The sequence below is a fragment of the Podarcis filfolensis genome (assembly GCF_964270895.1).
Source record: "Podarcis filfolensis genome assembly, chromosome: 12".
Classification (NCBI taxonomy): Eukaryota; Metazoa; Chordata; class Lepidosauria; order Squamata; family Lacertidae; genus Podarcis; species Podarcis filfolensis.
Genome location: NC_139614.1, coordinates 21,149,242 through 21,361,451, shown reverse-complemented (window position 1 = coordinate 21,361,451; position 212,210 = coordinate 21,149,242). Strand labels below are relative to the sequence as shown.

The 212,210-nt window shown below is 41.7% G+C and overlaps 4 protein-coding genes across 7 annotated transcripts; 1 reads left to right on the top strand and 3 right to left on the bottom strand.

The window, feature by feature from the left end:
- Window positions 1-7,915: 7,915 nt before the first annotated feature.
- COLQ (collagen like tail subunit of asymmetric acetylcholinesterase) lies at window positions 7,916-49,588 on the bottom strand. 2 transcript variants are annotated; one of them, XM_083578096.1, is made up of 17 exons: window positions 49,071-49,588; window positions 39,941-40,071; window positions 35,524-35,622; window positions 33,778-33,822; window positions 32,573-32,599; window positions 29,836-29,907; window positions 27,813-27,875; window positions 25,967-25,993; window positions 24,871-24,915; window positions 23,856-23,891; window positions 22,850-22,930; window positions 19,657-19,753; window positions 17,954-18,093; window positions 16,651-16,770; window positions 14,913-15,036; window positions 12,435-12,537; window positions 7,916-10,197 (listed from the first exon to the last, which is right to left on the bottom strand). In XM_083578096.1, the coding sequence occupies exons 1-17, from the start codon at window positions 49,438-49,440 to the stop codon at window positions 10,128-10,130; spliced, it is 1,650 nt and encodes a 549-aa protein (XP_083434222.1). In that variant the 5' UTR covers window positions 49,441-49,588; the 3' UTR covers window positions 7,916-10,127. The 2 variants fall into 2 exon arrangements, with proteins under 2 accessions (XP_083434222.1, XP_083434223.1); XM_083578097.1 differs by having other exon boundaries at window positions 14,913-15,033; window positions 49,071-49,206.
- A 4,147-nt stretch (window positions 49,589-53,735) lies between these two features.
- HACL1 (2-hydroxyacyl-CoA lyase 1) lies at window positions 53,736-82,079 on the bottom strand. Of its 2 annotated transcripts, XM_083578056.1 has the most exons (17): window positions 81,954-82,079; window positions 77,831-77,935; window positions 73,465-73,505; window positions 72,702-72,782; window positions 71,619-71,691; window positions 70,370-70,447; window positions 69,064-69,158; window positions 67,083-67,195; window positions 65,601-65,736; window positions 63,884-63,989; window positions 62,988-63,071; window positions 62,027-62,128; window positions 61,410-61,564; window positions 60,124-60,282; window positions 59,897-60,004; window positions 58,132-58,318; window positions 53,736-54,823 (listed from the first exon to the last, which is right to left on the bottom strand). In XM_083578056.1, exons 1-17 carry the CDS (start codon window positions 82,023-82,025, stop codon window positions 54,791-54,793), a joined length of 1,728 nt encoding a protein of 575 aa, XP_083434182.1. In that variant the 5' UTR covers window positions 82,026-82,079; the 3' UTR covers window positions 53,736-54,790. The 2 variants fall into 2 exon arrangements, with proteins under 2 accessions (XP_083434182.1, XP_083434183.1); XM_083578057.1 differs by lacking the exon at window positions 58,132-58,318.
- BTD (biotinidase) lies at window positions 81,956-97,032 on the top strand. The gene is made up of 4 exons (XM_083578108.1): window positions 81,956-82,095; window positions 91,904-92,129; window positions 93,641-93,790; window positions 95,797-97,032. Exons 2-4 carry the CDS (start codon window positions 91,908-91,910, stop codon window positions 96,943-96,945), a joined length of 1,521 nt encoding a protein of 506 aa, XP_083434234.1. The 5' UTR covers window positions 81,956-82,095; window positions 91,904-91,907; the 3' UTR covers window positions 96,946-97,032.
- Window positions 97,033-98,978: 1,946 nt separating this feature from the next.
- ANKRD28 (ankyrin repeat domain 28) lies at window positions 98,979-183,115 on the bottom strand. Of its 2 annotated transcripts, none has more exons than XM_083577682.1 (28): window positions 182,662-183,115; window positions 149,292-149,375; window positions 135,006-135,084; window positions 132,575-132,645; window positions 129,825-130,025; window positions 128,964-129,051; window positions 125,590-125,732; window positions 124,378-124,590; window positions 122,785-122,863; window positions 121,141-121,255; window positions 120,398-120,480; window positions 116,486-116,549; window positions 115,620-115,688; window positions 115,083-115,223; window positions 113,904-114,015; window positions 113,032-113,058; window positions 111,059-111,133; window positions 110,609-110,810; window positions 109,638-109,725; window positions 108,184-108,301; window positions 107,039-107,258; window positions 106,239-106,326; window positions 106,069-106,152; window positions 104,330-104,475; window positions 103,621-103,703; window positions 102,680-102,762; window positions 101,846-101,937; window positions 98,979-100,924 (listed from the first exon to the last, which is right to left on the bottom strand). In XM_083577682.1, exons 1-28 carry the CDS (start codon window positions 182,686-182,688, stop codon window positions 100,638-100,640), a joined length of 3,162 nt encoding a protein of 1,053 aa, XP_083433808.1. In that variant the 5' UTR covers window positions 182,689-183,115; the 3' UTR covers window positions 98,979-100,637. The 2 variants fall into 2 exon arrangements, with proteins under 2 accessions (XP_083433808.1, XP_083433807.1); XM_083577681.1 differs by lacking the exon at window positions 182,662-183,115 and adding an exon at window positions 150,199-151,674.
- Window positions 183,116-212,210: the final 29,095 nt, after the last annotated feature.

Genomic DNA, 212,210 nt, shown 5'->3' with positions numbered 1-212,210 from the left:
ATTGTTTTTATACATTAACAGCTCAGGTCGCATACCTGAAGGGTGGAAGCTGAGTATAATTGCCCCAAAATATAAAAAGGGTGATAAGAAAAACACTGCCAATTATAGACCCATTAGTTTGTTAGATGTAGCCTCCAAACTATATGCCAGGCTCCTCCCTGGGAGACTAGAAGAATGGGCAGATACAAATAAGGTGATATCTGAAGTCCAGGCAGGTTTCCAAAGAGGAAAACCCACATTGGACCAGTGCTTTGTGATGAACTTTCTGCTATGTAAAATTTGAAACACACAGGAAGCTGCATCAGGGACTTTATGCTTAGAAATGCTTTAGTAACAGAATGAAGCACCTACTATGCTTTACGCTAATACTGTTAGAATTAGAGGTTTGGGCTAACCAAGGTTCATCAGGCACCTTAGATGCGCAACAGAGGTATTCGGAGCTGTCGCTTTAAATGGTTTTATTTTGCCCTTTTGTTGCCTGAGAAATTTGCCCCCAAGCTCTGCGACAAGCAGTGGGAGCAAGGGAAGGCACCCATGACAAACCTTCCAGTTTTCTTTGAAGAATGCCCTGCCAGCAAAGAGGGAGATTCCCCGTGAAATTAAACTGTCTTTTGAAGCCTTCAGTTAACAGGTCCTGGGGCTGCTCGGGATTAGTGCTCCCTGGCTTACGCTGGGGACAGTATAATGGGGAAAGATGGACTTTGCTGCTTGGAAAGTGCTGATAAGAGCAGCGGAACAATAAGAGAAGGGCAACGAAATGGGTCCCGAACACACCAGCAGATTTATTTAGACTGCCGGCTTCAAGAAGCTTCACATATATATAGTGTTTATTGGAGCGGGATGCTGGACAGAAATAAGAGATTAACCTTTAAGCATGGCAGGGTTTTCTTACACAAAACATTTCTGCATAGACAAAACCAAAGCGTGGTCTATAGTTTCTGTTTGACTTCCTATCTTCCTTATTTATTTGCAGGTTTTGTAAATAGCTTCATAACCAAAAGCTACCAAAAAGGTGTACAGTATAATAAACTCAGAAAACTAAAACCATTTCTATAATTATTCCATAAAATTATTAGGTCACACTTTAGGGAAGGCCTTCTTAAACCAAAATAATGTCATCAATAGCCACCTATTGTGAGGGGGTTTTTTTGTTTGTTTTTTTAAAGCAAATTGCTGCAGAAATGTGGAGAGCTAAACTTAAGATTGGGAAAAATGAGAAATGGAAAGAACCAAAACTGACAGATTTGTCCATCATTAGCGATACTTTAGCTAGGAATGAAGCCCCCAACTAGTCCCTGCCTTTTCAGGAAATAGTTATAGTGCTGTTCCCTGACATTTTCACTATGGGGCAGTCTTCACCAACTGTAGGAGCAGCAGACACTGATGAATAACGGGGAAAGGGGGCAAAGATCTATTAATGTGTATGGATGGCATCTTAAATTCTGTCTTTAGCCATAAGTGAAGCGTTAGGGTGATAAATTTGCAGATGTGTTCACAGTTTCACCATTCCAATAATAATAATAATAATAATAATAATAATAATAATAATAATAATAATAATAATAATAATACAGTGGTACCTCGGGTTAAGTACTTAATTCGTTCCGGAGGTCCGTTCTTAACCTGAAACTGTTCTTAACCTGAAGCACCAGTTTAGCTAATGGGGCCTCCTGCTGCCACAGCGTTGCCACAGCACGATTTCTGTTCTCATCCTGAAGCAAAGTTCTTAGCCCAAGGTAATATTTCTGGGTTAGCGGAGTCTGTAACCTGAAGCGTATGTAACCTCAAGTGTATGTAACCCAAGGTACCACTGTAATAATATGCCACCCATCTGACTGGGTTGCCCCAGGCACTCTAGGCAGCTCCCAACAAAGTACAGTGGTACCTTGGAAGTCGAACGGAATCCGTTCCGGAAGTCGGTTCAACTTCCAAAATGTTCAGAAACTAAAGCGCGGCTTCTGAATGGCTGCAGGAAGCTCCTGCGGCCAACTGGAAGCCCCGTCAGACATTTGGCTTCCAAAAATAGTTCGCAAACCGGAACACTCACTTCCGGGTTTGCGGCCTTCAGAGCCAAAACGTTTGAGAACTAAGCTGTTCGAAAACCAAGGTACAACTGTATTGATACAATAAACATCAACCTGTCTCTCTGTCTCTCTGTGTTATTAGCATCATTCCTCCCCACTTGTGATTCCCACTGCTTCTGACAGTGGAGGTAGAACATAGCCCTCCTGGCTAGTAGCTATTCCTCCCAGAGGAACCAAGTTAAACAGTAAAACAACCAGTCTTGCAGCAAGAGACTCATCTGGTTCGATGTGTATCTGGATGCACACTCATTTCAGGATGATATGCAGAATTGCATGTCTATCTCTTCTGCTAGATGGGAATGGTGGCTTGAAAAATACAGAGAATTTTGGCAGTAATAGTGAAGAAATCTAGTTCAAGGCAGAACTGCACTCCGCAAAACTAGTCTTGCAAGCGGTTTCTCCCAAATAATCTAGGAAATTGCCCCGAGGGTGTTGAGGAACTAAATCAATGTTGTTAACCGCTTGGAGCATCAAGGATGGGGTTATTTCTAGATGAGAGACCCCAGTGCCACCCAGTCAGCTATGGAACTAACCAATGGCATTGGCAACAAAATGTTGCAGTGTGGAGTGCTCCTTCTCAGGGTTTCGGCCACAGTCCTGTTCATTATTCTCAAGCTATCCTCTCCAATTTTCTGATTTCGCTCTCCCTCAAAAGTCAGTATTATGTGCTTGCTCAGTCCTCATTTGGCTGTTTTTTGTTCCCTCCCCTTAATAGTTGACTGGGTTGTGCTTTTGGCAATGCAACATGTGTTCAAAGATGGAGAGGTCTCCCCCTTGGCAATATGCCTGGCACTTTTTGTGGAAAAGCTTGGGATCCTAGAAATGTGCAGGATGGGCAATGTTGAGCAGGACAGACCAATGGTCAGGGACTACACTGATCCCAAATAGCTCCATTCCTATGCCTGGTACTAGGTGAAGCAGACTAAGCAATGGAACATTTTCTTATTAACGCTTTTGGTACAGAATTCAAAGTAGCATATTGTAGAACTTGGTTGGCACCCATTGGTACGTGCAGATGCAAATAGATATGAAAAGCGTGCGGATATTTTCCCCCTTCCCTTTTGCCTCTTGTCTTCGCCAGCACTCCGATTGTGGCTTTCTGCCAACCCTACCCCAATTAATTTAGCATCTGTTTTCAGGGTTGATATTGTCCGCTCGTATCTCATCTTCAGAGACTAGACATGCCTCAAATATTTTCCAGTAGGTCATGGTTTTCCACTTGGTTTTCGCTTAACAGCTGGCATCTAGTCTCCATCGTGCAACCGAGAAGCAATTTATCATGGTTAGGTCTTGCTGGGTCTTCTCTAAGGCACAATTTCCCATTCTTTCCCTGTAACTCAATATCAGAGGAGCTCAGGTATATCACACTGAAATTGACACCCAACAACAACTTTCCAGCCCACAGTCTATTAGACGAATTCCATCAAACCAAAAAGCTCAACAGAACAGCAATAAGGATAAAGTTACCTGTTTATTTGACCGAAATAAGCATTTAGAGTGCCGTAAATGCTATTTTGACACTGTTGTGGATTTATCTGACCTTTGTGTAGGCCAGGCTGTGAGGTGGATTCCCCTTTTTTTTACCACAAGTCTCTGGGTTGCCTAAATTATGGAAGGAGACAAGCTCTGGGACGCTGCCACAGCTCACCTCTCTAAATAAAGTGCGGAAACTTCTGATCATCTGCCTAAGTCAGGATTGTTAAGTATGTGTCCAAGCCTGGATTTAGCATGCAGCTAAGGCAACGCTGAACGGGTGTCCCTTCAGAGGAGAAATCATTCCATTCTGAAGTGCTGACAGTATGGAAAATCCTCATTAGGTTACGCCACAATGCTTCTCCCAAGCTATCTTAATGCAGAATACGGGACAGAGAAATCTGAGCTATCTCACAACTAAAGGGATCTGGGCTGGATGATGTGGACCAACTGCCACATCCCATGGCTTCACTACAAATATTATGGGTAATTAAAGAGTAGCAACAACACTTGAGTATTTTTTGGGATATCTCTTGGTGGGCTGTGTTTCTCGAGAATGGAAAAGGAATAGCGTGGCCAGTTCTTCAGAGGTTTTGGTTGCTTCCACACCAGCCCCTATCTCCTCAAGGATCATCCTTTGTATAGATGCTCAGGAAAAAGTGACTGAGCAATGTTCTTTGTCAAACCATTGCAGTACTGTGTTTTCCGTGGAGCTCTCATTTTGTCACACTTTCTGCTGCTGATGACACAGTTACAGCTGCAACAGTCCATCTTGTGTGGACTATTGAAACTTTTGGGGGTTCCTATTACTAAATTTAATATTTTAATTTTGCAAGTTAAACCCATTGTTTCCTGTGGGTTGCTTTTACGGCCTATAGCCCTAGGGAAGGCATGTTATAAAGGATCATAGAACCTTACTGATTTCCATGGGCAGATGCCCACCCTTGGGAGCCCCTCCTCCCATCACTGTAGAAACTGTCGGCATGCAGAGGGTCAAAAGACCAGCTGGCTAGCCCCAGCTGGGTCGTTTCCTTCCAGCCATTCCACTGGAAAGACCCATTGACCTCTGATCTGACATAAATCAGTGACCCAGTCTTCAAAGCCAGGGCACACTGTATCAGCAGAGCATAGGCGTGAGGCTGTGGAAGCATACTACACAACTACGGATTTATTAATCATAAGTCAGGACAAAGAAACATGTCGTCTCTCTCTTTGTCTTCTCAGCGAGAGAGACAGTCTAAAGCAAAAGCTATACATACAACGGAAGTTCCCAGCAGACTGTGCTGGTATGTAAACAGACATGTGACACGTAACAGTTCCATGTCTGCAACTAAAGGTGGAATGGAATTTCCCAACAGAAACAACCACCAAATCTGAATTGACATATAGAACTTCCCTGTGTTCCTATGCTTGAATCCATGTAGGTCTTAACTAAGACCAATTCTAGAAAGTCCCCCAGGAGAGAGTGTCTACAAGCTGATAGTTTGCTTCTTCTTCACCATCTACCCCTGTACAGTAGGAAAATTAGGGCAGCTGGATCAAAGGGTGTGATTTCCAGCCAAGTTTAATTCTTGTCACCTTTAATTTTATATTGTTAAGCTTGAGCTGGACAAGGTTATTCCTTGCAGCAGAAGAAAGTCTCCTTCTTTCCTCTCCTGGTTCCTAATGAAAGGAGAAATCGCATCACTAGAGTTAGCAAGACTGAAACACATTCAGATATATGGCATTTATTTGGATCCCTGTCCTCCCCAGCTACCTACCCCTAGAAACATAGAATCATAGAGTTGGAAGGGATCCCGAGGATCATCTAGTCCACCCCCTGCAATGCAGGAATCTCAGCTAAAGCGTGCATGACGCTTGGCCATCCAGCCTCTGCTTGAAAACCTCCAAGATAGAAGAGTTTGCCATCTCCCGAGGGAGACTCACTGAGGATTCATCCTTTCATAGAGGAACACATATACACAAGTTGCTGGGGGGGGGAGCTAATGGGGAAAAGAAGCATAAATAACCAAGTTATTTTTTCTGATTTCTTTCCAGAAATTAAATAAAATAAATCTGTAATGTAATTTCCAGTAGGAGTGCATTCCCTTAATACAATTTCGATTGGCTGACCCTATCAGACACAACATCTCCTTTGCTGAACAAATTGGCCATAGGTCTTCTCTCTTAACTGGCTCAGTGATCACAAATGCAATCAAAACATGCCACAAGACTTTTTTCCTCCAGCCTGTTAGAACTTGGAGTGTTGCCAGACACCAATATAGAAATGAGAAGGGGGAGAATAGGACTTCATTGTGCACATCTCTGGGGGTACTGTACAAATACATTAACCTTAGAAATGAGACAGAAGGGGAGAGGGAGGTCAATCTGCATTTACCACTAACCCCCATTTTCTAATCTGAGCTGCTTTTGTCTGGGCAAAGTAAATTGCGGAGTTCCCTAATGGATTTAGCAGACATCCGCTATTCACTACTGGTGAACTGACAAAGACTTTACATTTCACATTTGTCTTCTTCACACCGTCTTTCTGCCAGCAGCACATAGAGAAGGTTCAGTAACTTGAGCCCTTAATCAAATGTTTCCCGGGAACATGTAATTACTCTGCAGCAAATGGCTCTTGAGGAAACTGCTGCCTGTGTGTTCCCAACCTGGTTCCCTGCAGGAACTAGCAGAACCTCTAGCCTTCCTTAACCATTCCTAGAGAGGCCAAGTGACTGGGAACCTCTGAGTGCAAATCATGTGTTTTCTACTACTGGGTGACACTAAGGAGACAGCTAGTTCCTTTGCTTTTTGAAGAAATTAAAATAAAAACTGCTAATCTAATCATATGATGCAAATACCAAAGGGGTGGCCTTTGGTAATACGGCCTCCTGAGTGAAGACAAAATTTGGTGCCCCCTCTAAATATTTCTTATTTTCACAATAATTGAGTAGGCACCTGTATAAATCTAGGTGTTATTATACAGTGGTACCTCGGGTTACATACGCTTCAGGTTACAGACTCTGCTAACCCAGAAATAGTACCTCGGGTTAAGAACTTTGCTTCAGGATGAGAACAGAAATCGTGCAGCAGCGGCGCAGCGGCAGCAGGAGGCCCCATTAGCTAAAGTGGTACCTCTGGTTAAGAACAGTTTCAGGTTAAGAACGGACCTCCGGAACGAATTAAGTACTTAACCCGAGGTACCACTGTACCTGTAAGAGTTCCTATATACCTGGAACTCACCATGAATGCCGCCCTTGTTCTCTTATAATGGCAATGGCCCCCACCTGAGAGGTGCCGGAACAGAGTTCCAGCAAGTTCTGGCTGAAAAAAGGGGCCCTGGTTGTTGTTGTTGTTGTTTTCTGCCCTCTTGGCTCAGTGCCCTATGCGCTGGAACCACCCACACCATCCTAAATCCAGCACTACTGCGTCAGACTCCATAAACCAAATAACAAAGAATGGCTGCTCCATTCAGATGCCATGCCCAGAGCTTTTTTTCCAGCCGGAACTTGCTGTTTTGGTACCTCTGAGGTGGGTGCCATTGCCATTCTAAGAGAACAAAGGAGGTGTTCATGGTGAGTTCTGGCACCTCTTCCTTTATAAAAATAGCACTGGCCGTCCTGGAACACAGCATGGCGGCAGGGCAACCTTCCACTTTTCTCACAGAACATCTAAGAACACAGGCTGCAGGCCATGCCCACTCTGTGTGCAGGCTTAGACCACTTCATGTACTGCTCCAAGACCTGCCCGGGGCTGCCGTTGCTCAGCGGTGAGTTGGGAGGGAGCCGGAAAGGAATCTAGTCTACTCTTGCCTCCCCCCTACCCTCCTCTGTTCAAGTTTACACAGTAGGGACACCAGGGCTGGCTCAATACATTTTTGCACTTGATGCAAATGATCAAACGATGCTCCCCTCCCCGGCAGGGTAGAAGGGATAGGCGTAGATCTATATCAGGAACAAGGAGGGAATATAGATGCACATCGGGATTTGCTGCCCCTGTGGATCCTACCACCTGAAGCGGTTTCTTCGCCTTGCCTCATGGGTGGGATGGTCCTGATGGACACCCTGTTTCTTGCTTCTCCACATACAGTATGCAAATCACCCCCAAGTGGTCATGCAAGTTAGGGTCATTGGGCATGTTCCAGGGAAATTCGGCACACTGAAGGCTGCTGAAATTAAGAGTGGAATTAAATGATGTCCTGCTGAGCTCCATGGACTTACGTTTCCTTAAAATTCACAATACTGTAAGTAATTCAGATAAGAAATATCCATCCCACTGTCTTTTGTTTTTAAAACTCTTACCACATTACTTTAGCATAAATCTGCATTCACACTGTAATCCACGCACCTATCCATGTGGTAAAAACGTCTGCATAACTGTTGGTTTTACTTTAATTTTTATTATAATTGTATAATATTTTTCTTATTCAACCCCCATGGAAGTAACAGAACATAACGATTGCTGTTGTTATACATGGGTTCATGTACTTCAAACAAACATTTTAGACCATTAAAGAAAAGGAAAACAGGAATATTGACAGATATGAAAAGAATGTCCTATCTTAATTATCTTAAACCTGAATCCACACGTCACTGTATGAAGAATTTACTCAGAGGTTTATCTAAATTTCAGGTAACTTCCACATGTATCTAACTCAGTATACTTCCAACATGAAATTTGCTCTTTAGTATCTGTTAGAAAGGAAATCAGTAATTATCTCAAATGCTTTCAAAGATAACATAACCATCTCTGACCAATCCACTTGGAATATATATATATATATATATGCATATATACATACAAAATCTATACAACATGTAATCTGAATAACACGCTATGGGATGACTCCTATCGGCTATACAAATAGGAATATATACACAAGTGGCTGCGTTCACGTTAAACCATGGTTTAGCACAACAAACAGAAGCTGGAACGATCCTGAGCAAGCTTTGGGCATGTGTGCTTTCCCTCCCCTCTCTACCTTCGATTAGCCTGAGGGGAGGATTTCAGCAGTGATTAATTTCAGTTCCTCTTAAACTCTGCTTGTTCTGGAATATGAACTGGAATATGAACCCAGGGCAGTTTCAAAAACCACCCAAACTCAAACCATGGGTTATAAAGCTGGCTTGTTTAAACTAAGCATAGTGCAAACCACAATCCCCAGTCCACGTGCAATGGAAATCTGAGATTAAGAGAAAGTACCTAAACACTGCTGAAGTCCTCCCTCAAACCATGCAGACAGAAAAATGGAGGGAATGTGTGAACCCAACAATCGCCTGGGCTCATTTCAGCTCATGCAGGTCACACTAAACCATGACGATGTATGAACGTGGCCAATAATCCTAACTGTTGTACAAAGCTGAGACTGGAAAGCAATTTCTAGGTAGAAACCTGTAGAACTGAGTATCAGGTACATGAGAAAGCAAGTAACACTTCCTGGCGTAACAACTAAAATGAAAGTTGATGGTAGCAGTTTTGCAACAATAGTCTCTAAGGCAATTCTAAGCTTTTCAAGGTGCAAACCTCCATTCTGTTGCATAATTCAGAATACAGATTTCAGGCATATTAGACACAGGATATAGTGTTATAAGTCTAAGAACTTGGCAGGAACGTGGTGTAAGGGGCAGTAGGACTTTGTTTTCGAGAGCTTGTCCCACATGAGTCAAGCATCCCAAAGTAATAATCTGACGCTGAAGAATTCATTATATACAAGTGTTGACTGCCTTTTGAATTCTTCCATTTCAGTCACTCTCGATATATTTCAATCTATTTACATCTCTCACATGGTTCTACAATTTCTGTTTCTAAGGCTATATCCACTTAACCTGGGAGTACCTTCAAGCTGGCATACATAGAATTGCAATGTAAATAAAGCTAATCAGTTCCTCGATCGGGTTCTCTTCCAATTAACTAAAGTGCCATCCTATGCATCTCTATTCAGAAGTAAGTCCCAGTGAGTTTAATGGGACTTAGCCCCACATAAGTGCTCATAGGATTGCAGCCTAATTGCCCCAAGCCACTATATACAAACCCGGGACTTCTCACTTGAACACATGATTGATTCATGCAGCTAAAGCATGTACGAAGTTCACATGGTAATGAAAAAAAACAACCATAAATAGTCCTTATAAACACTGCAACCAGAATATGCTTTGTGTTTATACTGGAAAAAATATTTTTTAAAAAAAACAAAAACACCCGAAGAGCTTATCTGTAGGACTAGGAGTGCCAAGTTGAGGTATAATTGTGTTTTTATGAAGTAACAGTATTGAAGTAAAATACAGTATTCCAGTTATTTGGTTTTCCTGTTGTAAAGAGGAACTCCTTTAAGCAGCCATGGAAAAGGTAAGTCTTAACTGTGAATGTTGCGTGACATTTCTCTACTAAGACAGGATTCAGTGGTCCTATTTTCTTCCAGTGTGAGCCAATTTAAAAACACATCTCCAATCACCACGAGCAGCAGGACATTGGTGTTTTTTTTATCATAGAGATGAGTTGCTTGTCTATTGCTCAGTCTTGGGTTGATGGTAACATAGCACCTGATGTATGGATGTTGTATGTGGGATACTCACATATTACAGGGCTCACTTTTCATGTAAAGTATCGACACTCTGTAGAGTCAATATTGCAAAACGAAGTGCATCGTAACTTTCCATAAGACCTAAGACAGAAGATGAACACACACCAGTCATTATTACACATGACACTTTTTTTACCAGTTGATTTTTATATCTAATTTCTATCAGGGCATCCACAAATGGATTTTGAACACAGCGTTTTGCAGCGAGGCAAATACGTTAGACAGAGGAATGTTGGAAAAAGGCTGCGCAGAGACATGATTTGCGGCACAAAATAAAGTACAATTTGCAATAACATTGCCAACTGAACACTTAATCAATACAGTCCAATATCAAGCTTTGTTTTAACCTATATCTCATTATGCATCCAATTAACTGAATGCTCAAAGGGCAATATGAAGTTATTTGCAGATTCACAAAGCACAATTATCACAGCTGCTGTCATGTCTGAAAATTTTATAACCCTGAAATAAAGGCCTCAATTTTCAAAATCTTGACCAAATATCAACCTTTAATGTGTATATATTTTATTGTTGCTTTCCTAAAATGTCTGTTTATCGAGTCCCATTGATGTAAAAGGTGCTGTAAGGAGTTAAATTACATCCTGAGAGTTAATACAGAAGAGGGTTTGCAGAACTGACTCTTGTGCTTTCTTTATTCCTGCCAATTAACACATTACTCTTTCAGGAGCCATGAGAACTCTGCAGATAATTTCATTTGCAAATGGAATGTTTCCTGTAAGGTCGTAATGATACCTGACAGCATGACACAGCTACAGCTACTGCAGGTAAAATACTGCTGACCAGAAGAAGCTATTAATACCAATGCATGCACGTCAGATTACAAGCAAGCAAAGGCCTCAGCTAAAGTCAGATTTACATCATACATTTAAAGTGCATGGCTTGCCCCAAAGAATCCTGGGAACAGTAGTTTTCTAAAGGTGCTGGGAATGGTTATTCTGTGAGGGGTGAACTACAGTTTCCAGGATTCTTTGCGGGAAGCCATGTATGTATGGTGTGCATGTGACGTCAATATCCTGCTGGACTAAAGAGAAGCATGACAGCTCTGTACCACACGAATATGTTTTTAGCTCGCTCCAGTGTACAACTGATGGCTAACAGCAACCACAGCCCTAATTAGCTCTTTTCTAATTCAAGTGCAGACCCCATGGGTGCCTAAATCGGGTGGGGAGAGAATCTGCAAACAGTAGAGACATCCAAAAGGTAAAGGTAAAGGGACCCCTGACCATTAGGTCCAGTCATGGCCGACTCTGGGGTTGCGGCGCTCATCTCGCTTTATTGACCGAGGGAGCCGGCGTACAGTTTCCGGGTCATGTGGCCAGCGTGACTAAGCCACTTCTGGCGAACCAGAGCAGCGCACGGAAACACCGTTTACCTTCTAGCTGGAGCGGTACCTATTTATCTACTTGCTCTTTGACGTGCTTTCGAACTGCTAGGTTGGCAGGAGCTGGGACCAAGCAACGGGAGCTCACCCGTTGCAGGGATTCGAACCACCGACCTTCTGATCAGCAAGTCCTAGGCTCTGTGGTTTAACCCACAGCGCCACCCGCGTCCAATAGAGACATCCTACACTTGCACAGAATCAAAGGTGGCCTCTACATCTGCTTCAGTTAAAATTTATGCATCCACGAGTCTCTCATCACTCTTGGGGATATTCCCAACAGCATAAGGTAATTGTAAGTAACTAGCTTTGGGTGCATGAGAGAGAAGAGTACTATGATGGTGGAGCCTCCTCTTCATTCTCAGTTTCCTAGAGATGCCAAGTGAAACAAATCTCATGCATGAGACCTAGGTCTCCCTAGGTCTTTCTAGCCAGTGGTTTCTTGAAGTCCCACGGTGGGTCATATCTGCGGAGTTAGCTACTGTGTCCCAACAGCTTTAGTACCAAAGTACCCACTTCCTCAGAATATTTCTACCCCATCTTCTACCTGCCCAATTCTCCTCCCCACCAGGTAAAACAAAGGGAGATTGGATCATCATCATTGAAATGACCACTGGGAAGAAGGGGTGACCATAGAGAGGCACAGCCAGTTACTTCCCTACAACTATTAATTCAAGGTGAAGAGGGATCCCTCCCTTTGTCTCCAAGCAACCACAGACAACATGTGATTGGGGCCACAGGAATCATCCCCCCACATAAAAAAAAACCAGTTTATGCTCCATCCATTGGTTCCTGGTGGAGCAAAAGAATGAAAACAGACCTTTGCCTCCATCTTCCTTCCCAGTCCAATCTTTTGTGGATTTTTAAAACGAATCATACTCTCCCATGATGTGACAAAAATAACTTAAATTTGCCTTACCCAGGGAGATATGTTTTGCAAGTTAAGTATCCAAAATCTTTCCCATCACACTCTTCTACCGCTTCGTGTCGGTAGCCGTCTCCACAATAAGCATGGCGACATTCTAATAAACCAGAAATAAAAGAGAAAGGTAAATAAATACATAAATGGGGTTATTTGCAGCTGCTAGCTAGCTCCTTGTATGTCAGAGGACAGTGTGAACTTTCTTCCACATCACCCATTAACTCCAAGATTAATTAGTTTGCTTGCCTGTGTATGTTTACAAAACTATCTGTTGAAAAGTAAAATAACAGCTCTTTCCCACTCAGTGAAAGTAGCTTTTCCTGAGTGTTTGGTGCTTTTTTTATATATAAAGATATTTATTAAATTTCCAAATTTTATACAAAAACAAAAAAAAATTAAAAACCCATACAGTTCACATTACTTAATTTTCAATAACATATTTCCCCGACCTCCTCGTACCTCCCCTTCTTGTATTCCAATTCAAATTATTTACTCAGCAAATCCTTATCTCAAAACATTGCAGCTGAAAACCCCTTAATTTCAATCCAACATCATTCAACATTCTTTAATTTTACAATATTTCTGTAAATAGTCCTTAAATTTCTTCCAATCTTCTTCCGCCGACTCTTCTCCCTGGTCCCGGATTCTGCCAGTCATTTCTGCCAATCCCATACAGTCTATCATCTTCATCTGCCATTCTTCCAGAGTGGGTAAATCTTGCGTCTTCCAATACTTTGCAATAAGTATTCTTGCTGCTGTTGTAGCATACATAAAGAAAGTTCTATCCTTTTTTAACACCAACTGGCTGACCATGCCCAAGAGAAAGGCCTCTGGTTTCTTCAAGAAGGTATATTTAAATACCTTTTTCAATTCGTTATATATCATTTCCCAGAAAGCCTTAATCTTAGGGCACGTCCACCAAAGGTGAAAGAATGTACCTTCAGTTTCCTTACATTTCCAACATTTATTATCGGGCAAATGATAGATTTTTGCAAGCTTGACCGGGGTCATGTACCACCTATATATCATTTTCATAATATTCTCTCTTAAGGCATTACATGCCGTAAATTTCATACCGGTGGTCCACAACTGTTCCCAGTCAGCAAACATAATGTTATGTCCAACATCTTGTGCCCATTTAATCATAGCAGATTTAACCGTCTCATCCTGAGTATTCCATTTCAACAGCAATTTATACATTTTTGACAAAGTCTTGGTTTTAGGTTCTAACAATTCTGTTTCCAATTTAGATTTTTCCACCTGGAAGCCAATTTTCTTATCCAAATTATAAGCCTCCATTATCTGATAATAATGAAGCCAGTCTCGCACTTTATCTTTTAATTTCTCAAAACTCTGCAATTTCAATTTGTCCCCTTCTTGCTCCAAAATTTCCCAATATTTTGGCCATTTAGCCTCCATGTTAAGTTTTTTCTGAGCCTTAGCCTCCATAGGTGACAACCACCTTGGGGTTTTATTTTCAAATAAATCTTTGTATCTTATCCAAACATTAAACAATGCTTTCCTGACAATGTGGTTTTTAAATGCCTTATGTGCTTTAACCTTGTCGTACCACAAATATGCATGCCACCCAAACACATTATTAAAGCCTTCTAAATCCAAAATGTCTGTATTCTCAAGAAGCAGCCACTCTTTCAACCAGCAGAACGCTGCTGATTCATAGTAAAGTTTAAGGTCTGGCAGGGCAAATCCACCCCTTTCTTTCACATCAGTTAATATCTTAAATTTTATTCTGGGCTTCTTGCCCTGCCAGACAAATTTAGAAATGTCTTTCTGCCACTTCTTGAAACAGTCCATTTTGTCCAAAATTTGCAATGTTTGAAATAAAAACAACATTCTAGGCAATACATTCATCTTTATAACTGCAATTCGACCCAACAAGGAAAGCTTCAAGTTTGACCAAATTTCTAAGTCTTTTTTCACCTCCATCCAACATTTTTCATAGTTATCTTTAAACAAATTCCCATTTTTAGCTGTCATATTAATCCCCAAGTATTTCACTTTCTTAACCACAGTCAGACCTGTTTCATTCTGAAACTTCTCTTTTTCAATCAGTGTTAAGTTTTTCTCAAGAACCTTAGTTTTTAACTTATTCAATTTGAATCCTGCGACCTGACCAAATTCTTGAATTAATTCTAAAACTCTTTTAGTACTAGATTCTGGCTCCTGTAACGTCAAAACTAGGTCATCTGCAAATGCTCTCAATTTATACTGTTTAGCTCCGACCTGTATACCTTTAACCATCCGGTCCCTTCTAATCATATTCAGCAAGACCTCCAGGACCGATATAAAAAGCAAAGGGGAAATTGGGCATCCCTGTCGTGTCCAGTGTTTTGGTGCTTTTTTATCCAGATCATATGTGGAAACAGTGAAGTATATGAATTAGGCTTTCCATTTATCTGAGAATCCTTGTGTATATTAAAGCAAGAAAACAAGAATTGGTAACATCAAACGTACTTATACAATCATCAGTCACTATGTTATTGCCATCATCGCATTCTTCACCATCTTGGAGTACCCCATCTCCACAGGTGCTGCCATCTTCCAGCGGGTAGTCCACAGGATAAAAAGGCGTGAGCTGCTGGAATAAACACGAAACAGATACTTGAGCGGAACTATAAACATCTTGGAGAAGGAGGCACCAAAGGAACATGTGATTCCTGTTCTCACTTGCTGAAGATTAGGTGTCTGCTCCTGCCACTTCAGCCAACTGCACAATCCCCTGGAAATGTTTGTGTCAGAGTCCTCACAGCTATAATACGAATACAGCCAGAACCTCTAACAATTTACATCCAAACCAGAATGCAAACCATTTTATTTTATGGCAGGTCTTTACTTACCCTTGAGGAGTTCAGTGAATTTAGGTTGAAGAGGGTGTATTTTAAAATCCTTTCCTTTCTTTTACATAGCCCGCGATCACAGAATCATGGACCCTCAGGACTAGCAAGGACGTAATATTGCTGATCAGTCTCTCCCTTAATTGCTTCAGTCTTAAGTATGAGGTGAAGAAACGTACTGTTCTGCAGTCTGTATCCATTAACACTGATTAAGGAGTATCATAACAGGACAATGGTTTTTGCACTTTGTGCTACAGATAAGCATGGGATATTTATCTACACAATTCTGAAACTGAAGAGTGCAATCCCATGCGTGCTTACTCAGAAGCACACCCCACTGTGTACAAGGGGACTTTCTCCCCTGTAAGTGCATATAAGATTGCAGTTGGGCAGAGAAATCGCAGGCAGGATAGTGTGGTGGAGTGAAATGGCATATAATTCATCGCATCTGAAGTGTGTGTATGTGTCAGGGTGTGTGTGTGATTGAATGAATGGTGTAGCTGATGCTCCTGATCCTGAAGCCTGTTGGAATAATGAAGGGAATTTGAGTCCAATGGATTCTAGGCCAGGTCTGACACATACACCCCCAATTGCTAGATGCCTGTTTCAGGGCCTACTGCTGGCAGAAATAGATTTATGCCCACAGAGGTGCCCTCTGCTTTGCTGGAGGAACTTTCTGCCAGCAGAGAGTGTTCTCTGCCCCATCCTAACTCCCTCCAGCCTGCAGAACTGGGGATTAGGATCGCCCTGCAAACTGCCCTTTCACATTATACAGATATACATGTATAGCAGATTCTCAAGTGTCCCTATTTTCCAGGGACAGTCCTGAATTTACAGAAGCTGTCCGAGTTTCTGATTTGATCCCAGAATGCCCCACTTTCCCTTAGGATGTCCTTATTTTCATTGGAGAAATGTTGGAGGGTGTAGAGTTATCCAACCCCTGAGCCGTCTGAAGGCAATCCTGTATAGGGAAGGTTTTTAAAAAATTGTTTAATGTTTTATTATGTTTTTATATATGTTGGAAGCTGCCCAGAGCGGCTGGGACAACCCAGTAAGATATGTGAGGTAAAAATAGTAAAATGATCATTATGGAATGGGACATCCCTATTTTCATCAGAGAAATGTTGGGAGGAGGGGTATGGTATAGACCACTTGTTTTGTTTATGCCTGCCATATTCTGTTCAGTGATATTTGCTTTTTCTGATATATATTCGGGGGGGGAGGGGGATTGAGAGTTCATCTGCTGCAGAAATTCACTTCACCCAATAAACATTTTAAACATAATTTTTTTTAGTTCCAATGGAATGAAATGCTTACAAAACTTGCAGTATTTATCACTTATTTATTTACCTACCTACCTGAATTGGAAGCCATCCAAAAGTATCTTTGAAATACAAAGATCTCTGATCTCTACGAAATGCTAGGGCGTTTTCTGTGTTTAACCTGTCCAGTTCTTCCTGATTATTCACTACAAAAATCTGGAAAAGAGAAATAAAAAAGTAGGAGTCGGAGAAGACACAAGGCTGCCGCAAACCTACTGTAGGAGAGAATACTAAGTGGCGATGGAAATTTAGAGACCAGTTCCAAATCTGAAGGGTTTGCATTATCTGAAACTTTCCCCGTTGACCTCAAAAAACCACTTGTAATTAAGCGGAATGTACTGTTTGCTCTAATCAAGGGACCAGGAACCCGATACTATGAACACACTCCACTAATAATGAAAACCAGGGGCTGGGGAATGAATCGTCCTCCACATGTCACTGAACTCCAAGTCCCATCAGCCCCCACCAGCACAGCAATAGTGTTAGGGATGATGGAAGCTTTGTCTGACAAAATTTTGAGGGTGGCAGATTTCCTAGGCCTAGCCAATACGTAACCAGTGTTGCTATCTACCCATCCTCATGTAAGTGAAAATAGAGACTCTTTTCCATAGGTAGAATAAAAAGGTAAAGGGACCCCTGACCATTAGGTCCAGTCGTGGCCAACTCTGGGGTTGTGGCGCTCATCTCGCTTTATTGGCTGAGGGATCCAGCGTACAGCTTCCGGATCATGTGGCCAGCATGACTAAGCCGCTTCTGGCGAACCAGAGCAGCACACGGAAACGCCGTTTACCTTCCCGCTGGAGCGGTACCTATTTATCTACTTGCACTTTGACGTGCTTTCAAACTGCTAGGTTGGCAGGAACAGGGACCGAACAACGGGAGCTCACCCCGTCGTGGGGATTCAAACTGCCGACCTTCTGATCGGCAAGTCCTAGCCACCCGCACCCCTGTAGGTAGAATAGACTTTGAGAAAAAGAATGAGGGAGAGAAGTGCTCCATGTCTAGAAGGTGAGAGAAAACAACCTCCAAAGTTTGAGACAAACAAAGAGGTAACTTAAGCAATCAATTGTTTTAAATTGTTTAACTCCGGAATTGACAGGGGGAGGAGGTAGTTGTATCATAGTCACATCCCAGGCACCATTCCACAGTTGCCCGTAAGTTAAGGAACATGGGATCTGCCCGATACCGAATCAGACCATTGATCCATCTAGCTCTGTATTGTCAGCACTGACAAACCCACAGCAGCCCAGATCAAGTTGACCAAAGCGGCTACTTCATGCCAGCGGTCTGGATCCGTTAACACAGTATGCCCATATCAACTCCTATCAACCTCACTTACTGCAGGAACCTTTGAATAAGGCTGTCCAAACAGTGGCTCGTCATAGGGTGGGATATTCCCATTTTGCGGAGCGTTGCAGAGACATTTTCCTGGAGGTCCAGGAAGTCCTCTCTCTCCTTTTGTCCCCATTGTTAGTTGCCCTAGAAAACATCAGATTTGACACGCAAGGTAGTTGCTGAAATAGATAAAGACATACTGAAAAGGGAAAATCGAGTCCCTGCCTGCGAGCTAAACGTCTCATATTGAAAAGCTGTCTTTGACTCCTGTAAGCTTCTTTGGGGGCTTGTACAAACACTTGTCAAATATTATTGGCCTTCCAACTTCGGGGGTGGTTGTATATTGTTTGCCATCATTGTTTGATTTCCATGGTTTATTAAATTAGTCTTTAACTTAGGATGTTTCCAGATGGATGTTTATTGTGGAATCTGTGCTCTTCATGCATGCAAGTTGAGTCATTGGCATTTAAATGCCAACCCATTAAACCCCCTCCACATTAACTTCAGACTGATCCTTCTGCCCTTTCCAGGGGAAATCCAATAAGTAACGCACACACACTCAAACCCTTTAGCAATGACCCACTTGCAAATTAAACCCCCATCTGGAAGCACCGTTATCATTGCCTTTTAACAAAAGACCAGGCTATGTGAATGAGTGGGTAACTATTTTGGATCTCAGCAGAAGGTTTGCAGAGAAACTATTATTTATGCTCAAGGTGGTATTTGGGGCAGTTCAACATGATCCCACTTTCAATACTATTTGTATCTGCAAAAGTTTCAGGGTGGGCATACTGCTTCATTTCCAAGTTCTGTTCCATAACTTACTGCTGAAATCCTCAAACTTTTCAAACCACAAAAGTTCCAGTTTACTTTTTGTCCCACTTTAATTGTTCTGTAATGCACCTCTCCAGGTGGTAATAACATGAAAACAATCTGGAAGCATCGGAGAGCAACTAATGAAGTTGAAGTGTATGTAGATGGCTCAGTTTAAATCCACCTCTTATTCACTATTATTGAATCAATGGCATGTCCATTCCCACCAACACATCAAAGGCAACAACTAGGACACCATCTTTCTGATTTTTTCTTGCGAGAGGATGGCAGCCATTTTGGGCACTGAGGTCTCACGTGATTTCGCACCACAATACACCCATTTTGGAGCATCATGAGAGATCACAGTGCCCAAAATGGCCACTGTCCTCTCATGAGAAAAAACGGGATGTCTTTTTTTTTCAGGACACTGGTGGGGTATGGATTGCTGCAAAATACACCCACAAAACACCACCAGTCAGGGGTGCAAACTTAAATAAAATATTGGGGGGGGGGAGCCTCATCCTGCATAATCAATCACATGACATGGTACACACACATCCTTTGAATGACAATGCCCATCAACTGGGGGGGGGCAGCCACCTCAAATATTTTATTGTGGGGGCAAAGGGACCTCGGCCCCTAGGAGTTGGCTCATATGACACCAGTCTAGAAGGGCCTTATTTCAGGGTGCAAGGGGTAGTTGAGAGCAAAAGAAGTCCAATCATAGTGCAGGAAAAGCCCAACCCCACCCTAAAACTTTATCTTAAAAATGTGTGATTCCCCCCTCAGCTAGTGGTTCGGCAGAAACCTTGTGGACGCCTTGTGAGGCAACTCAATATGATTCAATTGAAGGGGGAAAGGGAACGAGCGGCCATTTTGAAAGGTCTGCCTTACCTGTTGCCAAAGGGCCTGGTGGACCAGGCTGACCAGGGGGGCCAGGTCTTCCAGGTGGGCCTGAGGCACCAGGAGGTCCTATGTCTCCCCTTTGTCCCTAGTATATAAAAGAAAGAACTGTTTCTTTATAACATTCCCTAACAAGCTAATGTACTCTGTTGTAGCGCAAATTCTATGGCTTCATGGGTCGAAACAGCGTGCCCTTCAACTACACAGAAAAGATCGAAATGCCAAAATTGCAAATTAAATCTGCAGGACCTTATACATATTATGGCAAATCCATGCATTTCCCCAACAAAAATATATATAATAATATATAAAATATTACTGAACGATCCCATAAATTTCCAAGTTCTGCACATTTCAGAATGGCTTATTACAATGGAACCTCGGTTTTCGAATGTAATCCGTTCCGGAAGACAGTTCGACTTTCGAATCGTTCGAAAACAGAAAACTCAATACGGAAGCCTCAATACAATAGGGAAACTCAAAACAAAAGTTGTGTGGCATGTTTGGCTTCCGAAAATCATTCAAAACCCGGAGCAGTTACATCTGGGTTTTCAGTGTACGAAAGCCAAAACATTCAATTACGAATGTGTTCGACAGCTAAGGTTCCACTGTGCTAGGACTACACCAAATTTTCAGAGAGAAAAATTGTGAGGAAATTTCTTCAAGAGTAGGGATGGGCAAATCTATCAATATTGGGTCCCGCCCCCCCCAGTTTCTCGCTTTTCCAACCTTAAGTTTAATTCTCCACAATTTACACTCTGCCCCCCTCATAAAATTCACCAGCATTTTACTGTGAATTTCTGTTGTTTGTGATCATTATCACCACCGCCACAGTGTGGCACTTGTAAGGTTGAAACCGGCAGAGTTGCACAGGCCAGCCTTGGCGTAACTGTAACTGAATGACTGGAGCCTGAGAAGACTCCTCATGAACCTGAAGGAGTCAAATGAGCTAAGCAAGATGGATCTCAGAATGGAAGTGGAAGTAACACCTTCTTAATTTAGCTGCCACTGCAGGCATTTTATATGGGGTTGTCAGCTGGCTCTGGAGAAAGGAAATGACTGAGTAGGTGAAAAGTGGCCCCTCTTATTACAAACAGCTATGTACACACGGCACTCGGTTTTTCAAAACAACATTTGGACTTTAGGAAATTCTAGGCCTGTAACAGAATCAACGGGAACAAATCGGCAAACGTATTTGTATTCAGCTACACCCTTAACAAAAACACATGTAATATTTTCTGGTTATTGCCATGCTGGGCCTGGTTTCTCTTGCTGAAAGCGTACGCAAAGGTTTTTGCGCTAGAAGACATCAAAGAAAGTGATCGCCTCACAAACAATTATGTTTTCTAGAAGACATCCACACTTGTAAGAACATCAGAACAGATGCCTACAGGACGTCCGCTCCTCCATCAATAAAAGTTTTTCAAGCAAAATATACTGCTTTATTTATTTTGTAGCTCTTACCAAGAGACTCTTTCTATACTGAATAACTTTATTGAGTGAACTTGGGTGTGCTATTAGTATGTGGGGCCACCACAAAGTAGGGCAGTTGTTTTGATACTTTTGGGGGACTCTCTAGGTATGCAGAAGTATATATGTTTGTAAATTTAAGCATCTCTCTGTGTGTACTGTGTATTAAGGGGAGCAGAGTAGGCATGGTAGGGGAATTTGACTGAGGGAAATTTATTTTCTGAAGCTAGAATTTGCTGAAGCAGGAGTGTCATCATTCTTCGAAAGGTCAAAATTATGAAAGTAGAAAACTTTGCCTTCTGGGGAGAAAAAACTAAGAGAACCCCATAATATATTTTATTCAGTAACGTCTCCACTGCTTTTTTTAATTCCTTCCCAACGCAAATGGACATTAAGGAGTGGTTCAAACAAGCATTTCCCCCTTTCCCAGCAATCTCCAGATTAACCACTACATAGAGAAAAATTTTGTGTGAACCAGGACTACATAGATATAGTCACTGCTCCTTGAATTAATGATGGTATAACCAAGTTAGATCTATTACATTTTCCCTTCTAGATGCATTATTTCTGACTGCAGATCATTTTACATTCTACAATTTCTTAAGCAACAGTGCTGTACTGTACCAAGATATTAATGCAATATTCTAGGGTATAGAGATGTGCTAGCTCCTTGGTCCATGGTCCACCTTTAAGCATCGCTGCTTTTCACTCATTAAATATCAGTGTTTTTGTCCTCTGCCATATTTCTGGATGAAGCAGTCTTTATCTGTTCTGAACTGACACCGTATATTCTCTATTTCCTCCTTTCTCAGCGATATTATGCCCTATTATGAATCATAATCAGATATCCTTGTTCCTTTGCATGGCATTTAATACAAGTGACAATAAATCTGGCCTGTTTTTTTTTTAAATAGGATGTTCAGCAGATCCAATTATACATCCAAAAACGTAGAGTCTAAACTAAGGATAGGCAAATCTGTCAATTTTGGTTTCTCCCATTGTCTCATTTTTATTTTATTTATATATATATATATATTATTAAATATTCTGTTTTACAATTTGAAATGCTCATTTTACATCTTTAAGATATCAATAACTTCCCTTCATCTCTTCCCATGGTTCATTTTACATATCGTAAATCCCTGCATATTTTACAAAAACTATACCATTCAGTATTCCATTACTGGATCCATCAAAGCTTATTTACACTGTTGAATTTACCTTAATGCTGCCAGTGCCATTGTTTCATTTTTACTCTAAGTTCAGTTTCCTACATTTCCACATCTGCATGTGATCTTAAAAAAAAAAGTCTAAAGAATTAACCAGCATTTTAGTGCTGATTTCCCCTAATATACAATTTTTTTCTATGTAATGTTGCCTAATATCCTCATTTTTGCAAACCAATTTTCCCAGGTATAATGCATTTTTGTATGCTATTTCCACTAATATACACATATTAAATGCACGCTCAGCTGTAGAATATGCTTTTTCTTATCCATCTCTCAGCTAAAGAACTCCATTGCAAAATGTGGAGATTTTTTAGAGAGATGACTGTGTTGAAGTTTGAGTACTGTTTCAGAAAGTGTGAATAAGATAATATTCATCTTTACATGCCAAATGAACCAAATTCATCCCTCATCCCTTGCTGAGACACAATCCACAGACAAAATATTTTCGGAAACAGATTAAAGCAAATACAGTACAGGATTCCTACTTGTTTGCCTCTTTTCCCTGGTCTTCCAGTTGGACCTCTGTGTCCGGATGAACCAGATTCCCCCTTTGGGCCCATTTCTCCCTTAACGGGGATGGAAAGGACAAAGAGAAGAGCTTTAGCACAAATATATTTACTTGGTTATTATTTACAGCCCAACCCTGGGCAGCTTCCCATCCGCCTGAGAAGGAAGAGCTTTGAAAGGGTGGACCAGGCAGCTGACAGCTTGCCGGATCTGTCCCTTCAAACGTAAAAATTGATCCAGTAGGCTTTCTGTCTTTCAAATCCAAACCTCCTCAGGGAGCCCAGATGGAATTCATGAAAGGGCCGAATCTGTCCCTAAGACATAGTTTTCCCCACACTTATTCACAGATCCAGGCAGCATAAACCTCATGCAGAATACATTTCACTTAGGAGTCTTGACAATGCAATGTGTATGTTTTGAGGTGTAAGTTCCTCTGAGTGAAACGGGGCTTATCCCCTCATAAGTGTGCACAGAAAGTATACCAGAAAGTTAAGTGGGAGTAGGTAAACGTAAAGGGACCCCTGACTACTAGGTCCAGTCGTGGCTGACTCTGGGGTTGCGGCGCTCATCTCGCTTTATTGGCCGAGGGAGCCGGCGTACAGCTTCTGGCGAGAATGTGGCCAGAATGACTAAGCCGCTTCTGGCGAACCAGAGCAGCGCATGGAAATGCCGTTTACCTTTCCACCGGAGCGGTACCTATTTATCTACTTGCACTTTGACGTGCTTTTGAACTGCTAGGTTGGCAGGAGCAGGGACCGAGCAACGGGAGCTCACCCCGTTGCAGGGATTCGAACCGCCGACCTTCTGATCGGCAAGTCCTAGGCTCTGTGGTTTAACCCACAGCGCCACCCGCATCCCTAAGTGGGAGTTACCTCTGAGTAAATCTATGAAGGATTGCACTTTTTAAAGGCTTCCCAAATATTAATGCCAACATAAGCCAAGCAGGTGGACAGCCTGAGAATTTCTTGCTTCCTATAGACATACCTTCTGCCCCAGCATTCCAGGGAAACCTATGTGTCCCTGCAAGAAAAATGTTGGGAAAGACACAAGTTAAATTGTTTTCTAACGAATCCCTTTGAGTTTCGTATAAACACAATAAGAAAGAATGTGAGTCACTGATTCAGTTTGATGATGATGATGGTTGCAATTAGAAAATAAAATTAAAATAAATCACCAGGAAAACTATTACTTATGTGTTGTGGGTTTTTTTACCTTGCCCTTCCTTGCATAGAAGCCCAAGATGGATGCATATAATAAGCAAAAGATACAAACCATTTAAAACAAATGTATAAAGTACTATTAGTAAAATAATGTATTATTTTATAATGAGGTGTAGTAATTACCCTTTTAAAATGTGGGGTTTGGGGGGCAGTGTTATTGGGTTGTTTTTATTTTGATTATATATTTGTGGTATTATATTTTTGATTTTGTTCTGTGAACTGCCCTGAGACCTCCGAATATAGGGCGGTATATAAATTCAGTTAAATAGTAATAAAATGTTGGACTAGGTAGGACCTGGGAGACCAGAGTTCGAATCCCCACTTGGCCATGGAGCTCCCCTTGGGCCAGTCACAGTCCCTAAACCAGCCTACTACACAGGGTTGTTGTGAAGATAAAATGGGGAGGAAGAGAACCACCTCAAGCTTTTCGGAGGAAAAGTATGGTATAAATGCAAGTAGTAAATCAGTAAGTAAATAAATACAGCAAATGAATATATATAGTTTAAAAAAAATGATAAGTCATTTGGAAAATACGAGGTCATAGACCATTGCAGATATTTCTGACCAATTCTGACTTCACAGATAAGGGCTATAGTTCACCGGACCTTCAACCAAATAGATTTGTGTTATTGTCTTAGCAATGAGCATAGCTGATTGCGTACGGAAGTTAAACGAAGTCCGCATCTATAATCTCCACCCTCATACAACTATGCTATGAATGCAACCACAAATCAAACTACGTTCAACACGAATTAGGTGCTCTATTAAGGTAATTTTACCTTGTCACCTTTGCTGCCTTTGTCGCCCTTCTCTCCCGGAGTTCCCTGTGGAAAACCATACAGGAGATAATAGCTATAGAACACGGCGTTTCAAAAACAGATGTTTTCTTTCAGCACTGAATGTAGAATTAAACACAGAAGCCCATCAAAATGAAGTTGTTCAGTATACAGAACATTTGTTAGATTCTTGGTCCCCCACAATTACCATCCTCAGTACACTCCAGGTGATGTAATGAACACGACGACTTTCAAGTTAAATGTCATTTACTGATCTTCAGCTAGTGGGCCGTTACCTGAAATTAAGCCAATCTCTGAGCTAATGTGGATTGTATCAACATTCAGCATGGGTACCCTTTGTTTGCTTTAAAACCTTTTCCAGACATTAATGTGTGGACAAATGAGACACGCAGGCAGGGACAGCATCCGCAGAAGGTACTAACCTGTGCTTTGACACACACCCCAACCCTCCCTATGTAGCATTCCTGATTACAGAGAACTGGCTGTGTGTAGACACTGAACATGTACAAATTATTTTCAGAAATGGAATTTTAAAAAATGTAGCTTGTGGGGGAGGCAGAGCCTTACGTCACACCTGCCTACGCCTTTTCTATGCATTAGCAAATGAAATGAACTAAAGGGGATGAGAGGACAGGACAAAGAGAGAGAGTGGGAGGGGGGAGCACTGAGATGAAATTAGAAGAAGAAAGCAATGTATTTATTCCCAGCGCTTTGCCTGCTGACGTGTGCATGATTGTTCAGATAATTCCTGGCCAAATACGTAAACTTTCTCTTTTGCTGCTAAGGCTACTTGAAGGGCCTATCAGTGGCTATGAGAACATATAACCAATTTCTTGATACTATTCCTAATAGGTGGGGAATGCACATCATAAAGTGGCCTTAATTGGTTCTTCCAAATGGGAGCTCACCCCGCCGCGGGGATTCGAACCGTCGACCTTCTGATTGGCAAGTCCTAGGCTCTGTGGTTTAACCCACAGCACCACCCGTGTCCCTTGATCCTGTTATTACTAACATACCAAAGCATCACATTTTGGGGGGCCTGAGGAACATAGGTCGCAATGCTCTTTGCATGACAAACCTTTTCTCCTCTGCTTCCAGGGTAACCCTAGAAGAAGATAAAAGGGCAGGTATTTACATGCTTGCTATTGATTACATCATAGTAACATATGGACTTTAAAATCAGGCTGGAAAAGCAATCCGTAATGAGTTGCGGCAACATTTTCCTTTGTAGCCATTGGAAGAAAATCACAAATATGAGCATTTAAGCCCCAGCCTGGAGGCAGACATGAAAAACAAATAAATCTGGTACAGAAAGCATGCTAGCCTTGTTAGAAATTGCTTTGGAAATTAAAACAACAGCAGAAAGCCATTATAATTCTCAGTATAATAATATAATTGAAAGCAGTCTCTGTGGTAAAATGCCCTAAGCCATTTTCTTCAGCTGTTTCCTCTTATCTAGCAAAGGCAAGTCTCTCTCTGACGTTTACTTTGACTGTACTTCAGCTTAGACCCAACTCTTTTGTAGCAACTCCCATGGACATTTAAGATTTTCTTAAAGAAATTATAGCTGCAATTGCGTAATGTAAATACCTAGGCCACTTAGTGGTTTTTAATGATTAAGTGGTATACCATTTGTCAAGCAATTAAATAAATAAATCAACATTAAAGAGATATAGCCTCAATATGTATCTGCTTTGGATACAAATGATGCTTAAACAAAGGTTCTTTTCTCTTCTTAAATCGCCTTTGGCTATAGACAGTACTCTAGTTTTGTCACTTTGTAATCAATTCATCTTCTGCTAAACATGAAGTTGCTAATGTCTTATGCCTAGGCACTTTTACTATGATAATATAGAGGGATTTCATGGTCCTGCACCCACCGCAAGACATCCAATGAACAGGAAAAAATCCGAGTTGTGTTGCACAAGCACAGTTCACAATTTGGCACGGCGCCTATAAATTAATGTGGGATGTTTTGCAGGACTGTGATTTGTGGTCATGCTCCAAATGACTAGTACTCAATCAGTACAGCCCATCTATCAAAACAAGAAGATAAAGCCATCTCCTTTAGCAAATATTCCAGCTGCTTCGGAACCACTAACTTGGAAGTTTTTAAATGTCAAAGAGCTGCCTTTTTGGTACTGAACATCATGTTGTTGTTTCGAAAACCCAAAACAAAAACCAGCACCCTAGACATAAAAAGTTGGGCGCAGCAGAAAGGGGAGTCCACTCATCCCATTCTTGGACCAAGGTTACACATACCATCCTTTACATGAGGGTGGCAGGAGGGAAGTGGAGGGAATTCTAACTGCCTGCATTTGGATACAGGTAGGTAGCCATGTTGGTCTGCCGTAGTCGAAACAAAATAAAAAAATTCCTTCCAGTAGCACCTTAGAGACCAACTATGTTTGTTAATGGTATGAGCTTTCGTGTGCATGCACAATTCTTCAGATACCTGCATGCACACGAAAGCTCATACCAATAACAAATTTAACAACAGTGCTATTTTTCTAGAGAAAAAGGTGCCGGAACTCACCATGAACACCTCCCTTGTTCTCTTATAAATGGCAATGGTGCCCACCTGAGTTGGTGCCGGAGCTGAGTTCTGCTGAGTTCCAGCTGGAATTAAAAGCCCTGGGGTCTTGAGGCTCATGTTACATAGATTTTGCTTTTAAATTACTCCCCCCCCCCTTTATATTAGATTGTAGTAAGGTATTTGATTAAGAATAAAGCAGAAAGCCAGCATGCTGACAAAACCTTTTGATTTTTCATTATTGCTATGGGGAAATCCTGTCTTTCCCTATTATTCCTTCTCCCCACGAACATTGCTGCTATCTTCAAATAATATACACAAGCACTTTGTTACCAAGGAAGCAGCTGTAAGCAGCCAGATGGGGACGACATAGCAGCTGGGTGAAACAAACCTTAAAGCCCGTTGGTCCTCTTGTACCTGGCAATCCCATCAAACCCAAATCTCCCTTTTCACCCTAGAGGGGTCACAATAAAAAGGAGTTATTCATTGTGGCTGCAGAAAGGTGTCAGTAACTGGAACGCAGACTGTTCTGGTTCTGAATCAGAGAGAGCAGAAACAAACCACAGTCTAAGCAGCAACACAACATGAAGTTTCATACGGCTAATTCAGAATAAATTGTAAAGCAATGCGTTGTCTCTTAATATCATCTCCTGCAACAGATGGCCATTTACCAGCACTACAATGAGACCCGCAAACAACTGCACAACACTTCTGGCTCAATTTATATTGCTACTCTAGGGGGATGTCTGCTTTGCTGCCCTTCTTAAATTATTAGTGTTATTAAACTGCAGCCGCTTTCTCCTGCTCCATAGTGAACTGAGCAATGAGAAGGAGATCCATTTAAGAAAGCAGCAAGGGGGGGGGGGTAGAGACTGTTGCTCACTCCCAGCCTCAAACCCTGCGATCCCGAGTTACTTGGGGTTTTCCCAGAGCATCCCAGCACCTATTGCATTCAGGTGCCCCAGGCAGCTGCCTGTACTGCCTCTTGGATTGGGCCAGCTTAGTCTCTCTGATTTATAGTATCAGCTCCTGAAGTCCACTTGGGCTGTCAGTTTTGGCTACCGGTCTACCCAGTTTCGCTTGCAAAATGTGAATATATGGGGGGGGGGGAGTGTAACCTGAAAACGTTGGTAGCATGAAGATAAATTCAGCAGTGTAAATAAGTTTTGGTGGATGCAATAATAAAATACTGAATGGTTTAGTTTTTTTGTAAAATATGCATGGATTGATGGTATGCAAAATGAACCATTGAAAGAGGAGAAGGGAAGTCATTGATATTTTAAGGATGTGGGCTGGTAGTCATTTGTGTCTGCAAACAGGTTTGCAGAAATCTCTCTAGCCACGTATGTTTTCTGCTGTCCAGTGATCATCCGAAAAATTTGGGGGTGGGGAGCATCATCGTCATCATCATCAAATCTAGTAGGCTAAGCGTTTGTTAAGATAATCATGCTGGCTTATAGCCAAGCATAGGAGCCAACTCCAGAGGGCTGTGGGTGCTGTCACACTCACAATAATATATTTGTCGGGGCCGGGCACCCACAAAGTCAATGAGAAAAGCCAGCAGGCAGCAGCGGTGCTGCATCTGAGAGAGAAAAAGTTCAGCTCCGCCCTCCACAGCCAGCAAGCAAGACACCCTTTTTGGGGGGGATGGGCCTCAAATGCAGGGTGGGAAAGGGTGCCTCACTGACTGAGGAGAGAAGGAAAAGGAGTCGCTGCCACCAGCCGTGGGATGTGTGTGGGATGTCACACACACACACAAACACACCTGCATGTAGATGAGGGACATCGCACACACTATATGTAGGCGTGTGTGTGTGATGTTTCATGTCCACGTTATGGCACTCCTGTAGCCAAGTAATGGGAAAGAGAGTTATCAGGAATAAACAAAGAATATGGGAGAATTGTCATGATAAGAGAAGGCAGGGGAACTAAGAGGAGAAATGTCCATAGCAAATGATGGCTATGAGACATCATTCACACACACACACACACACACACACACACACACACACAATATTATCACCCCAAGGATACCACTATGGTCCATTCTGCCATCTTCCCATACTCTAAACTCCCACTATCATTCTGTGGTACATTTTCCTACATTTTCTTGCACATGCTCAGAAGTAAAGACGGCTTCACATTCCAGTACTGCTCAAGAAACATGTGCAGCATTCAAATCTGGATTGAGTAACCATGTACAGAAGCCTGACCTCAGGAAACCTGTGTTTCTGAGCTGGAAGTCTTCCTCTTCATTGCACTGGGGTCCGAAACCCATATGCCTTTAGGAACCTAGGGACGCGTAATCGTTTACAAGCTCACTCTACCGCAAGTAAGCTGCATTCAACAAGATGGATTTAACTTAATTTGCATTACAGGTTTGACCACATTAGTAAATGGTGCCTTAATCTTACCTTCGGTCCTATTGGGCCAGGCCATCCAATAGGTCCTGGAAGTCCAGGGACACCTGGGGGACCTGGTCTGCCCTTCAAAAAAAGAGGACAGGGATGGGGGGAAGGAAGTAGAAAGAGAAAAAAATCAGATGCAATAACATCAAATTGGTAGCAGTAATATCTGAATACCGTATTGACCCAAATATAAGCCACACCCGCAAATAAGCCACGCCTTTAAAATTGAAGGATGGGGGGGAATACCTGAGCTGCTTCCTGGGGGGGGGGGAGCCATGCCGCTTTGCTGGGAGCATAAAGGTTGTAAATATAAGCCGCACTTTAACTTTTCACTGTCAGAATTTGGAAAAAAAGTGTGGCTTATATTTGGGCCAATATGGTATAACGAAGCCTCTTCGAATGACAATAAGGCACCCAGCCACACCCTTGGAAGTTCTTCCTGACCACAGAACATTAAATGTCATAGCGTTGGGACATGATTGTTCATTTTGGACTGTGGCCCATTTGTTGTATGTATGTGGGCCAGCATCCATCTAGCTTATGACACCGATCAGAGTTTACAGAATGGGTCAGTTACTACATGCATGCAAAGCAGGCCCAGGAACATAGCATGTGCTGCTGGCACCTGGGGTGGGCGGGCACTCCGGGGTGGTCCATCCACACAGAGGGAGGCGTGGAGGGTGAGCAGAGCCCATGCCCAGCCCCTGCCAGCAACGCCCCACCTCCTGAAGCAAAGCAGGGCTGTGTTGCGCCCCTGACACTCACACTGCCCTGCCAGCCCCACTCTGCTCTGCGATGCCGCAGGGCTGTGTGAGGAGGACACACCAGGCGTTCGCCCTTCCTGTTCAGCGTGCATGCCTGTGGCGCCCTCCTCATGCAGCCCTGCAGCGTCGCAAAACCACTTCCGACTTCGGGAGGAGGTGGTGTTGCGGGCTTCACGCCCACAACACGAGAGCGGAGGCTGGCTTCCAGCCCCCGTGCGATCAGGGGAATCCTTGGGCCGCATCATCCCCTGAGCCAGCCAATCAGCTGGCTCGGGGTGTGTGGCTTGCCTCATTTAAGGCAAGCGCAGCCCCAGGATCTCCCTCTTTGGTCCCGGTCAGCTGCTGAGGTTTCCCACCCACCCACCCTTTAAGGTTCCCTTCTGACCTTGCTATGGACCTCGGTTGGTCGCCGTTGAGGGGTCTGGTAGGAATTTTTTCCACTTGGCAAATTGGCACTGGCCATTTGGTTTTTCGCCTACCTCGTAGCAAAACGTCACAACTCCTTTGGTTTTGGCGGTTAGGCATTGGTAGGGGTATTGTTATGTAGATGTGGTGGGGGGGAGCGCCATCACCTCCCCCAAATATTGAAGGGTAGTCCGGTAAAGGGTTCCAGGGGGCGTGGCCTCATCCGAAGCCTATAGAGGCCAAGGCCTAAAGCTCGCCCCCGAGCAGTGACCCCGGGGAAGTCCCTAGTTGATGTGCATCAGCAGGGCTCCCCTTGCTGGTGTTAACCCTTCCCGGTCTTCAAGCAATCAGGCTGAAGCAGGATAGTCGGATAGGACCAATGCCTAAGCCAATACCGCTCATCACCTGTAACCAATAAAGTTGTGGCCAATATTAGCCCATTAACCTAAAATACCTAGGGACGCGGGTGGCGCTGTGGGTAAAACCTCAGCACCTAGGACTTGCCGATCGTCAGGTCGGCGGTTCGAATCCCCGCGGCGGGGTGCACTCCCGTTGCTCGGTCCCAGCGCCTGCCAACCTAGCAGTTTGAAAGCACCCCCGGGTGCAAGTAGATAAATAGGTACCGCTTACTAGCGGGAAGGTAAACGGTGTTTCCGTGTGCTGCGCTGGCTCGCCAGATGCAGCTTGTCACGCTGGCCACGTGACCTGGAAGTGTCTGCGGACAGCGCTGGCCCCCGGCCTCTTAAGTGAGATGGGCACACAACCCTAGAGTCCGACACGACTGGCCCGTATGGGCAGGGGTACCTTTACCTTTACCTTTAACCTAAAATAATGGTGTCATGTGTCTTTATTTCTACTGGTGGGAGGCAGGAACTCGCCACACAAAGCAGGCAGGCCTGGCAGGGCAGCGGGAGTGCACTCCAGGAGCACAGCAGCACAGGACAGGGCTGACAGAGCCCGGAGCAGCAAAATGCACACACCCCCGTGCAGCCAGGGCCACTGCCCCTCTGGTCTTCCCCAAGCAACACCACTAGGTGGTCATCTGAGTAGCATCAGTTCCAACAGCCTGTTGCATTTCAATTCTAAAAAATATATCTTACAATCTTACAATGTGTGGGGATTTTTTGCAGGCAAGTGGGATCAACTGATGAGTTATGACAGTGATTGTAAAAAATATTTTGTTTAAACAACATGAAGCAGAAGGTGATGGGAAGCAGGACCACTCTGTGGGCAGTGCTGGGAAGCCAGTTCCATCAGGCTCCTCCTCTGCCTCAGCTCACTTGCCAGCAGCTATTCCATCAGGCTGCAGAAGAGGGAGAGAGATGTGCCACAGAGCCAGTCAATTGACTCTGCTAAGCAAAACACCTTCAGACACCTCCTTCCCTCAACTGTTACCTGGCAGCAACAATTCTGTGTGACTGCAGAGGAGGAAGAGACGGGGAACTAAGAGCTCCATTTAGCCCCTCTTCTCCCCAAACTCTTTCCATTGCAGTTGGCCTTACATGGAAAAAATCTCTTTTAACATGTGAACGGGCACAGTGCTGTACAAGGGTGTTGTGCGATTTGACTCATACCTTCCTTCCTGGTCTGCCAATCTCACCCTGTAAGATAAAGTAACGCATCAGTAGGAGACACCAATAACCCAGGAATATGGGAGAAGGTAGAAAACAGGTCACAAGTAGCATATGATAATCTTTTGTGACAGGCAAAAGACAACTACAACAACACTGCCATGGGGATAGATGTGCAGTTTTGTTTCGTGGTAAACTTTAGAGGTGGAGCACAATAGTTTCTGGCTTGTGGGGATTGCTGGCATGTACATTTATTGGCCTGTCTAAACAGGCGCATCCTGCTTTTCATAGCCTAAGCCTTCATAAAGCAGATAACGAGACAATGAGATATTGCAAATTCTGCTTTGAAACGAGAAGCCACTAAAAACGTACCACCAGTCATCGTAAACTCAGGCATTACAGGTCTGGAATCAGCAGGCATGGCAGCATGGGGCAAATTCCAGGGTGCTCAGGTCCTAGAGGGCACACCAGGGCTAATGCCAGCATCCCTTTAGGAATTTTTAACTCTCTCCCCCAACTATATATAAATGCTGCTTTAAAAAGTGAAATATACTCAGAGTCGAGTGTGAATTTCATGCTGTTTATTCAGCTTGTAGTAGCAATGAATGAATCTTTCCCCAAAACGTCTAACTATATATATATTATTTACACAATGGGCCCTGCGTGATTGGCTAATTCTGGAATGCCCCTGTAGGCCAATCAGGTTACGGATTCACTTCCTCCAGAAGCCTGATTGGTTGTTCCTGCAGGCCAATCAGGTTGCTGATTCACTTTATCCAGGAGCCTGATTGGCTGCTCCTGCAGGCCAATCAGGTAGCTGATTCACTTCCACTAGGAGCTGGATTGGGTGGCTCCTGCGGACCAATCAGACTGCTGCATTCTGGATCCTATTGTTCTAGGATTCAGCTCAGTACATAACAAAAAGATTCAAGCAAAGCATCTTAATTTTCCCAGAATGCCTCTGGGGGTGACTGCAGCAGCTGCTTCATCTGCTTTTCTTATGCTAAACTGCCCATCACTCCCTGTATCTCAGCCTCTGGTACACTAGCTGGGGGATGCCACGAGGGTATCGCTGGGTGGGACCTTGCCTCAAACCTGATACCAGTCCTCGTAATTAATCTACAGTTCCGAAATGACCTTACATCTAATGCATATACCTCCAAAAGCTCACCAATTATCACAGTTCAAAAACCAACCCTGACACTTACTTTTTCCCCCTTTGGTCCCTTCACGCCAGGAACGCCTTGCGGGCCCTAAAAATAAAAAAAGAAAAGAAATGGGACGTTCAACGTTGCTGATAACACTCCTTGTTTGTTCTTCTGCTTGCCCCAGCGTCTTTCGCCTGTCAGTCGTGACAAAGTAATTCCTACTTTTTTTGTTGCAAAGGATCTCTACCATGTTTCAGCCTCTTCAGCCCATCTCGGATCAGGACCGAAGTTCTCACACGAAGCTCAGTTCATGAGGGTTCACATCTGTCAGTCTCTACTGTCCTAGCTGGATTTAATTTTCAGCTGTATGCACCACAGTTCCATTTAGGCAGGAGATAATGAGGTGCAGCGATGGGTCAGGTGATGAGCGGTGGAAGGGTATAATGGAAAAGCAAGCATGGAGTTTGAAAAAAACTCATTCCATATTAGGAAAGAAGGTGTGAGAGTAATCAAACATGTGATTCCATCCATCTGACCTGATACAGTCTTAGGAATTGTAGTTTTATGCTCTAATTTTAACTCTGAAATTTCTTCTGGATTCTCTATATTCTTTTGCCTTCTCTATATTATTGAATACTGGATGATATTTAATATCCCGATCTTGGCTTTGAAGCTATTTTTTCTTAAATAGCTGTTTCATTTGCTGATTTTCCATTTTAAGAAAAATGGTTTTCAGAAAAATCTTCCACGTTGCCCTGGTAACTGTTGTTACAGCATAGGGCAACTGATAAATGGAATAAATGAAAATAATTTTTTAAAAATCAAATGAACACATCTGTATGGTGTGATCGCTTGAGCGCGCAGATCATCCATAAGATAACAGATAAAAAGAAGTTACTAAAAAAGCCTTTCCGACACAAGTATTTTAAGACACACCCAGCCCTACAAAAGAGGCTCCTCAGGAGGCCGGAAGAACCTCATCCAGCTATTGCTATTGATTTATTGATTTAATATATTGTAAACCGCTTTGAGATTTTATTAAAAATATGAAGCGGTATAGAAATAAAAAAAATAAATAATGCTATTCCGTGAGCTATTCCAAAATAGCTATTCCGGTCTCCTGCGAAAAGACTGGGAGACTAAGAATTTTCTCATCATTCTTTTATGTCACACTGAAAGGATTCAAGTGGAAGCAACGTAATACATCTTGCGTTAATGAGCCTTGGTTTATTTATCACTACTAATCCAGAAGTCACTTGTAATGCATATTTAAATGAGGTACCATACTGCACAGGGGGTGAGGAATCCCAGCTGCCGTTATGTTCTAACCTGCCACAGTATTGAAGAATGAAGGCCTTCTCAACTGTATGAAAAGAGCAGAGACCAAGGAACCTGTCTAAAGGATCTGAATTGGTGTGTTCTAAAAGGAAGTACTGGGATGCGGGTGGCGCTGTGGGTTAAACCACAGAGCTTAGGACTTGGCGATCAGAAGGTCGGCAGTTCAAATCCTTGCAATGGGGTGAGCTCCCGTTGCTCGGTCCCAGCTCCTGCCCACCTAGCAGTTCGAAAGCATGTCAAGTGCAACTAGATAAATAGGTACCGCTCCAGCGGGAAGGTAAACGGTATTTCCATGTGCTGCTCTGGTTCACCAGAAGTGGCTCAGTCATGCTGGCCACATGACCCGGAAGCTGCACGCCAGCTCCCTCGGCCAATAAAGCAAGATGAGTGCCGCAACCCCAGAGTCGGTCACGACTGGACCTAATGGTCAGGGGTCCCTTTACCTTTACCTTAAAAGGAAGTACTAACCTGTGGCCCAGGAGGTCCTGGAGGGCACAGAGATTCTATACATGGAGACTGTATTATCTGAAGCTCTTGACATAGGTTTTTCAGGTTCAGAGACAACATCTAAGAAGTTTTAAAAAGGGAGAGAGATCACTAAATACCATAGCAGAAGATTAAACCTTTGATCAAGGACACATTTTTTAAACACTCTCTTGCAAGGCTGAACTAGATTTTCTCCATCTTCCGTACAGCACTGTTGCAAAAGGAGTACTCCAGCGCTAGTCTTTCCAGTACTATATGGCTCATCCTCCCCAGCCCAAGTAATAGACAAGGATATTTTGCTCCTAGCTCAATTTGCAAGTAGCAGATGCTCCCAGAAATAGCTTCTCCTAATAATTCATACTGCATGAGAGTGCAACACAGACTGCATGACTAAAAGAAGCCAAATTCTGCTCCTTGGCAAAGCCAGTGGGGAAGAAGTTGTATTAGATGGTGGATAAACACAGAAACTAAATCAAATTATTCCATCTATCAAATAGCAATTATAGGACGTATAATTATATATATACAACAAGAAAGGACACAAGACCTAGATTTCATTCCCCCTCACAAGTTATTGTTTGCTGAACCGCTAGTGTTTGCTCATCGAGCAGACTGCATACAAATCCGGCTGTGCTACATAATTACGTTAGCTACTTTTTGTATTGAGCTGAAATGTACGCAACAGAAAATCCTATGCTCCATGCCCTTAGGATTCCCTCTTGATGGCTACACAAGATTGCATCCTTTACTCCATCTCTCATTTCCAACAGCAGCTTAGGACCCTCTCAAAAGGTAGGAGAAAACCACAGTATTATCATTCTCTCAGTTAGTAAGAGTTCAAATGTTTTTGGGTGGGGTAAATGGCAGAGCAGTCGGATGGAAATTCTATGGTATCCCAAGCTCTGGCTGCTCATGTGGGAGAGCTTCCTTTTTCTCTCCTCCCTTCCAGAGCTGGTGTGGTTTCAGGAACATCAGGGTAAAATTGGGACTTTAGGTTTTGTGGATTCAAGGCTGCCCCTAACCTAACCTACCCCTCTCCCCTCCATTGGTGGAACACCTATGGAGTTTTTTTGTGGGTGCACTGGAGGTCTCTGACGGCCTAAGTGCGACCCCACTTACATATAATATAAAATAATAATAATAATAATAATAATAATAATAATAATAATAATAATAATAATAGAAAAAAAATTTTACACAGAAAACTACAGGATTGCAAGTTAATGGAGATGGGTTTTTTGAATACGAGTGAAGTCATTACATCAGTGGCTGCAAAAATAGAAGAAAGGCTCAAGATCGGAATTGCTGTATTTGGATTATATATGAGCTTATATGCAGGATTTAGGAATAATTATCTCCGGATGATCAGAACACGGGAAGTCACCGAATTTGTTGAATTTGGAATGTATAATTAGCTGTATAAATTGTATTATGATTTGGCATGATAACAATGTGGCCCATATTGGAGAGTTATTAATAAAAATAATAATAAAAAATTGAAAACAGAAATCGGGCGGCTGCGGTGCAGCAACAGCTGAAGGCCCCATTAGCTAAAGTTTCAGGTTAAGAACAGTTTCAGGTTAAGAACGGACCTCTGGAATGAATTAAGTACTTAACCCAAGGTACCACTGTATATACACACAATAATTTATTTATTTATACCACCACCCATCTGGCTGGGTTTCCCAAGCCACTCTGGGCGGCTCCCAACAGAATATTAAAAACATTATAAAACATCAAACATTAAAAACTTCCCTAAACAGGGTTGCCTTCAGATGTCTTCTAAAAGTCAGATATTTGTTTATTTCCTTGACATCTGATGGGAGGGCGTTCCACAGGGCGGGCGCCACTGCTGAGAAGGCCCTCTGCTTGGTTCCCTGTAGCTTCACTTTTTGCAGTGAGGGAACCACCAGAAGGACCTCAAAGCTGGACCTTCATGTCCAGGCAGAACAATGGGAGTGGAGACGCTCCTTCAGGTACACTGGGCTGAGGCCATTTAGGGCTTTGAAGGTTAGCGCCAACACTTTGAGTTGTGCTCAGAAACGTACTGGAAGCCAATGCAGGTCTTTCAGGACCGGTGTTATATGGTCTCGGTGGCCAAACCCAGACTTCCACCTCCCTCTCCACTCCAGCAATGGCACGTACTCCACAACCACATTCAAAAACCCTTGGCAGCCAGCTTTTGAGTTGCATCTTAATTTGCTTTATTTCACATTATGTACCCTTGGCACAAAGTTCAATGATGCTGTCTGACTTGAAAGTCTCAGCTTCTTTATACAGATTTTACGAAGAATGGCATTACTTCATTTACTGGACTTCTTCCCAATATGTACGCTCTAAATTTCGACCTACCAGTTACAGCAAGAGTGACTGATTGAGTGAGTGGTATAAAAGGGAGAGAGATTGATTTTGTACAATTCTTTGTCATCTGCCTTCACTTGCAGTAAAATGCCAAGTGACTGCCAGGAAATTACACAACAGGTTTGCGGCTCTAGAGGTATTAAAACTAATATCATATAAGGGAGTGGGGGAAATTCCAATAGGCAACCGTGCAAAATATATCAGGAGCTGAACTGTCTCACAGAACATTTTGTCAAGAAACAGGGTCACCTTGGTATTCCAATAATTGGAGATCTATGTGCCAACAGAATTTGAGTCTATGTCATCCCTCCCTTATACATTAGAAGCCTAATGACCAACACAAATGCTATGTTGTGTGACATGTTAGGTATGTTAGGTCAAACTTTTATGGACCATGTACTGAAAGTTGAGGGAAGGTAGGATAACGAATGTAGGAAGCCTCAGAAATCACAAGAAGCTTTTATAATATATGGCAGCTACATGTTCACATGTATTCATGACATCAAGTATATTTTTTGACCCACCTCCGACCCTCAAACCTGTACCTTGTACATTTGCGGCACAATCTTATCTATAGATGTCAAAGAGATAAATTATTCTATGACATCCAAAGGCAGCCCTGCTTTGGGAAGCTTTTAATATTTGATGTTATGTTGCGTTCTTTTATATTATGTTGGAAGACGCCCAGAGTGGGTAGGGTACAATAAATTGATTGATTGATTGATTGATAATGACACTCACTGGGTGATGATAGGGCATTAGCACCAGTGGGTGTAAGTACAGCATTAGTGTGAAACAAGAAGCCTGGCTAAGGGGGGAAGGATCTATCAACTTTGGTTTTTTCAGTTCCCTCAGTTTTCCAATCTTAAAACTGGCTCTTCACATTTCTGTAGCAATCTGCAAAATTTCTTTTTGAAAATCCTCATAAACATTCACCTGTATTTTAGTATGAATTTCTCCAATAAACACATGTCTGTATGCAGCTTTGACTATTATACACATTTTTTTTTGCAAGCAATTTACCCTCATATAATGCACTTTCATTATTTTCACTAAAATATTCATTTTTATGCATAATTTTCACTAATATATACATTTTTGTAAACACGGTTTGTCTGGAAAACTGCATCACCTCAAAATACCATCCAAGGTCATGTCGTTGCCTACAGATGTGTTTGGTGGATTTTTAGTTGGTTCTGTTGTAAAAATCAACAACATTTAGGTATGTAAAAATCAACAACATCCATAAGTATCCGTGCCTTGGATTCATGTTTTTGGAGGTGCTGGCAAGCACTGGATCTATAGATTTTGTTGTGAAATCTACATATGTAAGCTTAAATCGCATCATATTTTTTGAGCACCCTGTGTAAAATCATATCAGTTAAAGAGGATCCATTTTGCCCACTCCATGGAAAAGCAAAGTCTCTTTCTCTCTGTGTTTTCTGTGCATGTGTGAACACACTTTGTCTTTTTAGTTCAGGGGTCAGCAAACTTTTTCAGCAGGGGGCCGGTCTACTGTCCCTCAGACCTTGTGGGGGGAGGGACTATATTTTGAAAAAAAAATATTTGAACGAATTCCTATGCCCCACAAATAACCCAGAGATGCATTTTAAATAAAAGCACACATTCTACTCATGTAAAAACACCAGGCAGGCCTCACAAATAAACCAGAGATGCATTTTACATAAAAGGACACATTCTACTCATGTAAAAACATGCTGATTCACGGACCGTCTGCAGACCGGATTTAGAAGGCGATTGGGCCGGATCCGGCCCCTGGGCCTAAGTTTGCCTACCCATGTTCTAGTTGTCTGGGGTGGGGGGGTGGTGAAGGCAGCCAGTGGGAATGTTATCCATGTTTTCTCTCAGAATTCCAGATGTGCCCACAAGCAACCCCAGACCATTTTGCACCTCTGATACATTACATCTCTGGTCACCAAGAGTTATGTAACACTTTCTGTGGCAGGGCAGTTTCTTGGAACTGCTAAGGAAGGATAAGCTGTGCTTACAGGAAATAAAAACTTGAAGCCATACTTACAGAATTCCATCCCTGCCTGAAGTGTGGTGGAGGAAATAATGGCGGTGGTGGTGGAGGAGGAGGAGGGAGGGCAAGAAACGAGCACCCTCTGTTGTTATTAACCTGCTTCTTCTGGTTCAAGCAAGGGAAGGCTGTTGGGGGGGAAAATACTTGTCTATTAATTATGGGCTAAGTATTAATTACAATTCTTTAAAGAATGAAAAAGGCGGCTCGAGCACAATAAAATTCAGCATGTTTGCGTCACAGAAATGCACTCCCACCACTCAAGGTTTTGCCAACTATGGCAGCTAAGAAATCCTCCAGTGACAGTCCACAATATTTTGCTACCTGAAAAGGTAAAAGGTAAAGGACCCCTGGACAGATAAGTCTAGTCAAAGGGGATTATGGGGTTGCAGCGCTCAACTCTTCAGGCCGAAGGAGCCAGCGTTTGTCCACAGACGGCTTTCTGGGTCATGTGGCCAGCATGACTAAACTGCTGGTGGTGCATGGAGGACCATGACGAGTGCCAGAGCACACGGAAACGCCATTTACCTCCCCGCCACTGGCGTGCTTTCGAACTGCTAGGTTGGCAGGAGCTGGGACAGAGCAATGGGAGCTCACCCCGTGGCGGGGATTCAAACCACCAACTTTCTGATCGGCAAGCCCTGAACGCAAATGGCGCCCTCTCTGCTACAGCCAAGTCTTGCTGCGCCGTTTCTGAGATCCACAGGACCCTAATCTTGACCCTGTCATTGCTGACCTCCAGACAGGAAGCATAAACAGCTTTGCTCCAGCTTGCTGTCTCTTTGCCTAAAATGATAATAGGTGATCTCCAACAAAGTCACACTCAGAGCAGACCCCTGAAATCAACATAAGCTTGTCGATTAAATGGGTCAACTGTGAGTATGACAAACATTGGCTATCACCCACATTTTGTGAAATTCCTCTTGTTGTTTTACATTGTTGCTTAGTATTGTTTATTTGTTTCAGTTGTGTTTCTTGGAAGCCCCCTGGAATATATTTTATACAGAAAGGCAAAACATAGATTAAATGAATTACAACACTTCTGGAATATTTGCTATGATGGTATGTGTTTTTTTTAATGCTTCTTAATAGCAACAGCGCTGTCATCAATACAGATCAGAGTTACTAAGGGCATCTCCAGACAACCTGTTATTCAGTATTCATCCTGAATTGCTTCCACAAAGTTTACATGCGGGTTAGATTATATTTAATCTTTACCAAGTATTTGTTCTGATTTTTTTTGTGGGGAGGTTATACAATGATGACCATTCATTCTGAATCCACCTTGATTTGCTTGTGTAGTATTTATACATCTTTCTGCATTCATCCCACGCTTTTTCATGCATTCTTCCAGCACTTTACTAACCACAAGAAGTATGGGGATATGGTGGGGAGATAAGGAGACTTTGTTGTGCCAAAGCAAATGAGTGCTTCAAAATCCACTTTATTTGCTTAAACCCAGATTTCCATTGTACACTTGAATCCCTCCCACAAAAAAGTGACACATTGCACACACACACACACACACACACACACACACACACTTTTGAAAAGAAATGTGTTATGGTTTTGTCATGCTTGCCTACTACCCAGGCCCACTTGTTTTTGTTTTCAATTATAGCCAGTATGTAGGACCAGGATTTTTGGCCTCTGTGCAGAGCTGCAGTTTCGGTGAGCCCGTGGCAATAAAGCATCACTGAAAAATCGTTTCAACTCTTCCACCTGTTCAGAGAAACCCCGGCAACCTTTCCAAGCTGAAATTCAGTGCAGTCACAAGACAAATGAGTAACTGCTATTAAAAGGCCAACGTATAATATAACTGCTATGATCATGTACTCAGCAGCATCTGTGCTTCCCTATGGCTCAGTATCAATTCCAGGAGTTCCCTGACAAGAAATGCTGCCTTTATCTCGGATGCTGCCCTACTGTTCTCTCACAGACTGTGTAGAACCAGGGCAGGATTTAGGTTTGATGAGGCTCTAAGCTACTGAAGGTAATGGGGCCCTTTATATGTCCAGCTGTCCTTTCTCCACAACAAATTGTTGCTGTTTTTTTGTGTTGAATATATGCTATATGGTAATTTATGGACCAATAGGTCCATACACAACACAAAACACTGTTGCTGTATGTAGGTTTTTTTATTATTATTTTTATCTTATATTTTGTAAATGTACATCCAGTTTTCCCCCTCTAAGCTATAGCTTGTTTAGCTTGTATGGACAGTGGTACCTCAGGTTACATACACTTCAGGTTACATACGCTTCAGGTCACAGACTCTGCTAACCCAGAAATAGTGCTTCAGGTTAAGAACTTTGCTTCAGGATGAGAACAGAAATCGTGGTCCGGCGGTGTGGCAGCAGCAGGAGGCCCCATTAGCTAAAGTGGTGCTTCAGGTTAAGAACAGTTTCAGGTTAAGTACGGACCTCCAGAACGAATTAAGTTCTTAACCCGAGGTACCACTGTAAACCCGGGACTGTGCAGAACCATGGTCTTTTCTTGCTGGATGGGCCTAAGGGTGAATGGGGTCTATGGCTGGGCAACTTTGCTGTAGCAGCCATAGTGCAGCTCTTACAGTATTATCTGCAATATTACACCAGTGGCCAAAACTGTGGAAACCTTTTGGGAAAAGTGTGTTTCCTGTTGAATATTGCAGAGCACACACAGACTTTCTGGAAGTATCTGGTTGCAAGCTGACTGGATAAACAGGAACATAATGCTGCTCACTAGTAATTTGGGTACTTAGAGGTTTATTATTTACAGCAGACTCACAAGTTACTATATACAAGATACAGAATCAATAATCCAGGTGTTTTGCCGCTCATCATCGGAACACTTGACCATGGCAGTCACGAGTTGCACCATCTGCTTCTTTTTGCCATACTTTATTACAACAGCAGTCATAAAAAAGAAACGTGAAACACATAGAAAAAAAATGAGATATACAAAAATTCTCAGCATGTCAATTAATGCTTAGCTGGATAACCTTTAGGTTTAATTATGGCCTTACAATGCCTTCTCATGGAGTGAACCAATTTTTTTGTGTTCTGCAGCTGTAATAATGTGAAACCAAGATTGAATTATTGCCTCTATTAATTGGGTTTTATTGCTGGGTTGCTTCTGACTAACAAGTTCCTTTAGTTACCTCAATTAGTTTCTTTAGTTTTCACATGTTTGGCCACTAGTGTATATCGATATACTTGAGAAATTGGTTTTCAAATAAATAGCTTTTTTTTTAAAAAAAAGAAAAAGATAAGGTAAAGGAGAATTTTGGCCACTAGTGCATATGAATATACTTGAAAAATAGGTTTTCAAATAAACAGCTTTTTTAAAAAAAGATAAAGGAAAGGACAAAGGATAAAGTGAAAGAAGTCATCTCTACCCTTCCTGAGGGCCTTTATGACAAAGCCAAAACTGCTAGACAAAGTGAGACAGCCAAGTCAGCAGCCAGTAAGTAACAGCAAATTGTCCATTCATTCTCTCTCTCTCTCTCTCTCCATAAATATACATACTGTACCAACACAAACAACATGCTATCCCTACCTCCCATTAGAAACCTGGACATTCTCTTGCCCTCTTGTGCCTCAATTCGCCTCAACACCAGTGAGCATGCATTGATGACAATGCCACAAGCACACATTGATCAGTTGTGGCATAAAGACATCCCCACCCTGTCAATGTGCCCTGGTGTGAACATAAACAGAAACGAATCTCGTACCAATGAAGCCCTGCTGATGTGAGCAGCTAGAGGGAAAGGCAACAGGAATATCCAACAACTTAACATTACCACCTTAGAGCCCAGTGAACACACCCTTACCTTTCTAAAACTACCCGCGTTTTTACATGTTTGCAATAGTTCTTTAAATATCCAAGCAAAGGTTTCCACTCCTCCTTAAAGTCTGCCTCTTCCAAATGTGAGATTTCCTTGACAGAGAGCACACTAGAGACTTGGGGTATCTTTGTATTCAGGGCGATTTGATTTAAATCAAATCGATTTAAATCATGATTTAAATCACTAGTCAGTAAGACTTGATTTTTTTTTTTTACACAGAAAGACTCATTCTTGCTGGTATAACCTTAATATTTACAACCAGATGAAGGTTTCATTTTTGGAATAATAAATTTCCAGAGTAGTTTTTACTGTTATATCAAAAATTACTGATTTGGTTATACTATTAGAAATGCACAGACCGATAGTTATGAAATTATTGTGAGGTTTAATAAGTTAACTGTTTATATTTGGACAACTTTTCTGCTGTACTTCATTGGAAGGAAAAAAATAATCATTTCCTTAATAACAATTTAAACTATTTATTGAACTAAAACAATAACATTATAGCATATGTATCCATGTTTGTTAACTGATGTTGTTAAATAATTAAAAAAAAAACTTAGACTGAGTTTGAGCACACATGAAAAACTTAAACAAATCCTTATTTCCTGATGAACAGCCTTTGGACTATAATGTGACTTGAATAGAAAACTATCTTTAGAAAGATTTTTCCTCCAAAAGCATTTTATTTTAAAAATTCTATTTAAATAAAAAACAACTGTTATGTACTGAAGTTCTCACCCTGGGCCAGCAAGGGGATACTGTAGATAGTTATGCAAATAAGGGATCAAAAGTGACGTTCAGTGATTGGATAGTTTTAGAAAATTGTCACAGTTACGTTGTACTGGAGCTCTATATAAGCAGGCTGACTGAACCCTTCAGTTCAGTTCTGTTCTGGCCTGTGAATAAACAAGAGCTGTTTGAAGAATCGCTGTGTCATCTGATATGTTCACCCACAACTTAACAACGATATTTTTTTAAAAAAAATCATTGATTTTTATCCACCCTGGTTGTATTTAAAAACCAGCAGGTAGCATTACATGACCCCACCAGCCTGTACACAACCAGGCAGCATTGGTCCAGTCCCTCAAAATCAGTCCAGTCCCTCAAAATCCTAAACCAAATTTTTAAAATGGCTGCTTCACCATTGTTCTGGTGAATCCTCTTGACATTCAGCCTGGGCAACCCACGTTAAGCCCCGTCACCGTGCAAAATGTCCTAAATTGCTCGATCGCATCTCTTGTAATCATTTTACATAACAGGATAACATGGATCATAGCACCATGTACCACAGGATTAAAAAGTAACGCATATGAAGAAACCATCAAGGTACAGTACCGTAATGATTATATTTTTGGAAAGAGATGCCCCCCAGATAAAATATATTAAAAGGCTCGTCTGTGCATGTCCACACCTCAGGACCTGTTGTTTTGCTCCCAACTGCTGCTAACTGCTACATAACCACCATGTGGAAACACAGACTCGCAGTCACGTGTTTGATCTTGCAATATATGACACCCAGAAGCATTTCCTCTAAAAATGATGCTTCAGCAGCACCAAGAAATCCAGTTGGCCGGAGCTGAGAGGATCATTTCCAGGAACAGCCTGGCCATATCCTGCCAGAGAGGTGGAGTCGGGTGAAAGGTACGAAAATTATACTTTGCAAGTTTGCACATTTCTTTTCCAGAGCAAGACCGAAATGCCCCTTCTCTACAGTGACATCCCACGCAAAGCAACAACTCGGTTGCTCCCATATTGTTTTCTTCTGATCACTTAGTTACCGCCATGCCGTGGTCGAAGCCTCTTTGTTTGTGACATAGGTTGCCATGGGGAGACATTAGGGGACAATAATAAAAAGGCCCCTAAGGCCACTGGTTTTCAATTATATCTGGAAAATAGCTGAGAGTATTTTTGTAACGATGGGAAAGACAAGTCATCATTCAGGAATGGTGTGGCCGTTTCGTACGATGAGGCTTACCCTAGGCTTACCCTTGGCAAGCGCAGTGTTTAAACTAGTGTCTTCCAAAAGGAAGCTTCCTTTAGTTGCCAGATAGAAATAATTATCTGGGACTCCAGGCTCATGCCAATGAAAGACACAAGTGAGTATTAAAGTATACTAGAAATCACACTAAAATAAACAGAGTCTCCCCTCCTGCTGAGTGACATCTACTACAATACATCGAACATTTATCAGATGATAAGCCCAAATACACATAAAACAATAATTATCCTAATTCAGATGTTATGAAAAACTTGACAAATGGAAGAGAATCAGAATTGAGCCTGCTGGCCTTATCCTGCCACGATGACACCAGACAAGGTCTGCCACCATGATCCTTCTCTGCACTCCATGCGATGAGTTGACGCACTTTCAAAGGCCTCAAAAGGATTGCTGTCTACCCCAAATTCAATGAATAGGAAAACAAAAAACCTGTTGTGACATAAATCGCGGAGCATTGGTCAACTCCTTTTTTAAAAATAGAAGCCACATTTTGAATTGAGTTAAGCTTGATGGACCACTGGCTTCACCCAGCAACTAAGGGTCAAAAACTAGACGATAATGGTGTGTTTGCAATTAATGTGCATGGTGTTTGCTATGTAAATAACAGCTGCAGGGAAATCTGAGCAGCCTCAGGACTCTTTCTCACCCTCCCCTAAAAATCACCTCTGTGGTCTAAACCAGAGCCTCTTGGGCTTGCCAGTCAATGGTTCGAATCCCTGCACCGGAGTGAGCTCCCGTTGCTCTGTCCCAGCTCCTGCCAACCTAGCAGTTCAAAAGCACGCCAGTGCAAGTAGATAAATAGGTACTGCTGCAGTGGGAAGGTAAACAGTGTTTCCATGCACTCTGGTTTCCGTCACGGTGTTCCGTTGCGCCAAAGCGGTTTAGTCATGCTGCTCACATGACCCGGAAAGCTGTCTGTGGAAAAACAGCGGCTCCCTCGGCCTGAAAGCAAGATGAGCGCCACAACCCCAGTCGCCTTTGACTGGATGTAACCATCCAGGGGTCCTTTACCTTTTAACCATTTGCATTTCAAGGGAAGCCTCTACTGAAAACAATGGGAGCATCCGTTAAAATGCAGATAGCAACCTATGAGATGATGTCTCTCTCTCTCTCTCTCTCTCTCTCTCTGTGTGTGTGTGTGTGTAGAGAAAGAGTATGGCAGGAAGAGTTAAACTTCTCTATCTCACTGCTTCCTCGCTGCTGCTACAACTACCATGGTTAGCCCTCCTGTTGAGTCTCTTGTGGAACAGTGAGATGCCCAGAGCCATTGACATGATCACCCGAGAGCCCCTGCCATCATTGTAGAGCACACACGTTGCCTTGGTACTCTGGTGACCCATATGCAATGGAACAGGAGAGTTCATGGCTAGCACACAGGTGGCCCTAACTTGACCTAAGGCATAGGAGGTTGCATTACCACACCAAACATGTGGCAGTGAAGTTGAACCTTCTCTTCTCAGAGCAATAGAGCCAATTTCTCTGTGTCAGTTGCACAGGAGAAACTGGGCGAGTCACATAATAAAGAGGAAGAATCTCTCCTGCTGATCACAGTGAGTAGGAGAAGATGGCAAAGAGCCATTTGTCTATGTCTATGTGTGGGATACTTGGGAATTGGATTTATGCTGGGGGCCGAGTGGGAAACATCTTGAAGCTGGGTTCAACCTCAGGGCTATGAGTTGTCCATCCTTACCATCAACAAATCCCCATTTCTCCAAAGTTTGCAATGCAGTTCTTCTGTCTCTTGCCTGTTGCAACATTCACGCAAGTTTTGTGAATGAACACCAAATGGGAGGATGCGGTTGGCTGAAACAACTGTTTTACATAGCTGGTGCAAATATCAATGTCTTTTAAGAAAGTCCTATTAGACCACTATTTTTAGTCTGCTGCATTTGTTCTGGATTTATTTTCACTGTGTTTCTAATGACACGTGTTTTCGTTATTTTGAATTATCATATCTCCATAAAGATCTATTAATTCACAATGCAGCAAAGGGAAGCTTAAATCATTGTAGCACTGTCATTCTATTGCAGTTTTGAAAGCCCCCGGATTATTATTATTATTATTATTATTATTATTATTATTATTATTATTATTTAAAAAGCATACAATCCTATAAGAACAATGCTAGAAACCTAAAGCAGGGATACAGACCTTTCTTCAGCCTGAGGGCTATATTCTCTTATGGGCAAGAGCCATGACAGATTATTCTTTGGTGCGGCCAGAGGCACAAATGGCCGGAGACACCGTGAGCTGGAGCAATTGATGTGAGTCTTCGCTTTGTACAACACAATAAGCTACACAAAATACAGAGGTTTCTATGTATACACCTCCACGCGGGCAAACAAGAGACACAATCTCGTTCCAGCCAAGCAAACACACTTGAGAGGGTGTGGAGCAGGTCTGACGTGTGGAAAAGGTGATGTGGTCTGGAGACAGGCCTGAGGGTAGGGACACATTCGGTCTCCTAGGCCTGGCATTCCACCTAATTTAAAGTCTTATACAACAGCCACCTCAAACTTGATTCTTTAAAGGGTTCCCCTTTCAATAACATTGCATTCAGTAACAGGAATGGTGGAAAAAGAAGGAGCTGCCTCTTTCATATTGCTGTGAAGTTTGCCTTTAAAATGTACAGACCTGCGGCAAGCCTCCTGGTCTCCTTCCCAGAACGCACAGCTGAAGGGAAACCTGTTGGATTAAAGTGGAAAATAGGATTCCCTGCAGTCAGGCAATCCATGCCCTTTGCCTCCTGCCAACCCGGGGTGTTTTTTTCCATGCAGTGGGCTTTTGTTCACTATGAAAGTCATCTGAGTATTTGTTAGTGCCACTGCGCTAGCCAGAAGATGTTTACTGTGCTAGCATCCAGCACAAGTCCAGCAACAGTGGATGAGGTCAAGGCTGTGTTAACAGAAACGGACATACATTGTGATTCATCCTCCTCTCATCGACTTCATTTGCGTCTCTGCAAATTCGCAGACCTTCAAGCCATCGCTTGCCACTGAAATAAAGCAGGATAGCTATCTAACAACGAAGTTTCTGTTTTGTGGCGATATAGCCCATTAGTATTAAACAGGAGATGTTAGCCTCTTGACGTCAGGATCAGGAATAATAAAATAAGAACAGATTTGAAAAGGGGTGGGGGTGGGAAGTCTCTGGCTTTTATTGTTTTGTGATTCAGCATGCATTGGGATTAAGTATTTCCCAACCACGATTCCGAGTGCTTAGAACAGCAGGGAAATCTAAACACGCAGAGATAAGCAAGGCAAGTCACCAAGAGATAAATCAATGTTGCAATTTACCTGCTGAAATTGAGAAGACACTGTCCACAAAGGAGGACTGAGATACAGCAAAGCAGAAAAGGAGCTGGAGATAAAATCCCAAAGCAACACGGCTGAAGATGACCATGTTGGCTGCAAGCTGTACAATTCCAATGTGCAGGGTGCCGATATCTTGTCCACTGCCTTCTCTTGCCTGCCTGCCTGCCTTGTCTGCTTGCTTGCTTTCCCCCTTTCGCTCTCTCACTGGTTGGGTATGTTTATGTCTCTCTCCCTCTGCCTCTCTCCCTCTGTGAGCTTTAGTAAGAAAGAATGCCAACCATTTCCCATTAAATCTTCTCCTTACACTAGACAGGGCTATATTTAACTCAAGCACTGGATCAGATGCCCCCATCACAAATACCAGCTATTAAAACATAGTCAGAGGACTAATGAAGAGGAGGACGTTGGTTTCAAGCTGAGCTGGGAACCACATATCTGATTGATAACCAGACAATCATTGAGAAAGCTCCATTCATTCATTGTCTCCTCCCACCCCACCCCTCGGCCCGACCAGGCTAATGAATGGTTCCTGACTAGGGATATGGACATAGGAACACCTTGTTTCTATATTCTGCTTCCCCTTTATATAGTTCATTTCAGGACTCACAGACCCTCCAAGTGTCCCTATTTTCCAGGGACAGTCCTGGATTTGCAGAAGCCGTACCGGTTTCCGATTTGATCCCAGAATGTCCCGCTTTTCCTTAGGGCGTCGCTATTTTCATTGGAGAAACATTGGAGGGCATGGACTCAGGAGGCTTAAGAAACCATGTGCCGTTAAATATTGTACATTATTATGGCTGTAATGATCATTAGAAACTTTAATGGTACAGAAATAACCACCCGTATTTTGTTACAAGCGTTCTGGGTCTTCAGTAGCTTAATGGATAGATTGACAATGAGATGGTACAGAGAGTGTCAAATAGCACCGAAGATGACTCTAGGATGGTTCAAAGAAGGCATGTTTCAAAGCACACCAGGGTGTGCTTCCTAAATACATTCTAGGACTGTTCTCCATCTCACAGGACCCTTTGTGAAATAATTTGGGGAGGAATGCATTAAAACGTACCAACTTGTGGAGCTTGCTTTCACTTACCTTTCTGCTATCAAAAGCATGGAAATAGAAAATAGTTGTGTCTCCATAACTATTTGGGCCGCTTACCCACAATATTAATGTTACCTCAACTTCCTAGTGAAATACTTGATCCATTTTAATTGCTTTCTGGAACAAGAGAAAAGTGTCTACATAGACATTTAGAAGAAAACAAGGTACTGGTAATTAAAAAAAAATCAGCTCCCTTTATTAAATTGGAACTAATATTCTGCTGATCTGGTAAAGAAAATGGAATTATAAATGTTCTTTTTCTAAGCCAATTCCTACACTAATTAAATGAATTCAGGTTTTTGTTTTTCCTCCTGCACTTTGCTGATCTAAACTGGTCTTAAATTAATGCATCCGTCCTTGTTGTATCCAGTTTGCTGCGCAGTTTGAGATGGTTTTGAAAAAATGTTTGATGGGTTTGCTGCAAACCACATTCCCTTGCAGAGGAAAGGTTGCTGTTGGTTGTCCACAAACTGATTCACTGCATTACTTCTTTTTAACTGCAGTGAAAGAGCAGCCAGAACAGAGGATAGGGAAAGTCCTCAAAACCACAAAAAACCTGCATTGCTGCGCGTTCTTGGAAGCAAACTGCAAGTTCATAAATTAAGCTTCAGTTCAAAGACACATTTTCAGTGAGGCTAGTCCTTTTCACCATTAGCCTGGAAAAATAAGTATTTGGCTGAGGATAAGGCATGGGTAGGCAAACTAAGGCCCGGGGGCCGGATCTGGCCCAATCGCCTTCTAAATCTGGCCCATGGACGGTCCGGGAATCAGAGTGTTTTTACATGAGTAGAATGCGTCCTTTTATTTAAAATGCATCTCTGGGTTATTTGTGGGGCATAGGAATTCGTTCATTCCCACCCCCCACTATAGTCTGACCCCCCACAAGGTCTGAGGGACAATGGACCAGCCCCCTGCTGAAAAAGTTTGCTGACCCCTGGGATAAGGCTTTAATAGACTGGGGCAGTTATTGCAAGCTAATTCCTATCTGGGTAACTGAGAAACACTTCTGAAGAGGGTATTCCAAACTCTTGAGATGCTTCTTCCAGGGCTGGCTTGGATCAAGCTTCTCCCATACACGACAGGAGAGTAAGCCACACCTTTGCCTGGCCTACTCAGTGCCCCAGCGTAGTTCTGATGATCCTGGATGTCCACACAAAGCATAACATTTGACTACAGCCAGCATGCATGGGCCCAGATTGTGTGGTTGATTACTGGATTTTATTCAGGAAATAGGCCTACATAAAGTAGGTTTTATGTTTGGAGGTCCTATATTTAAAGTTAGTTCTGCTACCACGGTGGGGGTCTACCTCCTTCCGAATTTGAGCAATTTTATCTGCAAAAAGAACCTTTGCAAAGTTGTTGCAAGACATCTTGGAGTCCAGCGGCGAAAGTGGTTCTGTTAGACTACAAACCACTTGAGTCTCCCGGTACTGTTTTCTGCAGATGCAACCTTCTTCGCCGTCACCACTTGGCAGTCCCGATGTTGAGCTCTAACCCGTGTTCGGAATGAGTTTTCTGCCACCAGCGCTCTAGCCGTCTCTGTGATTGTTTCATCCCATATAAGCCCAGAGTTTAGGGTCATAGAATCATGTTTTTGATCTTTAAAGATTTTGACCTTTAAAGCCCTATGTGGCCTAGGACCCACGTACCTATGGGACCATCTCTCCTGGTATGCACCGCGGAGGAACTTAAGGTCCACAAATGACAATATTTTGGAGGTCCCAAGTCACAAGGTGGTTAGATTGGTCTCAACTAGGGCCAGGGCCTTTTCAGTACTGGCCCCGACTTGGTGGAACACTCTGTCACAAGAGACTAGGGCCCTGCGGGACTTGACATCTTTCCGCAGGGCCTGCAAGACAGAGCAGTTCCACCTGGCATTTGGTTTGGACTGAGTCTGACCCTTATGTTTCCCTCCCCCTATGGTTTTGATCTATGGGCAACTTTTAAAATGAGGCTGCATTTTAAATTGCATTTTAACCTGTATTTTAAATTGCCCCCTCCCCATTATGTTTTTACTGTAATTTTTACTGTTGTTAGCCGCCCTGAGCCCTGCTCTGGCCAAGGAGGGCAGGATATATATATTATTATTATTATTATTATTATTATTATTATTATTATTATTATTGAGGTGGAAGGGACCCAAGGTTCATCCAGTCCAACCCCGTGCAACACGTAAATGTAATGTAATGAAATTGATGGCAACAGATTTAAGCCGACCAAATCCCCAATTCTGGTGGTCACCTCTTGTTTTCAGGTTGTGTGAAGGGAGGAGTGGTATGACAAATCCTGCTCCCCACACCATCCTCATCTCCTCCACCTCTAACTGAGCTACAAGGTCTACAGCAGAAGGAGAATCTTCACTTTTCGCAGAATGTACTTGGAATCCTCCATGCCACCATTGTATGAATTCTAAGTGTGTCAACCTTATCATGTAAACATTCTCTCTTAAGATCTTCCTGTTCAACATACAAGGATCCCAAGACTACCAGCTGATCAGGAAAGGACTTAACACCTGGACTGCCTTACTGGCAGAACTTTTCGCAATACCTAAAATCTATGGAATTCACCAAAAAAGTGTGGCAGTATTAAGCCTCAGGCTTGTTGTTGTTTAGTCGTTTAGTCGTGTCCGACTCTTCGTAACCCCATGGACCACAGCATGCCAGGCACTCCTGTCTTCCACTGCCTCCCGCAGTTTGGTCAAACTCATGCTGGTAGCTTCGAGAACACTGTCCAACCATCTTGCCCTCTGTCATCCCCTTCTCCTTGTGCCCTCCATCTTTCCCAACATCAGGGTCTTTTCCAGGGAGTCTTCTCTTCTCATGAGTTGGCCAAAATATTGGAGTCTCAGCTTCAGGATCTGTCCTTCCAGTGAGCACTCAGGGCTGATTTCCTTAAGCATGGAAATCTAAGCCTCCGGCTTAGAAGGCTATAAAAGAGGATTAGACCAATTCATGGAGAATCAATCAATCAACTGCTTTATTTATAATGATTTCTGAATAGCAGGAACACAAGCAAATAATGGAAGTACAGTGGTTCCTCGGGTTACATACGCTTCAGGTTACAGACTCCGCTAATCCAGAAATAGTACCTCGGGTTAAGAACTTTGCTTCAGGATGAGAACAGAAATCGCACGGTGGCGGCAGCAGGAGGCCCCATCAACTAAAGTGGTACCTCAGGTTAAGAACAGTTTCAGGGTAAGAACGGACCTCCAGAATGAATTAAGTACTTAACCCGAGTTACCACTGTATGTCTCCATGCTCTCTTTGTGGTCTTTCCCCAACTCAGCTGGCTGGCCACAGCTGAAACCTAGAAATTTGTTCTAATCCAGGTTACGTCCGAGGCCCCACTGAAATGTGTGGCCTGTCTCAGGTATTTAGGACTTTAATTGCGCACCATTTTTTCCCATTTCTTGAGACCTCATTAAACTCACAGGACTGGTCCATTTGCTTTTTTCATAGGTGTAGTTTAGTCTAACGAAAAACTGGACATATTGATGATTTAAATCAATTAAAATGCTTTTAAAATGACAGACATAGCACAAGCTCCATTATTTAAAATTCTGTATTTGGTATGCTGATACTTTGTTCAATATTTTATCAGCTACCGACATATTTTCAAAACCACTTATGAAATGGCTCAATTATAATTCAGCGGTTTCCCTACCCAATAAAACACTGAAAAAATCCATGGGGGGGGGGGAATCAAGTTTTGCATAGTACATAGTTATGGAACAAAGAATCGTGAATGAAGGGTGCCCTCTGGTGATTTTATGGAGGCACTGATTAAACAAACATTTGTTTTCAGAATGAATTATACAGAATGCTGATTTTTCAAAAGTGGATGGATATCAGGTATAGGAAGATATTAAAAAGGGTTCAGCAGCTTTATATATTCAGAACTCATCACACTATGTCCATTTACTGCCATAATGTAAAGGCACACAAAAATTCAGAACCAGGCTCAGTGGCTTTTATTTAACCCGTGCACAGACTCTGAATTTGTTTTAAACTAGATTACTGTTTGTTGACAGCTCAGTTGTAGGTATTTTTACACCTGAACTTCAACAAAAAAAGTCCAGCTTCCAAGGCAGAATTTGTTGCAACGTGGATGTCATGAATGTAGACACGAGGCCCTACATGCAGCCGCAATAGCGCTGAAATTGCACTGTCTGGAAAAGCACATAACAGTGCAGCACTATGGTTGCTATCAGCCTTTTGAAACAGGGGTGGGGAAGCAATGGCTCTTCAGATGCTCTGGAACTCCAAGCCTGATCAATCCCAGCCAGTATAGCCAATTGCCAGGGAGGACGTGAGCTGTTTCGCAAGCTGCTCTCTGAAGAACCTCCCCGCTCATTTAGCGGGGGATTTTGAAACGTGGGCCCACCTGTCAATCATGTGATATCATAACACCATATGACACCCACTCACCTGTCAAATCTGGCCCATGGAGCCAAAAAAAGCTCCCTCCCCCTGATCTATATTACCAATACTTTAAATGTGACCCTCATCCAAATTACATGGAGAATTAGTGTAAATCTGAACCTTCATTTGCTTTAGTTCAGTGGTCTTCTGCTGAAGTGTTCCAGTCCTTGCAGCTTCTGCTACATGTTCGAGCGGGTCAACCAATGAAAATCCTAAGAATACAAAACAAAAAAAACAAAAAACCACACAACAATATTCAACATTCAGGAATGAGAGGCTATGCTAGCAGATTAAAATATTTTACAGAGAAAACAATCTTATTTTTCCAGCAGTAGAAACGAAAAACCAAATACTGGTAATAAAGCAACACTATAATCGTAGCAAAAGTAAAATGGCTTTTGTTTCTGATGTTTTATATTTGCTTTATGGTTCTCTTTTGTAGGCTATCTTGAAAAATCTTGATTAATAAAATTTATTTTAAAAATATATAAAATAAAGCCACACTATCACGTTAGCACAATAAAAAGGACAAAAAGTAGGCAGTCATGCTTAAGAGGAGTAACAGAGAGCATCATGAAAGGAAAGGGGGAGGGTGGCTGTGAAGGACCCCAGGGGCTGCCTTGCTGCATCCAGGGTTTCTCACCTGCTTAGAGGCAGGTTCAGGGCCCCCAGTCAATAGGGCTTGCTGACAATCAGTACGGCTTACATTGGCTCCCAGCACATTTCGAAGCGTTGGTACTAAATGGCTTTGACCCTGTATATCTGAAGGATATACACCTGGGACGCGGGTGGCGCTGTGGGTTAAACCACAGAGCCTAGGACTTGCCAATCAGAAGGTCGGTGGTTCGAATCCCCGTAACGGGTTGAGCTCCTGTTGCTCGGTCCCTGCTCCTGCCAACCTTGCAGTTCAAAAGCACGTCAAAGTGCAAGTAGATAAATAGGTACCACTCCGGTGGGAAGGTAAATGGTGTTTCCGTGCGCTGCTCTGGTTCGCCAGAAGCGGCTTAGTCGTGCTGGCCACATGACCTGGAAGCTGTACGCCGGCTACCTCAGCCAATAAAGCGAGATGAGCGCCGCAACCCCAGAGTCGGCCACGACTGGACCTAATGGTCAGGGGTCCCTTTACCTTTACCTGAAGGTGTGTCTCCATCCCTACTGTTTAGCCCAGACAATGAGGTCCACCTCTGAGAGCCTTCTGGCATTTGTCTCATTGAGAGAAATGGAAGTTACAGAAAACCAGGCAGACGGCCTTCTCAGTAGTGGCACCCGCCCTCCCATCAGATGTCAAAGAGATAAATAACCACACAACTTTTAGAAGACACCTGATGGCAGTCCTCTATCAGGAAGCTTTTAATGCCTGATGTATCGTATGTTTTATATATATATATTCTGTTGGCAACCCAGTAAAGATGGGTGAGGTATAAGTAATGAATTATTATTATTAAAAGGGGTGCCTGGGAGGGAGAGTCTGCTGGCAGAAGTGGCTGGTAGCTTCCCCTCCCTGCTGGATAGCCTGACAAGGCAGATAGGAAACAGCTGGAGCCAGAAACAGCTGCCGACATTGAGACGTCAGAGCAGCTTCTGAGAGAGACTCTGGAGGAAGGGAGGGGCTTGGCATCAGAGGGGCTGGTTGGCCGGCATCCCAGTCAAGCAAAAGGCAAGCAGGAAGAAAATTCTTGAATGGAGCTTGAGTGGCCGGCTGTCAACACAGAGAGGCATTTAGCTGTAGGTCACTCTAAATCAAGGGTCAGCAAACTTTTTCAGCAAGGGGCTGGTCCACTGTCCCTCAGACCTTGTGGGGGCCGGACTATATTTTTTGGGGGGGAAATGAACGAATTCCTATGCCCCACAAATAACCCAGAGATGCATTTTAAATAAAAGCACACACTCTACTCATGTAAAAACACCAGGCAGGCCCCACAAATAACTCAGAGGTGCATTTTCAATAAAAGCACACATTCTACTCATGTAAAAACACGCTGATTCCCAAACCATCCATGGGCTGGATTTAGAAAGCGACTGGGCCGGATCTGGCCCCCGGGCCTTAGTTTGCCTACCCATGCTCTAAATCAACAACCAGACTACAAAGTAGACTTCCTTCGGTGCGCTTCTTTGACTCAATCACAAAATGGTGGGAAGGGCTCAGAAAAGTACAGAGTGCTGGTTTGCACTTCCTGGGTGCTAAATTGTCTTTGAGAGGCATCACGGTGTTGGCTGGGGCAATGAGGGTGTGCTGTAACACCTAATCTCCAATAAAAAGCCGTGAATTGAACATTCCCTGTGTTTATTTCCCTTTGTAGGAATGGATGCAGCTCCTTTTCGATGTAGCCCTGACCCATGGATGCCCAACTGTGGCCAGACTGTCTCACAACACTTCCTAGGAAGTGTAGGGGAATGAAATGAAAAGTAACCCTAGTGGACAAGTGTCTGTACACGTTATATTACAAAGGTTAATATACAAAGACAGAACTACGGCCCTTTCTCAGACACAGACAGATGTGCACATGAATGTTTTAGTATGCAGTCTACAAGGTTTGTGTAATGGCTTTAGGGGTTGCTTGTGCGTAAGTTACCGCCGCTCTGGGCTAGGTTGCCTGGTTAAACAGTTTCTCGCTGGACAGCCATCCACTCCATGGCTGTTCAGTCGCTGGCAGGATCCGTCAGTGGGCGTTTCTTGAACCTCTTCCAGCAAAGAAGTTCTTTGACGCCAAGTCGCTGCCTACTTTCCCTGCGCGGAAGTCTTCTGCGCAGGGTGAGTGTGGGCAGCGGAGGACCTGTGCTCTCCTCGCTGATCTCCTGCGAAGAGTCCTGGAGCCTCCTCTCTGCTTCCCCCATCGGCCCCCCTCTATCCCTGGTGTTGCGCTGATTTTCTTCCCCAGCCGGAGACCTGCCTCTCTCCCTGCTTGGCCCCTCTCCAGCATCGCTGTGGAGCCGAGCCTCCTCCTCTAGTTCCGATGGCAGTTCCCTGACAGTTTGGAATGTTATTGTTCAGTGCATTTGTACCTCTCTTTGCTGTTCTGTGACCACTAGATACTCTAGCCTAGAAGCATTTTAAAGAAGAAGAATGAATGGTGACCAGAACTGGGGAAATCCAAGTTAGGGAGATCAGCCAGCCATAAGAGACCTCAGAGTGCCCGTTCTTAGTCACAACTGTTTATAATTTTTCCTTAAAAAAAAAAAAATCAAGTCTGGCAGGCATATGGATTGTGCAAAATAGAAATTCATACAAAACTGAAGCCGAGGTTTGACCGGTTAAGTTATTCTCCCATTACAAAGACTGAGGAAGATATTTGCTATCAAGTCCCCCTTTGCTCTCCCAGGTTTTTTGCTCCGTTATTAGAGTAAATATTGCTTTTTAGTGCTTTCTGCCAACTTTTCTACTTTGAAATCTCTTGGCTTAGCTTACCAAGATGCTATTGAATCTTTAACACAGATATTTCACTATTGAAAGAGTTACTCCACTTAACACAGGAAGTGATGATTTGCTTACACAGAATGGGAGAACAAAATGGACACTCACCTGCTGCTTCCTGTCTGACTGTGGATCGATCATGACATTGATGAGGGAAGGCACATCCTTTCCCGCCAGGCTTGCTTTCAGGGCAGCTTGCAGTTCCTCTGGTGTCTGCACAAAGTACCCTTTGCCACCAAAGGCAGACATAATCTGCTCATAGCGAGCATTTGGCAATAGAGACACAGGAGGAATGCTGAAATGAAGCAAAAAGAGGTCCAGCTTTGCTCAAGTAAAGCTCCTTGGCATCATAAAAGGTCACTCTGTTAATATGATAAATGCGCCCAGCAAGAGAAACTAATTGTTTTCTGTGCCTCAGGGAGATAGATCAGGGCCTGTTTAATTACTGTGCAAGCATTCAAGGATTATTTCAGTGGAGGTTTTAGCCAGGAATAGGAAACCCCAGTACAGTGGTATCTCGGGTTAAGAACTTAATTCGTTCTGGAGGTCCGTTCTTAACCTGAAGTACCCCTTTAGCTAATGGGGCCTCCCGATGCCGCTGCGCTGCCACCACATGATTTCTGTTCTCATCCTGAAGCAAAGTTCTTAACCCGAGATACTATTTCTGGGTTAGCGGAGTCTGTAACCTGAAGCATCTGTAACCAGAGGTACCACTGTAATGGAGACCTTGTATCTCTTCCATTCACTTGCAAAGCATTCTGGATGATTTCTACAAAGCACTTAAGCACATCTCTGTCGCTTTCCCAGACAACATGAAATATTGCCTCACTGGACAAAAGCCAGCATAATTCAAGATTTAATTGTGATATTTTTATGGTGGGCATCTGTCTCACACTCTTGGCTCTCAAATTTTCTATCTGTGTGGGCATGACTGTGCTTACTTCCGTTTCTGCCCTTTGAGCATTTTGCTGTATGAGCATGCTTGGAAACAGAGTGTAACTTTTCACCTCTGGAATGTCAACACAACGCTTATGGAAATACTTCACTAAGAGCTCAACACACCTACGTTGCCCATGGTTGCCCATGCTCTTCTCCTTTCGATTTCCCAATAGCAGGGAATAACCCAGAGAAACCACAGTCACCTTTCACTAGAATGAGTGAGTGTGCACTGTACTGCTGTCTTTCCCACAGTATGTGGCACCACCTTGTGATCTACACAACTACAGTCATACCTCGGGTTACAGATGCTTCAGGTTTTTTCAGGTTACGGACCGCCGAAACCCGGAAGTACCGGAATGGGTTACTTCCGGGTTTTGGCAGTCACGCATGTGCAGAAGTGCTAAATCGCGCTTTGCGCATGCGCAGAAGCACCAAATCGCAAACTGTGTGTGTGCAGACCATAGTTGTCAACTTTCAGATTTGAAAATAAGGGATCAGCAGCCTCGAAAATAAGGGATCAGCAGCCTCACCTGTCCCGGGGACAGTCTACGGGATATCTAACAATCCGGGATAGCAGCGGGAAACGGCGCTGGAATAAGGGAATTTCCCACAAAAAAGGGAAGGTTGACAGTTATGGTGCAGACGTGCCACTGCGAGTTGCGGACGCTGCGGGTTGCGAATGTGCATCCCGCATGGATCATGTTTGCAACCCAAGCATCCACTGTATATATCACGGGAGCCCAACACCTCAATTATCTCACTGGAGTTTGATTAGGGCTGGTAACACCCAGGAGATTCTATTATATGGAAATGGAAATGTCTACAGATGTACGACTATGATAGTTGTTTTACACTAGAACCCTGGCATACACACAATTTCCAACAGGAAAACATTAATAAATCAGCTGAGCAAGTGCAGCACAGAAGTACCCACCATGCAGAAGGTTCTCCCAGCTTCAAGATTTCCTTCCACGTATCTTGATCCAAGCCACTGTATATCCCATTGTTATTGACTACGATAATGACGATCGGCAAATGATATCTGCGGTGAATCCCAAAGAGAAACACATTCAGAATGGTGTAATATTCAGGGGAAACTTGGCTACTCCACTTGTTCTGCATAAGACATTTTTAAAAAGATGAATCAGACAAAGGTTTTACCTGCAGATGGTCTCTACCTCCATACCAGAGAATCCGAAGGCACTGTCTCCTTCTATACAGATGACACGTTGCTCAGGATTACGGTCTTTAGTAACCATAGCAGCTGCTACTGCAAAACCTAGCCCAACTCCCATGGTGCCAAAGGTACCAGCATCAAGCCTAGAAAGAAAGAAAGTCTGTCGTCTTTTCTTCCAACACATGTTTTCTGCCAGCTGTTCTTAACTCAAATCCTTTGTGCCTTATTAAAATGGCAAAGGATATCTTCAGAAGTAAGAGATACAGCATGTATTCTCAAACAGAAGTGAATAAAGTGTGGATTTGTAAATGTTTGATAAATGAATGTTACACTGAATTGGTAGTTAGAAAAGGCCTCTTTACAGTCATTAAGTTACAACATTGTCATTTTAGCTGTTTTCAGAGTTAAATTCCTGGCATTTCAAAGCACATGCTAATTATTTGGATTAAGCTGCTCAAGGCTCGGGTGCAACCATTGTTTTCCCTCTGAGATTTGTACCGCAAGGAAAATAAAAGCATGTCAATAGTTAGGGCAATTTCATAGGCTTCTCGGGTCATTAACAAAAAGGTTCATGAAATCTATTCTGTGTGTAATGCCCTGGAAAAATCAACTGGGAGCTTGAACACAACAGAAAAACAATGGCATTAGCACTGTAGCTTTCAAATTAAAGTTGAAATAAGAAAAGTGCCTTGTAATGCCTATTAATATATATATAAATATATATTAAGAGATGTGTTTAAATAGCCACACACAATACATGAAGGTTATGGCAAAGAAATATCTTTGCTACAAACATTTCTCCACAAATATTTCTTCTGGGCTATCCCGCTGTTTCTCCAGGGTTCTTTGCTGACCCAAAATTCTAATTTCAAAATTGAAGTTTTACACTGAGAAAGCATCTGTTCAAGTTCTAAGATATAGCATGCAGATGCCAGACTATAACCTGAAGCATTCTGATGCTTTTTCAGAGATTTGGTATGTAGATACAGACATCTAAAGCTAATGAAGAAGATTCTTCAGTTGCTAAGATAAGAAAGTACCCATTCTATTGATTTTTAGAAGTATTATACCCTGGAGCATGATTTTTTTTGCTCTAGGTCAATAGAATTCATTATACGATGCAGAAAAACTGGCCCGAGACCAGATTTCATTTCACCCGCAAACCACAATGATGAATGATTAAGATGGAGCCATAAAATAATACCCAAGCTTAGAACTGTAATTAAAAATTAAAAGACAGAAGGAAACTTTTTATTTTTTTTTTTTTTACCTGTGGCGAGGATGATAGTTTGGAAGCATAGTGCGCCCGATGTCCATAGTGTTTGCTCCCTCGCTAACCAGAATGCAGTCCTTTGGCAGAAGTTCCCTGACATGGTGGAATACTTGATAGTAATTCATTGGCAGGTGCTTGTGTAGTGATAATGCCTTAATGGGGAAAGCAAAGCAAATAAAAGAGCTTCTGACGAGCTACTGATCCAAAGGCTGCTGTAGTTGTAAGGATTGTGAAAAGATGACGGATATTGATTCATTTATGGAAAACAGACTTGAAGTACAGTCGTACCTTGGAAGTTGAATGGAATCCGTTCCGGACGTCCGTTTGACTTTCAAAACATTCAAATACCAAAGCGCGTCTCCTGCAGCCAATTGGAAGCCACAGAAGCCCTGTTGGACATTTGGCTTCCAAAAATAGTTCACAAACCAGAACAGTTTTGTGATGTTTGGAACCCAAAACATCCAGAAACTAAGATGTTCAACTTCCAAGGTACTGAATTTTTTAATTTATTTTTTAATACGGGAAAACAGTGCACAAAGATTAACAGAACTGCAGTTTTAATTTCGTAAGAACAACCCTAATATATTTTTACTGATACAAATGGCTAGTAGTACCTTGGATGCTTCCTCGTTGCTTTTCATTTTTGCCCGTAGTTCTTTCCACCACTCTGTGCCAGAAGGATATTTCCAAGACATTTTGTTCAGCTGATCAAAAAGCTAAGAGAATAGCAAAACTGTTACCATAGAACAGCATCATGCTTTTTTGCCCCTTTGAACTATTGTTGATATGCACCTTAAATAAAATATACAAGCACACTGTAATTCAGATGTTGCTGTCTTATACCTTCGGGTATAGGGCGGTATAAAGGTAAAGGGACCCCTGACCGTTAGGTCCAGTTGTGGATGACTCTGGGGTTGTGGCGCTCATCTTGCTTTACTGGATGAGGGGGCCAACGTTTGTCCGCAGACAGTTTTCCCGGGTCATGTGGCCAGCATGACTAAGCCGCTTCTGGCGAACCTGAGCAGCACACGGAAATGCCGTTTACCTTCCCTCTGGAGCAGTACCTATTTATCTACTTGCACTTTAACGTGCTTTCGAACTGCTAGGTTGGCAGGGTGGTATAGAAATAAAATAAAATAAAATAAACAAAATTCCCATCATCCCTGATCTTTGGCCATTCTGGCTGGGATTTACCGAGCTTAACCACAAATTAGTCACCCCATCTCTACCCGTTGATGAGGTATATATTGATGGGATATTAACATGCCTGGGTAGCTCAGTTGGTCGGAGCGTGGTGCTGATAATGCCAAGGTTGCAGGTTCGATCCCAGTATCAGACAACTGCATATTCCTGCATTGCAGAAGGTTGGGCTGGATGATTCTCAGGGTCCTTCCAACGCCACAATTCTATGATTCTATGATGTGTGGGTACCGGCTCCTGCCCAATATATCAGCGTGAGGTTTGCCCCCAAGAAATTAACTGATAATGCACACTAGCCAAAAATGGCTCAAAATCAAGCTATAAATTCCTAAGTCCAACCGAACATACAAAGGTCTCTGTGTGTTCATGTGTTACCTGCTCCGTCACTGCTTTCACGTCACCCAGTAAGGCTGCGGCGGGTTTCACATTATTCCCCAGCTCTTCTGCACAAATGTCTACCTGTCAAGTAAAAAGACAACAACCTGAACATAGGTTTGATTACGGCGAACAGCAAAAAGAGTTACAAGGCAATGTTCACACTAACATTTCTCTCTTAGATTGCATCTCTTCGCATTTCTTTTCAGCTCACAGCAAGGAACACGAACAGGTTGTTTGCACTCATTATTTGCCCACAGAAGTTAACTTTCTCCTGCTATACCTTGCTTGGACCTGCTGTACTAAACCCAGCATAATAAGAACCGTCATGCTGCGTGAGACAAACTGCCCCCAAGAGCAAAAAATGCAGCAGAAGGATCAAACCTGGCGGTAGAAACAGTGGCGTAGCGTGGGGGGTGCAGGGGGTGCCGGCCGCACCGGGCGCAACATCTGGGGGTTAGGGTTAGGGGGTGCAAATCCACGGGTTAGGGGGTGCAAATCCACGGGTTAGGGGGCGCAAATCCATGGGTTAGGGGGCGCAAATCCACGGGTTAGGGGGCGCAAATTACTTGCCTTGCCCCGGGTGCTGACAACCCACGCTACGCCACTGGGTAGAAAAAGGCAGGAAAAAGAAGAAACAGTTACGCAAATGAAACTGGCTCCTGATGCGTTTCAAGGAAACTCTACATCAAGGATAATATATTACTTCTTGATTTAATTACTTGAGAGGACAGTTCTTCTCCAGCTCAGCTAAGGGTATGCTACCCTGAGCCTCATGGAGGATGTGATAAAAACGTAATAACTAAAAATCCCACTAACCTAGTTGTAGAATAACCAGTCACCATAGACTGTGCCATACCCCTGACTGATTCTTTATTATGGCTCTGTTTGAATACCTGGATAATCTTTACATCTGACCGAAATCTTGGAGGAAGACCAAAGTGTAGAATCCAATTCAGTCTGGCACCCAGTAATATTATAACATCAGCCCCCTGCAGTGCCCTAATAGTTAAAAACAAAGAAAAGAATTTGATGGTTATTATTTTTGTACACGTTAGAACTAAGATTTAAAAAGACACTTGAAAAATCAGAAGTTCAAATTGTGATGTATTTTACCCTGGGAAAACAGTTTCCCACTCCCATGCACATTATCTGTAGGTTACACTCACTCATTCAGGCTCCACCTCCTAGACTGCACTGCCATGCTATTGGGAGACACATGGTTGCTGCTTCACCAGCCACCAATTCTGCCAACCCAGATGCTGCATCACAGCGAGATGTCCCTCTAACATTTCAGTCATTCAAATATTACTGAAGAATCGTAGAAACCAATTATAGAGGGTAAAATATTAACCAGACTAAAGACAGGCACTTAACAGTTTGCTTACAGGAAACTGAAGGTAAATTCCAGTTACTCACTGGCACAGCAAATATTATGCACAAGATTTCAGACTGCAAAAACAGTCTTAAAAGCCTACAAAATAAACCAAATTTGACACTAAGAAAAGCTGAATTTTGCATGCTGTATACATTGCAAGGGACATGGGTGGCGCTGTGGGTTAAATCACAGAGGTCGGCGGTTCGAATCCCTGCGATGGTGTGAGTTCCCGTTGCTCGGTCCCAGCTCCTGCCAACCTAGCAGTTCGAAAGCACATCAAAGTGCAAGTAGATAAATAGGTACCACTCCAGCGGGAAGGTAAACGGTGTTTCCGTGTGCTGCTCTGGTTCGCCAGAAGCGGCTTTGTCATGCTGGCCACATGACCCGGAAGCTGTACGCCAGCTCCCTCGGCCAATAAAGCGAGATGAGCGCTGCAACCCCAGAGTCGGTCACGACTGGACCTAATGGTGAGGGGTGCTTTACCTTTTATACATTGCAAACCCCCCCTTTTTTCTAGTTATAGAGAGGGTCAAGGAATGATGCATGGCATTCCCAAACGATTGGAAATCTTGATATATCAATGGACAATGTCCAAACACTTTCAAGTATCTGCATCTATAATTGCTAGAAACTTGCTTCTCTAAATAAAAAGGCATAGTGACGTAGGCCCTGAATTCTGCATTCAGTAGAATATTGTGTTTGTCACCTCACACAGCATTACCCTGGTTGACAAGGGCCTGAGATACAGAGCCACTGGGAAATTTCCTCCCAACCTAATGGCAACTAATGGCCATGATTTCATAGCTTTGAGGACAGTGTACTGAACATACTAAACACCTTCCAATTCATACTTTAGACCAGGCTTCCTCAACCTCGGCCCTCCAGATGTTTTGAGACTACAGTTCCCATCATCCCTGGCCACTGGTCCTGCTAGCTAGGGATCATGGGAGTTGTAGGCCAAAAACATCTGGAGGGCCGAGCTTGAGGAAGCCTGCTTTAGACTATGCCTAAAATAACTCTTCATCTGCATGGATTAGTCCCATATTTGTAAGGCTGAAAGAAATTCAGAAGGGTTCCATTTGAGTTTTCTTGGATTACTTTCCTTACACTCAGCTGTGAGCAGCAGCAATTGGTGCTTTATATTAAGGGATCATTTAAAGAGCGGAATCTTCAAGAAATATATGCTTTAGCTTACGGTGTTGGACAAGAGGGGAAGATCTGATTCATATATTTACCTAGATCTGGCTGCAGCGACACAGTATGGATGGTTGTCAGGAACCACTCCCTTCCCCATTGGTGTAGGCAAAAATGGAAGCCCACATTGGTCCACCAACTTTCTGATGCTGTTTTCAGCATGTGCATAAGCAGCACCTGAGAAAGACACCCACCACCACAAGAGATTCCTTGACACTGTTAACATAGCTGCACCTGTCAGGTGAAGAATCCCCCCCTCCCCCGCTCAACGTGGAAGAATCAGAAGTCACAGAAGTCCCGCATACTGACAAATCAATTAGTTTTAAAACTGGCAAAGGTAGCTGTATAGCATTCCGGGTCATACGTTCCTCACAGAAAATCTATTTTCATTTGGCCAGTGATCAGTTTTAGCTGTGGAGGATTAGGTTAGCCATATGTACTAGTTGCAATAGCTGCACATTACTATATATCTGAATCGGGATGCGGGTGGCGCTGTGGTCTAAACCAGAGCCTCTTGGGCTTGCTTATCGGAAGGTCGGTGGTTCGAATCCTCATGACGGGGTGAGCGCCTGTTGCTCTGTCCCAGCTCCTGCCAACCTAACAGTTTGAAAGCACACCAGTGCAAGTAGATAAATAGGTACAGCTGCGGAAGGTAAATGGCGTTTCCGTGCACTCTGGCTTCTGTCACAGTGTTCCGTTGTGCCAGAAGAGGTTTGGTCATGCTGGCCACAAACACCGGCTCCCTAGGCCTGAAAGCAAGATGAATGCTGCAACTGCCTTTGACTGGACTTAACCATCCAGGGGGTCCTTTACCTTTAAGGTAAAGGTAAAGGGGAACTCTGACCATTAGGTCCAGTCATGACCGATTCTGGGGTTGTGGCGCTCATCTTGCTTTATTGGCTGAGGGAGCTGGCGTACAGCTTCCGAGTCATGTGGCCAGCATGACTAAGCCGCTTTTGGCGAACCAGAGCAGCGCACAGAAACACCGTACACCTTCCCGCCGCAGCGGTACCTATTTATCTACTTGCACTTTGACGTGCTTTCGAACTGCTAGGTTGGCAGGAGCTGGGACCGAGCAACAGGAGCTCACCCCGTTGCGGGGATTCGAACCGCCAACCTTCTGATCAGCAAGTCCTAGGCTTTGTGGTTTAACCCACAGCGCCACCCGCGCCCCTCACCTTTACCTTTTACCCATATCTGAATACCAGCTGCTGGGGATTAAGAGCAGAGAGGGCTACTGTGCTTGTGCCCTGCTTGAGGGCTTCCCATAGGCATCTGACTGGTTAAGGAGGGAACAGAATGTTGGACTAGATAGATCTTTGGTGTGATTCAATAGGACTCTTCTTATGTCTCTTGCATAAACAAAGGGATGTTGAATAGAGGCCGCTGTATTTTTCTCAAGGGGGTTCATCTCCAATGTTCAGGAAGAATTTACTTTGTGATATAGTCTAAACATGGCAACAGAAGGAAACTTCACCCCTCGCTGTACTTTACGACCGGCCGTAAGCTTGAAAGAGGATTACCTTTGCCAATAATTAGGAGTGGCTTTCTGGAATGTGCAATGAATGAAGCCGCCCTGGAAACAGCAGCCACTTCAGCCATGCTGATGGGAGGTGCTGAGCAGCACTCGATGTATCTGGAAGGCAGAATGAAAAGGCCATTGTTTTCAAAAAAGAATTGGAAGTCATAGAACTGTCGAGTTGGAAGGGACCACAAGAATTGCTAGTCCAACCCCCTGTAATGAAGGAGTCTTTTGCCAAACTCACAACCCTGAAACTAAGAGTCACTATAGTCACTTTTTAAACAGAAAAAAACAGAACTTAAAGACGAGTTTTGCTTTGTGTTTTACTTCAGATGTTGTTCTACTGAGCAACATTGTTCTACCAATGTACACAAATGGCTTCCAAAAGAAACTCAAGTATTTCATTATATGTTTGTTACAGACGCTTACCCCGTAATAAGTTTCTAGTAGTCCACAGCCAGCAATTTTGCAGCATAGTCTATGCTTAATACAGATTGCACATTCTACCTCGCAACATGGGGGAAGCCACATGCAGAATGGCACCAGCAGGCACCAGCTACATTCCTTCCTAAGCCGATTTCTTTCAAACAGCTGGAACACAACGTTTCCAACAAAGTAAGCGTTTTGTTGTTGTTTCAACTTCCCACTATTTCCTTTGCTTACTTCTGTCAAATACAGGCGAGGGTTATTTTCCCCTCACAATGATTCCTCAAGAAACAAGACTGTAAAAAGAGCTGCAAATGGTGGCTCTCTGTGTGAGCTCTGGAGTTTCTGCACCAAACCTCTGCCTTCCTATTGCAGTCTCCAATGTCCCCCCCCCCCGCACCATAAAGGCCTTCACTGAAGTCAGGGAATGTTCCAGAAGAACCTTCAATGAAGCACTCGGAACTGCAGTCGGAAGGTGGCTGGGTGCAAAGAGGGATGGGAAATTTGTGGCCCTCCAACTCTCCTCAGCTGCAGCCAGAACGGCCAATGGTCATTCCCCATTTTGGGGAAGCCATGCCCAGGTGCCCTGAGCCTGATATCATACCTGCTGTCAGATGTGGGGTGGTTAAGGGCAGGGAACAAGCAAGACCTTAAGGTGGGCAAGGAGCAAGGCATACTCCTCACTGGCATGGTCCTTTAAACCTCCAAAATCCAAAAAGTTTAGAGAAGCTGGTCCATGCTGCTTCTTTAAACCTCTGGAATGGGAAGTTTACGGAACAGTGTGGGGTGGGAGATTGAGCAAGGCATGACGCTACTTCCAAACAGTCTGGCACTGCGCTTTGAAGGCCCGGAGACCGGGGCTTCAAAGCTTAGCATCACCTGACGTCACTGTGATGCTGGATGACTGACAGGTGTGGGTAGGAAGATAACAATCAGGCCCACATGCCAGAAAAGCTTCCTCACCCTAGATTTATCATACAGGACTCAAAATAACAGTTAATATGTAGTGTCTCATGTCAGCATTGTCTCACCATTTAACAGAATGCCATTTAAGCGTTGGTTCACTGGCATATATGCTTGAGTCTCTTCCAGATCTGAAGACTCTTCCTAATAATGGTGAGCTCAGTTCTTCCATGTCTTATTCTAGATCAGCCTTCCCAACCTGGTGCCTGCCTCCATGTTTTGGATGGTCTCAGGTAGCACAGGTGGGACTTGTAGACAAAAACAGCTGGAAGGCACCAGACTAAGGGTGACCAATATGGGAGCTTCCCTAAAAGGCGTGTGCTAAGTAGCAATTTCAGGAAAGTAAACTGGAATCCGCTGGATTGAACACATCCCAGTTGATCAGGAAGCTACTGCCAGATCACATCCATATCTCTTCAGTGTCTTTTACTATGAGGAATTCCTTGTGTTTGTTCAATATGTAGTGTTTATGCTTTCCCTTAGCAATACACTCCTGCAGGGGTCTCAAACACAGGAAAAATGACAATCTAGCACACACACACCCTTTTATCAAAAAAGGAAACAAGCACTCATCTTAACAATAAAAGACTCACTTGACAGAGCTCTTCTTCACCTGCATATTTACAAAGTCTCCTGGTATGTCAATGTAACAGGCACCTGGGCGACCGTAGATGCTATTTCTGACAGCCTGGATTGATGAGAGAGAGAAAAGAACATAAAAGTACTACAATAATTAAACTTTTTAAACAAATCAAAACAAAAACACAGCACCAGATTTCATAAAATGAATTCCAAATTTGTAGGCAATGGCTAAACTTATTATCCAGCTTGGAGAACAAGAAAGCAGCTGGATTCAGCTTGCAGCCATCTGTAGCCACTGTTATATCTGGAGTAACCAAGTCAAAACCTCCTGCTGACTGCCTATTTTAAGTAACATGACCCCCATGTAAATGCCCTGGAGCTGTTCTTCAGTTTCTCTGGATTCTTTTTGTTCCAGCGCATGCCATAGGCTGAGCCAACACTCCTTGAAACTCCTATTGATTAAAGGCTCAAACGGTGGCTCAAACAATCGTGGCAGTTGTAGCAGGGAACTTTACAAAACTGTTTCCTGGAAAGTTTAGAGAATAAATGCGTCAGCCACAAAAATAAACCTGCAAGGCTACTCTGCGGCATTCCATGAGAGAGTAACTGGAAGGATTATAGAGTGTCGTTAAGCACTCCGTGCGTGTTTTGTATAGGATATATATCTTGGGAGAATAATGCTGTGTTTGCAAAAATGAACAAGAGGTTTTTCTAAGAGCAGATGGAGTATTATTTCCACTTTTAGGCTGCAGTCCTATATAACACATGCTTGCCTTTGAGCAAGTGCCATTAAACTCAGTGAGGTTTACGTCTGAGCAGACATGCAGAGGGCTGCACTGCCCACTATATATACAAAATAGCACATGTAAAGTATTAACTTCTTCAAAAGCATTGGATGTTTTCTACATTTATAGGGTGATCCTACAACTTACTGTTCAAGATGTACCAGTGAGAGGTGTGCCAATTCTATCAAGATGTCACCTACGATCTACTATAATGCACTGCCCCTGTAATACAGGTGTACCTCTGGTTACGTACTTAATTCGTCCGGAGGTCCGTTCTTAACCTGAAACTGTTCTTAACCTGAAGCACCACTTTAGCTAATGGGGCCTCCCGCTGCTGCCGCGCCGCCAGAGCACGATTTCTGTTCTCATCCTGAGGTAAAGTTCTTAACCCGAGGTACTATTTCTGGGTTAGTGGAGTCTGTAACCTGAAGCGTATGTAACCCGAGGTACCACTGTATTCTACTGCTGGTTGCCTGGCCTACAGAGCTGAATGCTGAGGAGCAAGCATCAATGCTTTTCAACTGCTTCATACCTTCTCAATTACAGCAGGAATATCTTCAGGGCTGCTGGGTCTGGCGGAAAATTTGCTGTACAGCCGACAAGCTTCAACCTAGATTCAAGCAAACACATATGCTAAAGCCAACTTTTACCTGTTTCTCATTTTCTGACAGCATGAGTTTTATTGAAAGGAAGTAGCTCAGCTGGACCCAACCAAAGGTTTGCTCAGCATCCTGTTTCCCAGTGTCCAAAGGGAAAGCCCACAAGTGGGGAATGACGGCAGTGGCCCTCACTGGCTATTGCTCTGCAGGAGCTGGAATTCAGTGCCATGCAGCCTCTAAAATTAGGCACCACAGCTGATGCCAGACAACACTATGTTAACATGCAATATTCAGTAAAAGAAAGATTCTACAAAAAAACACAACAGCCTTTAAATCCAACCAATTGGCGCTTTCTGCAAGAGAGGGCATGTGACAGATACCATCCTATCAGGACGTCCATTCTGCAAAATGTCAGAATCGGGCCTTCGGTGCTGCAGCATCTAACCTTTGGAACTCCCTTCCACTATATATGAGATAGATGCCTCTTCTATTGTCCTTTTGGCACCTGTTGAAGACTTTCCTCTTTCAACAAGCCTTCTAAGTGGAGATCTTTATCCCAGCTGGCGTCTGTATTGGATCTGAAGTGATTTTATATATGTGTTGAGATGGAAGTTGTTTTAAATTGGTTTTGTATATGCAATAGTTTTATACATGTTGATGCTGTATTGTAAATTGTTTTGGGATGCCTCAAGGAAAATGATTTGTAAGTTAAACAGCAACAATGAATAACAAAATATTTTATAAAATAAATAAACTCAATCATTAATTTCATATATATTTATTTTATTTTCTAACATTTATATACCACTTGATTGTAAAACAACTCAAGGCGGTTTCAAAAAGAATGAACCAATAAAATTGTTAGTAAAATCCAGTGAAACATTCAGAAAATTAAAACCACGATTAAATTAAAAACATACCAGCATTCAAGATTTCTGGGTAGGCATGTCTAAACAAAAATGGTTTCAGCAGGTGCCAAAAACAGTACAGTGAAGTTGCCTACCTGATATCATTATGCAGGGCGTTTCAAAGTGTGGTGCCGCCACACTTAAAAGATCAATTTCTTACATATGTGGAATGGGTATTATGTGGCATTTGTAGCTGTGCCAGTTCCACAGATCGAATACCCTAAACCATTTCATGCAACACGTTTACGGAGGGAAAAGTGACCAAGCTGTGTACCTGCGGAAATTCTTGGAAAGCTCCCATCGTTTCTTGATTTCTGTCTGAGGAACCTCCAATAACGATCAAAGGCCTGGGAAGGGGGGGGGGAGAAACATTTCTTGGAACCAGGGGTCATGAATTATCAAGATTCCGACACACAGTTTCACCTTGATCCTGCAAAATGGCAGCATGGCATAAACCCAGCATTTGGTACCCAGCAGTCCATGGTGATTGGGCCCAGGAATCTTCTAAGAAATTGTAAGCATCCTCAGCTTTGACAGACTCACCAGCTGTTGGGGGAGTCAGAGGAGAGGGGAGACCGAAGGCTGAATCTAGTCCTGCCTTCCAATAAAGGGAGTTGGCACTTCCAAGATGATGACTCCAATTAATGCTGCTGTGTGGGAGGATCTTTTGAATTAGGACCATCATCATTTTGGGCCCAATCTCACTTACTTACTTATGATTTGGCCTTGCAAGCTTTCATCACTTCAAAACAAGATTCATACAGGACTCAACTTAACATATCACCAGTTTGCCTAATATTACAGATGGCAGGTTTTTTTTTTTAGAGGGAAACACACACAGAGAAAGGTTGAATTGGTTCTGCAAAAAGATTAAGAGATTTTTGCCTCCTCTTTTATGACTGAATAAACAAGATACCTCTTACCCTACCAGATGATATGATAGTTACCAAGCGATAATGTTATCATGTGCTACAGACACTGCACTTAAAGGATAAGATGCTGTTATAAACAACATATTTAAACCAAGTTATGGTGTGATTATATTGGTCACATAGCCGACATGATTCAACTGATAGATTTCCTAAAGTATTGAGCTCTTTTCCTGTATGATAATGAATTTGGCCGCTGTAAAAAAGATCTGAAATCTATGGACGAGTCACCAAATGTATTTATATGCTGTCCTAGTGCAATGCCCTACCTGCTTAAAACAGCACACACAGAAAGAGTAAAGAAGCAGAAGAAAAATGACATTTTATCTGGCTTTCATGACACATGATTTGTATTGTAACTTCAGATTAATTAGAAATTGGACTAACAGTCGATCAAAAAACAAAAACAAAAAACACAGGTTCATTACCAGCAATTCATGTTTGCATTTGCCATTCCACCTAGAGCATGTATGAGGCCAGGACCAGAAACTACAAGGCACACGCCAGGCCTAGAGACAAAGGGGAAAAAACAAAGAAGGTATATAAAAATGTATGGAATGAACATACAGATTTAGTAGACGGGGGGAGCAAATTAGTCTAAATGCATCATGAGGAAACACTGTCATAGGACATCATGCTGAAGAATCAATTTGGAAGGACAGAGGCAGGCTACAAATTTTAATCAACAAATCATACAGGAAAGTCAGAGAGGCTCTGAGGAAGCGTGCGCATATGAGTAAGAGAGGAGGGGTGTGACTCCTTTCTGTGAAAGTATCTCCTTAGTATTGGCCACAACCCCAAAAATTCTCATGGAAGCTGATGTGCAAGTGCAAATTCTTTTTGTAGAATGGAAAACTTCCGGACCTTCAGCAACCATTTCCTTTTCATCCATTTTGTTTACGTTTGTTTAGGTTACATTTTCTAAAAGTGGGCTTTTATTTACTAATGGAGAGAAACGCTTGCTGCACATATACAGAGGTTTGCAGTAGAAAAAACATTGTCAAGTGGCAAGTAGATAGAGGCATACAGATAGCAAAACACTGGTGTACAAACAGTGAAAGCTTGTAACTCTGGAAGGCAACTACAAAGTCCTAAAAATCAATTCCTGATGATGATGATGATAGAACCAGGATTGTTTTTGCCTTTCAAACAATTGCTGATTCTGAAGACCAACACAAGGAAGCACCTTACCTGCCCGTCAGATACCCAACTGCAGAGGCAGCATAGGCAGCCTATTGAAAAATAAAACAAATATTTATCAGCAAGCTGGTGAAAGGGATTTTGGTAGTTATAACAAAAAGTCACCCTTAAACACCCCCAACTAGTAAGCTGAGAGGACTTCCTACGGATGTTCAATTGAAGTAAATGGACTATGCTCAGCACACAAAGATGTCCACACGTGAACTAGAATTGACACAGCTTCTGAACTCAGATTTTCATAGCTACAATAGAAAGCTTCTTTTAAGATTCATTTCAGCTGGGGAGGGCCAGGGGGAGGTGGAACCTACGGGCAGAAGGGAATGCCTTCGCACTCCCATGGGCACCGTGTAGCTGACCCATATCCTTTACAAAAACAGAGATTTGTCCAGTCAAGGGTATCACCCAACATTTTGCATAGCAGAAACATTTCCTCTGAAAGCAGATCTTCCAGGTGCTACTGCTTGTACTAGCATTGCATAAACAAGTGTTATGTAAGCACACAGATGGAAATCTCTGCACGTTTTTTCAACCAGTATTATGGGAAGTCACTTTGGACTACTTCTATGACTATTTTTTCCCATATGCCAGCAGGTGGCATCCAAGAGAAACAGTAGGGAAATTAAACAAGGCGGGGGGGGGGGGGGAACGGTAGAAATTGCTCCATCAGCACTGCGGAAACAAAACTGCACTGCTTGGATTCGAGTGGGCAGCTATTTCAGTCTAGAAACTATTACACGAGAATGTTATCTGTTTCGTTACCATCGACCTTATTCTACAAAAATATTAAAGTAGGAACAACAAATGAATTCAGTTTGGGGCTGCTTTTTTATAACTGAACACTCAACAATTCCTGTTTTGCTTTCCAGCTGTTCTGTGAGTAGTTGAAACTGCACGACTATAGTTGATGCATCTCAGATTGGGACACGGCTCAGAGGAATAAAATTTAGGTTAAAAGAAAATTGAGGTCATTTTTTGAGGTCTTGTCAGTGAAATGGGTGGCCTTTTCTCAGTGGTGGCGTCCCGACTGTGTAACACTATTCCCAGGAAGGCTTGCCTTGTGCTGTTTTTATAGTAACTTCACCCCCAAGTAAAGACACTATCATGCTCCCAGGCCCCTTGAAAACCTGACTTCTGAACCACTGTTTCCCTCTCTCTGCTGGAAGTTCTTTATACCACATTTCAAAACTGTAGTCTGTTATGTTATGCTGTAAGCCATCCAGTAAAAAGTGCTACCAGGCAGATTTATAGGAATAAAATAAGGATGTAAATAAAATAAAAAGGTGTGAAATGGTTGCAAACACACACACACACACTCTCACTCATCACTTTTTCTGTTTCAATGTTCACATAAGAAACATCAAGAATGCAGTTAAATCACTGGAATTGGTATGTTATTATGACAACAAAGATTTGCCAGAGCAGTTCCCCCATTTATACCATGGTTACATTCATGCAAGCATGTCAAACTTATTTACTACTGATAATGAAACTGCCACACTGAATTAATGGGAAACACTGCACCGAAGACAGACTGACATAATTTTCCAAAGCATGTTAAGGGTTGTTCCTGTCCACTATTTCTATGCCATCTGTTTCATCACAATAATAAAAAGAGCAGGCAGTTTCCTTCTACCCCAACAGAAAAATATTGGTTTTAAAGTATCGTTTGTCATTGGCCTGGTTTGCACCTCCTGTTAAACCATAGTTAGTGCTTACTATGGTTTGACACAAATCAACAAGAGTGACACTGAAGGCTGCTCTAAGTTCCCACTTCATTCCTCCTCAGCTGTACCAGGACTGTACCAGGAGCAACAAGCCACAAGTGCTGGCTTGTTATATTGTCTGGACCTGTCCTAGACTCACGGTTTTTGCCAAACAAACCCTGAGTGGAAGCCAAGGTTTATTCTTGGTTTACTCCTTTGTTGGGGGGATGAAGGGAACCACAAGTCTAGGTTCAAAAAGCATCACAAGCCAAGGCCTGTAGTTTGTCACTTCCAGAGCAGTGCAGCTGGGGAAGCTGCAAAGGGGAAATTTTTAGAGCATGCAACAGCATGCTGCTGATTCACATTAAGCCATAGTTAAACATGAAAAGCATGGTTTTTTATTGTTATTTATACATTTTTTATAACTTGTATACATACAACACATTGTCCATCACTTATCTCTTTCCATCTCTCCATGCTAACCTTGAACTTCTGCATATTCTGATAATCCACTTATTTTTGTCTCTAATCTTCCTTTATTTAGTATTATCTGCTGCTCATATGTTAACTCCTACTTGCAGGTTAAATTGAGTATAGTAGCCTCTAAGATATTCTCCAAAATGCTTCCACTCTTCTCTTAGCTGCATCTCATCTTTATTTCTTATTTTCGTGGTTATGGTTGCTAATTCTATCAGTATGTTCTGCCAGATTTCTTTCGTGGGTACCTCTTTTTCTTTCCACTTTTTCGCATAGACTATTCTAGCTGCTGCGGTCACGTATAAAAAGGAGGTTAAGTGCCTTCTTCGATTATAAGCATGGCTTTCTGTGAACTGCAAACACACCTTTCAGCGGCCTAGAATTTCACCTCAGCGGCCTAGAATTTCTATTACATCAGGCTCTGGCAGGTGCATAGCTGTCAACTTTTCCATTTTCTTGCAAGGAATCCTATTTGGAATAAGGGAATTTCCCTTAAAAAAAGGGAAAAGTTGACAGCTATGGGCAGGTGGGATGAGGAGCAAATTTAGCAGAATCGTGAGATCTGCAACTTCTCCTGCGCTAGATGTGTCATATTCCAAAACAAGAATCTATGCACTGGGCAAAACTAATAATATCACCAATTTATATGAGAGCCTATGGCATTGCAAAGTATGCAGTTTGGTTGATAATTTGGGGAAAGGGATCAATCCTCCCCACAACAGTTATCTAGAATAGATGTAAATATATTCTACATATAGAAAGCCCTCAATCCCTACCCCAAAATATATGCACATATGTGAGCAGGGATGAGCAGGAATGGTTAAATAACCAATAATAGGTAAGTCCAGAAAGCATAGGAATGAATAGTCAACATGGCGCTTAGCGTAGGAGTAGAATATTGAGGTAGCAATTTAGATTCAACATGGTGGGTGAGAATGCAGTTTTTACATAATACCTTTGACGAACGTAAGAGGGGAGAAAATGATTACTACTCAGAAACCAGAAGGCAATTTAGTATGACATGTGTTTCCCTTCTCCTTCTGAAAAAAAAAACATGGCAACGTACAAATGTTTAAAGATATACGGAGTGGGCGTTTCATTAGCAAGGCTCTTTGTACCTCACAAGCAGAGTGCCATGGCAACGACACATTGTCAAAGAAACTGACAAGCTAAAGCGACGCACAAAACTTTGCAGGTAGAATGAATGGCACTTTCCCATGCAATTAGGCAATCTTGTCAGCACTGCCTCTGGTTACGCAATTTTTAAACTTATGCTGCTGTAACTCAATGAAATTCACATGCAGTATCCTGCCATGTGCCACCACCGGGAAGAATTATGGAAAGCTTCAGCCAGAGCCCCCTCAAAAAACAAACTATACCTCTTGCTACTCTGCCCTCTGATAATAACCAAGTTGTCAGTTTGGGTTCTTCAAATGTTAAAACATGGGACCTTTATTAACATGGGACAGTTCTCAAAACCATTTACAGGTAAATTACCGTATTTTACCGTGTATAAGACGTCCCCATGTATAAGATGCCCCCTATTTTTGGGGACTCCAAATTAAGAAAACACCCCTCAGTATTACCTGTGTATAAGACGAGCCCCAATTTTAAACCTTATTTTTTGGTAAAAAAAACCTAGTCTTATACAATGAAAAATACAGTAATTTCTCTCTCTCTGTATACGTGTGTGTGTGTGTGTATAAATATTATATGCCACACATTTTTTTTGTAATCGAGAATATTTGTAGCACAAAGGCAATTCATTGCATTTTGGAAACAGAGGTGGTAAGCCATGAGATCAGTTCAGAGTGGTCAGTAAATCTGTGGTCACATCATACTTCTCAGAGTATACCCCACCAGAGTTGTTACATTCATACTCATGGGGGGGGGGGAACTATTAGGATCAAATGACAGTATTTTTCCCTTGGGGGAAAGCAACTAAGATGCAATATTTTGTTGGGGGGTAGGATGCAAGACAAGGAAAATGTTAAGAAGCCCTCTGTCCCACCCTATGCTGGGTTTCCTGTAACAGACTGCAGCTTCCACAACCACATATAAAAAACATTGGTGAAAGACTATATGTTACTGAGTACTGCGCACCATTCTCATTTTCAGATTATGCATAGGCTCAGATCGAGGCCTGGCTAGCAAACAAGGCTACTGAAAATACTTACAGCTTGTTCATTGCGCATTCCAATATATTTAATTCCACTTGCTTGAGCAGCAACTGCTACTTCGATCACTGGAACACCAACAATGCCAAACATATACTCAATGTTCTGAAATAAATATAATTTTAAAAAAATTAAGCTGTCTCCCCAAAATATTTATCTTCTAACTATTATCTAACTAGGGTTTTTTTGTGTGTTTAAGGTCAATATTTCTAGGAGAAAGTTAGAACTGCAACTAAATACTTGCAGCTTCAAACCAAGCTAGGCTTCTAGTAATGCCATGCGTAGACCACTGCAGCTGGTATATCTGTATTGATGATACTATATACCCAAGGTTCTATTAGTGCAAGAGTCAATAAATGCTTATAAAGAATATTTTTCACAAAAATACATTGAAACAGACATTTCCATGTATCTAAAAATAAGGAATTGTAACAAACATGTGATCATCGTTTGGAAGAATCAATTACCGTATTTTTCCGTCTATAAGACGCCCCCATGTAGTTTTTGGGGACTCTGATTTAAGAAAATGGGGGGGGGATACTATCCGTGTATAAGACGAGCCCAGATTTTGAACATTATTTTAGAGTAAAAAAAATAGTCTTATACACGGAAAAGTACGGTACTTTAATAAAATGTATATTTATGGACATTCTGGGTAGTTCACACATTTTTTTACTACAAACACAGTCCCAGATATGCAAGAATGGGGACAAATAAGGTTTGTGAATGAGGAACGTGTAAACAACAACTGTGTTCCCATGTGGTTGCCCGGATAAAGAGACATCATGATCACTAGAATTGTTACAGCTACCCTAGGATATGATGGCTGATTAACACATTGTGTGTGTGTGTCTACACTAGGCATAGCCAGTGTGGTGCTCTCCAGCTGTTTTGGACTTCCATCAGCCACAGTCAGCATGAGCAGTGGTCAAGAATGATGGGAGTTGGTGCAACATCTGGAATGCACCATGTTAGCTACTCCTGGTGTATGAATGCATGACCAAGGAGAGCTGAGAAGAAGAAGAAGAAGAAGAAGAAGAAGAAGAAGAAGAAGAAGAAGAAGAAGAAGAAGAAGGAGGAGGAGGAGAAGGAGGAGGAGGAGGAGGAGGAGGAGGAGGAGGAGTTTGAATTTGATATCCCGCTTTATCACTACCCGAAGGAATCTCAAAGCGGCTAACATTCTCCTTTCCCTTCCTCCCCCACAACAAACACTCTGTGAGGTGAGTGGGGCTGAGAGACTTCAGAGAAGTGTGACTGGCCCAAGGTCACCCAGCAGCTGCATGTCGAGGAGCGGGGAAGCGAACCCAGTTCCCCAGATTACGAGTCTACCACTCTTAACCACTACACCACTTGAGCAGCTAAAACAGGGGTCGGCAAGCTACGGCCCCCGGGCCAAATCAGGCCCACCTGGGTCCTAAATCAGGGCCGTGCCAGGAAGCCAGAACCCGCCGCAAAGCCGAGACTCCCAGCGACGGGGACGGGAGGAAGAGGCCAAGCGGCAGTGGCTCTGCCACTTAAACGCCACACCTGGTTTACCTCAGTGGCGTTTGATGGGCAGAGATGTCCCAGCGCCACGATGAGGTAAACCAGGCATGGTGTTCGATTGGTAGAGCCACCGCCGCTCGGCCTCTTTCTCCTGTCACTGTCGCTGCCTAGGTCTCCTGTGGGCCAGAGAGCAGAGTGGACGAGCTCGCTCTGCCTACCCACGAGCAAAAGCAGCAGCGGCGGTGGTGGCAGCAGCCCCTGGGAAGGTAAGCACAGTGGTTGGGGCTGGGGGGGGGAACTACTTGTCCCCCTCGCCTCTTCTTCCAGCCCCCCTCCCCCCGTGCCACTTCTCTGGCCCGCCACAAGGTCTGAGGGACAGTGGACTGGCCCGCTGCTTAAAAAAAAAATGCCAACCCCTGAGCTAATACATGCAGCCACCCAGTTTCCTACGGAAACAGCACAAAAAGCTTTCCAGATGTTGTATGAAGTAGATTATTCTCATCTTCAGTAAAACAGTACGTGGGGTTGCCAGAAATTTAGGCAACATAGCTGATGATCAGCATATGGATGTTCTTTATACAAAAGAAATGCTCATCTGAGTGATCACACAGTGAATCTTGGTTTGGAATCCTTGCGTGGACAAAAAAGTAGGTTTAGCCATTATGGTTTATGAGGAAATTGTGAAAGGACCCAAGGCTTCTCAAAGCTTGCTCGTGTAGCTCCAAGCCACAATTTGGTATTCTTCCTGAATGCAGCTATTATGTATGATATGCCAATATATGCTAAACTTGTACATAATATTAGTTTTTACTGCCAGTATGTACCTTTCTGGCTTGTACAATGTCATCCAGGTGATCTGGGCCACCAAAAGGAAGACAAGGCCATATGAAGGAAGCCAAGTCAGCTAAAGCACAGTTCGCTGAAAGCAGTTACACATGCATGCCCAGGTTGCTGACAATGTGATACTTTCAAAGGACAATAAACTCTGAGCTAAGGGAACTTATTCTGCTGAAGCGATTGCGTATAATGATTAACTTATTAAGCAACGGCCTTTCTACCAACAGGCATAAGAGGGAAGCCTTGTTAACAAAAATGTCTTCTTTTTTGAAGCATTATCTGGAACATCATTTATAATTTGATTTTACTCAAGCTTTAGTTAATGGTTGATTACTGGGTCCTTGATGATGTGGGAATATCATTGCATGAATTGTTATAGCTAGGAAGTGGAAGGGACAAGCGGGATATAAAATAGAAGAATGGTATAAAGAGGTGCGGGATATAGCTATTAACGATAAATTAATGTGCCATTAAGGTAAGATGAGGAATATGCAGGAGAAATTATTCTAAGGCTGGCCTCCTCAACCTCAGCCCTCTGGATGTTTTTGGCCTACAACTCCCATGATCCCTAGCTAGCAGGACCACTGGTCAGGGATTATAGGAATTGAAGTCTCAAAATATCTGGAGGGCAGAGGTTGAGGAAGCCTGTTCTAAGGACATACGGAGGGTGTTTGTAGAATTTGTACTGTTAAAACGGAAATGGGTCGATCCATCACAGGAGGTGCTGAAATTTTGGGAGGTTGGATAGTTACAATAAAATAGTCTCAGTGGTGGGATGCACATTTTTATTCTTATTATTTATGATTATTACTTTGTCCAAAGAAAAAATTAAAAAAGAAGCTGCTTCATACCAGGTCAAAAGGTTTTGTCTTGCCTAATATTGTCTACAATGCTTTATCCAGGAGTTTCCAGGCAGGGATCTGTGCCCCATCTCCGCCTACAAGAACCTTTTCAACTGGAGGCGAAAGGGCAGGCAGACATGGGGCGTCCCGTGCTCTTTGCCACTCTGCTATTGATTCTCCTGGCATGCTGTGATCTTTCACCTAAGTCCACTAATCCTGGATGCCTTCCAGGATTAACTAATTCTTTTTATCCTCCCTCCACCTTCTTGTGTAACGAGAGCCAAACCTACACAGCCTACACTGCAGGCAGCACAGCAGCTCGACAGGTACCTGCTGAGAACGCAAGAAGCAGGTGAGAGTAGTAACAGCTCCTTAAAAACGAGAGTAAGAAGACTTGTTGAAATTTTAAACCATCCACGACCAAGCCTGGGGCTCTCCTGTTGCTGTTTCGTTCCCCCATTGATGAGGCGCTAAGCTACTGAAGGTAATGGGGTCCTTTTTATGTCCAACTGTCCTTTGTCAACAAATTGGCACTCTTTTTCAGGTTGAATATATGCTGTATGGTAATTTATGGACCTAATAGGTATCTAAAGCCATTTGCACATAACAAATAGGAGCCTACACAACACAAAACACTGTTGCTGTAGGTAGGTTTTGTTTTATATCTTATATTTTGGCACTGCATATTGGGAAATAATAATAATTTATTTATACCCCGGCCACTCTGGGCTGCTCCCAAAAGAATATTTTATGAAAAACACGATAAAACATTAAAAACTTCCCTAAACAGGATTGCCTTCAGATACATTTTGGGCTACACGTCCTCGACAGGGACTAGAACCCTTCACGTAAAACTACGCTTTTTCGAAAGAAATGCTCCTTCCCGCTCTCCGTAGGAAACACGTAATATTTCCGGGTTGGCTGCCGGGGTTCAAGGGTCACCCAAGAGCGTTTCTTACTTGCATCTTCAGCGCTTCCGCGATGACCTGAGCCCCGCTGACACATTCTTCTTCCTGCCCTGCCGGAGCCATCGCTTCCACAACCGTCTTTTCCCGAGGAAAGGGAGAGACAAACTGCAGGCTACCTTTAAACCACGCTGAGGTACGGCTCCATCGGCCAATGAGGGAAGCGCTAACCGCGTGATTGACGCGCGCCGCTGTTCAATAGGAAAAGGCTTCGAGCCTAGCTAATAGGTGGGGGACGTTAAATGGGCGGAGCCGTTGGAGCAGCCCGCCTCCAACCACCCCGCACTCTGATGGAGAAGGGTTGGGCGGGGGGAGGGGGGGTGGAACGCTACGAAGAAAGGCTCTCGATTGGCCTCTTGCTTAGCCAATCCGAGCCCGCAAATTGGGAACACGGAAGGCAGATGCGTGGCTGAGGTTTTTTGCTTATTTACCTGACAGGTAAATAACTGACAGGTAAATAACTATCTGTAACTGAGGTTTTTTGCTTATTTACCTGACAGGGAGTCGAGGCGGATTGCAGATAAAATAAGAACAAATAAAATCAATCGTTAAAAACAAACATTCATAGAACTGTAATATGTGTGTGTGTGTGTGTGTGTGTGTGTGTATATATATATGTGTGTGTGTGTGTGTGCGCGCGCGCGCGCGCGCGCGCACGTATATATGCGCATATATACACACGTATGTGTGTGTGTATATGCACATGCATGCTATTAAAATATAAGACAATAAACAAAAACACCAGCCCCCTCATTAAAAGCGGCCAGGTCCCCAAAACCTGTTGGAAGAAGAAGGTCTTCACCGGCAGCAAAAGGATAAGAAGTTAATGGCTTTAATGGGTGTTCCTGTGCTATATACCGTAGTTGTGTAATGTGTCTGCTGTGAAAAATTAGCAGCAACTCGGGATGTTTTCCCAGTCATATAACAACACACATGTTGCGCTTTGTAGTGGAGAAGGGGGACTGCACTCCTTGCTCTTATCAATTTCAAGTTTTTATTTAGCTTTTATAGATGTTTTCTCCATTGCAGGTTTTTATCGAATGGGTTTGGGTTTTTTTTATAAATGTTTTAATGCTACTGCAAATTGCTTTGAGAAGCCGCCTGACCTCGAAAAGCTGGATTTTTTATTCTTATTTTTTTTTGGAAATAATTATATTATCAGGTGCCTCTTTGTTAAACTTGGTACCGTTTTTAACATAGGAAGCTGAATAATCCCAAATTAGACCATTGGGTCCTTCTAGTTTAGTGCTGTCTACACTGACTGACAGCAAGCAGTTCTCCAGGATTTCAGACAGGTGGATCTCCCAGCTAGCCCTACCTGGAGATGTCAGTGGTTGAAACTGGGACCTTCTGCATGCACATGGTCTATTCTTGAACTACAGCTTTTCTTATTTTAATTAAAAAAAAACTGACTTGAAAAGGGATATTTTAAATGGGCAAGCTATCTATCTAAACCACTGTGTAAGATTCCTAGTGATAAGAATTACATCTTCTCCATCTGTATCTTGCCTTTCAACAGCTGCACCAGCAGCCAGAGAATGTGAGAAACTGAAGTTTCCCCACGAAGCTCTCACAACTTTCTTGCAAATTAGTTCTAGATATGACGACACTTAAAAACTGGAGAAGCCAGTCTATTATTTCAGTACATTTCAAGGTGTAGCATTCTGTTTTTGTCTGTTCTGCATTATGAAAATTATGTAGCAATCATGAATAAATGCATGGGTGTGGTATAGATAGGTAGCACTGCCATTTTCCAAGGCCGTGTTGTAGAATATTATGCCTGGGATTCATAGGAACATATGTTTATATCTGCACAGTGCTTTTTTCCTTAAAAAAAATGTTTAGGGGTACTCTCATTTCCCTGTTCATATTGAAATACTGCCCCTCAATGAGGCCAAACTTAGATTCACAAAATGTTTAGGGCATAGCTGTCAACTTACAGATTTGAAAATAAGGGACCAGCAGCCAAAATAAGGGACCTACAGCCTCACCTTTTCCAGGCACTCCAGTCTTCCTGTCCTCCTGCAGTCTGGTCAAACTCATGCTGGGTAGCTTCGAGAACACTGTCCAACCAACTTTGTAATCAGAGGTTCAACTGAATAGAATCTGAATCACATGCACCACAAGGCCTATGCAGCCTCAACTTAAGATGGCTCCCCGGCCTGGCTTTGCACTGCAAAGTTTGCAGCAGCACATGCAAAAATTGGTGTCCAGCATTCAAAAACCCCCTCAGCTTGCATTAACTAGCCACACACAAGGCATGCAAGCTCCACCCCCCAGTCGTTCTTCGACTTCTTATTGGGTGAGCAACACAGCCAAGCAACACAGTTGGAGCCTCCCTCCTCCCTGGCCGGCAGGGAGGGAGGGAGAGGAGCTGCTTCCTTTGAAATTTAAGGGACATCATGTAAGGGACATTTAAGGGACATCCATCAATAAGGGACAGCAGCGGGACATGGCGCTGGAATAAGGGACTGTCCCTTCAAATAAGGGACACTTGACAGCTATGGTTTAGGGATATGTGTACCCCTGCGTTCCCCCAGAAAAAAAGCACTGGTTCTGCGTGTCCAAGGGGTTTTAGGCTTCTTTTTATTGAATAATAACCATGTGGCAAAACCCTTTGAAACTGAAGGGACTTTTGAAAGCTGCTTATAATATTGTGTGCGAGTCTGCAGATCAAAGAAAAGAGACCCTGGTGTGCTTAAATAAGGGATTCGGATCCCAGCCTGTTCATGCATGTATGTACCGGTATGTATGTATGTTGATCAATTTATGTCAGAAGGTTCTAAGGCTTATGGCCTAAGCTCCCCACAGGTTCTCAGGGCAGCTTACAAAAAGTTAAAAAGACAGTGAAACACATTAAAACAGAAACAGTAAAACACCAAAATATTAGAGCAGCCAGTGGAATTAAAAACCAAACCAAGCAACATAAAATAAATGTATTGCTGATTAAAGAATCTGGTAAAACAAGAAGGTATTTGCTTGGTATTGAAGTGACATCAAGATCGGTGTCAGGCAAGCCTCCCTGGGGAGAGCATTTCATTATGGGGTGCCACCATCAAGTAGGCTCTTTCCCCCAATATACACTCCAAATGATAGGGGCATTAAAAGAAGCTTTTCTTGAAGATCTCAGGAGACAAGTATTCTGTGTTACTTCTGTAGTACAGAACTTTGCAGAGAGAATGAGTACAAAAATGTTTTATTACAAGCATTTGTTTCTAGTAACCTCAGACTGCAGTCTAGTTAGAAAGTAAGTGGTTGGAGACCCTCTAAAGGGCATGTGTGGGCTGCATGCGGGGGGAGAGGAAGGAGTTTAAGGAGAACTAGTTTTCATTCCTAGAGCGCAGGCAAAGCTCATTTCGGTTTCCCGTTGGGAGTTGGCTTCAGAATGAGAAGCCATTTACCATTTACAGTTTGTCTGTGAACAAGAACACAGTCTTCTTTGTTTTTTGTGTTCTCATGCAGAATGTTTTGTCACAGGATAAGAGGAACATGCCCAGTCTTAGGGTGGATTTGTACATTTGTGTTTCTGATACGTCAACGCCACTAGGAGATCACTTATTTTACAAAATCACTCTTAACAGAATTTTATCACATTGGTTTTTAAGTTTTGGTTTTTTTAATCATGTGACTTTACCAGGTCCTAAAGTAAGACTTGAATCAGATTTTAGCTCAGACAGAAAAATATTTCATATTATTACCCATCAGCGACATCACATTATTAGAAGCCAAAATGGCCAGATGCCTGGTCCTTTGTCAGACATGTTTAATATGCAATTGGCAAAGCTCCGGCTATTCACCACTGTTACAGAGGCTGAACTATCCTGCTCTAGAATCTAGATAATCTGGATCTGGCCTTTGTCAGACACAAAAGACCAGACTTGTTTTGTATTTGGTCTGCTCTTGTAATTTTGCTTGGAAAGGAATATGGCACCAATAGCTGGAGAATGGGCACTGGTATTATTGCAGGGATAACAATATCCATTGCTTTATAGTAGTCCAAAAGGGATCCATTTGCCCATCCCACATGGAGGTTGAAGTGGGTATTGCTAAGAGGATATATTAATTATATTTAATCCTCTACAGACCCACATGTATCGGCTAGCAAACAAAAGAAAAATGGCTTGTGCCTGTTCTTCAAAATGCAGGGCTTGCAAATAAATAGTTCCAGTAGCAGAGTTTAAATCCCATCATTAGACAGATTTAGTGAAGCCTATGAACAGGCTTTTAAGCCTTTTAAAACATTCTAGCTACTTGAGGCAGCTGGCTTCCTTTTAATCCTGGTGCAAAGAAACAGATCACACACTAAAGTAAGTTTAAAATATATTTTACTTACAGGCATGCATTGTCCTTAGCAGCAAATAAAATCCAGGTAAATGTTCTTGGGTAGAAATTCAGATACGTTTGCTGCCTTGTTTGCAATGCTGAGAGAGAACGCAGGGGTGGGCAGAGAAAAGAACAGGAAACAAGTCTTACCTCGTCCCTTTCACTGAGCCTTAACTGATCCTTAAACCCTTCATGTTCTAACTATCTTTGTTAGGTTTGGCTGCAAATCTCCCACATTTCTGTATCCTCCACAATACTTTTTTTCAGTGGAGTTGCATATAAGAGGACCATACAGGAATATATGCTTTCCTATCCCTAAAAATCAGCTTCATTTTTCTTATCTGCTAATGAAAGCAAACAAAGGCAAAGCTGATGAAAGGAATATTGCTGCATCCATGGGTGTTAACTTAGCAACATACACACATACGTTTCTGTATTACTGTTTTGCACGCAACATAAAATTATCCTGCAGGATTGGATGTTGGGTATTTGTCCGTGCCTTTGATCCTACGCAGGGTCTTTTTTTTTTTTTTTGTATAACTGGGAAACTTCCAAGGGCCAAATGCTAGTAATAGCACCAGGTTTTAGTTCACTTCCCAAATCCCTTTTAGAATTATATTCCAGGATTTCCCATGCTTCAGTGGTAAAAGTTGATGGAGTTGAACATAGTTCAATAGTAAAGAACAAGGGTAGGCAAACTAAGGCCCGGGGGCCAGATCTGGCCCAATCGCCTTCTAAATCCGGCCCACAGACAGTTTGGGAATCAGTGTGTTTTTACATGAGTAGAATGTGTGCTTTTATTTAAAATGCATCTCTGGGTTATTTGTGGGGCATAGGAATTCCTTCATTTATTTTCCTCCCAAAAGTATAGTTCGGCCCCCCAAAAGGTCTGAGGGACAGTGCACCACCCCCTGCTGAAAAAGTTTGCTGACACCTAGTAAAGAACAACAAAGCACAATGACATGCATTGATAAAATGTTTTTCTGGACAGATTGTTTTAAAAGGGCGTTTCAGTTTGACTTGGGTGTACTGATGTGCTGCTATCTTTACAGCTCTCTTTGTAAGGCAAAACTTTATTACTTAGTTTGTCGATATTCATGTATCAAAACGTTCTGCCTTTGCTAACATAAAGCTTTTCGGATCCCTTTTAAATTGAATCTTGATTGCAGCATATTTATTCTTTTCCAGTTATTTTTTGCCCTTGGAATTTTGACATGACTCTCTGTGCTAAACACTATGACCTTTCTGGGACAAGCAGCCACCACTGCAGCTGCCACTTAACCTCCATTTGTGTCAATGGTGTTTGAGCTAACTCTATTGACATGCAAGAGGCTGCAAAACGGCTTGATGGACTGTGCCAAATGCACACCGTTTATATCTATCCATTTTGCAGTGACTGACTGCTGGCTTCCCGAGGCAACTGATGCTCTCAGCTTTCCAACTCTCGTACAGAATCTGATAACCGACATAATTTCTCAAACAGAAATGCATGAACAATTGGTGCTTTTAACGGTGGGCACTGTCCTGGCTATTGTCCAACGCATGCGGCCAGAGGCTCTTGCTTATAAGCAAGAGATATTAATTCAGGCAAGTAATAGCACAAGCTCATCAGCACAATTCAGGAGTGAGAAGTTCAGAAGCAACAAAGGTGTCCCAAGAAGTTCTCACACCCCTACTGCCAAGCTTTAAAAGACAAGGTATGACACACACACACACTCAAAGGATTCCCTTGCCTTGTGAGAATGCCAAAATTCCAAGCACATTTTCTGCTGGGGTGAGTGGATCTGCTCCCATTTGCAAAGGTGCTGCCTGGTTCTAGGTGACAAGAATGCATCGTCCTGTTCTAGCGGCAGTTCAGTCACAACCTTCTCTTGTTCATCCTCCCCCTTCAGCTGGTCGAAGCCCTCACCAGCCTCCACAAAGGCTATGAACTCCAGAGGAAGACCAGAGGAGAGAGCTGACATCTTTCCTCCTCCTCCCAAAGTGACTGAAGATGGTGTGGGAAGGGGAGATCTCCCCTCCTCCAACCCAAGTTGGAACTTTGAAGGACCCCATGAATGAACAGTTATGTAGTCAAACATTGCCATGTTCTGGAACCATGGTTAACATTATCCAAAACTGTTTAGATGGCCAAGAAAATCAACCAGGTCGTGCTCCCGCTGTTTCTCTCCTGGAGGATGTAATGAGTCAGTGCTATTTTTGTAGAAAAGAGGAGCTCACCAGGAAAGCCTCCCTTGTTCTCTTATAATGGCAATGGTGTCCATCTGAGAAGTGCCAGAACTGAGTTGAGTTCTGGATGGAAAAAGAAAAACCCTGTACAGTGGTCCCTCGGGTTAAGTATTTAATTCGTTCTGGAGGTCTGTTCTTAACCTGAAACTGTTCTTAACCTGAAGCACCACTTTAGCTAGTGGGGCCTCCTGCTGCTGCCGCGCCGCCGGAGCACGATTTCTGTTCTCATCCTGAAGCAAAGTTCTTAACCTGAAGCACAATTTCTGGGTTAGCGGAGTCTGTAACCTGAAGCGTATGTAACCCGAGGTACTACTGTACAGTCAAACCTTGGTTGTCAAACATAATCCATTCCGGAAGCCCGTTCGGCTTCTGAAATGTTCAACAACCGAGGTGCAGCTTCCAGTTGGTTGCAGGAGCTTCCTGCACTCAAGCAGAAGCCGTGTCGGATGTCCGGCTTCTGAAAAACATTCAAAAACCAGAGCATTTACTTCTGGATTTTGGGCATTTGGGAGCCAAAACGTTCCAAAATGGAGGCGTTCGGGATCTGAGATTTGACACTAAGGAGTCAAGGTGACCAAGGCCGATCTGGTCCCAAACTGGAGCCTAAAGCGAAAATGAGATGGGTCAAGACTGTCAGTCTCTCCAAGCACATCTGAAGCTGACCTCTACCTCTCCAACTTGTTTGACAGATCCTCTTAATAATCACCAGGCTACTGCTTCAGGCCTTGTTTGTTCTACAAGGAACTATTTCATTGTTCAAGGAACATCTTTTGCACATTGCAGTATAAGTAATGCTGACTCCTGCATACTTTTCATTCCCTCCCACCTTCCCTGCCTCCATTTTGGGGCTTGTCAGGAAAAGCTGGTATCAGCAGCCTCATGTCCAGAACCCTCGACATCTTTTGCAGAATGTGTCACATTAATTGTCTTCAGAGATGATGGTGCTTTAGACTTTACTTGCTGGGTGCCAAATAACCTGCCACCTTGGGAGTCAGCAAAGTTAAGTTGTTGGAACGTATTTTAATGTTCAAAACAAGCTAGGTCCATTATAATTTTGGCATTAGCTTGAAATTATTTGTTGTACAGTAACAAGGCAAACGCTTCTAGTAACATAATCGTGATTTAGCAACTATATTGTGAGTTGGTGCAGATTTGCAACTTGTAGAACTGCATTTACACTTGTACGTTCTATACAGTATTGGATTTGACAGGGTAAGTGTTGATACAACAGTATTTGCTTTAAATTGTATCCCACTTTGTCTTCAAAGAGAAAGCAAAGTGGCTAACACTAAGACAATATATATATATTTTAAAATAAACAAACCAGTAATACATATAAAACAACAAAGAGTAAATACGGCCATCAACTAAAAACATCCACCAAAAAAAATTAATTAATAATACTTTGCAGTGGTGGGGAGGGGGTAAAATCAAACTGGCAGGTCAGATGCTACTGGAATATTCAAAGTTATAAGTAAAAAAAATACTTAGCTCAGTACTTAGCTCTTTTCATATCAGCTAGGATTTTTTAAATGAAATCTATCACTCAAAATAAGCACAAACTGATTCAGCTTACGCTTCATCACAGAGTCTATGTAATAGACAGTAATTATAACATATTTTTGTAAGCTTTGCTTTTGTAAGTTCTTGCTGCAAGAATTAGAACTCCACAAACCCCTGTGCACACCCCAAACACAGTGTGCATCATTTAAATAGACACCACCTATCAAAAAGCAGTTGGAGCTGTAGAATGGATCTGTCTTAAAAACTGTTTGCAATTGAATCGTCTCTTAAGAAATGGCAGGATGCGCTTGTAAATTACTAAAAGAGGACATTTCAAGGAGGGGCGGACTGTTTCCAAAATAAAGTGCGATTGCTGGGATAGCTCAGTTGGTAGAGCATGACTTAGGGTCGTGGGTTTGAGCCCCATGTTAGGCAAGATATTCCTGCATTGCAGGGGGTTGGACTAGATGACCCCCATAGTCCCCTCCAACTCGACAATTCTATGATTCTAACTTTGCCCTTTTATCAGAACATATACAGTGTTGGGGTCTGCTTTAACACTTGTGACAGTATTACCTAGAGATAGTTAAATTATCTACTGTAGGTGCTATCCTCTCCCAGAAGCGGAATAGCTCCAACATGACTTATTCACATTTTTATCAATTAGTATATAATAGGTCAGAGGGACGCGGGTGGCGCTGTGGGTTAAACCACAGAGCCTAGGACTTGCCAATCAGAAGGTCAGCGGTTCGAATCCCCGCGACGGGGTGAGCTCCCGTTGCTCAGTTCCTGCTCCTGCCAACCTAGCAGTTCAAAAGCACGTCAAAGTGCAAGTAGATAAATAGGTACCGCTTCGGCGGGAAGGTAAACACCATTTCCGTGTGCTGCTCTGGTTTGCCAGAAGCGGCTTAGTTATGCTGGCCACATGACCCAGAAGCTGTATGCTGGCTCCCTTGGCCTGTAAAGCGAGATGAGCGCTGCAACTCCAGAGTCGTCCACGACTGGACCTAACGGTCAGGGGTCCTTATATAATAGGTGCTAATATTTATGGACCGTCCTGTAAAAAAAGGGGGGGCATGCAATCTAGCAATTGTAATGCCCAGTTTGAGTATTACAAGTGGATCTCATCACTCTGCTCTCAGTTCACTATGGTAGGAGCAATACACATTAGAAGCTTACAATGCATCTTCTTGTCTTGTTGGTTTGGGGTACCGTGTCCAATTCCAGGCACCACTTTCTAAAAAGGACAATGGCAAACTGGAATGTGACTGGAGGGTGACCTGGTGAGGATCTGGAAACTAAGTCTGATGAAGAATGCTTAGAAAAACGGTGTATATGTGTCCTGGACAAGATTAAATTCTAACTGCTTTCAATATACAAATATCTGAAAGACAGCATGTTATTTGTTGTTCCAGAGGGCAGGAGCTGAACCCATGGGTAGAAATTTCAGGCTTCGATTTCATCTCAATCTTAAGAGATCTCTTTCACCAGAGGCATATAAGGTGATACAGTGGTACCTCATGTTAAGTACTTAATTTGTTCTGGAGGTCTGTTCTTAACCTGAAACTGTTCTTAACCTGAAGTACCACTTTAACTAATGGGGCCTCCTGCTGTTGCCACGCCGCCAGAGCATGATTTCTGTTCTCATCCTGAAGCAAAGTTCTTAACCTGAGGTACCATTTATGGGTTAGTGGAGTCTGCAACCTGAAGCGTATGTAACCCAAGGTACCACCGTCCTGGACATCAGTGACATCTGTCACTGATGCTGCAGCTGCATTGTAGATCATCCACTGGGCAGGGCATTGAGCTAAAGATATGCAAACCATCATTCCAACTCTATGATTTTACTCAAGTATGTTCCACATAAATAAGTGTTTTTTTCCATTTAGATTCATGGCAGACATCACTTTGGGCAGCTGCTGCATACTTGTCCTGGTCTGCTTCCAAGTTCTCTCCGCAGATGTTCACAGAGGACATTACATTGCTGCTGTGTACGAACATCATGTCATCCTGAATCCCAATCCAACAGCTATTACCAGTCGACGGTCTGCATTACAGCTGATGAACAGAAACCTAGACATTTACGAAGAGCAAGTAATTGCTGCTGTTAAACAGGTACCATGATAATTCATCACCTTGCAAACATTTTAAGTAACATGTGCCTAAGAGATTAATTAGTTTATTGTTATAGGAGCTTTTGTAGGCATATATACTGTATTGGAGGTTCTGGATGAAACAGAACCTTGAGCAAGTTCTTCCAGAGTCACGGAGCTCCTGTGTTTTTCTTCTATAATGGCTTTTCTTTTGCGACTATTAGTGAATAACCTACTAGGATGTTGAAGATACAGCATCTTATCTTAGCTTTTTAATTTTTAGATTGACTGAGAATGTGATGATTTGAACAGGATGCACTCATACTTTCCCCTGTGAAGGTGCTTACCTTTGAAGTATCTGAGCATCACTGAGTTGCCTTCCCGGTTTTACTTCTGTGAAATGGGCATTTTGTTGTGCTTTATGCACGGGTGGCACTGTGGGTTAAACCACAGAGCCTAGGACTTGCTGATCAGATGGTCGGCGGTTCGAATCCCCGCGACGGGGTGAGCTCCCGTTCCTTGGTCCCTGCTCCTGCCAACCTAGCAGTTCAAAAGCATGCCAGTGCAAGTAGATAAATAGGTACCGCTCCGGCGGGAAGGTAAACGGCGTTTCTGTTCGCTGCTCTGGTTCGCCAGAAGCTGCTTAGTCATGCTGGCCACATGACCCGGAAGCTGTATGCTGGCTCTCTCGGCCAATAAAGCGAGATGAGCACTGCAACCCCAGAGTCGGTCACAACTGGACCTAATGGTCAGGGGTCTCTTTACCTCTTTATGGGGGCAAGTAGGTGGTTTGCTAGCTGAGGCTCAGACCTAATCTCTGCCTTTTGATCAGTTTTTCTGAGCAACATACATATTGACTATTGCAGCAGTGCCCCCAAGTTTCAAATTTCCAAATGGGCACACGAGCCTAAAGAAAGTTGGGGACCCCTAACATACATCCTCCTTGGATGCCCTGCACCTGCAATTGAAGGTTTCCCTAACCCAGTGAATCCAGCACACAGTTACTCGTGTGGTGTGGTGTAGGCTCTAGCACCATGTTAAAGCAGCCACCACACTGCTTCAAGAAGGCAAGGATCCCCTTTAAAATCTGCATATGATACAGCTGTCTGTGTCTAAACGCTATGTTTCCTTCCAATCTAGTTGAATCATTTCACACTTCCAAACAGTTCTGGTGTAAATCCCCAAAGCTTTGGAGAAATTGCTTCTGGGCAAGAAGTTTTTGGATTTTAGCCAAAAAGAAACTGGAGAGCGTATTGTGGCAATTCCCTCATTTCCACCATAAAGCCACATATGATCTTCTAATTCATAGTACTGTAGTAGGTTCAAGGTCTTACAACTATCTTTAAAAAAGAACACAATTTAAATGGAAGTAACACAGTGTTCTTGTGTGTTTTGATTATCAGTAACACTTGAATGAGATTAATTCAATCTGCACAAGCGTTTAAGTCTTCTTAAAGAGATTTCAAGGCACCTTTCCTTTTTTTTTTTATTCTGACTGAAAGCTGTCTTTATTTTATTTTTGTTTGCTATCAGGGAGCACAGATAATTGTCTTTCCTGAAGATGGAATTCAGGGCTTCAACTTCACCAGGACTTCTATTTATCCTTACTTGGATTTCATTCCATACCCTGACTCTGTGACATGGAATCCATGCAAAGAAGAATACTTGTTCAATGACACAGAGGTATCTGTTATAACTGTTGCAGAACTGGAAAAAACTGGATATTCTTTGCTTTAGTGGAATATATATAGTGACACTCTGTTCCTTAGTGATATTTTGCTGCTCTATTTCACTAGTGCTTTCTGTCACACTGCCTGATGCAATATTGGCACTGCATCTCAAGGCATTTTTGTTTACAGTCAATTTCAATCTCTAACTATAAAGTTAAGGTTAACGTAAATGCAATCAAACTGCCAATTTCTGTAAATGCACACCCACTGATTTCTATCACTTAACTACATTTGGCTGTTAATAGATCTCCTACCTGCTACAGGTACCAAGCACAAGCACATTTACTTTTTGCAGAGAGCTGCAACTAAGTTAAGATGGAAATGCTATAACACGTTTTCCCCTGAAGATTTAGAATGTATTTGGAGCTAACACAAGAGTTTCTAAACAGAACAATGTTTTGTACATTCAAACTACATATGTAGGTTTCCATTAAAAACAACAAACAAAACCCAACTTTCTTATTCTAAGCTAGACAACTGTTATGAGTAAGTATAATATGATTTTCAAGAAATTTGTGGTTTAGATCGTTATAATTCTGGAAAATCTATCCTGACTCCACACAAGCCTTAGGTCTTTTGTGTGCAGCAGAAGAAATTCTGTATGGTGCACTACGCAAGGATCACAGACAACTCTGTCAGCTGTGGCAGCGTTGATCACTTCCTGAGCTGGACCTGGATTCAGTTTCTTCAAACAGGTGACAGGGTGCTGTCAAAATGTACAGTTGGTACATTCGATCAGAATGTGTATAGCCTACAGATCATGAAGCACATAGCTGCAAATGTTACATATGGGTTTGGTTTGGTTTACCCCACAGAAGGTGATTTTTTGTGTAACGCTCACCCCTGCTAGAATAAGCTGAATTGATAAGAAGATAGCTTTCTTAGGTTGAAATCCTACACATGCTTATTTGGCGTAAGTCCCATTGAACCCATAGTGTCATAGAATTGTAGAGTTGTAGGGACCCTGAGGATCATCTAGTCCAACCCCCTGCAATGCAGCTGGCCCATATGGGGATCGAACCCACAACCTTGACATTATCAGCACCCTGCTCTAACCAAACGAGGCTTACTAGTAAACAGAGATGTGTACAGCCGTGGTGTCAATTATATTGCTGACAGAATATGCAGGATCTTATAAAGTTTCAAGTTTTTAAGTGTTCCAAATGTTGCATTTTCTTTCAAAATCAGTTGAATAAAAAAACTAATAATCTTTTTAGATTTCCTCCAATTTGCATTTGATAAAAAATTCCCTACTTTAAAAAAAAAACCAAGAGTGTCTACTGTCACAAGGTTGAGTCCAATGAAGTCATTGCATGAGTGGAACAACTTCCCCATGTGCAGCAGAACATCCTCTCTCCCTTCCACCTGTTCCCTCCCCAAATCTGCTTGGTGGGGGACCCAGAGCAGATGCAGAGGGGGCTCTGTGAAGGAAGGAGAGACCAAAGTTGCATTGCACAAATGGAAGTTGTTGCACTTGCAGAATGGCTTTCCTGAATACAACCTAAAGAGAGAGATGCTGCCTCTTCCGGTGGTGCCAAAATTAGATCTGTCAGCCACTTAAAATTTATTTAACTAAAAAAAAAAATGCAGTGCTTTTCATTTCTCATTATTACAGTCCCTCTAACAATAGCATTCTGAGGTAATTAATGAATAGAGAAGTTTCAGCACAGTGATTTAATGTTTTGGAGATAAGTCCAAAACATATTGCCAAAATCAGGAAATGACCACTGAAGGCTTCAGTCATCTCTGCACACTTACTTCTGAGTAGAGATGTTCAAGACTACATCTTTCACAAGCAGTGAACATCTTTTCATAGGGAACCATTATAAAGGGGGGGGATCATATATACAAGTATACATGCTTAATTTGTGTTTGATCCAACAGCCAATTAATAGAGGACTGCTCAATGCTTATATCGATTGATGCAACAGAATATGTATTTACTTTTTTGCCCCCTAGGTTCTGCACCGACTCAGCTGTATGGCACTGAAGAATCAAGTGTTTTTAGTGGTAAACTTAGGAACCAAGCAGCCCTGCAATCACAGTGATCACCGCTGCCCACCAGACGGGAGATACCACTTTAACACGAATGTCATATTTAGTGACAGTGGTACACTCATAGCCAGATACCGAAAACAAAATCTGTATTTTGAACGTGCCTTTGATACTCCGCCAGAGGTAGATTACACTGTTTTTAATACGCCTTTTGCAGGCAAATTTGGAGTTTTCACTTGCTTTGACATCCTGTTCTATGAGCCAACTGTGAAGCTTATCAAGGAATACAATTTAAAACAGGCTGTGTATCCTACTGCATGGATGAACCAGCTTCCGCTGCTGTCTGCTGTAGAATTTCAACAAGCATTTTCAGTTGCTTTCAACATCAATCTTTTGGCAGCGAATATCCACCGTCCTGACCTGGGTATGACAGGGAGTGGTATATATACACCATCGGAATCATTCATTTATTATAACATGGAGAATGATAAAGGGAAGCTTATAGTGGCCCAAATCCCTATTACATCAGGGCGTGAAACCAACAATAACATGCGAACGAGTTTTTCAAACTCCCCTATGGACCATCAGATTTGTCGTAAGGAGGATCAAGAAGCCCACTGTGAAAAAGCTGAGAAAGGAGCCCAGGAAGCTCCACCTATATTTCATGGCGAAATGATGTATGACAATTTCACTTTTATGCCCATAATGGAAGCTGAAGGAGAGATCCAGGTCTGTTTCAATACTCTGTGCTGTTCCTTAAGTTACCAGAGACTGTTTGTATCAAAGGAACTCTATGCTTTAGGAGTATTTGATGGCCTTCATACAGTTCATGGAACATACTATGTACAGGCTTGTGCGTTAGTGAAGTGCGGCACCCTCGACTATACGAGTTGCGGGCAGGAAGTCACAAAGGCTACTGAACGGATAGATTTTCAGCTGCAAGGGAATTTCAGCACTGCTTTTGTCTTCCCTCTCTTGCTGAAGTCTGGCATCACTCTGGACTTTGCGGACTATCTGGGGTGGGAAAAGAACCACTATGTCATGCAGAAAAAGGGAGCATCTTCTGGCTTAATAACGGCCGGTTTATATGGACGATGGTATGAGAAGGACTAAAACAAGCATTTGGTGCAACCAAAAGTCACATGCCAAAATGAATGATTCAGGAGCTTGCTTAATAAAAGGAGATTATTGTCCAATGGAGTTCTTGAACTGTGTATACCTGAAAAGTAATTTTAGGTTGCATGAATTCATAAAGGTTCTTTATCAATTCCAAGGGTCCACAAATTTTGGCTGATCTCAAAAGGGTTTGTTCTTGGCTCTGACATCACACTAGACTCGTCACATACAACTAGGTGCCTGTTGTCACATAAAATCATAGAGTTAGAAGGGACCCCTAAGTGTCAATCTAGTCCAACCACATGCAATGCAGGAAGCATCCAGGACAGATGGCCATCCAACCTCTGCTTAAAAAATCCAATGAAGGGGAGTCCACCACCTCTGTTCTGCTGTCAAGCAGCTCTTACTGTCAGAAAGTTCTTCCTGATATTTAGCTGGAATCTCCTTTCTTGTAACTTGAATCCATTGGTTCAGGTCCTCTCTTCCAGAACAGAAAACAAGCTCACTCCATCTTCCATGCGACAGCCCTTTAGATATTTGAAGATGGCTGTGATATCGCCTCTCAGTCTCTGCTTTTCCAGGCTAAAACAAATCCAGCTGCCTCAACTGTTCCTCATAAAGCTTGGTTTCCAAACCCTTGATCACCTTGGGCTACCACCTCTGCACATGCTCTCGCTTGTCAATATCCTCCTTAAATTGTGATACCCAGAACTGGACACAGTTCTCCAGGTATGATCCGACCAAGGCAGAATATAGCAGTACTATTACTTCCACTGATCTGGACACTATACTATACTTCTGTTGATGCAGCCTAGAATAGCATTAGCTTTCTTTGCTGCTGCATCACACCATTGACTCATGTTAAGCTTGTGGTCTACTAAGACCCCAAGATCCTTCTCACATGTACTACTGGCAAGCTAGTTGTCGCCCATCTTATATTTGTGGAGCTGGTTCTTCCTCCCTAAATGTTGTCCCACCCAGCCCACATTTTACCAGCTTATCTGTAAGAATATTCTAGGGGACTTTGTCAAAAGCCTTACTAAACTTAATATACACTATGTCCACAGTAGTCTTCTGATCTACCAAGCTCGTAACTCTTATAAAAAAAGAAAAGAAATGAGACTTGTCTGTCATGACTTGTTTCTGAGAAACCCATGCTGGGTCTTTGCATCCAGTATGGATAGTTTAAACACTTGTGAACTGCCCTGAGATCGCCAGATGAAGGGCAGTATACAAATTTAAATAATACTAATACCAAGTAGAAAGGACTTTTATAGTGAACAAAAAGGATGTTGCAGAATAATATGTCACTATATTAATAATAAGATACTGTATTAAGTGATGTGTTCTAATTCTACTTTCAATAACAGAACCCCACCCCCCAAAAAACGTCAGAAGTTTTAAAGGACTTCAGTGTGAAAGATATTTATAAAAACAACAGTTTTACCTTGCACTTCATCTTTTTTTTTCCTGCCTAAAAGAATGAACTTGAGAAAACGAGAAATGTCAAATGTAACGCTAATTTGATTTATGAGTAAATGCAAAACAAATGTATAAATAAAAGCACTGTTATTTGCTGTTGTAGCATGTCAGCATCACTCACAGCAACAGCAAGTTACCTACACTAGGAAAGAGAGGCTTACCAACAACTTTCAGGCGGACAATATCCAGCTATTTCACAGCTAGAGGGCTAATGCTACCAAGTTCTGGTGGAATTAACAGTCCTTTCGATCAATTAGTAAGCCATCCATTCTATTTTATGCAATGCCACAGCACATTAAGAAGAACGATATGGAAAAGCAAAGGCCCCAGGCTTTTCAAATTACCCAACAGTAATAATGCATATGATCAATGATCAAAAGGCCTCCGGAAGATAGCTTAGTTATCTGAATGATTGATCTTTGCTTTAGAATCAACAGGACCAAAAAGGTTTTGTAGAATAGGATTTATAAATCTGAGGTATTCAATGAAGAGAAGCCCTTTAAGGAATTAACAATTATCCCACATAGATACACAGATTATTCATTAAATACAACTCTCACATCTGGGTTTTATTATACTCTGTAAAATATACACAGGAATCTTGATGTACTCAAAGAGTGCAGGTAAATACAGTATTCAAGCAGTCGCTATTTATATGTACATGCTCATTAATTCTTCAAAAACCCACAAAATTATCAAATAGATCAAAATACTGTCCTGTGTTTCCACACTATGTTCAGAAAACAAGCTGATAATTTACAATGGCATTAAGGTTTCCAGTTTCACAATACAAAAAGGATAAAAGAAGGTTGGGGTCAGTTTATAGCAAGTCATTTGTGTTTTACCTCAACATGCAAGAATATGTTCTTGCATGTACATAAGCAAGTTATAATTAAAAATGTTACTTTTCAATTAAAGCAGAACCAAATAAAGTAAATACCTCTATTTTAACAAATTTCATTTTAGGATCGAGAAATGTATTCCATTTTTCAGTTTATTCATTTTTTTTACAGTAGCCTGCTATAAATTAGACAAACTCAAGGCAAGCTGTAACTCTAGCTGAAGGACTTGGAATACATTTCCAAAGATTCATCACTGTACCTTTTTGATGAGAGGGAAACCATTTTAACCATCCCCCAGTCACATCCTGTGCCATGAAAGCTTAGGTGTTTTTTTTTTTTAATTAAAAAAATTATATACATCATAGAGGCACAAATCTCATGTCATTGTATATGATGTAGAAGACTGGGCAAGCTGTAGAAAATGCCATTTCCCTAAGGCAGCCTAGCAGGGTGTCAGGATTTTACAATTCTCATTTTTGATGCAGTTTTGCTCATCCAGATAATTACCATTCCTGTATTTTGAATAAAAATATATATTTAAAACAGATTTATTTTCGTAAAAGTAAGCTGTGCAATAAATACTGCATCGCTGTCTCATCTCCCTTTTATTATACTACTGTACAAGTTTCACCCTGACTACTCCTGGTTAAGCCAGTACAGCTTCACTACTATAAGATTGTGACAAGTTCCTTTTCATTTCCTCTCAGAGAAACAAAACTGAAAATTAAGTCCCCCCCCCCCCATGGTACATTTAACTGTGTTGGGAGGCTGTTAGGTGATTAAAAACAAATAAGACATTTAAAACCAAATCTAACATTAATTGTCAGAAGTAATTTAGGGGTTGGTTAAGACTATTACTTATTTAACCTATTCAACTTTTCAAAAAAAGTTTTTTTTTTAAATTAAAAAAAGTCTAAGTTATTCATTTGGTCCTTTGGCAATTTGCTGCACAAACAACGCCTTCTGTACCAAACTCAATTATTGCCTTAAAAATGATCTTGGTAAGATTTAAATCTATTGTCTTCTTTGTTGTATAACTTGTTTATTCATTTAGACAGACAATGGTGCACAGCCTTTTTTAGGATTCTTCATGGCACCATGGACAACCTAGTACGCTGCAATTAAATAACATTTTGTGTAATTTTTCTTTTCTTTTGCACCATGGATTTGGAGCACTTCCTTTGCATAACCTGCTTTTAAAAGCCTTTGGGAAGTTGCACAAATGTTTCATGTGCACCCATGTTTGTTTAAAAAAAACCCCCTCTTCTGGGTGTCCCTTTTTTTATATTCAGAAACTGCTTTCTCCAACAACACAATCTTGAAATTCAGCAAGTGAGTTCGTCTTCTGACCTCCAAGGAAGCTTCTTAATAGGTTTCAGAATCCGAGTCATTAAGTTCATCTTCTTCCGTATATGGGTAGCCATCTTCCCTGCCAATGTTGTTGAAACTACAGTAAGAACTATGTTCACTCCTGATAATAGGCAAGGAGTCAAAGGTGACAGTTTTTGAGGTGTTGGTGTAATGATTAATGGCATTGAAAGTAAGGGAAGGTAGCGTGGTGCTTGACGAAACAGGCATCATTGTGGCCAGAATGAGAGCTAGGCAATCAGCAACATCCTTATTGGGAGCACAGGCCAAAGCTGGTGTATAACCTAGAGTCAGAATAAAATCATAAATTTTAGTTCAAGACACACCCAAAATTTCAGATATCAAAGTCTATTCACTTGGTACAGCAGCAAAGTACGATTTTGTTATGCTATACAGTTGTACATTGGGTTCTCGAACGGAATCCATTCCGGAAGTCCGTTCAACTTCCGAAAACGTTTGAAAACCAAGGCACAGCTTCCAATTGGCTGCAGGAGTTTCCTGCACTCAATCGGAAGCCGCGTCAGACGTTTGGGTTCCAAAGAATGTTCGCAAACTGGAACACTCACTTCCGGGTTTGCAGTGTTCGGGAGCCAAAAGGTTCGAGTCACAAGGCATTCAAGAACCAAAGTACAATTGTACTAATTAAAAACTGGATTATGTGGGTGACAGACAGCTGTGTCCATCTGCCAAGTGGGAATGGGTTTCCATTTGTGCGATGGGACTCTGAGTTAGTGTGCCACCCCCCTGATCTAGCGCAGCTTCTGTTTTAGACTAGCCACAACTTTTGTGACATCCAGACTGTGCTGAATGGAAACAAGTCAACTGCAAACCACAGTTTAGAAATGTGGTTAATTCTCAGCAATTAGCTGCACTTTAAGGTTTGGATATAATGCTTAACTGTGGCTAATCTAATATTGAACCTTCCAATCTCCTTGTAACTAACTGCAGTGGGAAGAAGGTGGGGAGCACGCAAGCCCAAGGTGAACAGCAACACATAACGCTAAACCATGGTTTAGCATTGCAGGCGAACCAGGTGACCGCTGATTTAGATGGCTTGTTAAAATGGCATTAAACAAATTCATGGAAAATAGACCCCAATAGATGCCCAGAAGCAGCATACCTTTGAATACCAGCTTCTTCTGCTGGAAAAGGAAGTGCTATGCAGGCTCTTTTGATTCAACTTTACCCTGTTTAAATTTACTTACCATTTTCATCAACGGCAAGTACACTTGCTCCTTTTCCTAGAAGTTCTTGAACTACAACCGTTAATCCATTTCGAGCAGCAACATGCAAAGGTCTGCAGAGACAACCACCCACAAATCTTACAACAAACACATTAAAAATGCATGCAAAGATTACTGTCTGATTATATTAGTATTTTCATTTCTATCCCTGTGAAGAGGTAATTATATACATATTAAAGCAAGCCATTTCAATTTCTAGAGTAGAAAAAGTGATATCCAAACATTTGAGCATGTTTAAATCTTTGTAAGTAGCTTGTTATGTATCTGTAGAATTAATCTATTACTACAATACAGAGAGGGTGGGAGATATAGTCTGGCAATATCTGAAGGACCAAAGGTTAGCCAACCTTGGTGTAAATACAGAATCTATATGGTGTGAGACTAAGCAGTTCTTTGGTTCTCATGTAACCTGTAATTTTTTTGTGAACTCTTATCCTATTCCAAGCAAACATGAATCAGAGTACAGTAACTGTGTCAGTAACTAGCAAAGCATCCTTTTTCTGTCCCTTGTTTTAAGCCAGCATGATTACTATTCTCCTGCCTTGTGACCTGTAAATTATTGCTACTTTTGTTTACTGTTAATATTTCTGTTCTGCCTTGCCCTTTGCCGAATGTTTCCATGAAGACCATTTCTTAAAACATCGTATAGATTAAGCTCATATATTGCCAATTATCACACAAAAAATATTTAGTGAGCACTCTCCCCCATAATCTCCCTGCTCCCACTCCACTACATTCACCTAAATATAGTTTCTTCAATAACAGATTTTCAGTGCTATATGAAGCTCGACTTACGTCTGCAAGGCTGCATTGGTGGCATTGATGAGATTTCTATCTGTAATCTTCTCCAGTATTAACAAGGCACTAGTTTCATGACCCTTTTTTAAAAAGGAAGGAAAAGGAAAAAGAGATTCTTTATTCTTCCTTTAAAACAAAAATCTATTATTTTAAACCTTGGCAAATTCCACATGTATATTTGAAACAATCTACACAAGTTTTCTTTAGATTATGTAAGCAATAGAGATTTGTAACTAGTAGGCAGAGTTTTTATTAGCACCAAGTATGGTCTGCAGAAGGACACAAGCTACTTAGCTCAATATGCTTAGATATTATAGTGGTGAGGACTGCATGTTTCTGTCTTTTACTTCAGTGTCTACAATTTTTGTACCCACGGCTGCCTCTCTTCCTTCATGTTTCTGAACTGTATCACCTTCTCCCCCCACCCCTTTGCCAAAATGCCCTCTGTATTCCAAGCAGATCCAGTATATGGGATGATGTTTCATCTACCCAATGATGGAATAGTTCTGGTAGAGTCTCCAGACCACTGGACACCTTAAAAAGCTCAACAGATGGACTTAGCTTTAGATCAGGCATAGGCGAACTCGGCCCTCCAGATGTTTTGAGACTACAATTCCCATCATCCCATCACTGGTCCTGTTAGCTAGGGATGGGAGTTGTAGTCCCAAAACATCTGGAGAGCCGAGTTTGCCTATGCCTGCTTTAGATAGCCGTTGTTAAAAATCTGTTACCTGGCTCAGTATTGATGCAGCTATGAATGAAGCAAATATGATAACTCGGCACCCCACTCAAGGTGTAGTTCTTTCCCAGTGCATTTAAAAGACTGCTGCATCACCACTGCTACTCTAGACCAACTTTATTCAAATGGATAAATGATGAAAACCACGACGAGACCAGCAATAAATCACAGAAGCTCCAAACTGGAAAATGATACATACCTTGCTGCAAGCCAAATGCAGTGCTGTGTTTTTACACTTATCTTGCAAGGTCAGATCGGCTTTAGCGCTGCTAACCAACACCTCTGAAAGAAGCAAAGTGTCACATTAACTGAAAAGATGCATTTATAGACAGAAGCTTTATAGTGTACTTTTTTTTAACCGTTATCTCATCAGCGGAGATTGTTCCCAACTCGGAAGTGTAAATAGGCCTGACATGATTAAGAACATAAGAGCATGCTTGCTGTATCAGATCAAAAGCCTTTCAAGTTGAGCGATCTGTTTCACAAAGTTGCCAACCAAATGCCTTTGGGAATCTGAATGCAATAGTCTCTTCCGCCACTCAAGTAACTGTTGGTAACAATTTTTTGTTTGTGTGTGCAAATTTCCCTACTGCCCCATGTTTCATCATCCTATGCTTTTCTATCCTCTTAAATCACTCGACAGGCAGCCTGACTTACACGTGTGGCTTATCCTGTGAATGAAATTATGAAACTACTGTAAGTTGTTAAGAGAATGTGTGTTCTTTTGAATCAAATTCTGTTGATTAATAAAAATATTAACCAAAGAAAGTTGCTTGGTTGATCAATTTGAAATCTGCAAATCTACTTTAAAAAATGGCCTATGCAGTTCTAATGCAGGCTTTTTACGTTTGTATAATTAGTAGTTATTAGTAATGAAAACAGAAAATACACAAGAGTTCTCTTTTTACCAACTGTATTTGTTTGTCCATTTTCTGCAGCCATCATTAGAGGGGTTTTCCCAGAAGAATCTACAGAGTTTACTTGTGCATTATGGCTGAGCAAAAGCTGTAAGCACTCTACATGGTCTGTAAAGGCTGCTGCATGGAGAGGAGTTCTGGGGAGAAGAAAAAGAGCGCACTTTGTAGATAAAAAGCAGGCTAACAACTAGTATCATATGCATGATTCTACTTAAAAACATAACCCGTCTAGCAGTTGTGGGGAAAAACTGCTTTAGAAGATTATGATTTGTGAATTTGTATTATCTCAACACTTTAGAGTCAACGATATACATTTCATTTCCCCTCTTGCCCTTTTCATGGAATAACAAGGGGCAGGAGATATAGAAAGAGTGGGGTTGGGAAAAGCACTGCAGATATTACAAAAGAGGTCCAAACCCAGATCTCAGCCCAAAATATCCAAAGCTTCTTTTCATATCATAAATTATTTTTTTAAGAGTTTTGGTTTACTGTGTAAAGAAAGCGCAATCCTATATAAGTTTAATGAAGGATTTCCAGATACTTATATGTAGGATCACACAGCTTTATTTCTTTATTTACCGTATTTTTCGCACCATAGGATGCACCGGACAATAGGACGCACCTTGTTTTAGAGGGGGGAGAACAAGAAAAAAAAAATTCTCCCCCTCTCTGCCCAGCGCCCCTTCAGCGAAGCGGCAGGAGGCGCTGCGCAGAGAGGGGGAGAATTTTCCCCCTCTTGTTTTCACGCTCTAAAACAAGGTGCCGTTCAGGCGGCTACCTTGGAAGCCTGGAGAGCAAGAGGGGTCGGTGTGCACCGACCCCTCTCACTCTCCAGGCTTCAGGTTCCTTTTGACCTGCTCTTTGGGGCTGGCGGGGGAAGCCCACCACCAGCCCCAAAGAGCAGGTCAGGGAGCAGCGGAAAGGCGCAGCGGAGAGGCTCCTGCCATAGCCGCGCGTCACCTCTCCAGCCGGGAGAGGGTCGCGGGGCTATGGCGTCTTCGCTCCATAGGACGCACACACATTTCCCCTTCATTTTTGAAGGGGAAAAGGTGCGTCCTATAGAGCGAAAAATACGGTACTGAACATATTATAAATTATACATATCACTGCAATGTATAGGGAAGGGAATAGTCCAGTCAGCTTGAAATTATGTCAAGTATTAAATCTAGCTAGAACATATATAATAGCTAACCTACCATTGTAAAATACTAAGCTTTTACAGATATTAAAACATCAGCTGTTTTAAATTAGAACACACAGATATAGACTAAGGCCCATCTGAACTATATATTTAAAGCAGTATCATACCAAAGAATCCTGAGAACTGTCGCTCATTAAGGGTACTGGGAGTTGTTAAGAGCCCCCTGTTCCTCTCTCAGAGCTACGGATTGGTTTAACAACCAATTCCATTTCCCAGGGAACTCTTGGCACCCTGAACAAACCACAGTTCCCAGAATTCCTTGGGGGAAGCCATGACTGTTTAAAGTATGGTATTGTTTAAAATGTGTAGTGCAGATGGGGCCTTAATCTAGATTAAACACATGAAACCTGCGACAAAATGTTGTAGTTGGCATGCTGCTGTCCAGGGTTCTAACCAGCCATGCTTTCTACCAAAATACTTCATTACATTCATGCCCCACCTCCCTTACTGGGATAACAGTCAGAGAACACATAAAGCAACAACTGAAAATGCAGAACATTCTTTTTAGTAAATGTGCTTCAGAGCTTACCTGGCTTTTCCGTCTGTAGAATTTACAATGCTAGAACCCAGTGTATCAATTAGCATTTCAGCAGCGCCCTCGTTATCATTAATCCTATCAGAAATTTAAAAGGGAATTACTTCCAGAAAAGCTGCAGTTTGTTAAAAAGATATAATGAAATCCATGTAGAAGTTGCTTACACAGCACAATGCAATGGGCTGAAAGCATTTCCTTCCATTTTCTGGAAAACTTCCTGCTCCAAAAGAAGTTCGACACAGCTGTCATGACCTAAAATGGTTTAAATGCCAGATAGCAAATGCAAAATAATACAAATCAGAGGTCTTTATTATGAAACACTAAGTATAAATAGAATGTATAGTTTATTTCGTATGTGTCACATGTTGGAAACTGATGTTTATTTTGGAACACTCCTGACTATCAAGTAAATGTAGCCATAGGTACCATTTTTTCATGGCTACGATGCTGTCACACAGCTACTATATTAGAAATGAGGTGAAACCAACAGAGGGCGAGGAAGGAGATAAATGAATTGAAGATCTATTGGCAGAAATATTGAATAGGGTGTGTCTTTTGTGCATGTGGACTCTGACACTTATTTATCCTTTCCTGTATGTGTTTATTTGCTATCCATGACCCATTTTGTGGCCTGGCAATTGGTTGCTTCCTACAGAGACATCCTGGCACATGACACTTCTAATTAGTCACATGTTCTGGGACCAATCAGCTACAAACTTCCTAAGGTACTTTGGCATGTGTAAATCTTCAAAGAATGGCACATAAGATAATATGTTGCCTCTGCCCAAAATCCTTCTCTAGTTCTCCTGGTGCGTTTTAGGATTTTATTAGTTAGCCCTGTCTGATCTGAGAATGGCAATGGAGATTGGAAGCACAAGGCAGCTTGTACGAGTCACGTGATTCTACACCAACCAAGCATTCCCCTAGAATATTTATTCTTAAGAAATGATCATGTCTTACTTACCATTGTAACAGGCCCAGTGCAATGATGTATATCCATGATTGTCTGCAAGGGCAGGTACTGTATCTCCAGATGCTGCTGACTGCAAGAGTGCTCCTAACACCCCAATATGTCCACATGCAGCTGACAAATGTATAGGTGTTCGTCCTCTGCAATCTCGTAGTATGGACTTTGCACCGTGTTGAAGCAGAGCTTCTACACACTCCTCGTGTCCTGTAACTGCCTGGAAAAAATGTAACACAGAAAGCATATATTGCGTCAACGTGTATATAGTCACAAAGAAGAAGAAGAAAAAAATCAATGGTCTCCACAGTTATGTGATCCATCCATTGCTTCTCTACCATATCAGCCCAATCTGTTTTCACATCAATAAATGGACATTTGTGTACAAAAAGGCAGATGGAGCCGGCTAGGAATGTAGGCTTCAAAAGCTATTGAGAGCTGATTTTGCATGTCTCAGGACACTTTCCAAACAGCATTTGTTTCTGTATTGTTAACGCCACAGCATTTACATTGTAAGCCACTTTGTAACAGTTTGCTATAAAAGGGGAGGGGTATATAATATATACAGGGACGCGGGTGGCGCTGTGGGTTAAACCACAGAGCCTAGGACTTGCCGATCAGAAGGTCAGCGGTTCGAATCCCCGCGACGGGGTGAGCTCCTGTTGCTCGGTCCCTGCTCTTGCCAACCTAGCAGTTCGAAAGCACATCAGAGTGCAAGTAGATAAATAGGTACCGCTCCAGCAGGAAGGTAAACGGTGTTTCCGTGCGCTGCTCTGGTTTCCAGAAGCGGCTTAGTCATGCTGGCCACATGACCTGGAAGCTGTATGCCTGCTCCCTCGGGCAATAAAGCGAGATGAGCGCGGCAACCCCAGAGTCGGTCACGACTGGACCTAATGGCCAGGGGTCCCTTTACCTATATAACATATAAATAAAGTGTTCTGGATGCAGACTAAGTTAGTTGAACTTAGTTTCCATTGAAATCAATGACTCTTTAGTCATGACTTGCTTGTTGCGCTGAGCTCAGCAAGACCTCTAAGCATAACTAATTCAGTCTATATCTAAAGCAATGCTTCTCTAGGGAAACTTCAGCGATGCTACCTATTGAAGCAAAAGGTGAGGCAGGGGGCAATGAATGACACACTTACCCCTCTGTGCAATGCTGTTCTTCCCCATTTATCTTTGGCATCTACATTTGCTCCTTTATTAAGCAATGAATAGACACAATCTGTGTGCCCATTGAGAACAGACAACATCAGAGGAGTCCTGGAAGAGAAACAAAAAAACCCCATACATTCTATGTTAACAAGCTCACAAACCTGCTCACGTGGCAAGCTAGGCAACTGTGAAGAGAAACATTAGCAAATCCTAGTTTGACTCAGTCCATAGACTGGAAGGGCTGCTGCACATCTGAATGGAGACAGAGACAAATCTTCTTAAAAGGAGCATACCATATATTAAAGAGCAGGGGCAGGAAACCTAAGGCCCGGGGGCCGGATGCGGCCCAATCACATTCTCAATCTGGCCACGGACCGTCCGGGAATCAGCGTGTTTTTACATGAGTAGAATGTCTGCTTTTATTTAAAATGCATCTCTGGGTTATTTGTGGGGCATAGGAATTTATTTTATTTTTTTCAAAATATAGTCCGGTCCACCACATGGTCTGAAGGACGGTGGACCGGCCCACGGCTGAAAAAGGTTGCTGACCCCTGTTAAAGAGAGTAGGATAGAGAAGCCAGGTCAAAATACAGTTGTGATGCACCTTTCACTATTGTTGCCTCATAACTGTCTGCAAGCCACAACCTGAAAAATGTATGCAATGTCTTAGCCCTTTGTTCTTTATTTTATTTGCAGAATGATTTGAAGATCTGCCTTGTAATAAACTATTTCATGGGTTTTTAAATAATGAATGCTCTGCAATAATTCAGCACTGAGTTTCATAAAAGGCCAGCTGGAGGTAATCGTTCAATACTGCATATCTTAATTTGAAAATAAACATTATCCAGAAGAAAACATGGCCACTGGGAATAATAAATTATTATGAAAATGATCAAATATATTTATTTACATTCTTTATCTGAATCTGTTTCCTCCAGACAAACCATGAACTATAAATCCAAGAACAAACTTTGGTTATAGCTTCGAGTTTGTCTGGAGTGAGACAAACCATGAGCCTGAGTTTGGATGAAACACTAAGCCAAACCGCATTGGCTTAGCTCAGAGCAGAACAACGGTAGCAGGGCCAGAAGAGGAGCAAATGGTGAAATCTCCTCTCAGGTCCTGGTGCATTCATGCTAAGTCATGATTTCACTATGCAAATGGGTCCATGAAAGCCTAGTAAAAAAAAGTCTGAAAAGACCAAAAAGCAATTTAGGCATTAAAGAAAACCTCGTTATTTGGTTCATAGTCTACTGAAATATTTACTGTATGTGTTCAAAGCAAATAAATATCAGGCAAATATGAGTATATTTCTTTTTAAAAATCAAATGGTCCTAAAGGATTTTTTAAAATGCTACTTTGATTTCATGCTCATGTCAGCCCAGCACTGTCAGCCCAGCACCAGTGAGCTCATTTTAAGAGAAAAATGCAATTTGAGACATACTGTCCATTTCCGTCTTGGATGTCGACAGCATTCTGTGGTTCTGCATTTCCTATCAATAACCGCAGACATTCCGAATGACCATTTGTAGCTGTAAAATATTAACAAAACATTAAAATCATTAAACATCAAATTATTTGAAAATTTTTAATTTCTGTTTTAAGACTGTCAGAAGGTATTACTGCATTAAAGCATAAAATACATTTTTGCCAGTGATGCAACCACATTGTATTTATCCTAAGGGTGAAATAATGCAAATTTTGGCTGACAAATCTGGATTAACTAAAGACCTTAGGCTTTAGTGGAGAGGGTAAGAGGGCATGGCTGAGATTCACATCACATAAGGGAGTAACGCGCAACTTATAGGATTTGTTTTGCCTGGGTGGGGATTATGTGATCAAGAGGGTTGGGTATAAATCTTTAAAAATAAACTAAATAAAAAAATAGACTGAGGATCCCAAGTCACCCAGAAAGCACACACATCTTATGTGCTGGGCTGCTTCTTCATGTTATCCAATGCAAGGCTACCATCAAAGCCCAAACCTTAAGGGAGACCAGAAAATATAACCGCATACAATTCATTGCTCTGGGTGCCTGAATATTTTTGATAACCCAAAACCTCTGCAAAAACAAATGAACAAGGAAAGGAAGGAGACAGAAGCTCCTAAGCCAATGTAGTTAGAGATGTGGAGGCCTGGATTTAACACCTCTAGTTATAAAATAGGGTCCAATAAAACCAAATAAAATAACCAGAGTAAGATCAATATAACATATTCAAAGCAATTTTTGTAACTATCTGCTTTTTAGAAACAGCAGAATTAGATAATCTGTTCTCTATTTGTAAGGCCACTTGATTTTTAAAAATAATAATTAAGCGGGGGGTGGGGTGGAATTTGTTAAACAAAATAAACAAATTTCTACCCTATTTATTACTTTTCTGCTATGATTTAAAAATGAAGTGCTAAAGGTCTTACCTGCAGCATGTATTGGTGTTCTCTTTACAACATAGTCTTTCACCAAAATAGATGCCCCCTGATTAATTAGTACATCGACACATTCAACGTGTCCTTTAAAAGCTGCAAGATCCAATGGCGTTCTACCATTATTGTTCCGGACATCAAGATCCAACAAAGATTGCACTAATACTTCCAGAGCTTGATGGTGTCCATGATAGGCCTGAGAAATGTTACAATTTTAGATAGATGGAGACATTACGGTGAAAAAAATGAATCAGATTTGAGACAAAAATGTACACTTTACAAAGATGTCTATCGAATGTAGCCCAGGTTTTAGCAAGCGTAAATAATTATTGATGCATAAACGAACTCAAAGCACAAGTCAAAATTACATTAAATCACCCAATGCAAAGGTATGTTTATTTTCTAAAAGGCCAATAATCAATATTTGGTGAACTAAATACTTACAGCTAAGTGCAATGGACTAATTGGTGCCCTGTTGTCTGAATCATTCAGCATGTCTGTTCCAGATGTTTCCATTAGCTAAACAGAAAAATATACGCGATAAAAGTCAAATTATTTTTAAGTTGACATGCATAGTTCAACAATGCATGGTTGTCTCAATCTAAAATCATTAACAGAGGGAAAAATACCAATGTGAGGAAATTGCATTTTAAAATAAAAACATGCTTGTTGAGCTCTTGTAACAAAAACAAAGAGCTTACACTTAAACTTTTCAATTCCCCCCCCCCGACATACTATAAAACACATCAGAAAGACTTGATGTTAACAATGTTTTTTTAGTTTTTTAAAAATCAGTTAATGGTTACAAGCCTCCAGGAAAAGACTGGGCGAGAAATGGAAGCATATGAGAAGGATGTTCCTTGGCCTGGTTCACATGTCACAGTAAGACAGGGTATGGTTTACTGTAACTGCATGATGAATATGCTGGCTCCTGGCGAGGAGCTGACACCCACTTTCCTGATCCCCCAGGCTTTTTTGGTCACCGAAGGATGGCAAGCTAAGCCAAAGTTTGGCTCAGCATGTCATCCCAAGCCAGGATTGTGATAAACGTCTCTTCTCCCTAACCACGACCTGTAATCATCGGATGACCCTCTGCTACAAGGGGAATGCTTACCGTATTTTTCGCTCTATAAGATGCACTTTTTCCCTCCTAAAAAGTAAGGGAAAATGTGTGTGTGTCTTATGGAGTGAATGCAGGCTGCGTGGCTATCCCAGAAGCCAGAACAGCGAGAGGGATCGCTTAACAGCACTCCCTCTTGCTGTTCTAGCTTCTGGCTTAGCCGAGCGAAGCCTCTTCAGGGCACGGGGAGCCTTCATCCCGCTGCCCTGAGGAGGCTTCGCATGGCTATTCCAGAAGCCAGAACAGCAAGAGGGAACGCTGCGCAGTGCTCCCTCTTGCTGTTCTAGCTTCTGGCTTAGCCCCTCTGTCCCTTCCCCCCACCTCCCGCAAAAGCCTCCAAGAGCCATGCTCCCTTTAAAGAACGCATGGCTTTTGCGGGAGGTGGGGGAAGGAACAGAGGGCAGCCCGTCAGTCCTTTCCCTCACCTCCTGGAAAAGCCTGCAGGAGCCGCACTCCCTTTAAAGAGTGCATGGCTTTTGCAGGAGGTGGGGGAAGGAACAGAGGGCAGCCCCTCAGTCCCTTTCCCCACCTCCCGGAAAAACGCGCAAGAGCCGCGCTCCCTTTAAAGAGCCGCGCGGAGCATGTGTGCGGCTCTTGGGGGCTTTTCTCCCTCCTCAGGGAAAAGCCTGCAAGTGCCGCACACACGCTCCACGCGGCTCGTGAAAGGAAGCGCTGAGCAGAGCTTGGGATGCATACAGGCTCTGCTCAGTGCTCCCTTTAAAGAATATTTTTTTCCTTGCATTCCCCCTCTAAAAACTAGGTGCGTCTTATGGTCAGGTGCCTCTTTTGGAGCGAAAAATATGGTAATTATGATCCCAGCTTTGGACAAAACACTAAGCCAAATCTTGGCTTTAGTTGCTGTGCCACAAAAAGCTAGAGGATCAAAGTTGCTGCAATATCCTTCCTGGGAGCTGCACGATCATGCTATGCTATGGTTTGGCTTAGCATGATGTGTGAATGCAGCCTTTAAGGAATCAAGCTGAAGTAAAGAAGCAAGAAAACTACATCACAAAAACTGAGCTAAATGAGAAGCAAGCAGCAATTTGTGGTTTCTTTAACTTGCCTACTTGTATCACCAGGATCACAGTAGACAACATAAAAGCTATCTGAACGTTACTAATTAGCTCCTGTGGAAAACAAACTAGAAGAGCCATATGTTTTATTCTGAGTCATTCAACTTTTAGTTAAGTATCTGCTGAATTTCCAGTATAAATAGTGAAATGTCAAACAAAATTAGGCTATAAAGCATTCTGAATATTTTCAATAAATATTTTACAGCAAATGTCTTTATACTTACAACATCTAGAGGTGTTTCACTGGCAATCTGCAATGAAATCCACACTTTAGATAACAGTTGCTAAAAATGTGAATACGAAACTCCAAGTTTTTTATTATTCTTCAGAAAATTCATGGTTCTGAATTTAAGTTTATAAAACAACAATTGTAATTCAAATATGTACATATCTTTGCAGATATGTATTACGCTTTGGTATGCAAATCATGCTTGGAACTATCTATAATATCCTCATTGTAGTTAAAGGCAACAATCCAAATGATTATGTTTGAAATGGACTTTACATATTGGCCAAGATTCAAAGAACAATGCTTGTTCTGGGCTTCTGTTTTTTAAACAGCATGCCACACGGCAATCACTTTTCAAACTGTATGGAATATTCAAAAGCAGATTGTATAATGGTATTGGGGTCTACAGTTCAAAGAAAAAGGGAAAAAATCATGTCAACATGCTTAATAAGTAATAAAATAATAGTTCCTCTTTAACCAAGCTTTTTGCTAATTGACACCTTTTTAATGTGGAAGAGGGATTATTGGATTGTCTTTGTTTTTGTTATGTGATATACATCTGTGTGTGTGTGTGTGTGTGTGTATATATATATATATATATATATATATATATAAAATGTTGTGTACTACCTTGAGATATAGGGTGGTATACAAATTTAATTAATGATAATAGAATAATAATTAAGGCTTCAGAGAAAGCTAAAAGTAGCTTTTCACTCTTGTTGTTCTCAAGGATAAGATAATAAATTTTATTGTTCATGATTATCTCTTTTTGTCTTTTAAAAAAACTGACCTACATGTACTTCCTAAGATTTCTCACACAATCTTTATTTACTGGTCAATGTCCTTCACAGTAAATTATCTTACCAATTCAAGGCATAAGCGATGACCATAAGCTGCAGAATAATGAACTGCATTATATCCTTGCTTGTCTCGAATCCCTGGATTTGCATCATTTCTTAATAAATATTCCAGGCACCTGTACAAAATGAAATGGATTAAAATGAAATTTTAATCTTTAATCAATGTGTTCTTCCCTATACACGGATGATTCACTCATTCAATACATTTAGATACTGTTGCTTGTCATAAACAACACACTATAAAGCATTATATAACAAATGTATCATCATCATCATCATCATCATCATCATCAGTTCTTGAATTTGTACCCCAACCTTCCTTCACACAAAGCTCAGAAAGGCAAAAAGATACACAAGCTAAAAATAAAAACAAAACAACATTTTAAATGCTTAAAACATTCTAAAAACAATTACAATTCAAAACATCTATAAATATTAAGCCCAGTCGTAAATTCCATACCAAGCCAACTAAAAGCAGTCCTCCCTTACAAAAGGGCAACATTGCACTGTCAAAAATGGTAGGAGACAAATGACTCAAAACAGTGGCAGAGGAAAGAGGCCCCAGGAAGGCATGGCCATGGAGGAGGAAGGAGTCAATGACCACAGACAGCTTATCAGAAATCTTTCCCCCCTGTGTCTATGACTTAGCTAAGGTAAAGGTAAAGGGACCCCTGACCATAAGGTCCAGTCATGACCGACTCTGGGGTTGCGGTGCTCATCTCGCTTTATTGGCCGAGGGAGCTTCCGGGTCATGTGGCCAGCATGACTAAGCCGCTTCTGGCGAACCAGAGCAGCACACGTAAACACTGTTTACCTTCCCGCCGGAGTGGTACCTATTTATCTACTTCCACTTTGACGTGCTTTCGAACTGCTAGTTTGGCAGGAGCAGGGACCGAGCAACGGGAGCTCACTCCGTCGTGGGGATTCGAACTGCCAACCTTCTGATCGGCAAGTCCTAAGCTCTGTGGTTTAACCCACAGCGCCACCTGCGTCCCATGACTTAGCTACTCACAAACAAAACAGATCAATATTTGTGGGAGAAAAGTAACTTGACTATCAGTCTTTACTAATCCCTTCTAACAACATATCCCCATTAAAAAAACAAACAAACAAAAACTGCATGGCAAATTTCATGCTACTAAGGGGTTTGAATATTAAGATTTCTAAATAGTACCATACTTACTTTCCATCAGTGTCTGATGCAGCTGCATAGTGCAATGGTGTACAACCCCTTTCGTCGAGGTCGTTGACACTTGCTCCAGAACCCACAAGGGCAAACAGGCACTGGTAATTACAATTGGCAGCAGCATAATGGAGTGGAGTTCTATGGCATAAGATATCGGATATGTTATTTGTAACAATATTTATACTGAAAATTTATCAATATGCCATGGTAATTTTTTATATTTCCAGTAAAGGGTAGAAATAAGTCTGAAACTTTGTACTTGATCAGTCTTGAAATTTACCAGTAAATATCAGAATACTTGGACATACTCCAAGAGCCTAATTACACTGCAGACAAGTAGATTTCAATGGTAAATGAGTGTCCATTTATATAAATATATAAAAGCAGATACAATACTAAGTGCAAGGGTGGAAGTGACCATTTCAGTGCTTTTCATAAACAAGGGAAAGAGCATGTAATTAGACACTGGTGGCAAGTAAACTATGCTTATTATTTAACATATCCTGCACATTCAAAAGGAGCATCATGTTTTACCTTCCAAATTTGTCTTTCTTATTGAAGTCTGCACCTGTGTTGAGCAGCAGATTTAGGCACTCCAAATTCCTGAAAGTTTTAGAACATGCTTCTCTTAGTCAGACTCCTCTAAAAACATCCCCATGCAATGTCACCCACGATAAATCAGAATCTGTAGTTTTCTATGAAACTAGGCTAGGATCCAAAGGATTACAAAGTGTTCCGTATGTCTTTCAGCCATATTCCCTAGGATGGCACCTGCTTAAAAGCTCTCCACCCAACCACCAAGGAACCTTAGGGTGAGAGGGCACAAGTGACTGAGACCAGAAGGCAAAATTGCTTGTGCATGGGCTTCTCGGAATTTTAGGCTCTTAGCCATTGTAAGGAATCTTTAAACCAAACAGCAATATCAAATAACTACCAATAAAATAATGCAATATATAGTGTTAACTTTTTTTAATCACAAGCAAATAAAGACCTGTAATCATTGAAGGGAAATAAAGGGTATTAGAGAAGGACCCAGATAAGCTAGATCATTTAGGTTTGATTTTGTTTTACAATGCTTCAAAACCAGGAGTTCATGAAGAAGCACTTGTTCATAGCTACTTAAACCCATAATATTGTGATATTGTATTATTTTTTATTCTTTGATGGTATCCCTGAGAGTTCATGGAAGAGTGCATCCAGTACTTCAGACCTCATTAAGCATAGTGGGATGGATACTAGACAAACCCCTTATTGCTGTCCATAACATGTTAAATCTTCTTAAGCACAGAAAAATAATATTTTCCAAGTATTACACAGGTAGTACAGATCATCTGACAGACTAACTTTTCTGCTGCTGCTGAAAATCCTAAATTTTAAGAAGTTGCTAAAACTGTACATACCCTCCAGCTGCAGCAGCATGAAGACAGGTCCTGCCAAAATCATCTGGAGTATCTATGTCAAAGCCTACAAAAGAAAGGCATTATTCTGTGAAATCACCTATAAAATGCATCTCTCTGTCCAGTTTGGCAGAGTATGCTATGAAGCAAACTTCCTTATATAGTAACTGTAGCATGAATTGTTAAAGGTAAAGGTAAAGGTACCCCTGCCCATTCGGGCCAGTCTTGCCAGACTCTAGGGTTGTGCGCTCATCTCACTCTAGAGGCCGGGAGCCAGCGCTGTCCGCAGACACTTCCGGGTCACGTGGCCAGCGTGACAAGCTGCATCTGGCGAGCCAGCGCAGCACACGGAACGCCGTTTACCTTCCCGCCGGTAAGCGGTCCCTATTTATCTACTTGCACCCGGAGGTGCTTTCGAACTGCTAGTTTGGCAGGCGCTGGGACCGAACGACGGGAGCGCACACCGCCGCGGGGCTTCGAACCGCCCACAATGCGACCGGCAAGTCCTAGGCGCTGAGGTTTTACCCACAGCGCCACCCGCGTCCCTATAGCATGAATTGTTACTTCTACACAATAAATTAATCCCCCAAAGATGTTCTGTTAATGTATGTAAAAGCTAGCTTTATCCCCACCTTTGCAGCATTGCTGTTGAGCCTTCTCAGACATAGTGTTAAACAATGTCTTAGCATTATGCACAAAAGCTTGAGGGTAACACATTTCTTGCTATCCTCTGGCACAGCTGCAATATATCAACTTTTTGCTTTTAAACTAACGTTCAGCTCCCTAATTATCCAAAAAAGCTAGGCTCAAGCCATGGTTTATAATCCTGACTTGCTCATAAACCACAGTTTAAATTAAACACATTTTTCCTGAGTTTGGATGCAGCAGGGTGCTGTGGTTAGTTTAAAATCAGAAGCAAATCTTCCTTATAGCTGCACCAGAGGAGGCATGTGGGGAATGAGGAGCGCAAAACTCATTTGCATAACAGTAAACCTAGCCCACTGAAAACAGTTATGCCTTCAGACTCCTTCTGCTGCAAGTACTGCTTTACACGGAAAGTAAGATATCTGGGAATTATCACATTTCTAGCACAAGATGCCTAAAACAGAAAGACTGGATGTGTAAAAAAAAAAAGGGGGGGGAGAGAAAATCAAGCTTCCAAACCATATAGTGGTTGTCCATCGCCAAGAGAGGTTCAGAGTAAAATAATATCAAATATTCAAAACCAGCCAAATGTCTACACCATAATATAATGTGGGGGATATTGAATTTTGCACACTAAAGATGAAGGGAAAATATTTATTGGGAATTTCGATTCCAGTACATGCCAGAAGGGCACCTATGTTTCTGGAATAACTTCTCCATTAAAGAAAGAAAGGCAAGGTGAGAGTTCCATCATTCTAGAGGGTATAACCCTCCAGGAGCTTCCAGACCGATATGCAAGGAACTTAAGACTAGAGTCAGCAGATGTTGCTTTCTAACTAGGACAATCCACAGACCAGAATATCTTACTGTTACCCACTGAACAGACCCTGAACTATGAAACTGTAATAAAGGCAGTCACTTGATTTTCACTGAATTATGCATCGCGCTGCATATGAGGATGAGCAAGTTTTCTTCTGACCTTGCACTGCATTTCAGAGGTTTAGTACAAGACGATAGGTAAAAAACTCTCGTGGGGAGGGGAGACGTAGCAACAAAAAATTTTTTAGTTGGCCAACAAGACCAGCTAAAATTAGTTGGCACCTGTTTAAGGTGGAACTCCCTATCAGGGCTGCAAAACCAAGAAACTTCAGTCAATTGATTTCAGTGGGCCTACTCTGAGTGTGATTAATGCTGGATATCAACTACTGAATTAAACCCCCCACACACAAGACATGTAGAGTAGAGGAACTGCATGAGGACAGAGCTTGCTCACAATCCTCCAAACCATGGTTTGGAAAATCATCTAACTATAGGCACAGTCTATTTTAAATCACTTTTCACTACAGTGTGTGTTATCAAGATATGGAATAGCCACTATTCCTTAGTTTTATCTTCTTTAGTTAGTTAGGAGTTTATATCCCACCCTTCAGAGTTTATACGCATAGTGGTTCAAAGGAGTATTAAAACAGAAAAAAACACTGACGATGGGTTTTCCTCTTAGTGATTAACTGTTGCTTTTGTTTGTTAAAATAGAAGCATCCATTTTATCAGCAAATATATATCTTTACTGAACTTTTATTACATGTGTACCCCTCAGAAAGTTAATTTTAAAAACACCATTACCAAGAATAGTCCTTGATCTGCTGACAGCTCTAGTTATATAATAAAAATTGTAGCTTCCAACTCCAAAACAATAACTCTGTTATGCCTATCTGGGAGTGCGAAGAGACTTGGAAGCGTAATACTGTACACTCTACCAACAGTTATAATTTTCTACTAAAAACAGAGGCTGCACCTATATCAATGACCAAAAATATCTAACAGGCTCTGTCTAACCAGTAAAAATATGTATCTGACTGAAAGCTTTAGAACGATGGAGTACATTACCTCACAATAAAACTACTCAGTATGTATTCACAGGACTACACAGCATTTGCTCTGTTTTCTTTTTATGAAGACCTACCATATTTCCCCAAGATATTGGATTTCAAAATGAGTGATATGGACAACTGTATAGAACTGCAACTGTTTCATAGCTATAGCAGACTCAAAACTAACAACATACATATAATGTAGGCATTTCAGGGTCAGGGGAACATGCAACTATTCTAACATACAAATATAAACAACATATAGCTATTTATCATTGAAAATTAAAGTTCCTAAATTCAAACTAGTTTCACCCCAAAGGAAACATTTCTCTGTGTCATTGAATTCATCCCACCACAAGAAAATATGAGATACACTATCTAATGTATCAATTAATGAAACTAATCAATCACAGATAATATAAGGGACGTAAATTTTTCAGAGGTTTAATACATAAATTATCATCGGTGCTTTTTTTTCTAAACCAAAGGGTGCTGGAAGGCACCTCAATCAGAAGACACACTCCTGAGCCCAAAGAGGGTATCTATGGGCTTGGAGGGGGGTGGGGTTCTCCTCATGAGCCAGAGGATGCCTTGGTCAGGCTCCATTCATGAGGCTACCTCAACTGCCTTTGCCCAGGCGTGGGATGGGAGGAAGAGGTGGTTCACCCACCTACCCATGCGAAGGCAGCTGACGCACAGGCAGGTAACTTCTTTAAACTGCTCCGCTGAGCGGCGTGTGACTGCTGGTGCCGTAGCTGAGCAGCTTGTGTGAGCCAGAGTAGCATGAAGCTTGCTCAGCCGAGGAGAGGTTTAACTGACTAATACAGAGCACAGAGATCACTTGGGCAATCATTCAAAAAATAAAAGGTAAGGTAAGGGATGGTTAAGTCCAGTCAAAAGAGCTTACCCCGTCACATGGATTCAAACTGTCGACCTACCGATCGGCAAGCCCAAGAGGCTCAGTGGTTTAGACCACAGTGCCCCCCCAATGCAAGCCCCCATATATCTGGGTGCAGGACAAGACTGAAAAAGATTGCATACTGCATTCTGTCTTGTAACTAAAACAAAGCTGATTTCCACCACTGGACATTTTATGTGTAAACTGTGAGTGTTCACACCTTTTCATTTAAACTCATCTATGAAGCTTCTTAAAAATTCAAGAGCTGGAATTTGTTATAGCCTGAAAAGTATTAATGAGATTCTCTACAATTAATTGCAGATGTAGTACAGTACTTTTTGGTGCATCAGCATACAAAAATGAACTTCATGGCTGAGTGAGAACTTGAACCAAAAGCTTGCTACTATGAATCCTCCCCTTGAACCATTATATTGTCAATTAAAATGTCAAACAACCAAAGGTTAACAGGAAAAGGGTTTAAAATTATTTTGAAGAGCCTACCTGAAGACAGCAGCTTTCTGCAACAGTCTGAGAATCCACTTAATGCTGCCAAATGGAGAGGAAACATTCCATGTATACCCCGCCTAAGATACACCATAATCAGACATCACAGTCTCATTACAATAGAAGTAACCCAAGATGTCATGCCAAACTCCTTGTATATAAGATAGCATTTAACTGCCATTGTTAAAATAATTAAAGAAAGTAACTAATACATTTAAATGAAACGGTTCAGTCTAAATGCAGAGCATTCATTCAGAATGAGAGCCAAATAAAAAATTGAGCCTTATCCATTTTTACATTAGAAATACAGAGGCTGTCTTATTTTAAGCAGCATACACAAAGCAACATGCAGCATTTTTAAAAGTTGGAATAAATTACAGAAATTTTATTAAGACCTTTATGCAAACTCTTCTCCACAGATGTTTACTGTTCTGTAAACAGTGTAATATTGCTCAAATTCTGTATTATTTATTTGTATAATATTGAGTGAGGTTTTACAGAGGCAATTTGACCGGTTTTCGACTATATACATTATATGGGATAAAGTTGTATCTCTTGCTCATGTTCTAAAAAGGGACAATAGTACTACACTAAGAATTATTATCATCATCAGAATTAACTTCTTTCTCTCTCTCTCTCTCTCTCTCTCTCTCTCTCACACACACACACACCACCCCACATCAATATGACCTTTTTAATTGATATATATTTCATTTTGATGTATTATAAGTGTTTCTTACTTTGCAGTGTCAGCACCACTTGTAATTAATGTGTTGATGAGCAGTTCATGGCCATATCTGGCTGCTATGTGCAAAGGTGTATTTCCATTCTTATCTTCACAATCTATTTCAGCTCCTAGAAAGTAAATGTAATATAAAGTGTAACCATATATGCATGTGTGCTCAGCAGCATACAGGTTGTTAAACAAATAAATTCACATTTTAGATTATCAGAAAACTCAGAAATTTTCAAAATGTCAAATTGAGTCCAAGGTGTCTGAAGATCCTGAAATGTAACTAAAGGCCACTTGCCATGTTAAGAACAGGCAGAAAGTGGAAGCACAAGAAGTATGTGTTGCTGTTAAATTTGTATACTGCACTATAATGGTAAAGGACCCCTGGACGGTTAAGTCCAGTCAAAGGCGACTATGGGGTATGGTGCTCATCTTGTTTTTCAGGCTGAGGGAGCTGGCGTTTGTCCACAGACAGCTTTCCAGCTCATGTGTCCAGGATGACTGAGCTGCTACTGGTGCACGGAGGACCGTGACAAGCGCCAGAGCGCATGGAAATGCTGTTTACCTTCTACAGCAATGGTACCTATTTACCTACTCACACTGGTATGCTTTTGAACTGCTAGGTTGGCAGAAGCTGGGACAGTTCACCCCGTTGTGTGGATTTGAACCGCCGACCTTCCGATTGGCAAGCCCAAGAGGCTCAGTGGTTTAGACCACAGTGCCACCCGCAGGTCTCAGGGCAGTTCACAGGATAAAATCACAACATAAAAACATGAAATACACAATCAAAATAAAAACAATACCCCTTCAATAACCGAATAACTCCCCTTTTCTTCCTGCTAATGCTGATAATGAGACTCCATGATATCCTTCAAAGCAAGTATCAGAAGACTTCTGTAGGTCACAGATCTTACAATAGGAGAAATCTGAATCATAGACTTGCGGAATGGGAAGAGACCCCAAGGGTCATCTATATAGTTGCCATGAGAAAAGCAGCACTATGTTTTTTTTGTGGTTTTTTTTTAAAGGAAAATGGACTTTTAAAGGAAAATGGAAAGCGGTACTTTCTTTGATCCCAGGCTGTGTGGGCTAATTTCAGAGTTCCAGAGAAATTTACTCTGAAAGCAAAGCTGTCAGTGTAAAATGTAAAACACAGGTTAACAGCATGAATAAAGGCAACTAAAAGATGAGTGAGGGCAGGGTCCTCGGAGCAGACTTATTTGCTTGACCCAGGCACTGGCAAACCTGTGAAAAATAAGTGGTTGCCTCCCCAGAGAGAATTCTCCCCCATCAATTTTTAAGTGCTGTAGCATTAAATTAATGACTTTATATACCCGACTTTAACATTAGTGTTTTAAAATGCAGGATTAGTGTTATAAGCCTGTAACAGAATCTAGACTTATAAAGGTGATGGAGCATACTGGAATTACAGGTTTTTAAATAAAGGAAAGAGTTTGCTATTGATTTAGTAACCTGAAGATTCCCGAAACAGAAACTTCAAATTTCTGAGATTCATATTTCAGCACACAAGGCAGACAGATGAAAAGGTTAAAACTAGTAAATTAACTGATTTATTTAAAATGTCAAACCATATGCATCGCATGACAGTGACAGAAACATTAATATTTTAATATGTTTTCTTTTCTTTTACCATTCTGGATGATTGTTTGTGATCTTGAAAATCTTCCATGGATTGCTGTCATATGCAATGGTGTTTTTCCATCTTTACTCTGGGGAAAAAGAAGTCAACCCATGGCTACCAAGTCAACTGACAACATTAGATAGACAACTTCAGTGTTTTATTTTTGGTTCATTTATATTCCTTTCCTACACTATTGTAACGTTGTGCTGGAGGCTTTTCAACATTATAGTTTTGTAAATATTTGCATTATAACTGCACACAACAACACAGTGAGGCCCACTCCGAACTATATGTTCAGGGCACTTGCTGTTTATACAACAATGACAGCAGACAATCTTTATCACCTAGCAAGGATGCCAGAATAGTTAAAGCAAGCTTTTCATGTACACCTAAGACACCCAAATCTGTTACACACAAATATTTCACCTGTGTCACCTGACACTTTGGTGTTGACCAGAAACCCACCAGCAATTCACTGCAAATCAGAAGCAATGCTCAACGGAACTATTCCGGAGGATACTGTATATTTTATATGCAACCATTCCCCTACAATCACATCTTAGAAGTAGGTCAACCTTAATGCATGAGGTAATTCTGATTTTTTGCTGAACTGCGACAAAGCATTTATAATCTGCAGCCATGATTAGCTATGCAAACATGAACAGAACGGTCAGAAAAAGAAACGTTTTCATACATTTAATATAGACAATGTGATAATAAAATACAAAGATAAAAATTCTGATTATTTAAAATACTGCATATATTAGCATTTCAAATGGTAAACTGCTTTGAGAGAATTGGCAGAAAGACAGCACATAAACAAAGTTAAACACGTAAGTAAATAAGCAAGCAAACAAACTGGCATTCATCCCATTTCAATATTCAGAGAGTAATGTATATTTCTCTTCCCCATCTCAAGAGAATGGGGATTGGGGGACAATTGTGGAACAAAGAATGGTAAAATATATTGCCAGCACTCTTTAGTTTTGGCTTACATTTCTATGTATCTATTGATCATCATTACAAAGTAAAACACAGGCCACTTCTTATTTCCACAGAAAAAAGCAATTTAATTTCAAAGAATTATTTTGCGTTATATGTGTGGGGTTTTTTTCTTTATCTGAGCAATATGCTCAGATGCACATTTTAAAAAATGTTCAGCTTTGTCTAACGTTACTTTTCATAACTTTCCAATAGTCAGTTGGAAGCTCTCTGAATTATTAAACTTTCTTCTTAGTCCCTTTTGTGTGACCTGTATGAGTGGTTCTCAAACATTTTGGATCAAGTACAAACCATATCTACTTTGTTTTCATTGTGTGAACCATAATTACATGGGTAATTCTGTGGACACCTTGATCAAGTGATTCCTCAGAGCCCCTTGCGCAAAAAGTAGGCTTTAGAAAGTATCCTGGAAACCAATGAACCATAATCCTACAAGCTTATTCACACAGTAAAATGCATTGAGCCATGCGTTTGTTGAATATTAACAGTGTGCATATTATTTTATATTGCGTTTTAGGACGACGTGCATATTGATAATGCCAAGAAAATGTTCATAAATATTGTTACAGCATTTAAAATTCACCTTTCAGATCATTTTACCTTCATATTCACATCTGCGCCATTACAAACCAGAAGTTCTAAACACAAGGCTCCATGGGTCGATGCAGCAGCGAAGTGTAAAGGTGTAAATCCCTTCTCATTCATTTGATTTACATTAGCACCAGAGTCTATCAGTTCATTTACTACAACGTCTTGTCCATTGAAGCAAGCGACATGAAGAGGTGTATTTCCATATGCATTTGGTTCGTTCATCTGTAGGGGAAAATATTACGGGGGAGTCTTTCAAATGTTAAGTCCTTAGGCTACTTTTAGTCCATCACAATAATAATTTATATTCAGCAAATGTTACGAACAATATACTTTTTCAATAAAAATGGCAATTATTCATTGAATCTGAATCAAGGTGGACCACAGTCCAGTACCAGAAAATGCACTTTACATACAAATAGTCACAAGTTTAATTCCAGTTAAAAGGACCTCAGATTTGCAGGACAGAGCAAGGCTGCAGCTAAGTGAAGCAGACCACACTAGGCTACATGGAACAATGGTATATGACTCATTAGAAACCTTCAGATTTTCAATTATTAGTTACAAGAGTTTAGCTCTAATTGACACGTGATTACCCTTTCTTCCATCGTAAAAATATAATACAATCAGTAAATCTGTAAAGTACTCTTCCAGAGTTCTGATCATCCTAGGCAAGTTGTAAAACTATAAATATATGGATGCATACAAGGCTGCAACAATGCAGAAATTAAGATTATTTTGTCACCTTCCTAATCCCTTCCCTGCTGTGTTATTGCTCTTTCATAGGCTGCCTGTTTTATACTAAGATGGTCTACAAGAAGGCAAGGCCTGTAATTAAAAAAGAATAATTGTCTTATTATTCAGTGGTACCTCGAGTTAAGTACTTAATTCGTTCCGGAGGTCCGTTCTTAACTTGAAACTGTTCTTAACTTGAAGCACCACTTTAGCTAATGGGGCCTCCCACTGCCGCCCAATTTCTGTTCTCATCCTGAAGCAAAGTTCTTAACCCAAGGTACTATTTCTGGGTTAGCGGAGTCTGTAGCCTGAAGCGTCTGTAACCCGAGGTACCACAGTATAAAGAACACTAGCTATTCCAGAAACATCCTTTTAGAACAGACTAGATATTATGCCAGTACATACTACACACAATTCCTCAAAAACTGTATTCATGTCTTAACAATGTACAAAATAATGAGAAACAATTTAGAGTCATCTCTTACTCACATCAACTCCAAGATCCAGAAGATACTTGACTACACTAATCATTCCACTGGAAGCTGCAGCATGTAGTGGTGTGTATGATTTTTTATCTTTACATGTAACTTCAGCACCATTGGCTACTAGCAGTTTTACTACATCAATATGACCTGAAAAAAAATGAATAATTGTATCATTTATTATACTGCAAGCTTTTAACTGGGGCAGAGTTAAGGTCACATGTTTGAGATTATTGTGGTGTTATGATGACTGATAATAGATGAACACATTCAAGATTGCCCTTCTTTTTAACAGTGAGTTGCGGGTCTTATTCATTAAATTTTAAAAGTGAAATCCAGTCCTTTTGATCTACCAGACCCATCAGCTAATGTATGTGAAGGGGGGCAGCAGCATTTTTTTTCTTATTCTCCTTTTTGCAGCTCCCTTGCTCCCAAGTAGCTTAGTTCAACAGGAAGAGTGTACAGGCCCTGAGACCGATGGTGCGGTTTGGATTTAATCGGAACAATAAGTGCTTCACTGTGGTAAACCAAAGGAAGGACCACTGGCACAATCCACACACAATGCACACACCAGCCACAATTAGAAGGTTGCAATTGCCACACTTAATGCAAGCAACACCTCTGATTTGATTGTTATGCATCCCTTGTGACTTGGATGTCATCCACTTAGTATACACTGCCTTGATTTGCTTTAACAAGACACCCTGTCTGCATTTTGTGAGAGATCCAAGTGTGGCTGCCTTCAGAAGGGGCTAGACCACGCCACTAAAAGCAACATATTAATGTTGCAGATACCTTTGCCATTTTAAGTCCTGTGGTGATCTAATACAACTCAGGCTACCCCAGGAAAACTTACCCGTGTCTTCTGTTATGGGCTCACTGTTCAGCCCAGGGTTTGTGAAAATTGATGTACACTGATAAATTATTCCTACAACTGGATCCACATTGCACCCAGAGATTTTTCAGCTTTTTCATATCTCCCTAGCAGTCTGCTCCATGCTGCTATTCTCCAGACATCATACTGCTGTGGTAAGTTCGCTTCTTTCTGATTTTTTGCTAGATCCCTTCCTTGCCCTTTTTCTCTCTCCTCCCACCACCCCATCTTGATTTCCTTCTCTGAAACACACTTGTCTATTTTCTTCTCAGAAATGGACTAGTCAAAACTCCTGTGCAGAGAGGCACTAGGCTAAGAGAGTTCAATGGAAGCCAAATAAAAATTTAAAGAGGAATAACTTAAGGAGGGGTTAAAGCAACTTAACTTTCATTATTATTATTATTATTATTATTATTATTATTATTATTAAATATACAATCTTTACAACAAAAGATTTCACATCCAAAATAAAATCATATATGGCAAAACCTTGAGTCTCAAGTTTTCATTTGTACTAATCTATTCTCATAATTCTTTACTTTAGTATTCCTTAATATTTGTCTCCTTATTTTAATTCCTTATTTTCTATCTCTTAAATCTAATCTATATCTTTAACATTTTTTCAGTTAATAACCTCATCTCCCCCCCTCCCCGAGACCCATTACTTCCCTCCACCCGTGTGCGATCTTTACATAATTTTTGTTTATTGTTGTGTTACTCGGTTTCTATTTATTGTTCCATCTTTATTATGATAGTATCATATCTCCTTGTGCCCTTTAAGCTATTGCATATTAATTTTTAGTCTCCAAAACCAACTCTTTTCATGTAAACCTTTATGCATTCCCACTCTTTATTAATTTTTTGATTAGGACAACCTCTAACTGATGCTGTTAACCTTGCCATTTCCGCAAATTCGTAAATTTTGGCTCTGCATTCTAGTAATTCTGGTATTTTGTCTGTTTTCCAATTTTTCGCCACTAGAATTCTGGTCGCAGCTGCTGCGTAAAGGAATACATTCCTTTTATCCTTTGGGATATCGCTCGTTACTAAGCTCAGCAGAAATGCCTCTGGCTTTTTAGAGAGTAAACTCCTGAGTATCTTTTTGAGCTCTTCATGTACCATAATCCAGAATTGTTTGACCACCTTACACTCCCACCACATATGATACATTGGAGATGTAAATCAGAGGTGGGGACAATGTAAGCAACTTAAATTTCTGAAGCACCCTAATTTTTCAAGGACTGTGGTGGGTAAGAAGGTCTCATGGTTTGGGACAGGGGCAGCCCAACTAATTTTACTGCCTGTGGTGAAGCAGCGTATGCTACCTGCCCCCATTAAGTCAAAGTGCATTGTACCCAAGGCCCATCAAGTTCTGTTGACACCTCTCTTTCGCCTTCTTCTTCCCTATCTCTACAACAGTAACCAAACATACAGTCCAGACAACACCCAAGTTGCCTGAGGCAACTGTGTTGTTCTGCCTAAAAGTAGTCAGCTGTACTAACATAGGGTGAGTGGTTATGTAGTATAATCCCTGTTTACTTTGCCTGTATGTTTCTATGAAGGCACTTCAAACCACAAAGCTATTCATTTACTTTTAAACCATTCTATTCTTACTGCTAGCTCCTCTGAAAGGACCGTAATTATAAATTCCCCGAAGTAAGCAAGGTATTTGTAGCAAATGCAATTTGATCTCTAGCATGAAACCATTTCTGGTAAAGATCTGTTCTGTGAACGTTCTGGGTTCATGTGCATGTATGTATGGTCATAAAGGCAGAACTTGTTGCACTCTACACCACCTTCTATGGTGTTCTGGAGGGTTGCCCAACTCTTTGGAACAGAGTGTGGGGTCACAGGGGGCTGGAGCAGAAAGTGGAGTCAGTGAAAATCACCACCCTTGTATTAGCATACACCTTGACTAGATCAAAAGCCATTCCACAGCTCTGATTTTCATTCTATACTTCATCTCATACTTTCTTCAATATCTCAGAAATGTCCCTATGCTATTTAGTAACATAGACATGTTTAATGAGTACTTTGATCAATCACAATTGATTAAAAAGAAGTTAGTTAATTAATTGTTCTTTAGTTGGTGGAGAGTCCCAACCAGTTCAATAATGCTTGTCTCTTTCAGAGAAAATAATTTCTTTTTAGTACCATTAGGTGATCTTTTACATGTGAAAGATCCACAATGAACATGCTAGATGTATTTCTAATATTAGATGGGATTCATCCAGGAGAAAAGACCACCTTAACCTTAAACCAGACATAGTGATGCAAAATTGAGACAAGGTTGGTGGAAAGATCAGTCTCTTATCCACACCAAACAAGGATTGCACTGGATGCTCTGTGTTCATATGTGCATTCAAACTGCCTATGAGATTCCTGATCCAGGAAGGAAACAGCATGCAGAAGCCTGTTTTAAGAACAAAACCCTGAAACAAAGAAATCAGCCATGAATAAATTCCTGCCGGAAGTCAAGTAAGGAAGAACAAAGTGTTTTTACATACCCATATAAGCTGCCCAGTGAATTGCTCGTCTGTCTTTCTTGTCAAAGGCATTGATATTGGCACCTCTAGACAATAGTAAACTGACCATCTAAAATGAAGATAAGTTATATTTCTTAATATACATAAATATTTATATTAATTTAAAGCATAATCAAAGTTGAATAAAGTTAATGCCTGCACAGCACTTAAAATTAAAATGCATCTACATTGAGGGAGAAAGTTACTGATAAGCTATGTGATCACTGCAGGATTAAAATAACCAAAATAAACAAACTTTCAATCAGTTTAGTTAGCTATTTGGATTTTCACTAGAACAACTTTTCAAAAACTGTATTAAAAGTCACTGTTGAAGTAGTTTTTGCAACCCTGAAAAAGCAGAAGAATTAGGTGTGTCATCAAAAACTTGATTCTGATGTATTACATTAATAACTGACTATTACCAATGAACATTTTGCTACAGTACATATGATGGAGACTAAAAGGCTTTAATTGGTTTGTAACTATAATGTATGTCTTCCCTTAATCAGCATTAAACAGTTTCAAGTAGAAAGAAAGTCATGAAGGCACATGACACAGGAACTTTGCTCTAGCTAAGTAGGTTTGGATTTTGACTGCCTGATAACCACGTTCACTACCCTGAATTCCACAGTGCAAGAAAGGCGGGATAAACATATCATTTTAAATTAAATAAGAAGGAAATATTTCTTCCCATACTATAAATAAAAAGAACAGTATTTCTGCAAGGCTAAAGTAAGCATGTTGCAGTTTTCTTTGCATGTAGCACTGGGATTAGGTAAACAGACCCCTGTTTGTGGAGGGACAGCTGGCTTGGGGGAGTCAAATATAAGAAGTCATCTGTACCTCAACATGTCCACTGAAGGCTGCATGATGTAATGCCGTTCTACCAGCACGGTCTGACACATTTACATTGCTGAGAAGTGGCACCAAGGCTTCTGCACACTTGACAGCTTTATTTGCAGCTGCTATGTGTAGGGGCGTTTGCCAATTTTTGTCACGGGCATTGACATCTGCTGAATGCTTCAACAACACCTGCACAGCATCCTATAAATAATAAAACACACACTTCCAATAAATAAAAAAAGATTAGCAAAGTAACCTCCCAATTTTGTTTCCTTTGCAGCTTATCTTAACTCCCCACCCCCGCCCCAATAACCTGCCTCCCACTTCAATTACCCAAGTATTCTTCCTATGGACAAAAATCAAAACTGGCATTTAAAATTCTTATATACTCTGCAACAAAGTGTCCAGAAGCATGTGATCAAATATCTATTCAAAGGCTTATAAAAGGTTTAATGAACGCCTTTCAGCAAGCAACAGGTGACTGGGTATGACAGCTTCCATACCAAGTTCCCCCTTTATTTGTCTCCACTTCCTTGCCAGCACCAGCAGGGAAGGAGAAGTTGTCCTTTTGGACAGGCAGGAAAATTCTTTCTAGTGTTCATAAAACTAGCATTGATAATTGGTCCCATTGATTGAGGGATTTAGAAGGTTGTGGGGTCCTGTGTTATTTAAGTTGCAAGGTTGTTTAATGAGAGTGGGCAATATAATAATATGTTTGGGTATGAAGTTAAGTGAAATTGAGTTCTCTCCTCATGCCCTCTTTTGTGTGTCTCCCCCCCCCCAAGTTTAACTTTTTTTGAGTCCCTTCTACAAACTAATGAGAAAGCAACGATTATTAATGTTTACAAATGTGTTTTATTTTCTGGCTATACTGACCTCTACTTTCTCCTTTTCTAAAATCTATATATGCTGTGCTTTTTCATTTATAAATTACAAAATATGTAGCCCAGCTTTCCACATAAATTTTTAAATGGTCAAGGCAGCTAAAACCATAAAACACAAAAATAATAGCCAGCTTGGAACCCCTGATAGTATGTGTTTATAATAAAAATAATAAAATATAAAATGAGCATCTGCAACCATGTACATTTCACTATGGGAACCGTGGCTGGTTCACTGGTCATCAAGGCAGTACCTGTGTGGGACTGAGGTTGGAATACTATATCTGCCCAACTGCAGGTAATTCAGTGGGATTTACTGAGTGGATATGTAAAGGATTGCACTGTGAATTTTGGTTACGCAGGGTGGAAGGAAGGGCTTGTTGTACCTAGACACACTCCTCTTATTATTTCATACAATGAAACCTGGGTCAGCAGTCCTAAGTGTCATCTGAAACCAACATAACACCAAGTAGAGCCTAAACTGATCAAACTTTATCTGATATTCAGAGGAAACACATCCAGTTCAGACCATGAGTTTCCCAGGAATGTTTTAGCTTCAGAACTTTTCCTCTTAGAAATAATGCATGCATAATAAAGAATATTTTTAAAAATCAAAACAGAAGGCATTATGTATGTATTTTGCATTCTGTCCTTTTGTGTGACCTTGGCAAAAGCAGTTTAGGAGGCATTTGACTGCAATCTCCCAGCACAAAGGTGCAGAGCAAAAACCTTTAGCGCAAAAATTGGCAGAGTATTATTTTATTAATTTATGAATCCCCAAGGCGATTTACAGTCATACAATAAAAACAATTCAAAAAACCAACTACATATGGGTTTAATAAAAATATATACAAACATCTAGGACAGAGGCCTTTTGAAAAGTTTTTTTCATCTAGCTGGAAAAGCTTGGCAAAAAAAAAAAAAAAAAAAAAACACTGAAAGTACCAACAGTGGATTCTTATGTCTGTAAGAATCATAGTCATTTTATGAATGTTTGTCACAGGTCCTCAGGGAGCCTTTGTAGGTTCCCTGCAACCTCTCTTTCCACCTTTAAGCAAGAAAAAAGCTCCGGAATAAAGACATGATGTGCATGTGGATTGTTCCCTCGGCCAAACTCTGAGAAGAATCCATGTTCCTGTTCCAGCAGATTTTGACTACAAGCAGCTTCTCTCCTGCCACCAACTATGCTATTAATCCTCTGGGAGGCTAGCTCTGAGCACCGATATGCTGCCTTCAGCTGGTGACATGGCAAGTAGGATGGGAGGGGAAACAAAGACAACAGCCAAATGTAAAGGTACATGTGCACTGATGGGCAGACAAGATGGCTTGAGGAGGGAACAAGGAGCTCATGGCAAGCACCAGAGTTAGAGGGAAAGCTGAGAAGCATCGGCAACACTGAAGAGCCTCAAGATTGATTCATTTCAGTTCTGAATTCTTCCCCATTTCAGAACAGAACAAACAGTTTTCAACTGAACTTGATCAAATAACGGCTTGCAAAAATTGTGTAAAAGTTTGGGTGGCAAAGAGCAACAGGAGCACCTGGGTATGTTGGGAAGCAAAGCACTACCTGGTTGCTACAACCACAGTAACCAGCTGAATTCCTGAATTCCTCCAGTCCTCACATGGGTCTGGGAAGCAATGAAAATGAAGACAACAGGCAACTAGAGCTGAATAGTGCTTTGCATTAAGCTGCCCTATAAAAGTGCTTTTTAAAACCTGCAGGAGAAAAAGAGAACAAAAAGTGGTGCTGGGGTGGCAGAGTTTATGGGTCCTTATATTTCTGCCTCAAAGTCTAGTACTGACAGTGTCACTGTCTGCAGGATTCTTTTGCAATAAAATGTACTGAAGAGTTTTAAAGCAAACCCATACCTCACTACATGATGCAACAGCTCTGTGTAAAGGAGTCAACCATTTGCTGTCTTTGGCATTAACTCTAGCTCCTGCAAATGGGGGGGGGGGGAGAATACAAAAAAGGAATATTATTTGAAAGAAATTCAAATATCTAAATGACCATTAAAGATTAAGAAACATAACATTAAAATATTCCTGCAGAGTAAATACAGACTGAGTGTAAATAAAATGTTTTTGTATATTGCAGTTTTTATGTTTCTCCCTGACAATGACCAGAATTTTAATTTGTCCTTCAGCCAGTTTCCTGAATTGTTCAGTACTGAAAGTAGTAACATAAAGCAGTAAATAAGCCAGTATGCTTGTTATCCCTACTTATTCAGTTTCCCTGACTAGATGGGAAAATTATTCCCTTTAATCCAGTTGTTTTTCTTTGATGATTGAGGATTAGCTCTATATTAAAACAACATACTGTATATACCCAGCTAATTGACAGTATTTCATGCCTGTTCATTAAATACTCAGGAATGCAGCACTTGTAGTCCCAAAGCAATACTATCAAACAAAAATCAAAGATTAAAGATGCAATTCTATGTATGTATATCTGGAAATAAGCCCCACCGAACACAATAGGACTTGCCTCTAAGTAAACATGCATAGCATTACACTGTAAGCAAACTAGACGACAGGAATTTTAGAGGAAGAATAGTAAGTTGTTTGGCTTCACCTTCTCCCACATTAACACATTCTATGCCTATGAAGGCGAGACTAGTAGCAGCATCAATGTCAATTCCCATCAAGTCTAATCTTTAACAGAAATATACACATACTAATTTCAGCATTTAAAACATTAAAATGAAAATAGTACTCAGTGTCCCAGAGTATAAATTACATTATCAGAAAAACCTCTGGGAACTAGTTAATGGACTGCCTGCATAACACTAGAACAGATGCATGCATTAATCTTACGCTAACATTTAGAGATGAAATGGCATGTCTGTTAAAGAAAATATACTAGAGGTGGCCTGAGAAGGAAAAAAGGAGCAAAACTGTTTCCTTGGGTATTTGTTCCAAGAAAGGCACCATCCTTTTTTTAAAAAAAATGATATTTTATTCAAATTTCAAAAAAGAGTTTACAAAAATAATAAGATGATAGAGAAAGAAAACAAACAATAAAAAATACAGAGTAGAAAAAAAGAAAATAGAAAAAACAGTAAAAAAATGAGTCCATCTTTCAATGTCTTATTTTTCATTCACTTGTTTCCCTGACCTCCTCACACCTCCCTTTTTTGTATTCCATTTCGAATGGTTAATTCAGCAAATCCTTTCCCTCTTTGTTTTTATCTTAGTTCTTTATCTTGACATATTATAACCTTATAATTTCATCTATTTAATAAATCATTTTTACATACTCCTTTTTAACCTTGTTACTAAAACCGCTTCATTTCATTCCAGCATCATTTTAACATTTATTAATTTTGCAGTGTTTCTGTAAATAGTCCTTAAATTTCTTCCAGTCTTCTTCCACCGACTCTTCTCCCTGGTCGAAAGGCACCACCCTTTTCCACATTATCATACTACTCAAACTTGAATATAATAATGATTTGCACCAGATGAAGTGGAACAGAAAAAAGGGGAAACACTTTTTAAAAAAGGAAAAGAGGAAGCTGCCATATCAGATTATTTGTCAATCTACCCCAGTACTTTCTATTCTGACTGGCAAGAACTCTTTCAGGTCTCAGATGGAGAGGTGTTGCCTAGCAGCTATCTGATTCCTTTAACTTAAAACTCAACCTGACATCTACATTCAACACATGTGCTCTACCACTAAGCTATAACCCCTCTCCTAAACAGCTTACTTATCAGTGAAACATCGAAGACAGGAGTAAACTTCCCCGGCACATATTGCTCAATTGTGCCAGCATTACCTCAGTTCCCTTCAACTGAACTGATGTTTAGCAAGCTTTCATTTATGCAATAATAGAAAATACTGAAAGTTGCCTCCATGACTGACGTTCATGTAATTTCAAATTTCAATTTCAACAAATGTTCACAAATAGGCATGGCCTAGCCTTCCTAAAAACATATTAGCAACAGAGAAACAATCTGTTTTCCATAATAGTATATCTTCTATTTAGTTCATATGTAAAATTAGCTACAAAAGGAATGATTTAAATAAAACAAAACTGGAAACTTTGTAGCTACACTATTTTTTTTAATATAGAAGCAGTATTTAAATAGTTGGCTAGCTATGCAATACTTTTAATAATTCTACTGTTATTCACAACAAAACAAAAATGGATGACCAAAACTTTAGCTTTGTGTGTACGTTAAACACCTGAAAGGTTAAATTCAATAAACGGATTGTTCATATCTCTTATCACATTTGCAGAACTTGTAAAATTATTGTTCCAGTCACACATCTTGTCCATAACCAAGAAAAGCACCATACCAGATAAAATAAGTAGCTCAATAATTTCTGCATCTCCCAGATAGGCAGCAGCATGTAAAGGGGTCCGCTTTTCATTATCCTGTTGTAAGAGGAGGAAAGATTTAATAAATAATAACAAGTGGTAGAAGCATTCCCTACAAATTAATTAAAAATAATGGTGTAAAGCAGCAGTCAGCAACCTGGGCTGGATCTATGCACATCAAAGAAGCGTTTCAGTTAAACACATTGCAAACTTTGTATGAAAAATTGGGTAAGCAAAAATAGAACTCCACAGCGTGGAGTGTTACAGTGTTAGAATGCATAAACAACACATATACTGTAAAGCGTTTTTTCTTTACCAATGTAGCCGAGTCCCTGGTGTCCACAAAGGCTTTAATTGGTGCCCATCGGCAGGTGTCCTAGATTCTGAGTTTTCATTTTAAAAAAGGATTTAGCCCTCCTAGAAATGTAGTTATGGGCCAAAATGTGCAGGTATCTTCTAATCAGTGTGTGTGTGTGTGTGTGTGTGTGTGTGTGGTGCAGCCAGCTTGTATATTTTCCCGATACTGAGGAATGTTCCCTGTTGTTATTAGATAGCAACTGCATCAAAGTGTGCATGTGAAACCATATTGTACAATGGTGTGATCTCCATGATCCTAAGCTGGAGGTCCTAGCTGACTTCCCATTGTAATCATAAAGTTGTTAGGAGTGGCTATCTAATCTTGTTATATGATACTCCCCATGGCAGCCGTTTTGTGTTATCCCACTCCTCATGGCAAGTATTTTGTGGGTAGCATCAGCAGCGCTCTCTCAAAATTCAAAATGTGCCCAGTGGTCCATAAAAGTTGGTAATCACTGGTGTGAAGCTCTTTTTCAAGCACTGTATTTTATATTTTTAAGAAACATAGTTAACACCATAGCACTGTTAAACACCTTAGTTGATGAGTACAAATGTCCATTCCATAATCAAGAACACTTAATGTAGATTAGCAGCCAAGCAAAATACTCCAATCTCCCTTTTATAATCCATCAGTATGGATTTCCAGTTAATGCTTACCAATAGAATTGGAAAACCCTTCATGAGAGGATGGAGCAAGGCTACCAGTTACAAGCAAATTAATTAAAGAGCAAAATAAATATTTGTTTGATTTTTTTTTAAAGTTTCACTTATAGTACAACCCTATATCTACTCAGAAGTAAACACCACTGAATTGAATGGAACTTTCTCCCACGTTAGGGTGTAGAACAGCAGCCTTAGTGCAATTCAAATGCTATATATTGAAACAAGCCTCAAAATTTATTTTTACTGGAATACTTGTAAATATATTAAGTCATGCCCATTCAATAGCATACCATTATTTAACTTTTAAGAAAAAAATGAAGAACTATTAATACTTCATTTTACTCATTTTAGCATGCTAGAAGAGCTGTGGGTGCATAAGTACTCCCTAAGGACTGTCACATCATTAAAAAATTGTGATTTAGTCTAGTTTTCACCAGTATTGTATGCATTCCGGTTGCTGAATTTGACTTGTATTTTGTCCATTCATTATGTCTATTCAAAGTAACTCTCACTGAGTTCAATTGCGCTTAATCTTAGGAAGGTGGATACAGGATTGCAGCCTAATAAATTTGATGAAAATACATTTCTAAAACTGGAAAATAGTCCATATAGGAATATAGTAATAAAAATGATACACCTCACTTCACTGCCTCAAACTGTAATGTGCTGTTACTTCCAAATATGCAAACTGCTCTTTGAATGTTCCTTCCCAATTACAGTAATATTGCTTAAACCACTTTGCTGTTTTGGATATTATAACAAACTGCGATGTGGGGAAATCAGGAAAAGTGAGAGAGAAGGAAGTGAAGCTTTCTCCTGATGTTCTAAACTGTAGTGTGGAGGACTGGGAAAAATGGTTTCAGTTTTCACAAACCAGAAAATGGAAGGCAGACACGAATGAAAAGAAGCTTCACAACAATTCCATGTGTTGTTTCCTGAATTCTGTATGCATGTATCTTCCAATATAAGTCAATTTACTTCACAAAGCGCAAATGAGAAACAAGAAAATCCAAGGCTACGTGCTAGAGGCCTTGACACTATATTGAATGATGCTTTGTAAATTCCTAGTTTCTTCCTAAGAATGTCATTGTTTACTAATCCAGACAAATGTTATTATTAGCATTAGTATTTTCAATGTGCTCTTCAGTGAAAATGCTCCAAGCCCAGTTTTAAAAAATCACTAATAAGAGTCCCTGCCCTCAGGCTTACACTCTTCAAAAGACATGAAATAAAAGAAATATGGAGGGGGGAGCAGAGGGCAAGCTGCACTCAGGCATTAGGTCTACACTACAAGTCTAGCAACCAGATGAAATGAAAAGTTAAAGGAGAAAGGACTTGCTAGTCTCTCAATAGAACAGATGGAGTCACCCTGTTTCCCCAAATCCCCTTCTGCAGCAGCCTGACAGAATGCAGTACTATCATCACTAACTTATCATGGATCTAGGAGTTTCACAGCAGAATAAATACCTTTTAACAATATTGTTTTAAAACACTACTTTAAAAGATATTTCACTTCATCACTCTTAAAATACTGGACACAAACACAGCAAGCCAGGCAAGTATTCTTATTCACATTCTGTTGTATGATCTTCCATTTATGTTTGTTTACTATCTATTTTTGTCATTCTTTCAACAGGGTTCTTACATATCATATCATCTTAGCCTCTGTCACCCAAAGGAGATAGGACACACACAAACATAGTTTTAATAAAGGGAAACCAATCAGGAAACCCGGGTTTGTACTGATGCAGCCAACACAGGTGTTCTGCATTGCGGACCTATTAACATGTGTAATAAATGGCCACCAACTAGCACAGAAAACATCTGCTTTCTTTTTTCCATTCAATACTACTACCTTGCAAGTTATTTTCTCCACAACTGCAGCAAAAACAAAAGAGAATTTTGTTGTACCTTTAATAATAATAAATATGCCACTCTTTAAGATGCAACGAGATTCGCTATTGTTGCATAAGGAAGATCCATTTTCCCACTGCTTCCCCTATACAAATACCCACATTTTTTTAATAAAGAAGCATCAACTCAACCTCCAAGGCACATGTTTGGGTGCAACTAGATATTTGCTATATTTTGAAAGCACCATTAGACTTGAATGATTACAACAATATTACTTTTATGCTGATTTTTTTTTTTTACACAAGTTAACCTATGTGGAAAGACACCTGCCAAAGTTCTAAGGGGATTACTGCAAACACTCATCAGCTGATCAGAGTGAACTCCCTTGAATGTGTACCCTTCAAAGGTGCTGCCTCCCTTTGACTGAATGGAGCAAGCTCCTTTGAAGGAGTGCTCTCAGTGCCAATCAATGAAACTTGCTTCTTAAATTGGAGCTTTCCCCTCTCTGCTTCAACATGAATCAAACAAGTCCCACTTGCCAAGCTCCATTGTGGACATGTCTGTACCTGCCCTACACCTGACATCACATTATAATGACAGGTAGGCATGACCTGTGGGGGAAAGCTTTATGGGCCAAATTAGGACCCAGACCAGGCATAATTAAGCCCATTTGTCATAGGTTCCCCTTCACTGTTGTAGACCTAAACTGTACAGGTCCAAGTAACTTTCACCTAAATACAGGAAGTTTTCAAAAATTGTTAATTTCTTTCGTTACAGTTTGAATTCAACATGCTTTAACAATATGCTAGAAGTGCTAGCTTCCACAAGTCTGAATCTTCTGGAACACACTGAGCTCAAAACTGAACATGTTATGCAACTAAGCAATAAAATAAAATAAACCAAAACAGGCCCCTGCACACAAAATTCAGAGAACAAGGGCTGTCTTTTCATGCATTACAAAAGAGGTGCCTAATTAAGACCTTAAATATTAGAATCACAGCAAACAGAAGGTGTGTGTGTTCTCTTGGCATCTCATTTGGCAAAGTGGTGCTGCACTTTTTTGTAGCTGGAAAAACAGTTGCATAGTCCCTTTATACTTTCAGTTCCAGTTCTTTCTACTTAGCACATTGAAACTCTGAGACAATAAAATATAAGTGTTATTCAAGCTGTACTGCTAATAAAGTGTTCACATTAAAATCAAGTAAAATCCTGATGGACCTAAAAATAGTTCTTGCCAAGGTTTGGGTAGATTACACACTTGATATTAGTGTCATCAACAAATCTCTTAGAAACATACAGAACCTGTTCTGTATCAGCACCTACAGTGTTCCAAGGTATTGGAAAAGGCACTCAGATGTCTCCTAGTGAGGGAGATTGAAGCTTTACGGACCACAGTGACCTACCAGCCTACCAGCCTTTTAATGTCTGATGTTTAATAATAATAATAATTTATTATTTATACCCCAACCATCTGGTTGGGTTTCCCCAGCCACTCAGGGCGGCTTCCAACAAAATATTAAAATACAATAGTCTATTAAACATTAAAAGCTTCCCTAAACAGGGCTGCCTTCAGATGTCTTCTAAAAGTCTGGTAGTTGTTTTTCTCTTTGACATCTGGTGGGACGGCTGTGTTCTGCTATATTCTGTTTTGCTGTGTTCTGCTATATTCTGTTGAAAGCTGCCCAGAGTGACTAGGGTAAATTACCGTATTTTTCCATGTATAACACGCCTCCATGTATAAGACAACCCCTATTTTTTGGGACTGCAACAAAAAACTTGGGGGGGGGGAATTGCCCAGAGTTATTGAGCTTTTTTGGGGGGGGGTCAACGCTGCCAATCACTCTATAGCCTGCCTGCCACTGCAAATTGCACATAACACCGTGGCCACCAATCGTCTGCACGCTTGCCGACAAAAGCCCACCTGCCCACTTGCCACACGCACGCCTTGCCGCTGCTGTAAATCAACATCCACAGCCAATCATCAGCAGGCCTTGCCGCAGCAACCAATCACATGCCCAATCACCGCTGCCAATCTCCTGCTGGCTGCTGCCACCAATCACCCATCCCCCCTCTGTTATCCATATATAAGACAACCCACAATTCTTGCCTATTATTTCTAAGGAAAAAATATTGTCTTATACACGAAAAAAATACGGTAGTCAGATGGGCAGGTAAAAGTAATAAATTATTGGTGGTGGTGCTACATTGGTTATTTATATAGAAAAATGTATAAACTACTTGATTAAAAAGTGTTGTGCATAGTAAAACTGTAGATTAAAAACCCAGCTAAAATCTACAAAACTGCTTTAAACAACTATATGCAAACCAATTATATTTAAAACAAATAAAATCAGTAACACATTTTAAACTAATACAGGTAACTAAATACTATGTCTTGTTGATGATTAAAACATTGTAGCAAAGGCTGCTGCCTAATGTTAACAAGCAGGGACCTCCAAAAGCCCTGGTGCTGCCACACTAAAAGACTTCTCACAAATGTGCAATGAACATCAAGTGGCACTTGTAAAAGTACAAGTTCTGAAGATCAGAGTGGTCAGATAGACACATATGAGGCAAGGTGACTGTGGTACCTGCTGTCTTGAAAGATGTGATGGCGTGGCCACGCCTAAAGAAACCAGCCATTTACCCTTTGGACTGAAATAACTATCAACTGCTCGCAAATACTCCTTCTTGGGGAAAGTAGTGGAGAGAATCGTGGTAGGGCAGTCGCAAGCATTCTTGGAAGCCACATATTATTTAACCCTGTTCCAAACTATGTTTAGGCCTGGCCATGGGACTGACCTGGCCTTAGTCACCCTGGTGGATGACCATTACAGAGAATGGGTCCCAGGGAGTGTGACATTGCTCCTGCTTTTCAGTCCCTCCCCAGCTTTCAATGCTATTGGCCATGGTATCCTCTTACACTGGCTCTGTGAGAATGAGAATGGAGGGCATTGTGTCACAATGATTCCCATTCTACCTACAGGACAAAGTCCAGAGGACAGCACTAGGAGAGTGCTTTCCAGACCGCTGGTGATTATAATATGAGATGCTGCAGTGCACTATTCTACCCCCAATGCTATTTAATATCTTCATGAAGCCACTGGGAGCAATCATTAGGAGTTTGGGGGCACATTAACATCACTGCTGACATTCCACATAACATCTGAGTCAGGAGAGGTCATGAGGTCCCTGGACCAGTGCCTGCATGCAGTGGTGGAATGGATGAGGGAAAATAAGCTGAGCTGGAGTCCTGGCAAAACAAAGGTACAGTGAGCGACTGGCTCCTGTGTCTGAGAAATTGATCAACTGTCTGCTATGGAGAGCATTTGTGCTTCCTCCAGGTAAGCAGTCTGGGAGTTTTTCCGGATGTAGCCTCAGTAGCTAGAAGTAACTTTTATCAGCAGCTATGGCTGATCTTGGGCCAGGAAAACTTGACACAGCACTTCAGACACTGGTGACCTCACGACTGAATTACTTCAGTGCACTCTATGCAGGGCTTCCCTTGCACTTGATTGGGAAGCTGCAGTCATTGCAGAATGCTGTAGCACAGTTGCTGACAGGAGTGAGAAGCTGCCTGCATGAAACACCTCTGCTCAGAGATATGCATTGGTTGTCTATTCGCTACTGGGCCAGGTTCAAGGTGATACTATAAATATATTAAACCCTTAACTGCTTGGGATCAGTTTACCTGTCTAATCCCATAATCTGTTACAGATGCCACACAATACTCATTCCAAACTTATAAGAAATCAATCTTTTCGTCTGGCAGCATATACTCTGGAATTCATTGCCCACTGACATCAGGCTGGCACCTTCACAAGCCTGCTTATAACATTTTGGCTTAGGCAAGCCTATCTAGACATGTAGAAGTTGCATGTATTTTTCTGTTTTAGCTCATGTTGATTTTAGTCATCTTTTGAATGTTTTATAACTCCTTTTTAATCAATAATTTTAATGTTTTACTTTCTATTTTTTTGTGAACCACTTAGAGGTTCTCTATATTACAAGCAAGCAGTATATAATTTTTGGTAAATAAATAAAATTAGGCAAAGCTTCAAGTAAACTGACCCCAAGCTGTTGCCTAGATGGGCACAGCTGGGTCAGATCTACTCTACCCAGCTCCTCCACCTAATTCTTGGTAATGCACATTTAGTGATAGAATAACCAGGGAGCTAAGGTAAGGGCTAAAGGAAAACCGAAAAGGGGAGTCCTGCCAGAAGCTATTCCCTTCACCACACACCATAACTTCCATTGCTCATGATCACTCTTACCCCAGGACCACTCATTTCTCCCAGCTCTGAAATCATGACTACTTGGGCATATGGATACCCCACCAATATACTCCCCACTTTAGCAGCAATAAAAGATCTAATTACAAGCAGTAGTCAGCAGCAGCAGCAGCATGGCATTAACTAAGAAAACACTGCAATAAGAACTAGGTAAAAAAGATGATTAAAGTACCTGTGCTTACAGCAGTCAAAAATATTCAATAAATGAAGTTCCTGGGAAATTACCCTTCCGGTCAAACCATCTCCTGATCTTTAATGCTGTAACCAACAAGCTCTCACCTGGTCAATTCCAGACATTATCCATCTCTCACCTAAGAGAAATCACAGCAATATCCTCCACCTCCACTCAGTCTCCTACTCTGAGTAGTATCACAGATACTCCCTGGACCCTGCCTCCTACCCAGGTCCACAAGCTAGCAATCCACATTTCCAACAGCTGACAAGGGGTGATGCTGCCCACAAGTGACTCTCCAAAGGGATGTTCTGTTACTTGCAATCAGCTTGGCTTTCATGAGTCCTACCCAGAAAATTTGGTTTCAAGCCTCTTTGCAATGGAAGCTGATCACCCCAGGCTAAGGCTTCAAGCCAATACAGCTGCTTTGCAGAACTTGTCTTGCTGCTGCCACTGACACAACTTGACAGTGTTGCATGTCCAAGCTGGGGCAAGCAGCTATAGAAGGAGCAGGGGGCAGTTTTTATCACCGAATTTTTACAGGCATATAGCTTCCCTTTGTACTTCCAGCAACACAGCAAACATCATGCACCCTGGCTAAGAGACATGTTCTGTATAACTTAAAAATGTATACAGTATACCACATTCAAACATGGCTGCTTCTAGTGAAACTGATGTTTCACAAACTCTGCAAGACACACAGAAGCAATGTTGCCAGAAGCAGCACCTTGTGATCAGTGAAAACTGACATCTGTGAAAGCTACTAATTGAAATATTATCTTAGAAGAGAATACAATTTAACAAGGCATTTTTCTTTTTTATGACATCTCTGCTTGTGTGTGGTTCCAGTTGCAAAAGAAAATTATCCACTAATCTTTTAAATAATTAATGCCTCAAAAAACAGAGAGACCAAAGCAGTATCTACTTTTGAAGTTAATTAATTTCTGCTTGGTGTTTTGCTAGATTTCCTTATTTAATTCATTTCTATTTGGTTGCATACAAGCTGATGCATGCCAACTAAAAAAAAAACCCTAAAACCCCCGAAACAACTCATGTACACTACAGAAGCACACCAGGGGAAAGCTATAATTGGCTCTCTGGCATATATTTCTGTGCTTTTCTTAAAAGTAAAAAAAGAAAGAAAGAAAAGTATGTACTGTCAAAGGCTATAGCTTTCACAAGTACAAGAGTGGCAACATCTATACTTTTACAGAGATATGACATGCACAGAGGTCTTCATTATCTCCTCCTTAAAGTACTTTCATATTTCAAATCATGTCTTCTACCTAAAAACAACTGGATTCTTCTTGGAAAACTCCCTTTTACCATGGATGCAAGGTCATAGACCAGGAGTTAAAGAGCATGAAACTAAAAAACATAGGGATCAGCTGTTCAAACCCCCATCACATAGCCTAAAGTTCTTGAATCCTGGCTCTAGTTTTCAGCTTCTTTATTACTTAAAAGGTAAAGGGACCCCTGACTGTTAAGTCCAGTTGCAGACGGCTCTGGCGTTGCGGTGCTCATCTCGCTTTACAGGCTGAGGGGGCCAACATTTGTCCGCAGACAGTTTTTCCAGGTCATGTGGCCAGCATGTCTAAGCCGCTGCTGGCAAAACTAGAGCAGCGCACAGAAACGCTGTTTACCTTCCCGCCAGAGCGGTACCTATTTAGCTATTTGCACTTGACGTGCTTTCGAACTGCTATGTTGGCAGGAGCAGGGACCAAGCAACGGGATCTCACCCAGTCACGGGGATTCGAACCACCGACCTTCTAATTGGCAGGCCCTAGGCTTTGTGGTTTAGACAACAACGCCAGCCGCATCCCTCTCTATATTACTTAGTTGGTCATTTAAAAAACGATTATATCTGTAAGGTGAAAGTAGTTCCAAGTACAAATATAGCGGGATCAGATTTTATTGTGATATATTTGTCATTTTAAAAACTACTGTAGCTGAGGTTGCAGAAATATATCAAGGATAAGACCAACAAATTTTTACTATTTTTTTATTTTTTAAAAAATTTCTATACCGCTTTATATTTTTAAGAAAAATCTCAAAGCGGTTTACAGCATATTAAATCAATAAAACATAAATAAAACAATCTGAAGAAAGTCAAATATAGAGCATACTGTCAAAGCAACATAACAGTAAACAAAAATATTATCATAAAGATTTCAAAATAAAATATTACAAAGGAGGTCAACTACAGAATACATATTTAACAAAGTAGGGCTGGGTGAATCTGGGTCCCACCACCTAGGCCAGGTGAAAAGGGCCTTGCAGGGAGCGGGCCTTCATGCCTCACAGCCGGACGATCAGAAGAAATGAATGTGTGTCTAACAATGGAACTGAGGGATTTTAATATATGCTTTATTTGTTTCTGTAGCACAAAAGTAGGTAAGCATGTTCATTTCCATTCCAAAACAATTTCCAGCAAAACTACAATATCTGCACTCTCTGCAAGGTTGGGAGATCAGATGAAAATTACACATGTTTCAGATCAGTACTATTCCACAATCTAGCTTACCATTAATTTAGACGTGCCCAAGTAATACTGCAATGATAGTTACAGTGGTACCTCTGGTTACGAAGTTAATTCGTTCCGGAGGTCCATTCTGAAGCTGAAACCGTTCTTACCCTGAGGCGCGCTTTTGCTAATGGGGCCTCCTGCTGCGCATACGCCTCCGGCACGTGATTTCCATTCACATCCTGGGGCAAAGTTTGCAACCAGAAGCAGCTACTTCCGGGTTAGCGGAGCTTGTAACCTGAAGTGTTCATAACCAGGAGTGTTCGTAACCAGAGGTACCACTGTAATTCAAAATATTGTAAGTGCTGCACTTTCATGAATGTGAAGATTCATCTTATTGCAAGGATCCTGGGTCTTCTCAGTGATGGCTCCCTGCTTGTGGAATGGCCTTCCTGGTAAGGTGCACCTATATCCCTCACTGACTTTCAGGGCACATGTTAAAACATTTATATTTACCCAGGTATTTGATGAGTGACAGATATTAGCCATGGTAAATGTGAAATTAATAACTTTGAGGGTATATGGTTGTTGTTTTAGATATTATAAATGTTTTAAATGGCTTTACAATGTTTTAAAATATGTCAAAAAATTATTTTATTTTAACTGTACTGTATAGCATTTGATGTTTGTTACCCCAGGATTGGGGTGAGATACAAATGTAAATAAACAAGCTGAGATTCATTGAGACAGAAAGTAATATCAGCAGAAGTCCTTGTCCTGGCAGTCCAGGAAGGGAGAGTGCAGGAGTCTCTTGGATTCACCAAGTTTTCTCCACATAAAGTTAAATCATGGCCTAGCACCATGTGTGAACTATCCCTTCCTGGAAATTGGGGAGGACTCTCTCTGCCTGTAGAAAAATATTCCACTGTTCACACTATGCAAACACACTATGCACTATTCCACTATGCAAACAGCGTTCAAAACTCCCATTGTTCTAGGTGCGTTTTATGACAAGGAATTACATTAGCTCCTAGCTTTCATTGCTCTGTTTCTAACTCTTCTAAATTCAGGTAGGTAGCCGTGTTGGTCTGACACAAAGTAATTTTTTTTTTAACTGTCCAGTAGCACTTTAGAGACCAACTAAGTTTGTTCTGGGTATAGGCTTTCGCGTGCATGCTTATACTCGGAACAAACTTAGTTGGTCTCTAAGGTGCTACTGGACAATTTTTTATTTTTTATTTTAACACTTCTAAGTAAGTGCAAACTTACATTACTAAATGGGAGGAAATGACTAATCAGTTTGTTGGCATCTTTACATAAAAAGGAAATGAAAAATCATGTTTGTCTAGAAACATTATGTTGGTCAGTGTCTATTTTTAGAAATGTCTCTTCTGTGCTAGTGAACTACCAATCCACAATGGAGGGCCTTTGCACACGGTTCCATCCTGCTTTGTTTGTATAACTATAGAGCATGCATGGTGACTCCAACAAAATGCAAAATTGCATGGCCTCAAGCTTAAACATGGTAAAAATTTAGAACAAATTTTTACCTCCCCAGAAACTCCATCAGTGGCTGATGAGTGGACAACAATGAGTAAATTTAGGCCAAAGGCAGGAAACAACTTTAACAGACTACTGTTTAACTATTATTCAACCTTAGCAGAGCACTGAATGTTTGCTACTCTTGCACAGCGACCAGGATCTAGAGAACTAGGAAGAACATCACATGCACCCAGAAGCTGACTTCCCTTCCTACCTTACACCTTACCCTGTATTTTCCTTCCAGGATGCAGCTAGAAGGAAAATACTCAACACACACCCAGTCAGGATTTATTCCACTCATGAACAAGCTCTACAGATCCTAGCCAATGAAGTTAATTAGCAGGGGAGTACTCTCTTTCTTCCAAAGTTTCAACTAAAACCCTGCTTACTCCAGACTAAATTATGTTCATTGACAACCCAAACAGTGAAGAATATAACATTTCCCCGAAACGAAAATATCACAACCCTCATCCACAAGTCTGTTTCAGACCTGGGAGTTCTAAGAGCTCCTCCTCCACAAATGGCTTGTCCTATCACTATAAGCAGATAAACTTTATCAAAATTCCCCAGCATGTGTTGATCAATGAAGAACCCCAACCACAGAAGATCTGTGCACACATTAGAAGACACACTCTAGGATCAGAGCTCTAGCCTACAACCATCAAGGAAGGTTTGCAGCAACTAAGCATTATAGTTCATTATAATCTGTGTGCCACCATCAATTAGCACTTCAGCATTATTTACTTTACAAAATAACACACTACTTAACATGCTGAAAATCTGAAACACAATACAGGCAGCCCCCCGTTTACGTAAGGATTACATTTTGAGACACTGCTCGCATCAGTGAAATCACGTATAATTTAAACTCCTTGAAAATGCCTGCAAACACCCCATTCCACCTTTTTAGTGCTGTCTTTATGACATTTCCAGGTTCAGCATGATGTGCGTATACACGGTTGCACACATACTGAACACATGTAAACGAGAGGCTGCCTGTACCACCAACAGAACAGAGGACAAATCGGGAATGGTTTGACCCTAATCATGTATTATTTCATTACACATGTTGGATCACAACTCACTCAATTCCTGTTTTGTTCATAACTTGCAGAATAAAGAAGAATACAACTAGGACAGAGCCTATCTTCACTGCAGGCTTTATTACAACCAAATCCTTGTGTCCTTTTGGAAAGCATCTTGTGCTCTGGCTCACACAACTATAATAGAGTTACTGTGCACTAGATCTTGCATTTGAAACATTGGTTTAAAATTCTAATGAGCAGCCCTGTTTCAATGACATTTGATTTCAATCATTTATTTTTCATTACACATTTTCACCAGCCAACACCCATCATGACAAAAGTTACCCAGTATACAAAGAATACATTTGTTTTAAAACCACTAGTAACAACCACTAAATTCAGTGCCTAATTCTAGTCAGGTTGAGATTGAACCAAGATTTCGCCAGTAAACCTATAACTATTTTCCTCATACACAGTAAGAACTTCTTTAAAAGTCATAATAAAGCATAATTTTCCCATCATATTTTGTAAAACAGCATTAAAAATAAGTTGTATGCTAAATACCCGATTAGTACTTAAAACCATATCCCTCTGGAATGTTGACAGACTAAAAGCCTAGTGTCTATGTCTACTCTGGAACAAGTCCTACTGAATTCAATGGATCTTACTCCCAGAAAATTGGAATTAGAATTACAGGCCACATTTTTCTAGCAAAAAAATCCCACAGAATTAAACAGGTCTCTCTCCTGAGTAAGCATGTATAACACTGAATTAGTCTCACACTGAGGGCTCATCTAGTCAGGCATCCTGTTTCTAACAGCAGTCAGACGATAAATCATATAACATCAGATAATTAGTATGATCATAATAACTGCATGACTAAGGTTGCAAGGCTATGCACCCTTCCTTACTTGGGAGTAAGTCCCACTGAACTAAATGTGACACTTCCAAGTGAATATACAAAGAATTGTGACGCATGAATATAATAACAGGATCATCATATATAATTATCTTAATTCTCCTAATGCCAGTTCATATGTAGCCAGCACCACTCAAGCACAAGAAAGAAGTATCAGGGGACAACAGCTCACAAAACATTCCAATGAGCAGGTTGAGCATGCTCAGTGGGCATGGAATGCTGACTGGTTGTTGGGAAGAGAATACAAATAAGAGAGAAAACTAAGGGGAAATGGAATGAATTATCAAGGAAGAAGGCAGGGGTGGCTGAACAATAAATTCCACAATGCCACATTTATTTATTTTTTGCAGGTCCCGCTTGTACATGAAACATATTGGCTGCTGGGAAATTCATTAGACTGATTTTGCAATATTAAAAAGCCTCTTGCACCTACAGAAAAAAGGCCTGCAATTGTCTATCCAGCTGCCAAAGAACAGGTCACATTATGAGTAGTTTGGACAACCAACATGGCAGCAGGAAACCTGATCCAGTTTACCAGCTCTAAAAAGTGAAATATTTTGGCATTCCTCTGTCCCCCATCTTTTTCCTTGGTTTTAAGAAAGGGCTAAAATGAGATGACTTGAACACCAACATGAATTATGGGTGTGGGTAAGGATTATTAGTAACTAGAGGCTGGATAGTGGTATATGGTGGAGAAACCATATTTGAGTTGGTAACTTTGTTGCAATTTAGTGCAGTCTTATTATTATTACAATATCTTAAAAACTTAAGAAGAAAGATAGGCAAGTGTTTCTTTAAACTAAACAGATTAATTAGTTCACCACCAAATGTAGGTAAAATCTGACAGAATAGTAGTAGGGTAAGTTATATTTCGTAAATCAATAAATTTATTACAAAGACTTCTGGAGTGTCTCAGATAACAAGAAAAAGACAACAAAATAAAATAAAATCTATGAGCAAAAAATAAGGCATTTACCTGAAAGTTAACATCTTCTTTCTTAAAAATTAGTGCACGAACTTCATCAGGGTCCCCATTAAATATAGCTTGAACAAGTGGTGGCTAAAATATAAGAAAACAGAGAAAGCATTTTAATTTTAATGCTATTCAGGTGTAATTATTCCAGCAGTTTTAGACGAGTACCAAAACATTCCATATCACAAATACTTCATTAAAAATCTGTCTAATGCACTCTTTTAAAATGCTCTTCTACATAAACAACCATACTCCACTAATTATCTATACAAGATAAAAATAAAAAAATACCTGATTATTGCATACCAATTTTGCAGAATGCCTTCTGAAAGAAACAGAAAACAACTAGACACATGCATGCAATGTGATAGACAAATAAGGAAGTGCAGTACATCTAAATGATCTGGTGACAAACACATCTATTTCTAAAAATATCTACATGTGCTAACCACCACCATAAACATGTGAAAGCATTATTGCCAAAGCAATAAATAATAACTACTCCACTATTACAATGTTGCTGGACTAGTAGCCCTGCATCACATGATCTATTTTCCATATTTTTAAAGAATGGGACTTGCTTTACTACAGAATATACTATATGGTTTTTGAAAGACTACATAACCAATTATTTTAGGAGCTGTGTTAGAAACAATTTGCTACAAAATTCACTTCTTTGCCAATTTACTTTTGAAGGCAATGATTGGAGCACTCCTTAAGGTTTGAAAAGGAACAATCTAGAGAATTTGTTTCATTCATTAGGATTATCGTTAGACACAGAAGTGAATCTACACAACCATATTAACTACTTCAGCAAAATAAATACCAGCTACAGTTTCATATTTATGGCAAGTCAATGGAGCCTTGAACCACAATTACAAACAGGACATATTTCGCAAGAACCTCTTACCAAGCAATGTCCTGAAGCTGAAGGATGTAGAGATATGCTTTCCTGAGGCAGTTTGGAAATAAACGTGGGAGAATCATCTTCCACCTCCTCCAAAACAACAATACACACACGACTCATTCGACCCGTTTGAAGGAGAAAATTAGATTTGTAACAGCCTTGTCCCAAGGATAGCCAAGACAGCACAGAAAGTTCTTTTCCTCTCAAACATAATTTAGAAACACTAGTGCTTTTTTTTGAAATATTTAAAATGGCATAACTTAAATTATATTCTATTTGTCAAATTCAACAACATATTCAGCTAATGAAGTTTTCCAAAATATTCCATAAAAAGTTCTGCTAAAATAGTTCTGCTATTACTTTATAGCACTCAATTACTAAAATATCCTCTTACAGTAGAAATTACAACAGTATATATAAAAATTCTGAACTTTCACCAGCCAATTTGCTTTTGTTTTAATTTCTACAGAATAAGACTACCTAAACAGTAAAATCATTGTTATAGACGACATAACACCATTCTGTATAGAATGAAACAAGAGACAATTGCTCTGGCAGAGATGATCACAGCTCTCCCCACTCCAGCAAGGTCAGCCTCCAGTTAACGGTAGCAGGATTTCTACCGAAAAAGGCATACATGACTGCCCCAAGTGTTCCAGGTCATAATCATTCCGCAATTAAAAATGCTACTGCCTTAAAATCAAAAGTCCATCACACAAAAAGCAACGTATAACTCAACAGTTATTCAGCACTAAAGCTCCAAGGTTGACATTTCTTCTCCATGTAAAAATGCCTGCAATGTACAGCTAAGCTGCAGTACATTTACATGTGATGAGTCAGACAACAAAGGACAATGAGACTCAAATAATACTGCTTCTTCAATCTAGATTCCCCAACAGACCGTAACACAGAATGCTACTCCATCAGTCAGAAAAGAAATGCAGAACATTTGTTTTCCATCACCAGACCATTGCTCTAGCTAGCTGCTCCAACAACGAACACATAAGATATAAATGCCGGTAACAACATTTTAGCAAAACACCACAAACACAAGCACTTGAATTATTGCTTTAGACTTTTCCTGCAGAAGTAGTTCATCACTCGAGCGCTTCTTTTGATCACTGTGTGAATAGAGGTTCCATTATAGCCTTCATTCAGACCGATGTAAAAAAGGGGGGGAGGGGGGAGAAAATCAGGCTCCACGCATCATCTTTCAGCCAACTTCTTTATTTGAAGATCTGTGTCTATGCAAGTCCTGTGGTTCTTCACGTTAAATGCTCTATTTATCCAAATTTTGTCATTAAGTTAGGATTTTTCACGCAGCAGATGGTACTGCAAACGGTATAAAAAGCTAGTGCTTTAAAAAGGTCATTACAGAACACATTAACAGGACACAAAAATCGCACCCGCAGCAGTATTCCAACAGAGCAATAGATCCGCAGAATGAAATGCCTAGTAATGCTCACATGTTACACTTACCAAATAACTGAGCTACTGCTCTGGATGCAACTTCCTGTAGCAGGGGGAGGGAAAAAAGCAGCTTTGGGGCAGCCCTCACAGAATATCGATGCCAGTTTTGTGTGACTAATTCAGTTAAAACGTAAGATTTCTGTTGAGCCTTCAACATTTTCCACTAAAAGCCACAAGGAAACTCGTATACTGGCACTGCTGACTAACAATGTAGGAAAATAAACAATTCCAACCCATAACTGCTTTCATATGTTACCATATTCTCAGAACGGTCTCAGTTAACCCTCTGTGGCCATGCAACTTTTTAGTCTTTATAAACTAGGAATTAAAAAGCCTTGAAAAAAAATCAATCCATTATACAAAGTAATAGCTGCTTACCAGAAATATTTGGGTTGCTGTTAAAAGACATATTTAGCATGCTAACAAGCACCTAAGAAAAGTGAGGATATTAACAAACACTAACAAAAAATGTCATCCAATAATCTGAATTTACAGCTTTGGTTTGAATCTGCTGAGCTGTAGCAGTGATCTGTGGGTGTATTATATAAATGGGTCATATGCCCAAAGTATTGGAAATGTTGCTTTTTTAACTCAACAGTACTTCCAGTTCATATTAAGTAACCTTACATTTTTAAGGTTCTCAATTTCAGATCTTAAAATACAGACTTAGCAGAGTTCCAACGGACATGCGCTGAATGACCATAACAAGAGATATATGAAGTATCTTGTAAGCTGCTTTGGATATGAATACTGTAGATATATTCCTATGGGTTAAGTATCAAAATTTTCAGGTATCAACCAAACACTGGTATTTTCAAATTCTGTGGTGAAAAATAAGTTCAGTAGTATACAATGAAACAAGATTCACATTTCAGAAGAAAAATACTTTTAAACAAAATTCCAAGTGACTGACTCAGCTGTCCTCAGCTCGGAGATTTTGAAATTCTAGCTAGAAACCATTTTGTTTACATTGTCGCCTCAGTCATTTCCTCATACTGGTAAATTAATCCCATTTATTTAAATGAAACTTGGTTAAAACAATGCATTCAAAATTGGACATTAGATGTTTTAAGTCTGCTATCCTATGAATTCTTAATTGGGAGAAATAAGTTACACTGACCTGCCAACCTAGCAGTTCGCAAGCACGTCAAAGTGCAAGTAGATAAATAGGTACCGCTCTGGCGGGAAGGTAAACAGCATTTCCGTTCGCCAGAAGCGGCTTAGTCGTGCTGGCCACATGACCCAGAAGCTGTACGCCAGCTCCCTTGGCCAATAAAGCGAGATGAGCGCCGCAACCCCAGAGTCGGTTACGACTGGACCTAATGGTCAGGGGTCCCTTTACCTTAAGTTACACTGAACACAGTGATCTTGTATGGTCATAATGTTCCTAGTTTACTAAACCATAGTTTAGTAAGTCAGCAATGAGCACTGAGGCTCACCATGTTCCCCTTTATGAACTGGCTCTGAAACTTCCATCCTCATCTATTTAAATGAGAGTTTCCCATTTCAGAAGCAACATGGAGCTCTGGTTTAAACGTATCAGGACACTGAGGTCAGTGGGTAAAGGAGCCAAAGGTGGGGGGGGGGAGAAGGGGGAACATGCAGGTCCAATGTTCTCAATACTATGGTTTGACAACTTCAATCCAGCCCTGTGGATGCTTACCCAGAAGTAAATTTCTGTGAGTCTTTTCGAACATAATGTTCCTGGCTCAACAGAACTATGGTTTTATTTAGTCTGGAACATTATGTCCAAAAAGGCCTCCTGAGATTTACTTCTGGGTAAACATGCATAGGATTGGGCTGAAGCTATCTAAAACTGAGGAAAACTAGAAGCACTTTGCCCTTCTTTTTTCTATTTAAAGGGCAAAGGCAGCTAACACCTATAGGGGCTGGTGGGGCAGAGGGATGGGCAGCTTATGGTAAGAAGTGCTAAGGCTAACAGAGCTAATGGTAGGTGGAACATTGCAAGGTTGCAATCCTATGCACGCTCATATGAGAATAAAACCCACTGGACACTGCAAGTCTTGCTTTTGATTTTTTAAAAAAATAGGATTGTGAAAGTAATCAATGCCAAGTCATACCTCATCAATATAATTAGTACTTACACAGTAGTGAAAATACATCACTCCTTTACAGAAGTATAATGCAAATATTACCTCCAGAGTTATTTTGCAACATGCAGCCCAATCCAATGCATGTTTACTTAGAATGTGTACTGAATGCAGTAAGGCTCGCTCCCAAGAAAGTATAGGAGACGGCAGTTTTAGAAGTCCCCATTTTTATTACTGGCCCTGATCCTATGCCTTTAACAGCAACCTGACATGCAAAAATTAATCAGATAAAGGTCTTCTTAGCATGGCTATATCGGTGGTACGTGAAGCAGCTTCCAGCCAGAGCTTCTAAAGCTAAACCAGGACTTGCTTCTAAGTGCACAGGATTGTGTCCCCCCTCTTTTTTCCATATATGGCTTTTGTAAACTCAAAACAACAGACCCAGAAAAACTAGCAATCTGGCTGCTGGTGTTAGTCTAGATGCCTCAGAGCATATGTCTTCAGGGAACAACATGGTTACTACCTTTTCTCTTACCAGAGCTCCTGTGCCTTTAAAAGCTGCAGAGAGGCAGATATTCAACAAACACACCTTTCCTAAGAACACAAGATTTAATGAAGTTGGAGGACAGCTCCAGGCATTAAAATAAACATTCACTCAATTTTCAGCAGCCCCAAAAACTACATTTTCAGTGAGCGGTAACAAAGAAACAGAGTCACATAGACTTCCCATCACCTGAACTGGAATTTTGTCTGTACTGGAATTGCAGAGGTGGGAGGGGGGAGAGGAAGAAGTTAAATATACCTTGCTATTCAAAGCCTGGATCTGATAGTGTCCCATAGGGACAAGGTCACTCGCTGCTGCTGTTTTCATCAGTGGTGCGGGCTCTGTGTGTGATTCACAGGTGTCAACAATCAAGTGCTTGGAATTAATTGTAGGTACCTGTCACAAAATGTCCCTCTTTTTACAAATAACTGGGTCCCAATTGGCTACCTGTTCCAGGTTGCAAGGAAAGGAGGGTGTATGAAATGTCACTGGTTTCCACCATCTCTCAAGGCTAATTTTCAATAGGAATTGCTTTTTGGGGGGGTTGTTATGGAAAGTTATAAGGCAGTACTGGGACACAGTGATGCAGACCTTAAACTATTTGTTTATTTTACAAATCTTATATGCAACTTGATTGTAAAAACAAAACCCTCAGAGCAGGAGGAAAGAAAGAAAAGACGAGAATGGGCTTAGGTTCTGGAAAGCTCAAGGGACTGTCCCAATTGATATTTAAGGGTAAGCCTCTGGAGGAACCCTGCCTATCAAGATATGCAGGTAAAGCTCTGCTATATATACCACAGTTGGCTTGGGGTAGGAAACACAGGAAGCAATGGCTGCACCTATAAATCACAAGAAAGCAAACAGAACATTCCCAAATGTGTGTTTGCAAATATATTTAATACAGTATCTTTTTAAATGTTAAGTATATTTCTAGTGACTACAAGCCCTCTCTAAGCAAATTCTAACAATGCAGGAAGGAAAGCTGGCATAAATATATTTTCAAAAAGCATAAGCAAGTCAGGTACTACATGAAACACAGCTGCTGGATATGTCACAAATTCATCCATATAAAAATCACAAGTTCATCTTAACTCCATGCCTGGTTGCAGAAATTAATATTAAAAACAAAAGTAAGTTGTCTGTCATTTAAAAATCCCAGAGAACAAGGAAAATGACATGTAAAATGAATGTACTTCTAATTTTGTTATCTTGTTACAGTAAGCATTGAAATACCGAAATACCTACTAAAAAGGACTCTTAACTGTATGCATTTAATATACCTACAGAAGCACTACTTGCCTTGCAATAACATCTTTTGAAAGTACAATATTGTTTATAAGAGTATGAAACAAACATATTCCGGGAAGAATTCATCTGAAGAGAATCAGCTCCATACAGCACAGCATTACCTGGGAATTTAAAAGTGACATTCTGCTACTGCCCACCCATGTGAAAGTATAATTAGCAAATTACATACTATACCCATATGCCACATAGAATATAACATATGGACACAGAGTGCTATATTTTGGGGCGATAATAAAAAGCTATCCTTATGTCATTATAGCTAATGATAGCAATTATAACTGTCACAGAACATGAAGGGATCATATCCTACTTCTTCTAAGTTTGAGTGAATCTCTTCTGTAGTACTGTCCTCAACTTATTCTATCTGAATCGTTTAAGGATTTTGCCTCCCTTCTCTGTACAGGCAACAACCAAAAGACGAAGGGCATAATGGAGTGGGACACGTTTATACACACTCTGCTGATAATAGTTATTATTATTATTATTATTATTATTATTATTATTATTATTTATTTGTACCCCACCCATCTGGCTGGGTTTCCCCAGCCACTCTGGGCGGCTTCCACAAAGACCAAAAATACACTAAGATGTCACACATTAAAAACTTCCCTGATGTCTTCTGAATGTCAGGTAGTTGTTTATCTCATCTGATGGGAGGGCGTTCCACAGGGCGGGTGCCACTACTGAGAAGGCCCTCTGCCTGGTTCCCTGTAGCTTTGCTTCTCACAATGAGGGAACCGCCAGAAGGCCCTCGGCACTGGACCTCAGCGTCCGGGCAGAACGATGGGGGTGGAGACGCTCCTTCAGGTATACTAGGCCGAGGCAGTTTAGGGCTTTAAGGGTCAACACCAACACTTTGAATTGTGCTCGGAAACGTACTGGGAGCCAATGTAGGTCTTTAAAGACCGGTGTTATGTGGTCTCGGCGGCTGCCCCCAGTCACCAGTCTAGCTGCCGCATTCTGGATTAGTTGTAGTTTCCAAGTCACCTTCAAAGGTAGCCCCACGTAGAGCGCATTGCAGTAGTCCAAGCGGGAGATAAATAGAGCATGCACCACTATGGCGAGACAGTCCGCAGGCAGGTAGAGTCTCAGCCTGCGTACCAGGTGGAGCTGGTAGACAGCTGCCCTGGATATAGAATTGACCTGCGCCTCCATGGACAGCTGTGAGTCCAAAATGATGTGCACGGAGCAGGGAGAACGTAACCTCTGTGTGAAAAGGTTGTTGACTGTATTTCCTTCAAAATACCTGTTTCTCAGACCATTAGTTCTTTGTTCTTCGTTGTTCAACAAAACTAACTCTTGATTCCATTGTCTCCAAAGTTCTCTCCTAGTATGAACCTTTCTGACTAGGAAATCCAAGGAGGACACACCACAGCTGCTGGAAACTGACTCCAGCTTATCAGAAACGATAGGATTTGCTTCTCTTAGAATAGTATGCTGTAGGCTTCTTGTAGGTGGGATTCCGAGAGGCACAACACTGCTTCAACTTGCTTACAGGGCCTGTTAAACTCCCATCACTGTGGCAGCAGCTCCCCATGTTTCCCCTAAGAAACTCCTATCCTGAAGGTTGAAGCCATGAGGTGTGAGAGACTGACACCAAACAGCAGAAAACAGACACTGTCATCTTCACCACCTTCTACACACATGTGCAATTCCAGATCCCATATGACTCTGGGAGCATGTATATACTCATATCATTCAGTAGCCAGGAGACAATGCTGTCAGACTGGAGTTTTCCAGTTGGTATCTTAACAACAAGAAATCACTAAAAACAAATTCTAACACCAGATAATTCGTACTTCATAGGAAGAAACCAGTAATAGCAGCAGCACAACAGATTGTGATCTAAGTTTTTTTTTGGGGGGGTAACATTTTGTTTCAAGAATTTGACTATTTGATGTGAAGTTTCCAACCGTGTTTAGTCACAAAGCTGAATAATGAAGCTAAGACAAAGACCGTATTCATAGAAAGCCATCATATGATAAGTCAGACATCAAAGGAGGTAAATATCAGTATACAGCATTCATTTGCTTTTTGAAAAGGGAAAGCCTGCTTTCAAAGTGCATCTGATGCTCAATTTTAATCTGACACAGAAGGAGCCTTATCATCGGGATTCCTGCTTTGCAGGGGGTTGGACTAGATGAACCTTGAGGTCCCTTCCAACTCTACAATTCTATGATTCTATGTTTACTGGGAATAAAGTCCAGAACAGTTCAATAGTATTTTCTTTCTTGGAAGATGACAAAAGTCCAGGGTTATGAATTCTTGCTGAGAAGTACTACCATCACCACTGCAGACCCAAATCACATAGGCAGCCTTTACTTTCTAGCAGGAACAGCAGGCATGAATATGAGAAATCACAATACTAGGGAATTAGACTAGGGCATGGGTAGGCAAACTAAGGCCCGGGGGCCGGATTTAGCCCAATCGCCTTCTAAATCTGGCCCGCGGACGGTCCAGGAATCAGCGTGTTTTTACACGAGTAGAATGTGTGCTTTTATTTAAAATGCATCTCTGGGTTATTTGTGGGGCATAGGAATTTGTTATTTTATTTTATTTTCAAAATAGTCGGGGCCCCCACAAGGTCTGAGGGACAATGGACCGGCACCCTGCTGAAAAAGTTTGCTAATCCCTGATATAGAGCCAACCTCCAAGACTCTGAGATTAAACATTACAATCAAGTAACCTTGTTAAAAAGGAATAGAACTACTGATGTGGCAGAACTGGGATACATTTGATGACTGTATATTCCATAATTCCCTGATATGCATGATATCTCATATAGCAGGACAAATTAACTGCCACTGAGGCTGAACACTTACACAGAAGAATAGAGAGGTATCTAATCTTTAACGTGCAAAGTATAGTAAGTGATAAATGGGAGTATATTCTTTAGCAACGAGATTGTGTGTGTGTGTATTCTCTATGAGTCTAAGTGGTAGTCTGGATTATTTCTAGGGTTTTTTTAATTGAGAATATCTCCTGTGTATGACAAAAACAGTTGAAGATTCCCCACCCACAGTTCACTAGACAAGAGGCAGACAGAAAATAAGTGTCCAGGATATACCCAGCAAAAGTAAGATAGCTTCCACATATTTCCAACTGCAGAAAGAAGCAAAGCTGTAAAGTAGCAATGTGACTATTAGGGAAGTGGAGCATTTGACTATTTTGCAAGTATCTTCATTTAAAAAAACAAGACACAAAAAATCACTGCAATTTTGAGAGCCTTCTTTCTTCCACCTGGGGCACAAGGCTTCCTTAACGTAGAACATCCTAACTGGCTTCCTCACAGTCTCAAATTTTGAAATACTAGTTACCAGTCAAAATATGAGTCAGGGATCAGACACATTATGGAGGCTCTGGCTCATTCAGGAAGCAAAATCTGAGCTGGATGCATTAGTCCTTCTTTTGTTATTCCTTGGCTGAGGAAAAAGCCCTACCTTGACTATTTATAATTTTGAATAAACGGGGGGGGGGGGGACAATTTTGAACATAGTTTTCAAAGATACTAGTCTTCAACTATTTTAAAAAAAACATAATTTGTTTGAATTCAAACATATCAATATTTAGCACCTTGTTATATTTATCTGTGGCAACAGAAAGCCATACGAAATAATCTTTATGGTTAAAGTAAGTTGCTAGGGTTACAAAATGTTTGCCTAGTAGTCAAACCAAAACCATTTGAAAAATCTTTTGAAAATCCCATGTGTCTATCAGCAGCAGTACTTGGGAGGATACCACCAGCATTTTACAACTTATTACAGGAATAAATGCTACTTCCTCTCAAACTATTTAGGAAACACAGAAGAAAATGATTCATATTATTCTGGCCTGTGGAAGGGTGTGGACAACACACTGATTACAACTATTTAAAATCTTCAGCAGTGACTCATCACTGGTATAGGGCATTTCCAACTCCAGCCTTTTTGGCAACGTAATATCTTCCGTTACATTATTCAGAGGAAGAACAAATTGAAGAGATCTAACCCATTCTTTCTTAGAATATACGTATGACAAAATAGTTTTCAGAACTGAGCACATGGCAAAGTTACCTAAGCTGCAATTCTATATGAACTTACCTAGGAGTAAATCCCACTGAGCTCAATGTGGCTTACATCTGAGCAGATATTTATAGGACTGCACCATTAAGCATTCAGGTTTGAAGGGTATTAATAGATCAGCTAAAATCAGGTGACTAGAGAAATCTATCCAGGTTTCTTTACCACCTCAAAGGAGAGGAGATGCTATGTTTTCCTTTTTGGACACTATTCTCTAGTTCTTTCTTCCATCCTGGAAATTACAAATAGACTCTTGTTCAAGTACGTGAAAATTCAGATTGTTTTGTTTCCAGAAGTTTATTGTCAAATAATATACATGAGTCTTTTTAATTACAAAAGGTAGAAATACAAATGCTGCCTGTTTGGCAAAGAGTTTTCTGCGAAAGAGAACTCCAAAATAAGCATGTGCAGCCAGTTTAGCAAGGTTTACAAGATCCTTCATGAAAGACACCAAAAAAAAACAGAGGGAGGCTGTTTTTTCCTATTGTTGTTTTGTGAATTTTAGCTCTCAAAAGATTTTTTTAAAATGTCTTATAGATTTGGCCAAAGGCAAATGAATTCATTTCTCAAAATTCATATGCATTAAGATGTCAGGAAATAACTAGGTTGCTAATCATACATACTATTTGTTGTTCTAGCGGTTAGGACCAGACATACTGCATATGTGAAAGAATTGAATTACAGTTTCCATGGATACCATTTTTTTTATCTAAAAAAATGTGACTCCTGCAAGAATTACTCATCATCACTACATCTGCACAATCTGACTTTGCAAAACTAGCCAGGATCAAGGTTAATCATTAAATCAGATGCATGGTGCCTAATTATTTATTTAAAAATCCTTGGGGGAGATTCAGGTTCATCAGGAATATGTAGTCCTACACCAGCTCAAGAAAGATTTTCCAAAGTAATGCTTTGGAAGCAGAAAGAATATTAAAAATCCCAGTTCAAATGAGTAAGAACAGGATAAATCTGACTCTCTGGGGTTCATGTATATGCTTACAAATTAGTAAACATACAGAACAGGAATACATTACATGTCTTTATTCACTGTCCACATTATGGCTAAACTCAGATGCTGTTCTTGGTTCATTCTTTACCCAATCCTTCTCACCAAATAACACATTTCAGAAGACAATTGTGCTAGCTAGATCACTGCTACATTTCAAAACCGATAATAAATTCAATCTGAAATGTGAATGCTACTGATATTTCTCAGGCTAACTGAGGTGCTGATGATACTGTTGATATATAGTTCCTGTTACAGCCTGCACTGCTATTTTTGTGAGCTCCTGGGGTAGTGTGTGGTTATGGAGGAGAAAGTCCTTGAAAAACGTGCCTGGAAGGGAGGCCTTGCAAGGAAGTCTCAGGGATATCAACTATTCAAGTGACTGGAGGCAGAGGTAAGTGAGCTAGAGGATGGCTGGGTCCGAGGGAGGCTTACAGAAGCTTGCATTCTGTTGCTGACTCTGACCTCTTATCTGTGGCATCACTGGAGGTCTGGTGGTGGTGTTACTGAACACTAACCCAGTTCCTAAGATCCATAATGTTATTGTGAACAAACAGGCTGACCTGATCTGCATAATCGAGACCTGGGGAGAGGGAGATGGATGGAACTGACCTAACACAACTCTCTCTACCTGGAGTGACAAACACTCTCATGTGTTGTCCCACAGCTATTTGTTGCTGTCAGCCTCTGTAGGGGCTGCATTGAAAAGAAATTTATGTCTTTGAAATGAGTACCTATTCCATGATTCATGGCTGGATTTGAAATCCCTAAATCTACTTTGGAGATGGAACCCACAAAGGGCCGACTATTCTGACAGTGAGCGATAAAAAGGATGCTTCTTGTCCTGACGTGCAACAAGATTTTTTGTCTTATCATGAGACTCCATCAAAATGTTATATAGGAAAGGCTGATAGCATGCATTAGTTGGAAGTGGATTAGAATGCGAACTGACTGTACAAATTAGATGTGTATAAATCTGTTGTGCATGTTGAGTTATACATAAATTAAAGTTTAACAGGTACAACCAATCTTAAAGTGTAAACTATCCTTCAATGGCATTTTTTTAAAAGTGCAAACTTTTCAAACGGAAAGTTCATCTAAATCACTAGTTTAAAATCAGCCTATTATCTCAGCCTCACAACAGAGGTCATTATGACAAAGTCCCATTTCTGCAGTAATAGTCTCTAGAAATTTCTTAGTCTATAGGTTTCTATTCAACTGTTGGGTTCTGTGTGCAAAAATCCATAATCTAAAATGCAAGTTTTGACTGCATATATTTTAGCACAGTTTCACTAGCTAATGAAAAAGCCACTATATAAAGTAAACTACTGCCCCCTGGGGTACAAAATCAGAATTTTAAATCCAGTCTAGCAAACAATTCCAATAATTACATCTACGGATATACTGAAATATAGGCTGACAATTCCAGACAGATTTGCTAATTACCAACCCAGAACAATCCTCTTCTTCCCATCTATATTTAAAAGCCTGATTTTAAAATATCACATCTCTAGCTAATTAAAGTTGCCTGAAAGGAAAGAAAGAAGCCACTCTAAACAGCATCTGAAATTTCAATCTAAGATTGTGCAATTAAGACATTGTTCTTCAGAGCAACTTTGTAACAGCATGATAATTACTAGAGTCTACAAGTACACGCACCAAAATTTAAAAATTCACACATAGTAAAACAGGAAACTCTCTTGGGAACAGAAAATTAAAAGCTGCAGGACATTTGAATGAGAAGGTCTTACTTTACACTATATACAGGAGGCATCAGGAAAAGTCCAAAAAATAATCTGAAGAAACTTGCAACATACACTTAACACAAAAAATAATGTTCCTATTTCTTTGTCCAGTATAGGTGTCAAATGTTCAAAGCAGCTGCCTAAGTGTTCATTGATAAGAAAGGCAGAGGAAATGAATCTCTGAATTAGCCATCCCTGCCTCTCATATAGGTCAATCACAGAACATACAACTAGCAAAGTGGCTGACTACGACAAAACGGCTGGGTATAGTTAGGTTGTGATGTTTAACTCTACCTCACACCAACAAGCCCAATTACGGTATATTATCTGCACCACTTGCCCCCTACTTTTCCATGGTATCAGTGTCATCTATCTCTTCCCTGTCCCTCAAATCATATAAGTCACTTTTAAAAAACACTCAGACTAATGTGGGGTGGCTGGTGGAAGCCATTTTCACATAAAAAAATATGTCATGCATTCCAAAATTTTGGTAAAACAAATTAATTCCATTCTTTGACACGCCCTCCTATATCCACAATCTTAACACTGATCAGAAGAACCCATTAGGCAGGCCCAGAGTTAAAATTGCCAAAACAGCAACAAATGTACATGCTGGTAAAGGTCAACCTGAATGGTTCCGTCTATGATCACTTAATACTTAATAGGTATAAATTAATAAGCCTAGCATACTAGCCAAGCATGGGTAGGCAAATTAAGGACCGGGGGCCAGATCAGGCCCAATCGCCTTCTAAATCCGGCTTGCGGACAGTCCGGGAATCAGCATGTTTTTACATGAGTAGAATATGGTTATAAGACGTCCCCGTTTCCCAGGGACAGTCCCCGGATTTACAAATCAGTCCCCATACAAAATCCATTGAAGTTGAAAAGTGTCCCCGGATTCATTGAAAAAAATCTGGTAACCTTAGAGTAGAATGTGTCCTTTTATTTAAAATGCATCTCTGGGTTATTTGTGGGGCATAGGAATTGGTTCATTATTATTATTATTATTCAAAATATGGTCCGGCCCCCCACAAGGTCTGAGGGACAGTGGACTGGCCCCCTACTGAATAAGTTTGCTGACCCCTGAGCCAAGGTATTTAAATTCCAAGATTAGCATTAGGCTATCAGGGGAATTAACTCTAACATTATAGCCTCATTCAGATGTACCGTAACTCTAAACAACCAGTTAGCCTTACAAGAACAACTTGCAACAAGCCATAGGTTAACAAGCTTCCTCATCCTCACCTCTCCTTTTGCATGTCTATGAAAAGCAGTTTGGAAGCTTTCACTTCCATTTTCAATTAACTGCAGCTTGTTATAGTTGAACCTAGACCATAATCTTAACTATGGCTTGTTAAAACAAACCAAAGTCAAACAAAAGTTCAGATGGTACAATAAAATGCAGTTAATCCAAAACAGAAATCCAAATGAAGTCACGGCTTCAACCTATCTGCATATGCAGACTTGTGTAGCTAAACTGATGGGGGGGGGGGGATTGCAACAGTTAAAGTTACATTTCTAGGTTCTTTTCAACAATAGTATGAAACAACAGGAAATTAAAGGATACTGCAGAAACCAATGTTAAATTATATAATGTAAGAACCCAAATTTGCTAAAAAGGGACCTTCCAAGAGCTTTCATAATGCAGTTCTGACTAGTCTGAACAATTACTGATCAGCCAACAAGTACTTTAGAAAAACCCATTTTCAGCAGTTAGATAAACTAGTCCATCGATTCAGTTTTACAGCAGCATTTACTCCAAACAGTTTACATGTAATATCATATTCCTTTATTTTTATTTGGCTTATATGACAGTAGTTTATAGTTGAGCCACATGGTGGCACAATACAAAAAGAAAACACGGTTTGAAAACCAAAAGCAAAGTCTTATTGTTAACTAAAATGTGGATGCAGAACCACCATGTGTAGTATGAAGAGGAAAGAAAAGGAACAGGAGGCAGTGCTGATCCCCTGCTTCGTGTCCCCCAACCCAACAAGATCTACTTAGAGAAAAGCATATGGGGGGGAAGTAATTTGGGAGGGGAGTAGAAGAGACAAAATAATGTTTAAGTTTAAAGCTGCATTTTAAATCAATTTTATTTTGTACTACTGCATACATTAAATATTGTTTCACTTGTAACAAATGCTATTTTAAAGAATCATACATGAGACTACCACTACTGTAGTTTAAATCTATTTTATTTAAATGTTGAAGGCACATATGGAAATTACACAAGGCATGCACACTGCATGCATTCTTTTTTCCCCTAGGGCACAGACATAGCTCTCAAGGTATTGTTGGAGAGCTGTACCCCAAAATCTTGGGGACCAGAGGTTCCCCATTTCTGTTCTAAGACTACAGTAAGTCTGTACAGTCATTACCTTATCCAGTCTCAAACCAAAGAGAATAATGCCACTGCAACTTCTTTAATAAAGTATGCTTTTGAGGTGCCTGTTCATGGTATGTTTTTCAAAAAAAACCTAGACTGAGGATTTCTCTTTGAAATGCAATGGCAGAGAAATAATTCCTAAGTATCAGGTGCATATTCCCAGTCTCAGGGGCTGCTTCAAAGGGACTATTTTGCACAATCAGATTGAAGCAGGACCCAATTTCAGAAACAAAGATTGTGAGAAGGTGGCTATAGGGAAATGTGGTCTCTAAAGTACGTGTATCCCATGTGTGTAGATAGTTCTAAGTTGAAACCAGCACCTTGGTTTTGGCTCAGAAGCATGCTAGTAGCATGTGCAGTTGGCAAATCCAAGGCTGCACAGTCTCATTTAAAGGGAGATAGGCTGCAGCATTTTGCAGCAGCTGAAGTATCTGGATCATTTTTCTCAAGGTCAGCCCTTCATAAAACACATTACAATTGTCAAGCCTGGAAGTTATGAAAGCATGGTTCAATGTGGCATGGCCATGTCCTCCAAGATGTAATTGACAGAAAGCTGTTCTAGGCTACAGCAACCTGCTTGGCAAATGCCACTGTCTTGGACAGACTTTCCCAAGCTGGCACCCTCTAGATGTTTTGGAGCACAACTCCCATCATGCCAGACCTTCAGACTGGGACTGATAGGAGTTGGGAGTCCAAAACACTTGGAAATCACTGGAGTGGAGAAAGCTAGTCTAGGATAACATCAAGGATGTGGTAGAAGCATAAGGTGAATCCAAAGAGAGAGACACCCAATAAACTTCCTTCTGCAGCTCAAATCACAGGTCAAGTCTGTGCTATGTAAACTCTACTATTAGGATAGTGTTGACTTCATCCTCATGCATCAAGACAATTTTCTCTCTTTTCCGGCTCCACCAGTTCTCTGGTGCACATTCATTTGTGTGCCCTATTTCTGCACTCCAAAAAAACCAATTCAGGGTGTGACAGAACTGTACCGTTATCCAGGTTCTTAAGTACATTTTAATTTTTTTTATCATAAAGGTTACTGAGACTGCTGATTCGCTGAATCTTTTTCCAAATGTTAGCTATGTCAAAATTAAGTAAAAGGTTATGAGCTTTATTCAAACTAATGTTGATCACAATTAAATTCACTGATTTCAATTTGACAAATCTATTTGACTTTAGATTTTGAGGGCCACAATATCTAATATATTTCACTGAAATTTTTGCTAATTTAGAGAGGAAAGGAGAAGGTGATGCAAACTTGCAGATAAATAAAATATTTTGTAAAGCACAGTAAAAGGCAAAAAACACCTCCTTTTTGTCTGAATGAACTACAAGACTCAGAGAGAGATGAAAATCTAATAAAACTCAAGACACAAACCTACATGTTCATTGACACTCTTGGAGAAAAATGTTTCTCACTATATTTAAATGTACAACTTTAAATAAAAATGGGTTAAGTATCAATACTTACTAATTATGTTACGCTTCGTAACAGTTATTGAGAATAAAAGCACAAACTCTGAAAGCCGCTTGTTACCGGGTCTCCCAATAGTAAAAGTACTTCATGTGATTGGCTGGCACAGAGTCTCAAACAGTGATTGACAACTCGAAAATCACAGTAATGAGCATGCTACAAATGACTAGAGCAGTTAAATTGCTGTCATGCAATACACAACTATGATAAATTGCACTGGACATGTGTGGTAGAAATACAGACCATTCTTGCATGAGATTTTGTTAAGCATAACATAAAACATTCTTATACAACTATTGTAGCAGAATCTAACATGCCATAGAATCAGGTGTCAAATGCTGAGCATTAGCAGAGTTTATCTAATAATTTATCTTACTCACTCCCACTCGAACAGCAATACTGGTGAAAACTAATTCATATATTTCCAAGATGAACAAGTTGTCTGCTGAGTATTAATTTGGAAGAATATTTTTGATGAAATTTGATCTTTAAAGCACTAGAGATAACTGGGTTTTCCTACTGTAGCTACATGCTCCACTAGGCAAACACTATCCTTTGTCAAGGGACTCCACCACCACAGTTATTAAGCAGATTATGGAAGAGCAAGCAATAGCATGTAGTATTACACCCCTGATTTTTTCAATAGATTTGCAACTCTGTAATTTCCCTCAGTACTCAATACTTGATGTTCATCGCACAGTCACAATGTTTTAAAATGAATTAGTCCTATGTGGAACTTTGACACAGATCTGTCTCTGTTAATTATGCAATCTCAGTCCACAGACAAACCTTGCAAAGATAGAGAATTATAATGAAATACAAAAATAAAATATTTCCTTGATGGCATATTAGCTGCATTTGGATGAATGTATATCAGCTTATTAAGCAGAGAATAACACCCCTAAGCAAGTAGCTTCCTTGCTCCTTCCTTTGTGCAAGGCGCAAGTAAACCAGGAATTCATTAGCCAGAAAACTATGGTTTGGATCAAGAGAAGACCTTAAACAATGTTCTGAACATGGTTTTAGACCCTTGCTTGTTCCAAAGATGGTAACCACAGTTTCCCATTCTGTATGAAATAGAGAAGCTATATTTAATTTGGGGCATCTTGATAGAATTATGGCTCACAAGAAGGGAGGAGGAAGAGAGTTCTGTGCATGGGTAAAGACTTGTTCATTCTCATCTAAGCCAGGCCATATTAGTGTTAGAATCTCAGATGTATAAGCTAATTGCCAAATGGCACCTTAAACCTAAGTTACGGTTGCCACAAGGAATGTCTACTCACTAATTTCACAATGGAGCTTATTATATTATTATTACTTTCCTTTCATTTCTCTACTGTATTTCTCTACTATATTTTAAAGACTAAAACTCAAAACCGCTTACAAACATTAAAACATCAAATAAAACAATCCAGAATAAAACAAAATCAACCTTCAAGGACAGTATTTCAGACCCTTCTCTAAGTGACATTTTGCTTTCCCCATATTTATTTACCTACTTAATTTATACAGCTGCCCCATAGCAGTACTCTAGGAAGCCAGTGTGGTATAGTGGTTAGAGTTTCAGACTGTGATCTGGGAGATCAGGGTTCAAATCCTCACTCAGCCATGAATCTCACTGGATGACCTTGGGCCAACCACAACCTCTTAACCTACCTCACAGGGTCTTTGTAGGGATTAACGAAGAAGAGGGGTGAACCATGTACTTTTGGGGGGAAAGGTAGGATATAAATGCAGTAAGTTAAGCTCTTCATCTTACTTGCTTAAGAAAGCTAGAGAGACCAGCCAGATGGACATGTCAAGTCACCAACCTGGCATCCAGAAATCTCCACATGATTGCATTCAGACCCATGCCAATCACAAAACATGTCTGGTGCCTGGAGAATTTCGAACACTGACTATAATGTAAGGTCAAATGAGGCATAGAATAAACATTTAAAGTACAGTGATACCTCGGTTTTCAAACATAATCCGTTCCGGAAGACCATTCGAGTTCTGAAACGTTCAAAAACCGAAAATTCAGTAGCCGACAGCTAGGCCTCAGGATCTTGCACTCAGTGGAAGCCGCGTGGCATGTTCGACTTCTGAGGCATGTTCAAAAACCAAGATCCCACTGTATTTCCCACTCATTCCCACTCATATATTTTTATAAATATAAAAATTGGCCTTCAATTAATCAGAGTACAATGTATTATAGAACAAGGATAGATCTGCTAGAATTGCTGGTAGGCAGAGTGCAGTTGCGCTCATGTCAAGCTTGCAGGCAGGCTCCCCACAGGTAATGGTTGGCCACTGTGAGAACAATATAGAGATACAAAGTTTAATCTTTGAAGCACCTAGCAAATTTGCCACATTTGGGTAGATAACAAGAATCCCTGCACAACTAAAAACAGCTCTGCTAAACAGCAATTTGAGAATGAAATGGAAGCTGCAAAAGAAATATTCTTTGCTACTTTCACTCCATGCAGCAGGTGCAATTATGTGCTATATCATGTGTCAGGTTGTGTTTGGTTGACATCAGTCTGTCTCGGAAGACAATGGAAGAGTGCACCTTTGGGGGTGAAGTCAAACTGTTGGGAAATTACAGTGCCTGCTGTGGCTGTAGAGACTGATACGGGAGAGACATGCTTAGCTGCAGCTGAGGCAGACAAAGGTGCCTGGTTGTGCTGATGCAGGTAGACCAGGGCATTTCTTCTTTCTGCGCTCCTCCCAGCAGTCATATCTCCTCTGGTCCCTGGTGTGGATACATGACCTGACTGGTTGTCTTTACACCAAGCCTTATGCAATTTGCACTCTAGTAGTCACTGAGTCTGTTTGGTTGCCCTGAGTTCCCTCATATATTCAGGAAGCAACCTGGGCTTCACAGTGCCAGAGAGGACACTAAGGACCAGTTATGCTGAGAACCCATCAGGCCTCACTATTCCCATCAAGTCTCACTATTCCCTAGTGAACTTTGGCCACTGGAAAAGTTCCCATCATATTGAGGAATCCACCAAACTCCATAAGTATTCAGAGACAGATCATCTTAATGAATCTCCCTCCCCTCCAAACTTCTTCAGATAGTGCAGTCAATGACAACGGGGTAGATAATTTTACCCCCCCCATCCCAATATCCAAACCATGCCCTCACATCCCGAGGCAGAGACTAAATAAAGGGTATGGCCTAGCCTGTGTCCAATGAGACAGCCCCCTGGTTGTCCTGGAGATCACAAAGTCCAAAAGCCAGCCCAGTCAAGGCAACCTTGGTGTGGATATTGAAGTTCCCCACAATCAATGTCCTGGGATTCCATGACACCAGATTTGGGACATCTCTGCCAGCTCAGCTGTTGGGCAGCAGGGTGGGCAGTACACCAACAGCATCCCCAGTCTGTCTTGCTGGCCAAGCATCAGATAAAGGCCCTAATAGCCTGTCTCGGGGTAGAGAAGTTTCCTGATGAATAAAAAAGCAGTTTTGTGGACCACAGCAAGTCCGATACCCCACACGCCTAACTTAGGCTGGTGCTGTATCAAGTACAAAGTGGGCAAAGCTGGGTCAAGACCCCACTGCCCACCCAGTGATTCATGCCAGTTTAGCTCCATCATCTGTGGTAAAGTCCTGTTTGTGGATGTGTTCCGAATCAACTTGGAATTGAGCTACATCATTGCCTGGCTAAAGAGCTCACAGCCAGTCCTCTGATTACCCACAGCATTGGGTGTCAGGCAAGGAGATGATCTGTACATATTTCCATCCTATACCTATGCCAGCATTCACTTATATATGCTTCAGGGAACCCTGAGCAAGAGCAAACAGTGGTTGAATTTACTAATTAGCTGTTATCTGTGGCTTCTGCCAACCCTATCTTCCTTCCCACATGGAGAGCTCAAAGGAAGAGCAGGATCTTATCCCAAACATCACAATAAGCTTCAGAAGCACTCATTAGCAGGGTGGATAAAAATCAATGATTTTAATTTTTTTAAAAATCATAAATATTTAAATTGGTTTTTTTATTTAAATCAGAATTTTTTATTTAAATTGGATTTTTAAAATAAAATGCTTTTGGAGGGGAAATCTTTCTAAAGATAGTTTTCTATTAAAGTTACGCTGTTGTTATTATTATTATTATTTTATTTTTAAAATTTCTATACCGATTTATATTTTTAATAAAAATCTCAAAGCGGTTTATAGAATATTAAACCAATAAATCAATAAAACAATAGCCAAGCGATGTTCCTCCGGCCTCATGAGCCTGTTTAGTAGAGCTGGCAAGTCTGGGTCCCGTCCCCTAGGCCAGGTGGAAAGGGCATTGCATTATAGTCCAAAGCAGGGGTCAGCAAACATTTTCAGGAGGGGGGCAGTCCCCTGTCCCTCAGACATTGTGGGGGACCAGTTCCACCCTCTCCCAAAAGCACCTCCCGAAAGGACCCCCCCAAAAAGGAACTCCCCCCACCAACGCCACTCACACCACAGCCGCCAACGCCGCCTCGTCTTCGGCAGTGTCAGCATCGTCCTGTGTTTCGGCGGGGCACAGAGCCCATGCCACTGGCCTGGGCAGCGGAGGCAGCCTCCGTGCCGCCGCCGCTTCCTCCCGCTCGGCTCTTCCCGCTCAACCACTTCCTCCCGCTTGGCTGCCTCTGGGTGACGCCCCTTCCTTCCCGTTGAGGCGGCCTAGCGGGAAGAGCCAAGCGGGAGGAGGCGACGGCAGTGCAGAGGCCGCACCAGCGTGGCTGCAGAGGCCATGCCAGCGCTGCCACCTGCCCAGAGGCATCTGCAGCTTCTGATGGGCTGCAGGAGCTTCCTGCAGCCCATCAGAAGCCACGTCACAGAAGTCAGTTCCCACGCAGCGAGGCCTCCGTGCTGCGCCAGTTTAGCACGGGGACTGACCGAGCGGGCGGCAGGGTCTGTAAGGTTCGAGGGCCAGATTAACAAGCCCGACAGGCCGCATCCAATCCGCGGACCTTAGTTTGTGGACCCCTGGTCCAAGGGCTATTCATTAGGAAATAAGGGTTTGTTTTAAGTTTTTCATGTGGGCTAAAACTCAATCTAAGGTTGTTGTTTTTTTTAAAAAATTGTTTAACCACATCAGTTAACAAACATGGATACACATGCTATAATGTTATTGTTTTAGTTAAATAAATTGTTTAAATTGTTATTAAGGAAATGATTATTTTTCTCCTTCCAATAAAGTACAGCAAAAAAGTTGCCCAAATATAAACAGTTAACTTACTAAACCTCACAATAATTTTATAATTATCTGTCAATGTATTTCTAATAGTATAACCAAATCAGTAATTTTTGATATAACTATTCTGAAAATTTATTATTCCAAAAATGAAACCTTCATCTGGTTGTAAATATTAAGATTATACCAGCAAGAATGAGTCTTTCTGTAAAAAAATTAAAAATAAATCAAGTCTTACTGACTAGTGATTTAAATCATGATTTAAATCGATTTGATTTAAATCAAATTCACCCCGCTCACTAGTAAGTCATCTTGTTTTCAGGTGGCTCTGAACCCTAGAGACAATATCTGTCCTTACCTTACAAAGTGCTCAAGCAAATGGTCACTAGGCTATAATAGCGATGCCACTGGCAACTGCATGTTTATGAAGCTCTCCAGGATATATACAGTACAGCACAAACCAATATTGATATAGTCTTTAATATACCCTTATGTGAACGGCATCTGAAGCAAGTAACTACACACACCTCTACTCTTTTAAAACAGTTTTTTGTATCATGATAAAACTGGACCTTATGCAAATCAAGGTGTTCTTATGTGCAGGAAAGACCACATTAAACCACTGCTTTTTCCTGAATGTGAAGACTATTTGAAAGTTTGTGGAACTTGTACCCTTTGCTTAAAAAGCGGGTTACCAGTTCAGAATAAGGGTTCAACTTTTTTTTTTAAGTAGCACATTCACTGCCCCATTCAGAATGAATGAGGAAGGTACAGTTTTTCACATATTTTTGTCTTTGTCTTAGCTTAAGTTCTGTCTTCTTAAAGGGTTATGAAGCAGGAAGCAAAATAGTACAAAATAAGAGCATGTTATGATTATGATACTGGATGTTCTAGGTTTTTTAATGCATACTTCAAAGTACTTGTCGGTTATGGCTTTTAACTAATTGTACCACTCCACTTAGTGAAATAGCATTGTAGTGTGAATTGTATTTACTTTCCTATGTGAACCAGACTCAACCAGCTCCAGAAGTGTTCTGAACTAGCCGCTGAAACCCTTACTGCCTTGAATCACAGCAACTTCACTCAAAATCAAATTGGAACCAAACAAAAGCATTCATTGGTTTCTCCAGTTAAAATAGCTATATAAAAGCTCCAAAAAGCCATATTGAAAAGGGACAAGAAAAGCTTCTCTTATAATTACTACCATTTAGAATCAAGCATTAAGTTTATCAATAAATACAAATGCATTCTGCATGATGCAGCAACAAAAAAGACAAATTATGCCATATGCATTGAATTTACTGCAATGAAGGAGGTGTTAACCTATGTATAGTAATGTAAAGCAGCATACAATTATTGCAATGTGAATACAATTTAAATAACTTAATACTGTTACCAACTAAAGCTAAAACTCAAACTTTTGAAATGTAATACAGGTTATTTACAACTGGAAAACACTACAATCACCATATATTATGCAAATTGAAATTTAACATGGCATCAAGGTGAGAATGCCCAAGATGGTGCTCAATCAATGCAATTTAAAAACAGTAACAGCAAGATTAAAAATAAAAACAGAGAAAGAGCACAGCAGATAAAGGACTAGCTCCAGACTAAGCTGTACTTAGTTCAATGAAATCAGTGGGACTTAAATTAGTCATGATTTAACTTCCCACAATGATTTCAATGGAATGTAAGTGAAGTCATACATGTAGCTACATATACACACATACAAATTTTGGTCATGAGCACATTTTAAAAGCACAACTTGAAAAACAGAAGGTGTGAAGAGGGAGACGCCCTCAAAATTGTTGTTGGTGGTTTTATAGAAGTAAAATAAAACAAGTTTCTCGAGCAGGCAGAAAAGCTGGATTGGCTCTGTTCCACTTGCCAAGGTTAGAATGTGTAAGTATCATATTGCCGCAGCTAAAGCTTAATAGAAAGACCATAAGTGTTGTGACTTTCAACAACAGGCATGCTACGTAAGATTAAGGTAATTCTCATGGTTACTAATAAAGCATACATTGAAGCATACATAGTTTGAAGGCAAAGGAGCTCTAAAGCAGAAAAAGCATGCCCTCAAGTCCAAAGTTTGTGTTCTCATATATATGAATGAATTTATAAGTCACACTTTCAATAAAAAATATAGCAAGGTGGAATACAACATCAAAAACGATATCCATAAGCATAATTTAAAACATCAATAAATTATGACAGGATTAAAAAGGAAGTTCATGTTGCAAAGGCCTGTCCAAATGTGAAAGTCTTCAAGAGACGTCTTAATGAAAGTAAGGATGGCTGTCACCAACTGCTGCTGGTAGGGAGTTCCACCGGGCAGGGTCTGCCACACTAAACAAATGGTCCTTTCTGATGGCCAGCTGAATCTCAGTGGTATGGGGGAACCACCAAAAGTCCTCCATCAGAGCACTCACAGCAGCCCCATCTCCCAGACCCTCTAGCCTGGGTTGATGCTGCTGGGTAAGATATGCTCCCCTATCTTGGTAATGCATACCAGGCCAGCATCCTCGTGATTAAGGAATAGAAAGCAGTGATAAAATCCAGGAGAACCCACAAACTACAAACCTATTCCTTCAGGGGGAGCACAACCTCATCCAGTAAGAAGAACCAGCTACTAACAGCATCATTGTCTTGTCAGGATTGAGCTTCAGTTAACTGGCCTTCATCCAGTCCACTAATGAAGCCAGGCATCAATTCAACACATCCACTGACTCACTGCCTGAAGATTAAAAGAAGAGATAGAGCTGAATGCCATCGGCATACTGAAAGCAAAGCAGTCCTAAACACTGGATGATCCCACTCCACAGTTACACGTAGATTTTAGACAGGTGTTCAAAATTAGACAGGGGCATTTTGAACCTGGCTATTGGCCAACTGCGACCAAGTGAAGATGTCCCGGTACCAATGGGCTATAAGGACATAGTGGTCCAGTTCAGATCATGATTTAGCACTCAGGTGTACAACCTGTAACCTGCAACCTAGTTTCATTATATTAACGAAAACTCACAGAGGAGGGCAAAGCAAAGTGGATGGAATCATGGAAGGAGGGAAATTCCAAGTAATTAGTTCAGACCTACTATAAATGCAATCTGTTCCACTCTGAGCAGCCTGCATGCTGAGGAACATAAGAGAGAAAATGGATGGCTCTACCTATTTTTGGCTCAGGCCATGCCTACACCTGGCAGCAATCCCATTCACTACCAGCAAACAGCCTCCAACAGATTACCACCAAGAGGATGCAGTCTTCAACAGAAAAAAAGGATCACCACCCATGGTTTAGCATTAGCAGACCTGCCACAGTAAACCTGGGGCTCACATGGCCCCAGTTAATCAAACTGTACAGTGGTGCCCCGCAAGACGAATGCCTCGCAAGACGAAAAACTCGCTAGACGAAAGGGTTTTCCGTTTTTCGAGCTGCTTCGCAAGACGAATTTCCCTATGGGCTTGCTTCGCAAGACGAAAACGTCTTGCAAGTTTGTTTCCTTTTTCTTAAAACCGTTAATACTGTACAGTTGAGACTTGACTTCGAGGAGCAACTCATAGCAAGCGGTGTGGTAGCCTTTTTTGAGGTTTTTGAAGACTTTGGTGATTTTTGAAGCTTTTCCAAAACTTCTTTTGCAGCCATTTGGTAAGTTAAACTTTTAAAACTTTTTTGGGGGGTTTTGGATTTTGGGTTGGGGTGTTTGGAATTCAAGGACTTGGTGTTGGGGAGGGGTTTGCAAGAATCTGGAAGCTTGTGTGGTTTTTTTCTGCATTTTTATGATTTTCTGTGACCATTGGGCCACTCTGCTGTTTTTTTAAAAAAATTATGGGTTTGAATTTCTGTGTGCTGGGTGACTGGGGGAACAGTTGGGGAGGGGTTTGCAAGAATCTGGAAGCTTGTGTGGTTTTTTCTGCATTTTTATGATTTTCTGTGACCATTGGGCCACTCTGCTGTTTTTTTAAAAAAATTCTGGGTTTGAATTTTGAAATGCTCTTTACAGTATGTGTGACTTTAAAGAGCACTTAATAAACTCTTGCTGTACCAAATTTGGCTTTGTTTGGACTTTTTTTGACCATAGAAACGCATTAATTGAATTTCAATGCATTCCTATAGGATTTCGTGCTTCGCAAGACGAAAAATTCACTAGACGAAAAAACTCGCGGAACGAATTAATTTCGTCTTGCGAGGCACCACTGTAGTTTGTTGCAACTGTCTGTTGCATCTGAAACTAATACTTCATTCTGGTTTTCTTGCAGTAACCAGTTAGAATAAACCAGAGTTTCCAAGTGTGGATGTATTATGCAACAATGTTCATTCAAAACCAAAACTGGAAGCTTTTGATCTCTTCTCCTCATGAGCCTGGTAAAGGGGAGACTGAGAGAAATAGGATAGCCATCTATAAGGCTATCACATGGAGCATGAAGCAAGCTTGTTATCTCCTCTCTGAAGGCTAGGACCAATGGATCCAAGTTACAAGAAAGGAGATTCTGATTAAACATGAGAACAACTTTCTGACAGTAAGAGCTGTTCGACTGTGCAACAGTCTCACAAGAGGTGGCGTACATTCCTTCCTTGGAGGTTTTTAAGCAGAGGTTGGATGACCAGGGAGTTAGTCCATTCCAACACTACAATTCCACCCTACAGAAATCCAGGAGACAGTGGCAGGGAGAAAAACTGCTGTGATTAGAAAGACAATTGCTCCCTCTCCCACTTATCAGATGATCAATTAGATGGAGGAGGGTACATTTGCATACCCACTATGCCACTGGACTGGGTGGAGAGACTGGAAACCCCTTTGCTCAGTGTCAGTTATGAGAAATCACAATTGCTGGAGCTCTGCACACTTTATCTCCCAAGTGGCAGTGCTGCCACCAGTGAAAGACGGGGTCTGGCCACCAAGGAAAACCAGATCAGGCCATTGCATACACCACCCATGGCATACAGAACCTAGCAGTACAAGGGGGTGTACTACTGCAAAAAGGAAATCCTAAAGCAAGTGAGGAAGGCATGGGGCAAAGCATTTATAGCCCTGTCAGGGGAATTCTGCCAATTTTGAGTTCTACTTACTGTAACCTTCTAAACCAGAGGTCAGCAACCTAAGGCCCATGGATCGGAAGCGGCCCATGAGGATTGCTTAATCGGTCCATGAGTCGCCCCCGAACCGAGCTGTCTGCTCGGCGAGTTCCTGTGCGCTGCGCTAAACCAGCGCAGCGCAGTGACTCTCTTCTGTGGCTCCAGAAATTGCTTCTGCGCATGCCCAGACACCGGAAATTGCTTCTGCGCAGACGCAATTTTTGGCATCTGGGCATGCTCAGAAGCAATTTCCAGCACCACAGACATGCGCAGATGCAATTTTCAGCGTCGCACTGTGCCAGTCCAGCCCACGGAGGATCTCCACGGGAGTAATCCGGCCCATGCCCAGTAAGCCTTGCCGACCCCTGTTCTAACCCTAAGTGCTGGTGATAATCTGGGTTTGTGGAATATGAGTATGAATACTCATTTCTCACACAGCATTGACAGAAGCCTAACTTTTGTGGGACGATGGGTGGAAAATATTTGATCTTCAAGTCAGCTACATTACTGCAGCTTAATTCTTGAGGACAAAGCAAGACAATTCTGTTTATATAGACACATTTTGCTTGTATTCATGCTATAAATGTTTTAAGAAGCAAGAAGTCTTTTTAGTGTGTTTTTTGAAGAAAAATGTCTAATTGGTTGGAAGCAGGTGAAACTGATATTTCTGTTGCAAAATTCTGGGTGTAGCTCCTGAGCAAGGAATTTAGTCTTGCAACACATTTATGTTTGACACCCCTGCTGCAGACTGAATGTGGGAAGGGAAAGAGAACTTGAAGTCATAACAATAGAGCATGAAACCACCCAAAACAGAAATTCTCAGCCCCCTGAATTCTAGAGTTTATGCATTAACTGCTTCCATGCTTTCAAAGATCAACAAAAATCAACTCCCAGTCCATACAAATGTACAGTATAACTAGTATATAGAAAGCAGAACTAAAGTTTACATTTAAACTTAAAGTTTAATTAAATTAAAGTTTCTTGCAAGTCCATTGGCTACATTTCAAGAAAGCTGGTCCCATTTCCTTCCACTCTACTTCTACACCAAACAGGACAGGATTCTAACTTATCCTGCAAAGAATCATGGCAGACTACTGCCAACATATAAACCCCTGACACGGAATGCATAGTTAAAATTATAAGGATGCATGTATCAGTCTAACCACCTTTTACACCAAGAGCACAAGAGGTAGAATACTGGTAATAGGAAAGATAAGGAAAGGGCCCTTGATGACAGAGCATTTTGCATAAGCTCAGCCTTCAAATATAACAACATATTGCTCACTTTGCTTTTTGACACCAACTGAAAATGTACCTATTCATCCAGGCTTTTATAGCAGAACAGAACTCAATTAATCCTTCAGCAATTAAGCACTCTGTAATATATCCTTTCAGAGGTTATACTGACTTGCTTAAGAGCTTAGAGGTTTTTATCATTTGTAACTCCCTCTAAGATCAGTGATGAAGTGCAAGCTAGAAATTTACTATACAGGCATCTCCCCGTGGGAGTTGCATTCTGGATCATCATATGCATTAGTGGAGCACGTGTAAACCTACCATAAGCCTACCCCGCACCCGCATCCGCCCCATTCCAACCCTATTCCGGGGCCAAAAACTCCCCATTCCACCAGTAGCGCACCAATTGAACGCATACAAAATGGTCGCCACCTGTATAAGTATAGAACCCTTATAGGCAGTGCTATTTTTCTAGAAAAAGAGGTGCTGGAACTCACAATGAATGCCTCCCTTGTTCTCTTATAATAGCAATGGTGCCAGAGGGGTGCCGGAACTGAGTTCTGGTGAGTTCCAGCTGAAAAAAGCCCTGCTTATAGATAGATACACTTTCCCAGGGCCCCAAGACACAAACACCCAAAATGACTTTCTTATTCTGCTCTGGGGGTGCACAGGTTCAAATGAAGACTGCTATAAAAGCATGCATCATCATCATCATCACATCTATCAACTTCCTATTAAAAATAGCACTGGCTAGTCAAACCTTCCTCCTTCCATAGGAAGTAGGGGGCCTCTCTATATACATGTTCAGTATGCATTAAGCAGAAAAGCTGACCCTGACTGGCAGGCACTTCACTTTTAACCATTAATAGTGTTGCACAGAAAAGGAGGTGGGGCTCATGCCTAGGTGGGGACATTCGGATCAGCTCATTATTAATGAACACCTAGCTCACCACTCCAACTTTTCACCTATAGGATCACAAATTGGGCACACACAGCAGAAACAAAAAGTGCAAGCAGCACTGCCTTGCAATTCCTTGAGTTGAGTGACCATTTTCTCAACCCTCCGTCCTTCTCCTAACAGAAGAAGAGTGTGGAAAGTATGGCTGAGGAATAAGAACTGAGCTGAAACCACTTTCTCTCAGATGCTCATTACCACCTATGGAACTGGCAAGCATTATGTATTACAGTCCCTGTGTCTTTTTAGGCTCTTTTGAGGTAGCTCTTCAACAAGATTCCCAGTGCAACGCAGACCAGCAACAATGGATAGTATGCATCCAACCATTCCTCTGTACAGTTGCCACATTCATTTCCTCACAAGGCTCCTGCACCTTTACAAATCTTTTTTTATTTCTTTTTTGTATCATTATATTGTTGAATAGTGGGCAGTTTACAAATTATTTAAATAAATAATTCGGCTGTATTCAACTACAGTGGTACCTCAGGTTAAGAACTTAATTTGTTCTGGAGGTCCGTTCTTAACCTGAAGCACCAATTTAGCTAATGGGGCCACCTGCTGCTGCCATGCCATCGGAGCACAATTTCTGTCCTCATCCTGAAGCAAAGTTCTTAACCCGAGGTACTATTTCTGGGTTAGCGGAGTCTGTAACCTGAAGCATCTGTAACCCAAGGTACCACTGTAAATACTTGTGCTAGCTGGTGCCAGTGAAACAAGTTCCACTAGTGCAACAGGGCCACTCCCTGACAACTCCTCCCTTGCACCCCTCAAATTACGGTAGCTCTAAGGGGTCAGGAGATCCCCAAAACAGCATGCAGGGAGAGAAGGAAGATAATTCCATCAGAGAGCAGAAATGCTTGTGCGGACAGAGCAATCTCCTTCTTGCTACTTTCAATTAAACCCATTGTCCAGTGTGTAAGTCAACTCTTCCAAGAGAGATCTACACTTACACTATGGCATCAAATTGTTAACAAGTTCCAATATCCATTTCATACCAGGAATTTTGCAGTTCCAATCACCAAGTACCTTAACAGCACTTCAGGTGGTTTCTTCCATCCTACTGTTTAATGTTTGGCTTTTTGTGAAATGAACAAGTTCAGGAAGTACAATACTATGTATTTGTCCTGGCTCTCCCCAACCGATGCAGAGCTGGAACTCATGACTCCAGTTTTGCCAAAGGCATTCAGATTAGACTGGTAGAGAAAATGGCAAGGATTAGCAGTTACATGAGAGGTGGAAAGCATGGCTAGTTTGTGGGCTAAGATGCTGAACCAGAAAGCCACATGCCCCTGCACCTTTCTTTTGAAGGACGGGGTGAGCACAGAATGTAGTCTGGAAGGCAGCTGGAGTCCCAAGCAAACAAGCACTCCTTTTAGTGGGGTTTGTGCATGCTGGCTTCTCGTGTCCTAGTGGTAGAGGCAGGGCGGGTTCCAGCGCAGCATCAGATTTAGTCCGAGTTGCTTCCTGTGGAGGGGAATGAAGGCTCCTATATAACAGGAGGAAGTGCCAGAGGTGGCTCAACAGCTGGAAAAGTTATGGGAGAAGTGTCTGGAAGGTAGGTAATGAGAGACAGACCAAACTCCCCAAGCTCCTCCCACTCCTCAGGGTTTGACTACCTGCGCCATTGAACCTCCAAGGCTCGCATTACAGTATTCAATATATGAAGTTATTAGCCTAAAATCTATACTGACCTCATGTATAATTTGATATATTTTCTATCCCCCCCCACCCAAATGGGAATAATTCTTCCACTACTACTACATTGGCACATTAACATGAAAATAGATTTAGTTTTCTAAATACATAAATATATGTATAAGATTTTAGCTAATAAGAACATAGTGAAGGAATGAGTGGACATAAATAGTGTGCAATGGAGCTTTTCCATATTTTAAGTACTTCTCGTGCCTATGAGTAAGGATGTGTATTGCACAACCGGGGGGCGGGGGGAGAGAGAATTATAAACAGCAAGTCAAAAACCTACCATTAAGCAGATCTTGGAATATTCTAAGCAATTGTTCATCAGCAGAATAGTGTTAGAAAGAGCCCTAGTATACTGCAAACATGTATTTTACAGATTAAAAGGCAATATAGCAATCAGGCCAGAAGGCTGTAACAACTTTGAATAAGCAAGCCAGCATTCAACAAGTCAAGGCTAGAAAAGGAGGTGGTGAGATACGCAGTAAAAGCATGGCTGTGATAAATGAAAATCTTTGCTATGTAGCAAATCTATCTAGATACGAGTCTACAATCTAACAAGAAAAAACCCAAGCCAATGTTTCCCACTAGCAAAGAACTTCTGAGGAAAAACTTTACAAAAGGTACATTAATGGGAGGCAGAGAGAGACAAGCAGACACTTAAACACTGCAAAATTTGGATCTTTCTGACCTTCATACATCAGCTAACGAAATGAATATAGAATTATATTGTTCTGCAAATGGAAACTATAGAAGCAGATATGTCTGTTGCGGTAGAAGTGAGTGTGGTGATTAATGCTGCCTTAGCAACAGGGAAGATTGGGTTCAGATCTCTGCTCATCCACAAAAGTCAACACAAAACAGCCAAGGCTGTGTACACACAGTATACATTTAAAGCACACTCCTACCCTCAAAGAATTCTGGGCACTGTAGTTTACTCCTCAGAATTCCCACCAGCCCTTAAACTACAGTGCTGAAAATTCTTTGAGGGAAAGCATGCGTTTTAAAGGTATAGTGTGTAGACAGCACAAGTCACTAAATTTTAGCCAGCCAGATCTCTCTCAGGGGGTTGCGATGAAAACAAAATGAAACGGGCCTTTGTAAGCCACACGAAATCAAGGCCTTTGAGTGATGGGCCACAAATGTAATATTAAAATGGACTAGGATATGAGAGAGTTAAGGGCATGAGTGCTAGAGAGAAAGATGAGTATCATTTTAAATAGATCAGGCTGGAAGGCATGCCAGTATGTTATTTGAGCCCCTTAGATACATGTACAACACCGAGTGATATCAGACTGTCCATGTTAAATTAAATGGTGCCTTCTGGTGGGGTCCTCCAATATCGGACACTGGGATGGAAGAAACCCTTTTTTATGTCAGAAATAGAACAAGCTCCCATTAGCGGCATTCCCAGAGACCCCTAGTTGGCCCCCACTGAAACGCGGGGGGGGGGGGAATACTTCTAGGCGGACCTTTGCTCTGAGACCCACCATGGCTCTTCCTAGTGCTCCCAGCAGTTTCAGCCACGGCCATGTAGGGCAAAGGGGTACCACTTTGTCCAATCTGCGCAACCGCCTGCAGAGGAGTACATAAAGGTGCAAGCACAGAAGGCCGAAATGCATATATAGATATAGAGATGTGTGTGTGTGTTGTCTGCTTGCACCTTTATACACCGTGTGTGAGTGTGTGCAGGGAGCTGGCGAGCAGAGCCGTACGGCATAATAAAGGGGGCGTGCGTGCATGTGCCGGGGGGGGGGGCTCTCAGCACACGAGTACACCGGGAAAGGAGAGGAGGAGGAATGTGGCGGTGGGGGCGGGGGTGGAGAGGGAAAACGACTCGCTGCCACCTGTTAGGCCTGAGCCACAGAGTAGACCTGGGAAAGGAGGAGGAGCCAGGAGGTACCAGGAGGTAAAGGGGAAAGGGGGTGGGGAGGAGTGAGCAGCAGCAACAGCAACACCACTCCCCCCCCCGCCGTTTCCTAGCAGGCGGGCGCGCACACTGCCGCCACACACGCGCGCACGGGGGGGAGGGGGGAAGCAACGCCCTCCGGCCCGTATTCCCTCAGCCACACACGCACCCTGTCACCACCACGCCGGAAGTCTTTGAGAGAGAGAAAGGGCCACGGCGGGGCCACGCCATCCCCACCCACCTCCGTCCGTCCCTAATGCCGCCATAGTGCCTCTCCCGCCCCCCAGCCTGTCACCCTCACCAAAGAAGGGGACTCGCCCCCTCAGAAAACGTTAAGGCTGAGGGCGGCGAAGGCAAGGCCGCCGCCGCGCTTGAGGCACCCACCTGCTCGCGTAGTTTGAGGAAAACCATGGCGAGGCCGCCGCCGCCGCTACTACTACCCCGCCTCCTCACGGGCCACCGCTGCTATTCCTCTCCGCCGCCGCCAACGACTCCTTCCCTCGGCAGCCCCGCCTCCTCAGCGCCTGGGCCGCTCAGCCCGTGCTCGGCAGGCCACGCCCCCGGCCACGCCCCCGCCTCCTGGCGCGGCGACGGCGGCTGCCTCTGCTGCGAGGCGCGCGGATGGGGCCGGGCGGGGGCGAGAGCGTGAGGTACCTCTTCGCCCCGCCCCCTCTCCTCTTCCACTCCTGTCCGCTAAAACACACAGAGTATTTCTCTCTTTCAATCTTGCCCTTTCACTAAAGGGTATAATGTGGCACGGAGAGAGAGTCGATTTGATCCGCCCCTCCCCTTTCTTCTCCCTAACGCCCTCCTGATGAGGGTCGCGATGCCCGTCACTCACCACCAAAAGGCGGCGGTGATTGGGCGCGGGGCGCGGCGCGCCGAGCGCCGAGGCTGATTGGAAGGCAGGTTGGCGTGTGCGGGTGGGAGTGCGCGTGTGATTGGCAGGAATGAAGGTGAGGGAGAGAGGAGGGTCGGCACAGAGACAGAGAGAGAAAGAGTGCGCGCGCTGGGCGCGAAAGATGTGCCAGTGGCTTCTGGGAGAAGGAGGGCTGGGGAGATGAGATTAGTGAGGGCAAGGTGGAGGTGTGTCGCCCTTTCCTGGGCTTCACCGTGGAACCCTTTATAATGTATTATTGCCTGCAGCCTCCCTATCCAGGTTTAGGCAGAGTCCGATTCATACCTCTGCAGCTGATTCGTTATAGTTAGTGCATGGTTTCCCAGCTGGAAATCGATAGGTCTCAGTTCAGGTTTTAAAAGCACGACTCATGGAAATTCAGTCAAAATTCACTATGGCTCCCAAGAGAACGTATTTTTAGCAACTGCACAAGATGATAGGAGTTCCCCTGTGGCTGATGGCAAGCTACTGCTTCCACACGGGATGAGAAGGCTTAGCCGAAATAGGTTATTAAAGTTGCAAGTGGCCAGGCTGCCCCATGAGAGCTGAAATCATCATGTGAGAATTGTGATCATGTTAATTTGGTGGGTAGGTTGTATAGGTTGGAAATGGCTGGGTGGATGTTTTCATAATTCTAATTCTTAGAAGGGGGTTTCTTCATCCTGAGATAACTGGATTGTAATAGCCACCCAAGTTTGGATGTGTGTATGTATATATGTGAAATAAATAAACTTGGCAGCAACAATGCTGTAAGCACCTTGGAAAAACATGGGGTGACTGGATTTACAGAGCTTATTTTCCATAAACTCCTTTGAACACATGAGAAATTGTACTGTATGTAAATTGACTGAGAGCACATGCTGACTGTCAGTATTTTGCAGAAGGCCTTCAAGTGCATGTCTGGAAATGTAGGTTTGCACAATCAAAAGTGTATTAAAGTGCTCTGTTGCCCTACTATACCAAATTCACTTTTATGGAAATAAGTCCAGTCGCAAATGACTCTGGGGTTACGACGCTCATCTTGCTTTACAGGCCAAGGGAGCTGGCGTTTGTCTGCTCTACAGACAGTTTTTCCGGGTCGTGTGGCCAGCATGACTGAGCCGCTTCTGGCGCAATGGAACACTGACACCAGAGCAGCGCATAGAAATGCTGTTTACCTTCCCACTGGAACGGTACCTATTAATCTACTTGCACTTTTTGGGGTGCTTTTGAACTGCTAGGTTGGCAGGAGCTGGGTCCAAGCAGCGGGCGCTCACCCTGTCGCGGGGATTCAGACCACCAACCTTTCGATCGGCAAGCCCAAGGCTCAGTGGTTTAGACCACAGCGCCACCCGCGTCCCTATGTAGTTAGGGAAGTGACAAGAAAACGCATAGAATTGTAGGCTGAACAAATTATTAACAGGAAGACATTTAAACACTTCAGAAGCAAATCAGGATGAATGCTTATTCCATAATCTTCCTGTAAAGAAATCAGAATTAAAATTCAATAAAAGACCATATATAATCTTACCTCTCTGAAAGCTTAGCAAGTGAAACAGGATGAATGCTCAGTATGCATGTCATCACATGGATACAGTGAGGGCTCCAGTGTTTGATCTGAGATCCTTCTATAGCTCCCCCTGCTATCTGTGATAGTGGTTAAGTGGTGCCCCAATTATGGAATATTCTTCTTAATGAGATTCATCTAGTGCATATGTTGGTGTTTTGTATTGTAAAACAGCATTGGTATTTATCTGAAGGATAAAATATAAATTCATATAATAAGAAGGAAGGAAGGAAAATAATTTGTTGGTAGTGCATCTGCTGTCACGAATGAAATGCTGCTTGCCTTGACCTCTGTTCTATTTGTATTTCTGTAAACGGGCAAATATTTCAAAACACTAACTCTCCAGTGCTGTCCTCCAAAAGAAACCAAAATTAAAGTACTGCTGTCCCTGGAATCTGTCGCCGTTCAGAGAATCCTGAGTGGGAAGCAATGTATGTAGTCACGTTCAAAGGCAATTAGTCTAAAATGAATAACTGGAAAAACCAGGAATAAGTAAGGTTGAATGTAGTTCTGTTCTGCAGTTTTGGTTGACAGCAGGAGAAGGAAGACTGGTGGGAGAAGGTAGATCAAGATATACAGTATTAGGTTTCTGGGGTGATCTGCAGAATAGTGGCATGGTCTTCTGGGCAAGTAAAACTGCAAGTTAAAAAAAATCTCATTATTCACCTGTAAAACGTGAAGAATGCCATTTTTTTTAAAAAAAATGCTCAGTGATATGTATTTGAAATAAGGAAATCTAAAATATAATGAAACATTCAAACACGTTGTAGTGTATAAGGTTAGGTAAAGGTAAAGGACCCCTATTGGGACTGGTGGGACAGAAGCCAGGGAGCTCAACAGTAGACAGAGCCAGAGACAGGCACAGCCAACACCTGACTGGTTGTATGTAAAAGGTAAAAGGTAAAGGACCCCTAGATGGTTAACTCCAGTCAAAGGCGACTATGGGGTGCGGCACTCATCTCACTTTCAGGCCGAGGGAGCCGGTGTTTGTTCACAGACAACTTTCTGAGTCATGTGGCCAGCACGACTAAACCACTTCTGGCGCAACGGGACACTGTGACAGAAGCCAGAGCACATGGAAAGGCTGTTTACCTTCCCGCCGCAGCAGTACCTATTTATCTACTTGCACTGGTGTGCTTTCGAACTGCTAGGTTGGCAGGAGCTGGGACAGTGCAACGGGAGCTCACCCTGTTGCGCAGATTCAAACCGCTGACCTTCTGATCGGCAAGCCCAAGAGGCTCAGTAGTTTAGACCACAGCGCCACTCGTGTCCCCATCCCAGTAGTGTATGGTACTTCCTGTTCCCCCCCCTCAGTTCAGTTGTTAAACTAAGTTGGCTGTCCTTGATAATTTCAAATTATTTAAGGGTGCCAAGGTGGCATATCATCCAAACTATTGTTCTACAGTACAAAATAAAATGTATTTTAAAAACAACAACAGTGGCTAGTTAATTCTTCCTGATTAATTAAAAGCTGAAGTTCTGAATCCTGTTCGAGGAATCAGCCTTTAAAGAGTTGGAGGCTCTTTTACAGGCAAAAAAATATCCGAAGTCTAGTTCTAGCTTTACTTGTCTGTGTTTGCTGGATTTTGAGAGTACACAAAGGCAGTAAGATAATACCTTTAATTGCTCTTACCACCATAGGTTAGTCTGCAGGTATCACCTTACCTTCTTTGTTTCTGGCCTTCTCCGGGATCAACACATTCAATAAAGCTCTGTATCAAATTCTTTATTTTGGGCACTTAAAGGATATAACCACATTCACTCTTCATTTATTTCTGATTCACCATGCTAATACAAGCAAGAGCAGCTACCATGGACTGCTCAGCAGGAGGCTCTTATTGTTTTGATCAAGGACAAGGATACATTTCAACACTGTGCAGCTGAACTCTGATCCAGAATAAATAGTAGAGTCTCACAAGGCACTCGGATCCAACACAAAATATTTCTCAGAGTAGACAAGGACCACAAGCCACATCCTGTAAACATTTTACTGAAAGCCCCTTCAGAATTTGCCCTCCCCATGTTCCAGACATGTGGAGGAGGAATGGGGAGTGCTGACCCATGCCCTGGACAAAAGATCTCAAGGAGGGACTTCACTGCGTTTGGCTGAGTGGCCATTAGCTCCTCTGTGTCACTGCATACTTTCTCCCTACAGACCTACTGCCAAACAGAGGGGTCTGGACGAGACACCAGCAGAAGCAGGGACATTGGGACTGGGGACAACAAATGTGTTCCTTCAGTGGAGGGCAGTTTGTGGAGTCAGGTAGTAAATGCAGCTGGAACATAGGTGGAGGTACAGCTTAACACTCCTGAAATATACTCAGAGTCGCAAAGTGATTTCATGCTCTTTATTCAGCTCATAGTGGTGAGGACGAATGGAAGTCCCCTCAAAGTATCTGCTTTATATACATTATTTACACAATGGGCTGCACGTGATTGGCTAATTCCGGACTTCTCCTGTAAGCCAATCAGGTTGTGGATTCACTTCTATCTGGAGCTGGATTGGGTGGCTCCTGCCGACCAATCATACTGCTGCATTGTTCTAGGACCAATCAGACTGCTGCATTCTGAATCCTATTGTTCTAGGACCAATCAGACTGCTGCAGTTTGGATCCTATTGTTCTAGGACCAATTAGACTGCTGCAGTTTGGATCCTATTCAACTCAATACATAACAACTCCGAACGAATCCACTGCCCCACATCTCGTATCCAGAGAGGCAGCCCCCCCTGCCGCTTTTAGTTTACATCCACCAAAACCCAGCTCTCTCTCTGCCTTTGCCTTTGTGTCGCACTCAAAAACTGCAGTCTGCCCTTTGCTCCCTTTCCTGTGACATATTACATCATTCACATTACGCCATTCTTCAGTGGGACATGGGGGCAAGGTCTGTTTTTTCCTTATTGAGAAGACTTAAGGAAAATAGAGCTTTTAAGAGCAATTGTATAATCATCATCTCCCATGGAGGCACATCACCTGCATATCCTGGGCTATTAATCTATGGATTTCCCATCCAAAATTACGCCTGGCAGATTTGCTAGGACTATTATTTCTGGCTCCATTAACCCTCTCCTATCCTAATTTGTAATCGTACAACAATGTACGCCTTCACCACAATTACATGCTTAAAATTAATATCCAGGTCCCCATTTCCTTTAATAGATACTGGGTCAGTGGTTTTCAACCAGGGTGCCGGGGCACCCTGAGGTGCCTCGAATGATGGTCAGGGGTGCTGTGGGCAATGCTGGCCTCTGTCCCTCTTTCCTTCCCTCCCTCCTCTGATGCCCTCTTCCTCTCAAATGCTTACACAACTGTTTGCTGCAACAGCCCTGGCTACAAGCTACCCAGGTGAATGGTGCCTCTGGAGCTGGCCAGGGGGTGCTCCCCAGGCCCCTGTGGGGCAAAGTGAGGAGGCATCTCTCTTTGGGGGGGCAGCTCAGAGTCCAGGGGTGGCAGCTGCAGATGCCCGGAGGATTCCTAAGGAGAGAGGAGAGGAGAGAAGGCTGAGGGAACACTCCACAAGGGAGGGTGTTCGAAAAAGGGTGAGGGCTGCCAGCTCTGCAGTCAAAGGGCTGGACTCCTGAGCCCCACAGGGGTGCCACAGAAAGAATGTAGCTGGTCAAGGGAGCTGTGGACTCAAAAATGTTGAAAGCCTCTGTACTGGGTTATAATGAAACACAGTTAAGACACCGTTCCAGCTGACTGTCATTTGGCCATATAAAAAGGTAAAGGGACCCCTGACCATTAGGTCCAGTCGTGGCCGACTCTGGGGTTGCGGCGCTCATCTCGCTTTATTGGCCGAGGGAGCCGGCGTACAGCTTCTGGGTCATGTGGCCAGCATGACTAAGCCGCTTCTGGTGAACCAGAGCAGCGCACAGAAATGCCGTTTACCTTCCCGCCAGAGCGGTACCTATTTATCTACTTGCACTTTGAGGTGCATGCAAACTGCTAGGTTGGCAGGAGCAGGGACTGAGCAATGGGAGCTCACCCCGTCGCGGGGATTCGAACCGCCGACCTTCTGATCGGCAAGTCCTAGGCTCTGTGGTTTAACCCACAGCATATATTTAACTACAAATAATTCGTTATCATGGTGCCCAGGCCAGTCTCAAGAGCTGCAGGAGGCTGTTCACATGGACTCTAGTGCTTAAGCTTATGTGCTGGCTGCCACATGGGGCACATGCATCATTCCACATGCATTACTCCATAGGCAGATGTGTTCTGCTGCCAAAAACTCAGCAAACTGCTGTGCTCCTGGTAGAACAGATCCACAAAATTTTGCAAAAGGCTAGGCATTCTTTCTGCAGATATCCTTAATCAACGTGTGCTACAACCGAAAAAATTGATTATATGTACTACAATTGACCGGGGGGGGGGGGAGACGGGACAGGACGACGACACAACTTTTGAGACTGAACCCAAAATGTCTTCACATCAGTTTGCATTTATTTATGTAAACAACATGGTTTTATAGGCTTGTTATGAATTAATAGTACCTTTTATTTAACACTAGCTGTTGAAACGTGGCTGCCCTTCAGGAAAGTCCAGAAATTTCACTTGGTCTGGAATGCAGCTGCCAGGGTTTTTATATTTTTTTTCTGGGACTCTTCACTCCTATCTGTTGATATCAAGCCAGATCTTGATATGAACCAGATTCCACTGGTGGCCAGTTTATTTCTGGGATAAATTAAACTTGCTGGCTTTGATCTTGAAAGCATTAAACTGGGACCAGATAATCATAGGAACTACCTCTCCCTAGACAAACCTGTCCAGGAACTCTGTGCCACATCTAAGGTCTGCCTCTCAGATAAATGTGCCTTGGGTGGATTCAAAAGATAGTGGTGGCACCAAGATTGTGGAATAGCCATCGAAGGATGATATTCCTGCCCCCTTCTTTTTTCTGCTTCAAGGCAGGGTATAAAAACAATTTTGCTTCAGTGGGCATCTTTTAGTTCCTTCTCTTTGGCTGCAGTCCTAAACACACATACTAAGGTGTGAGATTAATGAATATGTTGGTTTCAGTTCATCTCGCTTTCTCATTTTCTAACCTTAAAGTCAGTTATCCACATTTGGGCAGCAATTTGCAATTTTTGTTTTGTTTTTAAATTTTCATGAAAATTCATCAGTATGTCAGTGAATAAATTAACAGCATTTAGTGCAAATTCCTCCCAATATGCATATATTTATATGCAGTTTTGAGGGATTGACACATTTTTGCAAGCAATTTTTCTTAATGTAATGCTTTTTTCTATGTTATTTTCACTAATATATGCAATATATTTCCCCTAATATAAACACTGTTTGGTAGGAGAATTGCATCTCAAAATTCAGAGAAGTGTAAACAGCAAAGTATAGTTGTGCTTCGGCTCACGTTGTGGTCTGAGAAGTATGAATTAGATATTTTCTCATGAAATGCCAACAAAATCAAATTTCTCTCCCATCCCTTCTAAGGTGTAAGCGTCACTGGACATAGTGGAACTTACGGTACTTCTGAATAAGAACACATAGGACTTCATTTTTAAATCAGCTGCTGTAATTGTCTGTTGTTTTATTTGATTACTGTATATTATAAATATTTGTGAAACACTTTTAGTGTATCTTGATTCCCAAAAGTTTAGAGAAATAAATAATAAATATAAGGCTCTCAAAGCAATTCAGATTTTTTTTCTCTTTCCGCAACAAATTGGTTTGACAGCACAATCCTGTGTACACAACTTAGCTGGGAGTAAATTGCTTTGAACACTCTGCAACTTATTACTGTGTGTGAATACACAGAACTGCTCTGTAAATATAGTAATGCTGTTCTTATACTATGGATGACAATTGCCCATTGTTCAAAACACATGAATACAGAAAATATTATTTATATAGCGTTTATATTTTTCACCCACATTGTTTCTGCAAAGGTTTAGCAGCCTATATGAGAACGGTTTGATTCCTTTTTCAAGCTACAGAGAGAAACCATGTTTGTGTAATAAGACTATATTTAAAATTGGACTCTTAAAAAAAATTATAATGACTTATTCATCAGTAAATCACTGTAGTTGCATTGTCAGAGATGTGCTTTTTTGCAGGGACAGCATTCTAATTTTGTAACAATTTGCGGGGGGGGGGGTCCTCAAATGGCTTCCTTTTCTGCAAAGTGACAGTGGTTTCCAGCACAGCGATTGCTTTCTCAGGCGCCACCAATTTGCTTTTGACACTCATAGCTTCCAATTATAATGGGGTCTGTACCATAACATCTTCCAATTACATTGGTTCTCTAGACCATAATAGCATTTTTATTTTTGGTCAAATCTGTCACCTTTTCATATGCCTTTTTCAGAACAGCACCTTTTCACTATGTGTCACTTCTTGTCTTAATCAAACCAAGGTCCATCATTTTTGTATATGGGAATTAGAGTTCTCTTCCCAAAACAAAGCTTTGTGGACTGTAAAAACTTAAGTTCTTTTCTGCCAGGTGAGATGCTGAAAGGTGCGCAAAACCTGTGAAATTCAATGCTAGAGTCAATGTCTGAGCTTCCAAGTGGAGATGGTCATTAGGCTTGTATGCAATACAAGAGGCATTCAGTCTAGCCTTTGGTGGTCATGCTCTTTTTCCTAATGATGTTTCCTAATATACTGGGGCATTTCTTTCGCCCACCTCTGTCCCCTTTTCTAACTCCCAACCACAAAACCTACACATTAACTAAGTTGTAGAATCCAAAATATAAGCAGCATGTTTTTTGTTGTGCTTTGAAACCACCTGAATAACAAAGTCACTAAATATAACTGAAGCGAAAGGACGATGGAGCTTTTCTTTTTAGAAAAACCTCCAGCCACAAATAATTTCAGCAAATATATATATATATTTATACAAATATATATATTTAAGGCTGATTGCTGGATAATATATAACCTCTTGACGTCTCATCAATAGTTAATAATGGCATGAAATAAGTCTCCTGATAGCTGGAAGCGCTCCCTAGGTTTTGACAAGCGATATACCCATCAGAACTGACGCCCTTTCAAGTGAGTAGACAGGCAAAGAAATACCAAAAAGCAGTCAGAGAGGAAGGGGCGATGAGCTGAACATTTCTCGCCGGGGTTAGATGGAAACTGGGGTGCAGGCTTGTGGATATGGAGATAGAGGAAGCTGTTGTGCTGAATCAGACAATTACACCATCCATTTAGGTGCTTTCAGGGGTATACAATATGGTGTTCATCGGCACACATGTGCCTGCACAGGTCTTCCCTGGTGTCCGCAGGACCTTCTTCCCACATCGAAGAAGCACTTTATTGTAGCCAGTAGAGTAAGTAGGTTGTAGTGCATGCTTTGCTGTGGTGCTGCCAGGCTTTGGGGAATCGGTGGCAGCAAAGAAGCAGATATAAAAGTAGAAGAGTTCTTACCTATTAGTTTATTCAATAATCACAGCAAGAGACAAAGGAATACTGTCTCTCTCTAGAAATGGTGTTACTCCAAGTAAAGCCCAACCCCCCCCCCTTTGGCTCTCTTTTCATATGTCAGCCCTGGGCCAGCTGATCTGTGCTTTCTGTCTCTAAGCTTTCCATTTGGCTTCTCTCAGTGCCCGCCCGCCTAGTTCTGGAAGAAGGGGGCTCAGGAATGCTCTTCAAAGACACTGAGTCTGTCAGCTCTCTCTTCTCTGGTGTTCCTTCTTCCTGCTGTTCCTCTTCCAATATTTCCCAGCTTCTCCCCTCTGCAATCTCTGAACTACAGTGGCACCTCGGGTTAAGTACTTAATTCGTTCCAGAGGTCCGTTCTTAACCTGAAACTGTTCTTAACCTGAAGCACCACTTTAGCTAATGGGGCCTCCTGCTGCCGCCACGCCGCCAGAGCACGATTTCTGTTCTCATCCTGAAGCAAAGTTCTTAACCCGAGGTACTATTTCTGGGTTAGCGGAGTCTGTAACCTGAAGCGTATGTAACCTGAAGCGTATGTAACCCAAGGTACCACTGTATGTCCTTCTGCAAACCACTGTTCTAAACCTATACAGTTGTACCTCAGTTCTCAAACGCCCCAGAACTCATACGTTTCGGCTCACAAATGATTGAAAACCGGAAGTGAGTGTTCCGGTTTTCAAGCGTTCTTTTGGAAGCTGAATGTCCGAAGGGGCTTCCACGACTTTTGATTGGCTGCAGGAGCTCCCTGCAGTCAACCAGAAGTCGTGCTTTGGAAGTCAAACGTTTCGGAAGTCGAACGGACAGTCGATCTCTGGAATTCTGATGCAAAATTCGGCAATTTGATGCTTGTAGTAGAGTGCAGTTTGCTTCCACTATTCTCTGTAGTTCTGTAAAATAAATAATTACAAAGAGACTGCTGTGCTCTCCCATCAAATAAACTAAGCCCTGTAACAATACCCCCAGAATTTCTTAGTGCACAGAAGTTGCTAGCACATAACAATACAATAGCACCAAGAAGAGATATTTAGACTACAATCCCATACCTGCTTCTGCATAGACACATATAGCATTGCACTGTTAACAAAACTGTGCCATTTTTTCTTGATAGAAACTGTTAAATATGTTTATGCATGCACAGAGTTACACTGCTGTACGTCTTCTCAGATAAATACGATCGCAAGAGCTAAAGAGCCTCTGGCAAAAGATGGGCATCTCTTATAAATGTATGTCTATGATGAATATTATTTGTCAAGCAGGTGCCATTGTGTGGATTTTCAGAGAAGATAAAAGCACTGCCATGACGGGGGGGGGGGGACGACTAATGGCAGCACAGGCAAGCAGACAAACCATTTTTACTTATCTTTGCATTTCCCCCCCTGACAAACCTGTTCCTGTTTCCACAATGATCTCTCTTTGTTCATGCTAAGAGATTTAACAGAACGCCGAACAGAAACAAGAAGGGAGGATCAGATCAAAATCTCTGTATCCTCCTCATTTACAATTAGCTGTAAAAATGTTTTGTTACATTTCCTTCTTTACTCTATGTAGCTGTCTGAGAAAAACTGCCTAAGATGTCTGATAAGTTGCCTAGATGTCAGACAACTTAACATTCTTGATTTAAATTCTAATCAGCTTTTGAGCAGATATAGCACGTAAAAAGCGATCTCTCTCAAAGGGCATAGAACATCTATTTGACCGTGGAATCAGATACATATCTACATGGAAGTAAGCCTTGTTGAGCTCAATAGGATACGCCACCAGGTAAATGTGAATTGGGTTGCAGCCTAAAACACTGTGGGGTGTATCCAATGAAGACACCCTGTGTGCGGAAGGAGTTTCTCTCCCCCTCCTCCAGCTTCGGATGGTTGGGGAAAACCCCTACAACAGATAAGGAGGTGTGTAAGGTGTGTGGAGAGATAAGTGGCAAAAGTCCTGTTGTACATGTGGAACTCCTTGCACTAATGCAGGTGTGGGGAATATAATAATAATAATAATAATAATAATAATAATAATAATAATAATAATAATACTACAGTGGTACCTTTGGTTGCGAATGGGATCCGTTCCGGAGGCCCGTTTGCAACCTGGAAGGAACACAACCCACCTCTGCGCATCTGTGTGACATCATTTTGCGCGTCTGCGCATGCGCGAGCGGTGAAACCTTTCCAGTACTTCCGGGTTGCCGCAGGACGCAACCTGAAAATGCTCAACCTGAAGCAAACGTAACATGAGGTATGACTGTAATAATAATAATAATAATAATAATAATAATAATAATAATAAACACATATATTTATATGCCGCCCATCTGACTAGGTTACCCCAGCCACTCTGGGCGGCTTCCAGCAAATTAAAACACAGTAAGACATCAAACACTACAAACTTCCCTGTACAGGACTATCTTTGGCCTTCCACAGTTGTTGCCAAACTACAACTCCCATTTGTTCTAGGAAGCGTGTCCGATGGCCAGGCATTTTATTTATACATAAAAGGATGCAAAGGAAAAAAGACGCAGTCAGCGAGAGCAGAGCCAATCAAAGTCCGGTCCCATGCGCATTGTCACAGAAGAGAAATATGCAGGCGTATGGTGTGAAAGCTAAAATATTGACTGAATCCATAGACCGTCTGCCTCTTGGGCTCCAGACAGTTAGTTCCTAACAGTGAGTATAACATGTATTTATTTATTATTATTATTTTTCTTCTGAAGGCTAAGCCTGTCACAGAATGCATACTTCCAAATCTTACTTCCGGCGTTCTCAGGACTTGCTTGCCCAACAGTATATATGCCTCATCAGTTCTTCACAGTATTTATTGTCTGAAAAAGATGTATTTGATCTTTCCTACCTGAAGCAAGGCAAAACATTTGAGTGCACTAGTGTGCATACTAACTTAGAAGAAAGTCCCACTTTTTTTCAGTGGAGCTTACTCTCGGGTAAATACGTTCCAGACTGCAGCCACGATAGTCTATTAAGGATGAAACAAACACTTTTGTCCAAAGCCTAGTTTGGCTCCCAGGAATGTGAAGTATATAGCTATGGATTCCTTGTAGTGATTTCATTTCCTTCCTTGTTCATCTTGGAATGTCCAGCTTTTGTTGCATTTAGGGTTGTTGTTTTTTAAACTGCTTAATTCAGATAAAACAGATCAGAAAATCCAGTGAACTACTTTCAACGCAGTCAACACAGATCAATCAGCTTCTTGCAAGAAGAGGAATTCTTAATATGTATGCCATGTTCTCTTTTACTGAGGGGGCAGCTCTGCATCTACAGCCCTGTGTGCTCACCAAGCTTTCCTTTAAGTGCCTAGGAGAGCTCTTGCTTACACAACAGCTCCAAGTTCCCATCACAAGACAACCAGGGTGGCCTGTGCCAATTCCTGCATCTTACTGATGTAGATAATGCAGGTCTGGTGAAAGTCAGATTAGCATCAGCCTGCACACGCAAGGTCTTTAATGAGGTCATTTGGTACTCCATTTTATCTGTACTTTAGATACAATTAACTGATCTAGAAGTGTGTTGGAGGTGGTGGAATTATGAGTCAGTGTAAACCCCCCCCCCATGCGTGGGTCGGTGCAGCCCAGAAGGACTGAAAGCTCAATAGTATTTCTCAGCTCTTATTACCTTGCATAATGGAAATGGAAATAATGTCTATGTATGACTAATTAGCTGGGGGATGGGGAATAAGTTTGTGTGCATATGGCATTATTTATTATACTTGTGTCGTGGCTGCAGGTCTTTATCCTTCAAGGTGCAAATGATAAGTTTGCCATTGTCATGCTGGTTTGCAACTACAAGTGTTGCAAAGAAACAGCTCTGAAGTGCCCATTACTTTGGTGGTTTTTGTTTGTTTGTTTGTTTGTTTGTTTTGTTAATGTTAGGATTGGCTGCTTACGAAGCTCCATGCACTTCTAGTTTTCTCTTTGGACTCAGAGGGACTATTGCATTGTTCATGTGTTAATTACCTCTGCATATCGCTCTTTGTGGGCAAATGCTATACTGTGGTACCTCGGGTTACATATGCTTCAGGTTACATATGCTTCAGGTTACAGACTCCACTAACCCAGAAATAGTACCTTAAGAACTTTGCTTCAGGATGAGAACAGAGATCAGTGCTCTGGCGGCGCGGTGGCAGCAGGAGGCCCCATTAGCTAAAGTGGTGCTTCAGGTTAAGAACAGTTTCAGGTTAAGAGCGGACCTCCAGAACGAATTAAGTACTTAACCCGAGGTGCCACTGTATTGATTTGTACTGTGGTGGTTAGTGCTCCCTCAAGCTGGTGAGGTTGCAATGAGGTCACAGAGGTGTGGCCAATGAGATGTCACAGTGGCAAGTTCTGGTTTTCTCCCCATCCTTCCCCCTTGCCAAGAAACAGTGGACAATTAAACATTGTAGTTTTATTAACACTTAGAACCTAAAGTGTATTAACATTGTTCAGAAGGGGGCCCTGCTGTCACAATTTATAATGTGAGTTTGTGATGCAATAACTGTATATTGCTCAGAAGTGAGCTGCGCTGAATTCCATGGGGATTTCTCCCTGATAAGTATATACAAGACTGCAGTCTGAATTGGTTAGTCCTAAATAGAGAATGGAGGGACTCAGGTGGCGCTGTGGTCTAAACCACAGAGCCTAGGGCTTGATTATCAGAAGCTTGGCGGTTCGAATCCCCACAACGGGGTGAGTGCCCATTGTTCAGTCCCAGCTCCTGCCCACCTAGCAATTCGAAAGCATGTCAAGGTGCAAGTAAGTAGATAAATAGGTACCGCTCTGGCGGGAAGGTAAACGGCATTTCCGTGCAGTGGCGTAGCGTGGGGGGTGCAGGGGGGGCCGGCCGCACCGGGCGCAACATCTGGGGGTTAGGGTTAGGGGGCGCAAATCCACGGGTTAGGGGGCGCAAATTACTTGTCTTGCCCCGGGTGCTGACAACCCACGCTACGCCACTGTTTCCGTGCGCTGCTCTGGTTCACCAGAAGTGGCTTAGTCATGCTGGCCACATGACCCAGAAGCTGTCTGCGGACAAACGCTGGCTCTCTCAGCCTATAGAGCGAGATGAGCGCGCAACCCCAGAGTCATCTGCGACTGGACCTAATGGTCAGGGGTACTTTTACCTTTAAAAAGAGATGGAAGGATCTGTCCACTTCAGTTTTGTTAGATCCTCATTTTTCCAACCTTAAATTCAAGGAGTCTGGAGATCCATTTTTCACTAACCTCATCAAATTCTCATAAAATTCTTGAATTTTGTAAAATCTCATGGAGCCTTCCTGACTTTCAGAGAGTTATATTTCTGCCCTTTCTCTTAAAAGGTTTTCAGCCATGTATATGTGGATCAGTGTCTCTCTTCGGAGATTTACAAAGGATGTACCGTATTTTTCGCTCCATTGGACACAGTTTTTCCCCTCCAAAAATTGAGGGGAAATGTGTGTGCGTCCTATGGAGCGAATGCAGGCTTCTGCCATAGCCGCGCGCAACCCCTCCGGCAGGGAGAGACTGCATGGGGCTATGGCTTCTTTAGCTCCACGCAGCCTCTCCCGGCAGGGAGAGATTGCGCGGGGCTAAAGAGGAAGCCAAAGCAGCCAGCGGGATCCATCCCGCAGGCTGCCTTGGCTTGTTCCATAGCCGTGCGCAACCCCTCCGGCAGGGAGAGGTTGTGCGTAGCCTGTACGCTGCTCTTTGGGGCTGGGGGGAAAAAGATTTTTTTAATTGATTTCCATTTCTAAAAACTAGGTGCGCCCTATGGTCCGGTGCGCCCTATGGTGCGAAAAATACGGTAAATCCTGTTTTCAGCATCAGCAATCAGATGGAGGATTTTCACAGACAATATTACAGATCTGACCATGGAGGTGTTAAATGACACTTGCTGGGGAAACTACATTGACAGTGTAAAGGCAGTGAAGTACCAGCTGACTAAAGTTCATGTTCCCTTGTTTTGAGTAGCACAGCCAAGCCAAGACAGGAATCAAACCATCACTGACTTCCAATTTCTGGTCTCATTGTGGTTTGGCATGATACCATGTTCTGTGTAAACATTGTAAGCAAGGCATCACAACTGCAGCCAACCTCAGCATCTCAACCACTACTACTTTGAAGAGATGCTGTCTTTGTTTTGTTGTGGCTTACAGAGAAAACAGATTTGAAAATGTAATTACATCCCCACATGGAATGACAGAAAACCTGGGTGTTGACATTGTCTTCAGTGAGATATATAATCACCATCAGTTTGGTTACAATTACAGAGATGATAGGAAGCTTGGGAGAAAATTGAAAAGGGAAATCCCCTATGGCTTCATTAACTATGAACACCAATATCTGGGATCCCCTCAAAACTAGTGCCAAAGTTTTGCAGGCATTTTGCAGCGAAAACCCCACATTTTGCAGTGCTCCACAAATGGAGCAATAGCCACTCACACCCAGGGGTTAAAGGGTAACCAAAACCCCAACATTGCCTGACTACTTGGGAGTGAACTCATTGAAATAAATGGACCTTAAACAGTTATGTTTATTAATTTAAATAGGTTGACTTAATGTCTATTGTATACAACTCAGTCAGCTGGATATCAGTATTGAATTGCTTTTATATATGAGATGTTTCTGTTTCAAACAGTTACATGAATTGGTTTTTACATATGCAGTTGGTTTAACAGTTTTTATACCTGCAGCAGTGCTTTTTTCTGGGGGTTCTCAAGTGTTTCTGTGGGGCCTGGGCAGGCCAGGTCGTCCTCTTACATTCCTGTTGGCATCGAAGACAACTAAATTAATAAATCCAAGCAGACAAGGCCGCAAGAAAGGCCATCAATGCGGCTAAAGAGTCGTGTGGTGTATCTAGGGGCAATGTCACAGCTGCAAAGCCTCGGGGGGCGGGGGCTTCATTCTAGCTCTTTTTATAATAGCGTAAAACTAGGAGAATAATTTAATTTTCAATGGTACGAATATGCTTTGTGAGGGAAGGTTTGTTTGTTTGTTTGCTTGTTTGTTTTAACGGGAAAGATTTTGTATTTTGCTTTTTAATGCTTTGGACTAGGCTCATAAGACAGAAAAAAACCCTTTATTTATGGATTTTGTTTAATGTGTGTTTTAGGGCATTCCTGCAAATTCAGCAACTCACAGCTATCAAAATGACCCCGACAGTTAGAATCTGTCACAATAGACAGGCAGCGCTTACCTTTAACTTACTGTTTAGTCAAGAGACGAGCTGTAATGATACTCGCATCGGCAGTAATCATCCAGCAATCTCACAACAGTGTTATTTCGATCCTGAGTAGTACCGTATTTTTCACTCCATAAGACACACCAGACCATAAGGCGCACCTTGTTTAGGAGGAGGAAAACAATAAAAAAAATATTATGAATCCCAGAAGCCAGAACAGCAAGAGGGATCTGGCTTCTGGGATAGCCGCGCCAAGCCTCTTCAGGGCAGTGGGATGAAGGCTGCACGGGGCTAAGGCAGAACCCAGGACAGCAAGCGGGTTCGCTGCGCAGTGATCCCTCTTGCTGTCCTGGCTTATGGGATAGCCGTGCGCAGCCTCTCCCGGGCAGCGGGATGAAGGCTCCCCCTGCCCGAAGAGGCTGCGCGTGGCTAAGGCAGAAGCCAGGAGAAGCGCTTCACTGAAGGGGTGCTGCGCAGAAGGAGCCCCTTCTGTTCCACCTTCTGTTTTGCTGAAGGGGCGCTGCGCAGCTCTCCCTCTCTACGCAGCACCATTCGCTCCATAAAACGCGCTCACATTGCCTGTTACTTTTTAGGAGGAAAAAAGTGTCTCTTATGGAGCGAAAAATACGGTATATTCCCCATTAAAGAACTGGGGGGGGGGGCAGGGGGAGTTGTCATTTTTTGAAATGCTAACATACTTTGGGGGGAAATGTATCTCCTTGGGATTTCAAAGAACAAAGGGTATATTAAGCCTGATTTAGGGTTTTGAAGGGGGGGGGGAGATTTTGCTACGGGTCAGCCCAGTAAGAGACTCGGGCAAGGCTTCTGTGTGTTGGCTTCTTTTTGAGAAAAGCCTAAATAAAATATGTTAAATGAACAAGGCAATAATTAAGCAGCCTCTTTTTCTGTCAGCAGTGCAAGAAAAGTGAGAAATAATTAAACAAGCAGTTGCTGAAATCACTGCTGACCATCCCAACACCATTTTTTCCCCGCCTCAGGAGATACACACACACACACACACACAGCTCATTAGTTCACATTCCCGCAATGAAAGAAAGGCACAGTTCAGTGTAGTTTTAAGAAATATAATTATAGTGATTAGCATTACTCATTCTGAGTTGGCAGCAATTCTTTTCATGTACTTTGTCATGTTGTGGTGTACAGGACTTTTTTTAAAAAAACCGTTCTTGGGCAGTCATGCACTGGAAATTTGCATGGTTTGCAATTCTACTGTCGTTTGTGGAATATAACCTGAGATGGAGAATGAGATCTAGCAGCTGTTAAAATAATCTTGATCATCTGAGGTTTTATTATTATTATTAAAGGGCAGGTTTCTAGAGCTCATCATTCCGGTTTCTAAATATTAATTATCATAGTCGGTTGTTTGAAAACACATGATTTTGGCAGAACCCTTAGAACAGGGCTGGCCAGTATGATGCCTCCCAGTCCTGTTGGATTAAAACTCCCATCAGCCCTTGCCACCATGGCCAATCGTGAGGGATAATGGGGGCTGTAGTCCAAAACATCTGGAGGGCATCAAATTGGCTACCCCTCCCATAGAAACACCACAAGAAAAATACAGTGGTACCTCAGGTTAAGTACTTAATTCGTTCCGGAGGTCCGTTCTTAACCTGAAACTGTTCTTAACCTGAAGCACCACCTTAGCTAATGGCGCCTCCTGCTGCCGCCGCGCCGTCGGAGCACGATTTCTGTTCTCATCCTGAAGCAAAGTTCTTAACCCGAGGTACTATTTCTGGGTTAGCAGAGTCTGTAACCTGAAGCGTATGTAACCCGAGGTACTACTGTAAGTGTAGATGTTGTGGACTGGTTGGATGCAGAGGAACGGTGGGAGGAACCAGCTGGGGAGCCACCAAGGGAAGAAGGCCCAGAGCCCAGGGAGTTGTGATGGGACAATGACAAGTAGTTAGAGGGAGAAGATGGGGAGGAGGAGGTGTCAGAAGCTGAAGAGGTATCAGGGCTGAGTGAGCTGGGAGAGTCTGTGGCAGAGAGAAGTCCAGAATCAGATGCTGAAGCTGGCGAGTGGGAGGAAGGAGGTCAAGAAGCAGAGATGAGTCAGGCTGGTGAAGAGTTGTGGGTATCTCCCCCTCCTGCTGTGACAAGCTCCCCTCCTCCCTGTCTCCCAGAACCAGGAGAGGCAAGAAAAGGGCGGAGGAGAGGTTGGCTGCATGCAGGCACAGTCTCCGATTACTCAGAGAAAGCCCTGGAGAGGAGGAGACATAGACAGTTGTGTGGAGTCAGGGACCTTTAGTCTTGGCAAGTGACTTCATGGAGTAAGACCCACAGGGAATGAGCTGCTGTGCTCATTAGGCCTGACACTGAGCCAAGTCTGTGGAGATCATGCTTTTGCTAATAAAAAGTTAAATCTAACTTTGAACCGTGTGATTTACTGACCAGCATGCTCTGTGCAGTTCCCCCAAACCCATAGAATGAAATGAGTGTGTTTCTCTTAACTTAAAAGCCCACTTCAGTACCATCATTGTTATGTACTGAAGTTCTCACCCTGGGCCAGCAGGGGGATACTGTAGATAGTTCAGGTCCACATATGCAAATAAGGGATTGAATCAGTGATTGGATAGTTCAGTGATTGGATAGTTACAGAAAATGGTTACTGTTGCGTTGTAGTTGAGCTCTATAAAAGCAGGCTGGCTGAACCCTTCAGTTCAGTTCTGTTCTGGCCTGTGAATAAACAAGAGCTGTTTGAAGAATCACTGTGTCATCTGATATGTTCACCCACACCTTAACAATCATATTATGTTAAGTAGCTTTAATCATCTGTTCTGAGAAGAGGACATAGTGGAGAAACAGATCAAGGACTCAGCTATATGGATGCAAATACAGTCATACCTTGGGTTACAGACGCTTCAGGTTGCGTGTCTTCGGGTTGTGCACCGCGCTGAACCCGGAAGTACCGGAACAGGTTTCAGTGCTCGCGCATGCACAGAAGCACTAAATCGTGCTTTGCGCATGCACAGAATCATGACCTGCGCGTGTGCACACGCGGTGCTGCGGGTTGCGAACATGCCTCCCGCATGGATCACGTTTGCAACTGGAGCATCCACTATATGTTTAAGTATGTTTTAAGTGCACTATACAAATGCGACACTAGATGGTGCCAATGAACTAATGGCAAATTCCATATATTCTACATTTTTTAAATTTAGCATTTCCACAGCGTTTTTTTATATCTGTATAGATTCAGCCTTATTTTTTGCCTTCTATCGCCACCCACCAAATGGAAAGTAAACAGTAGCAAGCACAGTCTGATTATTGCAGTTTGATACTTTATGATCCATGCAAATGCCTATTTGCATGTGCTTTTCTTCTTTTTGGATTGGGTTGTAAAAGGAAGTACCACCACTATCCCATGGTAAGGGCAGAATGATTATGATGGTGTTTAAAAAATCTTAAGACTCCAAGTCATTTAATTTATGTCAAGCATTCCTCAATTCATTTCTGAGACTCACAACTTTCTCTTTGTGTTCTGTTAGTTTATATCTTGGTAATTAAACCCTGCTCGTTAATGAAAATTCCTTCTATCTTGTGTAATGTTGAAACGACCAAAAAAAAGGGGGGAGGGAGGAACAGGCCCATTTAATACCTTGTTATCTTGCAATCATTTCCTTTTTTTGCCCTCTTTCAGTTTTAAGTGATTCGCATCAAAGTCAATTTTCTAAAGTAATGCTCTAAATTTAGGCCCCTCACATGACTGGAAGACGTTGAGGAAGACTGCAGGGTGGTTCTAAGGCAACCACCTTTTTGTATAAGAGCTCAGAAATAGAAACATTTTAATCGTTTACTAATTCGTTTTCCCTGTTATTTTTGTCAGTTCGGAGAAAACTCAGGATAGCTGTGCAAATTTGTGCTGTACAGTGAGGATATTTGTAAAGAAGAGCCTCACCAAGTCAGGCCAAAGGCCCATCTATCCCCATAGCCACCCCAGGTGCCTATTGCAATCCCACATGCTGTTCTTTTACTTAGGACAAATACTCAGCAAAACTACTCTTCTGGAATAACATGATGGTTTGCCAGCCACTTTCATTCCTCCTGTTACTGGGTGGGTGGGTAGAACAGAGGGTGTTAATAGCAATAAGTTTCTAAAGTGAGGGCCAAATTAGGCATGAAGTTAATTAATCGAATGTAATCAGTACATTATGTTAAAAAATTGTTTTTGCTACAAGTTCCCCCTTTACAGGGAACCAGGCAGAGGGCCTTCTCAGCAGTGGCAACCTCCCTGTGGAACGCCTTCCATCAGATGTCAAGGAGATAAATAGCTATACAACTTTCAGAAGACATCTGAAGGCAGCCCTGTACTGGGAAGGTTTTAATGTTTGATTATGATTTTGATATGTGCCCAGAGTGGCGGCGGCAACCAGAGAGAGAGAGAATGGAAGCATATAGAGTACAATCTGAAGGCATACTTAAACTGAACCGTCTTTGGATGGCAATGGAAGACTCTCAAGGAGGGCGAGAGATGAATCTTCTTGCAGCAGAGTGTTCCGTATTTGGGTGCCACCACAGATAAGACCCTTTTCTCCTTTTCCCATAAACCATAGTTCTGATGGTAGTGGAACATGTGGAAGGCCACACCTGCTGACTGCAGTTTAGTAGCCAGAACCAGATGGCCATGGTCACAACTAAATAAGACTTTAATCAGCCTTTGCCATCATGAGCTTTTGTAATAAACCAAGGGTACAAGATGCTGGCTTGCAACAATGACATGATTCCAAGCAGCAAATATTAAGGTATGGATTGGGCGGTGGGGGTAGGGACAGGCACTGACTGGCCTTTGGCCAAAGGATCTGTGAATGGCACATTAGGAATTACATATCAAACTCTGCCATTAGTCAGCTTGCAATCATTAAAAGCATGCAAAATTATCAAACCCAAAACTACATAATCTATTGAATGACTACAGCTGCAGGAGCTATGCTGCTGCCAGTCACTGGAGAGCAACTATTTTATGCATTCATATTTGGCACGCTGATATAATGATCCTCGAAAAGACGTACTTCTGCTGGTAATGTCAGGCTTGGGCACCTGTTGTGGAGAGAATCACACTTACATTATCATGTTCTCTTATTTTCTTCAGAAATCAAGTACCAAATTGTGTGCAGTAAATTTCATCAGCTCGTTTCAAACCGAAGCACTCCTACAGAAAAGTCCACATGCCTGTGTTCATACCTGTTTCCTTAGGACTTCATTCTTCCTGTTTTTCTGAAACATTTGAACATTGTAAGATGCTTGGGTGCTCTAGGCAACTGAGCACCCAACAACAGTGGGACACACACACCACACATATAGGTGCTACATTTTCCTCTTTCAAGCACAGCATTTAAAAGCTGTTGAATAGCTGCCCGGAGTATTAAGCAAAAGCAAACGCTAACTCAGCCTTGGGAGCTATATCTGAAGCACACAAAGAATGGAAAGGGGGAGGGGGAAAGTTTCCTCAATGGTGGAGAAAACGGAGTAACCACAATAGTGATAGATGTTACGCTCCTAGCTCCTAAGCAGGAAAATTGCATCAAGCACAATTTGTCATGCACTGCGATCTTTGACCAACTTTTACTATTTCCCTATATGATCTGGGTCCAGGTTTGTATCATAAATGTATTTCCAGTTTTCTGTGCACAATACCGAGAATTGTACCCATAGGTGGTGCTTATGTTGCGGGGAGATAATATTTCCAGAGCATTAAAAGTGCCAAATGGTTCATGCTTGGAAAGTGCAATCCTTCGTGTTGTATGAAAGGAGAGAAGGTTGGCACTCCCCTTGATAAGGATGGAAGAGGTCCTTGTGGCCTGTACAACACGCATATGGTTAAGGCATTGCCACCTACTTCGTGGCATCTAACCAAGTTTTTTCATTACTATCAGATAATGGAGGCATATAATTTGGACAAGAAAATTGGTTTCCAGGTGGAAAAATCAAAATTAGAAACAGAACTGTTAGAACCCAAAACTAAGATTTTGTTAAGGATGTATAACTTGCTGTTGAAATGGAATACTCAGGATGAAACGGTGAAATCTGCTATGATTAAATGGGCACAAGATGTTGGACATAACATTATGTTTGCTGACTGGGAACAGTTGTGGACCACCGGTATGAAATTTACGGCATGTAATGCCTTAAGAGAGAATATTATGAAAATGATATATAGGTGGTACATGACCCTAGTCAAGCTTGCAAAAATATATCACTTGCCCGATAATAAATGTTGGAAATGTAAAGAAACTGAAGGTACATTCTTTCACCTTTGGTGGACGTGCCCAAGGATTAAGGCTTTCTGGGAAATGATCTATAATGAAATGAAAAAGGTATTTAAATATACCTTCCTGAAGAAACCAGAGGCCTTTCTTCTGGGCATTGTCGGCCAATTGGTGCCAAAGAAGGACAGAACTTTTTTTATGTACGCTACAACAGCAGCAAGAATACTTATTGCAAAGTATTGGAAGACACAAGATTTACCCACTTTGGAAGAATGGCAGATGAAGATGATGGATTATATGGGACTGGCAGAAATGACTGGCAGAATCCGGGACCAGGGAGAAGAGGCGGTGGAAGAAGATTGGAAGAAATTTAAAGACTACCTACAGAAATATTGCAAAATTAATGAATGTTAGAATGATGTTGGATAGAAATTAAGTTGTTTACAGCTGCAATGCTTTAAGAATATGGAAAAATGAATTGATAATGGATGAGAATACTGAGTTATAAAATGTTAAATTATATATATAAGATAAATGAAAGAGGGTAAGGATTTGCTGATTTGATTAGTTAAATGGGAATACAAGAAGGGGAGGTGTGAGGAAGTCAATGGAACAAGCAAATGTTTTAAGTTATGAAAAATAATTGTTTTTAATTTTCCTTGTTTCTTCTGTATGTTTTATTTATTTTTTTTATTATGTGTTTTTGTATACTTGTTTTTGTAAAATCTTAATAAATATTTCTTTAAAAAAAAGGAAAGTGCAATCCTTCATCCAGAGAGCGCATGTGTGAATATTGCGATTGCTGTGAGGAACGTTGTTGCTTGAGTGTCAATAATGCAGTTTGAGTGGATTCATATGGTTTATGAAGCGGTTAACGATGAGCAACACAACCCAAGCCTTTGTTTTCTCTATTCATTCTAAATTCTCTGGATACTCTGCAGTTGCCAGCTGCACAGCCCTCCTCGTTAAGGAAGGGCCACAACTCAACAATAGAGCTGCTGTATTTCATGCAGAAGAGCCCCAATTCAATCACTGGCATTTCCAGTTAAAGGGAGTAGGTATAAGATGATGTGAAGGGCCTGGGAACTGCTGTCAGACAGGGTAGATAATACTTTGCTAGATGGATATATAGTATAAGACAGCTTTTTACGGTCAGCTCCCACGCAAGAGTCCAGTGCTCATCTACCTAGAAAAGTACCATAGTTTTTCCACTAGCTTTTACACAGGGCTACCAGGAGGGTACAGCAAGGACCCAAGAATATGAGCTTTTGTTTTTGTTTTAAAGTAAGTAACTACTCTGTCTAGAAAGAAAGTTATGAAGCAAAATGTGCCAATCTGGCAGCTCCCACCTATCAGTGTTTCTAGCCAATGAGTGGCGTGATTGACAAGTGAGTCGTTTGGATACAAGGCAATATGAATTCCTGGGGTCCTAAACAGCTGTTGTTTGCCTAGTGCAATTTTACTGCTTCTGTCTTATTTTCTAGACATTGGGATCTCTGTAGTTTGCTTTCCCTCTCACTAGCAACCAGTATGCATCTTTCCTAAGGTATATTTTTCTGAGATGAGGTACACTCTAGCAGTTATTTTCTGCATATCCTACTTAGGCATGTCTGTGCTGTGTACTCATTAAAAATTCAATGTATCATTAAATTACAGTACAAAGGTAAAGGTAAAGGACCCCTGGATGGTTAAGTCCGGTCAAAGCTGACTAAAGGGTGTGGCATTCATTCTACTTCAGGCTGAGGGAGCCGGTGTTTGTCCACAGACAGCTTTCCGGGTCATGTGGCCAGCATGGCTAAACCACTTCTGACACAAGAGGATACTGTGATGAGTGCCAGAATGCACAGAAATGCCGTTTACCTTCCCGCTGCAGTGGTACCTATTTATCAAATTGCGCTGGTATGCTTTCGAACTGCTAGGTTGGCAGAAGCTGGGTCAGAACAATGGGAACTCACCCTGTTGCACAGATTCGAACTGCTGACCTTCCGATTGGCAAGCCCAAGAGGCTCAGTGGCCACCCGCTCCCATACTTACAGTACAATGGTGTATATCTCTACTCAGAAGCGACTCTTTTGTGTTGGACTTCCTCCCAGGTAGGCAGGTACAGGATTTCAGCCTAAGATTGGCACTAGGGGAAAAGCAGAGTTCTTGTGCCTTTAACAGCTGTGTGGTAGACAGAAATTCAGCAGGTTAAGCCTTTCCTAGTATAAAAATACAGTTTGGGGGAGCGGGGGAGTTCACCTGTGTCTGTCAGGCATTTTATTACATGTGCAGCCATGTTTTTGGTTCCTCCACTCCACCTGCAAAAGAAAATACAAATTTGCATACATAATTGTTATGTAAATCTGCACCCTCTTTTGCAAGTAGGACAGAGGGCCCGATCCATATACAGTGCACTGGGCCCAGAAAACCCTGTTGGTGCTTTTACACGTGGGTATAATATTGCAGTATTGCCACAGAAAAATTACTTGTCACATTGGATGACAAGTCCTTGCGACACACTTTTCAAGATCGTGTGGGAAGAAAGCCCTTGCTGTTGCAACCAAATAATTATCATTGTTCCTAGATGTATGTGGAACATCCTAAGCTCATTATAGTAATTGCTACAGCTCTATATCATTCCTGCCATACAAGAGCACAATCTAGGGCTTTGAAATTATTTTTCCATAGGTTGAAAAAAAAGTCAGATTTATACTCAGTAGGCCTATTCTAGCCAGCAGCTTCCAGTTTACACTTTTCAAATCTGGGAAAAGATTGACATTGGATCACCATACCTGCTTTCAGTGTCCAATAAAGCTGTCACCTTTTCTTACCAAGGTTCTTAAAAGCTATTGGTGCTTGCCAGTCCGAAATCCAAAAGGAAAAGTTTCTTCTGCTCCCCCATTTTTTCATTTTCTTGCCATCCCATTTCCACCCTAGGAAAAGTAGCTAAATTTCTGTACTGGATGTTAAAAAATATGGAGGAGATTTTTCTGACATCAGGCCAAGGACCTTAGAAGCAGGTTTGCCACTGGAAAGCCAACAGAAAAAGACTGTGGCTCTGTACACACTTTAAAGGGGTTTTGGTACATCCCATGTGAAGTGTAGGTGTGTTCCCACGAGGCAAGACTCAGTGATAACAGCAAGAACCTTTATTGAACTAGCAGAACTGGACAACAGGGGCAAAGCAACTGCTTATATACATTTCTGAAGGCCTGGGCGACTCCCACTTCCAACATGATTGGCTGTCTAAACTTCCAAGCTGCAAATCATGACTCAGAGTTTAAGGGCCAATGGCAGAGGCCCAAATCTTGAAATGTTCTGTGATTGGATATCATGTATTGAATCAGAACACCGGCTCAGAATCCTTAGTCCAGACTCAAGCTCAGGCAAACACAGGACACTGAATACATAACACCACGAGTGCACCTTTTTGTGGCATCCACAAGACAGTGTCCTCATCCAAATGTCGGTCAACACTTCCCACCCTTTTGATTCAGATTTTCCTGATCAGTGAGGTCATTTGGTAAGGAAACAAAATCAAATTCACAATCATATATTACCCAATTACGGGTTTGCTAAATTGCATTTGTGTGATCAGTTTTTGGGTGTGTGAATGAGGACTGTGTCACGGACAGAAAGAGTTAAACTCTCCTCCACTATCCCACCTCCAGGGTTGCTTGGGCCTCCTTACAGCTGCTATTTACCTAACAAAATCTGTTGCATGTTAATTGCAAGTGTCACATCCAGCTCAGTGCTAAGAAGTGTCAAAGTGCAGTCTTAACAATGTTGTGTTTTGACACGAGCTTTTAGATATTGATTCAAAGAAAGCACAAAAGGTGAAATTTAAATTAAAATCATCTAGGTAGGTAAAGTTAAAACCATCTAAAAAGAACTCAAACCTATGCCCAGTCTCCTGAAGTGTTTGTGGTAGCTCAGAAACTTAATTGAGGTACTAGCATTCACCATGTTCCATAGAAATGTTTTCAGACATTATTGTATGACTCATTGTTCATTTCTAAGGCAATCTGGTGCCTTTTGATTTTATGGAGGATTTTTAAAAAGTGGTATTTGAATATAATCAGGAGTTTGAAACAGGCACTTGCAAAGTTCAAGCTGAAGCATCTTGGTATTCTGAGAAGTGTGGGCAGTAGTTTATTGCTGAACAGTGGCTGCTAGTCAGTAAAAAAGGGAAAACGGAATGCAAGTTTTCACATAATGTCACATATTTTAATAAAAGAAATAATCTCAGTGCACAGACCTGGGAGCTTCAGCTTGCCCAGGTTTCATGGCTGAATACAGATTAGAACTCATTTGATACTCGCCAGTGTGTCTTGCTCCAGATGCCGTGGACTACAAGTCCCATTAGCCGTAGCCAGCATGGTCAATGGTCAGAAATTATGGGGGGGGGGTCTTTATTTACAGCACCTGAGGGACACCATATTGGTTACCCTTGGTAGAGTGTCAAATGAGGCTCCTTTTTCCTCATCCCCACTCAGCCGTGAAAACTCACAGGATTACCTCAGACCCGACGCTATTGTTCAGCTTGATAAACCTCACAGAATTGTTGTGAGGATAAAAAAAGGCAGGGAACCGTGTAAACTCGAGAAGAACAGGAGAAAAGATGGAATGGAAATGTAATGGAAAAAGAGGAAGAAGAAAGCAACAATAACGAACAAGCTGCTTTGAGCATGCCTAGAACACCTTTCCCTCGTTGTTCTGGGAACTAAACCAGCCTTCGAGCATTAGACCTCAGGCTGTTGGAGACAGCTCAGTCGGCAGAGCATGAGACTCTGAATCTCAGGGTTGTGGGTTCGAGTCCCATGTTGGGCAAAACATTCCTGCAATTCAGGGGGTTGGACTAGATGGCCCTTGGGACCCCTTCCAACTCTACAGTTCTATGATTGTAGGATTTCAAAATAAAATCCTGGATGGGGCAAAATAAGTACTCTAAGCTGGCCATCCCTCCCCCTGCTCGTCTCATCCCAGCTACAGTGGTACCTCAGGTTACATACGCTTCAGGTTACATACGCTTCAGGTTACAGACTCCGCTAACCCAGAAATAGTGCTTCAGGTTAAGAACTTTGCTTCAGGATGAGAACAGAAATTGTGCTCCGGTGGCGCAGCGACAGCAGGAGGCCCCATTAGCTAAAGTGCTGCTTCAGATTAAGAACAGTTTCAGGTTAAGAACGGACCTCCGGAACGAATTCAGTACTTAACCTGAGGTACCACTGTATTGCCCTGCTGGGCCTCCTATGTTTCAATGCATAACGGATTGAAAAACACCCCCTGAAATGTACTGCTTCCAGTGATTATCTCTTTATTTATTACATTTTGTATCTCACTGTCTCTTTGGTGAGCTCGGAGCAGCGTAGAATGTCCCCTGTTTTATTCTCACAACAACCCTGTAAGGTGGAGAGCATGTGACAGGTCCAAGGTTATCCGGTGAGTTTCATGAGTCTCTCTAGTCCTAGCCCAACACTCAACCATTATAATACACTGCCTCTCTGATTGCCCAGTTTCTTGGGATCACTCACAGGGGACTTCTAAAAATCTGGCCTCTTTGGCTAGTCTTTCTGGTTTTTTCTTCACCAGAATCATCACTAGGACTTCCTTAGAAAGTAAGTTTAACAAGTTGTCACGACTGATTTAAGCAGCTCTTGTTGACACGCTCCTGTAACAACAGTGACAAGTCTTTAGAAATACAGAGAAACCATCTGCATGCCCACACACCTCTCCTCGGGATAAGCATTTGTTTTGCCACCAATGAAATAAATAGTCTCACAACACTTCAGGAGTGACATTGTACAAATATTTTGTTCATTTCTGTGCTGGAAAGCAGCCTATATAAGGAAGGCCTGGCAATCAGCTGACTCCCTGACCTTGAGGGCTCTCAGAGGGCATTTGGGCACTTGCACCATTGGGCAGGGTAACTTATTAACAAAATCTTTAGGCTTTAAAGCTTTGCATCAGAACAACTGCATTGGACATGTAAAGGTAAAGGGACCCCTGACCATTAGGTCCAGTCGTGACCGATTCTGGGGTTGCAGCGCTCATCTCGCTTTATTGGCAGAGGGAGCCGGCTTACAGCTTCCGGGTCATGTGGCCAGCAGGACTAAGCCACTTCTGGGGAACCAGAGCAGCGCACGGAAACGCCGTTTACCTTCCCGCCGGAGCGGTACCTATTTATCTACTTGCACTTTGACGTGCTTTCGAACTGCTAGGTTGGCAGGAGCAGGGACCGAGCAACGGGAGGTCACAGGAACGGGGATTCGAATCGCCGACCTTCTGATCGGCAAGTCCTAGGCTCAGTGGTTTAGACCACAGCGCCATGTAGGCTGACCTTATTCAGCAAATTCCTATCAGGTCAACAGGCTGTTTGCCCTCTAAGAACAGGTTTAGCAGGATGCAAATGGGCATGCTACACTTGGTGCCATTCATCAGCCAGAGGAGGAAACAAGATAGTATATTATGTGCCACAACACAGCCATAATTTGGACTCAAGGTACACCATGGCATTAATGCCTGACGCTAGATGGGGATCACTGACTTCCTTCCTTCCGTCTATTCTGCTGCAGTCATGGACAGCTAATTTTTTAAAACTACATTTGCATTTCTTAAAGTGGAAGACAGTCTCATTAAATTATGCATGATGTGTCCATGACAAAAAAAGCCTGGCATTTTGACAATCAGGGAGTCCATGAAGGGAAGTTCTATATATTTCAGGAGGTTTTATGTGTGGAGGAAAGA

Bases quoted from the DNA above. Each gene is read 5' to 3' on its own strand.
- BTD (XM_083578108.1), top strand. From the start codon at position 91,908: ATGGCAGACATCACTTTGGGCAGCTGCTGCATACTTGTCCTGGTCTGC. The intron at 92,130-93,640 runs GTACCATGATAA...GTTTGCTATCAG, and splicing joins TAATTGCTGCTGTTAAACAG to GGAGCACAGATAATTGTCTT. The intron at 93,791-95,796 runs GTATCTGTTATA...TTTGCCCCCTAG, and splicing joins ACTTGTTCAATGACACAGAG to GTTCTGCACCGACTCAGCTG.
- COLQ (XM_083578096.1), bottom strand. From the start codon at position 49,440: ATGGGGGCATCTGATCCAGTGCTTGAGTTAAATATAGCCCTGTCTAGT. The intron at 25,994-27,812 runs GTTTGTTTCACC...ATCTTCTTCTAG, and splicing joins GAGGACCAACGGGCTTTAAG to GGTTACCCTGGAAGCAGAGG. The intron at 23,892-24,870 runs GTAAAATTACCT...TTTTTCTTGCAG, and splicing joins AAGGCAGCAAAGGTGACAAG to GGACACATAGGTTTCCCTGG.
- HACL1 (XM_083578056.1), bottom strand. From the start codon at position 82,025: ATGGCTCCGGCAGGGCAGGAAGAAGAATGTGTCAGCGGGGCTCAGGTC. The intron at 70,448-71,618 runs GTACACAGCTTG...GCTTGAATCTAG, and splicing joins CTTTCCAAGAATTTCCGCAG to GTTGAAGCTTGTCGGCTGTA. The intron at 61,565-62,026 runs GTACTACTAGCC...TTCCCCATTAAG, and splicing joins GCAACGAGGAAGCATCCAAG to GCATTATCACTACACAAGCA.
- ANKRD28 (XM_083577681.1), bottom strand. From the start codon at position 150,315: ATGAGTCGTGTGTGTATTGTTGTTTTGGAGGAGGTGGAAGATGATTCT. The intron at 125,733-128,963 runs GTATGTAAAAAC...ATTTTTTTTCAG, and splicing joins TCACTGGGCAGCTTATATGG to GTCATATTGATGTAGTAAAA. The intron at 120,481-121,140 runs GTAAGAAACACT...GGTGTATCTTAG, and splicing joins AGTGGTGCTGACACTGCAAA to GCGGGGTATACATGGAATGT.